The sequence below is a fragment of the Balaenoptera physalus genome (assembly GCF_965194825.1).
Source record: "Balaenoptera physalus genome assembly, chromosome: 20".
Lineage (NCBI taxonomy): Eukaryota > Metazoa > Chordata > Mammalia > Artiodactyla > Balaenopteridae > Balaenoptera > Balaenoptera physalus.
Window position 1 is genome coordinate 55,600,023 of NC_138901.1, and position 242,506 is coordinate 55,842,528.

Sequence of the window (242,506 nt, forward strand, 5' to 3'; positions counted from 1 at the left end):
GATTTGAACAGCCACCTCACCAAAGAAGACACACAGATGGCAAAGAAGTATCTGAAAAGATGCTCAACATTATTTGTCATTAGGGAATTTTACATTAAAACAACAGTGGGTACCACTACACACTTATTAGATGGCTAAAATCCAAAACACTGGCAACAAATGCTGGCAAAAATGTGGAGCAACAGGAACTCTCCTCATTGCTGGAGAGAATGCAAAAATAGCACAGCTACTTTGGAAGACACTTTGGCAGTTTCTTACAAAGCTAAACATAGGCTTACCTTACAATCCAGTAATCATGAACCTAGGTGTTTACCTAAATCAAGAGAAAACTTAGGTCCACACAAAAACCTGTACACGAGTGCCCACGGTAGCTTTATTCATAATTGCCAAAAATTGGAAGCAACCAGAATGTCCTTCAATAGGTGAATGGATAAGCAAACTGTGGCACTTCCATGCAATGGAATATTATTCAGTGCTAAAAAGAAATGAGCTATCAAGCCAAACAGGAAATTTAAATGCATATTACTAGGTGAAAGAAGCCAGTCTAAAAGGCTACATAGTATATGATTCCAACTCTGTCAAATTCCGGGGAAAGAGAAACTATTGAGACACTAAAAAGATCAATGGTTGCCAGAAGGAGTTGGGGGTGGAGGAGAGAAAACTGTCAGTGACCTTTTTATAAAATCCCAGCCCATGTTTTCTTTCCCTGACTATCTTGTGCCATCTCTTCTGGCATTCCATATGGGTCTGCAGACATCCAAGGCTAGCCTGATTTTTATCCCCTTATAAGTGACTTGACTTTTTTCCTGGCTGTTCAAAAAATTCTGTATTTTTAAAAATACAATAACTTGATCAGTTTTCCCTGGCATAGAGCTTTTTCTTTCCCTGTACAGATTCAAGTCTCTTTTATCTCAGAAAAACTGTCTTGAAATCATGTATTTAAATGTGTGTTCCCCCAATTTCATTTTCATTTCTCTAATGTTTGTGATGTTTTTCTTCCATTGCTTCTTGAAATTCAGCCAGCTCTCATTCCATCTGCCCCTGTTGTCCCGTAATCTCTTTTCTGAGCTCTTGCACCTCTGCCTTCGTATCTTCCTTCATCAGGATGATTGCTTAATTAATTTTTTTTAATCCCTAGGAAAATGTTCAATCAGTGTTTTCAGCTGCTCCCTGGCAAAATTTTTTCTGGTGGGTACCCTTCCTCTACTTGTGAATTTTATGGCTGTCTCCCACATTTTTTTCCCTTTGGTATATCTTCTCAGTGCTGTGCTAGTGACTGTCTTGGACTGGTCATTGAATGAGCTGGATTTTCCTAGGTCAATATTTGCACAGTGTCCTTCCCAGCATCATAGCCCAAAGGCTCTCTCCTCAGCTGCTTCCTCTAAATAAGGCCCAACTGTGGGAGTCTTTGTGGAGCCCCAACTCCTCTGCTTCACTGAACAGACAGTGAACAGAATAACCTCACTCCCTCCAGTTCCTGCTTCTTGCTCTGCCCCGAGGATACACCAGAATGGTCCTCTCACCTTCCGGAACCATATTTTTGCTCAGACTTTCAGAAAGTTGCAGCCCCTCCATCCTCTTGCCGTGTTCCCACCTTCCCTTTCTCCTAATCACAATCTCTGCCTACTCACAGCTGGAATTTTGCTGTCTGTGGATAGGTCTATTTTCTCATTTTATTGAAAATGGAATTTTCCATTCTCTTTATTGCTTTTATGTGATTCTCAAGCAAAGCATTTAAAGTTGACTTTTCTGCAGACGTGTTTGAATTGGAAGTCCCTTTTGGAGATTTGAGGATGTTAGAGCGGCAGAACGGCTAGCAGCAATGGTTATGGCCTCATGGAGAAGCAGATCTGGGAGAAAGATGCCAACATGCAGAAAAAGACAGAGCATCCTAACAGCGTCTGGGTTCCTTCCAGGAGCCTCAAAGATCAGCTCCACCCCTGTCCTTCACAAGGTTTGGTTTTATGAGTCAATAAATTCTTCTTTTGGTTTCTGCCACTTCCAAAAAGGGAGTTCTGACTAATACAGGATGTAGCCACACTCCCTGGTAATCTTTTCCTTGTTTGCTTGGTTTCTCCAGGTCCCGCTGCCCCAGCCTGACACATAACACAAGGTGACTCTTGTCTCCCAGGAGGAGCATAAAATAGGCCACCACTATAAACCAGCATCACACATGCCAGGATGCAAGAAATGGTCAACAGTTGGAAGACTTACATCCTTTTACCTCGTCCAGAGGCATACCAAGTCCATCCTCCATGCCACGTTCCCTTTTTCCTCACCATGTTGTCTCTGCCCTGCGTTCCCGTTCCACCTTGGACATCGTTTCCAGGCTTGGCTGGTTATCCCAAGGCTGCATCCAAGCTCTCAGAGGGATGTATTGGCTAGTGGTCCTGGACCCACAGAAAAGGCATTTCAGAGATAGAGGGCTTACTATAAAATGATAAAAGATTCAAAGATTCTTTAAAGATATAACAACTGTAGAATTATATGAACTTAATGAAATAACCTCAACAAATATAAAGGGAAAACTTGATAGAACTACAGAGAGAAACTGACAAATCCACCATCATGGTGGAAGATTTCAGCATGCTTCTTGCAATTACTAATAGATCAATGCCTCCCCTCTCAAAATAGCAAAGATATGGAAGATCTGAAAAACCCAATTTTAAAACTTGATTTAATGACACATATAAAAGCCTGCTCCAAAGAATTAAAAATTACACAGTCTACTCAGGCACACCTGGAATCTACACTAAATTGGCTGAGTAACAGGATGGAGGCAAGTCTCAACAAGTCTCAGGGAAGGAATATCATATAGACCTCTCACCAAACCTCAGTGAGTAAGAAGCCATTAACAAGTAGAGAAATTTAAACATTCTTGTACAGTTGGAAATTTAAAAACCCACTTCGAAAAAAAAAAAAACCCACTTCGAATGTCTTATAAATTAAAAAAAACCCAACAAATTTTAAATATTTAGAATTGAGCAATATTACAAATATTACACATCAAAACTTGTAGGATGCAGCAAAAGCAGAACATAGGAGAAAACTTACATTCTCACGTCTTTTTATTAGAAAGCACAGACTGGACTTCCCTGGTGGTCCAGTGGCTAAGACTCCGCGCTCCCAATGCAGGGGGCCTGGGTTCGATCCCTGGTCAGGGAACAGCTCCAGCCTCATTCCCTCCAGTTCCTGCTTCTTGCTCTACCCTGAGGATACACCAGAATGGTCCTCTCACTTTCCGGAACCATATTTTTGCATACTGCAACTAAAACCCGGCACAGCCAAAATAAATAAATAAGAAAAGCATAGACTAAATAGCCTTCTTTAGAAGTTAGGAGTGGGGGCTTCCCTGGTGGCACAGTGGTTAAGAATCCACCTGCCAATGCAGGGGACACGGGTTCGAGCCCTGGTCCGCGAAGATCCCACATGCCGCAGAGCAACTAAGCCCATGCGCCACAACTACTGAGCCTGCACTCTAGAGCCCGTGAGCCACAACTACTGAGCCCGTGCGCCTAGAGCCTGTGCTCCGCAACAAGAGAAGCCACCGCAATGAGAAGCCCACGCACCTCAACGAAAAGTGACCCCGCTTGCCGCAACTAGAGAAAGCCCGCGCACAGCAATACAAGACCCAATGGAGCCAAAAATAAATAAAAATAAAATAAAATAAATAAATTTATAAAAGTTAGGAAAAGAACAGAATAACTCAAAGAAAGCTGAGAACCAAGATTAATTAAATAGGAAACAGAGACTCACCAGAGATTATCAGCAAGGCCAAAAGGTTGTTTCTTTGAAATTGACTGAGAACACCAATCACGAAAAAAATGGAATTCAAAAGGAAATATAACTCCAGATATAGCAGAGATTAAAAAGAAATAGAATACTATAAACAATATTGGGACATTTGAAAATAAAAATAGAATGGACAAATTACTAGAATAAGTATAACTTTCCAAAAGTTACTCAAGAAGAAATAGAAATCTGAAAATTTTGTAATAGCAAAGCCTTGAAAACAACCCAACTGAGCATCAGAAGGAAAATTAAAATGGGAGAGAGGGAGATTGTAGTAGTCAAAAAATGGAACCCTTTTGCGGTTTTATATGGACATAAAAATATTTCTACATACATTGACATGGATACATCTCACAAACAAAATGTTGGATGAATAAAAGCAATTTGTAGAATGATTTATAAGTAAGATATTATGTATATAAAGTCTAGAAACACACAAAATAATGCTAGCCTTTGGTAATGGGCACATACTATGTAAAAAAATTAAAACACAAAAACTTGAGAACCACACTCGTTAACTTCAGGGCGGTTTGTTTACCTAGGAAGAGAAAGGGACAGGATGGGCTTGGAAACAGATACGCTGGTGGCTTTAAATGAGTAGGTATCTCTTTAAAAATATATCAGAAATACATGTGGCCAAATATTAAGAGCTATGAAAGCTAGATGCTGGGTATATGGATTATTTTTCTTCTGTTTTTTTGTAGGTTTGAAATATCTCTTAATATTAATTTTTTTATTAAAAAGAGACTAGGAGGTGAGGAAGTGAAGACAACGAAAAAGCAACTCAAAGAGTTTTGCTCTAAAGAGAAGCAAAGAAGCTGGCAATTCGCTGAAGTGGTCCGTGTTCCAGAGAGTGGGCATCTGAGGTGGGAGTGGGGAGAGTTTGTTTGTAACTTGTGGGAATGGTTCAGCAGGGAGAGAAAACTCATGGGTGCAGAGGGGAGGGAAGCCCTGGAATCAGTGAGGAGGTGTGTCTTTGATAGGAGCAGAGAGGCTCCACTGCCGTTAACAAAAGGGAAGGAGAGGTGTGTGGGTGGAGATGCAGGCGTGGGAGTTGGTACCTCGAGGTGGGAAAGTGAGTGTCTCCTTAGCTGCTGTAACACCGATCTTGGTGGTTTAGCATCACAAAGCGCGCTTCTCACTCACATCACAGGACAAAGGAGGACAGGTTTCCTCAGTGGGGCGGCTTAGGGGTCCAGGCCCCTCCCATCGTTAGGGCCTCCTTAGGATCCCTTCCATCTGGCCAGCTGAGAAGTAAAGAGACAGAATGAGAAGGACCAAGTAGGACGCATCATGGCCAGGCCTGGACACACACTACAGAAGTAGCACTGGCCAGAAGCCAGTCACATTGACCCAACCTACCTCCAATGGAGGCTGGGGTGTGAATTCCCCCACGACTGGTGAGAGGAGATGAGATCAGTGCCTATCCAGGTGGTCTCCACCACGGAGTATGGGCCGGCGGGCTGGCGTGGGCTTCTCATCGGACCAGACATTTTCTCAGTGAAGTAAGAAGCAAGGTCATTGACTGAAAGCGAGGAAGGATCAAGAGAGGGAAAATTATGAAACAACGATCTTGGAGAAATGGAGAGCAGATCAATGAATAGAACCTGCAGGAATGTCGGGCAGTGATGAAGAGTCACTTGAAGTTGGTCACAATTTTAAAGTCAGACAGGTCATCATGTGCTGGTGTTTTTGTTGTTATTGGAACTGCTTCATACAGCCACATCCACCTGCCTGGGTGAAGGACCAGAGCAAGAGGAAAAGAATTTAACTGGGGTTGGAGTTTTGCCTGGTGAGAAAGACAGAGGGAAAGAGGAGCAAGGGAATTCAGGGTATGAAAGGATTATAATTATAATTTTAATTATAGTTGCTTCAAGCTCACGGAGAAGGGCAGTGAACATGACAAGGGAAAGATAATTTGAAGGAGCCACAAGAAGCCCCTGCAGTGTCCTCAGGAGACAAGCTTGCCTACATGGCTGTGTCCAGGCAAGGAAACTCTGAGGAAGGTTTTGAACCACTGGACCTTGCACGATTTGCTTAAGAGCAGTCATGTCCGGGCAGGAGTCTGGGCCCCGTGCAGAAGAGGCTAGTGTGACCACCCCACTGTTGATGGGAGGCATCCTTGGATGGCACACGGGGTTCATTTTCCAAGAGGTTAGGAAGTTGGCTGCAACATCTGTGAGAGGTAGATTCTCTCTTCTCCTTCAATTTGCAAACCATACTGGGTGCATCAAAGTGTACTGGCAGCTTACTTGAATAAGTAGTTTTCATGTTTTCAATACGCAGTTTTGAAAAATGAAGATTCTCCTACATTTTTTTAGATTTACAACTAGGAAACCTTCCTCATATTAACAATCCATTTATATGTATTTTCCTTAAAGTATTCTAATGCCTATTTTCCAAGCACGGTTCTGCCCTGATTGGCTTTTTATTCTGAGAGGTTATGCAACATTTGCTTCATGATAAACTTTGAGGTCAGTTCCTATTAAATGAGTCCTTCTGCAGACAGCACATTCAGTAGCCTTATCCTTTCGATGGAATACTGTACCATATGCTCAACTCTGAAAACCTTGAACACGGCCAAAATCCATAAAGATTATACAAGCAAACTAAGCTGTGAACCTATAGTACATGTAGGCATTTAGCTAAGGATAGCAATTCAAACTGACCAGTATCCATTCAAAACAAGTTCCTCCTTCAACCTTATTTTTACTTGAAATCTGCTAGAAGAAACAGCAAACTGAAATTTGTTCTATGCACAAGTTAATACCACTGGCTCAGCAAATACAAGTTAGTTTGCTTTGGGCAGGAGACTTTTTTTGTAATGGAAAAAACGCACTACCAAGTAAGAGGACAGATTTTTGCTTAGAGCAGGAGGCCCTTTATTACTGCTGCAGAAAACAAAAGCCTGGCTGCGTTGATGTTTGACACTCACCTTTACTGAAATCTACATGATGCTTTTTGCTGGGTTTTTGTACACGTGAATATTGTCAAGCTGTGAAAGAAAATGGCTGGAGGTGTGCTTTGTGTGAAAGATGAGCAATAAAGTATTTGTACTTTCAAAAAAAAAAAAAGTTTACTGGCATCGAGTAGGGAAGGATATGAAGAAAGCCCAGAAATTGCTGAAGATCCTTAAGAGCAACCAGATACCTATTGACCTCAAAAGCAGAACCTAGAAGATGGCATCATTTGTGAGGAAGAATGTTCCAGTGACGGGGGGATTTTTCGGAGGCTTTTGGCTTGGTATGGCATCCTTAGGAGGACAATTCCACTTCCATTGTCCCTGGATGGGTTTTTTCCCCTTCCATCATTCATCAAAATGTGTCAGTTGTGTTTCCCAACCAGCAGCCTCTACACTCCATCAAGAGACACTGAGTAGGAAATGGGGGAGCGGACGTATAAAAAAAAGAGAGAGAGAGAGAGAGAGAGACACTGTCTCCTCCTCCTCTTCTCCTGGGTCCTCCTCCCTGCCATGGCAAATCTGAACGGCTTTCTACAGACGTCTGTTGGTACAGGCTAACTAATATGGCCCTAACATGAACTTGATGACCATGGAAGAGACCCTTCTCCAGCACATGCCTCACTTGGCTAATCTCTAGGTCAGCAAGAATGTTTCTTCTCCCCCCCACACCCCGTAAGATACTTACCAGAATTGTTCCAAGATGTGTCACGTTCCAAGATGTGTCACCTTGGAGGTTGAGTGGATCCTCAAATGCTATTCCAAACTGTTGATTTGGAAAAGAAGTAGCAAGTGCATAGACCTGGTTATTATGTGCTGCGTGGAAATTAACTGAAAGCATTTGCCTTTAAGTATGAAATATTTTGGCATCTAGGTTTCTACTTTCCTTTTTAGTTGGTTTTAGATTACAGAAACAGAACTGTTGGTACCTGCTATTATTATCCTGACAAAAATGGCAACATAAGCACTATAATTGAAAAATCTGAATATGGGCAAATTTATGCTAAATGTATGTGCTGAAGGTATGGTGTTTGGTGGAAGGTCCTTAGGGAAATCAGTTGAGTTCCAGACGGTGAGTCATTTAGGGGCATTAAGATATTATCCACGGGAGGACTTCCCTGGTGGCACAGTGGTTAAGAATCCGCCTGCCAATGCAGGGGACACGGGTTTGAGCCCTGGTCCGGGAAGATCCCACTTGCCGCAGAGCAACTAAGCCCATGCGCCACAGCTACTGAGCCTGCGTGCCACAACTGCTGAAGCCCACGTGCCTAGAGCCTGTGCTCCTCAACAAGAGAAGCCACCGCAGTGAGAAGCCCGCGCGCCGCAATGAAGAGTATCCCCTGCTCGCCGCAACTAGAGAAAGCCCGCGTGCAGCAACGAAGACCCAACACAGCCAAAAATAAAAATAAATAAAATAAATAAATTTATTTAAAAAAAAACTTGCCTTATGGCCCAGTATTTGCTCAATTTTTTAAAAAATGTACCAGTATACTTGAAAAGAATGAGTATTCTGTAGCTGTTGAGTGCACTATACTAAATGTGTCCATTGGATCATTATACTTCAACCTGGCACTCAAAACATCTGTATACTTAGTGATTTTTCGGTCTGCTTGATATATCAATTACCAACAGAGGTGCATTACAATCTCCTACTATGAATATAGATTTGTCTATTCTTTTTGTACTTCCAGATTTTTTATTTCATGTATTTTGTGGCCATGTTATTCTGTGCACATATATTTAACACTGGTGTATCTTCCTGTTGAACTAAACCTTTTATCATTAGGAACCGACCCTCTTTATCTCGAATAATAATTTTTGTTATAAAGTGTACTTTATAAGAAAATTATTTGGGGACTTCCCTGGTGGTCCAGTGGTTAAGACTCCACGCTCCCAATGCAGGTGTCCTGTTCGATCCCTGGCCAGGGAACTAGATCCCACATGCATGCCGCAACTAAGACCCGGCACAACCAAATAAATTAATGAATTTTTAAAAATAAGATAATTATTTGGTTAGAATTTTCCTAATATATCTTTTTCATATTTTCGCTTTCACCCGCTCTCTTTAGATGTGTCTATTGGGCATGTGGTTGGACTTTACCTTTTATTCTGTCTGTAAGTTCATGTCTTTTAAAAACATAATTTAGGGAATTCCCTGGCAGTCCAGTGGTTAGGACTTGGTGCTTTCACTGTAGTGACCCGAGGTTCAATCCCTGGTGAGGGAACTAAGATTCCCGCAAGCCGCACGGTGCAGCCAAAATAAATAAATAAATAGATAGATAGATAGATAGATGATAGATTATTTAGTCTTTTGTATTTAATATAATCATCAACATATTTGGATTCATAACTAACACTTTATTTTGATTTTTCTTATCTACCTGTTCTGTTTTTCTCTCCTTTCCTGCCACCCTTTAGATTGTTTTTTCTTCATTTTTCCCCTTTATAAATTTGGAAGTTAAAAGCTCTGTTTCTAAGGGATTAACCTAAAAATTACAACAATGGTAGGAGAAACTGTCTGTATTCTGCTGTTTCAGACAGTGTTACATAATTATATCCTCTATATCTGTTCTTCTGTAACCTTTTTCCTTTCTAAAATCATGTACCTGTGTTTCCTTTATTCTCCTTCATATTTGTTTGTTATTTACCTTTTCTAAGAATCAGATTTCGTTTTTACTGATGATATCTACATTTTTATTTTCTAGTGCATTAAGTTTTGCTTTTTTCAAATGTCTTATGTTAAAAATAAGCTTATTTCCATTCAGCCTTTCCTATTTTTTTTTAAATTAATTTATTTATTTTTGGTTGTGTTGGGTCTTTGTTGCTGCACGTGGGCTTTCTCTAGTTGCGGCTAGCGGGGGCTACTCTTCATTGCGGTGCGCGGGCATCTCATTGCGGCGGCTTCTCTTGTTTTGGAGCACCAGCTCTAGGCGCACAGGCTTCAGTAGTTGTGGCACACGGGCTCAGTAGTTGTGGCTCACAGGCTCTAGAGCGCAGGCTCAGTAGTTGTGGCACACGGGCTTAGTTGCTCCGCAGCATGTGGGATCTTCCAGGACCAGGCATCGAACCCGTGTCCCCTGCATTGGCAGGCGGATTCTTAACCACTGTGCCACCAGGGAAGTCCCTTCCTATTTTCTTTAATAAATGTGCTTAAGGCTATATACTTTTCCTCTGGGGAATTGCTTTATACCATCGCACAATCTCAGTATGTAGTGTTCTTCTTGTTCACTTCTAAACCACTTGACTGTTTCATTTTTATTTTTTTTTAAACCCAAGTTATCTAGAAAGATGGTGAGTCGTGTATATGTTGATAGATCTTTTTTGGCTATACTTTTGTGTTTATTTCTAACTTTATTTTGTTGTGGTCAGAGCATTGCTCCTTTTTAGAATTAGTGGAGGTCTTACCTGTGGGTTAATTTGTCCATTTTGGTTGATAAACCCATAAGTGTCCATAAAGTCTTCATCTGTTTTTCCTGTTAACTCCCATCTGGGTTGTGGATTCTATTTGCTGTGGTTTTCTCTTCCATGGTATTGGTTTTCCTCCCATGTTGGTGATTCTGGGTTGTGGGTTCACCTTTGCATTTGTTGTATTTGTTACCTAACTGTGGATGCTGCTTCTGTTCACATTGGGGTGGTTCTGTTCCTGGGGGCATTGCTGGAGGTAGGATGATCCCAGCGAAACCAAGCAGGACCCTGTGGGGACCTCCCAGATACAAAAGCCCCTCCATGTCCCTTGTCTCTTGTTTGTAAAAAAAAAAAAAAAAAAAAAAAAAAAAAAGCTGTACTCTCCCAAGCCTCCCCTGAGTCACAAAAAAACAAGCTTAAGAAGTTAATGATTAGGACAATAGAGTCACAGAATCTTTAGTTCCTCCCTGAAGGACATAGACAATAGTGTCTGAGGCACACTCCTGAGTTGTTTTGCAGATACTAAAACCACCACCAAATGGAAAAAGTTAACTGCACGATGACCAGGCTGTAGTCATGACATAAGCTGCTCCATCTTGTACAATTCAAGAACTGGTCTCAAGGAAATGGGAACAAACCGACCCTGGAACTGAAGATTAACTCTACTTGAAACAATCAAGATGATGCTGATCAGACCTCCGCATGACCAATGTCAAGGTGATTATCAGAGTTAACTGTGCTATTCTGCATGTAGCCCCCTGCCCTGCCTATGTACCCATGAAACTCCCCTTTAAAACCTTGTGCGCCCTGATCAGCAAGGGGAAGTTGCTTCTTTGGGACATGAATCCACCTTCTCCCCAGGATTGCCAGCTTCCTCAGTAAAGCTATATTTCCTTTTACCCAGCACTTGTCTCTCAGTATTGGATTCTTGAGAGACAAGCAGCCGAAACTGAGTTCAGTAACACCAGTAACAATGCCGCTTTACACCTGAGACTCAGGGAGCAGGATAACTCGCCCTAACTCACATACCTGTAAATAAGGAATCCAGGCCACCTGGCCCAAAGCCCAGACAGTTCTCAGGATGACCCGCTGCCTGCCCAAGGCTATCTAGTGCCAACCTGCCCAATCCCAATTCCTAATCCCCAACAACAAGACAACTCAGAATGTTTCATATATTTCTCTTCTTTTTACTCTAAAAAACAAGTTGACAATAATAACCTGCAAACCACAGAAAGTGGCATGGGTTTCAATCTCTTCGCCCCTCCAAACATCAGTCTACATTCCTCAGACACCACCCTTCCCCCTTCCCTCCAAATCTTAGATGAAAATCCAGAAGCCCCCAGATAGGAGGGTCCCCAAACCAGGAGCCCTATGGCAGGTAAAGGCATTGAGGAAATAAATTAGGGGGAGAGGAGGCTGCTAGCTTTCGCTGTCCCTGTCCCTCTGTGTCTCGCAGACCCACCGGTAGGGCCTCTGACAGACGTCATCGTTCCAGCGGCCGTCATCTGTGAAGTGGGCACAGTCCTCACCTCCTCCGAGCCCGTGCCCATACCAGTCGTCCGGCTGCTCTGGTCTCCAGTTCCTAAAGAGACCAGATGGATGCAGGCCCGAGGGGCCCAGACCCTCAGCCAAGCCGAGCAGCCCCCGGCGCGCTGGGACCCGCCAGGCTGCGACAGTGGGGCGCACACACTCACTTGAAGCCCGACTCATAGTCCGTCCCGTCTACCCATTTCCAGGGCCCGTTTTGGTCAGTGAGGCCCATCCAGGTGTTCACAGGGCCCATGTGGTGTTGGATAAATTTCTGGGGAGAGAGAAGGGGCTGGTGATCTCTCCTTAGACCTGCCAGCCTCCCAGCCGAGCCCTGCCAGGCCCTCACCTGCTCCTCCCAGGAGCCCACCACCACCAGGTGGGCGTCTTCCAGCTGGCAGTACTTCTCAGCCTCGGGCCAGGGCTTCCCGGAGCGAGAGAACCAGTAGCAGCTGCCTTCATGCTCCACCCAGTTCACGGGGCAGCAGGTCCTTACAGAGTCTGGGGGGGGGGGAGGGGGGCGGGGGCAGGCAGAGGGAGGGTGAGGGGCTGAGCGGAAGTGGGCAGGAAAGTGGGGCCGGGTAGCACCCACCCCCTCACCGTTGCCCTGGAGGACGGCCATCTGACAGCTCAGGCTTCGCAGGTCAGACACAAAGTGCTTCACGTGGAGCAGCAAGCTGGAGTGATCTGGGGAGACAGAGGGCAGAGGGGGAGGGGAATGAGTGGGGGAGGGCAAGGAAGTCAGGATGAAGACTGAGGCTGGGAAGGCTCTGTCATCTGCGTGCTGGGGCGTGAAGATGGATCGCAGATGCTCCTGCCGTAAGCCCCTTGGTCTGGCCTGAGAGACCCCTGTATCCTGCACGCGGAAGCCTGTGCGCACACAGGCTCCCTCGCTGACCTTCACTCAGGTCCTGCTGCTGTTTCTCCAGCTGGGACTCCAGGGACTTCATCTTTCTGCCCACATTTCCTCCTAGAGGAGAGACTTGCTCAGTGTCCCAGTGTCCCTACGTTCCCAGCCCCCCCAGCCCCAGCCCTCCTCACCCTGGACGCTCAGGGCCTTGACCTTGGCCTCCGTGCTCACTGTGAGGTTGCTGAACGTTTCTCTCAGGGCCCGCAGCTCCTCCTGCAGCTTGGAGTCTGGGCAGAAGAGGGTGTGGATAGGACAAAATTAGGAGGTTGTGTCCACCATCACAGCAGCCAGCACGTCCCCTACCCACCCACCCTCAACATTGCTCCCTTCCCAGCCCACCCCTGGGGAACCCACTCTGGGATCCGATCACACAGACAACCACCAGCAGCAGGAGGCTAAGGCCGATGGAGATCAGGATGAGGCTGGGTCCGGAGCAGAGACGCCGAAAGAGTGAGTGGGGAGGAGGCGGCCCTGCAAGAGGAGAGGATATCAGGAGCCTGGGGCAGCTCTGGGGTCCTAGAAGGCGAGCAGCCTGAGCCTCCTCTAGCCGACTAGGAGGAACGTTATCGATGAAGAAATTCGGGCGGTGGGTGGCCCGGAGAAGCCAGAGGCAACTGGAGGTGGGGAGGGGCGCGAAGCTTTGACCCGCCGGAGCCCTACCCAGGCCTTGGGCCTTTGCTGACACCTGCTGGCCGGGCTGAGTCACTGCAGCCTCAGAACTCAGCCTGGAGGATGGATGGAGTTTGCGAGCTGGAGGAGACTGGTTGGGGGGGGGACCGCCTTGCAGGTGGGGCAAGAGGAGTGGATTTCTTGGTTTCCCGGCGAATCCCACTCCTCTTTGGCTGCGCGCAGGGAAAGAGGCGGAGTAACCAGACTTCAGGTCCCTCAAGTTGCTCCCACCCGGGAGCCCTGTCCCTGTGAGCTGGAATATGGGGGCTTCCCCTCCATTTTTGACGTCAGTCCCTTCCCCCATCGAAGGTCGCTGCCCACTCCCATCCACCAAGAACTTCATCCTGGCTCAGCCGAAGCAACATCCCTGCTCGCAGGAGAAAGAAAGGGGGCTTGCTTTTTGATGTAAGAGAGCCTCATCCTCCCCCAACCAGAGATCCCTCAGAGCCGTAGCAGAAATCTTCCCCTTGACCAAACTGATCCCTGGCACCAATGCACTCACGCACACTCACACACACACGCACACTCACGCACATTCAGCGCACTCACACACGCACACTTACACACACTCACGCACTCTCACCCACACTCAGCACACTCACACACTAACACTCACGCACTCACACACACACTCAGCACACTCACACACTAACACTCACGCACTCACACACACTCAGCACACTCACACACTAACACTCACGCACTCACACACGCACACTTACACACACTCACGCACTCTCACACACACACACACACTCACACAGTTGGCCAAGGCTCACAGAGTGTTGAAAGAGGAAAGAAGAAGGAGGCCTAACTTCTTCCAGTTAGTCCCACGCCCCTGGGCGCCCCCCTCCCCAGGGTCCTGAGAAGTCGGTGACAAGGTGAGGGACAGGAGGGTCACGCAGAAGCCTGGGGGCAGCCGTCACCAGGAAAGGAAATCCAGCCCTACACCCTGCACCTCCCCTAAGAGGGGCGGCTCAGACGCGGTGTCCCTGGGAGTGGGGCAGACCCAGGGAGAGTCGGGGTTACAGAAAGAAGCAGGAGCTGAGTGGAAGGAGCGAGAGCCACCTAATGCTCGCCTTTCAGAAATGGGGGGAGGCCTCTCCTCACTTTTTCTGTGCTGATGGTCATTCTCCTCGTTGTCCAGATGCTGAAGATCTTGATACTCCTTTGTCATGGTAGGGCTGGCTGGACCTGGGACCAGGTCAAGGCTGGGGTTAGGGCTGAGGCTACCACGGAACAGAGTTGGGGTGTGTGGTCCAGTCCCTTTCTAGGTGATCAGCAGCTGCACGGAGACCTTTCTTCTTGCTCCCATTCCCTCCCAGGCCTGACATCCAAAATCCATCTTCTACAGTTTTCCCACTCCATCCCCAGCCCTCCTGACATGGGTCCCCTCCATCCTCTCCCCCACCCCACCCCCCCAGTTAGTCCCCTCCCACAGCCTTTCTTCCCCTTTTACTTGCTGAAGGTCTCAAGGTTGACTCCTGGGTCCCTCGATGCTGCGCAGATCCCAGGCTAAGAAACGGGCTGAAGCCTGGCGGATTAGGGTGCGCAGACAGCCCTGGATGGTGGGAGAGGAGGGGGCAGGGTCCATATGAGGGCCCTGAGCCCTGTGCGTCTGCCTGTCTGTGCGTCTGCGTGTCTATGTGTCCAAACACACCAAACCTGGCATCTCCAGTGCCCGGGACTTTGGACGTAAACAGAGGTAGAACTGGATTTGGAACTCTGGGGGTGTGGGGCTGGGAGCGGGGGATGGGTTGCCTCTTCTTTTCTTCCCAGGGATGGGGAGTCTCCCCGGTCTGTCCCCATTCCTTGTATGCAGTCACCTCACTCATGGCACCGTTTGGGAGGGGGCCAGGCCAGGAGGGGCCAGGGTGCAGTTTGCGGTTTCCCCTCTGCCCCTCCCCCCTTTCACTTCCTGCCTCTGAATTTCCCAGAATTGGTGGTGTCTCCAAATATCCCTGACCGGGATCAGAGGGGCCGATCTCCGCTCTTGCCCAATCCAGGCCTGTGACCCTGGCATCTGAGCCTGGGCCCGGCTTCCCTGGGGCTCAGCCTCCAGACTCCCCAGCCTGGGGCTGAATGGCTTTGCTCTCCGGGGGAGTAAAGTCCTCCCAGCTGCGTAGGGGGCAGTGCGGGGAGAGGCCAGAGGACAGGCTTTTCCCACTCAGCCGGGATTGGTGCCAACAAACCTCCAGTGACTCCTGTGTGCTTTTCCTTCATTACCTCCTCTCATTAGCCCCCCCGAGCACATCCCTATTCGATTCGCAGATGAGGAAACCGAGATCCTGAATGGTAAGAGCTTACCCAGGGTCACACTGCAAGGAACAGCAGAGGTAGGACGGGATGTGGGCAGCTGGACTCCAGGACCTGTGTGCTGCCCCCAGAACCAGGGTCCCATCCCGTCACCATAGCTGGGCCCCGGGGTCCCAGAAATGCTAAAAGTGGTCCCTCACAGCCCCATGGAGAGTTCAGGGAGTGTTGTGTTCAGAGAGGAGTGTCTGGATTGGAATTATGCTAAATTAGAAATTGGGCGATGTTAAAGACGTTAATAAGTCTCACTTTAGGACCAAATGTGAAGTCACGGGAATCCTAGGTTACAGTTATTTCAGTGAGAAAACTAGACCTGAGTTAGGAGAGTTTACATTACATGAGATATTCAGGAACACATCCCTTGAGTAAAATAAGAAGCCCTGGCTGCATGCTCCTTTGTCTGTGTCTTGAAAAGCCCCACGTTGTTTGCATGCACTGGGACTGTGGCCAGTAATTTTGGTGACTGTTGGGCTGTTAATTTGGCTTACTCTGGTATTATCGCTTACGATCTGGTTTATTCAGGCAAACAAACCTACGATGTTTCGGTCAGAATAATGGTCACCCTTACAGGAGTGGTGATTGGAAGGGAACTTCTGGGCGATGGAAATGTTCTACTTCTTGAACTGGATGCCAGTTGCAAGGCTGTGTTCAGTTTGTAAAACTGCTGATAGCTGTACACTTAAGATCTTGCATTCTTCTGTTTGCATCTTATACAGGAATAAGATGTTCCTGCAAGCTGGTTCTACCCTATAACCATATTCCCAACCCATTGCTTAGGGAGCAGTCCTTGGACCAGTGCCGAAAAATACGCCAAAGCCAACAACTTTAGGGTGAGAGTCAGAGGTGATAAAACACTGTGAAGAAAGCCAGACAAACAACATGATACACCCGGTGGCTGACTTACAAGCCACCTGTACGATACCAGAGATAATCCCGAGAAACTAAAAAGTAGCTAAAAACAAAACAACGCCACATGGCGGTAGATATATGCACCCTGAGAACTCTTTACATTTATCCCTTTAAGAATATATACCTTGGGGGGCTTCCCTGGTGGCGCAGTGGTTGAGAATCTGCCTGCCAATGCAGGGGACACGGGTTCGAGCCCTGATCTGGGAAGATCCCACATGCCGCGGAGCAACTAGGCCCGGGAGCCACAACTACTGAGCCTGCGCGTCTGGAGCCTGTGCTCCGCAACAAGAGAGGCCGCGATAGTGAGAGGCCCGCGCACCGCGATGAAGAGTGGCCCCCGCTTGCCGCAACTAGAGAAAGCCCTCGCACAGAAACGAAGACCCAACACAGCCAAAAATAAAAAAAATTAAAAAAGAATATATACCTTGGGATTTCCCTGGCGGTCCAGTGGTTAGGACTCTGCACTTCCACAGCAGGGGTCCTGGGTTCGATCCCTGGTCAGGGAACCCACAAGCTGCGCAGCGAGGCCAAAAAACAAAAAAGAATATATACCTTGAATTATGCAAGGTCTTCAGGGACATAGCCTCGTGTATTCGTTTTCTATTGCAGAGTAACAATGCACCCCAAACTTAGTGGCTTGAAATGACACCCATTTATTAGCTCATAGCTCCGTAGGGCAGAAGTCCAAGCTGGCTTCTCTGCTCAGGGTCTGACAAAGCTGAGATTAAGGTGCTAGCAGGACTGTATTCATTTTTGGAGGCAAAGGAGAAGAATCTGCTCCCAAGCTCCTTCAGGTTGTTGACAGAATCCAGTTCCTTGCAGCCGTAGGACTGAGGCCCCCATCTCCTTGCTGGCTGTCGTCTGGGGGCCACCCTCTGTTCCTCGAGGCCACCTGCCTTCCTCATCGCATGGCCCCTCCATCTGCAAAGTCAGCAACAGTGCCTGGAATCTTCCTCGAGATGCAGATCTCTCTGACTCCCCCTGTGCTTTCAAAGGGGCTCTTGGGATTAGATTAGGCCCACCTGGAGAATCTTCCTGTCCTAAGGTCAGCTGTGTACATGACATACACAACAACTTAAGAACAGGAGTCAGAGGTGATAAGACACTATGAAGAAAGCCAGACAAACAACAAGATACACTGGGTGCTGATTTACAAGCCAGCCGCCGGTACAATGTGTACGGCCATAGGTAATGGTCACTCCCTGTAACATAACAGTTGTGAGAGAGATATCTCAGCATGTTCTCAGGTGCTGGGGAGGACAGTATGGAATCTTGGGGGCCACTTTTAGAACTCTGCCTCTTCATGCAAAGCAACGCTGTCCCCTCTGAGTACACTTCACCTTGGGATATGGAGCACATGCAGAGAGCAATTCAGAGAGGCCGGGCTCCAAACCTGGGAATCCCACCACCAGGCTCCCTACGGGAGGTCTGTGACGCTGGCCTGAAAGAACAGGAAGGATTTTTATCAGTTGTAATAAGCAGGTGACCCTGGAAAGAGTGGGAGAAATGTCCAGAGTTGTAGCTTGGGCCACCCTGAGGAGGGCCTTGAATCTCGGGGTGAGGCATCTTGAATGTCATTCAGAAGCACAGAGGTCTCCAAACTGGGGGGACATGTGCCCCAGGGGGATCACAAGATCATCCATTAAGAAGGTGGCAAGAGGCGGACTCTGGGAGGGCTCACGCCAAGGAGTGCTTCCCAGAACTTCTGCTGCCAGTGTCCTTGTCCCCACGGTGAGCCACGGCCATCCCCCCACTCTGCAGGAAACCCTCCAACACTAGCAGGTCTCGAGATTCTGCCCTCCAAGAAAATCTTGCCATGATTGGATAGGACCCCCAGATAAACATTCAAACCTTCAACCTGTTCACTTTTACATCCCTGAAAATGAATCATCATTGGAACAAAAGTTAAGAGAATTAAGACAAGAAACACAAGAACGGAACCAACAGTTCTGGGCAAACCAGAATTTGACTTTTCTAAAGGCTTTGAGATGGGCCACTTCTCAGGAAATCCACATCCAGACTTCTCCAGAGCACTGAGAGCTGTGTCCTAGCCAAGGAAAAACAAAAAGACGAAGAAAGGGAGTTCTGATAGCTGTCTTCTTTTAGGAAAAAGAAGAATTTATTGACTCAAGACTAAAAGCCAAAGGCCTGGAACTGAGAGCTGAATCAGGTCAAAAAGCAACACTGAATGCAGAAGAAATGGCTGACTTTTACAAGGAATTTTTAAGTAAAAATTTTCGGAAGCACATGTATTGTAACAGGGACTGGTACAAGTGTAATTTGGCCATCACCTTCTTCATGGGAAAAGTGGCCCTGGAGAGGATTTGGAACAAGCTTAGACTGAAACAAAAGAAGACCAGCAATTAGGAGCCCACCCTGACCCGCCCACCCTGACCCACCCACCGGCGTCTGAGTTTCCACGAGAAGCAGCTGCTTATAGGAGCTCATTTTACAAGGGCTCTAAAACCTGTGAGTGCAGGGCAGGCTGGGAGGACGCGGGTCCTGGTGCGCTGTGGCCCATGTCCTGGCTCTGTCCTGACTGTGGATTCCAAGCTGGCTCTTGGTCACGGAAGTGATGTTAAATAAAACCCAAGCACTGTGGGGGAAAGAAAAAAAAAAGAGGGTGTGGCAAGAAAACATTAGAACTTTATTTAGGGAATCCCCTGGCGGTCCAGTGGTTAGGACTCTGGGCTTTCACTGCTTAGGGCCCGGGTTCAATCCCCGGTGGGGAACTAAAGTCCCTCAAGCTGTGTGGCGTGGCAAAAAAAAAAAACAAAACCAAAAAACAAAACAAAACACTTTATATATATTTTTATCCCATTTCTTCAGATTTCTACTTGGGGATGTGTTTTATCATGTACATAATAGACTTGTACAGTGGTAAATGCGTGTTAGTGATCTATTATTGCTGTAAAATGATCACTCCAAAACTGAGCAATTGAAAACAAGGAATATTTATCATCTCGCTCAGTTTCTGAGGGTCAGGAATCTGGGTGCAGCTTGGCGGGTTTGTTGTGGCTCAGAGTCTCTCATGAGAGCGCAGTCAGGGTGTATGTCCATGCTACAGTCATTTGAAGACCTGACTGAGACCGGAGGATCAGCTTCCAAGGTGACTCACTCACAAGACTGGCGAGTTAGTGCTGGCTGTTGGCAGGAGGTCTCAGCTCCTCACCACATGGGCCCCTCCACAGGGCTGCTTGAGTGTCCTTGCAACATGGCGGCTGGCTTCCCCCAGAGCAGATGATCGGAGAGCACAAGGTGGAGGCTGCAATTTCTTCTATGACCTAGCCTCAGAAGTAACACTCCATCGTCTCCACAGCATCCTAGTGGCTCCCCAGTGTGGAAAGGAACCACACGAGAGTGTGAATACCAGGGGATGAGAATAATCAGGGGCCATCTTGAAGGCTGGCTGCCACAAGATGTATAGAATTATTAGATGAGTGAATATGCACCAGAGACACACAACCAAAAACACTGTACTGATGTTGGCACCTGAACAGCCAAGTTAAAGACTGACTACAGGGGCCCATGAAGAGTTGCAGGCAGGGCAGTGGTGAGGTCAGAGCTGTAAGGTGAACAATGGCCTGGCCTCGGGGTGGGTGCTGGGTCAAAGGTGGGTCCCTGAGAGGCAGGGAGCTCTGTCAGGAGGCTGCTGAGTTGATCTCAGTAAGAAAGTGTGAGGCTTGAGGCCAGAGAGGGAAGGTCACAGGGGCAGAACTTCGCAGAAGAATGGAGCTGACCTGGTGGCTGCTGAACACAGAGCGAAGGGGGGGATGGGGGCAAGGACGGCAGTGCACCTGACCAGGGTCCAGAAGGCTCCTGGAGACCACAGAGATTTCTGGTTACACTGAAGGCAGGGTCTTGGGTGCTACCCTGTTATGAGGCCACAGTGGAAAGAAAGCAGCCCAGGACAGAGTTCCCCCCTGTGGGGGAAGCAGAAGAGAGAGCCCCAGGAAGGCGGGGTGACCTTCAGGGACAGCTCTGGGGACCCCAAGTGCCAGATTAAAGATGGTCAAGGAGAAAGGGGTCTGGGCCTCCTATCGGGGTGAGTCAGGAAGAGGGAAGTGCTTTTCTGGCAGGTGGAGGTGGGGCCTGGGCAGTTGGGGGATGGAGAAGGGGCTGGTGGGGAAAGGGGGCAGGTGGACGCTGAGAAGGAAGGATGCCGATGGCCAGAGGTCCCCAAGAAGGATGTTAAGGGGGTGGAAAACTAGTGAAGCAGAAAGAACCTAAAGGCTGCTATCAGACAGACCTGAGTTCACCTTATCTAAAAAGTGGGTTTAATGCCCATCTCAGAGTTATGTCAAGGTTAAATAAGATAATGAGTGGAAAGCCCTTAGCACAGTGCCTGGCACGTACCAAGTGCTCTGTGCATACTACCTATTTTTATTCTTATTATTATCACTAGCAGCACAGCCAAGAGTTGAGTTACCTCCAGGGCCTCTGCATGAGGGGACAGGGGGAAGGGTGGGTCAGGATAGCAGAGGAGATCTCTCCCCAGATCCCAGAGGGTGGTGAGAAACTTCCCCGGGGCAGAACTGGGGCCCTGGGGTGTTGTCTGAGTTAAGACAGCCCCCTCCCCTTCTATGGAGGAGACCTGTGTCCTGAGCCCACACCTGCTCACACCTCTGTCTCAGAGCGCTTTTGACCTCGTGTTTGGAGTGGGCCCCAGACCCAGAGGGTTGGGATTCCACCTCGTGCCTCTCAGCACCCTGTGGGCTGCAGAATCATGTGCCCAGCAGATCCAGCAGAAGAGGTGACAACAGATGGGCAGAGGGGCGCAGAAAAGGCTCTGTGCTGACTTTCCAAAGAGGGTGACCTGTGGTTCCCCAAATCTAGCCGAGGCTGACTTGGGCTTGGGTGGAGATGAGACAGGGGAGGTTAGGGAGCTGCACTAGGGCTGGAGGGCTCAGAGCCAGGAGCAGCGGCGGAGAAAGAGGGGGCTCTGAGCAGGAAGGGGGCGACAGCCACTGCACGCAAGTTTCAGATGTGAACTGATAAACCCACCCAGGGGCTTCAACATCCCCTCTCTGGGGCTGGGCGAGAACTCACCTGTGTGGAGGGGCCACAGCGCCCCGTCTCCCATAGGCGCACCCCGTCCTGGCTCCGTCCTCCCCAACCCCACTGTCTTTTGTGCTGGGACAGCCAGGATCCTGTGACCCAGGACCCTCTTTCCTCCTCTCTCCTACTTTTAGAGGGTGAAAATTTTAGAAAATTGTAAAACTCCAAAGGTTCCCAAGTTTTATTTAACTTTCAAGTTTACCCAGTAACAGAGAACAGATCAAGAGGCCAAGAGCAATAACCATTACCACATCCTAACGTGTGCCAGGCAGTGTGCCAATGGCTTTACGTGTTATTTTCCCTTTATTCCTCACAAGAATCCAACAAAGTAGTTACTATTCCCATTTAACAGCCAGGGAAACAGGGTCAGAGGAGGTAAGCTCTTTGGCCAGTTGCAGTGACGCCATGCCTCTCACCCTGACCTCACGACCACCTCCTCCCTGGCTCTCTACTGCCCTTGACCATACCTTCTTCACCAGGACCCACGGCAGCCGGCCGCGCCCCTCTTACAGCCCTCCCGCAGGACTCTTCCTGGCGTTTATAAAATCCACGTGAAGGCCTCAGGCCTTGCTGAGTCCTCTGACCTATATCCTACTTACCTCCCTCCCCTGACCCTGCTCCGCTCTGTGACCTCTTTCTGTCCACCAACATTACAAGCTTCTTCCTACTTTGCATCCTCTCTCTACCTGACGCACTCCCCCACCCCATGCTTCGTCACAGTTCAGGTCTCAACTCAAAAGGTCGCTCCAAGAAGAAGCCTCCCTGACCACCCCGTCTAAACTAGCAAGGACACACACCCAGTGGTCACTTTCTTTCCTCATTAGCACCATCATTATCTTAAATTCCCTGCATTCCTTTACTTGCTACTCTCTGTCCCCACTGGGTAGACCCCCTAAGTTCCCTGAGGGCAGGGACACTGTGTTCCCAGCATTTCAAACACTGCCTGGCACCAAGGAAGATCCAAATTAGTATTTGCTGAAAAAAATAGAGGGGGGTGAAGAGGAGCCAGGCTTTTTAAAAATAATAATAAATTTAAAAATAAATAAAAGCGGGGAAAAAAAAAAAAAGAGGGTCAGGCTTTGAACTCCAGTCTGTGTGGGAACCCAGCGCGCCTACCACTCAAGCACATGTGGTCTCCCTAAAGGGCCAGGAAACAGCTCTTTATAGATTTGGAAGAATACATCCCAAACTGCTAACATGCTTCCCTCTGAGGAGTACGTGGAATGAGATGGGAAAGGAACTTTTTTTTAACCACGTGTATTTCTATATTTATTTGCAGTTTTGTAAGGTACGTGTATTAGTGTTGTAACCTAAAACATAACGCATGCAGAACTAGGGGATTTTACCCCTTCTCAGTGAACTCTCCTTAACCCCTTAGATGCAGACGGGTTACCTGCACACACCTTCCTCAGCTCACAGCTTTCTCCCTTCAGCCGATGGCAGAGAATGTGAGCACAGCCTCAAACCATTTGCTCCTACGCAGAATCAAGCTAAAAGAAGGGTTATTGGAAAAGGCGGTGCTTCTCCATCCAGCGAGACATCAGAATCACCTGGGACGTTTCCTGAAAGGCAGACACCCCCCCACACAACGCGCCCCACCCCCAGGACTGGCCTCTGCTGGATAGAGTGCTGCTCAAAAACCAGCAGGGCGATCCAGAGAGGACCCCTGCTTTAAGGGCCACACCTCTGGGGATCTCCGCCTCTAGCTTTGGATCCGGTCAGGCCAGGGCACCACCCCTCAACGCTGCCCCTGGGGGTTGGTCTTTTCCATCCAACTCTCAACTTTGGCAGGGGTGGCTACAAAATTGCCCTTTTGCACAGTTCAGGACTTAACCACCCCACCTCAGCCTTCCTCCCTGGGGTCCCTGAATGAGAGAGAGAAAGGGGTAGGTGGGATCCCCCAGCTGGTGCCAGCAATGGCTCATCTATGCTGCAGTTGAGGCTGGTGTGAGGGGAGCCTGTCAAGCACATGAACAGTGGCAGAAGGGAAGCTGAGAACGAGTATCTACAGAGCGGCATCTGAGAAACTTCAGTTAGGATTTAGGGCCCAGTTAAACCTGACTCCCTAAAAGAGCCAGAAGTTTTTCTCCTTCATAACACACACAACATACATGTATATGTATGTATGTATGTGTGTAATGGACCATTTCCCTTTTTGCCCTGTCTACCAGGAAGCTCAGAAATCATATTTACCCTCATAGCTAATACATCTGTTTCTCCTATTTTTACCTTTGGTATCACGTTCTATTTTCCTACCCTTATTATTTGCAAAACTGCTTCAAATATTTCCTATAGAGATGGGGCAGACATAAACAAATCCAATGAATATTCATTCACACAGCATTTCTTATCGGCAAACCTCTCTGAAGGTCACTGCCAGAGCCCAGTTCTGTCCACGGCTCCATGAACATGAATGAAGTGTCCTCACTATTTTCTTTAGAGACCATTGTGCTGCCCGACAGGACTGAGACAGCCCAGGGGAGTGGTCAGGGCTGGGCTACATTTGCAAGTTCTCTTTCTGGGTCTGTCAGTGACCTTGGACGGAGCTCCAGCTCCGCCCCACCCCACCCCCAGGCCCATTCTTCACTAACGACTCTGGAGCCTTGATTTGCAGGTTCCTCCAAGGCCCCTTTCAGGCCACTCTATCCTGTGGGGTGGGGGATGCAGGGCGGGGAAGAAGTATCTGACCTTACCAGACCCATCCCTATGCTCCCACCCGGTCTCCCTCCTCACCCGGGTCCCAAATAACCAGGCCACACACCAGGTTTCAAGTATCTGTCTCTTCCTTTCACTCTCTCAAAAGAAAAAATAAATAAATTGCAGAAGGCGGCAGCATTTCCAGTCTTCCCCTGGCTCCCGGACACCCTACCCCCAACCCTGTCCCCCCCTCCCACATTCCCACTCCCTAGACCCATCCCTCCCCATTCCCCCAAAAAAAAAATCCCAGGAAAAAAAAAAAAAAAAAAAAAAAAGCCACAGTTAGACCTTCCACTCATGCAAACCGGCAAAGAAAAAAGGTGGGGGGCATGTAGAAAGCAGGGGGCTCACAGTGGAGTCCCCCTACTTATCCCCCCAAAAACCACCTTTGAGAAGAAAAAAAATGGAAAAAAATAAATGAGAAATCAAGGGACAGGGGGAGTTATGATGGGGGCAGGGATGACCCCAGACCCTGCCTCGGGAGCGCGCGGAGGCCTGTAGCCCTGCATCCCTGCAGCGGGGTGCTCCTTGAGGGGGGCCCTGACTTCCGGAATGTGTGTGGGAGAAGATGGGGGAAGGCAGGTGGCCCCTGGTGGGTCTGTGTGTGCGTTGGGGGCGGGCAGGGGTGAGGGGTCCTAAGGAGCTCGGGCTCGGGATCAGGAGCCCAGGGCTCCCCCCCAGACCCCAGGTTCCTGGGGTTCAGGAGTCCAGTTCTGGGGTGCGGGGATACATGCAGAGGAGTGTCCCCCCTCCAATGGGCTGGATCCAGTTAGAAAGGAAATAAATAAGAAGGGGTGGGAGGGAGGCTGGAGGTGCGAAGGGCGTGGGCAATTCAGTCCAGACCAAGGGCCTGGGCGATGGAGGCGGGGCGAGTCCAGGCCAAGCCAGGGCAGGAATCAGAGTCTCTCTCGGGCTGGGACCCAGATGTAGGGGCCTGAGAGGTCCTCGATGACGCGCTTCACCTTGTGGTAGATCTCCTCAAAGCTGTCTCCCTCCACGATGGCTGGGGGTAGGGGGGAGCAGGGAGTCAGGCCCAGAGGGGCACCTTTTTCTAATTCTCCTATCCACGTGCCACGGGGCTGCACCCACCCAAAGGGGACACCTCTCTCTAAACCACCCACCCAGTGGGGGCCCCCTCTTTGAATCTGAGCCAAGGGTGCCTCGTGTGCACCTCACCTGAGAAGCACTCTGTGAACTCCTGCTCCAGCTTGGCGGCTCTGTCGAAGGCTTTGCGGGCTTGCTCCTCTGTGATCCGCTTATTAATCTCTCTGTGGAGGAGAGTGAGAGACACACAGACCTGAGGGTGGGTCCTGCCCCGCCTTTTATCTCCTCCATCCAGGGCTGTGAAGTCGCAACCAGTATTTTCTTATCTGGAGCACGAAGCAAAAAGTACAATTCCCAATATCCTCTGGGGCCACAGACGGGCCCCCTCCCCATGACCCACCCCAGCCGGGTGTGGCCACTCCAGGGACCTCTCCAGAGCCTCATCCTTCCAGCCGGCAGCCCCAGTGAAGGACTTCAGACCCTAACTCCCGACAGCCCCCAGGCCCTGGCTCGGCCTAGCAGGTGTGTACCCCAGGGGTTGCTGGGAGTTGTAGTCCTGCCTAACCCGGGGCAGGAGAAAAGGAAAGAGGCCTGGGATTCCCTGTATCCTCTGGGTTCGAGCTCTAGGTGCAGATTTCCCTCAAGGGCTGCCGGAGCTGCTGTCCAGGGTTCTGAGGGGACAGTTCAACACAGAGGCCTTCTGAGGCCCAGAGCCACAGGTGTGGGCGAGCAGAGGGGAAGCCCCCTGGGACCATACTCACAGCACATTCTCCAGGGAGCGGGGGCGGATGAAGATGGCGATAGGGTGCAGGTGGGCCGCCTGCAGCCGCCGCACGGCATTGGCCGAGACATCGAGGATGCAGTGCTTCCCCTGGGGGCGGGCAGGGTGGGCGGAGGCGGACCAGCAGGTGGCGGGAAAGGACAGACACAGGCGCCAGGACAGGACACAGTGCATGGAAAGGTGGGGAACGGGGGATTGGCCGAAAGGGGAGTGACATGGATGTCGAAAGACACGTGGACATAGAGAGTTGAGACAGGAAGGGTATGGATAGACAGAATGAAAGACAGAGAGAAAAAGGCAAGGGGCAGATGGAGAGCAAGGGAAGGGCCAGCACAGGAGGGAGGGAGTGGGGGGAAGGAGGGAGGTGTGAGGAACCAAAAGATGGGGCACAGCAAGAGGCGGGGGGAGGTGGGGAGTGGCGAGAAGCAAAGAAAAAGGAGAAAGGAAGTAGGATAGAGGGAGGAGGGAGGGGAGGACGGACAGAGGACAGACAGATGGAAGGAACAAGGAGAGACAGATGGGAGGGAGGAGATGCAGATGGAGAAAGGAGCCATGGAGGGAGAGGGCAGGGTGGGGGCAGCAGGGAGAAGGTGGTGGCAGAGGAGTGGGAGGGGAGAGGGGAGAGGGCCAAAGGGGAGCCGGCAGAAGGGAGGGACCGAGTGGGGGGAGGCCGAGCCACCAAGGGCAAGGCCACAGGAAGAGAGGTGAAATGGGGCAAGGAGGAGGGCAGGGGAGGAGAGGGGACAGATGGCAGAGCAGAGTTTGGGGTCAGGGACCGAGGGAGGGAGGGAGGCAGGGGGAGCGGGGCACCCGAGAGCAGGCAGTCAGACAGAGTTGCCCAAGAGGAGAAGGAGGCGGAGGAGCGGAGTGGAGACCCAGCAGGGAAGAGACAGAGAGAGAGAGAGTTAGAGAGAGCTGAAGGAAGGCCACGGGGGGCGGGGAGGAAGAGGACGGTGCCGCGGCCCCTACCTGCTCGGCCACCTCGCGCACGGACTGGACGCTGGTTCCATACAGGTGGCTGTTGTACTGGCCGGCCTCAATGAACTTGTGCGCCTGGATGTCCTTCTCCATTTTCTCCCGGGACGACACAAAGTGGTAATCCCGGCCATCTATCTCATACTCCCGCTTGGGCCGTGTCGTATCTGCCAGGAAGTCACCCCACCACCCAAAGATCTAACCACCATCCCTCTAGCTTAAACCCTGCCTACAGTGACCCCCCCCGCCAGAGTGCCCAGCCAGTCCTTCAAGGAAGGGGGCAGCTGGGGAGACTGAGACCCAGGAGGGGCAGAGCCACCTTCCTCAGCAACCCCGGGTCCTCCGAGTCCCCGGCCTGGAAAGGTCACCGTGGAACATGAGGGTGGCTGAGAAGCACCCTTCTCTGAGAACCTCTGTGTCCGGCTGCATCCCAATGCCCGGAAGCGGCTCTGCCTGTGTGACCCCTTGGGCCCCCCCACCCATTCCAAGGCCCCGGCACTCACGGGGAACACAGGATCCAAACTTGTCGGGGAACTCGGAGAGGAGATCATCATTGGCGCGGTCCTTGGTGGGCCCGAGGATGATGATGGGGCGAGCGTAGTGCACTGAGGAGAGAGGGCGGGGTCAGGCGGGGAGCAGAGCAGGAGCAGGAGTGGCTGGGCCAGGTCGCAGAGCCAGACCTCACCTTCCATCTGTGTCACCGTCTCGTAGCTCAGAACCGAGTCTTCTCGACCTAGTGGGAGGCAGGGCGTCGGCAAGGGGGCTCTGAGGCAGGGGACCCGGGGCCCTGTGCTGCCGTCCCGAGGACGCAAGCGAGGCTCAGGGCCCCTCTCACCTCAGGTCTGCCCAAACGGACCCTACGTACCCTGTGATCCAGAGCTGGAGCCCCAATCCTAGGAAGAAAGAGCAGGCCATACAATCGGTCAAGAGTCCAGCCCCACGAGCCCCCCACTCTTCCACCCAAACTCACGGCCTCCTCTACCTACCTTGGCCTTTAACCTTGACCACTCCCGTCGCTCAACCCTGTGGGATACATGGAGGGATGGTGGAAGGGGCGTGTAGGGAAACACCCAGTGAGGAGCCCGATGGCCCCACCCCGGGCCAGCTGAGAGCCCCATCTCTCAGCAGCCCCTGGGCCCCGTGCTCCTAAATGAGGCGTTTGCCGGAAGTGCTCATGTGAGTCAAGGTGCCCGGGAAGGTCCAGCAGACAGATTCCCAAGAAGTCAGTGGGCAGACCCATGTCCTCCCTACTGGCTGCCCACCCTGGGGACCTTGGGAGCGTCAGTGCCTGGGGCAGGGAGGCTCACCGCCGTTTGCTGGGGATAAAGCCGATGTCATCAGTCTCGCTGTCAGAGTGGACCCGCCGCGCCTGCCACCACTCCTCATCACTGGCGTCGATGACATGCAGCACATCCCCAAAGCGGAAGCTCAGGGCCTGGCTCAGGAAGCCACAGTCCTTGGTCTTGTCGTAGTCAAACAGGGCCCTGGAGGGCAGGCGGCCTTCGGTCAGAGCCTGGTGAGGACTCCGTCCCCCAAGACCCAACCTGGGGGTTCTGCCCCGGGGTCTACAGACAAGCACGGCCGCTGGTGGCTCTCCCATAGGTGCCGTGGATTCTGAGAAACCCAAGAACTGTGTGGGGACCAAAAGCGCTACCAAAACTCATAATCACCATAACTATGAACTGTCATTCAGTCCACACTGTGTCAAGGATCAGACAGGCTATGGATTCAGTGCAATTTCTAGAGTAAGATCTAGAACGGCACCCTCCCAAGAAAGCAGTTGCAGTATGCACACACGTCACAGTCACAGGGGTAACGGGGACTCAAACTCGTAGGGAAAGAAAAAAAGATCACTCTTTGCAAACTCTGGTTACCCTCAGCAGTATGAAACTCCTGTAAGTCACAACCCCTGAGGTCAGGACAAGGGAAGGAATGACCGCAGAGATGGCAGAGATGTTGAGCAGAGCACTGGGGCTAGAAAGATGGGAAGGGACCCCAGGATTGCCCGGCATCACCTGGGAGTCAGAACTGACCAGCCCTGGGAGCCAGCCGAACCCTGCAGGGAGGAAAGGGCCAAACGAGGCTCCGGTTTGAGCCGGGCATCTGGGCGGATGGAGGTGCCATTCAGGGAGAGAGAACACTGACTGGGTGGGACAGAGAGCACGAGTGCACGGGAGAAAGAGGTGAGCTCACAGTTTGGGACGTGTTGAGTGTGAATGCCTGTGGGACATCCCCATGGACGTGTCCAGAAAGCAGATGGCCAGAACTGCAGGTCTAGACCTCGAGGAAGAGGTCAGGCCAGAGCTGACAGCTCTGAGAGACATCTGCAGAGCGAATGGCAGGTGAGGCCATGGGAGTGGATGGGCCCCCAAAGGGAGAGAAGGGAAAAAGCATCAGACACAGCGCCTATGCCTGCGGAGAATGAGAAAGAGGAGCCAATGGGAGAAGGAGCCCTAAGAAGGTAGCAAAATGCCACCGGAGAGATGGGGACAGACTGGAGAGAGCGGTGGTCCACCTCCCCTAGACTGCGTTATCCCACGGGGCTGGGCAGGCTGCGGCAGTATATTCCAAAAGCCGAGAGGCCCCCTGCTCTGCCAGGCATTAACCTTTGAGTTACCTGATTGTGGGACAGCTGGGGGTCCCAGGGGAGGTGCCAGGGTGACCGGGGCTAGTGGCAGTAGGGATCATAGGGAGTACTTCACAATGCTAACCTGTGCGGAACGCCAGCTGAGTGTCGGGCCGGCAGGGGTTGGGGGAGGGGGGGCCGGCAGGGTTGAGGGGGAAAGCTGGCTGGGGGACGAGGGGCACAGGAGGACGAGGAGCCCAGCCTGGGAAGCGTCCGACCTGATGTAGAAACCCCTTTTGGGATTGCTTCGCAGGGAGGCAGTCCCTGAGCCCAGGCTGCTGTTCATGAGCTGTTCCCGAAGGTCGTGGATCTTGGCCTCGAACCGGCTGTACTCTGAGGAAGGACAAGGTGGTTCCTGAGCTCGGGCCCCACACTACCGCCACCCTCCCTCTCCCCCTGCTGAAGCCAGGAGCCGAGGAGACAGAGAGCTGAGCCCACGAGAAGGCGCGCTTCAGGCCCGATACCTTCCGGTTTATACTGAGCGATGATCGTGACTGTCTGACCCGCGTTCTTCAGGGCAATGGCAGCCTGCTCATGGCTGGCGTTGCGGAGGTCAACACCGTTGACCTAAAGAGCAGGAGAGGCTGAGTCACTGGAGATGCGGGCCAGGCTCCAGCCTACAGGGCTCTGCCCTCAGGGGAGGGGGTGGTCCGGGCAGGGGCTGGCCTTCCCTCACCGAGAGGATCTGGTCCCCCTTCCGCAGCTCCCCACTGAGGTCCGCAGGGCCCCCGGCCAGGATGAAGGAGATGAAGATGCCTTCACCGTCCTCGCCACCCACGATGTTGAAGCCCAGGCCCGTGGATCCCCGGTGGATCCCGATCCGCCTCGGTTCTCGGGGGATGTCTTCCTCCCCGAGCAGGTCCTTGGCCACCGGGGAGTAGCGCCGAGGGGAGGTGGGGGTCATGGCTGTGGGGTAGTCAGTGCCCAGGTAGCTGCTGTGACTGATCTCGTTGTCCAGGTGCTGGGAATAGGCTGGGGGAAGACGTAGGCGAAAGGATGAGATGGAAGTGCGTGGAAGAAGACAGCGCCCACCACCCCACCTCCTCCCTAGGGAATCAGCAGAGCCAGATTCAGGGGAAGGGGAAGCTACTGTGCCAGAGAAACAAGGCTGGGGTGGTAAAGGGGGCGTCAGGTCACAGCAATGTCAGGGGCAGGAATTCACAGGTGACGTAGGGGTTGGTGCTCCTAGGGGACAGTGGATCTGAAGGGTACGTGACCTCGGTATGGCAGGGATCACGGAGCCAAGGAGAATATTAATACCAGGCTTTGGGGTTTTTCGTTTGGTTGTAGCATCTCTCAAATCCCTTCATCTATGAAATTCCTCTCCCTTTTTTTTTCCCCCCTCTTGGCCATTCATTTGTTGAAAAAACTAGGGCCCTTGTCTAGCAGAATTTCCCACATTCTACTAGGGAAATTCTAATAGGTAAATCACTGCTTGCATCCCTGTCCCTGGGGTGTTAACCTGCTCCTCTGCCTTGTATCTCCTGTACACTGGTCATCCGAAAAGAGACTCAAGTTCAGTTTTGGCAAGAATATTTCATAGGTGGTGCTGAGTACTTTCTGCATCATGACAGGATGCAATAATGTCCGGTTGCCTTTTCTTAGGTAAGACAAATCTGTAGGTTCAGGTATTGTCAGCCTGATCCATCCATTATAAAGCTCCCCATCAGGCTTTCACCTAAGAGTTTTAGCAGCCACTGATGATCGCTGCCTGGTCCTCAGAGTTCACTGGGGACAGCAAAATAGCGCCAATATTCTACGTTGTTTTTTTTTTTTTTTTGAGGGAGGAACATTTATTAGTGAGAATTCGTCTGTAAAAAAGAACGTTCCCGGGCTTCCCTGGTGGTGCAGTGGTTAAGAATCCGCCTGCCAATGCAGGGGACACAGGTTCGAGCCCTGGTCTGAGAAGATCCCACATGCCACGGAGCAACTAAGCCTGTGCGCCACAACTACTGAGCCTGCGCTCTAGAGCACGCGAACCACAACTACGGAGCCCGCATGCCACAACTACTGAAGCCCGTGTGCCTAGAGCCTGTGCTCCGCAACAAAGAGAAGCCACCACAATGAGAAGCCCGCGCACCGCAAAGAGTAGCCCCTGCTCGTTGCAACTAGAGAAAGCCCGCGCGCAGCAACGAAGACCCAACGCAGCCAAAAAATAAATAAATAAAGAGATAAGATTAAAAAACAAAAAGAACGTTCCCATATCAACCATTTGGTTACTCTAAGGTGCAGTTTGTACAGGAAGGGAGAATAAATGCTTGACTCTTTCCCTTTATTTGCCAGTTTTCAGAATGGATGAGTTCTCTAGCATCCTCTAAAGGTACCCAATTGTTTTGAAGTATCATTATAATCCTGTAGATTTTAACATATTTAATGAGTTTGGGTTGAATGGCCAGTTTCAACTTGACTTCTGTGTCTTTGACACGACCCTTTCATATCTTCCTTGCTTTCTAGTATGAAAGATGTTACAAGCTCATCTTGCACATTTCTTGCTCAAGATTTGGAATTGGCCCTTTCTCCAAGGAGCCAAGGTTCCTTTTGGTAGGTTATGGTGTTTAGAAACAAGACCATGTGATTTTAATATGGTCTTACAGTATGATTTCAGATTTGGTTGGAGCAGTCACATCTCGTTATTCTTTACCCAAAATTTCTTAGCTATTCTCCCAAATGTATTTTTCCAGTTGGGGGTAGGGGGGACATTAAAATTCTGACGAGGACTGCATAAAATGTAGAGATTAACTTGGAGACGACTGAGATCTTTAGCATATTATGCTTTTTGCGTCAGGAAGCATGATGTGACTCTCCAATTCTTCAGTCTTCTTTTATGTCCTTCAGTAAAGTTTCATCACTTTCTTCATGTAAATCTTACACACTTCTTGTCAAGCTTATTTTTCTAAGAATTTTATAGAGCTTTTCTCCTATGGCAAAAGGGATCTTTTTTTTTTACCCATTACATTTTATGGCCACTTTCTTAACCCTACATATTATTTCTAAGTTCTTCGGTTAATTCACTTAGATTTTAATCTAGATGGACAAAAGTATAATTTACAAATAAGGATAAGTTTGTTTCTCCCTTTTCAAATGTAGCATCTATTTATTCTTTTTCTCTTGCTACACTGCCTGAAAGCTCTAAAGCAGTGATTCTCAAGCAGGGTAATTTCACCTCCCAGGGGACATTTGGCAGTGTCTCAAGACATCCTTGGTTGTTCTCACTGGTGGGGAGGGGTACCATTGTCATCTGATACACAGAGGCCAGGGCTGCTGTTAAACATCCTACAGGGCACAGAACAACCCCCTACAACAAAGACTATCAACAGTCCCAACATTGAGAAACCCCGCTCTAAAGCAATGTGGAGTAACAGCAGCAGGAAGAGGCATCCTTGCCTAGTTGCTAACTTAATGTACACACTGCTAGGATTTTATCATTGTAATGTGTTCATTGTTAGTTTTTGATAACTATTCTTCAATCACGTTGAGGAAAATTCTTCTGTTCCTAGTATACTAAGTTTCCCTCCAAAAATAGGATGATGAATTTCATCAAATGCCTTTTCCACATCTATTTGAAATGAACTTACCCTTTTTCTCCCTTAACTTTTTAATACAATAAATCATACTAAGAGGTTTCATAATATGGAACCATCTTTAATTCCCTGAAATAAACCCTACTTTGTGACAATGTTATTCCCTTAATATTCTGCTGTGTTTGTTGTGCAACTATGTTATTAGATACTTTTACATCTCTGTTCAGAAGCAAAACTGGCCTATACTTTCCTTCTTCTTCTTCTTTTTTTTTTTTTTTTTTTTTTGCCACACCGCGCGGCTTGCAGGATCTTAGTTCTGCGACCAGGGATTGAAGCCAGGCCACGGCAGTGAAAGCCCAGAATCCTAACCATTAGGTCACCAGGGAACTCCCTACTTTCCTTCTTTTATATAATCTTTGTGACCATTTTCAAATGCCCTCATAAAATGAAATGTGAGATTTTATCTTTTCTTATATGCAAAAAGAGCATAAGAATTATCTATCCCATGAGGATTTGATAAAATTAGCCCTAAAACCATCTGGGCCTTGTGCCTTCTGGGGGAGGAACTATTGACAATCTTTTCTAGTTCTTTGATGGTGACCGATTTTCCAGCTATTCTCCAACCACAGGAAGTGACAGAGGTTGTGGCCAGTTCAGGGGAAATATCTTAAGAGGAATGGTCACCAGGGATGTCATGGGGTGACTGAGATGGGACATGGGCAGCTCTGGGGTTTGGAGGGCTCTCACAGGTTGTGATGTCTGGGGGAGCATAGCTGTCACTCAGGTAGGCATTGCTGGGCTTGGCCACCTTTAGGTAGACAACATCATACGTGTTCTTCAGGGCTGCCACGGCATCCTCATGCATGACGTCCTCCAGCCCCACACTGTTGACCTAGGGTCAAGGGAAGCAGAGCTCAGACAGAACCAGAAACATCCTCAAGACGGATGCACTGAGGGTGAGCCGATGAAGAAGCCTGGGCCTGCTCAGGACCAGTAGGCAAGACCTAAGTGTGGGCTAGAAAAGTGATGGGGGTCCTCACCGCCAGGATCTTGTCTCCAATCTGCAACCTCCCATCCTTGTGGGCAGCACCCCCTTCGATAATCTTGGTTACATAGATGCTATTATCTCCGGGGATGTGCTGGTTCCCTACACCTCCAGCGATGCTGAAGCCAAGACCTAGATGGAGGCGAAGGCAGAGGTGGGTGCCCAGGTACCTGGGGAGCAGGCCTTGGGGCAGCAGACAGTGGGATGGGGGTGGAGACATAACGGATTACTACCTTTAGGCCCCTTGATGAGCTTGATCTCCATGAGCTTCTCAGCCGGGGGCTTCCGGCGCATGACGTAGAGGCGGACGATGGAGCCTGCCTCTTTGAGGGCCTCCACCGCGGCTGAGTGGGTCACCTCCCGCACGTCCACTTCATTTACAAACAAGATGCTATCGTTGACCCTGAGGGCAGCAAAGTGGGCCTGAGCCAGGAGCTTCCTGCTGCCCTGGCCCTCCCTTTCAAGGGAACCAGCATCCTAACCCCTGTCTCTTCTCCCCACCTGAGACGGCCATCCTGGGCAGCAGCCCCACCAGGAATGATCTTGGTGATGAAAATGGATGGGTCGTCACCGATGTGTGGGTTATCAGTGCCACCTGCGATGCTGAAGCCCAGACCTGAGTTACCCTGGGCAGAAGGAGGGGAAGAGGGTCAGCTCCCCTCACCACCCACTCTAGACAGGGCAAGAGGGTAGGGGAGTGGGTCAGGGAGCTGTGACCAGAGCAGGAAGGGGCAGGGTTAAGAGGCTGGCCACACAGAAAACATGGGCACAGAGAGAAGCGAGGCACAGACAGGGAGCGAAGGGGGAGGACCTCGGATGGAGAAGCCTGCTCACCCTTTCCAATGTGATCTCCTCGTATTCCATTTCCCCCTCCGTCCCGTTCACCTGCAACTCCAGCACGGGCCAGAAACACAAGAGCAGTGAGACAGACTTCCTACCTGAGAACCTGGGCCTACCCTGGCTGCTGGGACCCAGGCCCTCCCTGTCTCCCTCCTCTCTTCTGTAATGGCCACAAAATCTAAACAACTCACATATCCCGGGGCTTCTAAGGTATCTGTGTTGACAATCACAGGGGGAGAATTGGCCTGTGAGGGGAAAAAGGAGACGAAAAGCTGCCTGAACCTTGGCTCAAGAGGGAGCCAGTAACCAAGAGTCCCACCGGCCTGGCTACCTTCTCAGCCTCTTAACCCAGCCCGCTCTGCTACCCTTGACTCCCTGAAGGACCCAGCCTCAGTCCATGTTACATACACACACACATACACATGCTGGACCCAATTCTGCCCAGCCCAGGCCCCCTGCATGTGGAAGGAGGTGTCTGAGAAGGAGGAAGGGAGAGACAGCCAGATGGGGGAGCAGCAGATGGTAAAGGGTTGGGGGGGGGCCGCCTTGAGGGGAGGAAGCGTCTCACCGGATGTAACACCACAGAGTGTTACATGCCTTATGTGCTACACACAGACACCACAGGGCTTATGTCCCCTGGGTCCTGCTCCCCCTTCCTGCCCCCATCCCTGTCCCTATCGGCCCACATACACCCAGATACCTTCATAACCCTCCCTCAGATTTGCCCCTCATTTTCACACACATTTGCCCTAAACCCTGGGCCCCGGGAATCCGGGGTTCCCCCAGATGCAGGCCGCACCCTCCCTCTCGCCCACCCACCATTCAATCTACTCCTTCCTCTAGGGACCCTGTTGCCTAGCAACGGTATCTAAGCCCAGCCAAGGCCTGGGGAGACCCACCTCCTGGAGGCACCGTCGCCAGGACAACAGGAGGGGGAGATGGGGCGTGGCCTAAGGGCAACCAGATTCCCAAAGGCAGAAGAGATCCTCTAGCCCCGCCTTTCCTGACCTGGGCCCCGCCTCCCCTCCCCCCCACCGCCCCGTTAGCCCAGCAGAAATAAGTCCAGGCTGAGGAGGATTGAGGGCGCAGCGCACCCTGAATAACCTCCCTTCCTCCCTCCCGTACGCCCCTCACCCTATGCAGTGCAAAGCACATCAGGAAAGGGGAGTGGTGAAAGACATCCGGGTCCTATCCTCTCATCTACTCTCCGCCCGCCCACCACTTCATCCGGGAAAGGGTTAAAGTGGGGTGTGCCCAGGTCCCTGACGTCAGTCGCCTCGACGCAGCACGGTCTCTAGACTCCAGGGCGGAGCCCGCTTTAGGCCGGTCCTAGGGGCTTCCCCAATTGCCTGGGCAACCGAAGCCACGTTTCCATGGCAATGGGGGAAGGCGGCCAAAAGCCTCCTTCCGGGGTCCCCAACCTATCTCCTCCTTAAACAAGTATTTATTTGGAGCCTACCAAGCGCGAGGCACTCATCACGGATTCCCCAGACTCCTCGCTCTCTCCTTCCAAAGGGGTCCCTCCTCTCTCCTACTGCTATTTGTCCATACTACACATTTTCAAGCTCTATAGTTGATTTCATATCCATAAATCTATTAACACCATCCTCCGACCCTTCAAATCTCAGCAGATGCTAACTGTCCAACCAATAGCCACTGACTGCCGAACTCTCATCCACACGTCCATCCTCTATCCCACAGCCTATCCTCAATCGCCATCCCCATCCTTATCCTAGAATTTCCTTTCCCAGGCCCCATCTTGTATCCGCAACTACCTTCATCTGTGTCCCCTCCCTCTCTCTACCCCACCTGATATCCTCCATCTACATCTCTGCCCCACCCTTCAGTTCCCATCTTCCATTCTCCATCTGCTTGCTTCCCTGTCCACATCCTCCCATCCGGGCCCATCCCTTATCCGTCTCCTGCTCTTATACTCCACCTTAATTTCTGATTCCCCAGAGAAATCAGCACCACTCTCCCTTAGTTCATCCTCAGACCCTCAAGATTCTATGACCAAATCACAATCCTTCATTCTCAACCCATTCCCCCTCTCCTCTGAAAACTGAGGCTTCTCCTGTCCCCCAGCTCAGGCCTTGTCGTGGGACCTCCCTCCCACACTCATGGCCTCCAGCACGCTCTCCTTCCACTTCCCTCTGCTTCCTGGGCTCAGATTCCAAATCTCCCTAGTTCTGTACTAACTACCACCTTCTCTCCTCTTCCCCTTCCCCAGGGACTTAATGGCCCCATCTTGGGGGAAAAAAAGCATCTCTAGTCTTCTTCACTCCTTGCAGCCCCCAGAGTTTCACAGGAATCCTCTACACCATCTCCTCATCTCCAGAGCCTTCCTTTCCTTCCTCTCAATCAGCTCGACCTGCTGCCCTGATTTCACAGTCTCATCCTTGTCTGTCTCCTGGCCCAGGACCTCTTACCCTTCTGTTGCCTCTCCACTTTGCTACCTGCCTGAGAACAGTCTTTTTCTCCCTCTCCAATTCCTCTCCTATCACATCCTTCTCACCCCAGAACCTACTGCTGCCCCCTCTCTGCCTCTTCATCTCCAGGCTCAGAAACCTCCTCACCATCTTCTTGGTGAAATGTCAACAACCCCCCCTTCCCAGAGCATCCCACAAGATCCTAGAATCTCACCTCTAACCCCACAGTATTCCCCTGAATCTCCCTGCTAGCCTGGTACACTCCATCCTCCCCAGCCTGTGCCCCCAGGAGAGGAGATTGAGGGGGAAGTAGTTGGGAAGTGGCCTGGAGAATGGAAGGTCTCAGAAACAAGGGTCTTGGGCAACAAGACTGGAGAAGGGAAAACATACTGTGAGCACAGAAGAGAAGGGGAAACAGGTGGTGGTGAATAATAATGGGGGGACACGGGGCGGGGTGGGGGGGAAGAAAGAAATCCGGGTGGAGGTGAGAGCCCAAGAGGAGGGGAGAGGGGAGGCATAGGAGGAAAGGAGAGAAGTGATGAGTAGGGAAGGGGGTAGCTGGGAGAGGGGGAGCCGGCTGCGGCGGCTGCCGAGGCAGAGGACTGATCAGGCCGCAGAGGGCCTGAGATGGGGATCAGGGAGAGGGAGAAAGAGAGTGCGTGGGAGGAAGAGAAAGACAGCATCTAGAACCAGCCTGCCAGCCAACAGGGAGGGAAAGGCAGCGAGGGGGGTGGCGCACAGGAGGGGTGCAAAGGCCGGAGCAGGGGATGGAGGCAGAAAGGCCCGGGCGACTAGTCTCAGGCCAGACAGATGGAAAGGGCTGGAGAGCCAGGCCCAGAGGCCGGAAGTGGTGGGGGGAGGAGGCAGCGAAGGGACAAGAGCAAATGAGGGCAGCGCTCTGGCCACAGAAAATGGAAATGGAGGTGGAGGGTGTGAAGGAATGAAGAGGGCTGGGGCGCAGAGAGCATCCTGGGGGATGCACACATCTCAACACACGTGCGCACAGACACGCAGACACACACACACACACACACACACACTCCTGGCTGTAAGCCCTACACCCACTCCCAATTGCTTGGCCTCCGTTTCTCCTCTTTGGTAACCAGGTGTTTCCAACGCCCCAAATGCCCCCTCCCTCCCCCGGCCCCAGGAGCCCAAGCCCAGCTCCCCAGCCCCGGCCACCCCCCACCTACGGCTCACGCCCTACCGGGCCTTGGGGGATGTTGTAGCTCCGAGGCTCCGAGGGCCGCACTGGGGAGGGGGCCGCCTGAGTCTCCTACCTTGAGGGGGGAGAAGTGGGCGTGGCCCACGACCCCTTGGACGGCCTCGAGGTGGGACAAGTTCCTCTCCGCCACGTGCACCAGCTCGGGGGCGTTTACCTGGTTGGGGAGGTGGGCCGGGCTGTGCTCCAGAGGGGGCGTGTCTTCATCTTGGTAGCGGTATTTCTGGGGATGGGGACGGAGGCGTCACAGGGGCCGGCCCAGCGCCTCGGGCTCCAGGCTGCCCGCCCCGGCGCGCCTCCTCTTCCCCCCGCCAGTGCAGTGCGGAAGGCCCTGGGGCCTGACCAGCTCCTCCCCCTCCCTGTCCTCCAGCCCATTGGCTCCCCTCTCTCCACCTCCCCACATCCCCCTCTCCCGCCAGGACCTCGGCACCTCTCCTCTCTTCCCAAAGCCCTGCCCCATCCCCCAACTCCTTCAACTCCCAGCCTAGGACCCCCGCCTTCTACCCAGCACACTCCCTCCTCCGGCGTCCGTTTCCTCACCAGAGCTCCAGCCCCTCTGACACGTGCACCCCCGTTCTCTACATCCATCCCCAGCGTCCTTGCTTTCCTCATCAGCTTCCCCCCATTTCCTCTTTACCTCAATCCCACTGCCTCCTTCCAGTTGCTTCTCCCACTCTGTACCCCACCCCACCCTCCTTGCCTCAGTCTCCCCACTGCAGCCTCTACCCCTGGAATGAGTGGCTCTCCAGCACCTTGCAGGCCCCAGGCAGGGACAGCAGTCAAGCCCTTCAACTAGCCGGTACTTGGCGTCAGCCCCCCTGGCAGGACAAAGCTAAACCCGTCCAGCTGGCCTCGCTGGTTCCCAGGTCATCGGCAAAGGGGCCCCAGGAGTCTACCCCCGCCTCTACAAACGCCCACAGCCCAGGCAGCTAATCGGATATACTAGAAGGAGAAGGGGGAGAAAGGGGGGAGGAACAGAGACAGTAGGGCTCAGAAGGGGGGCAGGAATGGGTGTCAGCTTCCAGGTTTGCTGACTACGGAAGGGGGTAGAGCCTCAGAATGAATTCCTGGTCTCCCTCCGGCCTCTTGGAGTGAAAGACCCAACCTGACCCCTGACTCCCTTCCTAACTAACCACGTGCCATCTCAAGGGCCTCCCATACTACCTTAATAGGGACACCAGTAAATGAGATTAACTGGGGACCAGAGAGAGGAAAAGGGCAGCTGGAGATACTGAAGGGCAGCGCCCCTGCCTGGGTCCTCCCACATCTGCCTCTGCTCCCATAGGAGCAAAACCTCCCCAACACCAGGCTCCATGGCAGAGGGGGAGGCTACCATATGCAGGGCTCCCTCAGAGACTGGAGAAGACAGAATACACTTCCCAGTACACGTGGGTGAAAAGAGAAGGCAAGATTTCCCTCTCAAAAAAAGTATCTGAGAAACTGAGAGGACCCCAACATTTGGAGACCAACAGTTACAAGGTCAAACTGGAGGAAACTTATCAAGGTCAATGCCTGATGCTACAGTATGATTCTGAAAATTCTGAGGATGAGGAACCAAGGCTGAGGATGTAATCCAACTTTGGCCGTGGTTAAGGATGAAGGAAGAGAATAGGAAGAGGAAGATGGTACATGGACTCTCAAACCCAGGACACAGAGACAGCTGGGATCAGGAGCACCTTGATACATTTGAAGAGCCTTAAAGAAAGAAAACAGGGGCTCATCAAGGTACACTCTGTTTTCTGGCCTTGGAGAGAGACTTGACTCGGAGACAGTCTTGGAGAGAGAATCCCAAGCTCCCTCCAGGTTTTGATATCATGAACACCAAAAGTGGAGAAGAAGGGAAGCTAGGGGAAGTATAAGCTAAATAATCCTCCTCAAAGCTGGGCCCTCCTGGATAACAGAATTCGATGAAATGAAAGAGGTTGTCATTCCACACCCTGAAAAGGTGGTCTTCAGCCTGGACAGTATGAGAGCTGAGGGACGGAGCCCCAGAACTGGAGGGGCCAGGGAGAAAGGGAGAAGGCAGCTGTGCCCCCACTTCACAAGGCCCCCAGTTCCCTGCATGATACATGAGGCAGGGCCAAGGGTTTGCAGCTTCAAGTTTTGGAGTCAGGGGAAGGGTTTGAGCCCAATGCCCCTCCATCTTCACCCCACCTCACACAGAAAATTCCTGAATCTCGATGAACTGTCAGGGTGCACATAACGAAAATGGAAGTTTGCAAAGGGACATTTCATTGTTTATTCTAGATAGGAGATGAAAGTAAATTTGTAGCACAGTGAGACTGCAGACACCTCTCCCTGCCCCATCCCCATGGGGGGCGGGGGTGTCTAGGACTGAGGAAAAGGCTCCTCCTGACTGGAAGACAAGGTGAGGGAGATGGGGAACAAGGAAAGGGTACCAAAGTTCCCAGAATGTGGCTGGAGGAGGTTAGGGCCTGTGCCCAGTCCCTGGACATTTTCTAAGTAAAGGTAGTAAGGAAAAACCTCTGGAGAGGTGGGGTTGGGAGAGAGTCATTCGGAAACTGCAAACTGGTAGGTGGGGGTCAGTGTCAGCACCTCTCATCCCAGATGACAGGACAACTAAAGCAGGACAGGCAAGAAAGGAGGATCCCCTCTTTTACCCTACAGGGACTCAGGGCCGCCGCGGGGCGACAGCTCCAGTGCTATTGGGATCAAGTCTGAACCCCCAATATATTAAGGCACAGGATAAATCAAAAGGCTGGCGGTCACTGTTGTTCTTTCCCCCTTGGCTCCCTCCTCACCGGAGCCCCAGTTACAAGAATGACCTGGAACCCAGCCTTGTACCCCCAGAATAGAGGGGTGTGAGTGAAAGTGGATGATCATAGGAGGGGCGACCCACTGCGCCTGTCCGCGAGACACTGCAACCCAGAGACCCCGCCAAGCAGAAGGAAGAGCGGAAGCACTTGAAGCTTGCACCCTGAGATTTGGGGGGTCCGGGAAGAGGGGAGCGGGGCCGGAGCCCGTACCGCGGCACGTACCACGCAGAGACACATGGAGGCGAATCTGTTCCGAGCCGACATGGAGAAGGGGAGGGGGACTGAGGGGAAGGGGTGGGTGGGAGAGCAAGGGTCCCGGGGTTGGGGGAGGGGGAGGGGCAGAGGGGCGGGGGCTGCGGCGGCCGCGGCAACTGGAGGCTGCAGCCTGGGGGGTGGGGGGGAACGGCGCCTGCGCAGTGCGGGAGAGCGTCACGATGGGAGAGAAGGGGTGAGGGGAGACCCTCTTAGCCATCAACTTCCCTGGTTCCAGCTGTTTCTCTGTGCACTTCACCTTCCACAGTATATTCCTATTCCTTTACAAATAGACTCACTCCTAAAATTTACCAATTTATCGCTCTGGTTCTCTGGGATTAGATTCTATCTAATCTCCCACCCCTAAAATCACCAGGCCCTAACTATTACAAAACCTCACTGGACTCTTAGGGTGCAGGGAAGGAAGCAGCACTTCTCCCTCACTTCAGAAGGACCCCCAAGGGATCTAAACTGCCTCCCACAATCCCCTTCCCCCAACCTCCCCAAAGATTGTTAATGTATACAACATCCCCACAGATGCTAAGACACCTCCTATTCTAACCAGCGGGAAAGCCCCACGTGATAGCCAGACACCTCTTTCCAAGAGTTGAAGGACCACGGATCCTGTTGTGCCCTCAAATTAATCTACCCTTTAAATCATCCCTATTAAAATTATATCTATTCCCCCAATCCACTGACAGAGACCTTGAAATTAGTGCAACTATTACCCTTGCTCTAATGTAAACACCCAAATAAGCAGTCCTCAAATTTGTTTGGGGTCCCCTGTCCAAATCCTTGAACCTAATGAGATACTCATGAGTTTCTAATATACCATTCCCCAATACCACCAAATCCCATTTCAGGGAATACTTAATGTAATTTAAAGCTGACCTTCTAAATTCAATTGAAACCTCTTCAATTTATTACCAAACCTTTAAATTAAGAGATGTTTCCCTATTCCTTTTCTTTCCCCCTTAAATGCATACATTACTCCCTTTTCTGGCTGCCCTCCCCTACATCTCAACATTCCCCCCACCATGATTCTGAATTTTAACTTTGTTGGAAGATTCCTCCCCAATATATCTATCTCCCCCACACCCAAGTCTCAAAAAATTTTTACCAAATTAAGATCTGGCCTGCAACTTGCAGTGACCCACAAATCTCCCATAACACCCCAAAATGACTGCCTCAGATGTCTTGCATTCTGTCCCAAACTGAACCTGAAAGCATCTCTTCCAAATATTCTCCCATTGAACGCCCACCGTTCCAACTCTTAAAGCCCAGTGAGCAGTCTCCTAAAATCTGCTTCTCTGGCTTTTCTAAAATGCCTACATATGGTAGAGAGGACAGACTTCCCTAGAACCTGACCCATGCCCCCTCTCTCCCCGTTGGTTGGAATCTGTTAGATGCGCCCCCGAGATGACCCCCAAGGTCCTAGTTTCATATCTGGATAGAATGCTTGGATCCGGGAGCCAGTGCGGAATGGGCTGAACTCGAAATTCCTTCTAGAAAAGAAAATGCACAGGCCCCAGTTCTCCACCAGTGGGCGCTGTGGCCCATTAAGACCCTCCCCCATCCCCCATTTCCTTTTTCCCTCCATTTTCCGTTTCCCCGTTGCCTGGCAACGCAGCAATCCAGGACTTTGCTGTCGCCTAGCAACCGTCTCCCTGGAACATAGAGCTGAGGTAGGAGGTTTTGCTCTGATGAAATCCGAACAGGCCTCCATCTTAGGAAAACTGAGACGTCAGATCGCCCAACCCCCGGATTCTCCTTTCCAAAGACCCCCGCGCCCCGCAGTTTCTTAGACAACAAGCCCCTCAAACCCCGTCTCCTTTCGGCACATGGGACCACGCCACGCCCCTGCCGGGTCAGCCCCGCCCTCATTTCGGGCCGGTTACCCAGGCCTAAGGCCCCGCCCCTTTCGTTGCCCGCCACCCTTGGTAGAGTAAGCCAGACCCCGCCCACCTGCCTCCAGGAGACCGCGCCTCCGTCCACTTCCCGCCCATTCGCTCCCCCGGCCTCGCCCACACTGCCCCTCCGCCACGCCCCAGTCGGCCAATGAATGAGGCCGTTGGCCACACTGCCCCGCCCCCGGCATCTTAGCTTTGCCCAATAAGGACCACCCGGAGGGTTTAACCGCTTCGCCTCCGGGACTCTGGCCAAATACCCCCGGTCTTTCCCCACTTTCCCCCCTCCCCCACTTGTTCTGCTCCGCCCCCCGCCCCCCTCGCCCGGCCCTCAAGTCCGCCACGCAACTTCAGTCGTCGCCGGTTACCATGGCAACGGCGGCAGCAGCGCGGGGAGAAGGGGGAGGGACGGGGGTGGAGTGGGAGAAAGAGATGCTCAGAGACAAGAGATACAGGCAGAGAGCTAGGCACAGAGTAAGACTAAGTGATAGCTATAAAGGCAGAGTTCGCACAAAGCACAGGACCTGGCACATTGTAGGCATTCAATAAATGATCCTTAAATTACTGCGGCAGAAGTCTAAATATAGGCAATGAAAGATGGAGGACTCAGACGGAGCTGGGAAGCTCAACGACCGCAAAGCATGAGCACCCTCTACCCCACCCAGCATTTTGGGGGGGAACAAGTGCCATGTGCCCCCTGCTGGCTCCTCCTAAGCTAACCCTCCGCTGCCCTGGATAGAGATGAACCACAACTCCCAACAGCCCCAGGGGCAGCAACTCGCCAACACTGACGGATCTTGCGCCTCAAGGCCTTATGGGACTTCGAGTCCCCGCCATCCCGAGACTGACAAGTTTTCCGGCCAAGGAACGTGGCAAGCCTGGGTCTCCACACCTCTGTAAAACCACAAAATGCATGATCCTGTCTGCGCAAGACTCCTTCCTTCGGGGATGCTCAACCCTGGGCTCCATCGAAGAAGCAGGATTCTTGAAGGGAGATGAATAAACCCATCCTCCCGGAATAGCTGCCATTGCAGGCAAGCCCCTCACCCTTGCTCGCGTATGTGTGTTCACATGTTGGAAGCAGAGCCCACACGTTCCAACTGGCTTTCATGTACACCTGCACATAAGGGACCATAGCCAGGGAGCCTAAGGCTAAGAGGCAGGCTAAAGGCAGGAGACAGGAGGAACTGAGAATCAGACAGACATTAAAGGAGAGCAGGCCAGAGAAACTGAGGCACAAAAATCCACTGAAACTACAGGGATGGGAAGAAGAAGCAGTATGGGAGAAAGCCCAAAGCCCACAAAATGGGGGATAAGCAAGTAGCCCTGGAGAGGCGGTGGGGGCTTGGACTTAAAGGTCCCCAGCCCCCAGTCTCCTCCATCCATGCTCACACATGCATGACGCATGTGTAGATGCATGTGTATACACATATGTGAGTTTGTGGCAGGGAACATGTGTGTCCTCAGCTCCCTCCCCTGAGAATCTGCAGTTCCCACTAAATATAACCCCCTCCCCAGCCTGTGACTCACCCAGACCCCGCCTCCCCGGCCCCCACTTCCTGTCCCACCCCCCAACCCCCAGCTGCCTGCCACCCGCCCAAGCCTCCCTCCACACACCAGGCATCCAGCTTTCCAGTCCCAGAGTCTTACAGCCAAGACCTAGGTATTCTGCATCCCACCAGAAGCTTGCTAGTGCTCCCCATCCAAGATCTCCTGCACTTGCCAGGCTCCAACCACAGGGACACCCTTGTACAGATCTTCACTGCTGCCAGCCCGGCCTTTCTCCTACACCTTCTCACCCCAGTAACCTTAAATCCAGGTGTCTTCCCCCACCTTGATCCCAAGTGTCAGGGGTGACAGGAACATTCCCCTCCATCTGCTCTTCTCCCTCTTTCTCAACCAGGCGTAGATTCAGTGTGGGAGGAAATGGGGATGTTGGGCACCTGCCTGGGCCACCCCCAAATTTTGCACCACGCACCTGGTGCCCCTCCTCAAATCCCCTCTCCCCAAACCTCTCATCCTCCTCCTCAGGAGCTGGCAACCTCAGCTGCTGCAACCTTCTACCTCCCAAGGGAGTACACCAAATCCTAACCTCACCTGGTCCATTCCCTCAGGTGATCCTATGTCAGGCCCCAGCTCTCTGACAACTCCCAAGTATCCCCATTCCACATGATCGAACCCTAAATTGACAGTTCCCTCCAATTGAGAGCAGCCCCAAATGTACCAGCCATGAGACGCTTCTTTTATAGCCTGAAGGCCCACCCCTTCCCTGCCAGCTGACACCCCCAGACCAGTCAGGTACTCACAACCAGTAACCTTCTACCCTCAAGCCAGGAGCCCCGTGAAATTGGGCAAGGCACCTGGAAGCCAGCTCGTCCCCCAAGAGGGAAGAGGTCCCCCCCGCCATGTAGTCCACCTTCTAACATACAGCAAGCAGGACTCCCATGTGAGCCAGGCTTCTCCTTAAATAAGTCTCCCTCAAACATCATTGGTGAACCTCAAAATCCACCAGATCCCCCAAGTCACAGAATACCCCCAATTTTCCATTACCCTCAAAGGGCTCACTCCAGGGGGCACCTGTGGCCAAACCCAGCATTTTCTCAGATGTGAACCCCCAAACTAAATTACGACCCCCGCAGATACATCTTCTGATGCTCTCACCCCAGGGCCCCCAGCCGCGGATTAGGCCTGACTAAACCCTCCCCACGAACTCATACCCTCCCCGCAGTTTATAGGTCCCCCCTCATGCTTACCTTGGTTGTCACTATACAGAGACAGTCCATGTTGGGGGGCCTGGCCGCGGCGGCGGGTAAGGGGCTCTGACTTCATCGGAGTTTCGTTCCTCCCCTCCGTGGGTTCTCACCCCTCCCCCCTCCGCACCCCACTTTTGCAGGGGGGGCCAGGATGGGGGGAGGGGTGAGAGGGGAAAGAGGGGGTTGGAGAAGGGAAGGGTAGGGGAGCGTGGGAGGGAGGGGAAGGGGGCCCTAAAAAGGGGTCCCCAGTGGAGGGGAGGGGGCTTAGGGAGCACACCCCGATTCTCAGGAGGGGCGGGGGCACCGGGGGCTGGCAGCCCCGGAGTTCGGGGGCTGGGGCATGAGCTGAGGTGGGGGAGGGGAACTGGATTTCGGGGAGCCCCGGGGTAGGGGGGGGTCTTGCCTAACGGCCAGGGGCTAGGGGCCGTGGCGGGGGAGTGGGGTGGGGGGGGTCGGAGGCGGCAGCGGCCGAGGGAGCCGTGGAGCCGAGGAGGGAAGGGGAGAGAGGAGGAGAGAGGAAGCAGGGGGAGGGAGGGAGGGAGCGAGGAGCGAGAATTGGGGGGGGTGCCTTGGCAGAGTTAACTGCTTCCGCGCTGGCAGGAACCCGGATAATGGGAAAGGAGAAGGAAGCAGGAGCCCAGAGGCCCTGAGACAAACATGGAGTCTCGGCCAGCCACCAGCGATGACAGCAGAGGCAGTGAGGAGGGAGTTCATTTCTCAGACAACGAGGCACACACAGATGGCCTGGGGGCACCCGGGGTTGTTGAGATACTGGAGAAAGGCCATGGTAGGGGGTAGGGAGTGAGGGAGGGGCTGGCAGGAGGGAATCCCTGGGGGCCTAGTGCTCCCTCAGGATTCACAGGAGGAAGCCTGAAAAGTGACTGTGTCCTAGACTCTTTAGTGCCTGAAACTGGGGCAGGTAAACAAGAGCGGGAAGCAAGAGGGCGAAGGGGCTACAGGACCGGAAAGAGTGCATTCTCCTTGCCCCTGACTCAGGATGTTGTCCCCAGGGCCCCCAAGTCTCAGGTTCATATTAGCAGTACTTTGGTCCCCCTCCAGCCCTGCCTGCTCCCTCGGGAAGTCAGGCCCCCACCCTCACCCCTTTACCTGACTCTCTGAGATGGAAGCCTCATAATAGTCCAGGATGTCTGTCACAGGAACAGAGCTGAGTTAGCTCTCCCCCCCCCATCCCCCCACCTCCCTGGCTGCCCCTGCCATCACCTCCCCTCCGCCTGCCTGGTAAGGACAGAGGAGCTCCTCTAGCCAAGGCTGCTGACCTGCATGCTGATGGATAACCCCTGCCCGGGGCTCCTGCTTGTACCAAATGATCTCCAGGCTCCGAACCAGCCCCCAAGTTCAGTAATTGCCCTCACAGGCACAGGCCAGCCCTTTTCACCACCGCCCCCCAGAAAACTGGGGCTACTCACCCAGTAAGGCCTGGAAGAGGTCACTGTGCAGCACCGTGAGGAGAGGGGGTGCCCATCGCAATAGTGGGGGGGCCAGGAGCCAGAGGGCTGACCTGGGAGCTGGTGAAATACAAGTGAGGGGGGGATTGAGACAAGGAAGAGATAGAGGGACCAACACACTCACCTCCTCTTCCCCAGCCTTTGCCCTCTCACCCCAGACTCTCTGCAAAGGTCTAGGGAGAAGGATCCCTGGGTCCCAGCCCCCTGCCAGCCCCCAGGCCTCTCCTTCACAAGGACTCCTGTTTTTCACCTCTTGGTCCTGGTCCCTCAGACATCTCTGTCTTCTCTCACTTTAATCTCTCTAATCCACCGGGGTCGAGCTGAGCTGTCTTCTCCCCACCCAGCCTGAGCTGTCAGGTAAAGTAGGCAGGCTTGACCCGCCCACCATCCCATTCTTCCCAGGTCCCAGGCACCACCGCCACCACCGCCACCACCACCTTCCCCCTCACACCCTGGCCCCTCTCCCCAAAGCCAGGCATGACTGCAACATTTTCCTGAGGACCGGGAAGAGGGTCACCCCCAAGGGGCTCTGCTCTCACAGCTCAAAAGGAAAGGAAGCTGTCACTCTCTCCTCCTGGGCCTGTCCCCAGTGAGAATGGCAAAAAGAGGGGCATAAATTATCTGGGACTTCTTGACCCAGAGCTAGACGCACGCGCGCACGTGCGTGTGTGTGTGTGTGTGTGTGTGTGTGTGTATGTGTGTGTGTGTGAAGGGGACGGGACATGAGAATTCCTACAGTTCCTCTCGGGAATGGGAAGAATCCATCTGCCCAGAGGTCCAGAGGTCTGCCCTGAGCACATGGTCTCAGGAAAGAACAAGAGGGTGCAGAGAGATGTTCAGGAAGGTCTCAGAGGTCCTAAGGGGGAGGCAGCAAACCTCGGGGTCCTTCCTACTGTGAAAATTTTAGTGTTTCCAGAGTTAGTGACAACTCCGACGTCTCAGGATAATATGCCTGAGCCATTCACACCCACCTTGAGTCACCCACCCCACTATTATTTTTTAAATTAAATTAAATTAATTTATTTTTTATACAGCAGGTTCTCATTAGTTATCTATTTTATACACAACAGTGTATACATGTCAATCCCAATCTCCCAATTCATCCCACCACCACCACCCCGGCCCCCCACCCCTTTCCCCACTTGGTGTCCATACGTTTGTTCTCTACATCTGTGTCTCTATTTCTGCCTTGCAAACGGTTCATCTGTACCATTTGTCTAGATTCCACATATATGCGTTAATATACGATATTTGTTTTTCTCTTTCTGACTTACTTCACTCTGTAAAACAGTCTCTAGATCCATCCATGTCTCTACAAATGACCCAATTTTGTTCCTTTTTATGGCTGAGTAATATTCCATTGTATATATGTACCATATCTTCTTTATCCATTTGTCTGTTGATGGGCATTTAGGTTGTTTCCATGACCTGGCTATTGTAAATAGTGCTGCAATGAACATGGGGGTGCATGTGTCTTTTTCAATTATGGTTTTCTTAGGGTATATGCCCAGTAGTGGGATTGCTGGGTCATAGGGTAATTCTATTTTTAGTTTTTTAAGGAACCTCCATACTGTCCTCCATAGTGGCTGTATCAATTTACATTCTCACCAACAGTGCAAGAGGGTTCCCTTTCTCCACACCCTCTCCAGCATTCGTTGTTTGTAGATTTTCTGATGATGCCCATTCTAACCCCACCACACTATTTCCCTCTGTTTTGTGTTAGTGGAGATGGATTTCACGAGGGACCCCCAAAGAGTCCTCTTTCCATGTCTCTGCCTCTGGCATCTACCTTACGCTCCCACCTCTCCCTTCTAATTCCACCTGGGAAGTCCTCCCTTCAGTCTACCCTCCATCCCTCTGGCTGCAGCCGCCTAAGTTCCTCAGTCTTCCGTCTCAGCCTATCTCATTACCCCTTCTGAGGGCTACACTCCAGTTCGGACAGGCGAGATGACGGAGTCTGGGGGAGACAAGGGACGTTGGGAAATGACCCTAGGTCAACCAGAATGCAGGGGTTCGGTGGCGCTCCGGAACTACAGACCCCAGCATGCCCCAGCGGCCGGAAGCCCCGCCCACCGCCTCCCGGTGCATTGTGGAGGATGAGGCAAGGCTGGAGGACCAGACTTTGGCTAACCCGGCGAGAGCGCTAAGTCAACGCTCAGGGTAGCAGCGGTCGGAGCGGTTCGGTGATGCAGGCGGCGAGGATGGCGCCGAGCATGGGGCGGCAGCTGCTGAGGTTGGGGAGCGGGAGGTGTGTGTATGACGGGGGGTAAAGGGGGCAGTGGGCCCGGACACCGGGCCAGGACTGAACCCCTACTCCCCACAGCTCGCGGCCCAGTGCGCTCCTTGGGCAGTCCCGGCCCGGCCTCGCCTGGCGACCCTATGCCAGTGGGGCCGCCCAGGTAAGTGACGGCCACCTTCGAGGGTGTGAGAGCGGGAAGCCGCCTCGGCTCCCACCTCCCCGCCGCCGGCAGGGGTCTCCCTCTTGGTCCCAGTCACCTGCCGATCGCCCTGGCGCCGAAAGTAGGGGAAAGGGCAGACCAGGGTGCCCTGAAGCTGAAACTAGGGGAAAGGTGGCGGATGCGCTCTCCCCTGGCACCCAGCTCTTCCCCTTTGCTTTCCTTGGTACTTTGGAATCCCCTTCCCCGGCCTCACTAACCATCCCTTTCCCCAGGCGGCTGTGGAGAAGTCCGATTCTCTCTCTTCTGAGGCTTCGACCAGGGAAAAACGGGCCAAGCCGGTATGTGGCTCGAGCCCGGGAGGAGCTAAGCTAGGGACAGACCCACCCCACACTGCTCCCTGAAATTCCCTTTTCCCTGTGCAGGAATCTAAGTCCTTTGCTGTGGGGATGTTCAAAGGCCAGCTCACCACTGATCAGGTGTTCCCGTACCCCTCTGGTAAGGAAACAGATAGGCGGAGCTGGATAGGGATGCGGCGTCTTCCCCTGACCGCCTCGCCTGGCCTGACCTGCCCGTTCCTCTTGTCACTCCAACCCCTGCAGTGCTCAACGAGGACCAGACACAGTTTCTTAAAGAGCTGGTGGGGCCTGTGTCCCGATTCTTTGAGGTGAGCAATGCCAGCCTGAGGAATAGAGCTTGGTCCCTGATGGGGTGGGAAAGAGGATAAGGAGCTTAACAGGAGCCTGGATATGAGATCCTGTGCCTTCCCCAGGAGGTGAACGATCCTGCCAAGAATGACATGCTGGAGCAAGTGGAGGAGACCACTATGCAGGGTCTCAAGGAGCTGGGGGCCTTTGGTCTGCAAGTGCCCAGTGAACTGGGTGGTGTGGGTCTCTGCAACACCCAGGTGAGGGAGCTCCCTCGGTCACCTCCAGTGTCCCAGTCTACTCCTCACCCCTGGAGTTAAGGTCTCTGCCAAGAGCTGCCCTGGGGGCCTGTGGGATGTTGACTCTTAGCACCAAACTACTTGCAGTTCCCAAGGGCTATGGACCTCACCCAGGGTCCCAAGTCCTAATGAATCGCTAAGGTGGGGACTGCCTGAGGATAGTGTAGGGAACCAACCTCCCACCGAGACCTGGAACAGACCTGCCAGTGTCCTCCTCTGCCGTGGCCCCACTTGCTCTGCCCACTCTCTCTGCAGGGATGCCCAGGTCAGGCTCTGCCCTGCTGCCCACACTTTCCTGCTAAGAGCAGGTCCCCACATAGCCAGTTACAGCCCCAGATGTCTGTTTCCCCTCCAGTATGCCCGCTTGGTGGAGATAGTGGGCATGCATGACCTCGGCCTGGCCATCGTCCTGGGGGCCCATCAGAGCATCGGTTTCAAAGGCATCCTGCTCTTCGGCACAAAGGCCCAGAAAGAAAAATACCTCCCCAAACTGGCATCTGGTGAGGCAGCCCTAGGAGACCCAGAGATTGGGAGTGTCCTGGGCCTGGCACAAATTAGGCTGCGTGGTACTTAGATCACTGCACAGCTGGGTGTGCTGGCTGGGGGAGATTCTGGGTAGACATCAGTGTGCTGGTGGGGAAATACAAAGACACTGAATATTGCCAGAAGCGTTAAGGGGGAACGCCTGTGTGTGTGTGTGGCACTAAAGGGCCTTTCATGTCCATCAGAACTCAGTGTAAAGGAGCTCTCTCTCCAACAGGGGAGACTATTGCTGCTTTCTGTCTAACTGAGCCCTCAAGTGGATCAGACGCAGCCTCTATCCGAACCTCAGCTGTGCCTAGCCCCTGTGGAAAATACTATACCCTCAATGGAAGCAAGATTTGGATCAGGCACTCTTCTCCCATTTTTCCCTCCTCTCCACCTCTGCCCATGTCCAGGCCCCACAGCTCCATCCTGACTGCCTCTCATTTTTCCACAGTAATGGAGGCCTAGCGGATATCTTCACAGTCTTTGCCAAGACACCAGTTAAAGACACAGCTACGGGGGCCGTGAAGGAGAAGATCACAGCTTTTGTGGTGGAGAGGAGCTTTGGAGGTGTCACCAAGTGAGTGGGCTTGGGAGAAAGTGGTGGAGCCAGGGAGGGGGCAGTACTGAGTTCCAGGGCAGATGGCTGTCACAGGTCACTCTGGGGATGGGTGCAAAAGCCAGAGCATCTGGACAGCATGTTCCTTTTAGGCCTAGTACGCATGCAACTGACCTAAAGTTTGGCTTCAGCAACCACTGGGCCCATCACACGACAGCAGGATAGAGCCAGGCCTCCTCAGCCCTCTGGGCACGCCAGGGACTGGTGCCTGCGCCTCTTACAGGCTGGCTCATAATGAATGAATGGCTCACCCACACACACCCAGTGGCAACTTCTCCACCCTGTCTGTCACAGCGGGCCCCCTGAGAAGAAGATGGGCATCAAGGCCTCAAACACAGCAGAGGTGCACTTTGACGGAGTACAGGTGCCGTCAGAGAACGTACTGGGTGAGGTGGGGGGCGGCTTCAAGGTCGCCATGCACATTCTCAACAACGGAAGGTTTGGCATGGCTGCAGCCATGGCAGGCACCATGAAGGGCGTCATTGCTAAGGCGGTGAGTACCCTGCCTGAGTCCCTAGCTAGCCAATCCAAGCCTCAGTCACACTGTCCCCCTTTTCATGTGTCCCTGGTCTCCTGCAAGCCCTCCCTCCACCAGAGGCCCCTCCCCTGCCAACAGCTCCAGACTTGATAGCTTAGGTCTCCACCCAGCCTGGACTGAACTCTTGGCTGTGGCCAAAGCCCACCCATCCCAGCACAGCCCAGCCCCTCTCCCGGAAAGAGGAGACTAGAGAACCACAGTGGGACACATGTGCCCTCTTCCAGGTGGATCATGCTGCTAATCGTACCCAGTTTGGGGAAAAAATTCACAACTTTGGGATGATCCAGGAGAAGCTGGCCCGGATGGCTATGCTGCAATATGTGACTGAGGTGAGGGCCACCCCCCCTCCCCAGAGCCCTGAGGCCTTCTCCCCAGTTGGGTCAGACTACAACCCCCAGCAGCACCTGGGGCAGTGGGTCTCCAGCTTTACACCAATGCCCTAGGGGATGCGGGGAGGCATAGTCAGCTCAGCTTCCGCAGGATGGAGAGAGCCATGCTGTTCTGCCGAAGTGCTTCCAGAGGTCCCTGAAATTTGGTCTACCCCACCCCACCCTTACTCCTTCTTCACCCCTTTCAATAAGTCAAATGCCTGCAAGCCCCTGACGAACTGACCAGGGAACCAAATATTTGGACGTGCCTGACACATGGCATTGGAAAGTGAAGGCAAGGGCCAGAGGGTGCCAGGGTAGACCCAGTCTTGTAGATGTGGGTGATCAGGTCGAGTCTGATGCAGCCCTTTACCATTTCCCTTCTCGTGTCCCAACCTCAGTCCATGGCGTACATGGTGAGTGCCAACATGGACCAGGGATCCACAGACTTCCAGATAGAGGCTGCCATCAGCAAGATCTTTGGCTCGGTGAGGTCCCAGGCCTGTGGGGAGGGAGAGCCCGGTTTGGGAGCTTGGCTCCAAACCCAGTCTTGGGTGTTTTCTTTGTCCCTAGGAGGCAGCCTGGAAGGTGACAGATGAGTGCATCCAAATCATGGGGGGCATGGGCTTCATGAAGGTACAGAACACTTCTCTGCCCAGGCCGGCTGCAGTGGGCCAGGAGGAGGAGGCGGCACGTCCAGCAGGGGCGTATTATCTGTCTTCCCCTGTGGTAGGAGCCTGGGGTAGAGCGTGTGCTCCGAGATCTTCGCATCTTCCGGATCTTTGAAGGGACGAATGACATTCTACGGCTGTTTGTGGCTCTGCAGGGCTGTATGGTAAGAGGGAGGAGAATTGGGGGGAGGAGCTGGGCAGGACAGCGAGTCCTGACTATTGGACCCTCCTCCCCCCACAGGACAAAGGAAAGGAACTCTCGGGGCTTGGCAGTGCTCTAAAGAATCCTTTTGGGAATGCGGGCCTCCTGCTGGGAGAGGCAAGCAAACAGCTGAGGCGGTAAGCTTAGGGGCCAGGGCAGGGCGGGGCGGGGTAGGGCAGGGTATGGCAACTAACCAGTCACCCTTCCCCTTACTGTAAGGCGGGCAGGGCTGGGCAGTGGCCTGAGTCTCAGCGGCACCATCCACCAGGAACTGAGTCGGAGCGGTGAGCTGGTGAGTAAGTGGTCAAGGTGGGGGGACGGTCTGCATCGAAAGCTGACGGGGCTGGGCCCCACTTGAGCCCCGGGCACCTTCCCCATCTCTTCAGGCAGTGCAGGCTCTGGAGCAGTTTGCTGCAGTGGTGGAGACCAAGCTGATAAAACACAAGAAGGAGATTGTCAGTGAGTGAGCTCTACCCCATTCCCGCCCCCCCCTCCTTTTCCTTTCCCTCCGACTAACCGCCCCCCAACCGCATCCCATCTACCTGACAGACGAACAGTTTCTGCTGCAGCGTCTGGCAGACAGTGCCATTGACCTCTATGCCATGGTGGTGGTTCTGTCCAGGTGAGGAGGCAGTGGGGGAGGCCTGAGCTGAAGTGGGGGCACTGGGGGTCCTGGGCCAGGCTCACAGCCCAGATTGGTTTCCTCCTGCTTCCCCCCAGGGCCTCAAGGGCCCTGAGTGAGGGCCACCCCACAGCCCAGCATGAGAAAATGCTCTGTGACAGCTGGTGTACTGAGGTGAGATCCAGGGCTACCAAGTACGGGGGGCGGCAGGGGGGCCCTCGGGGCACAGACCTGACCCCTCCTTCCCCTCCCCAGGCTGCAGCCCGGATCCGGGAGAACGCGGCTGCTCTGCAGTCTGACCCCCAGCAGCAGGAGCTCTTCCGCAACTTCAAAAGCATCTCCAAGGCCTTGGTGGAGCGGGGTGGCGTGGTCACCAGCAACCCCCTTGGCTTCTGAATACTCCCAGCTAGGGCCTGGCCCAGAATGTGCCTTCTCCCAAGCCAAAGCCCAGGCCCCTTCTGTGCTGATCCTGGTTCTGCCTTGAAGGGGGCCTCGGCCCAGGACGGTGCCTACTCTCAGAGGGAGTGCTTACCACCTCACAAATAAAGTCTCTAACAAGTCATGCTCTGCTGCCGTACCTCTGTCCTTTCCCTTGCTGCCTGCCTCCCTCCCAAAGAAAGGAGCCAGAGGCACGGGGAGTTTGCCCCTATTGCTTTATTTGGTGTTTTATACAAGTGACTAAAATAAATAGAGTAACAAAAGCAGCTACACAGCCCCCAAATACCAAATACCCCAGCTTTCTTGGACTGCTGTCTAGGGGAACCAACCCCCTTCCACTTCCCAGGGTACCACCGACTGACCACCCTCCCACCCTGTGCAGGACAGAGCCGACTGGGCAAATGGAGTAGGAGGTCACATTTTGGGGTTAGAAGAAGGGGCCCAGGAGACAAGGATTCTTCATACAAAAGAGAAAATGTCTAGTAAAAAAATAGTCCCAAAAATGTAAAAAAGTCTATTTTAACCCCCCAAAAGGCTTATAAAAAACAATAAAGCTAAAAATAACCAAAGGTCCCTTGTTGACCCCTGAGGGAAGGGGCAGGAACCAGGCACTGCTGGGACGAGTCACAGTGGCAACAACCTCACGGCAGGCAGCGGCCCACAGGACCGGCTGAGTCCAGGCACCAGCGGAGTAATGAGCACGTGACTGACGAGACACCCAACACAGGACAGGAGCACCAAGCACTGACAGGCCGAGGGTGGAGATCCAACATGGCCCCACCACGGGCTCTACATAACATCCACAAAGAACTCACTGGGGTTGCCCATGGCCATGTGGAAGCTTTGGCGGCTGGCTGTCAGCTCTGGGGGCACGGAGCCCAGGTCTCTGACTGGAGGGGCCCCTGGAGGCTGCACTGCTGGAGGGACAGGGGGCGGGGGAGGGGGCATCATGACCACCATCATGGGGTTATACGGGAGGGCCATGCCAGGAGGTGGGCCATAGGGATGGAGCCCTGGGTGGGCTCGGAGATTGGGAGCACCTCCTGATGAGCCCCTGGATGGGGGAGGGCCCCCATCACCAGTCCCACCAGGTTCCCCGCCCCGCCGAAGGCTGCCGCCCCGGCTGGAAGGCTCAGACTCACTGCCGCTGCCAGACTTGGACTCAGGGGCCCGCTCCTCAGGCCTCCCTGTGCGGCCCGCCCCCCCATCGCTTCGTGTCGACCCACTGCTCCGGCTCCCTGTGGGGGGAGAGGGGATGGGAGCAACTGAGCCCCAGCCCAGGGTCCCTTGGCCTCCCCAGTCCCCGCTCCAGCCTCTGCTCCCTGGCTTCACCTTGGTGCCCACGTCCAGGCCCCGGCTGTATGGGGACCTGGTGGTGACTCACCCTCACTGTGCTGGCTGCTGGCACTGCCTCCGCCGTAGGTGTAGGACGAGAGCTCGTGGTAGGGTGGGGGCTGGGGACTGTATGGGTGCGGGGCTGGGTACTGGTAGGAGAAGGTGGGCAGCAGGGGCCAGGGAGTGGCCCCGGGCAAAGGAGCCAAGGTGTCCTGGTCCGAAGCGCCACTGGAGCCATCGTTGTCATTCAGAGACAGGTTGACTAGGTCTGGAAGGCAAGAGAACAGACCAAGGATCACTGCTTTAAGAAGCCAGCACCCCAAGACATCGAATGAAGAGGAACTGGGAACCGTTTCCCCACAACCATCCACGATGGGGGTTAAAACGAAGGCCTCTGACAGGAAATGTCCCGCCGGCCACAGCCATCAGGGCAGGAACTCGGCCAGGGCCACCACGAGTCCCACGCGCTTCTATGTGACTCAGAAAAAGCTGCCCTCCCCACCAGCAGACACAACCCTGCACGTGGCGCACAGCTCGTCCGGCAGAACACCGGGGCACGTCAGCCCCCACGCGCGTCATCAGCCAGCGCAGGGCCCAGTGCAGGACGCACGCTGCTGAGCGTCCACGGTGGCCCTGGCTGGTTTCTGGGCTCGGCCTGGGGTTGGAGAGGCGGGACGAGGCAGCCAGATCCGCTCTCCCTGGGCTGGGACAGGGGCACTCACAACTCTCACAGCCGCCACTGAGGTCTCCAAAGACGTAATAGCACTGCTCAGAGAAGGTGATCTTGTTCACGGTGTGCCGGATAAGGCCTGCCTTGAGCAGCCCGCTGGCATACTTTCGGGCCTCCCGCCGCTCAGGAAAGCCCTCCACGTGATGGTAGAGCCAGTCAACGACGTCCGAGCCTGGATCGCCCAGGGCAAAGAAAGGCCTCAGGTTCTTCTCCCCAGCTCCTGCCTCACCCCTGCCTGGACCACTCCCAGCTTTGGCCTCCTCCTCTTCCCCACACCACCTGCCCAGAGCCCAGCCGTACCCAGAAAGGCGTTAGGGATGGTGATCTTGAGCCACATGCGGTCCCGAACTTCCAGTCCAGACTCTGGAGCTGCCATGGCCTTGGTCACAGATGCCATGTCTGTATGGATGGAGAGGCCCCGGCCCTCACAGCCTGACAAAGGAGAAACAGGGAATGACAGGTAGAGCCAAGGAGCGGTGGATTCACACCACACGGGGTGGTCTTCCAGGGAGGCTGGATGAGGTGGGCCTGGGGGCTCACCATCAGGAAGAGAGGACCCAGATGTGATGGTGCTCATGGACGAGGAGCCTGGATAGGCTGGGAAGGTGCCAGTCAGAGCAGCAGAGTGTGAGACCCAGGCAGCAGGGTCAATCGGCTGGATGGGCTCATCTGGGAGAGCGAAGGCCACCAAGATGGTCACTTGCAGTCCCAGAGAGCCAGCCCTGTCCCTCCCCAAATCAAACTCCTGTCCCAGCCCCACTTTGACCCTCACCCACCCACTCCCTGTAGCCTGGAGGCCAAGGGTATCCACACCCGCCCTGCCTTCCCAGCTACAGGCCCCTGAGCATCACTCACTTCGGGGGAGAGTGAAATAGGCCTGGGGAGAGGGATCCCAGCACTTGGCTACAGTCAGCACGATGGGGCTGTGAGGAAGAGGAGGCCAGTCAAGCTGGGGTGAGGGGAGAGGCCTGAGGAGTGGGGAAGCCTGGAATGAGAATGGGTGAGGGACAAAAAAGGGAAAAGAAAAAGGAGCACAGACATGGCTCGGCCAGAGAAGGTGATGGTAGAAGGCTCCACAATGCGGGTGACTCACCAACACGGTAACTCTTAAAAACACACTGCTGAGTAATTCAAGTGAGTATACGCTGCATGGTCCCATTCAGATCAAGTCCGAAAACAGGTAAAACTAAACTGTGTTGTTCAAAAACACACGTATGGCCGGTGAAACAACGACCAAGCAAACCATCGTGGTGATGACCAAAGCATCAGGAGAGTGGTTACCTCTGGGGGAGTGAGGAGGGAGGGAGTGGGAAGGGACACTGTGAGGGGCTCTCCCCGGGTCAGAAATCTTCTAGGTCTTGATCTAGGCGGTGGGGACACAAACACCAACTCACTCCAGACTCACTCGTTACACGTTCTTGCTCTATTATTTTTTTTTGGCAGCGCGGTGCGGCATGTGGGATCTTAGTTCCCTGACCAAGGACCGAACCCTCGCCCCCTGCAGTGGAAGCGCGGAGTCCCAACCACTGGACCGCCAGGGAAGTCCCATATTACGTACTTTCTAATGAGCATTATGTTTCACCACTTTTTAAAATAATAAAACGAAAGATGGAAAGGCAAAGAAAGAGAAGCAAGGACCTGAGACCAGCTCGGAGGCTCACCCCGGCTTGTGCACGATATCCCTCAGCACCCGCACCGCATCATCGTTGCTCATGTTCTCAAAGTTCATGTCGTTCACCTGGCGGGAGGGGCGGTGGGTCAAAGGTGGGGGAGAGGGGCTGAGGGCCCCGGCCTGGGTCAGCGGGTGGCCCCGCCCCAGCTCACCTGCAAAAGCATGTCCCCGGGCTCAATGCGCCCGTCGGCCGCCACAGCCCCACCCTTCATGATGGAGCCGATATAGATGCCTCCATCTCCCCGCTCGTTGCTCTGACCCACGATGGAGATGCCCAGAAAGTTGTACTTCTCTGTGGAGGGAGGCCAGGTGACGAGGGGAAGGGCCAGCCTCATGCCTCCCAGGGAGACCAGGTCCTCCCAGCCCCCAGGGCCCGGGCGCCCTCCATACCCATGTTGAGCGTGACTGTGATGATGTTGAGAGACATGGTGGAATCGGTGACGCTGCTGAAGGATGAGGCCTGTGGTGGGTAAAGGGGAAGGAGCCGGACTGCCTCCAACAAGCCGGGACAAGCCCCAGGATTCTCCCTGTCTGGGCCTTGTACCCCCAAAACCAAGGCCCACGCCCCCAACTCCCCCGAGGTCCAGCTGCCCCGCAAGAAGCCCCTCACCCTCTCCAGGCGGGGTGGCCGCTGTTTCCTCCGCCGCCGGTGGCGCTTGAGGAGGCGGGAGGCGCTGCTCTGCTCCGTGGAGCTGCTGAACCTGCCGGGAGGTCGGGCGGGGAGCTGGCCGGGCGGTGGTCGCGGGGCCAAAGGAGAGGGCGGGGTGGCGGCGGGGGCGGGGGGGGGGGGCGCCCCGGGGAGGCCTACGGAGCCCCACCTGCTCATGGTGTCCTCCTCGTCCGAGTCCCCCAGGCTGGTGCTCTCCAGCTCGCTGGTCATGAGGGTGGAGGAGCTCTCGTACCCTGCCAGGTGGCGCTCCAGCCTCGAGGGGCCGCTGGGCCGGTGGCCCCCCGCTGAGGGGGAACAGGAACCTCAGGAACCAGGCCTCGGGTTCCTCAGCCTCGTCAGGGCTTTGGGCTTTGGGTCGGAGCCAACCCCTCCCCAGCTCCCGGTCTAGCCGGCCTGCAGGCCTGGCCCCCCTCACCGCCGCGCTCACTGCTGTCTCGCCTGCGAGGTCGCTCCCGCCTCAGAGACACCACTGACTCTGTTTCTGTCTCGGGCTCCAGATTTTCCCGGCTGCTGGACACGTTAGGGCTAGATGGGCAGAGAGGGTTTCCCACCTGCGTCAGTGGGACAAGGCTCCTAATCCTCGGCTTCCCCTCCCAAGGGGCTTGGATTCCCTCCTCAACTCCCTCCCCTGGGCTCAAGAATCCCAAGGACTCACTGGAAGGATGGAGGCCTGGAGTCTCCAATGCCACTGGTCCTCTCCGGTGGCAGAGGGGGTACAGGCGGCGGTGGAGGCGCCGGGTCTGTCCGAGGCTCGTGGGCTGGGGGGGCCGTCTCAGGTTGGGGGTTATCTGATGACACTAACTAGAAAGATGCAAGTGGTTTAAAAAGAACAACAACAAAAGAAAACGGCTCAATGGGGAAGTGAGGCATACGAGATGAGAGTAAGAGAAAAGAGTAGAAAAGGGGACAGAGCCTGAGAGAGCCTGGAGAAAAGCACAAAAAAGGCAGCAGCAAGCGTTAGAGGCTCCAGAAGGAGAAGGCTGAGGAGCTCCAGCTGGCTGGCTCTCCAAACAGGTAAGGAGGATGGGAGTTCCCTGGCAGTACAGCGGTTAGGACTTGGTGCTTTCACAGGCAGGCCCAGGTTCAATCCCCGTCGGGGAACTAAGATCCCCGAGGGCCGCACAGGGCATGGCCAAAAACAAACAAAGAAACAAACACGTAAGGAGGCAAAGAGCCAGAGCTTCCAGCAACTGAGAGGGGGCGGGCACAGGCTGAGGCTTGGAGGAGCTTGGCAATGCCAGAGGGACTCTCTGGCAGGGCCCCTTACCCAGGATACCACCCTTCCGTTGAAGCAGGGAAGGCGAGCATTGTCATCTGAAATCTCCTCCTTCACCACCCTGCCGAGAGACAAGATAAAGGTCAGTGAGACTGGACTGGCTTCCCCCATTCCCACCCGCATTCGAAGTTTCTCCCAATCTTCATCCAGCTCAAGGATGTTGCTTTTCTCCCACCTTGTCCAAGTCCCCTTCTCTGACGCTGAAACACTTACACCTAAGAAATCGCCAAACTCAATTCCCTTTCCTTATTTCTCCTCCTCTCCCCAGCTCATCCTCAGGGGCTCAGCGCTGTTCCAGAGACTTCCTAGAGTCTGATTCAAACCTCTCAGTCCAATTTCAAAGGCTTCCCCGCAGGTTGCCCCAGCTGCCCCAAATATCTAACCTTAGGAGGCTTGCAGGCAGCCTCCCTCCAACTTTCACCCTATTCCTCACATAACTTCCCCCAAAGGCTTTGGTCCTCATCTACATCTCTACTTTTATACTTTTCTTAGTTTTCTCTAACTCACTTCCAGAGAGATGTCCAAATGTGCTGTCTTTCCCTAGATAAAACTACCCATTTAGACCAAAGAATAGTACTTCCTCACTAGACTGAGCTCCCAAGCAGAGGTGAAGCCCAGATCCCCATTCTCCTGTGCCTCATCTGGCACAAACTCTGCACTAAGCAATCTGCTCCTCCTGACAAACCTTAAAGCCCAGCCCTGGGGGTCACCTCTCCCATGGGTTCCTTCAACGGACCTTCTTTTCAATCACCAAGTGAAATCATTAATGCCTGTTTTGTTCAACACCATGTCCCCGGCCACAGACCAAAGTACCTGACACTTCGTAAGCATTAACAAATACCTGTTGGCTAAACTAATAAACGTATAAACTATGACACACTCTGCCCTGAACAGACTCTCACACACACTCACCACCAAATTGGGATATCTGGTCGGATTAACTCTTTAGCCTAATACGCTCCTAAGAGCCTGGATATATGTCAACTCAATCCCACCTATCATCAATGTGACAACACAGCCCAGTCACTGCCAATCTGTCTCAGCATAACGTTGTATTCTTCACAACATAATCCAGTCTCAGCATAGTCCAGCCTGCCGAGTGATTCTATCCTGTATCATCATAGCCTAGTTTAAGAATTAGACTCAATGCTAATAAGGGCAATGACCACACACCAAGAACGTACCATGCACCTGTACTAAGCATTTTACTCTGGTTAACTCCATTTCACAGACGAAATCAAGGCACAAAAGTTAAATAAATTGTCCCAGATTATAGTGCTGACAAATAAAACACTGAAATCCAAGGTAACTCCCAAGACAGTACCACCTTCCCAACGTCCAACAGTCTTTCTAGGTAGAGCCCAGTCTGTTCAGCTTTCCTATAACCCAGGCTATCCCAGCCTGATCCAGCCTCCCTTCAAGAGCTGAGACTGAGGACCAAGACAGCACAGTCCCAAAGGCTATAAACACAAAAGGGCCTACTCTGCATTATTTAAAGTCCCGGTCTAGCCCAGACTGTCCCAAATTACCCCAGGGTAGCCCAATCTATTCTACCACGTGCAGCTGTCTACACCAATATAGACTAGAATATCCCAATACAGCTGACTGTACCAGCTGTATTGGTATAGACCCCGTCAGCCCCGTCTGCCCTTGTATTGAGTGTCCCAATAAAAACTAGGCCCCCAAAGAAACTAAGATCAATCAATAGAACCCCCTGGAAACCAGAATGGCATCCCAACAGAACACTCTGCATTAGTACGGACTAGACTGTCCCCAAACTATCCTGTCTGCCTTAGTATAGGACAGAACATCCCAAGCCTGACCAGTATAGCCCAATCTACATCAGAAGAGTCCACAATATCCCTACATAGCCTGTGTGCTACAGGACTACTCACAATGTAGTTACCAGCGGAGAGATCGATCTACCTCAACACAGACCAGAACACCCAAAAATAAACCAGTGTGCCCCACTCTATTCCAGTATAGCCTAATCTTCTCTAATCTGGTTTAGTATAGCCCAGTCTGTCCTCCTACAGTTCCGCGCGCCTCAATCTGTCTAAGCATAACCTTGTCCGTCCTGGGACAGCCAATCTATATGAGTATAGTAAAGATGTGCTCCACTATAGCCCAGAAAATCCCAGCATGTCCCAAAGTAGACCAGTGCCCCTCAATATTACCCAATCCACAAAAGCACAGCCCCCGTCGTTCCTAGTCTAGGCCTCGCGCTCACCCGAAATCCTGATCCATAGACTTGAAAAAGTACTTAGCGCCCGCGGGCCGCTGCAAGACGCTCTTGAAATCGCCGAGGGTGATGCGCTCGGCGGGGACGGGGATCTTCACCAGGTAGGGAGTCTCTTCTTCATCCAGGTGGTAAATCACCTTCGTCTCCCCGACACCACCGCCCCCGGCGCCGCTGCCCGCCATGGTCTCGCCCGCGCGCTCCCGGGCTCCACCGCCCACCCAACGGGGTTGAACGCCCCCGCCGCGCCTGCGCACTCCCGCGAACCGACGCGCAAGCAACGCGGCCGACTCAGCGCAAGAAAGGTGCAAAAGGGAAAAAGACAAGGCTCAGCGGGGTGACGGCGGGGGGATGGGGACGGGCCGTGGGGTGCAACCCAAAGCCGCGGGCTCCGCCGCCACCGCCACCGCAGACGTCGCGAGCGCTCTCCAGCGCCCCGCCCACCTCTCCCCATGTCACGTGACCAGATATAGCCCACCCCCGCTCTCCCCGTAACGCCCCACCACGTGACCCTCACTGGTCACGTGACTCTCAGCTCCGCCTAGCGCCCTCGTCACATTATTGCCACTTTCAGCAACGGTCTCCCAATTCTCTACGGCTCCGCCCCCAAGTGTGTCCCCACCCGCGTCCTCCGACTACCCTAGCTCGGCTGGCCTCGGCCCTCAGGGGGCAAGCAACAAACTCCCACCCCGCTTTACCCCCTCAGAGAGCGAGCTCCAAGCAACTCTGATCCGCTGGAGCGTGCATGTGGGAGGTGAGGGTGGGAATTGTGAGGGGTCCTTGACTGGGGGGGAGTGAGGTGGGGCAAAGCCAATCGAGGTCCTAGGGTTGGTGGGAAAGGCGCAGAGCCAGGCCATTTTCAGCTTGGACTTTTAAGAGAGGTCAGTTTCAGCTCCTCCTGCAGCCAGCTTTTCCAAAGCCTCCCTCCCAAGCAGGACAGTCAGTGAGGGCTATAAACACAAAAGAGCCCACTCTGCTTTATTTACAACACGAAGGCTGTCTGTACAAACAGCTGGCCAATATTATTAAAAACAAAAGAGGTGAGTGAGAGAATCGTCACCTTTCTGTTTTCCTTCCTCCCTCGGCCAAGGTCTGGTTGGTACTCCACCTCTGAGGTGCCATACTCAAAAGGAGAAGTCCAAAATTAAAAATACAACCGGTGTAGAATAAATGGGGAGTGAGATAAAAGAAAAGATGAGGGAGGGGAGTGCTATATTTACACTAGAGTTTTATAGACAACTGTCCCACTCCATCCCAATTCCAACCCTGGCCCAGAAAGTGAGCGGTGGCAGGTCCAAGGGACAGAGCTTAAGTGTCTAGGGACCCAGACAGCTTCCCACCCCCAACTGCAATAGGTCCGAGTTCAAGTCCACAAGATGGGAAGGAAGGGTAGGGTAGGAACATCACTCATTTCCAAACCAGTCTCCCTTGGGAATTTCTGCCTTGAAGTGGGACAACATCCCAGCTCCGGGGGACAGGCTGATGACCCTTAGGCTCAGTTCCCAAGTCATGTTGCCATTCGAAGTTCCAGCCTAGAGATGGCATATGTCAGGGCTCTCCAGATTTCGGAGGCCCCCCTAACCGCCGGGCCTCTGGCCGCAGTTCCTTGCATTTCTGGCAGTAAAAGAAATCAGGGACGTTGGTCTTCTTAATCTTAGCACAGGAGAGGTGGATCCACGTCCCACACAGGCTGCACTCAATCATGGGCCGGCCTGCAAAGGGCTTTCGGCAGTAACACGTGATCAGATCCCATGAGTCATCACCTGGGGAAAAGAAGGTTTGTTTGGTGTTCTGCTGGAGCTCTTGGATCCACAATACCCCCAAACCCATCAACCCAGCTACCCCTGGGCAGCCCCAAACTTCTCACCTGATTCTACCATGATGTCCTCATCCATGACCCGCATCTCGCCTTCACTGGAGCTGGCATCTCCATCTTGGCTTGTTTCAGTGCTGCCCACGTCCTTGCTTTCACTGTCAGTGGGAGGGACTCCTTCAGGGTGCACTGTGGCAGGGGGCCTAGGAGCCTCAGGAGGTGCTGGCAGCACAGGGGCTGGGGCTTCCCCTCCTACCACTGCTGCCATCTCTTCCTCCTCCTCTTCTTCCTCTTCTTCCTCCTCCTCTTCAGAGTCTGTATCGCTGGGGGGTGCCCGGGGAGGCCCAGGAGGTGGGAGTCTATCCCCCCGCTCTGCCTTTTTCAACTTCCGCTTCTTGCTCTTCTTGATTCGAGACCTCTTTTCCCCATCCCCAGGGGCTGGCCGAGGCCTCCGAAGCACCCCAAAGCCTGTCCCCCCTCCTGGCCCCAACTTTCGGTTCTTTCGGTCCTTCTTTCGAGGAGGCTGGGAGAGGTCCCCCTGGGAAAGGGGCACTGGGGTGAGAGCAGCAGGGGGCCGGGAGGCATGTGTCAGGGATGTGGGGGACAGTGGAGATGCCATTTTGGGCCCATCTAGATCAAAGAGAGAGTCCTTGAGTTTCATCTTCTCAAGCAGGGTGGCACTGTCAGGGGCCTGCAGACGAGGGAAAGTGGACCTCGGGGGTCCTGGCTGGGTGGGACCTGCTTGAGCTGCCCTCCTCTTGGATGACTTTGCTTTCTTAACAAAGGTCTGGATGGTTCTGAGATCTGAGGGGGCTGAGTCCCAGCCATCGCTGTCTGCCGCACTCTCACCTCGCAATGGAGAGCTGGAGCCGGAGGCTGGCCAGTCATTTTCCTTAAAGGGGAGAAGAGACCAGGATCAGCAAGGGGCCCAGTGTCATCTCAGCCCCTATACAAACCCAACTTAAAAGACCAAAATATCCGGCCAAAACCACCAAATCTTACTGTATTCAGAAAACTTATCCCCACCCCAGTTCCCATCAGCATCTCCTCTTGAACACTTCCATGTTACCCCTGACCTCAAATTCTAGCCATCTCCCCAATGCCCACTGCCTTCACAACACAGCATCCCCCAGACCAGAGCCATATTTCTCTAGCTCTTTCTGAACAGCCTCATTTGTTACCATTTTCAGCTTCCTAAAGTTTTTATCCAAAAGCACCTTCCATTTAGAGCACCCCAAAACCATTCACTGCACTCAAACCACCTATCTATTAATCCCACCCCCACTCCAGATACTAGTTTTCCCACCAAAATTTCCATTTCCCTAGTCTTACATATAATTTTTAGACTTTGCCTACAAAGTAATACAGTCTCATAAGCTCAAGAGCCCCTCTACAGCCCTAGGACACCACCCCAGTCAGTTGTCCTACTGTCCCTACCTCCTTGCTAGGGGGGATGTAACCAGCATAGGCCAAAACAAAACTGCAGAATTTGTTGAAATCCTCAATTGTTCTCCGTCGTTTCTCTGGTGGCTGAAAGGGAAAAAATATGTAGCACAGAGTTTACAAGGGACATTCCCAAAAGCATAGTCCCTGGAGTGAGAAATCTGGAAAAAGCGGGAGAGGGAGAGAGAAGGAGCAGGGGATCCTGCAGTAATACTGGGCTGCAAAAGAATGGGAAACCTCACCTGAGTCTCTGGCTTAAGAGTCGGAGGTGGATCTGTGAAAGCAATAAAAGCTGAGTCAAGGCACTAGGAAAGAGTCGGTGTAAAACCCCACCTCTCAAACCTCCGAGGTCCCAAGTGAACCCCCTCCTCTCCCAGGTCCCTCAGCCAGGCGAGCAGGCCCCCAGCGGTGCTGGACCCGCCCCTGCTCCCCCTTCCGCCCCGCGAGGGGCGGAGCCTGGGCGCGGCGCCCTCTCAGGCCTCGCTATAGCGCTCCCCTTCCCCCCACCGGAGGCTTGGCGCTCCGCCCCCCCCCCCCCAACTCACGGTTTCTCTAGACTCCGGGTTCCTCGGCTTTCTCGGCGCCCCACCCGCCATACCGCTCCCCGGACCGAGCCCGGGCTGCCGCCTGCCCCTGTCCTTCACACGCGCCCAGTGCCCGGAGTTCCCACCCCGCCGCGCTCTACCGCCCCGGGCCCTCCGCGACCGCACACGCCGCCCGCCGGCCCCCAGGGTCTAGGATGACCACGCCGAACCGCTCCCCGCCCTCCGGCCCCTTCTACTCGAGCACGAGGCCCGGCGCGCCCCTCACCCCCACCAAACACACACGGGCTCACACATCCAACGCCACTTCGCGGCCGGGACAGACCTGAGAGCTCTCACCCGGACGCGGCCCCACCTGCCCCCCCTTACCGCGCTCCCCACAATTTCGCCGTCCCCCCGCCCCCATCCGGGGCTTTGGCCCCTCCCCGTCTCGAGCTTCTCGGGCTCCCCGCCGGGCCCCCGGGCCCAGTTCCGAGCTCTCTCCGGCCGCCGCCCCCCCCTGCCCCCGGACTCGCCAGCAAGTCACTAGGCTACGGACCCCTAAACTCGAGCCCCCCCAAGCAGCTACTCTCTTCCTCCCCAGCAACCCCCGCTGCTGCCGCCGCTGCCCCCCTCACCCTCCGCAACTCCCAGGCTCTAACCCTCGCCGACCGACCAACCCCCCCCCCCAACTCGCCGGCCTTAAACCCCCACCCCGCCCCACCGCCCCCAAAACTAGCCAGCTCTCGTCGCTTCCCGGCTCCCTCTCCCCACAACTACCCCCCCGCATAGGTCTCTCTATCGCAGACAATACCCAGACCCTCTCTTCTCCCCACAACTATCTGCCCACCCCTCCAACAATCACCGGGCTAGCTCCGGCGGCAACTACCGGGAGCTCCGGCACCACCGCCACAAACTCCCCCACCTCGGCGAACTACCGAGCTCCTCACTCAATCCTTTTCTACATCCTTCCTCCCCAACAACTCTCCGGCCCACAGATTCCCCCAACCTCCCAGTTCTAGGGCCCCAACCTGCCGGAGGCCCTTTCGGCCCCTAACCCCCGAAGCTCTAGGTTTCCAGCTCCCGCTCCCCCATCCCACCCCACCCGCCCTACACACACACAGCGCCTGATCTCCAACTACCCCCAGCCCAGTCTCCCACTCCTCTTTCTCCAAGGTCTCTCAACTCGTCACTCTCCCACCTCCAGGGGCAGGCCCCCGACCCCCTCCCCGCCCTCCCCCGCTGGGCTCTGGGGCTCGACCTCCAAGTTTGCCAATAGATTCCTCGCCCGCCCCCCGCCGGCTAAGCGCTCTGTGCCGGTCGAGAGCTCACCTTCGGGACTGGGCTCCGCCATGGCTTCCAGCATCGCCCCCTCCCCTCCTCCCGGTCCGGCGCCCCCCTCCCCTGAGCCGGGGATACCGGTGCCGCCTCCGGTGCTCGGTGCTCCTACTGCCTCGCTCCACGGAGGTGTCTGCTTCGACTCGGTTGTGACTCGAGTCCGCTAGCCGCTGCCGCCACCTCCCTCTACCACTGCCTCCCGCACTCCCGGACCGGGCCCCCTCCCCCCGCGCCGCCGGCCGCCTGCTCCCTCCTCCTCCTTCTCTCCTCCCTCCCTCCTTCTCTCTCCCCCCTCCCTTCGCGGGCGCTAAAGCGCAATGCATCAAGGGGATTATAGTCCGTCCGGGGGCAGCAAAAAGGACACTACATAAGCCTCCGGAACTTCAGTTCCCAGCAAGCCACGGATTGGCGCAAGCGCACTAAACCGCTCTCCTCCCCCGGGGAGTGGCGGGGAGATTGGGAGCAGAGGGGAGAGGGGAAGAGTGCGCTCAGGCTCCTGGGAAATGTAGGCTGGGCGGGGCTAAGAAAGAAGGGGATGAAGGGAAAGAAGGGATTAGAACTTTCGGCCACCATACTGCCTCATTCTGCGGCTTCTTTCTACCCCCGGGGGACCGCCCCACTTCCGGCCAGACAGAGAGAAGGCTGCTGGGAGATGAAGTTCTCCCGGTGATAATGGCTCCCTCCTCCCAGTGTTCTTCCTCTCCTGGATTACATTCCACTGGATCCCTCACGCCGGCACAAAGTCTGTCTAAGCGACATGCATCTGAGGACAGAGTCCTTTTACTAGCTCCCACTCGAAAATCTCCTTAACCCAAACGGTTATGACAAACTTGGATGGTTTATCTAAAGCAGGTGCTTTCAAACTTTCACAGGAACCCACAGTACAAAAATTTTTTTTTTATAACCTCAGGACCCAATCCATACACACGTATATAAAACTGAACTTTCATGAAATGATACTCAGTATTCCATCCATCACAACAAAAGCACACTTTTTATGCACAAGGAAAAGCCCAACATACAAACAAACCAAAATATACTAGTATCCCTCCAACCTCCTCTTTCCCCACCACTTACGAGGGAGAACAAAAGGGAGAGGGGAGCAACACAAAGAAAAATCCAGTTCAGCTTGGTGGTTTTCTCTTTATTGATGTGCCTCCTACCTTCCCCCCACAATTTCAGTCCCTTCCATCTACCCCCAAAAAAGAAGGTAGTGAAAAGAAGGGATGGTTGGGGTTCTGAGCCCCTTGGGCAGTTAGAAAGGGAACAGAAACCAAAACAATCACCAGATGTGACAGAGATTGACCGTCAAGAAGTCTAAAGCAGAATGGGAAAGGTGGTAAAGGGGAAGAATGGAGAAAGAGTAGGTACTAGAGGCCATCTCCCCCATTAACCCTTGTGTTTAAAGGGGCTGGAAGAGAGTCTCAAACATTAGGAAGTGCAGGTCCTGAAAAAGGGAGGTGGTGTTTCACCCTCAAGGAGGAGCAGGTCAAGGAAGGGGGGCCACCTCTCTCTTTGTAGAATGGGACCCCCCACCTTAGGGACAGCAGCTTCACAGACCATAGACACTTTCGTCACTGTAGGCAATGTATAGAAAGAAGTCTTCTTCATGGTGTTCCTGGGGTGAAAGCAGAAAGTAACAGTGTTCAGGCAACTGGGCTTTAGTTACTTGAACCACCCACCACCGGGACAGATTCTTCCAAAACCATTCTTTTTGACTCTCCCTCTCACTTGCTCCAGACCCTGGACGCTGAACAGTATTATTCTAGCCAACAGTCTTGGGCAAAAAGACCTCAAACTGTTCTCTGCTACCTTGGAACAGGGAGGGGCCTGGGGAGAGTCTGGATCACAACAGTTGCTCCAGCTCACTATTCTCTCTTCTTTCTACTCCCACGGCCCTGTCCAAATCCCCAACCCAGGACTATGTGGAAATTTTAAGAACAAATATAAAATTGAGAGCTAAGCAAGCCAGTTGATCCAAGAATTGCTGACTTAAAACTTTTTGCCTCTCAAGCGCTTCCAACTCCCCTCCAAAGCCTCCACTACTTCCCAGGCACCATACCTGGTATAGCTGACCCATCGTGGCACTGGTGGGTGGAATGACATTGTTGACAAAGAAAAACAAGGCATCCTCAGCTCGGAGATGAATTCGCTTCCGGATCAAGAAGTAGAACTGACCAACTGCCAAAGATACAAGGCCTGATAAAGTCAGAGATCACAAATGCCCTCAAAAGAACACCTTCTATGTGGAGCCTTCTCCCACAGAGACTGCACTCCCACCCCCAGCAAGCAAACCCGGGTATTGGGTCAGGTTCCCACCTGTAAGATCAGAAGGCACCAGGTATTTCTTTTTGTCCAGGTCTCCTATCCGAGCTTTGGGAGCCTTTTCTACTATCACCTGTTAAAGAGAAGGTGAAAATTAGGAGACATTAGGTATACAGCCCGACAGCTCCACCTGTCAAGAACTTAAACAACAACGTTCCTAGCACCCACACCTACCCCAGACTCATTTCTCTTTGTCTCTGAACACGCGGCGCAGCCCTGAGTAGGGATTCTGACCCCACTGACTCAAATTCACCTAAACATCCAGGATCCCTAAACAGGGCGTCATAACAAACCGTTACTTTAATCAGAAGGGGGTGACTTGTCTGGGCCGACAGCTTCAATTTCAAAAACCCCATGTGAAACTCAGACTGTCAAACGCCCCACAGCCTCCCACATGAATCTCAAGGTCTGTCTCTCGCGTCTACATTCTCTCACCCCCAGCTCTACCGCTACCCCACTCCTTTCACCTCCGGTCCCAGGGACAGCAGTTTCGGGCTCGTTCCCAACCCCGCCACAGCCGGCAGCCTGATGCCCGCGCTGCGGGTCCCGGACTCACGCCCGGGCTGTGGCGTCAGCGCCAGCGCCCCGCGCCCTCGGCCCTGGCTACTGTCCTCACCGGGACCCGGTCCGGGTATTTCTTTCGGATCTTCTCGCCCTCAGAGCGGCGCTTCTCGAACGGATGCTCCTCTTTATACACGAACTTCATCCTCCCGGGAACCGGGCTGGACCAGGCTGGGCTGAGGGAACCCGGGGGGGCCGGGACGGGGGGCGGTGGCGACGGCGGCGACGCGCGGGCGGATTCGGCGGAGCGATCCCGGGACTTGGGCCACTTCCCTATTCACCAACCCCGCCCCCGCCCATCAGGAGCCTCCCCGCCTGCTATGTTACGCCACTAGCGCAACGGCCCTAACGCCACTAGCGTAGCACCACCTACTGCCCGCCACCCTCACGCCGTCAGCGCAATCGCTTTGGAATCAACTTGGAGGCTACGCAGGCGGCGTAGGAAAGATTGCTGGCTTTTGCTATCGTCGAAAATAACTGAAAACCCATTTCCCGAGTTTCCCCCAGGAAGGAAACGATGAAAATGGCTGGAAGATGGTAATCGTAATTTGAGACTTGGTTCTCCAAAACTTCTTTTCGGAAATAATGTACAGGAAAAAGAGCAGATAATTACAAGGAGAGCTATTCACGAAACGTGTTGGTACGCTGAAGGCGGCCGTTGATACCAAAACAAAGTAGTACCCAAACGGAGGAAGTGGTCTCCGGAAATAGAGGGCAGAAACGAAACGTATGTTTGGAGAGACGCACCGAACGCTTAGGTTCCAGGGATGAGTGGACCAATAGGAACTAGAGAGGAGGTCCGAAAGGTAAGGACTACGTCAGCGCGGAAGAATACTGCACTGTGTGTACCCAGAATCATGTGATATTGGAGAAGGGCGGAGCGTCACGTGGCGGGTGGGAGGAAGTAGAGCCGGCTTAGGCTTCTGGGAGGAAAGCGCTGCGGAGGTGGGGCCCCGGGGCTCGGCCGGCCAGCCGGTGGCGTGGAGCACCACCCCCCCCCACCCCCCCGCCTCCCTCCCCGCTGCTCAGGGGCAGCGTCTGCTTAGCTTGTTCACGTCAGCCCCCCAGACGAAATGCGGACTTTGCCGGCGCCCAGGTCTCTCCTCCTTTCATATTTCTCTGTCCTGCCGCACTGAAGCTCACGTTCCCTCAGGACACACAGCTGTCCTTTCACTCCCCACCAGGGCGCCCATCCTGTCACTAAGACCCTTCCCACCAAGGAAAGCCAACACCACCGTTCCCCCTACCCCTCGGGTGTACAGCAGCCTCTTTTCCTTCTGCCTAGGGAACAGGGTGGGTGTGAACAAAGACCCCTCCCTTCATTTCCCAAAACCCCAGAGAAGGACCTAGGGCAGCCTTGGTTTTAAAGTTATAATGCATGGTTTAAAAGAGAGGAAAGAAAAAAAAGGAAAGAAAGCTGGTTACAGGTCTGAGGGAATCTAGGAAGAAGGGAAAATAGAAAGGGAGGGGACAAGTTTGGGGAAAATCCAGTGGCCCAAAATCCCAGTTTCCCACCCACAACCCAGCCCTTGGAGTGAAGAATTAGATCACTTTTGTACAAGAGTTTTTAAAAAAACAAATCACAACAAAGCTGGCTTGGCTTCTCTTTGAGCCTCCCGGATTACCGAATGTCTGTCTCCCACTCTGGCCAGTCCTGTCTCTCCACCAGACACTGTTGCGGCTCTCCTAGGCCTCCGCTTATGTCCCAGTCTGGGGTTTCCAGGGAGTGCGAACACGAAGTTAGAGTGAGGCTGCTTGAGAATCTGGCCCTTGTGTCCATCCAGACTCCATATGGAGTGCAGGGCTCCCAGGGCAGAGAGGGGTGGGAGGGGCAGACCCTGCCCAGGCAGTCCTCACCAGTGGACAGGGCACCAGACGGCATCCCGAGGGCTCACCCTCCCTTTCCCCCCCACCCCAACTCAGGTGGAGGGGGAGCAGCTGTCACCAGAGCCTATGTTGGTGAAGGTTTCGGCTCAGCACAGAACGAACATCAGCGGTGAACCTGGGACAACAATAACTTGCATTGGTAGAGTCCTTATGTTGATATCCTCACACTAGTGTAAGGCAGCCTCACGGAAGACGTGGGGTGGAAAGGATCACCGTTTTCACATGAGACAGGTTCAGTTTGCCCAAAACCCAATGGCTAAAAGTGATGAGTTTTAAGAAGACCTTGGTTCAAAAGTAATATTCTTAAGGGAAAAGAGATAAGTAAGTAAAACAGGACAAACTTTTATTCCTTCTTGGGATCCCCCACCCGCTCCTCTCCTCAGAAATCTAAGTGTCTAGCTTCCCTTACCTGAGGGCATCCAGCATCGGAAGCAGGTTGAGAAGGGCGGTATCGCTGGGGTCACTGAACCAGGATTTGATGGGGATGGCATTGTCTAGGGTGGGTGAAAAGGCACATGAGAAGAAACAAAGGATTCAAGAGAGACAGGGTGTTTTTCCTTTTATTTGGGGGTGGGGTTCATTACTTTAAAATACATACCCCCCCAAACTCAATGACCTAAGTAAAACCTTCTTGATTTATTCTTCAAAATAAAATAAAATTTTAATCACCGTATCTCATACTAGCGTGAGGCTTCTAGTCAAACTTACTGTCTTGTGTCTTACCTGAAGCAATTTGATATGAGAAATCTGATTTATGAAATGGATATGGGGGGGCGGGGAACATCTCATTTAAAAGAGAAACAACTTGCATCCTGACCTACTGTAAACCAGGGAATCCCAGCTCCATGCATTCAAAATATCTCCTCAGAACCACTTCCTAGTCCTGCCAGACTCACCACCGTCCCCTGTACCTGGATGGCTCCTGTAAGCCCCTGGGGAGTTATCCAGGATCACAATGCTGGAGAGGTCACTGTGGACCACAGAGAGGTCCTTGATGTAGCTGCCCAATTCCAAAGTGCAGTGCTGGAAGGCAGGGTGAGCTGGGCATCAAAAGGAGACTCGCCCTCTGTGATTGCTCCCCCAATCCGAACAATGCCCACAGGCAGCCAGTTCTCACAAAAGGGATTATAAAGTATGCCTCCCCCACACCCTCAGAAGGTCCCATTCCAGGGCAGTTGCCTCAAACTCAGGTCCCTCCCTGATGGCCTGCCTCCCAAACCTCACTCTTAGACCTGGATTCTAGCCCGTTACCTGTCTGTAGTATCTTCTCTTGAGAATGCTTCTGCTATTATCCAGTTTATCTGCCACAGCAGAGCCGTAAATTTCCATGCTTGCTGTGAACACCACCAGCTCGTACCACTGGCTCACCTGAAAGAGATTGGAGAAGAGGAAGGTATCAGAAGAGATGATCATTCAGACATATAGTTCCCTTTTACTAAGACTCTAGCAGAGTCCTTCAGGACTTCCAAAAACATTGAATGTCTCTGAGGACACAGAATTCTGAAACTGTCCTCAAACTCAAGAGTCTTAGGCAGCATACACCCTTAAGATTCACAGATGCAGGAACAAAAGAGCGGGAAGGCCGTGGAAGAATAGAATTGCATCAGCACAACAAATGAACCCAAACTATCGAAAGCCATTCTCTGAGCATCCTACAACCTCCCCCTCCAAAACTGCCCTTACCCATTTCTCCTGATCCCTTACTTCCTCCAAATCCTCTAAATTCCCAGAGCCCTAAAACCATTCCTTCATCACAGAGCTGCCTTCAGCTTCTGCAAACTCACCACTTCCAAGAAGAAATCCACATGGGGCCTCTTATGTACAAAAAACCGGACGGGATGTTTGTCTATTACCACCTGTAGAGGAACACAGCAGGGCTGGGAGAAGTCCTGAGCACCACAACACAGGCCTAAAGGACACCCCCCCACCCTCCCACTGCCTGCTTCCCTCCTTCAGGCTGCCAGAGGACACAGCCAGGGATGAGATGCTCTGGGACTGGCAAAGAATCTGATCAGAATAACAGACGTAACCATTCCATCACTTCCCAGCCCCACACACCTTGAGAATGAAGTCAGGAGGCGTTCCAGGCCGGACTGTAGGCCTCAGGACCCCATCGTGATGGGAGTGAATAAGTGTCTCATCCAGATCCAGCACCAGGATCTTCCTCTTCACCTGGCCTGAACCACAGCGGGAAGGGGTAACACCAACCAACCTCCAGCCAAGACCTTGAACCCTACCTCACCTAGGGTTCCTCCCAGTCAGCATACTCACTTAGCCGATTCCGGGACACAGGAGATAAGGGAAGGATGTCATATCGAACGGTTTGGTACTGAATTACCTAGGAATAGCAAGAGAGAGGGTTAGAACCCTTGACAAGGAAATCTTCCCCACTAATAATAGGAAGCACATGTTGAACATTTACCATACATTGGGCATAGTGTAATTTAGGGTTGTTTCTTTAATCCTCAGAACCCTAATAATAACAACAACAATACCATCTACATCTTAAGGATGAAGAAACCAAGGCTTGGAGAAGTTAAATACTTTAACTAAGACCCCACAGCTAGGAATTGTCTTATTTAGCAGTTTGCCCCTCCAGTTAGAATGAAAGCAAGGATTTTGTCTCGATCGTGGCTGTATTCCTAGAACACTATAGCAGGGGTGGTCACTTACATTAGAATCAATGAAATGGTGGAGCCAGGATTGTACCTGTGCAGTCCGATCCGAAAACGTGCCCTCTTAACCATGATGTTATCCTGCTACGTGGAATAAAGAAATGCGTGGCCCTCCCCACCTCCACCTCAAGAATTCTTTGTGACAGCTCTCATCACCTCCTGTTGGGAGCTGAGAGCCTCAGATTCCTTAGTGGACAGAGCGTAGGCGTCAGGAGGGGAGGTCCTTGGGTCACTAAGGGGAACAGAGAATGAGGGAATCCAGGGGTTGTCAGGTCAGCTAAGTTCCTCTGGCTGGGGGCCACCAGGCCTATTTTAACCAGCCACCTGTCCACTTCTGTCTCTACTAGCCAAGTCACAAGTTGTAGAGAACCTCAGCCCTCTGAACAGCCTCCTTATCCTGGTACCCAGGGCAAGGCAGAGAACACTGGAAAGCCCCACTCACCAGGCAGACTGCTGGAGTACCAAGAAGGCCAGAGTGAAGTAAGGGCTGTGAGTGGGAGGTGAGGAAGGGACAAGGATGTCACCATCCTGGCCTTCCAGTTTCTCCAAGCCTTCTCTAGAGGCTCCTGTTTCCAGCACTCAAATCTCTCCCATGCAAAGCTTGGCAATTCCCTCCTCTGCTCTTTTCTTCTAAGCACAGTCCGTCCCTAAGCCCCAAGCCTCACCAGAACCAGGCTCTCCACTTGCAAACCAAAGGACCCTCTCCCCCTAATCCCAAGGCATGTGCCCTTCTTTTCTCTCGGGGCTGCGATGAGGGCCGCAACAGCTCGGGTGTCCTGCCCTATCTCGGGTTGCACATGCTGGGCATGTAGGGAATGCTCTCAGCATCTGCCAGAAAGGGGGTGGGGGGAGAAACCAGATTGGAAAGGAAGGAAGGGAAGACAAAAGGCTGTGGGGTCAGTGCTGCCCAGAGGGGAGCAATTTTGCAAGGAACCAGTCTCTGCATGGGCTGGAGCCCATCCCTGCACCCAGAACAGAAAACTGCTATGTTAGGGGGAGAAGGGGAGATGCTCGGAGCAAGGCCAGGACGAGAAGACAGCAGCTAACACGTAAGGAAAATCCCAGGAGCTAGTCCCCCACACATCTCAGTATCTCTGACCTGATTCTTCTTGGCTCCTAACCCTTATCTCAGGGAAATAGCCCTGCCTACAACCATGACCACCCAGAAACAATCCTCACCCTAAACCCTAAATCAGGAAGTGGAAGGAGTGGAGTGGTCAAGGAGACACTGAATCCAAGGCCAGGCCCATTCCCCAAATCAGTAAGTCAACCACCACTACCACTCAGGGCTTTCTGGAAGTTCCTTGACCTGGGCAGCCCCTACTTGGTTTTATTCCTTCATGTTATATTGAGGTATGCCAGAGTACAGACTGGAGACCCTCTGCACCCCAGCTCACTGAATCCTCCCCAGACTCCTTCAGAGCATTCTCCCCCGTGATGGTGAGAACACAGAGTACATTAAATGATGTTAGCCTAAGGAGGTTTGACCTTGGAGAAAAGCTATGGGGGAGGAAACCCAGAGATACACTCCCCACAGTATCCCTCACAATGCTGGGGTCTCCTGGAGAAACAATCTGAGAAGCATGCCCTCAGATTCAAACCTTAAACTGACAAGCACCGTCTTCTGATAGGGACATCCAAACTTTAATGTGCTCCCTTCCACAACTAAAGATGCCAATCATAAATGCATCTTTTTTAGTCCCAAAGTCTTAATAAACCCAAATATTCACACTCACACTATGAAATGAGTTTTCAGGACCTTTTTGGAAGAGTTCCCTTAATTTGAACCGCAGGGGTTTCTCCTTCACACCCAGGTCTTTTCCCACGTTCCCATCCTTGTTGGTGACATACGCCCTCCCACCCACCGCCACCCTTGGCACATGAGCCTGTCTCTCCCTTGTTATGAGACCAAACACACACGGAGGTTCCAAATAATAGGAGGGTCCTTCACAAGCCCACATCAACAGACCTGCTGCCATCAAACAGGTGTTCCCCGCCCCTCGGCTTCTTTAGCAACAACTCTAGCTTTCTTAAAGAGCACCCCACCCATCACCCTAGCCCCCAAGAGTTGCCAAATCCTTTTCCCATCTAGCCCCCCTCCACCATCTCGGCTCTCCTACAAGGGTCTTCCTCTTCCCCGTCCCACCCCATGCCCAGCGACGGGTGCTCTAATTCTCTAGCGGTAAAAGCTGCCGCCGGGGCTGTTTCTAGGCCCAAACAGAGGCCCGAGACTTTCCAAAAACCCTCGAGCACCGCTGACAGAGGTCCCCACCACCACCAGCGCCCACCCAGGCTCACCGTGCGGATCTGCCTCCGCAAAAGGTAAATGAAGAAGCTCCAGAGCTTGGCGGCGAAGGCCACGAACGTGCGCAGCCCCAGCAGACACTGCGTCCGCATCATCCCGATGACCCCGGCACCGCCGGCCCCGGGGCCCCCGCGGCCCAGCTCCGCCAGCCCCCCGGGGGCAGCCCCCCGCCACCGGGAGGGGGAACGGGGGCCCCGAGTGGCAGGAGAAGCTGCAGAGAGGGGCACGGAGCGGGCGGCTCAGAAAGCCACCCACGACGAGGGGAAAGCCCAGCGGAACGGGGAGCTGGGGGACAGGCGTGGGCAGCCCGCGGGGGCCCACATGGGCGGGGAGTGGCACCGACGGATTCGCGGAGGTTGCGGGCCGAGACAGATCGGGCTACGATGGGGTCCTCCGAGACCAGGAGGGAAGGGGATGGAGAATTGGGGGAGGGGGTTGTGGGGGAGGGGGCTAGGGAGAAGGGAGGGAGGGAGAAGGAAGGGGGAGGGGAAGGGGGAAGCGGAGGGTGGCCCGCTGCGCAGGCGCGCTAGGGGGCTGCCCGCGGGAAAGGGGCGGGCGGGGGTAGCGGCGCGCGCAGGGCCGCGGTGGCGGCGAACAGAGCGGCTGAGCCAAGGAGCCGGGAAGGAGGGGAGGGGGAGCCGAAGGGCGCGGATGGCTGGACTGGAGCGGCCTCCCCCTCCCCGAGGTCGGGGGGGTGCCTCAGCCGCTAGGGAGCGGGGCTGCAGCCTCTGCAGCTGGATTTCCCACTCTGACAGGCGCCATTTTACCGCCCGAAGGCCTCCCTCCTTCTTTCTTCCCCCCTCCTCTTCCCCTCTGACACTACTTCCGGTGGTGACGTGTATTCGCTTCACCGGGGCTGAAGTTCCCCCAACTCTGTCTTCGGGGGTGGGGATAAGGAAAGTGGAGTGTGCTCCGAACAAGGCCCCAGTATCGCGCATGCGCGGAGGGTGGCGATGGGGCGGGGCCTGAGGCAAAGCAGGCCCGCCTCGAATTGCGTGGGCGGGGCGGAGTGACGTCACTTGCGCCAGAGGCTTCGACAGTAGGGCGGGATTGCGCGGCCACTTCCCCCTCCCACAGACAACTGCCCCAATGGCTCGTCCCGCCCTAGTCACGGTAAAAATGTAGAGAGGGGTGTCGTCCCTGCGTCTGTGCACCAGGGCTCAGGAGGGGTCGCTCCGCGTGAGCTTTCCTGGGATAGCGAACCTAAGCACCACTCACTCCAGGTTACGCCAGGTCTTAGTGGTGGGAGAGATCGTGGATGCCCCGCCCCTTCCATGTGGAGGGGCGGGGCAATGGGCAGTGACGCCATCAGAGGGCGTCCGAAGAGGGACGCGACGCATTTTGGAGATGCTGGAGTCGCTGTTGGCTCTTGGTGGCCTGGTGCTGCTGCGGGGTGAGGGTCACAGGCACAGGGGCTTAGGAGCAGGGCCCAAGGGGCGGATGTGGAGAGGAAGGGCCGTGGGTAAGAGGCCAGGGGTGGAGGTCGCTACCGGTTCGCGAATGCGAAAACCTCAGTGTTCTCAGGCTGTTTATCCGTCCCTCGCTCTCCCCAGACTCCGTGGAGTGGGAGGGGCGCAGCCTCTTGAAGGCGCTTATCAAGAAATCTGCACTGTGGTGAGTATCCCGCAGCGTCTCGCTGTCCTGCCCGAGAAGGGAGCCTGGGCCCCACTCTTTGACACTCTCCCTCATCTCTGCCTCAGTGGGGAGCAAGTCCACATCCTGGGCTGTGAAGTGAGCGAAGAAGAGTTTCGTGAAGGTTTTGACTCCAATATCAACAGCCGGTAAGTACAATTTGGAAGAGATTTAATTGGATTTGGGATCTCTGTTGCTGAGGAACTCCCCTTCCAGCTACAGGGGCAAACCTGATATGTAGTAGCAGCTACTTATACATTGAATGGATATGGGTTTTTCAAGAGGTAGGAATTAGTCAGAGGAATGATGAAGAGTGGTATCTGGAGAATCCAAAGCAGGGACCATAAAAGATGAGAGGAACAGAGTAATAAGAGGCCGACAGTACAGGTTAGCACTAGAGGCTGGACTGGAGGACAAGAATAAACGTGTTCTGCCTTTTGAGTTTTTCAGAATCTTGTGATCAACATGCATCAGCACTAACTGCAGGGTACATAGGGACTTGTCCTACAGGCAGAAGGAACAGTTTATGCAAAATTAGAGAGGTATGGAAGGCATACCTGTTCATGGGAGATGGAAGAGCTTCCTGAGGTCAGACAGAGAGGTACCTGTTAGTAAAAGTTCTTACAGAGCACGAAAAGGAAAATTTGGGAGGAGAGTGATAACGTCATACCTGTTAGAAAGACTCGTCCAGTGACCACAGTGTGGAGAATGGGTTAGGAGGGGGCAGCCTGGAGATAGGGAGACCAGGTGGGAAGGCTGTTGCAGTAATGCAGGTTCACTCAGATGTATAAGTACCGGTTAAGAACTAGTTGTGAACCAGGAACTGAGCTAGGCTAGAACAGTGAATGAAGCCGACATGATTCCTGTTCCAGTGAATCTTAGAGAATAATGGTAGGAGGTGACAGAGGCCTAGCTAAAGACAGTGGCAGTAGGGATGGAGAGTTTAGGACAAATGTAAAAGGACTTTAGCAGGTAGAATTTCCAGGACTTAACAGACTGATGTGGGGTAGAGGAAAGCAGCCAGATCAGGAGGTACCTGAATCCACCTTTGTTGGGTGGTTAAGAAAGATTACTTCCTGGTCTGGTTAGCTAAGTGGATAATAATAGTTTACACTTATCGGTTGAGCCCTAATTTTGTATCAGCTGTTATAGTAGAGGTGATGCGGTAAAGGTGGCATTCACAAGAGAAGCAGAAGATAGAAAGGAGATGTCTGGGAGCAAGTTCTGCCACTGTGAAGCTTTCCCAGGATTTCTAGTCCATGCCAGTCTCTTTTCCTGAATCGCTATGTTATCTGTAGTTAGTACCTCAGGACTTGATTCTTGACCTTCTCTAAGCTGTCCTACAGGCAGGAACCATGTCTCAGGTCCTCTCTTTTCTCTTTATCCATTCGAGAATGATACACTTTAGGCATCATTTAGTACTGTGCTGTCAGGAGGTTGGTATTCCTATTTTATAAATGAAGAAACTGAGTCTTACAGAGATGAAGTAATGTATCAGTTAGGTGACCTTGGACAAGTAGAAACAAGCTTGGCGCTCAGGGCTGTCTGATGCCAAAGTCTGTGCTCTCAATTACTATATTCTACTTCTCAGTAAAAACTTTTCAGTAATATTTAGGATATTATTGAAAATCGAGAAACAGCCACAAAAATCAGAAGCTGAATTTGGAGATTAGGGGGAGGGGCAGTAGAATCATGCCTTTCCGTTTCCCTTTGCAGGCTGGTTTACCATGATCTCTTTAGAGACCCTCTCAACTGGTCAAAGACTGGGGAAGCCCTTCCTGGGGGTCCCCTGGAAGCCTTGAGGGCCCTGTGCAGGAGGACAGATCCTGGCCCTGTCACCATTGCTCTTGATTCTCTCAGCTGGCTGCTGCTTCACCTTCCCTGCACCACACTCTGCCAGACTCTGCACGCTCTGAGCCATCAGGACTCCTGCCATGGTGAGACTCCTCCTTCGTTTCTTCCCACCATACATTCCCCCTGCCAAGGGATGTGCCCCTTTCCACCCTAACAAGAAACATATCAGGGCTCTCCAATTGCACTTTCTTCCATCTCTTTAGCCTTTATTCTAGTTCTTGGTTTCTTCATAGTGCTATCTACTAATTACTCTTTCTTTTCTTTTCCAAGTTTTTTTTTCCCCTCATTTATTTCATTCATTCATTCAACAAACATATGCATACATACACTGTGTCAGGCACAGTTCTAGATAATGGAAATATACAGGCTAACTGTAGTCAGGTCCTTGCCTTCCAGGAGCTCAAAGTCCCGTAAAGGTATAGACAAGTAAACCAGCAATTACTAGACAGTCTGATAAGGACCATGATGATAAAGGAACATGCACCGAGTACCTTAAGGAAGGAATGTCTTGAAGAGCAAGGGCCAGTTTGTCCAGCTGGGGGCACTGGGACTAGCCCTAAAGTACAGTGGGTACTAGAATGGGCTTTAGAGTCAGATACCCAGCTCGGTATACAGGTGCTTGGTCTCACAGTGCTTCCGTTTCCTCAGTAAAAGCCGAGGAAGGAGGGAGTTTATAGTATGAAGATGAACCACTTGGAATTGCTTTTATTGTAGATCAGATATAATCAAATGTCAGCAATTTCATATGGTCCAACCTAAAAATGCAAGTATTTAGTGCAGTGCCTGATGCTTTGTAAATGCTGCTAAAAAGGGAGGGAAGGAAAGAGGGGATCTAAGGCACTGACTGGGATCTTGGCAAGTTCCTGACACTGCAGATGGTTCAGTGTGTAAGAGATGAGGCTGGAAAACAAGCGGAGAACAGATGCTAAAAGTGTGGATTCCATCCTGAAGGCCTTGAGGCGCTCCTGAGGATTGAGGTCAGAGTGGTGCCTTGATTCGATGTGCATTGGAATAAGAACGTGTTTTAAAGGTGAGGGGCTGAAAGAGGTCAGAGCAGGGCAGTGACACTGGCCGAGGTTAGTCAGGATCCTGGCAGAGCTCTGAGGGAACGTGGCCCTGTCCTTCCTTTTTTCCTCTTCACTATTTGATCCCAGGCCTCCCCCAAATGCTCCCTCCTGCCCTTCGTGCACCACCTTTCTTGTCCCTCTCCAGGTGACAGCTCCCCAGGAGAGCAGGTGCATGTGCTGGGCCTGCTGCATGAAGAGCTTCACGGCCCAGGCCCCTTGGGAGCACTGAGCAGCCTTGCTCAGACCGAGGTGACCCTGAGCGGTGTGATGGGCCAGGCCTCAGCCCACATCCTCTATCGGAGGCCCCAACAGCGCCCGACCCACCAGGTCAGAAGCACAGGAGAACTGGAGGTTGGGGTCAGAGAGGAAGAGCAATAAAATGGCTGATGCGATGGAGCACTTCCCTAGGCTCTCATGGTTTCAGCATTGCCCTCATTGTATCTCCACAGCTGCCCTGTGAGGTAGATTGTTTTATTATCCCCATTCTGTAGCCTGGAAAGCTCGGATCCTGTGAGCTTAACCAATGAAAGACACTGCCTTCCAGGAGATGAAAAAGTGCAAGAGCTGGAAGCAGCCAGTTACATAAGTGGTTGGGAGCTGGGGCGGCAGGTCCTGGTTCTCTGGTTTGTTCAGTAAGATGAAAAAAACCTTAATACTCTTCTTTCTCCTCCCCAGACTCAGTGGTTCTCCATCCTTCCTGACTTCAGCCTGGAGCTCCAAGGGGGGCCGCCCCTAGAGTCCCAGCCTAACCCAGATCCTCATACTCCCTCGGTATCTAAGAGAGCCAGGGCCGGAACAAGGGGATGCAGTTTGGAGTCTGGAAAAAGGAGAGAGGGGGATAAAGACTGCAGGGGTTGGGGCTGGGGTCAGGGATTTCAGTGATGGCGCAGAGTGGCAGCATCCTTTGTCTCTACAGACGGACCCCACGACTCATTTGACTTTTAACCTTCACCTGTCCAAGAAAGAGAGAGAAGCCAAAGATAGCCTGACCCTGCCCTTCCAGTTCAGCTCGGAAAAGTAAGTTTGGGGCCTCGGTGCCCGGGTCCCTGAGCTGAGCCCAGCATCTGGGCCTAAGAGGTGGGGCAACAGCAGGTTGTTGATTAACCTCTTAGACTTTATAGGGGCTGAAGTCCACTTCCAGAGGCACGTCTGGGGAGGGGTTCTCTACGCACCCAAACCCCAACAATGGCAAAGGTCCTTTATGTCTTTTTTCTCTCCATTAGAGCCTTGGGTCCCAGCTCCACAGATGTCCCCAAAGTAATCTGGGCCTGGGTTGAGCCAGACCAGACCCTGGAGAAGTGGCCCTGTCTCCAGGCAGTGGTGCTAAGAGGACAGGAAGCTAGATGGGTATGGCAGAGGCAGGTTAATAAAGGCTTAGTAGATGCTTGTTGTCCTGTGCCCAGTGTGTGAGCAGGTGAAGCAAGACTATGGCAGGATGCTTGCCCTCAAGCTGCTAAGAACTTAGGCTATTATGAGAGCGGCATAAGAGTATCTACCCTGTACCAGGTGGTGCTTCCGTGCTAACTAAACGAGGTCACACAAAGGGACTTAGACCAAGAAAACATGGAGGCCAAAGAGGGAGTCACTGTCACAAGGAAAGAGGGTATCCAGACATGACCCATTACCCACCCTCACCAGCACCAATCTCCCTTTATGTCTTCTCAGACAGCAGGCTCTACTGCGCCCTGGGCTGAGCCAGGCTACCAGCCACATTTTCTATGAGCCAGATGCTTATGATGACCTGGACCAAGAAGACCCAGATGATGACCTAGATGTTTAACTGGCCAGGAGATGTGACTAGACTGTAATTGGAGGACGAGGGAGACCTTGGGCCCATAACCATCCTTCCATTGTTTGCATTGGCCTTAGCCTGTCTCTGCCCCATCTTTGTTCCCTGTGTCTGTGGAGGCCCTGCCCTGTGACCCATGAGCCAGGGAGCAGCTTCCAGTGAGGAGAGAAAGTGGAATGGGAGCATAAGGGAAGGTGACACCACCACCCCCCAAGCCTAATAAAATCTTAATTTTTTTATTAAAAACAAAAGCTCTTTGGTTGCTATTTAAGCAAGAGTTGCGAGTGGACAGGACTGGAGGCTGGGAGGGGATGAGGGAAGCCAAGAACATGAGTCGTTTAGAGTCAGTAGTCAAAAGTGTTGGGGACTGAATGACTGAAATGGTAGAGCTGGGACAGCCTTGCACACCATTGGTGCTCAATAAATGTTTTTTTAACTGAAGTAGGTACACTTTAGGTTCTAGGTTCCCTGCAGGGATCTGGGTTGGAAGAAAGCAGATGCCCCGAAGGGAAGAAAAGTCTACTTTCCAAAACATATTTTTATTACTGTACAAAAAGCACACCCTCCCCCGTTTTGTCTCCCCACCACCCAACACCCCAGGGAACTGTACATGGTGTGCTGGGCTAGAGTGACCGCAGGCTTCTGCTCGGCACCCTGCCCACGGGTTGAGCTCTCTGCCCCAGGTCCTTTCAGATGTCTGGGGGCACCTCTAGGCTGCCAAGCTGGGGTAAGGGCATCCCAGCTTACACGTACTCCTTGGCAGAGTTGGGCTTAGGGTAGGAGCGGGGTGCACGGTACCCAACTTTGCTTTCACTCCCAGGACAGGAGCAAGAGAGCAGTGCACCTCCCAGGAGGACCAGAGCGGACCCTGCCCAGCCAATGAAGATGGCAGGACCAAACTCATACCTGTGGAGAGAGGACTGGGGTCAGAAACCCTGGCCTGCCTCTCCCAACCCCAGACCCCTTAGGAGGCAGGGCTCTCTTACTTACTTAACATTCATGGGGACCAACGGGTTGTAAAAGTCTGCGACAATCTGGTGGCCATACCAGGAGCAAGCTATCAAGGCAGCAAGACCTGGAGAAAGAATGAGGATTCAGATACTGTGAGCCGCCCGCAGACCAGCACCGTGCCCACCCTTACCCCTCCAGGATGGGCAAGAAGGGAGTCCTTGGGCCCACCTTGGACTTGTTGCTCACCTGCCAAGATGAAAATGATGCCTCCGGCCATGGCTGTACGGGCCTTCTTCACTTTGTCGTCCCCCCCACAGTTTGTACACTTCATGCCCATCGTGGCCACGAACGTGGCTAGGAAGCCCAGCACCAGGGAGACCACCATTAGGGCTCGGGTGGCCTGCAAGGCCGCTGCGGGAAAGGGGGAAGCATGCTGTCCTTGATGGAGGTGCCAGCGGCCCTCGGACGGCTTCAGCCTCTGAGTCGCCGGCTGCGCCCACTAGCCGCAGGCCTGGGGCCCCCTCGACGCCCAAGTCCCGGGCCAGAGCGGGTGGATCCCGCCCCCTCCCGACTCCGCGGGCCTTCCCGCTCCGCCCCGCCCTCTCGGCTCTAGGATCCGCCCGGGGCGCCACGGTTTCGACGAAACTGCCCCGGGGAGGGGGAAGGGTGAAAGGGTACATCGAAGAGGAACCGAGGTGGTGGCCTGAGCCCCGGAAGCGGTGGTCGGAGCCCCGACGCCGCCCGCAGATGCCGGCCCTCGTCCCAGCTCTGACCCCACTATCGAGGCCACGGTTTGTGGCTTCGGTTAATCTGCCGATAAGATTAGAAGCCGCAGGCGGCGCCTCAGGACTGACGGTGCACGGCTCCTCGGCCCTCGGTCCGACCCCGAGGGCCCCAACCCAACTCCGAGGCCTCCAGCCCGCGCCGCCTTTTGTCAGAGAAAAGGGCGGGAGATGGCGGAGGCCGTGGCCTCCTCGGGGTGGGGGGAGGGGGAAGGCCCCGCCCCAGGACTCGGCTTCCCGGGACGTGCTTGGGCCGCCGGCCGCCAAGCCCGAAGACTAGGCGGGTCCGCGGGCGAAGAGGGGCGCAGCCGGCCCCGGAGGCGCGCACGTGCAGCCCCAGATTCTCGGCCCGCGGCGTCCCCAGCCCGACCGCTTCCGCTTCCTCCTCTCCGCCCGTGCTCGCCGGCAACCCAGGGCGTCGGGCCGTGGGGCCTGGGGCCGGGACCCGCGCCCACCCCGCGACCTCGGCCCTGGACGCGTCCGCCCCGTCGGTCCCGCGGCCTTACCGGGCAGGGCGAGCACCGAGTCGTACATTTTGCAGCTCATCATGCCCGTGCTCTGTGTGACGCAGTCCATCCACAGCCCCTTGTACATGGCCTGGGCGGTGATGATGTTGTCGCCGGCGTACGAGCTCATCTGCCACTGAGGGATGGCGGTGCACGCCACCAGGCCCACCCAGCCCAGCAGAGCCATGGAAAAGCCCAGCAGCTGCAGGCCCGAATTGGCCATTTCCGCCCTCAGAAAAGACGGGAGGCGCCGGGCTGGCGAGTTTTGTCACCCAAAGAGGCAGAAAAGTTTTTGGTCGAGTGCTTGCAAATCTTGTCACCGAAGTAAACGCAAATCTTGTCACCGAAGTAAACACAAATTTACCCCTCCGGCGGGGCGAGGGTCTCACAGCAGAGGGAATAGGACTGGTGGCCAACAAAAGCAATCCGCGAAGACCCGGCAGTTCCCTCCGGCGCTCGGCGACCCTTCCCAAACAAAAGGTGGAGGGGCCGTGTGGGCGCGGTCCCAGGTGCTGGAAGTCCCCAAAGTGTCCTGGGCTGTCGGCCCGAAGCTGCTGTGCGAAGAGAGGTCGCTCAGCGGTGAGCGGGCAGGTGCGGGCGGACAGGTGCGGCGCACCTGAGTATATGTAGGTCGTCAGGGGCGCGCCCCCGCGGGCACCGGGAGCGCGAGGCGGGGAGGAACCGGAGGGGCGGCCGAGGATGACCTGACGTCACCGAAGGGACACTCACCTGAGCCGGAAGTCCTGGCCCCCACCCCTCCCGGCCCAGGTGAGGAGGAAGAAACCTGAGCACCAGGGTCACGCCCCTTCACTTGCGGGGCTTGGACCGCCAGAGGGGAGGAGGCGGAGTCTTCTCGGGAGTCCCAAGCTCCGAGTAAGCCCCTCTGGACTGGAGGTCCCTCGGGCACCAGGATGTCCCTTCCCCTCTCCCCGACAGGTGCTCTAAGAGCGCGGCGGAGCCGGAGCGGGGGGGATGCCCCAGGCCAGCCTTGGCTCCACCTTTCCCCCACGCAGGGACTCTCGAGTTCTACTCTGGGCGCTCTTTGTCCCGCCCTACTTTCGCCCCAACACTCTGCTCTTTTTCTCCTTTCCTAGCCGATCCCACCTTCAAGGGCTCTGGCTCCAATCCCGCAGAACTCCCCACTTCAGCAGCCTTATTGGAGTCTCCACCGCCAAAGCCACCTCCTAGCACCCACCCACCCCTCGCCGCTGTCGCCCTCCAACAGACACCCGGCTTCCAGGCATGGCGCCCCAACACCCCCCATCTCCTTGGCCCCCTATTCCGATCCCTGCTTGACATGACTTAATGGCGGGGCCGTTGGCACCCCACCTCCCAGCGTTCACTATCCCATCCCGCCTCAAGGGTCCTTGTAGCAGAAGGAAGAAACCGTTGAGGCCAGAAGCCAGCAGAGGGTGGGAGCAAGGTAAGGCCAGGGTCAGAGTCTTGGCCACACCCATCATTCCCCTCCCTTGGAGTCTTTCCAACTCGTCCTCCACCTTTCCCTCTTCCTCCTCCCCCAGCCCTGCACACATTTCTCTCCCTCATTCTGAGCCTGGACCTGCCCCTTTATGTACCCTCTCCCACCCTCTCACCATTCTGTCCTCCAGAACACCTGGCTCTAATGTGGCCTTTGATTCAGCCCTCAGATTGCCACCTCACTCTCAGGTTTCTTCTCTCACTCTCCCCGAGCTATGTATGGCCCCATCCTTTCTCCGCACATCTGCAAGCATCCCCCATTTATTCATTCCTCCCTCATCTGTTATCATCTCCCCTTCCTGTCTTTTCCGCTTCCTATTTTACTCCCCACTCTTTTGGTCTACCTTTGTACCCTATCTCCAGCCCCCTTGGAGCCCAGCATCACCAAGTAGCCTTTCTTTGCATCTTCCTGAGTGCACATCGCTGCCACCCCCTTGTCCAGTTTCCTCCCAATCTTCCTCTCCTCCAACCTCCTGACACCGCTCAGGCTCACACACCTTTCTTACTCTGTCTCTCTCATTTAATATTTCTCTCTCCTTTTTTTACCTCAACTCTCTCACATTTCCCATCTTTGCTCCTCCCTCTCAAACATTTCTCTGTATAAGTCTTTCCTTCTTTTATTCAATAAAAATATTAAAGGGCCCTTCATGCTCAGCTAATTAACCTGCTTTTCTATAAAATGCAGACTTTAATGAACTCTTTATTATTCATTTTAATTTTTCTACCTTTTGATTAATGGTGAGGTTTTGTTTTGGTTTTCTTTCAGGTGCTTTCCAGCTCTGAAATTCCATGTTTCTCATTACGTAAGTATATCCAGCTCCTCTCCAAGTTGAGACCATCTCAGGCCAAGCCACCATCACCTCTTGCCTGGACACTGCAACTGCCTCCAAACCAATCTCCCTGCTTCCCTGCTTGTCCTTCTAAAATCTGTTCTCCGGAAGTGACTTTTTTTTTTCCCAAATAAACTTAAATCTTGTCACTTCCTCTTTAAAATCTTTAAAACTTCCAATGGCACACTTTTGCTCCTATTGCTGCACTGGATTTGGCAAATAAATGCCACACTGGCTTACCAGACTCTGTGCGTCAGCCACACTTCCTGAACCGTGCTATGTGCCTTCCCACAACAGTGCCTTTGCACTCTGTTCTCTATGCCTGGGTGCTCGTCTCCATCTACCCCACCCAGCCTCCCTCTACCTTGCTAACCGACTCATCCTTCAGCTCTCAGCTCAAATATTACTTCTGAGAAGCCTGGCCTGACTACCCCATCCCAGGCTGAGTCAGATCACCTGCTGAATGCTCTCACCGCTACATGTACTTTACTTTCAAAGCTCTTATCATGGTTAGAAACTATTTACCTTGTGTGATTATTTACTCAGTGTCAGTCTCCCCACTGTACTATAGGTTCCAAGAGGGCAGAGATGTGTCTGAATTCTATCACCAATAAATAGTTGATGAATGAATGACTAAATTGCAAATTAACAAGATTTCATCCACCTGTTTGACAAATAGAAATTGTCTGAGTCCCTATGTAATGTACCAGGCACCATGCTTGACACGGGGGCTACAGCTATAAACAAGAGGACACTGCGGACTTCCCTGGTGGTCCAGTGGTTAAGACTCCGCACTTCCACTACAGGGGGCACGAGTTCAATCCCTCGTCAGGGAAGTTCTGAATGCCAGGCAGTGCAGCCAAAGAGAAGAAAAACAAAAATCAAGAGGACACTGCACTCAGGTAACTTAGATTCTAGAGGGAGGAAGCCGGCAATAAAGACATAAAAATGGTGCATGTTTTGAAGGCAATAAAATAGGGTAATGTGATGGATGAGGTTGGGTCCACTCCAGAGTGAGGTCAGAGAGACCTTTCTAGGAAGGGACTGTTAAATAATGAGCCAGCCAGGGGAGAACCATATTATAGGCAGAGGGAACAGCAAGTGCTAAGACCCTGTGTCGATTGTCCCTTTGAGACTTGTTGTATTAACTTAAAGCAGGATCTCTCAGCCTCAGCACTATTGATACTTGGGGCCAGATAATTCTTTATTATGGGTGACTGTCCTGTGCATCATAGGATATTTAACAGCACCCTTGACTTCCACTGATCTGATGCCAGTAGAACCCTCCCCAGCACCCCAGTGTGACAATCAAAAATGTCTCCAGAATAAACAACAAGGTCCTGCTGTATACCACAGGGAACCATATCCAATATCCTGTAATAAGCCATAATGGAAAAGAATATGTGCATGTGTGTGTGTGTATTTGAATCACTTTGCTGTACAGCAGAAATTAACACAACATTGTAAATCAACTATACTTCAATAAAATAAAATTTTTAAAAATGTCTTCGGACATTGCCAGATGTCCCAGTGAGGAGATGAGCAAAATTGGTCCCAGTTAAGAACCACTGATTTAAAGCGTGACCTGTCAGCATCATTGTGGGTTCTTTGCTCTAGTAGCCTTCAAGTAAAGAGTTGGGTGCAAGGAGCCAGTGGATGGATGGTTGGAATTAACCAGGATTGGGATTTTGCTAAAAAGAGAGAGAAGGGGGAGTTCCCTGGTGGACTAGTGGTTAGGATTCTGGGCTTTCACTGCTGTGGCCCGGGTTCAATCCCTCGTCAGGGATCTGAGAATCCAAAAGAAAAGAAAAAAAAACAGAGAGAAGGGATTTTAAGGTATTTGCATGAGAGTGATTATGTGCTAGATCATGGATATAAATTGGGTATAAAAGAGTAAACATAAAAAGGAGTCGGTGTCGGTAGATAGTGAAAAACTGATTGGGTCAATGGTTTCAAGGTCTCCATGAAGTGAAAGGAGTAGGGATACATGAGTAGATGACCCGGAAGGCTAGGAGGTGATCATAAGAGGTGCGAGGCTTGAATTCAATAAACTGGAAGAGGGTGTTTTAGGAGATGACAAAGTCATGAGTAAGGGCCTGAGGGTGGGCTGAAGAGAAAGGTCACTGGAGAGGAGACTGAGGGCTGAGAGACTAAGTCGGTGGAGTACCCTGGTGGGCTTTGAAGTCAACAGCAATGATGATGAGAACATAGGTGTAAAGAGGAAGACGATGAGCCAGGTGCTAAAGTTGTCAGTGAATGTGGGTGAAGGATCAGGCTGGAAGACCCCAGCAACAATTAGAGGTAGTGGGCGTTATACTTCCACCGATGAACATCATAGGAGCAGAGGATTTTGAAGGATGAAGGAAGAATAATGGTCTAAAGTAGCATTGAGGATCAATACTCCCAGCTCCAGACCCTGAGGTATATGAAGTAGGACCAAAAATAGGCCTTTATTAACAGGGCTGCTGGGACTTCTCTGGCGCTCCAGTGGTTAAGACTCCGTGCTTCCACTGCAAGGGATGCAGGTTTGATCCCTGGTTGGGGAACTAAGATCCCACATGCCATGCAGCGTGGCAAAAAATAAATTAATTTAATTTAATTTAAAAGAAGGGCTGCCGAGGAAGTGTGTCCTCCAAGACAGCCAGGTTTCAGAAAGGAACATTCAGAGAAGAGGCTGGCATATAAGGATGATGACAGATGTTGAGTCCAGCAGTCACAGTGGAAGAATTTGAAAGATCAAATTTGGTTGGAATATTGGATCAGGTTAGGGGACCTACACCATATGAGGTAGGCAACCTGATATGGAAACCCTACCAACTTGTTTATTTCTATGGGAAAATATGTTTTGAGTTCTGAAAAAAACTGATAAATAAGTGAACTCTGGAAACTTACAATGTTATTTTAATATTATGTATTATAACTCAAAAACTCATTATTATACAGGTCACTGGTGATTATTTTACTGGTCAGACCAAGAAGTTATACACCCAAGGCAGTTAAAATATTCCAGGTTCTAATTCCACCCCATTCAGGAATTTAGTCTGGGGCCTCAATTACCTCATCTATAAAATAGGAATGATAATATTTTGCCTGCTTAGGAAACAGGATGCTGGTCCAGATAATCTCCTGTGGTTCAGCCTGGAGTGCATTTTGAGATACAGATCTGGAGAAGGAGTGAAAAAGTGACCAACTCATTTTCTGAGGCTACATTACTCTTGCCTCTGAAATCAGTTAAGGGTAATATAAGTATTATAGGCTCATTTCATTTATAAATACAGATGCAAACATCATTAATAAAATATTACTTAACCAAATGTAAAAAATGTATTTAAAGAGTAATACATTACAAACAAGAACAGTTTATCCCAGGAATGCAAGTGTTTCAATATTAGAAAATCCATCAATGTAATTTACCACATTAATAGATTAGAGAAAAAATATATATGGTTACCTCAATCAATAATTTTAAAAAGAATTTGATAAGGTTCAACACCTACTTATAATAAGAATTTTTAGCAAACAAAGATTACAGAGGAAATTCTTATACTTAATGAAGAAATTTTAGACTCATGTTTTTTGTGATTGGGAAAAGGACAAAGATGTCCACTGTTACCCTTTTTGCCTGACAAAGTCCTGGAAGTCTTGATCAATACTACAAGGAAGTGAAAGAAATACATAGTGCAAAGATTGAAAGGGACGAAATAAAACTGATTTGTAGGGACTTCCCTGGTGGTGCAGTGGTTAAGACTCCGTGCTCCCAATGCAGGGGGCCTGGGTTTGATCCCTGGTCAGGGAAATACATCCCACATGCATGCCACAACTAAGGAGCCAGCGAGCCGCAACTAAGGAGCCCGCCTGCCACAACTAAGACCCAGTGCAACTAACTAACTAAATAAATATTTTTAAAAAACTAATTTGCAGATGATATTATCATCTACTTAGAAAATGGGATAGAATCAACAGTCTATTAGAACCATCAGTGATGTTCAGCAAGGTCGCTGCATACAAGATGAACCTACAAAAAGAGTCACTAGTATTTTACTACACAAGCAATAACTGATTAGAAAATGTCATTTAAAAAACAACACTCAGTTTGCATCACTGACAAAAATTATGAAGCATCTAGGGAACCAAGTATTCCTAAGACCTCAGTGGAAGAAAAAATTTAATTCTACTAAAAAACATAGAAGATGACTTGAATAAACAGAGAGATAGTCCATGCTCTTAAATGGGATGACTTAACATTATAAAGATATCAGTTGTCCCCAGAATAACTTACAATTTGATATATTACCCATAAAAATTCATCTGGTGGTTGTTTTTTGTTTTGGGGGTTTTTTTTTGGAAAGATCTTGATAAGTTTACCCCCAAATTTGTTTGGAGCAATAAGAAAAAAACCAAAAAACAAAAAAACCACAAATGGTTAAGTTGACACTGAGAGGGAGGGTTTCTCCGGTGGTCCAGTGGGTAGGACTCCACGCTCCCAAGTTCGATCCCTGCTCGGGGAACTAGATCCCACATGCATGCTGCAACTAAGAGTTCACATGCCACAACTAAGAAGTGCGCATGCCGTAACTAAGGATCCCTCACTAAACATGCCACAATGAAGATCCCACGTGCTGCAACTAAGACCCAGCACAGCCTAAATAAATTAATTAATTAATTTTAAAAAAAGTTGACACTGAGTGGTAAGAGTAACAAGAGGGATCTTGCCCTTCCAGAAATTTAAACTTGCTACAAAGCATCCAGCAACAATAACAGTGTAGTATTAGTGCAAGGACAGATACACCAATGGAACAGAATACCAGAGACAGACACTTGTAGATATCAGAATCGGACATGTGGCAAATGTGGCTCAATGTGAGAAAAATAAATTGGATCCCTAACACCCAAAACAAGAATGAACTCTAGATGGATTAAAATGACCTAAATATGAAGAGTAAAACTATCAAGTTATTGGAAGAAAAGATGAATTTGTGATGCAGAAATAGAAAAGAACATAGGCAAAATTTCAAAATCACAAACCCTAAAGGGAAAATTGGTCATTTTGATTACACCAAATTTAAGGATTTCTATTAAATGAAGTTCACCGAAGAAAAATTAATAGGCAGCCGATACAAGAGAAAATATTTGCAATGTCCAAATCTGACAAAGAACTGATATTATTTGTTTAAATGTCTTGCCCATCAACAAGAAAAATATTCCAAGAGAAAATGGGCAGAGAATACAAGGAGGGAATCTGCAGAAAACAGACAGCCAAAGTGCTAACAAGTGTTTAAAGGGATGCTCCAAGCCGTAAGTAATCAGAGAAAGCTGCAGTAAGATATCACCTTTCACCTACTGAACTGACAAATATTAGAAATCAAGGCAAATTCTCATTTGATTAAAATCTCATATAGCCCATTCTGAATTTTAAAAGACTGACCATTTTAAGTGTTGGTGAGGGTGTGGAAGAACTGGAACTTTCAGACATTGCTGGTGGGAATGTAAAATGGGACAACCACTTTGGAAAACAGTTTGGCCGATTCATAAAAAATTACACACTACTGTCTGCTGCTAAGGTTTCCACTACAGATGCAAGAAAAAAGTGTCCTGGCACTTTCTGTCTGTCTGATTGTGTTAGCCCAGATTGAGTGGGGGAAATATAGGGAAAAATTGTTTGCAACTCATAAGAAATGACCTTGTGAGCAGTAAAAGCCTGGTTTACTAAAAAAAAAAAAAAAAAAAAGTTACACATACACCTATCATATAATCCAGCTGTTCTACTCCTAGGTATTTTCCAAGAGAAATGAAAGCATACATGTCCTTAAAAAGACTTGTGTGTGAATGTTCCTGGCAGCTTTATTTGTAATGGCCCCAAACTGGAAATAACCCAGATACCATCAACAGGTGAATGGATAATCAAACTAATTACTATTGATAATCAAATCAATGATATTTCCCAACAAAAAGGAATGAACTCGTAATACACGCAACAACATACATGAATCTCAAAATAATTACAGTAAGTAAAAGAAACCCAGACAAAAAGAGTACGCTCTGTATGATTCCATTTGCATAAGATTCTAAAAAATGCTAACTGGCCTATAATGACCGAAATCAGATCAGTGGTTGCTTAGAGGCTGAAGAGAGGAATTACAAAGAGGTACAAGGAAACACTGCGGGTGATGGATGTGTTCATTATTGTGATTCTGGGGAGAGTTTCATGGGTGTATACATACGTCAAAACTTATCAAATTATGGATGTTAACCTGACTTACTGTGGTAATCATTTCGCAATATATACAAATATAGAATCATGATGTTATACACCAGAAATTAATGTTACCTGTCAGTTATACGTCAATTAAAAAAATCTTTTGACTTACCAAATGGTACATTTTCTTTCATTGAAAAAATTTTTTTTCTTTTTCTTTATTTTTTTTGCTGTGTTGGGTCTTCGTTGCTGCGTGTGGGCTTTCTCTAGTTGTAGTGAGCAGGAGCTACTCTTCGTGGCGGTTCGTGGGCTTCTCATTGCAGTGCGCGGGCTTCTCATTGCGGTGGCTTCTCTTGTTGCGGAACATGGGCTCCAGGCGCGCAGGCTTCAGTAGCTGTGGCTCGCAGCCTCAGTAGTTGTGGCGCACAGGTCTAGTTGCTCCACGGCATGTGGGATCTTCCCAGACCAGGGCTTGAATGCGTGTCCCCTGCATTGGCAGGCGGATTCTTAACCACTGCGCCACCAGGGAAGTCCCCAAATTGTACATTTTAAATATGTGCAGTTTATTGTTTGTCGATTATATCTCAATAGAGCTGTTTTAAAAAACAAAAACAATTAACCGTATTCAATTCTATTTTAAGCACTATGTGACTATTACATTATTCATCTTCATTAAAACCCTAAGATGTAGATACTATTATTATCTCCCTTCTCATTTTACAGATGCGGTAAACAAGGCACAAAGAGCTTAGGTAACTTTCCCAGGGGCACGAAGTTAGTAAATATCAGATCTGGGACTCAAACTCAGGCAGTTTGGGCTCTTACCTATGCATACTCTTAACTATGCTGCTCTGGGTGTATGCTGCCTGAGAGGTTGTGGTGGTAGTGAAACCCTCCCAAACTGCTGATGGAAGTGGAGACTGTGATTGTCATTCTTATGAGCCAGCTGGTAGCTCTTAGTCAAATTAGGTGTAAGTATACCCTATGACTCAGCAATTCTGCTCGGTGGAGATAGATATAAATAAAGACAAAGACCTAGGCAGAGGCAGAGACATATCCCCCATAAAGAGCCTTGTATGAAAATGTTCACTGCCATGTTATTTGTTGTGGTTGGGAAGTGGAGGTGACATGGGTGCTTATCAATGGGATGACTGACATTGTGGAGTATAATGCAACAATAAATTATGCAATATATAAATAATGCAATACATTAATTATACAACAATAACTTTGATAATTATAGAACATGAATGGGTTTTTTATTTTTTTGGCCGCACCCTGCAGCTTGTGGGATCTTAGTTCCTTGGCCAGGAATCGAACGCATGCCCCCTGCAATGGAAGCTCAGAGTCCTGACAACTGGACCGCCAGGGAATTCCCTGAATGGGTTTTTAAAACATAGTGCTTACTGAAAATAAGTAAGATCAGATTGAAATATATAACCAGATGCTATGTACATAAATTAAAAATGTGTGCACGCAAAACAATTCATGTTTTGCAGGTGAGCATTAAATACATTGGAATGGTTGTCTTTTGAGGAAGGACAAATGAGAAATGGGTGTGGAAATAAAAGAGAATAACTTTTTAAATAAAAACAAGATAAGACATAGATCAGTGAGGATAATGTACCAAGAACTGTGTCATTAATTCAATCCTCTGTACCTGAGACCCTCATATATTGACAAAAACACTGACGGGACAAAGGGAGGAGATGGCATTGCTGGAGCTCAGCCGTCCAAGGTTTCCCTCCAGAAGCTGGAAGCAAAGTGGGCCTGTAGAGTAGTAGGAGCTGGACGCAGAGAGAGGGAAGAAATATCCCGGCTTTCTCCTGCCCTCCAATCTCTTACCTACTGTGGGCTGCACCAGGCCAGAAGGCAGTGAACACAGGAGCTTGAAAACAAAAGCCCACAGGGATCAGCTCCCCATGACACAGGGCAGAGCTTAGGAAGGGCTACAACTGGTTCTGCGATCAAACGGGCCAAAGATTAATTTCTAGGCAAATCAACACACACAGGCTCCAGTGCGAAGTGCCCACTTGTATCCTGTGTCTCTCTCCTTCCTTTTCCATCCTCTCTCAATCGACCTCTTTCTCTCACTGTCCCAGCCATTTTTCTTCCTCCCTCCCAACTGTCTCTCCTTACTCCTGTTGTCTCTTCTACTCCTCCATCTCTCTCTCCATACTCTTTACTCTGTCTCCTGTATCTAGCTCTGACTTGCTTTCCTTGATTCCACTTTCTCTGCGGTTTAAACTCCTGGAAGCGTCAGAACACAGCATCTGAATGAGATCAGGAATGTGCCGTGCCCTGAGTGCCAGGACAGACCCCAGCCCTGCACTCCACCTGCTACACTGACTTATCATCTGCCCCCAATCTGTGCCTCCCCCAACTCCCTTTTTTCCTCTTGGCACCCTTCTTGGCTTTTCCTCTCTCCCTGCCCTCCTCCCTTTGTGGTATTCCAGCATCCCTGGCTTTCCTTTTACCTTCCTGACCGGTCCCTCTCTGCTTCCATCAATCGCTTCTGCTCCTTTCTGCTCATAAATGATTGGTTCTCCTCAACCAGCAGACCTTAGTTCTTCATCTACATCCCCTTGGTCAGATATGTGGAGCCATTCACCAAAGGTTTCCCCGCTTTGTGATTGCTCCCTAATCCGCATTCTTGGCCATCAGGAGCAGACCCTCATTCCATTCGTTCAACAAACATTTACTGAGTGCCCACCCCTAGGCTGGGTGCTGGGGATACAGAGGTAAACAAGATGATCATCTGTCCTCAAGGTTAAGGTGCAGAGAAGAAATGATGACAGTACACTATATTGGGGACACATGGACTTTTTTTTTTTTAATAAATTTATTTATTTATTTTTGGCTGTGTTGGGTCTTCGTTGTGTTGCACGCAGGCTTTCTCTAGTTGTGGCGAGCGGGAGCTTCTCTTGTTGCGGAGCACGGGCTGTAGGCACGCGGGCTTCAGTAGTTGTGGCACGTGGGCTCAGCAGTTGTGGCTCGCGGGCTCTAGAGCGCGGGCTCAGTAGTTGTGGCACACGGGCTTAGTTGCTCCGTGGCATGTGGGATCTTTCCGGACCAGGGCTCGAACCCGTGTCCCCTGCATTGGCAGGCAGATTCTTAACCACTGTGCCACCAGGGAAGTCCTGGGGACACATGGATTTCTGGAGGAAGGCCAAGGAAGGTGTCACAGAGAGGGTGAGCTTTTTTTGGAGGATGAATAGGAGTCCTCTGGTATTGCAGACTGAGGGATTAGCATGGCAAAGGCACCAAGGAGTGAAACAGCAGTGTGTTCTAGGTACAAGAAGTAGTTAGGAATTGACTAAAACTCGAGGGGAGAGGACAGAACGTGAGGCAGAGATAGAAGAGGAAAGGCAGGAGGTTTTGTTCACTCTGAAAAGGGGTTTGAACTTGACAGTAGGCAACAAAGACTTTTGGGGGGAGCGTGAGTGAGAGGTTGGACTGTTTTGTATGGTACTCTGCCCTCCCTGCTGGGGAAGAGGAGGAGCAGGGAGACCAGTCAGGGTGATGGTGGTCTGGACCAAAGTGGCAACAGTACAGGTGGAGAAAATCAGATGAATATGAGAGTTTAGGAGGTCAAAACACCAACGCTGATAACTAACTGGATAAAGGGGGGGGGGGGAGCGGGTGCAGGAGAGGAGAAATCAAGCATGACTTCCTCCTTCTGATAGGAGTGACAGGATGGCTAATAGGACCATTCACTGGGATGAGGAAGTTAGCAGGAGGAGCAGGTTTGGACACGCTGATCATGTGAGCTGCCCACCACGCGGCTGCTGAACAGTCGGATCTGGAGCTCCAGAAAGAGGCCTGGGCTGGAAGTAATGGAAGCCTTAGAGGTAGAATGACGGGGACAGTGGGCCGGAGACCACCCTGGCCCGATCCGCTGCGGATCCGCGTTCTCCCTCCAGGTGGCACTAAAGCCCCGCGCTTCCGAGTCCCGTTTTCCCAGACGCGCGCTCTCTGTACTCGGAGTGTTCCGCTGCTCTGGGGACTCGCCACCTCTAGGTCGCGCCCTCCTCGCTGGGCAGGATTTAGCTGGGGATTCAAACCCGAAGCGACCTCTAGAGAGCGTGTCCAAGTCGTCCACGCGGCCAGCACATTCTTGGCCGCTCAGGGGCCTCAGGACTGGTGACGTGGTTGGTGTGACCACCTGTCCCTCGGGCCGCCTCCAGGAACCAACGTGGGGAACCGGTGTAGGGGAAGGGCCAGATAGACAGTGCCCAGAGCAGGGATGCATGGAAAGAGAACCACCAAGGCCAGACACCCGACCCGCTAGGAACGGAATTTCCTGTGCCCAAGGCCATCTCCGCGTGGGAAGCGTGTCGCGGATCCTTTAAGGCTCCGTCTCCCTGCCCTCCCCCGCCCGGGACCGGCCGGGACACCCGGGACCTGACATTTGGCGTCTCCCAATGTGGGAGCTAAAAATAACCACTGTGGGTTACTCCAGGCCATTGCTCCGCACCCACCCCGCGCGCCGGCTCGCGCAGTTCCGGGCCCGAGTTCTCTCCCGGGCAAGTGTACCTGGTCCGTCCCTTCCTCTCGGACCCCGCCGTCTCAAGCCGCCGCGCAGGGCTTTGAAGTCGCTTCTTCAGCCCCGAACCTTGGGCGGTGGGCGGAGTCCTCACACTGAGGGGAGCTTGGCCTCCAAGGGTCCCAGGACCCCCTTTTCAAAACATCCGGGCCGGAGGCCGGCGGGAACCCGAGGGGCGTGTCTCGCCGGGCACGCTGACGGGCGTGGCCTCGCTGGCCTACCCTACAGCAGGTGCCAAACTCTCAGCCTCAGGGAGGGGCGTGGCCTTCTGGGGTGTGCGGGCTCCTGGCCAATGGGTGCTGTGAAAGGCGTGGCCCTGGGGACCGCCGGGGCTGCTCTTCGGGTCTTTCCCCAGCCGGCCAGGCTCAGCCAGATCCCCAGGAGCTGCTCTCTGGCTCCTCGGCTTGTGGCTGTGGGTCCCGCCAGGCTCACCATCCGCACAAAGCTCCGCGACCCCCATCGCCCCCGCTCCCTCTGCCCGCCAAGGCTAGGGCCTCAGACCCCTAGTCGCCTCCCTCTCATCTACGGCAGCTCGTGCGTCTCCAGTTCCTAAGACAAGATGCCGTCGGGCTTCCAACAGATCGGCTCCGAAGTAGGGTTTGGCATGCGGGGGCGCGACGCGGACACGGGTCCCGCTTTTCTCGGGCTGGGGTCGCGGTTGGGGTCAGCTAGGGGGCGGTCCTTGCGCAGACGCAGGGGGTGGGGGGTGGGGGACTGGCTATTTATAGCCGGGCTGGACAACCCGTGACGGTCGGATTCCAGTCCCTCCAAGAGGCATAGCGGGTCTGGGGGATTATTCGGGAGCTAGGACCACGGCTGGATTCTGCGAGTCCAGGGTTCGCTCCCTTCTCTAGTTGGCAGCGAGTTGCGCCGGGATCGTGGACACTCTGCCCTCAAGAAAGCAGATCCAGGCGGGTCTTGCCCTCCAGCAGCTGTCCGTCTGTCTCGGCTCGCCCGCAATTTTTCGAGGACCGGAGGTTCTCCGTAGGCCCCCCCACCCCCACTCTTGGCAGTCCTCCAGGACGCTGAACTTTCCCTCGCCCCACGGTTGGTGGAGGGGTAGAGGGGAGTGTCAGCCCTTCCTCCCCCAGCTCAGGTTTCCGTTTGGAGACAGTCTGTGCCGCCAGCGATGAGCCACCACCGCTACCGCACCTCATACCACCTTCCCGCCCCCATCCCCTGGGCAAGGCTCTCCCAGGCAAAAGCCAGCATGGCCCCCTGTCCTTCGTCGCAGCTTAGAGGGGGAAGGGAAGCCGGGGCGGAGACAGAGAAGGCCATAGGCCAGGAGGAATGACCTCGATGTCCTTTTGGGAATTGCCTTTCTTGAGCCTGTTGGGGGCTTCCGGGAGCCCGCGGAGAGAACCCCCAGATGGGAGGGGAGAGGACAGAGGCTGATGAGGATAATGCACTTGTCACTTTATAAAACCAGCACTGTTGGGGACACTGTTAACGTTTGATTTTGATTTTCACACTTTCACTGACAGGTAGGCAAATTAGGCAACAGCACCCCTATCTCCCCAGTTCAGAGTGGGGCAGTGACTTACCCAAGGTCACACAAATCTGAACTCCGGTCTTGTAAGGCCAAGCCTGTCCCAAGGTCACAGAGGAATTGTGAGACCCAGGTCCTCAAACATTTCTCTGCCTACTGGACTCAAACATCAGTTTCTCCTCCATGCCCTGGTACTCTCGGGTTCTTCCTGCTCTTGTTTACGTTGAGATCTTCAAGCGATTCCTAATATGGCCCACTTTCCCTCGCCCAACATGTTGGATGGAACCCAGCATCTCAAGGCTCCTGCTGGGCCTGGGCCCCTGGAGGAAGAAAAGATGCCATGATTCCATGTGATATGCCTCCTCTCTGCTTCCGCCTGCCCAGGATGGGGAGCCCCCCCAGCAACGAGTCACTGGGACCCTGGTCCTCGCCGTATTCTCCGCTGTGCTCGGCTCCCTGCAGTTTGGCTACAACATCGGGGTCATCAATGCCCCCCAGAAGGTGAGGGGCTACAGCCGGCAGAGTGGGGTGCCCAGACAAGGCAGGGGGTGTTGGGGGTGAGCAGAGAGGGAGGAGTCTGCAGGGAATAACTCCTGTGCTGTCCCCCAGGTGATTGAACAGAGCTACAATGAGACGTGGCTGGGGAGGCAGGGGCCTGAGGGACCCGGCTCCATCCCACCAGGCACCCTCACCATGCTCTGGGCTCTCTCCGTGGCCATCTTCTCTGTGGGTGGCATGATCTCCTCCTTCCTGATTGGCGTCATCTCTCAGTGGCTGGGAAGGTATGGGGCTGGAGGGCAAGGGAGAACAGGAAGGGAGCCAGAGTACCAGTGCCCTAACTCTCACAGCCCCACTCTTTGCCTGCCAGGAAGAGGGCAATGCTGTTCAACAACGCCCTGGCAGTGCTAGGGGGCGCCCTCATGGGCCTGGCCAAGGCGGCTGCCTCCTACGAGTTGCTCATTCTTGGACGGTTCCTCATTGGCGCCTACTCAGGTACCCGCGGGCACTGTGGTCGCGCCCAGTGCCTTGCTGTCCTTCACTCTCCCTGGGCTTGGGGGTCAGAGTGGGCAGCTGCCCTCAGAAGCTCTCTCCTTCCCTCTGCCCAGGGCTGACGTCGGGGCTGGTGCCCATGTACGTGGGGGAGATCGCCCCCACTCACCTGCGGGGCGCCTTGGGGACACTCAACCAACTGGCCATCGTCATTGGCATCCTGATCGCCCAGGTGACTGGACCTGGCCTCACGGGAGGCTGGGCAGGGGGTTGGGGTGGGGCTCTGGGGACAGGCTGAACGGCCTGCCCTCCTTCCCACCCTTCTGCCACAGGTGCTGGGCTTGGAGTCCATACTGGGCACTGCTACACTATGGCCACTACTCCTGGGCATCACTATGCTGCCTGCCCTCCTGCAGCTGGTCCTGCTGCCCTTCTGCCCAGAAAGCCCCCGCTACCTCTACATCATCCGGAACCTGGAGGGGCCCGCCAGAAAGAGTGAGCTCCCGCGCCATCTTGCTGGAGCCTGTTCTCCTCCCAGGCCCCCTCCCTACCCTCTCAGACCTGACCCTCCTCACCTCCAGGTTTGAAGCGCCTGACAGGCCGGGCCGACGTGTCTGAAGCGCTGGCTGGGCTGAAGGAGGAGAAGCGGAAGCTGGAGCGTGAGCGGCCACTGTCCCTGCTCCAGCTCCTGGGTAGCCACATCCACCGGCAACCCCTCGTCATTGCAATTGTGCTGCAGCTGAGCCAGCAGCTGTCGGGCATCAACGCAGTACGTATGCAGCAGCCTCCAGGAAAGGCAAGGGTCAGGGAAGAGCCTGAGAGGAGGGAAGGAGGGAGCATGCCCCCTCCATTAAAATTCAGGGTCAGTCCAGCTTGGAGTGGCTGCAAGGGAGGGAGGGACCCAGGGACCCATCCCTGCCATCCCCTTTTCTTCTCGCCCACCTCTAGGTTTTCTATTATTCAACCAGCATCTTCGAGACGGCGGGGGTAGGGCAACCAGCCTACGCCACCATCGGAGCCGGTGTGGTCAACACGGTCTTCACCTTGGTCTCGGTAACTGCTGGCCTCTGGAAGGGCCCCCACCATTGGTTTCACATCCCTGGGCATCCTGGAGGTCCAGCTCTTGGTTGGCCCCACCCACCTAACCCCTCCCACTTCCCAAGCCTTAAAGGCCCCTTGCAAGCCCTGACTCTCCCCTCAGGTGTTCTTGGTGGAACGGGCTGGGCGCCGGACCCTCCAACTCCTGGGCCTGGCAGGCATGTGTGGCTGTGCCATCTTGATGACCGTGGCTCTGCTTCTGCTGGTGAGGCCTAGGGAGAGGGAAGGGGACCCGCGGCCCAACCCAGGGGAACTGCCCCAAGGGGCTCTGTAGGCAGCCAGGGCCATGCCTCAACATACATGCCTTTGATCCTGAGGCCAGGCCGTATGCCAGGACCGTGCTACCGACGGACCCAGGCTGCACTTCCTCCTCTGGGTGGAAGCTGTAGCACAATCCTGGCAGCCAGGGAGGAGAGCCCCTGTCGAGCCCCAGGACCAATAATAATTCCTAAGGACCCAGCTCTAGAACCAAGTGGGAATCCACAGTCATAAGAGCTGGGAGACCACATGCTCCCTCTGCCCTGAATTGGCAAAGGGTAGCCAGCTGAATGTCAAATGCTCAAGGACCTATTCTAACCAAGGGTGGCCGGCGCCCTGTGAGCGGCTGGGAGGGGTAGATGCCAGTTTGCTGGGTTGAGGGCAAAGGAAGATCCAGAAAGACCTGACCTGAATTCTCCACCCTCCCTGCCTGGCCCCCAGGAGCAGGTTCCAGCCATGAGCTATGTCTCCATCGTGGCCATCTTTGGCTTTGTGGCCTTCTTTGAGATTGGCCCTGGCCCCATCCCCTGGTTCATCGTGGCCGAGCTCTTCAGCCAGGGGCCCCGCCCAGCAGCCATGGCTGTGGCTGGTTTCTCCAACTGGACATGCAACTTCATCATTGGCATGGGTTTCCAGTATGTTGCGGTAGGTCCCCTGCCCTGTCCCCATCTCCCACATGGTCAGCCAGAGGACGGCAACTCACACTCACAACTAGCCCAGTTGCTTTTCAGTCAGCATTTCCCCCTTTCCCCTGCCCATAGAGTGCTGGTCTGGGGATCACTTTGGTGGACCACGTGGGTCCTGAAGACCACCTGTTCCACCAGAATCAAAGAAGGGAACTGACCTAGATTGGATAACAACAGAGGTTTCTTAACAAACTAGTGGCATAACTTACTTAGACTAGGAGTAATATTACAAACTTCATATTAATACTGCAAATGGCCAGGAATCCACTCTGACTTCAGTGACTCAGGATGGTAAGAGAGGGTAAAACCAGGAGAGTTGGGGTTCAGATAATTCTTTTCTCACTAAATTCTCCTGTTAATTTCTCTTGCCCCACAAAGGAGCCACCTGCTTTGTGCAGTATCCCTGTGAAGGCCTTAGTCCCTGGCTTGCCTGAGGCCACCCGTTCCCTCCCCTCTGTCAACACCTCTTTCTCCACTTGTCCCAGGATGCTACGGGTCCCTACGTCTTCCTTCTATTCGCGGTCCTCCTGCTTGGCTTCTTCATCTTCACCTTCTTAAAAGTGCCTGAAACCCGCGGCCGGACGTTTGACCAGATCTCAGCCGCCTTCCGCCGGACACCCTCTCTTTTAGAGCAGGAGGTGAAACCCAGCACAGAGCTTGAGTACTTAGGGCCAGATGAGAATGACTGAGGGGCCAAGCAGGGGCGGGAGAGCCAGTTCTTCAACCCGCCCAGAGACCCCCTCCTTTCCTCTGCAGCACTTTAACCCTCTCTTCCCCATTACTTCCAGGGTGGAGACACCCCCTGCAGCCTGGTGGAATTGGGAAGCTGGAGGGAAGGGTGGTCTGAGCACGCCCTCATTCCCCTCGTGTGACTCTTGGATTATCTGTGTTGTGGTTAGGCTGTGGCCGTGGGGTGGGCCATTCTCCCTTCTCGTCCCCTCCTTCCTCTGTAGCCCACCCGCACCCCACCCCAGCTCCAGGGTACTTCCGCCCCCGGCCAGAGTAGGGGGATTATAGGGAGGAGAGGCTCTAAGACTGACTTTCTGGTGGACATGAACTGAAGCCAAGAGCAGGACTGGAGAAGAGATATCCAGTTCCTGCCACCTTGGACTCCTCCCACTCTGGCACTTTCTCTGAATTCTTACCACAGACTCTGGGTGAAAGGGGGGGGGGTCTGTCTTGTCCCCTCCAGGGCAAAGGACGCACCCCTCCCAAGGTCTAACCTCACCTCTCTCACTGCAGGCTCAGTGCTCTTGCTCGGCCTTCCGGGGTGAGAGGGAGCACGCATCCACATGTGGGGAGAGGAAGGGACAGCAGGCGCCTCTCTAGACTCAGGGTTCCGGGCCCCACCCCAGCTGCTCCCCAAGGCTGCCAGATGGGGGCCCCAGCTCTTTTCTCCTCTCACATCCCGGGAGGGTGTTGTACCCAAAGGCTTTTGACCAACTAAGGGAAAGAGGGATTTGAAAGGCTGCCTGTGAACGCTGGGCTGGGAGGAGCCTTCAGATATTTTTGTATATGTTTGAAAAAGAAGGGGCAGGGAGAAAAAACTGAAGGTCTGTTGTACTAAATGTATATATATATAGATCCGTATATAAAGTTACTGTATGAGATGAGCGTCCTGTCATGCGAAGACACTCCGGGATGGGCTGAGGCAGGGACCATAGCCACCCCAACCCCCGTCTCCTCTCCATCCTGTCTCAGCTCGAGGCCGCAGAACCCTCTGGATGCTGTCACTCACTCACCCCCCCACCTAAAGAGTTGTAGTCACTGCTTTCCTTAATGGTAGTAAACGCTCGGTAAGGTGACGCTGCAGGTGCCAGACGCTGCTCTCGGCACTTCAGGAAACACTCATTCTGCCAGGGAGGCATTAGCCCCGTTTCACAGATGGGAAAAGTCAACTTCACAGGGATGAAGGCACTTCTGCAGAGCCGTACAGCTAGAAACGTGGGCACAAGGATCCGAGCGCAGGCCCTGCCGCCGCCCCCCTCTACAGGGAGTTACCGGCGAGGCTCTGAACAGAAAAGAGGCAGAGACCAAGACAACAGGAAAGCCTGTTTTTGTTTTTACTGGAGGCTCAGGTGGCACATGACAGTTCATAAAATGGCTTCAGAGGTAGGGGGTAGTGGGGAAACAAAAAATAAACTGGGAGGGGAAAGAAAAACAACCAGGAAGAGGTAAAAGCTGGCTGGTTCCTTCTCAGCCTGATTTAGGGGAGGGAGTTGGTGCCTCTGAACAATAAGGATGGATCCCTTCCTTTAACCCTTGGTCAGGGAGAGAGAGAAAAAAAAGCCAAAGGCTGTTGCTTTGGCCCTCCTGAGTCTCCAGGAAAAAGGGGAAAAGCTGGCGTTTTGATGTCATGAACTGTGGGAAAGCGGGGAGGGAGGTGCTGGGTAGGATACAGGTCAGTTGGAAAAACTGGCAGATACCTGAGAGGAAGAGAGACCGAAAAATCACTACCGGCAGCTTATCACCACCCAGCCCCAACCCCACCCTCTTGGTACCCGCCCTGGGCTTGCCACTCACCAGATGGTGGCTCTGGGTGTCCTTTGAGTTGGAATCACTCTGGTATGGCGGTTGGGGGGCCCCCACTGTTGATGGGGGCCGAGGTCTAGAGAGAACAAGGGTGGTCGACTGAGACCCTCTTGTCCTTTGGAGCCCCCAACTTCAACCTCCTCCCACCTTTTCTCTTCCCGTTCCTCCCCCAGTTCACATCCACAGGCTGGTGCTGGGGCTCCCAGCAGAGCTGAGAGGGAGTCTGCAGGGGGTGACGTGGGCTCGACCGCCTCTGCTGGGGTTTCCTGGTGGGTTGGGGTGCCCGCCAGGCGTACTGTCTCTTGGGTTCAGGCTGCGTGAAACAGGGTGGGTGGGAGCAAGGTCAGGAGAAGGGGGACAAAGAGTGGGAAGGGAAAGGAAAAGAAGACAGAAGTGGGGGAAGAAGGGAGACAGGCAAGTTGGCCCCAGCCTTTTCTTTCATTCTCCCCCACCACACACTGACAGTCCAAGGTCCTCACCTCCGGGGCTGTGGGCTGCCCGGGTCCAGGGGGCTGCTGCCGTCTCCGCTGGAAGTAGGGGCGGTTCCGTGGGCGCTGGGGCTCAGGCCGGGAACCGTCAGTGGGGCCTTGGCTGGACTTGGTCTCGCCATCCCCACCTTCTGTGGTGGGCTGCTGGGGTGGCCTGGGGTGGAAAGGCCTGGGGAGAGAAGCAAGGACCCTGAAGGGACAGGAGCCCAGTGCGGACCACGTTCCTCCCTCCCAGGGCCACCCAGCAGAGGTGGACCAGCCTGCCTCTCCATCCCCACCCCACCCCAGCAGTGCCTGCTAACCCCTGGGCACCTCAGCAGTAATTGCTCAGCTACCCAGCTCTCGTGACCACTGGCTTCAGGGCCATCCCCCTCCCATCCTCCTGTCCCCATACTGGCTGGCGAAGGGGAAGACAGAGCCCGGGACAGGGAGTCTTACCTTCGGTACCTGGGCCGGAATCTGGGTGGGGGGACCCGCTCATCTCCCTGCTGTTGGTCCCTCTCCAATGGGGCTGTCTCTTTGGGTTCTGCCCCGTCAGTGCCCTGGGAACACACAACGGCCCGGGTGAGCCGGGTGGCACCAGCTGTCCAGGCGTCTGCAGGTCTTCCCAGGCCACCATTCTGCTTCGTCTGGGGACTCTGGTCTCCAGCCTCACCAACTCTCGCAGCTGGTTCCCACGTTCCCAGTTCCCCTCACCTCTATGGGCTGCTGCTGGTTGGGGGGCCGAGGGCCTCGCACAAAGCGCCGTCGGTAGAAGAAGGGTGGTGGGCGCCGTCGTCTGGGCCGCTGCCCGGAGTCTTCAGCACGCTCCCCTTCACGGCCTGGTTCTGTCCCGCCTGACGGAGCCTCTGCCACCATGGGTGGCGGGGCAGCTGGGCGGGGCCGGGGGATGAATCGGCGGAACCTACGTCGGTTGGGGGCATAGCGGCTGCCCTTCACTGGCACCCCTCCGGGCCCAGTTACATTAGCAGCTTCTGCGCCCTGCGGGGGGAGGTGGGGAGGAACGGGTGAGAACCTGCTCCAAAAACAGGTGCGCAACCTTCCCAGCCTTGCCTGAATCATTGTCTTCCTGTCCTTCCAGCTAAACGCCCCTCTCCAGCTTTCCTCCAGTTCCTCTAACTTCTACTTCTTTCCACCCTCCCCAGAGAAGGAGTGGCAGGTGTTCGGACCCTTCTAGGAGGGGCCACATCTGCAACTGGTCCTTTTGAAATAGCTGCCACTGGACCCTCTTGAGGTTTAGCCTGGAGGTGAGGTGGGGTGGGGGTGGGGAGGGAGAAAGAGGGCTGGCAGTAGGTGTCCATCTCCGGGAGGGCTGATTCTGAGAGGAGAATGTGGGCACGGGCCCCCCGCGGAGAACAGGCATGGGAGTATTTGGTGAACTACACAGAAACCCAGATACTGCTGATTGGTGACAGGGACACGTTCTTTAGGACATCCCTTGGAGCGGCCAGAGCGTTAAGGACAACAAGGTCTGCGTGAGGACACAGTCCTGGTCCTACAGCCTGGGCTGCTCGGCCAGAGGAAGAGCTGGCCTGAGGAGGCCAGAGCCTCAGGGGACTTCCAGGCCACCCTCCCATGGCTTGGTGGTTTCTCTATCCCACCGCAGCCCCCGAACCTTCTCTCCTTCCACGACATCGAACTCCACAGTCTCCCCATCTCCAACGCTGCGCAGAAACTTCCTTGGGTTGTTTCTTTTAATAGCTGTCTGGTTAGGGAAAGGCCAGGAGAAAGGTGAGGACAGCCAGCCGGGAGTCTCTCGCACCCCTGCTGGGTCCACCACCCAATTTCATTCTTTTCAAAATTTTATTGAATACTTGTGGGTGGGGGCTGGAGGGTGGAGCAAGGAGAAGGCAGTCAAAGTTTAGCAGGGGAAAAGCCACAAACTAGGGGCTTTCAAACAACTGTGCATTTCACCATGGTCCCCAGGACACACTCCCTCCTCCCCGACCCCTAAAGGATTTCAAGAAGGGAAGCAAGAAACATGAACTCAAAAGCAAAACAAAAAGCCGAGAGAGTCTTAAGTTGCAAAGTGGGTAAAACGTACTGTGTTTCTTACCTCAATCCCACTGAGAGCGCTTTCCACCAAAGCAGTGGTTCTCAAACTGTGCGTGCATCACAAACACCTGGAGAGCTTGTAAAAACAGGCTGCTGGTCCCTCCCCCAAGCCTGACTGATTCGCTAGGTCTGAGGTGGGCCTGAGAATTTGCATGTCAGGTGATGCTGCTGTTGCAGGGACCACACTTTGAGAACCACTGCACCCAAGTAGCGCAAGCCTGTGTCCCTTCCCTCGGACACTGCCTGTGATTCATTCCGAGGGTGTTCACAGGTCCCAGTAGGTAGTGAGCGTGCCAGGCCCAGAGGGCAACAGGTACGTTTCTTACAGAGACAACCCAACACAAGTGGGGCCAATGCAGTTAATACAGGCACCTGAGGCGGGTGGATGGGGGAACTATTTCCGGGTAGGAGGTGAAAGCTGGAGAAACATGATCTGTGCTGCTAAGGATAAGGGCAAAAGCCATCAGAGAGGGAGGGTTCCTCCCCTCAGAAAGCCAACCTAGCTCTTACCTGGTGAACAAAGACATCCTCCTTGGTGTCATTCCTGCAGGACAGGATGGGTTGTTAGGGGGTGACTTTGGTAAGGCGCTCACCTCCACTGAAGCCTCCCTAGCTGCCATTCCTAAGAACTGTTGCCCCATCCTCTCCACCTTCCACGGCAGCTTGGGGTGAAACAGGGCCCAGGGAGTGAGACAAGAGCCAGCGGGGGCCCCCTGAAGCTGGTATGAAGCAAATATCCCTAAAACCTCCATGAAAAACCTGGGCTTCACGAGGAAACGGCTGTGGGGGGAGGCAAAGGCACCTTGAAGGAGCTGGGCCAGCTTTCACCTGCTGAGCACTCCACCCTCTACCCCGGGGCACCTTAGAACCTGGTGGTGCTGGGTATAACTGTCCCCAGCCAACAACCCCTCTTCCCCAACCCACATCACGGGTGGAAAATTCCACTCGGTTTCCTTCCTTCTATAGTCAAGGAGGGAGAAAGTGGGGACGGGAGTTGAGGTGCAGAATACGTTTGAGGAGGGGAAAATGGGTCAAGAACTTGCTCCAAACAGCCACAAAACCGTATTCTCAGCTTGGAGGTGAACCCCAGGCCCCTTCTCAACACACCAAGAGATCAAGGATGAGAGAGAATATTCGAACTGTCACGACCTTGCCTATCACCCCAGTTTATCCTAGCACCCCAATGGGGGAGGGGAGAGGTTTTCCCTCAGAACCTCCCAGGAGTCCTCATTTCCAGAATTAGAAAGGGACCCTTCCCTAGAACAAGTGTTCTAGCTTTAAAGCACTTAGATCTGCACAAAGGTCAGCCTGCTAAGAGGGAACTGGGACCTCCCAGGAGGTCTGGGCTCGGCAGGGTGCCTGGGCTGGGGAAGGGCCCTCTGGGAGAGACCTGGCTCCGCTCAGAATCCGCCACTACGGCACCGCCCAGTGCGGGGGCGGGGGGTGGGAAGGGCTGTGGAACTGAAGGAAAGCAGCAGCCTCCGGCTGAGTGCTGGCGCCTCCCTTCCCCAACCCCCACCGGACGCAGTCCCATCAGGTGGGGGATTGATTCAACGAGCTAACAGCTCCGTAAGGGAGATGAGTTATGAGAGTGCTAAGTGTGCTGCCCTAAACAGGAAATGAGTGAGGATTCCAGCCCGGAGGCACAGAGAGCAGGTACATTCTGCCACAAAGGCGGCGGCAAACTAAACCAGAAGGTGACCCAGACAGGCTTGGGAGGGTCAGAGCCAGGTTTGCCAACTTCCTAGATCATTAACCCTCTGCTGCCCTTGAAGATGTGGAGGCGGCTTCGTCTTGCCCACATCTGTGCTGTGGTTAAAGACTTTTAATCAGCGTCAGCTGGACATTGCAACCATGTGCCTTGGTAGGGGTAGGGATGAGGCTGGAAAGGTGTCCAGTCCCACAGGCCAGTTTGGAAGGCACCCATTCCACCCCCTCCCTGGGTTCCTCAGATACCTGTTGATGAATCCGTAACCATTCCGCACGTTGAACCATTTGACAGTGCCCAGGACTTGGATTGCTGCCAGGCAGGGATGCAGTGGGGACAGTAAGATGGGGGAAGAGATGGAGTTTGACTCAGTTTTGAGACACTCCAAAATCTAGTCTACCTCCCTATTACCTATTAAGCTTAACTTCACGCCAACCAGGTTTCATCCAGTAGCTTCAAGGCATTCTTACCCCAGTTCCACTACGTAAATGGAAGCGCCCATACAGGGGGGCTCAGGCTTTCAAAACTCTTCCGATTCTAAGGCACGTTCCTCACATCCTACAAATCAAGGCCCTTCACCTAGAACCGGGTACTCACCTGGTCCGCGAAGTTCCGCCCTCAGGTCATAACTGAGGGTCTCTCTAGCCCTCCCAGTGTAAGGATCACTAGTGCACTTGCTTCCTGGTCTCAGAGATTTACTTAATACTAAACCCGAATCATCAAGGCCAAAGTCTCCCGCCCCGGGGGCGTGGCCAGACCCTACCAGACCAACCACACCCTCCCGCCCAAGAACTGCAGGATTTCCCACCAGGGGAACCCACTTCGGTCCGCTGGCCTCAACCTAGCTAGTCCTTTGAGTCTCGAGCCAAACTGGCCTTCGGCTTTCCGGACCCCGCCGGGCTCCACGATGCCCCTCCCCCAGCCCGCCGACCCCCTTCGAGCAGCCCTGGCGCGCGCCCCGCCCCTCACCCAGCACCGGCTTGTCCGCCTGACTCCGGGCCGGGGGCGCGGGGGTCCCCGAGGCCGCCGTCGCTGGGTTGCCAGGGGTGCGGGGAGCCGGCGCCGAGGGGGTCCCAGCAGCGGGGCCCGAGGCGGCTGCGGCTCCGACTCCGCCGCCGCCCGCCCCGCTGCCTGCTTTCTGTGACTCCACTGCGGGCACCGGAACCACCACCGCTACCACCCCTGCCGCCGTCGCGGGCACCGTGGCCGCGGGGGCCGCTGTCGCCACCACTGCCGCCTCCGCCTCGCTCATCCCGCCGGGCCCAGTACCGGCACCCGCCGCCACCTCCTCCTCCGCCGCCGCCGCCGCCACCGGCCCAGCCCCTCCCCCTGGCTCGCGAACCCACCGCCCCGCTTGGTCCTCGCGCCCCGAGCCTCGCCTGCACGCCGGCAGCGAGCCCTGAGCCGAGGCCAATCGCAGCCCGCAGCCGCGGCGCGCGCAGGCCCCGCCTCCCGGCCACAGGCCAATCCTAGCGGAGCTACCCCCCGGGCCAACAAGCCTGCCCCGCCTCCTGGACTTCGCGCGGAGGCCGAGGCCCCCGCCTGCAGCCTCGTAAGTACACCTGGGCCCCGCCCCGTTGCCATCACGTGACCGGCCCCAGCCCAACCCATTGGCCGACGGCCTCTCTCCCCTCCTCCCCCGCCCCTTTCCACCGGCCGCGGGAAATCAAACGGGCTGGTCGCGCCCCAACCGCCACCTGGTCTCGGCACGAAGGGCGGGGCGGGGCGGGGGGCGCAGCTCCAAGGTTGCCTCTGACGACCCGGGCGGGGGGCCTGAGCCCGCAGCCTCGGTCCCGGCTGTGAGCGGCACCGCTCGCCTCCACTCTCGAGGCCACCCTTGCCCGCACAGCGCCAGGTGTGGTTGCTTTCTCCCAGCCCGCCTGACCCTCTCCCTAGAGGATGACCCGCACACCCTGGCCTGCGGGATCAGCCCGCGCGGCCAGCTAGACTTGCCAGCTCACGGTTGCTCTCACAAGCCGAGGACTCTCACTTTTTAGTTTGTTTTTGAGGTATAATTTACATACAGCAAAATGCACAACTCTTCGCTGAGTTTTGATAAACGTGTTCATCCGTGTAATCAACACCTTAATCAAGGTGTTTTTCCCTCGCTCTGGGAGGTTCCCTCAAGCCCCTTACAGGCAGGTCCAACCTCCGCACAAACCACCGCTGTTCTGATGTTTTCCACCGGAGATCAGTTTCAGGGTCCACAGTGCTGGGCGCTTTGGTCTCCGGCTGGGTGGAGCCTCCGTCTCCAGCTCCTCGCCCTCTCCCTGGCCGCTCCCTCCGCCTTCTTTTATCCAACTGGCCAGGCTCTTCGGACTCAACGGCAGTTTCCTCTGCCTCCATGTCTCTCAGGGTGACTTGGCTTCAAGTACCAGCTTACATATCACTCCTCACTATCACTTCTTTACTTTTCTCATGGCATTTTTTGAAATATGAAATTGCTTATTTATACTATTCCTGCCCGCTCCGAAACTCTTAAACCGTGAACTCCACAGCAAAAACCGTGTAGTTATGCCTGACGCCTGGAACAGTACCTGGCACAACACTGGCACGCAATATTGCTTGAGCAAATGAATGGTCCCCATTCCACAGAGGAAAAAGCTGAGGCCCTGTGCGAGGCTTGCCCCGGGTTTCTCGGGAGTCCGGGTGTCCGGCCCGGGAGACGCTATCTCCCTTCCAGAAAGATGCGGTTCCAGAAGCCGCTCCCGCCGAGGGCCGTCTCCCCGACCCGGGCAGGACGCGTATTTTTAGCAGGGACAGCACGCCGCCGGGCGGCACACGTGCCCCCAGGCTCTGCCCGGCCCCACGTGCGCTTCCGCAGCCCCGGAGTCACCCGCCAGGCCAGCGTCCGCTTTCCAGACCGCGGCCGCTGCCAATCCCGGTGCCGGCGCGCCCTCTGCCGGCCGCTTCGGGAGACCGCCCGCCCCTGCTTCCTCTCTGTCCTTCCACCCGCTACACCGCCAGCCCCACCGCTCCCACCCTATCGCAGTTGAAGATTCTGTTTCCCAGGACATCGGGCACCGGAAAAAGAGAAAAGATGCGAAAACAACTAAATCAAGGCGAGGCCATGAAGGATAAAGAAATGACCACCCTCTTTTAGACTATTAAGGACCGACTTACCTGTATCCAGCCCTGAGCTCAAGGAATTCGAGAAGCATGAGACCAAGGCTGCGGGGAGGCAAGCAAGGTAACTCACAGTGTGACCCCGGAAACCAAAGAATCGCGTGGAAGGTACAGAGGGAGCTCAGGTTTGGACTGGTTAACTGTAAGGTTAGAGGGTGAGAGAGAGGAAGCTCACAGAAAGGGTGAGCCCTGTTTGTAGTAAAATTAAAAATATGTCAGGAGATCAAGGGTGCTGCAGGAAAAGTACATTCGGCCGACAGCACCGAGACATGAAACAATACTTAGGCATGCAACAGTTACATACTCTCTATCCCCATGTATAAGAAGTAGCAGAAGCCACAAAGATTTGCAATTAATATCCCTGTTCAGTTGAAGGGTTTGTGCAAGTAATTTTCTGGTTATTTAATTTCACACACACACACCCCCCACAAGGCATGCGGGATCTTAGTTCTCCCACCAGGGATCGAACCCGTGCCCCCTGCAGTGGAAGCCCGGATTCTTAACCACTGGACTGCCAGGGAAGTCCCTATTTAAATATTTTTAAGTACTATAGATAACAAGGGCTCCAGGCATTCTTGTGAAAAGGCTTCCTCCTCTTACTGTCCCTCTCTTTCTGTCATTTCCTGCCCACCTGCAATCTGGCCTATCTTGTTCGCTGCTAAAAATAAATAAATAAATAAAACAAAACCCCTACCTCCTTAACTCTTGCTCTACCCCTCTCCATCAATTTAACACAAAACTTCCTGAAGAAAGTCTCTACTGTCTCTACTTCCTCATCCTTCTTTCACACCCCACCAACCCACACCTGGTTTCTGTCCCCACCACTCCACTGAGATGGCTTCACCAATGGTCCACACCCTCTTCTTAACTGAGACATTTGGGGCCTGGTTTTGGGTTCTCTTTCAACTCCATCTGCAGAAGTGGTCCTGCCAAAGCTTCCACAGCTTAACCTTCCCCCATGCCCTGATACCTCTCCTTCTGTGGCTTGTTCTCCACCAGCCTCAATCTTTCCTGGACTGTCTTCTCCTGTCACCCCCTTCTATAGTTAATTTTATCCATTCCCCTGGTTTTGGTGACCATCTGCTACTGATGGCTCTTAAACCCGTGTGTCTCCAGCCCTGAGTCTTTCCCACCTTCTAGCAGACTCTGAGCCAGGCATCCTCTAGCCAATGGCTTCTCAGGCTTCTGAAACATAAGTCCTCATCCAGGCTCCTCTTTTTCCCCCTCCCATGCTGAGTTATGTCACCACTTACCCACAATCATTCCTTAGTGCCCATTCCTCCTTTGTAGAACAGTTTCCCCTGGATGCCCAGGCTCAGCACAGCAAAGGTGAAGATTTATGGTATCAAACTGAGATATGTGAAAGATTTACAACATGCTGTTGCCTCGCTCTAGCCCTTAGTACCAAACACTACCAGCGACTTTCGCCTCTAACTTTCTCCTTGCTGCCCAAATCAAGGTCTATTTCTTCTTCTCTCTGCTAATACCTGCTCTCTTATTTCTCAGCTGCTACCAAGAGAGTGTTCCATACCTACAGCCCCTCCCTCTCTTGCCCCATTTGCTCTTTAACTACTGTTAGCTCTGCCCTCTCCTTTTCCAGGCTCTGCTAGCACTCCGCCAAATCCTTGACCTTTTCTCTGCCCTCTACGTCCTGTCCTAGGTACTATATCTGATATTACTTACTGCCTCCTTCTTGAAACCTCCTTGTATTTTGGGGTTTTTTTTAACCTAATTGCAGTAAGAGTCAATATTTATTGAGCACTAAGTATGTGCCACATGCTGTGTTAAACACTTTAAATGTCTTCAGTCATTTACTCCTTCCAGCAGCCCCGAGAAGTGGATACTAGTATAATTATCCCCATTTTCCAGATAACGAAACAGAGGAATAGTGAAGTTAACCAACCAGCCTAAAATCACACAGCTCTTGAACAAGCCAAGCTGAGAATCCAGTGCAGACCAGCCCAACTCCAGAGCCCATCTTCTTTCTTTTTTAATATTTACTTATTTATTTATTTTGGCTGCGCCGGCTCTTCGTTGTGGCACGCGGGATCTTCGTTGCGGCATGTGGACTCTTAGTTGCGGCATGTGGGATCTAGTTCCCTGACCAGGGATCGAACCCGGGCCCCCTGCGTTGGGAGCTCAGAGTCTTAGCCACTGGACCACCAGGGATGTCCCCCAGAGCCTATCTTCTAAGTCGCCAACCTCCTTCCACTGTGCTGGGACTATACTTTCCCATCTTCCCCAACAATCCTTTGATCCCCACATTCCCTCTAGTCCTTTCCATAAGTCAGGCTTTTCCTTCGAAACTAAATTTTTTTTTAATTTATTTTTTATTGAAGTATAGTTGAATTACGATGTTGTGTTAATTACTGCTGTACAACAAAGTGACTCATATACATTCTTTTTCATATTCTTTTCCATTATGGTTTATCACAGGATATTGAATATAGTTCCTTGTGCCCTACAGTAGGACCTTGTTGTTTATCCATCCTATATATACCAGCCTTCGAAACTACATTTCTTAAAAGACTGTTTCCATCACCCAGGTTCTGCTTCTTCCCTTGGGAGGGGGGAGGGGCATGAGGAAAGACACTGACATCTGCCCTGTCACTTAGTTCAATGGACCCTTTTTTTGCCCTTGTTCCTCCACCTCTGTCTATGTGACGGATGTAACTGGAGACCATCTCCTTCTCAGACTTCTTCGTGGGCTCCTCAAGCTTTTATTTGCCAGAGTCCCCAGTTCTTCTGTTCTGACTCTATCACCTTTGGGGAACTCGTCCACTTCCACTGCTTCAGCTATGACCTGTTACGGGTAGAATTGTGTCCCCCAAAAGATACGTTGAAACCCCAACCCCTGGTACCTGTGAATGTGACCTTATTTGGAAATAAGGTCTTTGCAGATGAAATGAAATCAAGATGAAGTCATTGGGCTAGGCCCTAATCCATATGACTGGTGTCCTTATAAGAGGAAACTACCACGTAAAGACAGACACATAGGGACAATGCCAGGCGATGACAGAGCAGAGACGGAAGTGCTACAGGTGCAATCCAAGGAGTGCCTGGGCTACCAGAAGCTGAAAGAGGCAAGGAAGGATTCTCTTTTCAAGACTTGGAAGAGAGGGTAGTCCTGCCAACATCTTGATTTCAGACTTCTATCCTATAGAACTGTAAGAATAAGTTTCTGTAGTTTTCAGCACCAAGTTTGTGACACTTTGTTACAGCAGCCCTAGGAAACCAATAAACAACCCAAACACAGATGACTATGCCGCCAGTCTATGCCGCTAGCCCAGACCACCCTCCTGAGCTCCAGATCTGTGATGCCCAGCTGCCAACTGGAACTCTCCAGGGTCCCCTGTCTCGGGAAAGGGCTCCAGCATATCTGGCTGTGGTGATATGCACTCTGCTGTGCTTACCTGTTTCACGCCCTCAGCATTTCTCACCTGCATCCTCTAGAACTACCCCCCTCCCATCCACTTTTCACGAAGTACCCCACAAGCAGAATAGCTTCCCAGTCATTCTGTCCTAACCCTGGCTTTATTTTCACTATAGTATTTATCAGTACCTGATATTTTCTTGTTTTTAATGTATATAAGCTTGGGTTCTTGGCTGTCTTCTTCACTGCTGTATTCTAAGCATCTAAAACTGTACCTGGCATCTGGTAAGTGGCCAGTAAAGAGTTGACTGAATGAAAGAAGAAAGCCAGAAAGATCTTTCTAAAATGCTTTTTTTTTTTCTTCTCAGTACAGATCTGTCATCACAGAAAGTTCTAGCAGACAACACTGTTACACAACACTCTCTTTCAACCTCAACTTCCATGATACTAAATCTGTTCTCAAAGTTCCAGGGATTCCCTGTTTGAATTAACTTCACTGACATTTATTGAGTACCTTCCTCCGACCATGTGGTGGGGAAGGCAGGGTGGATGGAATGGTCACCACAGTGCTCCTTAGCAACTCTGTGTGTCTTCTAAAAATAGTTCAGGTGGGGAATTCCCTGGCGGTCCAGTGCTTAGGACTCTGGACTTTCACTGCGGGGAGACTGGGTTCGATCCCTGGTCAGGGAACTAAGATCTCATAAGCCAGGCGGCGCAGCCAATAAATAAATAAATAAATACATACATAAACAAATAAAAATAGTTCAGGTAGTTTACAATAAAATATGCCTGTTCATTTATTTCTTCAACAAGCATTTAATGAGCACTTTCTGTGCGCCAAGGTGCTATAAAAGGTGCTGGGAAGACACTTATTCAGTGCTGAATAAGATACTCCCTGCCCTCACACCACTTACAGTCTAGTAAAGGAGGTGATGAAATAAGTCAATAGATATACATGATAATAACAGATGTAATCAAAGCCATGAAGGAAATGCACAGATTGATATGATGAAGAATAGGAGGCTGTAAGGGGATAATCTAGAATTAGGCCATCAGGAAGACACTGCTAGGAGGTGTGTCACAGTTTATGCTGTGACCTGAAGGATGAGAAGAAGACAACCAAATGTTGGGATTAGAGAAGAGAGTTCCAGGCACCTGAAAAAAAAATTAGTGCAAAGGCTCTGACGCAGAAAAGACATGAGCCTATCAGAGGAAAATGTTTAGTGAACAAGGTGGAGGATGAGATAGGGCCAGATTAGCCAACGCTTTGGAACCTGGATTTTATCCTAAGAGTGATGGGAAGTCTTTGAAGGGTTTTATTTTTATTTACTTATTTAAAATTTAAAATAAATAAATAAATTTATTTATTTGGCTGCATTGGGTCTTCGTTGCGGTGCGTGGGCTTCCCATTGCAGTGGCTTCTCATTGCAGTGGCTTCTCTTGTTTCAGAGCATGGGCTCTAGGCATGCGGCTTCAGTAGTGGCAGCACGCAGGCTCAGTAGTTGTGGCACACGGGCTTAGTTGCTCCACGGCATGTGGGATCTTCGCGGACCAGGGCTCGAACCCGTGTCCCCTGCATTGGCAGGCGGATTGTTAACCACTGCGCCAGCAGGGAAGTCCCCTTTCAAGGGTTTTAAAAGGGGGAATGAGTGATATGGTCTAATTTATTATTTTTTAATAAACTTTATTTTTTTTAATTAAAAAATTTTTTTTTGGCCACACTGCATGGCTTGTGGGATCTTAGTTCCCTGACCAGGGGGTCCAACCTGCGCCCTCGGCAGTGAAAGCACCGAGTCCTAACCCCTGGACCACCAGGGAATTCCCAAAACTTTATTTTTTAAAGCAGTTTTAGGTTCACAGCAAAATTAAGTGGATGATACAGAGATTTCTCGTATACCCTCTGCCCCCGTGCATGCACAGCCTGCCCTACTTGACTTATGTTTTAAAAGTATTACTTGGCTGCTCTGGGGAAAATAAACTGGAGGGAGGCAGAGGTGATGGGGCCGCGGATTAGTGAGGATGGAGAGAAGTGGACGAGTTTGAAGTACGTTTTGGAAGTAGGGTCTGCAGGGCTTGGTGGTGGACTGGATGTGGCGGTGAGAGAAAAGGAATCATGGAATCTAGGTTTTTAGCTTGAGCGTGGGCAGATGCTGATGCTATTTATTTCCACGAGAAACCCTAGAAGAGGAACATAGTCAGGAGCTTGGTTTGGGGCTTGTTTGAAACATCCAAGAAGAGGGCTCAGGCAGGCAGTTGGAGGATCAGTCTGCGGCTCAGGAGAAAGTTGAGGCTGGAGCCCCGCGCAGATGGGATTTACAGCCCTAGGTCAGGCTGAGCTCCCTATGAAGTAAGTGTTGAGCTCTCTATTGTCACAGATGAGGAGATAGTCCCAGAGAGGCTAAGTGACTGGGCCAGAGTGATGCTGAGAACTTGGCCTCTGTACACGGGTACCGAATTGAATCTCGGAGACAGGGTTTTGGGTGAAGTAGAAAAGCATAGCCTTATTGCTTTGCCAGGCAAAGGGGGACACAGCGGGCTCATGCCTCTCAGAATTGTGTGTCCCAACCCATGAGGAATTGGTGAGGAGTTTTTATAGCAATGGTTCAAGTGTAGGGTTGCTGATAAGATTAGAGTGTGTGCAGGGCCTGCACTCCTTTAATCTTGTCTCAGGTGGTCTCCTAATTTTTTCTTTCTTTTTTTTTTTTTTTTTTTTGCCTGGCATGCGGGATCTTAGTTCCCCGACCAGGGATTGAACCTGCACCCCCTGCAGGAGTCTTAACCACTGGACCAGGGAAGTCCCTGGTTTCCTAATCCTGATGAACTTCTCTTGGTTCCTTTAATGCTGCCTCAGGTGGTTTCTTGGCTGGTCCTCCCTTGTCTCTGTCTGCATACTCTCCCTTCCCGACTACCAACTGTTTGAATCTGCCCTTTGGAACCCAGGGAAGGCCATGGAGGCTGGAGTCTGTTCCCTACAAACAAGAAACGGGACAGAAAGGCTTCCATGCCCAGGAGCCCCACAGGGTTCTGCTCGGTTTCAAAAGCTACACAATGTGAGTGGCCCAGGAGTGGGAAGGGCATGACTGTGTTGGGAGGTGCAGGAGGCCTGCAGAGGCTCTGGCGAGGAACAGCTGGGATGGGGAGGTTGGAACCTAAATCCGGCAGGCCTTGAATCCAGGCAAAAATCCTGTCCTGAATCCAGAGGCACCTGAATGATGTCTAAAGCGCTTTACTGGGTTCTTCTCAGTGGAATTGACTCTTCCCAGAGGACTAACCCCTTTGGTGAGGATTTAGTCCTCCCTGGCAGGCTGCAGAAGACAGTGAGGGTAGTTTGGTCAGATTAAACTCTGACATTACAGCTCAGTCTGTAATGAGCCCAAGCAGCCCCTAAGATGGGCTACGCAGATGAACTGCAGGGCAGACCTGAGGAACTTCCTCTTCAGGGTTGGCAGGAGGGGAGACTCCCTCCTCTCTAAACAGGCAGGAGATGGGCCTCAAGCAGGGGGAATCCTCTTTCTTTTTTTCTTTCTTTTTTAAATTAAATTAAATTAATTAATTAATTAATTTAGGCTGCATTGGGTCTTAGTTGTGGCACGCGGGATTTTCACTGAGGCATGCCAGATCTTTCATTGTGGCACGCGGGCTTCTCTCTAGTTGTGGTGTGCGGGTTTTCTCTTCTCAAGCTGTGGCACGCGGGTTCCAGAGCACGTGAGCTCTGTAGTTTGTGGCACGCGGGCTCCAGTTGAGGCGTGCGAGCTCAGTAGTTGTGGCGCGAGGGCTTAGTCGCGCCTCTGGCATGTGGGATCTTACTTCCCCGACCAAGGATCCAACCCACGTCCCCTGCATTGCAAGGCGGGGAATCCTCTTTCTTGTCCAAGAAGAGGATTCCATCTCTAAAGCTGGTTTCCCCTTTGTGAAACTAGGAGTTCGTGAGTCCCACTCATCTCTGAGTTGCCCAGTCCCCTTTTCCTTCAAAGAACAAATTGGGGGCACCAGTGCCAAGAAGAGTCAGTTATTTTAAGCTGAACCGAGCATCGTAAAGAGGAGGAGAGACGAACACAGGAGAGAGAAGGGCATGCAGGTCTTGGGCCTGTTTCCTGGCAGGTCAGGACAAAGTGGCTCTGATGTGTGCCCTGAGTAGACTCTTTAATCTCTAACTTCAACTCACATCTCACTGTTTTTGATTTTGTTTTGTTTTTGAGATATAATTGACATATAATATTATATTTGTTTCAGATGTACAACATAGAGATCTGATATATGTATAGATTGCAAAATGATTATCACACTCTATCTAGTTAACATCCATCACCACACATAGTTACAATGTTTTCTTCTTCCTGTGATGAGAACTTTGAAGCTCTACTCTCTTAGCAACTTTCAAGTATACAATACAGTGTAATCAGCTATAGTCACCATGCTGTACATTACATCCTCAGGACTTTTTACTTTATAATTGGAAGTTTGTACCTTTGACCCCCTTCACCCATTTCACCCACCTGCCACATCTCACTGGTCTTTTTTTTCCATGCCACATGGCATGCAGGATCTTAGTTCCCCCACCAGGGATTGAATGCATGCCCCCTGCAGTGGAAGTCTTTTTTTTTTTTCCACATTCTCAACTTTATTTCCCATCCTAGTGATGGCTCCTCTGTACAGTGTAGGAAAGGGACCCCCACCAGGGGTGCGGAGAGACAGTGTAGGCCAGACCTGACCGTCAGTGAAGGTGACGAGGATGACCAGAGACTGGCAACCACACAACAGGAAGCCAGGGGTGGCCCTTCCAAGTCTCATCAAGGACCCAGAGTGGGTTTCAGAGCCCCAAGGGCCTAACGGTGCGATCCCCAGAAGCCAAGGTCCACAAGCCATCAAGGAGTGCCCAAGGCCCCAGTGAGGCCTAGAGGGCCAGGGTGTCTTTGATGAGCCTGTGCCTGGTGGTGGTGATGGAGGAGCCCAGGGTGTCGGTGACTTGGAAGGAGATCTTGTAGAGGTAGGGCTGCATGTCCTGCAAGCCCGTGTCAAACGCGTTGTCCACCTCCGACTGCGAGGGCATCTTGGGCATGTACTCGTGCTGGTTAATCACCTCTACAATGTTAATGATCTTCTCGCAGAGCTTCTCACCCACCTTCTCCCGGCAGATCTGCCGCTCCCTGCAGTGGAAGTCTTAACTACTGAACCACCAGGGAAGTCCCCTCACTGGTCTTAAAACCCTCTTTCTTCTTGATTCCCGCTGAGCATCTGGCAGTTTCTCAGGCTCAGATTGCTGCCCCTCCTCATTCATTCATTCATTTATTTATTCATTCTATAAACATTCAGAGCTAGCCACGTGTCAGGCTCTGTGGTGGGTGTGGGGACTACCCCGCTCACACGGAGCTCAGCGTCTGGAGAGGGAGACAGACATATTGTCTGTAGGACAGGTGATGGGTAGGAGTGAGCACAGGGGCCGTGAGGCAGAGAAGATGCCATTCAAGTTAGCTTGGGAGTGTCAGGGTGGCATGGGCTGGAGATGAAGCCAGATCTCAGTGCTGAAAGGCACACGAGAAGTGGCCAGGTGGAGAGAGGGGAGGCAGGAATGGGATTTGGAGTGACCAAGTGACTGTGGGCGGGTGCACGGGCCCTGGACCCAGGATGCAGCAAGGGTAGCCCTGTTTGAGGATTGAGGCCCTAACCTGCCCCTTGGATCTTTCTTCTCTCAACACAGAGGCCATCTGCCCTTCACTTCCTCTCTTATACCTTGAGGTATTCTTTTTGATTTTTTTGGCCTCTCGGCTTGCGTTCCCAACCAGGGATTGAACCCAGGGCTCCTGCAGTGGGAGCGCAGATTCCTAACCACTGGACCGCCAGGGAATTCCCCTTTGAGGTGTTCTTTTCATGGGTCTAGACCAGCCAAGAAGGGTTGATACCCAGCTAATTTTGCTTTATCCCTTGCCCACCGAGTTCCCAGACCCTCCCTCACCCTGTTGAGAGCCGATCTTTCTCCAGGTTCCTCAGCTCGGGTGTCTCCCTGCCAAAAGAACTGCCGGGTTTCCAGGCTGGGTTTGGCCCCTCTGGGTGCTCACTCAGCCCCCACGTGCCTTGCCGTCGGCCGCATGGCTCTGCTCTGCAGTTGCCTGGCTACCTTTTTTAAAAAATATATTTATTTATTTGGTTGCACGGGGTCTTAGTTGCGGAAGGTGGGCTCCTTAGTTGTGGCATGCAAACTTTTAGTCGCGGCATGCATGTGGGATCTAGTTCCCTGACCAGGGATTGAACCTGGGCCCCCTGCATTGGGGGTGTGGAGTCTTAGCCACTGTGCCACCAGGGAAGTCCCCTGGATACCTCTTCAGTCTGACCACAGGGCTTGGCCCAGAGCGAGCCTCAGTTTCTACCTGGAGAGTGAATGACTGAGCAAACGAATGATCTAATGCTCTAGAGTCATTTGTGATGGGCTCATTGTGTTTCCTTCCTCTGTGAGCTGGGTCCCTATTCCATCCTCAGACCTATTCCCTACTTGCTTGGTCCAGTTTCTAAGAAACTTTCTGACTTCTCTCCCTAGCACCTGGGTTCCGCAAGGCCTCTGGGAATGGGGGGTGGGGAGAACTCCTGGGCCTTTCCTCCAGGCCCAGAACCACTCCAGTCTCATTCTTCTCCATCTCCACCCTCTTTTTCTTAACTTCCACAGAAGCAAGGTCAAAATCACGGAAGATCCCTCAGGAATTTTCTCAGGGCTTCTCCTCCTACTCTCATACCAACTGCCGTTCATAAACCCATCAGTCATTGGTGGTAGACAGGGACTGGCCTGAGCACACGGGCTAATGTTATACATTTGTTTATTATCTGATAATCTCCTCCTCCCAACTGTGGGTCAGGTACCATAGTGCTAATCTCACCACTCTTGTATCCCAAGTATCTGGCACTTAATGGACTCAGTAAATATGAACTGAATGAATGGATGACTGAGTGAATACAGTCAAGGTTTCTCCTCTGATCCCAGCAGCTGAGTGCTGTAAGAGCGGGTCCAAGAACGCCCCGCCCCCTCACCCACACCTAAGCCTTACCATTTTCTCATCCTCAAGCTTCACTTCGTCTGTTTGACTTTTTTTTTTTTTTAACTTTGTTTTGTTTTGTTTTGGCCGCACCACGCAGCATGTGGGAGCTTAGTTCCTCCCTCCACCAGGAATCGAACCCATGCCCTCGACAGTGAAAGCACAGAGTCCTAACTCCTGGACCGCCAGGGAATTCCCAACAACACATTTTTAAAGTAACAGCTTTACCAAGATATAATTCACATACTATACAATTTAATTATTTAAAGTGTACAATTCAATGTTTTTTAATATCTGAAGAGGGCAACCATCACTCCAATCAATTTTAGAACATTTTCATCATCCTAAAAGACACCCTTTGCCCCTTCCCCCATAGTCATTAGCAGTCTCTCTCCATGTCTTCATTTCTCCCTAACCCCTAAGCACTAGGCAACTACTCTCTACTTTCTGTCTCTATGGATTTGCCTATTCTGGACATTTCATGTAAATGGAATTACACACTACTGTATGTGATCTTTTGTGACTGACTTTTTTTTTTTTAAATAAATTTATTTATTTATTTATTTTTGGCTGCATTGGGTCTTCATTGCTGCGCATGGGCTTTCTCTAGTTGCGGCGAGCGGGGGCTACTCTTCGTTGCGGTGTGCGGGCTTCTCATTGCAGTGGCTTCTCGTTGCGGAGCACGGGCTCTAGGTGCGCGCTCTTCAGTAGTTGTGGCTCACGGGCTCTAGAGCTCAGGCTCAGTAGTTGTGGCGCTTGGGCTTAGTTGCTCCCCAGCATGTGGGATCTTCCCGGACCAGGGCTCGAACCCGTGTCCCCTGCATTGGCAGGCGGATTCTTAACTACTGCGCCACCAGGGAAGCCCGTGACTGACTTTTACTTAGCATATGTTTCATGGTTCATCCATGTTGTAGCATGTACCCAGTACTTCAATCCTTTTTATTGTTGAATAATATTTCATTGTATGGATATACTATATTTTATTTATCCCTTCATCAGTTGATGAACATTTGAGTAGTTTCTACTTTTTGGCTATTATGAATAATGCTGCTTTGAACATTCGTGTACAAGAGTTTTTATTTTTTATTTTTTTTAATTAAAAAATTTTTTTAATTAATTTATTTATTCACCTATTTATTTATTTGGCTGCCTTGGGTCTTTGTTGCTGCACACGGGCTTTCTCTAGTTGCGGCGAGCGGGGGCTACTCCTCGTCGCAGTGCGCGGGCTTCTCATTGCAGTGGCTTCTCTTGTTGCGGAGCACGGGCTCTAGGCGTGGGGGCTTCAGTAGTTGTGGCACGCATGCTCAGTAGTTGTGGCCCGCGAGCTCTAGAGCGCAAGCTCAGTAGTTGTGGCACACGGGCTTAGTTGCTCTGCGGCATGTGGGATCTTCCCCGACCAGGGCTCGAACCCATGTCCCCTGCGTTGGCAGGCGGATTCTTAACCACTGCGCCACCAGGGAAGTCCAAGAGTTTTTAAATTGAGGGTGAAATTCACATAACATAAAACTAAACATTTTAAATAAACAATTCAGTGGTATTTAGTACATTCACATGTTGTGCAACCACCACCTCTAATTCCAAAACATTTCATCACTCTAAAATAAAACCCCATGACCATTAAGCGGTTACTTCCCATTCCCCTCCCTTTTAGCACCTGGTGACCACCAGCTTGCTTTTTGTTTCTATGGATTTACCTAGTCTGGATATCTCATATCAATGTAATCATAGACTATGTGACCTATTTTTGTTTGGCTTCTTTCACTTATCATAATGTTTTCAAAGTTCATCTAGTTGTGGTATGCATTTATACTTCATTCCTTTGTGTGATTAATACTCCATTACATGTGTATACCACAATTGTTTATTCATTCATCTGTTGATGGATGTTTGGGTTGTTTCCACCTTTTGACCAGTATGAGTAGCGCTCTCTAAACATTTGTGTGCAAGGATTTGAGTACCTGTTTTTAATTTTGGGGGGTGGGTATATACTTAGGAGTGGAATTGTTGGGTCATTTGGACAATACATCTTTGAGAAGAGCATGAATTGGACTTTCAAACAATGCACCCAGGAAGTTTGTTTTCCCCAAAGGAAATGGCAGAAACTTCAGAAAATTGAGTGGGAGGATCTGGGGGTGATAGTATAATGTGCTACATAAATGTATTAATTCAAGCTAGTGTTTGCAGTTCACATCCATCATGTCACATCTTAAACAAGAACCAGATTTAGGATTTTGGATTCCAAGTCCAGCTATTGAGCTGCTTGTCTTGTTCCACAATACTGTTGTCAACCTAGCTTACTGAAGCAAACAAGGTAGCTATGAAGGTAATGCTGAAAACCTAGGAACTAGAGGAAGACTACAAAGTTTCAGGAAAAGCAGCGCCTTTCTTCCCTAGAACGAGGGCCAGGGAAATTCATTCCGAGAGATAGTTTGTTTCTGGTTTCATGGTCACTTCCCATGATTTAGAGAATGTCAGTGTAATTTGATACACCACTCTTCTTTATAGAGAATTTTTTCTAAAGGTGCTCGTAGACAACTGTCTTGGAGACCGCAGAGAACAGTTGGGGGGCAAAGAGAAACGCCATGTAAATCTCTTTATTTTAGGATTCAGAAGTAGACCGGCCTCTATGGAAGCCATAGAGACCAATATGGACCGAGGGTTTAAACAAGATGGTGGCTGGGACAGGACCGCTCTATCTTTCTGGGTGAAACTCTATGGCAGAGCAGAGTCGCACAGTTCAGAGAAGTGAAGCTGAGATGGGTGGTAACCCGACCACACTAGCGCGCTGGTAAGAGTGGAGCGTAAAGAGCTCTCTCGCGCATGTGTGGAACCGGGGTAAGGGGGAAGCGGGGAAATGGGTTTTGACACCAAGGACCCACCCCACAGTACAAGTTTTCTGAAACGTGTGAGTCTTAAGCCCAGCTAAAGTCGAGGTGGGGCGTTTCCTAAGGCGCATGCGTTCTAGACGACACCAGCAGTACAGTGGCGTGGTCTTTTCAACGCCTGGCGTACAGACGACGTCTGAAGTGGAAGGGGCGGTCAGGACTCCCAACACGCATGCGCTTTGAGGCCGAGGCGTTTCCTTCAGAGGGTGTGGAGTGCAGGGCTCCTTATTGCGCAGGCGCAAGAACTATCCGGTAGGGCTGGTGGTCTAACACGGGGATGGAATGGGAGGTTGAAGGGCTTAAAAAACCGGATGCGCCTGCGCGTTGCCTACTGGTGGGACGAACTCAGGATTTGTGAGGGGCGGGGTCACGGATGCGCGTCATTGGATGGGTAGGTGGGAGGGAGGGTGGAGAGCCGGGAGAATCTGTGCGCTTGCGCAGTGCGGGGGTGGAGGGCGGAGGAGATAGATAGCACGCTTGCGCGGCTGTCACAGGGCTGCTTGGTTGGTCAGTGGGGAGTCGGCGCCTGCGTACTAAGACCCGTGTGCAGCAGCGGCGGCGGCGGTAGAGGCGGCGGCGGCGGCGGCAGCGGGCTCTGAGGCAGCGGTTGGGCTCGCCGCGAGTGAACGGGGTCGAGTCAGTGCATTCGCGCGAGGTGAGAGCGGGCAGGGCGCGCGTGCGCGGAACCTTGGCTTGGGCCTGGGAGTAGAGATGGAACTGCGCGAGGGTCGGGGAGGGGGCAGAGGGGAGCGGCGGCCGCCGCCGCCGCACGAGATTCGGTCTGCGAGCGGCGCGAGCTGCGGAGAGGCTCGGGCGCGCGACCCGGTTGGCGCGCGGGGTGACGGTTGGGGCTGGCCCGGTGACGTTGGAGCGACGCAGGGCGGGGGACGGCGAGTCGCGAGGCCGCCACGCGGGAAAGGCCGCCGGGCGGCCAAGCTGGGGCGAGGGCCGGGGGCAAGATTGGCCCGCCGGGGTAAGGGTACCTGGGACGTTGAGAACCGGGCGCCGCGCGGCCACGTGAGGTGGGGGAGGGGGCTGTTCGGTGAGAGGGCATGTGGAGGGGGGGGTTGGCGGCCGGCGGGGGGGAGGGGAGGCTGCGTGGCTCCGGCCTGGCGCGGCCTTTGGGGAGGGGGCGGCGGTAGTACCGGAAGTGCTCCCTATGAGAGGCTGCCCGTGGGGTCGGAGGCCGCATGGCTGGACGTGGACGGGGGCCGCATGGCAGCGCGGGGACCCCTCCCCCCAGGTCCCGGCCACCGGAAGCCCCGGGCGGCCACATGGTGGGCGGGAGCCGGCAACCCCCAGCGCAGAGAGAGGTGGTCCTTGCGGGCGCCTAAGGGAGTTTGGAATTTTGAGGAGTGGGAGAAGCCCGAGGCCCGGATCTTGATCACCTCGGTGAGCTCGCTGTGGGCATATGTTAGCGCTCCCCCACTTCATGGGCCCCTGGAGCTTTCTCCCCAATCCTGTGAAGTGAGGTCGCCAGCCAGGTGTAAGTGGCATTTGTCCGTGCTGGGACGCCAGAGAAAGTGGGAAACCGAGGGCGATTGGACGGGAGCCCAACTCTTCTCGGTCGTCCCGACAGCGCCTTAAAGTCCCGGGCAGATGAGTTACCCGCTTTGATAGGTGCTCTTCACCTTGTCATTGTCTTTCTCGTTGTGTCTGATTTGGGAGTTCCTGGTTTTAGGGTCCTTAACTCTGCTAGCCTAGTATAATTTACACTACTCACTAACTACTACCAGCCTTTTGCTTTCATTTTATTGTCATTCACCACTCCCCACTCTCCCACTTTCTACTGACTGTACAGGCCCGGCCTGAAAAGCCGACAGGACCGGTGCATCCTGGGAAAAGTGGGAGGGCCCTTGAGGAGAGGCTGGGTTCCTGGGTTCCCTTTGGGAAAGCAGAGGTGTTTGGCAGGGAGATCAGTTAGAAAACAACTTTACTTTCTCCCCCTCGGCTGCGTCTGCAAATGCATGTTGGAGAGGCGGGAATCCCCCAAAGAGGCCTTGTGGTTTCCTGTACCAGTGACTGGCTCGTGTGTGGATAGGGTGGGGGGGTGTAACAGAGACGGGTGGGGCTCCCTGTCCTCCGGTCTCCACCCCTCCCCCCCCACATTAGCCCCGCCCTTTTGCTGGCTCATAGCTGCTCACCTAATTATAGCCCTGGTTATGTGTGGGGAAGAGGGGTGGTTGGTTTTCAGTGGCAAGCAACACCTGAGTCCTCCCCCTACCAGGAATTAGGCCTTTGCCCATCTCAGAGATTTGACATCCTGACTTCCGGGAGCGTTTTCTATCCCGGGCCACCCCTTTAGCTTTCATTTGGGGTGGGGAATCCTGCTTATCTCCCACTGCCACACACATAGTATTTTTGATTCCAATCAGTATTTAATCTAGGAACTTTATTTTACGTGGGTAATGGAATAAAGTGCTGGGGGGAAAATGAAGCAGTGTTTCTAGAGTAGAGTGGGATAAATCGGAGACCCTGTTAATTCTATTCTTACTGACCCTAGTTCTCTTCTTGATTCTAGTTGGAGTCGAAGCCTCTTAAAATGGCAGATGATTTGGACTTCGAGACAGGAGATGCAGGGGCCTCAGCCACCTTCCCGATGCAGTGCTCAGCATTACGTAAGAATGGCTTTGTGGTGCTCAAAGGCCGGCCATGTAAGATTGTGGAGATGTCAACCTCCAAGACTGGCAAGCACGGCCATGCCAAGGTTAGAATTTCATTTCCATATCTTGTCTTCCCCACCAGCTGTCATCAATGCTAGCCCCCTATCTTCTTTAGCTCTTTTATTACCATCCAGTTCCTTGTGTTCAGCACTCAGCCCTGGACACCTTTTTCAACTACTACACCAGCCTTCAGCTTCTTCCTTGGTTACCCTTCTGTACCTTGTCATCCTTGGAATCCCCCCTTTCTCCATCTTTGTGTGTTTCCAACTTCTCTTCGTGGTCCTTTATGCTCTGGCTCTTCAGCTGCTCCGTCACTTTTTCTATTTGTCCATTTGAGTCTTTGTAGGTTCTCTTTGTTTCCATTACTTTGCCCAGGATTTCTCCAATCCTAACATCCCTCGGAGGGGCTCCAGTGTACACCTCTTATTTTCCAAATTGCCGCCCCACTCTCCAGTGCCACCTCTCCCCTTGGATCTCTGATGCAGCATCAGAGTGTCTCTACCTGCCACCTCTCCTGGAGCCTCCTTGCTTCCTTAGGTCCTAACATTTTTCTTATATCCCTCCTTGTAACTTTACTTTTTCTCTTTTCTCAGAAGTTCAGCCTGATTCACCCTTGTTGAATTTCTTGTGGTTTCGTTCCCAGATCAGTTTTTTTGTCTTCTGTTGACTTGGCACATCCTGAGTTACCCCCAGATGTCTAGATCGTTCTCTGTTCTTTCTGTTTTCTTATTTGCTAAATGCATCGCTCTTTCTGTTCTCCCCCCAAGTCCTTTTTTTCTTTTCGGCTCTCTTCTTTCTCATTCCTTCCTGTTTTCTCAGCTCTTTTCCTTCGGCCTTCCTTATTTTCCAAGTTCTCAGCCTTTTATGCTGATGTCCAAAAAACTTCTTCCAAACTTACACCTAGACTCCTCCTGCTCCCCTAGGATCTTGGTTTCTTGTTAATGTTTTGATAGCTCGAGGTAACTGGCTGCTCCAAGCCTGTCCTACAACCTTCCCTTGTGCTGTCAACTCCAGTCTCAGTGGTGGTCTTTTGGCCCCAGGCTCTTTGTGGAAGCTTTAGTGTTTCTTTCTTGAGTTGATTGGTTCAATTTCCAACTCCTCTTTGTCCTGACAACCTAGTCCGACTTCCCTCACTAGCTGGGGATAACTTGAGCCTTTATCTCCTCCATCCTAGAGTTTGGTTGGGTTTTTCTTTGATGTGATGCATGCATACAGGTCCATCTGGTTGGTATTGACATCTTTACTGGGAAGAAATATGAAGATATCTGCCCGTCAACTCATAATATGGATGTCCCCAACATCAAAAGGAACGATTTCCAGGTATGTAGATGGTCTGGATGTAGATGGGTTAGTGGTTTGTGGGAGGAAAATAGAGACTGGCCAGAAGACCTTGTGCTGAGAGAAGGGAGATTGGCAGGAGGAGAGGGTATTTGGTATTAGCAGTTTCCCACCCTAGTTTGCCCATCAGACCCTTTATCCTCAGGCTACTTGGGCCTACCTTCAGCTTCCTTCCCTGTCTGCCCCCAGCTGATTGGCATCCAGGATGGGTATCTATCACTGCTCCAAGACAGCGGGGAGGTGCGAGAGGACCTCCGTCTGCCTGAGGGAGATCTTGGCAAGGAGATTGAGCAGAAGTACGACTGTGGAGAAGAGATACTGGTATGGTGCCCCCCCTCTTTCTTTTATGCCCAGCCTTGTTCTTTGTGCTTCTTTCTCTGAGCTCAGACTTGACTATCCCCCATGCTCCCCCAGATCACGGTGCTGTCTGCCATGACAGAGGAGGCAGCTGTTGCAATCAAGGCCATGGCAAAATAACTGGCTCCCAGGTGAGTGTGGCGACACCCCTCCCCCCAGCCCCCTTCACGCACTTTGTTATCTCCATCAAAGAGCTACTTTGGTCTTAATTGACTGTGGTGCTGTTCCCCTCACCCTTTTTCCCTTTGAAGGTTTTATCCTGTCTCACCTGGTTTCTCTCTTCTACCCAGGGTGGCTGTGGTGGCAGCAGTGATCCTCCAGCCTGCAGAGGCCCCCTCCCCCAGCCTGGCCCAGCTCTGGCCTGGCCCTTGGCTGGACTCCTCCTACACGATTTATTTGACGTTTTATTTTGGTTTCCCCTACACCCTCAATCTGTCGGGGAGCCCCTGCCCTTCACCCTGCTCCCTTGGCCAGGAGTGAGTGAACCATGGCCTTGGTGAAGCTGCCCTCCTCTTCTCCCCTCGCACTACAGCCCTGGTGGGGGAGACCGGGTGGGTGCTGCTTGTGGTTTAGGTTTTTTTTTTTTTTTTTTTTGGTGTTTTTTTTTTTTTTTTTTTTTTTTTTAATTCAATCTGGAATCAGAAAGCTGTGGATTCTGGCAAATGTTCCTTGTGCCCTTCCCCCACTCATCCCTGGTCTGGTCCCTTATTCCCCAATAGCCCTTTTTCCCAAGCACCACCCCCACAGACTGGGGACCAGCCCCCTCCCCTGCCTATGTCTCTCCCCAAATTCCTTTAGATGGGAAGGGAAGAGGAGGAGAGGGGAGGGGACCTGCCCCCTCCTCAGGCATCTGGGAGGGCCCTGCCCCCATGGGCTTCACCCTTTCCTGCGGGCTCTCTCCCCGACACATTTGTTAAAAATCAAACCTGAATAAAACTACAAGTTTAATATGAAGCCCCCAACTCAGCTGCTGCTTCGAATTAAATCGGTATTTGCTGACTATAACGTCAATTTGGAAATCAAAAATAAGAGTATAGGTTGAACTCTGCCGCTGAGCTCATTACAACCAACCTGCTGTCCCCCGCTGTGGTTCCTATGGACCTGCCAGCCACCCCTCACCCTCCAAGCAGCCCAGTGGGAGGCAACACAGACAGTCGCAGCCAGGGTCAGTGGCAGGTAGATTTTATTGGCTTGGGACTAGGACACACCAGGGATCCTCCCCCACGGCAGGGTCTGGGGGCAAGGTTGAAGATCAAATCTGATGGTCACTTGTGGTATGGTCACTTGTGGTAGAATCGCGGGTTCTGGCTGTGCTGGATGAAGGGGAGCCGAGGGCCAGGCTGGCTGGTGGTTGCAAAGCCCGACTGGCAGCGGTGATGAAAGGAGGGCTTTGTCAGTGTGTGTGCCCTCCCTTACACTCCAGGCCGAACTGAGAGCCATCCCAAGGGAGGAAGGGAAAATGGGGGTGGGGACCACCTATCCTACCCAATCCTGTTTCCCTGTTGTGTAGGAATTCTCACAGGCTGGATTACCACCCTTACCTTTCCTGCTGGTTGCATCTGCACAGGGAGCTGGGGTGAGGCCAGGAGTCCAGGGGCTGGATGCAGAGCTTGGGGATGCATGGGGCGCAGGGAGGACTGCAGAGAACAAAGTTAGCTGAGGCAGCCTGTGGCTCCCCTTAGCATAGGTAGCCCTTCCCTGATCTCGCAAGGCTCCACTCACTGAGTCAGAGAAGCCCGTCTGTTGGTTAGCGTGTTCCATTTGTTTTTGCAAGGACAGGGCACCACCAGGCTGGAGGAACCCTAGGTGGGAAGGAAGGGTGTAAAGTGAGTAGAGAATGGGGAAAGGAGGAAGGGAGGACCCGTGGAACTGGGCCCTGTGTGGGGTGTCTGTCACCTGTCTGGGTGGGCTGAAAGTGGCTGTGCACGGCATAGGGCTGAGGCTGCGGCTGAGACAGGTACTGTACTGCAGGAAATGCGGAAGGTGCTGAGGAGGCAAGAGACAGTCATGAGAACCTCCTCGTAGCCTGTTCCACACTCCTCCCTCTGGGCCTTGAGGAAAGCTCTCTTCCTCCTTTCCCACCGCTGACCTCTGAGCTGCTGACTAGGACTGTAGGCAGGCTGTGTGGGTCCGTAGTGAGGTGGGGGCTGAGCAGTCCCATAGGCGCCGCCCGGGCTGCCTTGGAATTGCCCATGCTCTGGGGTCCCTGCGAAAGCAGCTGCTGAGCCCACGTAGTGCCGGGTCTAAGGAGAAAAGATGAGAACTCACTGCCTGTAAACTCCATGAAGCAAGAACTCAAGTGACTGTGCCCCATTTTCCCTACACAGTTTGGTGGGACACACTCATGACTTCAGTGCTGGCTGGTAAGCATGCTGGGGTCTGGGTGGTAGTAGTAGGGAAAAAAATTCAGCCTAGACACCCATTTCTACTGTTCTTACCGTAAGCACTTGGGGTCCAAACATCTGTTTGGCTCTGTCTGCTGCCATGAGGGTGCCTGGGCGATTGTGTCCTCCAGGGCTCCCTAGAGAGGGAGTGGGGCTTCATGATGCTGAAATGAGGCAGCAACCTACCAGAAGGCGCATTCTGACGAGCAGTTTCTTTAATCCTCACCCTGCATGCTGAGGAGGTGAGTTCCAGTGTGAACGGTCAGGCCTTGCTGGTATGCTGCTGATGTCAGAGTGGTCAGGTCACTGGAGGGAAAGGAAGGCAGGTCAAAGACAAGTCCGTCCCGTCCCGTTCCCCACCCCCCTCCCCGTCCCGTTTGCCATTAAACACTGATGTTTTGTTACCTGATCCCAGTTACACTTTGGGCCCAATTTTATTTTTAGCTCTCCAATCTCACCTCTGCTCTTTTCGTCTCCGTTTTTCTTCCTCATGTAAAACTTTCTTGAGCTGCAGGAAAAGCTGATGTTTCTCTTCCTGTAGGGCTAAAAGCTTCTCCTGCAACTTCAGGATCTGGGGAGGGGAGAGAAGGTGAAGGCAGGAGAGCCAAGAGAAGAAAGAGCTAGGAGAGATGAAAAGACTGCTTACTTGTTCCTTGGTTTCCTCTAGTGACATTCTCTCTTCCATCTCCTTTTTCTTCCTTCTCTCCTGCTCTTCCTTCATCTTCTGTTCCATCATCTTGTCCACCTCTTCCTCCTCTGGAATAAGAGGCAGAACGAGAAAGTGGCAGGAGGATTAAACAATTAGAATGTTAGAGAATGAAGACCGGCAAAAACTGGTTATCCCAGTGCTCTTGGTACTTGCTCCAGTACCAAGAGCACTGGGAGGGGACAGGCTTCCCCATCACTGCGAGGGGGCTGGGACGGGGAGGTTTCTTAGGTGCTCTCCAAGGTCCTTCCCAGCTCCAGGGCGCTGGAGTTCAGGTGTGGCCTCTAATCCCCACCACAACGGGGCTGTCCATCCCTCTAGATTCGGCCGCCGTGCACTGGTCTGCCCGTGGGTGGGGGGTCAGCCCTGGGAGAGCGGTGCTCCCCGGGCCGTGCATCCTCCCGCTTTGGCCCCGTCTCACCCTGCCGCTTGCGCTCCCGCTCCATCATGATGTGCCGGTGCAACGCCCTGGCCATGGCGTTGGAAAGCTTGGGGCGCTCCAGGAGCGCAGGCATGGTGCTGCCGGGGGCGATCGGGCCGTGGGCGCCCGGCTCTGTCGCTGGCTGCCAGACCTCGGGCCGGGCCTACGGGGAGGCGGGCGCTCAGGGGGAGCACGCCGGGCCGGGCGGAAGCCGCCCGCCCGCTGCCCCGGTCACGTGCCCACCGCCCGGCCCGGCCCTCAGCGCGGCTCCTCCGCGTGCGCGGGCGGGGGTCTCGGCGCTCCCGCCCCCTGCCCGCCACCCGGGCGCCGGCCCCTCCCTACCCGCCTTCTCGTCGCTTTCTCCGCGGCCTCCCGAGCGCCTGGGCCGCGGCGTCACATCCGGCCGCTCGGCCGAATCCTTCCGGAGTCGGGGCGGCCGCGGGCTCGCGGGTTGGGCTGGGTGGGGTGGTGGGGCGGCGGGGCGGGGCAGGCGGTAGCGCCCGCGACGGGTGCCCGCGGTGTCCAAACGCCTCCGTTGCGCCCCGGCCGCGCACCGCGAAACGCCCCTACCGGGCCGACCCCGCGGGCGGAGTCCCTGACGTGGCGGGGCCGGGGCTCCTCCGGGAGGCGAGAGGCGCGCGCGAGAGAGGCCGAGGCGGCTGCTCTGAGACGGCGTTTATTGGCTCCTTAGAAATCAGAGTCAGTAACAACTGTACAGAGGCCCGACCCCCGGCGCCGCCTTCCCCACTCCCGCCTGGGCCGGAAAAGCAGCTTCATGTGGGGCACCGGGAGACTCCTCTGGGATTCACAGTAACCAGAACAGAAACGGAAATAAATTAAGTGTATGGGGGAGGAGTCGCGGGGAGTCGTGCTCCCCAGATCAGTGCATGGAGAGGGTTCCCCAGGGCCTGCGGCCGGGCTCCCCGCTGCGCCTTCACCTCGGAGGGAGGGACTGTCCGGGCCCTGGGCACGGAGACAGCTCCGCTTCCCAGCTAGTCTGAGAGTCTGCCCGCATGCTCCTGTGCATCTGCCAGGCTGAGCACTGAGCATGCCGTAGGTCGCTGGAGTGAGGTGGTGGCAGTCGTCATTCAGAGTCCACGGGCCGAGGCCCAACTGTGCTTGTAGTGGTGCGGCCTCACCCCTCACTCCACCCGTACCAGCAGGGCATAGAGGAGTGTGGCCCCCTTCTCCTTGGTTACCCACTCAAGTTCAGCTGGGCTGAAGTGAGGGTCGGGAGGCTCTCTGAGGGCAGCGGAAGGGGGTCCGGGGGTGTAGGAGCCAGGGCGCACACACACCTGGAACGCCACCTGGGCCTGGTGTGTCTGCTGGGATTTGGGGTCCCGGAATCTGTCAGGCAAGAAGCATAAATAGGGCAGTGAGACCTCTGGGCCCAGGACCTCTCCCCCTTTCCAGCTGCCACCACAGTTAGCAGCTGGCCTTGCTGTTCTCAGGAAGCAATCTCTCCTTACAGGGACCTGGCTCTAGCCGTCCTCTCTACTTGAAATGGCCTTCCTCCCAATGCCTGCTTGCCTAACTCCCTCCTGCCTTCTCCAAGTCTTTACTCAGATCTCACCTTCTTAATGATGTCTACCCGGACCACCCTATACCGTACGCCCGCTCCAACCACACTTCTGACCCACTTCACTCTTTTTGTTTCCATAGTACTTACTTGTCACCTTTAAAAATACTAAATACTTATTATGCATAAACATTCTAGAGCAAGAGAGGGCATAACTTCCACATGCCCAGGGCTCCCTTCTTTGTTCTCTGTGATAGGACAAAATAAGTGGTACTTATGCAAAGACTGTGTGAAGAATGGGCTGGGTAGAGACTGAGGAACTAGGGAGACAAGGTGGGAGAGGAGAGGGAATCATGGAGACCCACGTGGCCCCAGGCCCCCCCTTCCTGTGTACTCACTGCACTTTGGATGCCAGGGCCTCAGCCCCAGCATATTGGAGGGAGGGGGAAAGCAGCACTGGAGGGGGCTGCTGCTCTCGAGGAGGTGCGCAGTTCTCGCCAGGCTCCTCAAACCCCAGCCCAGGCTCTCCCTTCAAGGGCCGGCAGCTCAGGATGGAAGCAGTGCCTGTGAGGAGAGCTGGGTCAGGATGGCCCCCCCACGGCCCACGGGCCCAGCCTGCCCGGCCTCTGCCGGTGCCGCGGTACCTGCTCCCAGCTCCCCCCGGTCCAGCACCCTCCGGACGGCTGCCACGTTGCTCCCATGATACGCCATGTGCCACTTCTTGGTTAGTGTCCCAGCCTCCAGGCGGGGATTCACCCTACGAGGTGGACAGATAGGACAAAGGTCACTGGCTCCCCGAGGTCACTCCCGAGACAAGAAGTTTTGTCTTCCACCATACACCCTCTCGGGGGCAAAGAACAGTGAGAGAGAAGCATGACCCTGCCCCATACGTACCTGAGGTTGAACCTGCACCAGCCAAAGGGCAGAGCGTATTCCCGCGGGGGCTCCCCACGGCGCCTGTGGGCCTCATCCCCTCGAAGCTTCCGGCAAGACTCACAGTAGCACAGGCTGCGCTTCGGCGGAGGCATGAAATAATCCTCTGTGGAGAGTGAGTGGTGGACTTTGTGGCATGGCTCCCACCCTGGGTGTCAGCCATGTGGCCTCTTTGCTCCTGGTCTCCAGGGCTCTGGCCATGGCCCTGGGCTGGCCGGGAATGAGCCAGGTTCTGGGGGACTGGGGACTCACCAGGAAGCAGCAGCAGTTCCTGGAAACGGGAGCACAGGGCGTGGTACTCACAGCTCTTGAGGGGGCTAGCAGTGGGCGGTGGACCCCAGCACACACTCTCCTTGATACCTGAGGGAGCAGAGGGGGCACAGGTCACGGGACCCGGGGCCAGAAGTACAAGGTGGGGGTGAGGTGGGATCCTGGCCCCTTCGGCTGGCTCACCATCCACCATGTCAGCTTTCTCCATGTCCCCTTGGGTTCCAGCACTCTTTCCACTGGCAGCCCCTGGTTCAGGGGTCACGATTGTCACCTGCAGACGAGAGGGGTGGTCAGCCAGAGTGTGACCAGCCCCCAGAGCCTGCTGATCCCCTCCTTGAACTCCAGACTTCCGCTGTCCTCGGACAGCCCAGCCTCCCAGGCACCACTCCTCCCCGCCTCCGCTGCCACTAACCTGCTCACACTGCCCGTAGAGGTCCACGAGCGCATGGCAGGGCTGGGGGACATCTGGCACAGCCACTCCCTGGTCCATCCCATTGATGTGAAGATGCAGCCCCCCAGAGCTGTCTAGCCGCAGTCCCAGGATGGTGCCTTCAGGACACGTGTCCAGATTTGGCCCAAACTTCTCACAGATCTGGGAGGAGAGACCTGCTGTCTTCCCAGAGATCAGACTCCCACCGGCAGCAGCCACCCCTGCCCTTCACTAAGCTTCGGGTCGCCAGTCCCTGGGCTTTGCCTCCACACTTGCCCACTGCCCAGGCTCTGCCCCTGCTTCAGTTACCTAGACTCCACCTCCCCCAGCCCCACCCCCCGCAACATTCTCCACGGCAGGGATGTAGGAGGAGACGATGAGCCCGAGACTGTCCAGGTAACGCCGCTCACACCCTTGCCCATCTGCTACAGGACGCCTTTATACCAACGGTCCTAGCTCCAGGGCTAGGGGCCCTCTTCTCCCTCTTGGCCAGCCCCTCCCCCTTCTCTCTGCTCCCTACCCACCTTGAGACCGTTGTGGAAAACCCCGCGGCCCCGCAGCAGCCAGGCTGCCCGTTTGAGGGCACAGGCAGAAGCAGGGAAGTTGAGCCTCTCCGGTGGGCAGGTGATGACTCCCAGGACAAGGGAAGATGTCCACTGCCGGTTCAAGAAGTCTATCCGTACCTGGGGAGAAGGCAACCACTCCGCAATCATGGCCTCCTACAAAGAGGTCACCCACCCTGCAGGACCGGGCTCCTCACCCCAGCCAGGAAGAGAAGATGGCACCCCGCAGTGTGGCCTGGGATGCCACCCCTTCTGATGCCTGGACGGACCGGAAACTGCAAACTCAGCTGTGTCCTTCTCTCTTTCAGCCTTGGTCTTGCTATTGCTTCTAAAAGGATTCTTATCCCCACGGGCTTTCTTCACCTGCCTAACTCTGACATCTTGTAGTCTGCAGCGTAAGACCCCCTCCTCTGGAAAGCATGCCCTGTTCTCACATACAGAATCAGGAGTCTCCCTGGCATCCCTCAGGCCCTCCCCACTGCTTCCCTCGTCACAGGCCCCAGGTGGGTACTTCCTGGAAACTGATCTAACTGCCACCACAGGATATGAACAAAAGCCCAGGAAGCTCACCCAAAGGGCATGCCTTCCACTTTGTCCTCAACCTGGAAAAGCCTCTCTGCAGGACGGTTGGCCCTGGGTCACCCTGAGCAAGAGAAACTGGGGACAAGGAGGTGAGGCCCACCTGGACCAGCAGCTGGGGCACCAGGGGCTGGTTGATGACAACGATGCCCTGGTTGTAGCTGGCCACTCGTGTAGCTGTGCGGTTCCCGTTGGACAAGAGAATATTCTTCCCATGGTTCTCCAGGAACTCGAGGGCTGTGGGCATAACAGCCACTTGATTCTGGCCCTGGTGTGGAGGAGAGACTGAGCTGCGGGGCGGCCGACGCAAGGCCTGAGCCACCCCACTGGGCTTGACACAGAGCCTGCAGATAAGCCTCCGCCCACCCAGGGCTGGATCAGAGAACCTGAAGACGACCTAACGGGCCACCAACGGCCCATCCCTGTGCCCGGTGGGCCCTGCTGCTGCCTCTTACTTCCAGGCTGTGCTCCTCGCCCTCATCCTCCTCCTCGCCCTCGCTGCCAGTGTCCGAGCTGGGCGAAGGAGGCTGGGTGCCTTCTGGCTCGTCCAGCCTGGTGGAGCTGACAATAGAAACACTCCGCACTGGCCCATACAGATCCAACACGGCCCACACGCTCTGGGGGCACACAGACCCGGAAGTCAGAGATCAGTGGAGGACCTCAACCCCACTCCCAGGCCCGACGCAGGTCTTGGGTCTACCTTGGCAATGCCGGTGGCTGCAGGCCCCATATCCTCTCCATCTACCAGGACGTGCATCGTGTCATCTGCCCCTCGGCGAATGCCCACACGGCTCCCCACCTAGGGCCAAGGTGAGGCAAGGACAAGTGCTCAGCCCGCCTCTCCCCGCCACCCCGACTACCAGGCCCGCCCCGGTCCCTGAAGTCAGCTGCTTCACCCCCAGCCTCTCGAGGTTCCGGCCATAGTTCATCCTCTGGAGCTGCCCGTCGCGCCTCACTTCACAGCTGGACACCATCCAGGTGGTCTTAGTCCGGAGCTCTGGCAGGGAGGGAGGCAGCCCCGGGCCACTGCCCGCTCCAGGCCCCATCTCCCCCGGCGCTAGTGTGGTCAGCCCTAGCCGGAGGGAACCAGCCCACTTCTCATCCAGCTCCTCCACTTTCACCTGTGAGAGAGAGGAACTCTCGGTGGCACTGTGGGGCAGGAGGGTGGGAAGCAGTCTGGCCCTGCTGTGAAGGGTCCGCCACCTCCTCTGTCACATCGCCACGGCCCACCTCAAAGACCTCCTCGGTCTTGAGCTCCTTGGTGCTGAAGACAAGGCCGTGGGCGTAGCCGGCCGCACGCACCGCCCTTGTGCCGTCTTCCTCCAGGGTGATGTTCTTGCCGCAAGCACTGTGGAATCGGTGAGCCACGCCAGCCGCTGTGGAAAGATGGCACCAGAGGAAGGGGGAGGACTGGGGCAGCAGGCTTCAGACAGGACACAGGCAAAGCTTTCAGGTGAAGCAGGAAGTTGACGTAGAGGTCCCATCTCCAGTGCTCTCTCAAGACCCCTGACTCCTCTTTCACCGTGGCGAGACCCAGTCCTAAACCTGCCACGCCCAGCTACGGAGTCCCGGCCCACTGGTGGCGGGGAAGGGTCCAGGCCCTGTGTACCAGGTGTAACCTCCTCCCCTCTTCTTGGCTGCTTCCCACCACGGGTTGATCCCTCCCCCTTCCCCTCGGTCTGCAGCTGCTGCAGCCAGCCTATCTCTGAACAGCTTTCGTGACCTGGAAACTGCATCCCCCAGGCCCACAGCAGGCAGGCAGAGCCCTCCCTCCTTCCCTGCCGGCTGAACCTGGGGAGTGCAGGGGGAATGACTTCTCAGTGGCAGTGTTGCTGGTCGCCAGGCTGTTGTCCATGGGGCCGGTGGCATTGGTGATGGACACTTGGACACACTGGCCATACAGATCCACTACTGCATACACCTCTGGGTAAGAAAGGAAGGGGTCAGGAGCCTGATAGCCGGGGGTGGGCTGGGCTGAAGGTGGCAGGGCGAAAGCCACAGAGTAGTCACCTTTACCGGGAGGCAAGCCTGAGCAGGCAGCGCCTTGGTCCTGGCCGTTGATGAAGTAGTGCAGATCGCCCTTGGCAGTGCGCATCATGCCGATGCGGGCACCCGTGCCTAGTGCGTCAAGGTCACACCCGTAGTTGTTGCGCATGGTGTTACCGTCTTGCATGATGGCTGTGCCGCTGGGGGGATGACAGAAGGAGTAGGTCAGCCTCCCGGCTTCCTCTCCCCACACAGGACTCTGCCCAGTCTCTGCTTGTCGGAACCCTCCAGTGCCTCGGACTGGGATCTCGATCTGGGGTCTGAGACCCAATCTTGTGTCCTTCATCCCTGAGATCCCCCCCGGGAAAAGCAGGAGCTACCCTAAGGGTCTGGGGGGAGGGCTTCCCAGAATCGAAGGGACTGGGCAGCCAGAACCCCTAGGTCTGTCATTGTCTATGGCCACCACATGCGCCAACTCTGCGTCCCTCATCCCAGCCAACTCCACCCAGCCCCGCCCAGCTGGTCCCCAAAGCAGACAGCCCAACCTCAGCATCCACGTATCGTAGTCAATGTCCGTCATAGTGTTGGGGAATTCAAGGTCCTCAGGCCGAATAGCGGTCACTCCTGGAAGGAGGCAGGGGTGGGTCTGAGCTGAGCCCCCAGCCTCCTGCAGCCAGCACCCGACCCGCGCGCGCGCACACCCACACCCACACACGTGCCCCTCACCAGCCTCGATGGAGCCTGACCAGCGGTCTACCATCTTCTGAATGACAATTTCAAACAGCTCTCCATCCCTCAGGGCCCTGCCAGGGAGAATGGCCATCAGACAGGCCCTACTTGGGTGGCCGACGCTGGGTAGTAGGAAAGTGGGGACATGAAATCCCGACACTGACCGGTTGGAGATGACGATGGCATCGTTGAACTCGCTGCGGCAGTTGTGGCGGAGCGCAGTGCGGCCGCCGTTGGTGATGACTGCGTTGCTGCCGTGCAGCTGGTGGAAGCGGAGGTCGGAGCCCCCGGCCCCTGATGACGGGGAGCTTGGAGACACCTGGTTGTTCCCCTCAGGGAGTGGCTCAGGGACCTGGGGCACCTCTGCAAGAGTGGACCTCACCCATTAGGATTACAGTTGTCTCTGAGGCCTCCCAAGGCCACCCCGACCCCTGCCCAGCCCGGCCCTCACCCACGTCGTCCACAATGGTGGCCTGGGCTGCCTGGCCATAGAGATCGACGACAGCATAGACGCCCGGGGGCACGTTCCAGGCGGCGGGGCCCTGAGTCATCCCATTGACAAAGAAGTGGAGAGTCCCGTCCTCCCGCCGCACCACGCCCACCGTGTCCCCTGCCTTGGAAGAACGGGGGCTGGAGTGAGGAGTCAGGCGGAGTTCCTGCCTGGGCTGGTCCCGCAGCAGCCCCACCTTGCCTACCTCCCCACTGCCGACACCTGGCGGTACCCCCACTCTCCCACCTTGAGCCGGTCCAGGTTGTGCCCATATTCGTCCAAGATGGTCGTCCCATTGTGCATCACCCCATTCCCTGTCATCATCCAGGTCCCTAGGGGGACAAGGAGTGGCAGAGGCCATAGGGGGGAAGCCAGGGCTCCTCTCCTTTACATAGCGGTCCCCACGTTACTCCTCAAAGCCATTAGCCCAGCCTGCCTTTTCTTTGACAGTTGCTTTCTTCCCAGAGCAGGGCAAGAAAACTCTGCAGTTCCCAAGCCAGCCACAGGCCCTGTCCACATGGCACTCCTCAGCCACTGAACGCGTCATCATAAATGTGACAAGTGAAAGCGGGGCCAGAGAACAAGCTTCAGGGCTTCAGGGACGGCTTCCCCCCTAGCACCCTATCTTGGCCCTGCCCTTCTTGGGAGCTCACCAGAGCGCAAGTTGGTCATGGTGGAGGGCAACTGGAGGTAGGCAGGGTTGTGGGTGGTGACACCAATCTCAATGGAGCCAGCCCATTTGTCCACCATCTTGTCGATGCGCACCTGGAACACCTCTCCGTCCCGCAGGGCTCTGCTGCTCAGCACCACGCCATGATTGAAGTCGTCGGTGGCACTGAGGGCACAGCAAGTGGGGACTCAGATCCCGACACACATACTGAGTGTGCCAAAGCTCAGCCCAGAGATGCCTGTCCGACACCCACTGCCCAAGTCAAGCAGCCACACTTCACACTCCAAGAGGCCCCCCTTCTCTGTCCAGGACGCCCCACGCCAGACTCCTGCTGCCTCCCACTGCCCCACTCCTCCCCCCAATCCCATCAGAGCCCCTCCGCAGGCTTCTCCCCACCCCATGGGCCATACTGGGGCCTCAGGGCAGTGCGTCCCTCGTGGGTGATGGCTGCCTTCTGCCCACAGTTGGGGTGGAAGAGCAGGCGCTCGGGTTCTGCCTGGGCCGCAGGAGCAGCCCGGCGGAGGGCACCCTCAGGGGACAGCGCCCGCAGGATGGCATTGTTCCGGCGTAGGCGGTCACTGTGGTTGTTATTGTGGACGATGGTCACCTTCACAGCCATCCCATACAAGTCCACCACACCGTACACCACTGGGGGCGTCAAGGGGGTAGCCACGCCTGTGGGGGTGGAAGGCACAGGGAATGGGGGGATGAGGGGAGAAGGGTCAATATAGGGAGATGGAGTATGAAACAGGCAAGAGAATGAGATACAGACCCCCTCACAGCAAAAGCCCTGGCCCAGCTGCTCTCTCTGAGCTTCCCCTTACCCTGATCAATGCCATTAATGAAGAAGTGTAGGGCAGAGTTGGACTTCCTCGTGAGACCAATGTGGTCGCCCTCCTATTCAAAGCAGAAAAATAACAGCCTGGAATCCATTCACAATCAGGCTCCAGACTTGTCCTGGGGACTGTGAGAACAGAGTGGTCTTCGAGCCTTCCCACCACACCATGCGACAGGGAAACAGCTCCAAAAGGCTCCCATGTGTCTCAGACCACTCTGAATGCTCAAGGCAAGTCAGGCACTGTGTTACACCAGTTTATCATCACCGACTTATTAACCCTCATGACAATCTGTCGAAAACTACTGACAGGTTCATTTCTAGACATTAAGAAGAAACAACTACCAAAGAGGGTAAGTTTCTTGCTGCAGGTCACTATCACAAATGGCCAAACACAGAAAGGAACTGAACCCATCTGACTCCCAAATCTGAGTGCCTAACTGTTGGGCAACCCTGCCTTCTCAGAAGGAGCCTTCAAGCAAAAGATAAAGGGCCTTGCTCTAGGTCAGAGAGCACAGTGCCCAGGCAGGGCTGCACAGTACCCGGGCGCCCCTGGAGAGTGGCCCGCGCTTTGAGCCCACCCTCACCTGCAGCTCATCCAGACTGAATTCACAGTACTCCCGGCGGGTGCCCTTGCCGTTGGTCAGGATCCCGCAGCCACTCATCATGATGGTGCCTGGGGGGAAGCAGACACCCTGGTTAGGGTACGGGCTCCCTTCACCTCAGCAACCACAGGGCACGCCCACCCTGCCGGGGGCTGGTACCTGACTGCAGGTTGGTCATGGTGGCTGGGTACTCCAGATTGTTGGGGTTGTGGGTGGTGACACCAATCTCAATGGAGCCTGACCACTTATCTACGAGCTTGTCGATGCGGATCTTGGGTGCAGTGACAGTGGAAGGGAGAGGCGGGGAATGTAAATGCAGAGAAAAAACTCTGCGCCTTTGGCTCTTCCCCAGGCCACCCCCGCCCCCTTCCAGCATCAAGCACCATCTCTAGCTCCCAGAGGGTGAGGTGCCAGCCAGACCCCAGGACCTTGCACACCTCAAACATCTCATTGTCCCGGAGTGGGCGGTTGGTCATGACAACCCCGTTGTTGAATTCATCCAGGGGCCGGCGGCGCTCTGCCGTCTTATTATTGTTGCTGAGTTTGATGAGGGTCCCACACTTCTCATGAAAAAGGAGGGCATCGTTGGAAGTGAGGATGGGTGAGGTGGCAGTGCCACTAGGCCCCGGTGCTTCCCCTGCCGGTGGGGAGCTCAGGTTCACATTTAGGAGCCCCCCGTTGTAGGCAGACAGGATGGCGTTGCTCACCACCTCGGAGAGCTCCATGCTGGCAAATTCTGCAATAGCAGGGCGGAGGAAGGAAGCAGAAATGAGTCTTCTCATCCTCAGGCTTGCCGCGCTCCCCCTACCCCTCTCCTGAGGTCCCTCCCTGTCCACCTCACTTCCCGCCCCCCTTCCCGGGGCCTCCCCGGAGCCCTCACCATTATGCGACTCAAGGCTGTTAGGAAACGTCTCCGGCCGGGCCTGCGCGGGGGACACCATGAAGGCTGGGGACCAGGTGGGATAGGAGGGGAATAAGGGTTCAGCCCCTGCTGCAGGGCCCACAGCCAGGACACCCCTCCTCTAGCCCCTGCTCTCCCCTTCAACAGACTCGGGGGTCTGAGTGGCCCTGCCCATACCCCACTTGTCACTACATTTCCCCCATTCCTTCAGCCATTCTCTCTGCCCCACCCCTCCACCGCTGCCCCAGCTGTGTTCTCACCTTCATCCCCAGAGGTCCCCTGTTCAGCCAAGGCAGAATCTTCAGCGGGGGCAGAGGGCTCGAGGGGAGGTGTGGGGATGGGAGTAGGGGGGCTGAAGCCCGGTTCAGGGGGTAGCACGGTGATCTGGGTGCACTTGCCGTAAAGGTCCACGACGGCCCAGACACGAGCTGGCAGGCCCGTGGCGGCCACACCGCAATCCCGCCCATTCACCCAGAGCCGCAGCTCCCCGCCAGCCGTGCGCTCCACGCCCACACGGTCCCCTTCGCCAAGCTGGTCCAGGTCCTGCCCATACTCCTCCAGCACAGAACGTCCATCCCTCAGCACCGAGCAGCCTGACACTACCCACGAGCCCCCCTTCAGCCCCGTGGCGCTGCTTGGGAAGTCCAGCACGCTGGGGTCCAGTGCCGTCACCCCAATCTCGATGGAGCCACTCCAGGAGTTGACCTGTGATGGGGTGGTGGACAGAGACTCAGGATGGGCCACGAATGGGTCTCCCACCACTAGGAAACCACATTTCACAGGCCACTGTGTCCCCCTCTTCCCACCTCTCAGACAGCTAACTGGCTTTGCTCTCTTGAGACACGAGGCATCACCATCCAGAGATCCAGTCCCACAAGGTATTTTCTGGACTCTGGTCTCAGGGGATGGTTGGGCCCGCTCTCCTTTAGCAACTCTGCTTTGCACTGTGGTGCTCACTGTCTACAACACCATGCCTTTCCCCACCACGCTGGCTAAATTCCCTAGCCCCAGCCCCTTGCCGCCTCTAACTTCCCTGGTCTCTGTGGCCCCTCAACCAGCCAAATTCACAGCTCTCCGTGTCCATATTCCCTGCTCTTGTACATGGCTTTCTCCCTCCTTGTATATGGCCTAATTCTCTCCTAGGCTCTGGCTGCACTCAAACTCACTCTCCTCCCAAATTCTACCTCTGTGCATCCGGCCTCTTCACCACATTATGCACAGGCACACACACCTCTTGCTCCTTGAGTATCTCTCTTCACCCATCTTTCTGGCCAAACCGGTGAGTTTGTCCTTCAATGGTTGTTCTTTTTTTGGTTATCTCTGACACTTCTGACATCTCTCCATCCTCCATCTCCCCAAAATTGTTCCAGATCTGCTCCCTAGTCATTATAGTGGGTGGGGCCCCATGTCCCTTCCCTGCTCCTGGGTCTTAAGAAAACTCAAGCTCTCCTTGAGACTGAAATGTTTCCGTTTCATGGTCCCTTCCCGCCCATCACCTGGTGTCCTGTCTGGCGGTTCCCTCTCGGTACCCGGTGATGTGGACTACCCTGGCTGGCCTCCCCCATCTCCTTCCAGTCCCCTCCCACCACCCTCCACATCTCGCTTCCGCGGCCCCAGCTCCGCACCTTGCGGTCGATGCGGACGGTGAAGATGCGTCCATCGCGCAAGGGTTCCCGGCTCAACACCAGCCCGTGATTAAACTCCTGGCCCGGCTGCTGCCGCCGCGCTGTACGCCCACAGGCCGATAGGCTCACCAAGCGCCCGGTGCGCGGGTGCAGCTCCCCGCCGCTGCCCGGACCCCCGCCGGACCCCGGTCCTGGGCCGCTCCCGCCGGGGCCCCCACCCCCACCCGGGCCCGGCCCGGGGCCTCCCCCAGAGCCCCCACTCCCACCCGACCCCGCCGCCATCGCCGCTGACACCGGGGCCGCGCGACAGCCGCGCTTGGCGGCACCGTGGCAACCGCGGTGCACGGACGCCCTGAGGGAATAGGACCCAGGGGGTGGGGGGGTGGGGGTGGGGCCAGATATGCTTTACGGCAGTGCTGGGCAATAAAGCATCCCGGGTTAGGGAACTAAGGACTACCACGGTGGGAAGAGAAAGGACGACAGGGTCGGGCAGGTTTGCTTTACGACACGGGCGAGGTGACGGAGTGGCTCCAGAGGAGTGAAGACGGGCCGGGAGCTTTTGCGACAGTGCAAGAAACGACTGCCGCAGGCATCTGTACGACGCGGGGGGGCAGGTAGTTGGTGCCCAAACACGTTCAGCTTTGCGACAGCTGCACCGACGACCCCGCCTTCGTCGAGGCAGGCAACACCTTGAAGTATTCGCTTTACGGCAAGGGAAGGAGGGGTCTTTCCTTCGCTCCGCGCGCTTCGAAGCGGTGCGAGCGGGGTCTGAGCTCCCAGAGCGGGGAACTGGTAGCTTTGTAAAGGAAAATATCTGCCCTCCCTACCACTGAGACCGGTTATGTCTTTCGAGAGTGTCGTAGTCCCTCCACTTTATATCACAACTCTCCGCAGAGGCAGAGCGGCCCGGGCTTTGGGGGGAAAAAAAGCTCGCGGGTGTTTCTAGTCAAGCCTATCTTGAACACCAGTCCAACCAAACTTAGGTTTTAAAGCCACGAATAAAGAATCCAAAGGAACCCCGGCAGGAAGTTTCAAGCAACGGCGCTGACATTCCCCAAAGATTCCCCCAGAGCTATCAACAAACCCCCAGCACACCTCCTTCGACGCTCACGCTAAGGTTGGAGGACTGTGACGTCACAACTAGGCTTCACGCCCCACGGCCAGGACCCCTGACTACGATTGGATAATTCGGATGAGGGCAGTGATAGAGGAGAAAGGCGGGAACAAATCCCAGAGACAAAGAAAAGTCTTAGGGTGGGACAGAAGAGGAGGGGCAAGCGGAGAGGCTCCCAGCCCGAGGTCCCTATACAGTTTTGAATCCGCCCCCCGTGGCTCCAGGGAGCAGTGGGGGAGGGGACCCAGACCTCGCCCAAGCGTCCCCAGCCCGCCGCGGTGGGGGCGGGGCTGTATGGTGCAGGGAGGCGGGGCGGGGTAGCTGAGAGTGGCCCCCTAGTGGGGCCATGGAAAAGCAGGAATCTCTGGGGACTGCTAGAGGCCTCGACGGAGAATCTCCTGGAGGGCCAACCAGGGGAGTGCCCAGAGGCATCGGAGGAGTCGAGGCAGGCGCCGGGCTGCCCTCCGGAGTAGCCATATTTCACGGTTCTGGGCCCCCCGTACACTCCGGGGGAACCGTAATTGGCAGTCCTGGTTCTAGCCAGCCCTCTGGAGGGACAGCAGTCCTCAGTTCCGGCCTCAACCGGCATCCTGGGTCCGGTACACACCCTGGCGGGCTTAATCCCCCCTTCCCTGGAACCAGTGTATCCGGGACGTCCAACCTGGGGTCCGGGGGGCCTGGGGTGTACAACTCGGGATACATTCCGCACTCCGGGTCAACTTGCATGCACCCCGACAAACCCTGTGAGGACCGGCCCCGGAGCATACTAAAAAACAGCAGCTCCACCGTGGTGCACAAATCCCCCAGGGCGGAGAGGTAAGGAGCCCGGGAGGAAGGGATTCCAGACACTAAAGGAGGCGGAGTCAGGGGAGAAGGGGCGGAGTGCCAAGAACTAAAAGTGAGAGTAGGTGAGGGTAATTGGGTGGGAAATCTGAGGTTCCTAGCCTTTGAGAGAGTAGCAGGTACCGGATAAGAGAGTCAGCATGTACCCTGACTACATCGTATGTGATTGTCATCAGGTGTGACCCCATCCCCAGCCTCCTACACCTCTGGAACTACAAGGGGGTGCAAGAAACAGTTTTTGAATGACTGTAAGCATGAGGGCGGTGAGGAGGAGGGCACTAGAAGGTTTCCTCCCCCTTTTTTGTGTCCTTCTCTCACCAGAAGGAAAAAGTCTCAGCGCTGGGATGAAATGAATATTCTGGCGACCTACCACCCTGCTGACAAGGACTATGGATTTATGAAGGTGGATGAGCCCCGCACTCCCTACCACAGGTGCTGAGCCCTCAGCCCTAGCCCTTCATCCCAGACTCTCTTCCCTACTCAAAGGAGTGGGGGCCTGCCTGCTATCCCCTTCTGAGGCACTGCTTCCTCCCTCCTGTGCAGGCTGCAGGACAGCGATGAAGACCTGCTCGCGGGAACCTCTCACACAATGACTCCTGAGGATCTAGCAGAGAGGTGAGAGTCCTGCCAGAAATCAATAGGGAATTGGGGCCTCTTCCTCCCTCCACCCCTGAACTCAGGTCTGAGCCAGCTCTGCCTTCGGGTCCCCCCAAATGGGAGGTACTACAATTCGGATCAGGACTCACCCAGGCCAAAGTGGGGGAGTCAGCCAGCTTGGCCCCATCTACCACCTGCTCCCATTGTTCTCTCCCTTCCGTGCCCCCAACTGGTCTCCCTCCCCTTCAGGTTTGCAACAATGGACAATTTCTGCCCCAAGGTCTTCCTGTACAGTGACAACAGAAGCTCAGGGTCTTCAGACAACTTTTCCAAGACACGTGAGATGTGGGGTGGGGATTGAGTGGAAAGGGGGGTGGCCTGAGCCTTCAGCGAGAGCCTGGCAGGAAAGCCAAGCTCTGACACTGGCCCACAGAATCCAGTGATTTTGAAAAGCGCCGCAAGGCACACTACAATGAAGGAAAGTTCCTCAAGGCTCCGAAAAACCTGCCCTTGGATAATAACAAGAACAGCAGTGTGGGTAGTGTCAGTATGAGCAGTGGCAGTCGAGGTGTGATGCTGGCCTCAGAGCCCAGGCCTGTGGAGAGAGGAGGGGCAAGAGGACTGACCGGAGGAGTCAAAGATGAGCTTGGCCTGGTGGCCAGGAACCACATCCTAGAAGTCAAAGGTTAGCTATGGTGGGGCCCCAGGGACCCAAGGTAATTGTAGTCCAGAACCTTCTCCACCATAGTCTGTCTTCCTCAGGGCCCTGCTGGCTGACAGGGAAGTCGTGCTGGCAGGTGACCCCAGGGAAGACAGAGGGCAGCTGGAGTGGGGTCCTCATCAGGATAGTTCCCCAAGCTGGCTGGGGAGGAGGAACAGAAAGCCCAAGGGAACCGTGGCGGGTGGAAAAGTCACTGATGTTTTTCTAAAATGGGAGGAGGTGACAGAAGTGAGATGAGAACCTGGGGCTTGAGCTTCTCCCCGGTGCTTGGGGGTCACAGTGGAGATGGTGGCCTGTATTCGCTAGGCGGCCATATGACTCAGATTGATTTGGATGACTTCTCAGCTTCCCCTGCCTTAAGAAATCAGTCCCCAGCTTCATCCACCACTGTCGTGTTGGAGAAGGAAATTGATCTGCGACGCAAGGAGTATTGCAGCAAAGGAAGATACCTGAGGTGCTCTCCCCACCCTGAACTTGAGGAGGACACAGAAGATGAGCAGCAGACCAGTGAGAGCTGGGCTGGGTCAGCCTGGGAGCGGGGCGGTGGCCGAGAACCAACAGACTGATGGGTGCCCCAACCCTGATCCTGTGATGCTTCCAGGCTCCACAAGCTTGAATTGGGTGACTGAGAATCCCATAAGCACTGAGGTCCGTCTGCTGGACCACACTGGAAGCCCCTCGCAGGATTACAAGGCCACCGAGAGTTCCCTGAAGGTGACAGTGATGTCATCGAAGCCTGGTGAGGGCACCAGGCCACTATCTCACCAGGCCTGGCTCTTGGCAAGCTCCCATCCCCCCAGCCCCCACTCCCTTCAGGCCAGTAGATCAGCAGCAGGTGATGAGCGAGGCCGTCAACATCCTTGTGTGCAATGTGGATTGTATGGAGGGGACCCAGGGAGGCTCAGAGGGATTGGGACCTCCTGCCAGCTTAGCACCACCACTGCCCCTATGCCTCCTTCCTGATTCCTCTCTGCCACCTACCCTGCTCCAGGTACTGCCCCGTCCTCCAAAGACAGTGGGTCCCGAGCAATGTCTGGCTGGTGTCAGTGGCTGGTATCCAAGGGGCTGAACTGGCAAAGCACCGAAGGCTCAGAGAGGGAACCTGGAAGCCACCCAAACTCCTCAAACAAAAACCAGCACAGATGTGAGCCTGAGCAGGGGCAAGGGGCTGGCCAGGGAGGGAGAGTGGGTGGGTTCTAGGGAGTCAGGGGGTCACATGGGCCAGATCTTTTGCCTGCTGCAAGAAAGCCACTCACCCAGTCCCTCCTCTCTCCAGATGAAACCCTGCAGCTCCAGTGGCCTCAGGAGGAGGAAGCCAGACAATGGAAACTGTAGCCAGCTGGGGATGGGGTGGGGGCCAACCTGTCCCCGCCCTCACCACCCTTGGTAGGGGTAGACAATAAAGAGAAGAAGAGCAGGAGTCTGGGTATTGGGGTCCAGGCTGGGCCTGAGCTGTCATTGAGGAGTGGGGGGCAGAAAGGGAAGTTCACACACAGGAAACCACAGGCAAGAAGAGCAGAGAAGAAAGCTTGGAGTGGTCTGGGGGACTGGACTCAACAGGCCCCCAGGAGTCCAAGAAGACCCCACTGCAGCCGTCTGACAATGATTGGTGTGATTCAGTCAGCCACACACCAGTATCATCTTTAATTCTTACAACACCCTGGACCTGGACGTAGGAATTATCATGCCCATCTTTCAGATGAGGAAACTGAGGAATCAGCTTGCCCAGGGTCACGCAATCAGGATTTGAACCTGTATGTCTCAGGCCCCCACAACTCAACCACTACAGGAGACTGAAGCAGAGACCAGGGTCCCGGTAGGAAGGTGACTGCAGATAGGCTCTGAGGGCGGGGCTGTGGCGTCTCTGATCTCAGGCCCTTTCTCCACCGCCCAGGCCCCGCCTCTACCCCTCCCAGCGTTGCCTGGAAGTGTGGGGTGAGAGCTCCTCTTAGGACACCCCTTCCACTTAGGGAAAGAATCGCACCCCCCCAGGCTCTACCCAGGAGAGGATCCTCTCCTCCTTCCTCACCAGCACACCCCCCCTCCCCCCGGGACAGGGAGTACCGCCACCTGCATCCCCACCCTCCAGGCCCCAGGGCCCACTGGCCCCGGAGCGGTCAAGCTGAGATGACGGTCAAGCTGGATTTTGAGGAGTGCCTTAAGGACTCACCCCGCTTCCGGTAAGTGTGCACAGGTCTCCGGGGGCGGGGGAGGGGGGCGGGCAGAGGCGGGGAGGTCCAACACCCCCTAATACACATGCACAACCTTCCCCAAGTCGGAGGATGTCTTTCCAGGGAGTAAGTCTCAAAGGGACAAGATCCAGCTTATGGGCCAAAGCAGTACCTCTGCTATCGAATCTCGTGCTCTGATGCTTGCCACCCACTGCATGTGTGAAGGGGGTCCCTCCAGCCTCTCTCACTCCCAGAGCTGGCGTCCCCTCCTCCCTCTCTCTGGACCCCTGCCCCTCCCCCAGCACCTGCGCTGGTCGGTTAGCAACTTCCTGCCCTCGCCACATCCACCCTCTTTCTACCCTTCCTGCTCTGGCCTGGGCCGTAGTAGCTCCCACACTGTGCAGAGTGAGCGAGCCAGAGAGGGTGGGTGGGCAGTTCTTAACCCATCAGCCTTTTCCATCTGTACCCTTCGCCCCCTAACCCCGACCCCCAACCCTGCTGAGGTGGACAGACCAGATGGACCCAAGCTCTGTTCCTGTGACCCCATCCCTCCTTTCCCAGAGCCTCTATCGAGCTGGTGGAAGCCGAAGTGTCAGAATTGGAGACCCGGCTGGAAAAGGTGATCCTGACGTGGAGAGGGGTGACCGGGGTGGGATTAAGATGAGAGAGGTGAGGCCAGGGAGAAAACTAGAGACCAAGAATGAGTTCCGGGGATTACTGAATGCTAACCAGGTGGGGTAGATGTTTGGGGCTACAGAGGAGCCAAAAAGTGGTTCTGTACCCTCAAGGAGCTCAGAATCTTGGAAAACAAGACTCACCTGTGGGCTTACTTGGTCGGTTCTTGAGACCTGCATTAAGCGAGCCGTGGGCGCCTCAGGGAGAAGCAGGCTGTTTCCGCCCTCAGGGGGCTCACAGACTAACCATGGAAAACAAACCAGTAGAACACTTGAACACACACAGTAAGGCCTTCCTAGATATTCTTTATAAAAACGGCACACTCCCACTCCCCTTATTTGGCTTTTTTTTTTCTTTACAGCCTTTCTCTCGATCTGACACGTTATACGTTTACTCGTGGTATTAGTTTTCTATTATTGTATAACAAATTATTACAAACTCGGTGACTTAAAACAACGCACAGGTGTTATCGCAGTTTTTGTGGGTCAGGAGTCGAGCACAGCTTGACTGTGCTCCGCTCAGGGTCTCACAGGCCGCAGCCGAGGTGTTGACAGAGGCTGTAGCCTCGTCCACAGCTCAGGGTTTTCTTCTGAGCTCACGTGATTGTTGGCAGAATTCAGGTCCTTGCTGTTGCCGGATGGAGGCCCTCATCTCCTAGAGGCCTCCCACAGTTCCCTGCCACCGGGCCCTGTCCGTAGGCGGTTTACGTCATACAGCCTGCTTCTTCAGTGCCAGCAGCAGAGTCTCCCTTGCATGTGTTGGCAAGATGGCGTCAGTTTACGTCAGAATGTGACTACAGGAGCGAATCCATCACCTTTGTCATTTGGGGGTGCCATCCCATCGCACTTGCCGTATCATATTCTACTGATTAGAAGCAAATCACAGGTCTCACTCCCCCACACTCAAGGGGGCAGGATTATGCAAGGGTGGAATCATCAGGGGTCACCTTAGCCTGTGTCTGTCAGGCTTGCCAATTTTTTTTCTTTTCTACTCTTCCCCACTGGAAGCTAAGTGTCATGAGGAACTTTTACATTTTGTTTTTGCTCAATCCCCAGTGCCTATACCATGGCCTGAAAGTTAGTAGGTGACCAAATAATATATACATTTTTTAATTGATGTGTAGTTGATTTACAGTGTTGTGTTAGTTTCTGCTGTACTGCAAAGTGATTTAGTTTACATATGAATATATACATATATTTTTAAGATAAACTTTGTATTTTTAGTTAATTGCAGAGTCACAAGAAGTTGCAAAAATAGTACAGAGAGATCCCACGTACCTATCTCCCAGCTTCCCCCAATGACAGCATCTTCCGTAACTTAGTATACTACCCATACCAGGAAATTGCTGTTGGCATGATACAATAAACTGTCTAAAGACTTTACTTGGATTTTACCTGTTTTGCATATACTCTTAAAAAAAATCTTTGTGTATAATTCAATGGCACTTTATCACACTTATAGATTCTCATAACCATCACACTCAAGATACAAAACTCCTATCACCACAAAGGAACTCTTTTGTGCCATTCTTTGTAATGATAACCCCCTCCCCAGCCCCTTCCTTATCCATGACAACCACTCATCTGTTTTCTATCTCCAGGCTTTTGTCATTTCTAGATTGTTATCTAGGTAGAATCATATAGTATGTGACCGTTCAAGATTGGCCTCTTTTTTCCTCTCATAATAATGTCTCTGAAGTTTATTCAAGTTGTGGCCTATCAGTAGTTATCAGCAGTTCATTAATAGTTCACAGATGAATAGCTCATTCCTTTTGCATTGCTGCGCCATGCTATTGTATGGATGTACCAGTTTGTCACTAGTGCAGTCTTATGAAAGTTCCTTATTCAGATATTCGGGAAGGAAGGTGGGGTGGTTAAGGAAAGGACTGGACACTCAGTCCGCCACCTCCACACAGTGGAGTTGTGATCATCTGTGTCGTTGTCCCTTGTCACAGACACCGGATGGTGACATCTGATAAGTTTTGATCATGGTCAGTTGCCTGACCATTACTGACCCTGCCAGCCATCTTCAAGTCAAGCTATATTTCCCTGAAGCCTTCACTAGCCCTAAAAAGTGTTTTTCAGTTCAACAAAAGTTCCACAAGCACCAATGTAGCCCACGTTCTCTGAGCCCCTGCTTCCCAGGATTTCCTCATAGAACCTCTATGGTGGTCTCCTGTTCCCTGGGTTGAGCTGACAGGCTCCACAGACACTTGCCCCATCCCAGATATGGTGACTCAGGCTAGAGCCAATGGTGTCACCTCAGGAGCAAAGCAATTCCTGCAGGTAACAAGGGCCAGGGGTCAGAAGACCTCGCTTTGGCTTCTGGGTCGGCCACCTGGCTCTCCCAGAGATCCTCCTCCGGCCAGTCACTTGTCCCTTTGTTTATCAAGCCTCCTTGTTTGTAATTAGGGCCAGACAGAATGGGCCCTAGGAACACCATCTTTGCCCTGACCCTCGGGCCTAGCTGACCGATTAATATTTATGAGGGAATGTTCACCAAGCACAGAATGGACAACTCTAGACAGTAAATACTGTAGAATTTAATACCAACCAGGTGGAACATTCATGCTAGGAGTCAGAGCGTGAGGATGGCATTTCTGGGGAACTCTGGATCCAAGCAGACAGAGCAGGGCAGGAGAGACGTTTTGGAGGTGAAGCTGACACTGGCTTTGGTGACAGGCTGGGAGGAATTTTGTTCCAGGCACAGAGTAGTGGGAGCAAAGAAACAGAGATGAGAAAGCACCACGTGTGTGTTAGAAACTGGACTGGGCCACAGAGGAGTGTAGGTGAGGAGGGGAGGGAGGGGCACAGCCCTGGGAAAGGGGAGAGGAAGTAGGACAGGAGCGGGGGTGGCACTGGGTATTGGTGGCGCGTGGCACGACTCCCTGTTGCTCTGTTGCTTCCTAGCTCCTCAAGCTGGGTAATGGCCTCCTGGAAAGTGGGCGCCACTACCTTGCCGCCAGCCGGGCCTTCATCGTTGGCATTTGTGACCTGGCCCACCTGGGTCCACCAGAGCCCATGATGGCGGTATGTGGAGGGTCCAAACCAGGCTGGGGTGGGAGAGATCCTGTGGAAGGGGAGGGTTGGTCTGGGGTCTGCGGGTCCCAGGCCAGAGCAGGCTGAGTCTAGGGATGGGAGGGCCCTACCACCCACGCCTGGTACTCTCTCTCTGCCTCTTCTTGCCTAGGAGTGTCTGGACAATTTCACTCAGAGCCTGAGCCACAAGCTGGACAGCCACGCAGTAAGTGGGGATAGGTAGGGCTGGTGAGGGGAGCAAGGGCGTCTGCGGTACTGACCCCCACCTGCCAATTTCTGCTTCCCTCAGGAGCTTCTAGATGCCACCCAGCACACACTGCAGCAGCAAATCCAAACTCTGGTCAAGGAGTGAGTTAGGAGGGAAACCAGTCCTCCAGCCCTCTTCCCATTGCCGCAGGGGCCTCCCTGAATGAAGGAGTTGTGAGATTGGGGGCTTCTGGTGGCCTGATTGTTATCCCCCATCCCAAGGATCCCCTTGGAGTTCTGACCGTCCATAGGCTAGCTGCAAGGCTGTGAGCAAATCTCAGGGACTTCTCTGCTGGGGGCAGGCGGGTGTATCGGTGATTTTCTGTCATCCCCACACCCCCAGAGGTCTCCGGGGCTTCCGAGAGGCTCGCCGGGATTTCTGGCGGGGGGCTGAGAGCCTGGAGGCTGCTCTTACCCACAACGCAGAGGTCCCCAGGCGCCGGGCGCAGGAGGCAGAAGAGGCCGGAGCTGCTCTGAAGATTGCTCGAGCCGGGTACCGGGCACGGGCCCTGGATTATGCCCTGCAGGTGCCTGCCCCAACCTGTCTTCTTGGGGTGCCAGGACCCCAGTCACCTCGAGGCTGGAGAGTCACTGGTGTGCAGTGGGTGGGGGGGGGGGGTGGGTGGGTCGTGCGTCTGTGTTTTCAAGGTTGACCTGAGGTCTTTTGGGCTCTCAGATCAATGTGATTGAGGACAAGAGGAAGTTTGACATCATGGAGTTTGTGAGTCGCAGTGGGGGCGAGGGCAGGGAGGGGAGGAGCCTGCTGCTGGGAGCAGGAGGGAGAGGAAAAGAGAGGGGTCTGCCCCCTGCCCACCTTGTCCCCCAGGTGCTGCGTCTGGTGGAGGCCCAGGCTACCCATTTCCAGCAGGGCCACGAGGAGCTGCGCCGGCTGGCCCAGTATCGCAAGGAGCTGGGTGGCCAGGTATAGACCCAGGGCGCAGGCAGGTGGAAGAGGGAGGGTAGGGGCTCTGAGATGACTCTCCTGGCCTGGTTTTGGGAGGCTGGGGCCATCTGAGATGCCCCTCCTGTGCTCAGTTACACCGGCTGGTCTTGAATTCGGCTCGAGAGAAGAGGGACATGGAGCAGAGACACGTGCTGCTGAAACAGAAGGTAAGGGCTGGGGCTGCTGGCAGGAAGCAGATGGGCCTGGGGCCTTGGTCTCTGCCCACTTCAGTTGCCCTTTGACCCTTTTGTGCCCCCAGGAGCTGGGTGGGGAAGAGCCAGAGCCAAGCCTAAGGGAGGGGCCTGGTGGCCTGGTCATGGAAGGGCATCTCTTCAAACGGGCCAGCAATGCATTTAAAACCTGGAGCAGGTGAGGAGCGGACACCCCAATCGGCCAAACCCATCAGGTTAAAGTTTTTTGAGTGTGCTAACTACAGCCAGGAAAAACAGACAAACCCCCTGCCTTCAGAGAGTTTACATTCCATCAGCAAAGACAGACAAGAACGTAATAATTAAGTAAATTATCTCTTAGAAGGTAAGAGTACCATAGGTGAAAAGTAATAAAGCAAGCAATGTGGAGAGCTGGGGAGGAGTTGCAATTTTAAATAGGGTGGGCAGGGAGTTCCCTGGTGGCCTAGTGGTTAGGATTCCGGGCTTTCACTGCCGTGGCCCGGGTTCAGTCCCTGGTCAGGGAACTGAGAGTCCCGCAAGCTCTGTGGCCAAAAACTAATAATAATGATAAAAATAAATAAATAGGGTGGTCAGCAAAGGCCTCATGAAAAGATGACTTCTGAGTGAAGACTGGAAGGATATCTGGGAGAGAATGTTCTAGGCAGAAGGAGGAGCCAGCACCAAGGCCCTGAGGAACCTGGAAGGTTTGAGGAACAGAGAGGAGGCCCAGGGTGTGGACAGAGGGAGGGAGGAGGAAGTGGTAGGAGATGCAGGTGGAGCTAATGAGGACGTGAATCATGACAGGGCCTTGTTGGCTCTACTCTGAGGGAAGTGGGGAGCCATCGCAGGGTGCGGAGCAGGGTGGTGATCTGCTCTGACTCGACCCCTTCCCCTTCCAGGGCCACTGCTGGCCCATATGGGATCTTGGCGCAAATTAGAAGACAAGAGCCGCTTCTCCAAGATACTTTTTTTTTTTTTTAAATTTTAAATTTAAATTAAAAATTTTGGGGGCCACACTTCATGGCTTGCGGGATCTTAGTTCCCTGACTGGGGATCGAACCCAGGTCCTCGGTAGTGAAAGTGCAGAGTCCTAACCACTGGACTGCCAGGAAATTCCCTCCAAGATACTTCTACTTGCCAAAACATTGTAGCAATAGACTTATTAGACAATGCATTTCACTGCCATCTGCTGGAAAGTTGTCTTCATAAATGTTATCAAATCTGGGGTACTCGAGATGTGAATAGCACCCCTTAGATGTCCCTGGCTGCGCCTCTGTCACCCTCCTCTGGAACATCTCATGGGATGGGCAGCCCGGTCTCTCTCCTCTCAGCAAGATCCTTTTGGGACTAAGAGCACAGCCTTTCTCCTGTCTGTCCCAAGCCGCATTCCAATGCCGCCCATGTCATTAACCCTACTTCTGCCTCTTCCAGACGCTGGTTTACTATTCAGAGCAACCAACTGGTTTATCAGAAGAAGCACAAGGTGAGTAGGCCCGGGTCCTGGATGCCTGGGCCCAGGAGGACTGAGCCCTGCTGTGGCTGCCTGGACTCCTGCCCCCCTGTCTCCTTTCCCTGCCAGGACCCTGTGACTGTGGTGGTGGATGACCTTCGTCTCTGCACAGTGAAGCTCTGTCCTGACTCAGAAAGGCGGTTTTGCTTTGAGGTGGTGTCCCCCAGCAAGTGAGTGCAGTGCTCAGGGGTGACACCCGTATATCTCAATTTTACCAACTGGAAAGGCAGGGCCAATCACAAAGGCATCCCTGGAGCAGGATCTTGGAGGCCCCTAATGCAGCCCCAGGCATTAGCCCTTTGGTGGCTCAATTGGGGGGCAGGCTAGGGGAGGGTCTAGGCTGAAGGGGGATATCTGGAAGGATATTACCAACTGGTGCAGAGGTATTTCAATATGAGTGGTGCCAGCTGAATACTAGCTGAATGTCACCCTGCCTGTCCTGCCACTCGGCTCCCCAGGCCTCAGACCCCTCCCTGCCCTCCGGCTGCCCCCCTGCCCAGGTCCTGCTTCCTGCAGGCTGACTCAGAGCGCCTCCTGCAGCTGTGGGTCAGTGCTGTGCAGAGCAGTATCGCTACGGCCTTCAACCAGGCTCGCCTTGATGACAGCCCCCGGGGTCCAGGCCAGGTACCTTAACATGGGGGTGCAGGGCCAGGCTGCCCAGGGAGATGGGACATGGCTTCCCCTAGACCTCAGAGCCACTCTTTCTTCCCCTGTCTCCCCCAGGGCTCAGGACACCTGGCCATGGGCTCCGCCGCCACCCTGGGCTCTGGCGGGATGACCAGGGGAAGGGATTCTGGTGGAGTCGGGCACGTGGCAGCCCAGGTGCAGAGCGTGGACGGCAACGCCCAGTGCTGTGACTGCCGGGAGCCGGCCCCTGAGTGGGCCAGCATCAACCTTGGCGTCACCCTCTGCATTCAGTGCTCCGGCATCCACAGGTCACTCCCCAAGATCCCAAGCGCGGGCCCCTGCTCTTTCTGGCGGCAGTGGAGTTGGGTGGAGGCAAGCTGGAGCCCAGCACAGGGGTTCCTCCCTCCCTTCCCGCCCTGCCTGGGCTTCCTCTCAGATTCTGTCTGTCGCTGGGCACAGGCCTGGGCCGATCCTGTGGGGCACAAGGTGGACCCAGGTGGGCCCAGCCCCTCAGTGTCCTGGTCTGGCCCGGGAAGGGGGACACCCAGGGGAGTTGAGTGGCTTGACTGGAGGAGGTGCGGGGTCAGGGCTGCTGAGGGTGGGGGAGCTGACGAAAAGCAGAGAGAGATGTCGTGAGGCCTTAGCAAGTCTATGCGCCCCTCGCCCTGCATCATTCCAGTGGAAGTGGGGAGGGGGAATGGCGTGGAAAGAGTTGTCCTGGCCAGGGTGCCTGGAGAGAGGGGAGGTGGCTAGAGAGGATGAGAAGAAGAGAGAAGAGGGAACGGTGAACAGGCGGGCTCCTGCCAGATGCAGGTCAAGGCTGCATGGCCCTGGCTGCCCTGCTGCCTCCTGGCCCAGCGCCTCTGCACGGGACCCCCATGCCAGACCTTGCCCCCAAGTCTCTCCAGGAGCAGCAGCAGCTTCCCCGGCTGCTTCCCCCACAGAGGGTCCGACCTCCCCTCTGCCCTCCAGGAGCCTGGGAGTTCATTTCTCCAAAGTCCGGTCCCTGACCCTTGACTCATGGGAGCCGGAACTCGTGAAGGTGACTTGGGGTGCTGTGAGAGTGTGGGGTGGGGTGAGGGCAGGGCTGCAGAGCCCTGAGGGGTCAGACACTCACCCGCACCCTCCCCGTCTGTCTCTGCCTCTGCCTGGGCCGCCTGAAGCTCATGTGTGAGCTGGGGAATGTCGTCATGAACCAGATCTATGAGGCCCGTGTGGAGGCCATGGCCGTGAAGAAGCCAGGGCCCAGCTGCTCCCGGTGAGGCTGGGGTGGAGGGACTGGGGCTGCCCTCCTTATGGGCAGGGAGGGAGAAGAGCCTGGGATGGGAGGAGGGAAGACTGTCCCCTTCTTCTCCCACAACCCTCCCCAACCAGGCAAGAGAAGGAGGCCTGGATTCACGCCAAATACGTGGAGAAGAAGTTCCTGACCAAGCTTCCCGAGATTCGCGGGCGAAGAGGTGGCCGGGGCCCCCCGAGGGGGCAGCCTCCTGTGCCCCCAAAGCCGGGCACCATCAGGCCCCAGCCCGGGAGCTTCAGACCCAAGCCAGGTATAGGGTTGGCTGGGCATTTGTTGAGCGCCTGCCGTGTGCTCAGCACGGTGCCAAGCCTGGTGGGGAGGCACAGAGTCTGGGGCCCACGTCTTCCCCTCGAGCCTGTTATGGGGGGCCACAGCCCACTGGTTTTTCGAGGCAAGAGTTTCGGGGATTACGGTGAAGGATGGGAAGGACCGTGGGGCTGGGAGGAGGCAAGCAGGGCTATGTGAGGGTGTCACCAGCATGAGAAGAGTCAGGAGAATGAGCTAGGGTCTCCAGAGGCCTGTGGAGGAGGGTGTGAGTTTGGCTGGAACCGAGGGAGCCAAGAGAGCTAAGGCTGACAGTCAGCTCACCCCCGACATCCCAGCCAGTCAGGGTGGTCGGACAGGAAGAGGTGAACACTGCCATCTATCCCATATGCCCTAGGGGACCTACCCACATCCACTCACACCCACCATCACCTCCCACCACAGTCCCCAGTCTTGAAGGCCTCCCCACAGTTGAGAAGTGACCTATCCCATTACAGCATCAGGGGACTGTGCTGAGGGTTTTCTTCCCAGATTCACAGCTGGTTCCCCCTAACAGAGCCACCCTCTGAGGACCTGGGCAGCCTGCACCCTGGGGCCCTGCTGTTTCGAGCTGCTGGGCATCCTCCATCCCTTCCCACCATGGCTGATGCCCTCGCCCATGGAGCCGATGTCAACTGGGTCCACGGGGGTCAGGAGAATGCCACACCACTGATCCAGGCCACAGCTGCTGTGAGAGTCTTGCTGACCTCCCCACCCCACCCCACCCTTAGGCTCCTCCTCTCCTCCACCCCACCCCACCCTTAGGCTCCTCCTCTCCTCCCCTACTCCGGACTTCGGTCCCAGCTCTTAGCCTCTCCCACCTCATAGGGAGCGATAACCAATCGAGCCTGGTTGCTAAGAGTGTGAGGTTTGGAGGCAGACAAACCTGGGTTTGAACCCAGACCCTTACCACTTACAATTATGAACCTTCCTGTACCTCAGTTTCCTCATCTGTAAAATAGGGATAACATACTTCATTAGGTTGTACTATGGATTTAATGTATGAATACATGTAAAGAGCCGGAGCAGAGCCTGCCATCCCATACCCACCCTCTGAACTGACCCCACTCTAAAATATCTTTAAATTTGCCTCAAAAGATGCCACCCTCTATCCCCATTCTCTACTTCTCCACGCAGAATTCTCTTCTGGCCTGTGAGTTCCTCCTCCAGAACGGGGCAAACGTGAACCAAGTGGACAGCCACGGCCGAGGCCCGCTCCACCATGCAACCATTCTTGGCCACACGGGGTAGGGGCGGCAGGGATAATGACCTTGAGGAGGAAGGCTCCAGACAGGGTGAGGGGCCGGCTGAACTTGGCTATCCTGTCCAGGCTGGCCTGCCTATTCCTGAAACGGGGGGCCGATCTGGGAGCCCGAGACTCTGAAGGCAGAGACCCCCTGACCATCGCCGTGGAAACAGCCAACGCTGACATCGTCACTCTGTGAGGATGCCTGAAGAGGCGGGGCTAGCGCTTGCACTATCCACTTGGGCGGGGCTAACGCCGAGACCCCAGCGTGCTAGGCGGGGCCTGGGGAGGGGCGGGGCCAGCTCCAGGACTAGACATTGAAAGGATGCTTCAAGTGTTGACTGAGGCTTGGAGTAGGAAGGGGGGAGGGCAGGGTCCGAGGAAGGTGAGTTTATTCTGAGAGAGGCATCATTCATTAACATTGTTGTCAGGCATCTTTAAAGCACTAGACCCTGGGGAAACAGGTGAATGAAACAGCCCAGCTTAAAGGATGGGAGTTGGGGCGAGGGGGAGTGAGGAGAATGTCATTCATTCCTTAATTCCCTCCCCTTCAGGCTGCGATTGGCAAAGATGAGGGAGGTCGATGCGGCCCAGGGCCAGGCTGGTAAAGTACCCCCCACCCCCCTCTCTGCCCACACAACATTGTAACTCTGGGCTTCTGGCCGCTGGTGACCCGTCCCCAACCCCCTGTGCCCAGCTTCATTGATTAATTACATCATTTATTCAACAAACATGTATTGGGCGCATCCTACGCGCCGGGTCCTTGAAACAGAGCAAAGAATAGGCGAGGGCGCCACCCTGACGGTGCAGATGTCCCTTCCACCCACGCTGGAAGCGCGTGCTCTTACCAGGCCGGGCTGTCCCTATTGTACTCTCCCGTGCTAGGGCCCAGCCACCCGGCCTCCCAGCCCTTCCTCCCTCCCCTCAGGAGACGAGACGTATCTCGATATCTTCCGCGACTTCTCCCTCATGGCGTCCGACGACCCGGAGAAGCTGAGCCGGCGTAGCCATGACCTACACACGCTTTGATCCCAGGCCTTCGAGGGCCCGCACCCCCTATCCCTGCCCTTCCCACCGCCCGCCCCTTTCTATTAAAGCCTTTGTGCTTTGTTCTTCAAAGTTCATTTATTGAGCACCCCCGTCGGGCAGGTGAGGTGTAGGACACTGAGGCTTCTGGGGTGCAGGAGCGATTGGGGGTTTGCGAACTGGAGTCACTCGAGGGGCGACTCCCGGGGAGTGAACTGGGAGCTTCGGCCTCGGCCCGAGTGCGGCTCTGAGGCGGGGCTCGCTGGCTCAGGAGACGTGGCCAGACCCGTCAGGCCCGGCAGAGGCCACTTGCGTGGGCTGGGTCCAGCCTTCTCTGGGGGGGATGGGGGGGTGCTGGCATCGGGCCGGGATGGAGAGGCTGGCTCGGGCCACCCCAGCCCGGAGGCATCCCTGGAATGCGGCAGCTCAGCACCCGCCCCCTCGGGAATTCCCTGCGGGAGCAACTGAAAAGGAACTGGTCCCCAACCCCCGAAGGCTGGGCCTCAGTTTCTATAGCGGCCGGATAGGAGACGTCGGCCCCCGCCGAGTTGCAGACGTGAGGTCGGGCACACATAGGGGCCAGTGGGGCCGTCGCGGCCACATCCTTAACGACGCGCCTGAGTCACCCTCCAGACCCCACCCGCGCTAGCATCCGCCAGTCCAGCCCGTCAGCCCCGTCTCTCCAGTTCGCTACTCGTCTTCCACCACCACCCGAGCCGCGCGCTCCGGGCGGGGGCGGGGGCGGGGGGCGGGCCGCCCAGGGGGCGGGGCTGCCTCTTAAAGGGCCCCCGGCCACTGCCCTTAGGCCACCTCCTTGGGGCGGAGAGTACTTAAGCGGCTGCGGCGAAACCCGGAGAAGGCGGTGGCGCCCGGTCCCGAGACTCCCGGCTGCTTACATAGGAGTCCTAGGACACTCCCAGCTCGGATTGAGCGTGTATCTTCGCTCCCCAGCCGATACAGAGGCACCTCCGCCATCGGCTCCGGTCAGCCTCGCCTCCTTCTCCTGGGACCAGCGCCGGAGCCAGGCCAGGCCTCTGACTGGCCCCCGGAGCCCTGCGTGGACTCGCCCACGGTGACAGCGGTCTGCCCGAGAAGCTGGTCCCTTCAGAGTCGGCCTTGTGCTCGCCACCGTCACCTGCTGGTTGGATTGCGGAAACCCACTGTCTGAAGACCACAGAAAGGAATCGCCGACCACCCAGAATCGGATGCGTCTGGACCTAAATCTCCCGTCCCTCTCTGACTTCCCTCTGCTCGTTTCATCCGTTCTCTCAACCTTTCCGGCGTTTCTGTGCCCGGAAACCCTCCCCCACCACCCAGGTAGCTGGGGTGAGCCCCCAATCTTGCTGCCTTGTACTCCAACCTGTGCCTCCGACCCAGAGACAGCCTGAACCTTACGACCCAGTTCTGCACACATCCAGGAAGTTCTGCCTTTTTTTTTCTTTCGGTGTCTTCGATACTCCTCAAAATTTCTCCTCCTCCTGTGCCCTCCTCGCCCCCCTCCTTTGGGGGCCCCGTGACCCTGAATGTCGGGGGCACGCTATATTCCACTACTTTGGAGACCCTGACTCGATTCCCAGACTCCATGCTGGGGGCCATGTTTAGGGCCGGTACCCCCATGACCCCCAACCTCAATCCCCAGGGAGGCGGCCACTACTTTATCGACCGAGATGGCAAGGCCTTCCGGCACATCCTCAATTTCCTACGGCTGGGCCGCCTGGACCTGCCCCGTGGATACGGGGAGACAGCGCTTCTCAGAGCAGAGGCTGACTTTTACCAGATCCGGCCCCTCCTGGATGCCCTGCGGGAACTGGAGGCCTCTCGGGGGACCCCGGCACCCACAGCCGCCCTGCTCCACGCAGACGTAGATAGCAGCCCCCGCCTGGTGCACTTCTCTGCTCGTCGGGGCCCACACCACTATGAGCTGAGCTCTGTCCAGGTGGACACCTTCCGGGCCAACCTCTTCTGCACTGACCCTGAGTGTCTGGGTGCCATGCGTGCCCGATTTGGTGTGGCCAATGAGGACAGGGCGGAGAGAGGCCCACACTTTCATCTGGAATGGGCCCCCTGCCCTGCAGAGCTCCCCGAAGTGGAGTACAGGAGACTGGGGCTGCAGCCGCTGTGGACTGGGGAGCCAGGAGAGCGACGGGAGGTGGTGGGCACTCCGGGCTTCCTGGAGGAGGTGCTGCGGGTGGCCCTGGAGCATGGCTTCCGTCTCGACTCCGTCTTCCCTGACCCCGAAGACCTGCTCAACTCCCGATCTCTGCGCTTTGTCCGGCACTAGGAACTGAGAACTAGGAATGCTGCCCTCAGTTTGACTGTGTGGGCGAGGGGGGGGCGGGTAGAAAGAATGGGTCAGTAAAGAGGGTGAAGTCTTTCCTGAGCCTCTTCCTAGCTCTGCTCCTGGAGCTGTGAGAGTCAGGGGCCCCGTTGCACCTGACTGGAGCCCAGATGTGGGCAGGAATCCGCAAACCGGAGAGAGCCCAAGGGCTCAGGAGACCAGAGGGTCTGGACTGGTGCTAATCCTGGGAGGGGTGGGGAAGCTTCCCTGGCTGGTCCTCGCCTGAGCCTGGGGACCTTCGGTGTTTCCTTGCTTGGAGCTTAGTATCCAGGGTCTGGAAAAGTGGGGATGCTTCTCTGCCCAGGCTAGGCTTAGCAGAACCGTGGAGGGACAGTGAGGTCTGGAGGAAATGAGAGACTTTGGTTTGCTCTAATGTGGTCTTCTGGACGGTGACTTCTCCTGGAGCTGGTGGCCTGGCCTGGCCTGACCAATGAGAGGTCAGAACACTCTGAAACACGGGAAGGGAGATTCTTTGCTGTGTTCCAAGCCACCACTGAGGGAGACAGAAGGGCTACTCCCCACCCTAGCTTGGCACAAGGGAGCTAGGAGAATCCCCATTAACTATGGGGCTGGAGCATCCCTCTGGAGATCCAAGTGTTTTAAAGGATCCCATATTGATGGTGGGGCTGGCCATGGGGAGGAGCGGGGCATCTCCTTGGGTCCTGGCCTTCCTTCCTTCATGTGTACGTGCCTGTTAGCCAGTGAGTCTGACTGATGCATGGGTCCCTGGCATCCTGGCTCCCATCCATGTCGCTGGAGGTGGTGTCTGTGTGCTGGCCTTTCTGTGGTCTCTGCGTGTCCAGGCCTGTTTGGGGTTGCCCAGAAACTGTTTTGGCACCAGGTATGTCTGCGGTGTGGGTGTGAGTAGACTGAGAATTAGTTTAATCCCAAGGTGTGTGTGTGTACATGTGCTTCACATCACCACGTAGGCAGGAGGGGCCTGCTGGGCTTTGAATCACTAGGATCTTCTGGTGAGAAGTAAGAGAAGTCACTGGGCTTAGCTGGGCCTTGGAGGCCTGTATAGAACTCTCAGTTACTAAGGCAACAATGAGCCTGTTGCTAGGAGATAGCTGGGGAAGGCCCAAGGCTGCCCAGGGCAGAGAGGAGATGAACAGAAGAGTTTGAGAGAGTGGGGGAGGATATAGAAAGGGATGGGATACTCACAAACAACTTTTTCACTGGGGGAGTCACTTATTATTTATCACTGGTCATGATTTACAAGAAGAAAAATAAAGTTGCTTTTGGAACCACAAACTCGTAAAGGCTGCTGAGGGCTAGGTTGGGAGTACAGCAGAAGCCCTGCTTTCTCTGTCCATCTCCCACTAGAGGTTTCTTCTTCTGGTCCCGGTTCCTTGGGCCCCAGGTTTACCCCAATCAGGGATGGAGCAGTGGCACTGTTCTGGAATGCTCTAGAGACTCCAACTGTTCTGGAACACTCTAGAACCTCCAGGCAAAGGACTGGAACCGGGATCACAGAGCATTCCAAGGCCTTCCCAGCCTAGGTGGGGCCAGCCCCCGCTCCAGCACCCCCAGCGGGCCTCATGTGGATGCTGGCACTAGGTGGGATCTTCCTGGCAGCCGCCCAGGCCTGTGTCTTCTGCCGCTTCCCAGACCATGACTTGTCGGGCCGCCTGGCTCAGCTTTGCAGCCAGATGGAGGCCCAGTGGAAGGACTGTGAGGTCTCCTGGAACTTCTCGGCCTTTGCCTTAGGTAAGATCAGACATCCAGGGATGGGCTCAGCAACAGTCACCCCTGTGCCCTAAGGGGGCTGCATGTGGCCTCCCAGCTGTGCCTCTCAGCCATCTTCTCAGTCCACTGCCCTCTCTGGACACACTGGCCTCTCCCTCTGGGAGAGCTTCTTCAGACCCTGGGAAAGTCAGGAATCTCGCCCGGTCCTTACCCATCTCCACAGATGATGCATCCTTGAAAAAAGTCACAGAGAAGACTCACAGAGTCCTGAGGGTCATAGGTGAGGTCGAGGGGGAGGTACAACCTAGGGGCTTGGATGGCACCAAGGAGGGGGTTGGGAGGAGGGGGCTGGGGAGGCAGGGAAGGGTGGAGGGCAGGTGGAGACAGGAGGGCGTGATGGGGAGGTGCTGGGTGAAGGTGTGGAGGTGAACCGGCCCTGCTGAGACCCCAGGCACTATAGCTGCTCTCTGCCTCCCCAGAGATCAAAGGGTCTCTCTCCTCACTCCTTTCATATTGGAAATGGCTTCAAAAGACCAAGCTCCCAGAATACAACAGGGAAGGTACTGATGCGGGGAGGGATCAAGGGGTGCCTAGGTCCTCAGGCAAAAGAGCGTGTGGCTGAGCTCATCCACCCCCATCCTCCTTGTCTTTCATTTCAGCTCTCTGCGCTCCCGCCTGCCGTGAGTAGGAAAGGGAAGGGGTAGCAAGGGCCAGGGGCCTCGGGGGACCTGAGGAGAGCCTGCAGTTTGGGGAGGAAGTGTGGGACTCTCGCAGGGTTCAGCGAAGCTTCCCGCCCCAGAGCTGGTCCTGCTGTCTCCTGCAGGGGGCAGCACCATCCTGTACAACTGCTCCACCTGCCAGGGCTTCGAGGTGTACTGCTGGCCCCGAAAGCGCTGCTTCCCAGGTCCTTACTCCCCACCCCTGCCTCACCCCACCCAGATCTCTGAGCTGTTAGGCTACCCCAGCATCGATGGGTGCGGTTCCCGGGATCATTCACTGCCTCCTGGGTTCCCTGCAGGAAGTCACGATCTTTGGGAAGCCAGGATTCTGCTGCTCTTTGTCTCCGGAGCTGTCCTGCTCCTGGGTATTCTGAGCCTCGCGGTGGAGTGAGTTGGGGGATAAGGGCCAGAAACAGCCTCACCACCTCCGACCCATCAGTACCTTCCCCCACCCCCTATCCTTCCTCTTTCCCTCCCAGCCCCCTTCCCTTCCCTTCCCTGGGCTCCCATCCTCTGTCTTCCCTCAGGTACAGCCACCTCCAAGCAAAAAGTGACTTGTGAAGACGAGGACCGATCTTAGCCTCCAGTTCTAAGGAGCATGTGCCCACAACTTCCACTTCTCTCGTGGGGCGGGGTGGGGGGGGGCAGCCAGACCCTTAGTTCCAGCCCCAACGGTTCAGTCTTCCAGACCCCGATACCCAGACATCCCCACAATCCCAGCGTCAGATGGCTTCCAGGGACCCAGGCATCCAGCTGTGGGTCCTCCCCTCCAGTCCTCAACCAATCAGACAGGGGCAGTCACCGTGCCAGGAAAATATCTACAGAAGGAAAGAATCCCCTCCATACACACTTCCACTCCCACACCCCCTTCTGCCTGTTCCCGGAAAGCTCCTCTTGGCCCTCCTGTGACTGATTGGGAATCCGGGAATGAGTGTTCTGGAAAAATCCCTCCCCCTAGAGTGAGACCACATCAGTCAGCCTGCTGGCATGCTACCCTTCCATTTAACACTGGAAGGCTCCCACAGAGGCCCTCCTGCCAGGCCCAACTAAACCTGCTGTCAAATGGCCTCTGCCCCTGCCTGGCCTCTGTCTGCAACTGGGGAGGGCAGAGGGAGTGCGGGAGTCTCTTCTTGTAGCACAGTGGTTCTCAACGGGGAGGCGGGGGGAGGGGAGGATTTTGCACGCGATGAGATGTTTGGCAATATCTGGAGACAGTTTTGATTGTTTTGATTGGGGGTGTTGAGGATGTGCTACTGGCATCTAGTAGGTAGAGACCAGGGATGCCGCTAAATATCAAAAAATGCACGGGAAAGTCCTCCACAACAAAGAGTGATCCTGTCTGAACCGTCAGCAGTGTGTGGTTGAGAAACCCTGGTATTTGGTCCTTTGGCTATCAGGAGTTTGGGTTTGGGGGATGGGAGATGGGACATGAAAAGAGAGGCCTGTCACCAACCATAAGTCTCAGCCCAAGGGCCTAGGCCGGACTTCACCTAGCCCCGTGGTTTACAAACTGGGTCCCTAGAGGCTCCCAGTTCTCATCCAGCTGGACATTGGAGTCATCTGGGCAACTTTAAAAACTACCTGTTGCTGGGCCTCATCTCCAGAGATCCTGAGTTTAGTGGTCTCATATGGGGCTTCAGTTAATCTAACTTACAGCCAGGGTTAGAACCACTGTTTGGGGGATCCATAAATGTCCTGGGAATGGAGAGAGGAATGCTTACCCCTCCCAGGAGAACACCTTCTATTTTGTTTTACACATTCTAGTCCAGTCCTTTCATTTTAGACCAAAAAATGAGACCCCGAGATCACACAGCCAGGTCGTACAACTTGCCTGAGATCATACAATGATTCATACATTCATTCATTTGACAAATACTAAGTGATTGCCGGCCAGGTGCCAAGCAGCGTTGCTGCCCATACTGGGGTGAGAAACCCTCTCCTGACTGCCCAGGCACCACAGCTCTCCTCTGGTGTGCGGTAGCTGCCTCACACCCTCTTAGGCTGTGCCCTCTTTCCAGGCTCAACATCTGCCCAGGCACCACAGCTCTCCTCTGGTTTGCGGTAGCTGCCTCACACCCTCTTAGGCTGTGCCCTCTTTCCAGGCTCAACATTTTGGAGCTGTCCTTGTTTTCACACCCAACGTGCAGTGGGTCAACCATTCTGTCCATTCCTGAAGGATCTCTATCCTATCTGTCTCCTCCTCCTGCTCTATGGCCCCCAACCCACTCTAGAACCCTCTCGTTGTGGACCCCAGTCTCCCAGATGTGCATCTGATTCTGCCCACGCCCCTCAAATCCACTGCACCCTCGGTGGCCACACTGGTCTTCTTAAAACTCCACATCGCTCAAACATCCTGTCCAGTATCAAATGATGCTTAAAAACTTGGGCTCTGGAGTTGGGCTGCCCGATTTCAAATCCTGGCTCTGGTTCTTACTGGACCTTGGGAAAGTCATTTAATTTCTCTGTTCCTGTTTCCTCATATTTTAAATGCAGATCATATATTTCCTTTATTCCATGGCTTTTTTTTTTTTCTGTTTACATTTAAACATCTCTGAGGAACCCATCTTAAATTGAAGACATGTCATGGCATAATGGTATATATTACAATTGATGATATCTTAAATTCAACTCAGCGGTACTGACCTTACAGAATTACTGCGAGGTCCAAATCAGTTCATATAAAATGCTTGGGACTGTGCCCAACGTGTAATGGGCCCTCATTAAGTATCAGCCATTATAATCTCTTACTTAAAACGTTCCCTAGCTCTTCCTTGCCTACAGAGTATAGAGTTGGCCCTTGACCCTGACATTCAAGGCTCTCCATCAGCAGCTCCCACCATCTTATATAGTCATCAGGCCAGAACTGTCCAGACACAGAACTGGAATCTCCCTTGAACACCCCACAGGCATCTCAGACTCCACACGTGTCCACCTCCCTCAGACACGCCTTCCTCCTGGCCACACCCCCTCCTGGGATCTCTCAGGCTTAACGGCAGTGCCCACAGTGTCATGGGCATCCTCCTCCTCTCATGCCATGTGCCCATTTCTTACCTGTAGGTGATCTACCTTGGTCATGCTTCTTGGAATCTGACCCCAGGTGTCCCTGGAGCTTTATCTCAGCTCTGCCCAGCCCACAGCCATACTGAGTCACTTCTAGGTGCCCCAACACTGTTTCCTCATGTCTGCTCGCCTTTGTCCAGTCTTGTTCCTCTACCTGGAATGACTTTCTCCTTTGGCTCAGATATCACCTCTTCTGAGAGGCCTTCTCTGAGCTCCTGAGTCAGAGTGGCGTGAGTCTGCTCTAGGCATCTCTCATGTGGCACCTGTTACATCAGGTGGTGGTGTTTCTTTATACATCTTCCCTCTACACCACGCATTCCTCTCTAAAGCCACTGCTTAAGGTTTTGTGTCTTTGTTTCCTCAGAGCCTGGCACATGGTAGATGCCAGGAAGTGTCCCTGATGACTCCAGCACCTTCTCTGAACCCTTGTGATATGCCTTCCCCATGTAAGCCCTTCATGAGCACTTAGCACAGGAGGCAGGTGGAGTCTGTGCTTTTTTTGTGCGCATAAGGCCAACCTACCACAGTGTGGCCTGCCAGGGCAGCGATGGTTTTTCTGAGCCCCTCACCAAACGGGAGGCTTCTGTGGGTGTGGCAGTTTTAAACAATGGCCCCACATTCTTTGACATGCCTCCCACCTAGAGGTAGGTTCTATGTATCCTTCCCTTGAACCTGGGCTCCATGACTAGCAGGCCAATTGAATGTGGCAGAAGTTACAGTGTGCTACTTTCTGAGCCCAGGCCTTAAGAATCTAGCACCTTCTGCCCTCTGCCTTTTGGGACACTCACTCTGGAACTCAGTCACTCATGCTATGTGGATGCCCAGCCTACATCGAGTCCACATGGAGGACTTCCCTGGTGGTCCAGTGGTTAAGACTCCATGCTTCCACTACAGGAGGCACGGATTCAGTCCCTAGTCCGGAAACTAAGGTCCCGCATGCCACGTGGTGCAGCCAAGAAAAGAGTCCTTGTGGAGGGATTCAGCCAAAAGCCAGCACCTACTGCCAGACATGTGAGTGATAACACAGCTGTCAAGTCACCCCCAGACTTTGTCTTTCCACCCAAGGCTCCAGACATAGTAGAGCAGAGATAAACCATTCCCACAGTGTCCTGTTGGAGTACCAGACACTAAAAGTCCAGAGCATAATAAAATAGTTGTTTTAATGCCACTAGACATTGTTGCTCAACAATAGATAACTGGAACAGTGGGGCAGGAAAAAAAAAGGGCCTAGGAGCTGGCACTAAAGGCCCTGGGTTGGGACTTCCCTGGAGGTCCAGTGGTTAAGACTCTGCGCTTCCACTGCAGGGGACTTGGGTTCAGTCCCTGGTTGGGGAACTAAGATCCCGCATGCCGCGAGGCACGGCCAAAAATAATAATAATAAAATAAAATAAATAAAGGCCCTGGGTTGACGACGTGGCCGGCCCTGCCACTTCCTAGCTATGTATGTACATGAGAAACATCACTTCACCAGCCTGAGCCTCAGTCTTCCTACCTGTAAAATGGAGTTAATGATGGCTAACAGGTATGGAGACTACATGTCAGACATCATTCTAAGCACTTGAGGCATTGTATTAGTTACCTATAGCTGTGTAACAAATTATTCTAAAGCTCAATTGTCTAAAACAATAAAGCCTTATCATCTCACAGTTTCTGTGGATCAGAAATTCAGGAGCAGCTAAAATGGGTGTTTCTGGCTCAGGGTTTCTGATGAGGGTGCAGTCAAGATGTTGGTCAGGGCTGCAGAAATCTAAGGGCTGGAGGATCAGCTTCCAAGATGGCTCACTCACATGCCTGGCAAGTTGGTGCTGGCTGATGGCAGGAACCTCTCCATAGGGCTGCTTGACTGGCCTCAGGACATGGCGGCTGGCCCCCTCCAGAGTGAGTGACCCAAGAGAGGAAGGCAGAACCCACACTGTCTTGCACGACCTAGCTCAGAAGTCACACGCCATTCTTTTCACAATATCCCATTGATTACACGGATCAGCCTTATTCATTGTGGGAAGGCACAGCAGTGTGATACCGGGAGGGCAGTTCATTGGGAGCCATTTTGGAGACTGGTTACCACACACATAGACACAGTTAATTCTCCAATAACCCCGCAAGGTAGATACTCCTAATAAGCTCATCTTGAAGATGAGGAAACAGAGGCATAAAAACGTGAAGTAACTTGCTCAGATTTCTAGGATGGTAAGTGGTAAAGCTGGGATTCAAACTCAGGTAGTCAGGCTCCAGAGGTGAGATCTCAGCTACTGCTGTGTAAAGGCCCTCAGCTCCATTATGAGCCTGAAGGAATATGGTAGATACAAGAGTGCTTCCACTTTAGGGGACTTCCCTGGTGGTCCAGTGGTTAAGACTCTGCACTTCCAAGGCAAGGGGCCTGGGTTCGATCCCTGGTCAGGGACTAAGATCCCACCTGCCACACGGTACAGCCAAAAAATGAGGAAAAAAATTTAAAAAAGAGTCCTTCCACTTCGGAAAGTAAACCACCAGATATATACAAGGTGGTGGGCTGGTGACTCCATTAATGAGTGAGGCAAATGCAAATTGGGAAAGGATGGGACCTCAGGGTCCTGGGAGATGGAGATGGGGTGATGGAACAGAGGGTTTTACCCAAGGGTCTGGGGGGAGATAACCATGTGGCGCCAGGGAGTGCCACATGGGGAGGGGGGCAGGGATGGGTTCACCAGGAGAATGTTTATAGATAAAGTTTAGAAACTGTCATCCCCATCACTCCCAGCAAAGGAGCTCATCATGTCAAAAATCTTTGTTTCACTCTACCCAGATGACTCTGTCTCATCCTTTTGTTCAGCAAAGGTTACTGAGCACTTATAAGTCAGGCACTTAGACTGGGCACGGGGGACCTAGCATTGCCCAGGCAAGATGAAGTCACTTTCTACCTGGAGCTTGGAATCTAGCAGGGAAGACAGACAAGTTACTGGCAAATTTTACCAGAGCAATGAGTGCAATGACGGGAAAGCACAGGGATCTTGGGGTGCAGGGGAAGAGACCTGGCCAGTTAGGAGTAGTCTTCCCGAACTTAGCAAGGCCAGGTTGGGAGAAGGGTGGGACGACTTCCAAGCAGAGGGAAAAGCCATGCAAAGGTTCAGAAGAGAGACAGCCAGAACGCTGCGGTGCTTTCCCCGGCCGAGAGGTTGATGTGGGTCAGGTGGAAGGGGGAGAGCCTAGTGATCTCAGGGCTCAGAGGAGAAAAGGATAAGGTAAAGAGGCACCAATGTAGCTCCTGATAGGAGCCGAGAGGTTTCTGCACAAGGATGGGCCCTACTTCTCACCCAAACCCGAGGTGGGAGAGGGGAGGTTGGCCACCTGGGTGCCCTCTCTACTCATCCTTCTGGTTCTCTGCCCTGCAGAGAAAGACTTGGCCCTGGTGGTGTGAATGTGTTCATCCTTCTCAGATGCAGAGCCTGCAGGCAGGGCAGAGGTTGGGGAAAGGCAGACGGAGGGGGTGGTGCTCGATCTGGGCCTCCAAGTTCAAGTGTTAGCAGGATGCCCCATCTCAGCCTGGAGGAGGTGCTCCCAGTGGGGGTGAGGATGGTCAGGCTGTGCTCCCCCGCATCCCATCACCCTTTATGGGCAAAGGTGGAGATGAGAAAAGCTTAACTCCAAAAGTAAGAAACGAATAGGGAGAAGGGGAGAGATAAAGAAGCCTCTGATTCCCTAGGTTTTTTCCAAGCCGAAGACAAAGGTGGGGCAGAGCCCCTGCCTGTGGTTTCCTGCTGGAGCACAGAGGACCTAGGCTAGGAGTCCAATCAATAGCATCCCACAGCCAAGGTCCAGGCAGGGGCAGCCTCTCTCCCCTGAACCAATGGTCAGGGCCTCTTCCTTGAGCTCCCTGCTGCTTCTCTCTCACCTTTCCCTAGCCTCTTACTACCACAGGCTGGTTCTGTCACTAACCTGTTAAACCCTTCAGTGGTTACCAGATCCCTCAGGTAAGGCCCAAGCTCCTGAGTGTGTTCTGCAAGGCCCTGCAGAATGAATCCAACCAGGGCAAGGATCATGTCAGCTTGTTCCCCTGGGTCCCCAGAACTGTGAAAGCTTGCTGGAAGGATGAACTGATGCCTATTTTGGCTTCTGCCAGCCTCTCCGGCTGCATTTGCCTTCATATCCCCCCACGTGCTCTACACTCATGTATTCATTCAACACCCAGAGGACCTCTAGTGCACCCAGATCTGTAAGGACACTGGACATTCAGAGGAAAATCAGGTTTCACATGCTCTTCCCTGAAGATGCTCATGGAGCATTGTGTTTCCCACCAAGAACTTGGACAACACCAAGATGAATCTCAAAAATGTGTTGAGTGAAAGAAGCCAAATGCAAATAATAAACAGTGTGTGATTCCATTGACAGAAAGGTCCAGAGCTCGCAAAAGTGATCTATGGGTTTTAGAAATCAGAATAGCAATTCCTGGGGAATTCCCTGGCATTCCAGTGGTTAGGACTCAGCGCTTTCACTGCCAAGGCCGCGGGTTCAATCCCTGGTCAGGGGAACTAAGATCCCGCAAGCCTGCACTGCGTGGCCAAATTAAAAAAAAAAAAAAAAAAAAGAAGAAGACTAGCAATTGCCTCTGGGGAATGGCATTGATTGAAAATGGGCATAAGGCTACTTCCTGGGATCACAGAAATGTTCTGGGGACTTCCCTCGTGGCCCAGTGGTTAAGACTCCCCGTTCCCAATGCAGGGAGCTTGGGTTCAATCCCTGGTCAGGGAACTAAATCCCACATGCCACAACTAAGAGTTTGCATGCTGCAACTAAAAGAGCCCGCATGCTGCAACTAAATAAAAGATCCTGCATGTCGCAACGAAGATCCTGCGTGCTGCAACTAAGACTCGGTGCAGCCAAATAAATAAATAAATAAATATTTACCCAAAAAAAGAGAAAAAGAAAGAAAGAAATGTTTTGGGTCTTTATCTGCATTAATGGATATGTGTATTTGTTGAAATGCATTGAACCGTACAGTTAAAGCTGTGCATGTTACTGAATATGTTATACCTCAGTAAAGTACTGTCAGTATAGAAAGTTTAGTAATGTTCATATAACTATAACTAACAAAAACCCCTCAGTGTATGGATTATACAGCACATCAGACATAATCAAAGAGAGAACTGGTGAACTGCAAGAGAGTTGAAGAGATGACCTGGATTGCATTACAGAGACACAAAGAATGGAAAATATGGAAGAGGGGTTAAAAGATTTGAAGGACAAAAAAAAAAAGATTTGGAGGACAGTGAAAAGGCCTAGCATACTTCTTTTTTTTTTTTTTTTTAATTAATTTATTTATTTTTGGCTGCGTTGGGTCTTCGTTTCTGTGCGAGGGCTTTCTCTAGTTGTGGCGAGCAGGGGCCACTCTTCATCGCGGTGCGCGGGCCTCTCACTATCGTGGCCTCTCTTGTTGTGGAGCACAGGCTCCAGACGCGCAGGCTCAGTAGTTGTGGCTCATGGGCCCAGTTGCTCCGCGGCATGTGGGATCTTCCCAGACCAGGGCTCGAACCCGTGTCCCCTGCATTGGCAGGCGGATTCTCAACCACTGCACCACCAGGGAAGCCCAGGCCTAGCATACTTCTAATCAGAGTTTTCAAAGGAGAGAACACAAGGAAAGGAGGAAAAAGAATATCTGGAGAGACACTGGCTGATAATTTTCCAAAACTGGTGAAAGATATGAATTCATAAACAAAGGAAATACAATAGAATAAATAGAAAGGGATCCATACTTAGACTCTTTGTAATATAACTATGAAACACCAATGATATCTTAAAAGCAGGGAGAAAAGACAGATCACCTACAAAGGAATAACAATTAGATTGAGCAGACTTCTTCATAACCAATATGCATTGCACCTATTATAGCCTACACTGTCCCAGGTACCTTAGGAGGAACAAGACAGATCCAGCCCCTACTGTGTGGAGCTAGCCCACAGTATATCAGAGATGACAGATGTGGAGGGAACAATCACATCTGTCATCTGGCCTGGTTGGAGGGCAAGAGAATTGGCAAGAAAACCACAGAAGTAGAACTGTGAACTATGATTTTTTTCCCATTAAGGCTGGATTTTCTCATGTGTTTACCAAGATGAGGTGGGTTTTTTCCCCCAAGGGACTATGGGGACAGCAGCTGCTATGCTTACACACCCTTCCTTGAGACAGAAGGAGACAGGCCAGATGTCCTAAGGCCGGTGGCTTCCTCCCTGGGACCCCTGAGGGAAAAGGAGAGAGCATCCTCCTTCTCAGAGGCTTCTTTGAGCCAGACTGTGTCCCTGCCCCACAGGCCAAGTAGCACCATACAGGGCCCTGGGGTCAGCAGAGGTGACATGGGGGGAGGGGCTTATGCCAGCATGAGGCCAGGAAGTGCCAGTGATGGGAATGCATACCCTGAGGCATGGAGTGCTGCCCTTGATCACCAAGACCAGGTACCAAGCTGGGATGGGGCTGAGGAGCCACTCAGAAGCTGTCTCCACCCCCCAGCCCCCGACACAAGAATCCCCACAGATTTCACCCTGGGCAGCTCCCCAAATGGTCCTTTTCAGGGGCAGCACATTAGACTGGGAAAAGGACATTCAGAGCTGGGAAAAGGCCAATGGCTTCAGTCTTAGACTCTGTCCGGGCTGGGAGCTGACTTCGTGCACCACCATCAACACCTCCACCGTGGCGCCCTCCCAAGCCCGCTGCACCAGGCCGGCTTCCTCCATCTGAGCGCCAGGAAGCCCTCTCCCCCCTACTAGGGGGCTGGGACTATGTCCTGTTTAGCCTTATATTCCCGGGGCCTGGGCGGGATATCTCTACCAGGTGCGTATTCACTTAAGGGGTGGGGCTCTGGTTGAGAGAGGCGGAGGATTTGGTAAGAGGAGGTAGGGGAGACGGGGACGGAATACCGAGGAGGAAGTCCAGGGAGGGGTGAGAAGTTCTTTGGAGAAGTCTGGAAAGGGGGTGGGAAGGTGGAGAGAGGGTGGGAAGGAGGCGAGCAAAGGACAGGGGAGGGGAGGCTTCTCAGGATCCGGCCTGGCGGAGGAGCGGCTGCCAGGCGCCCTCGCCTAGTCCACCCGAGGACCCGGGCCAAGCCGCCAGGCCCCGCCCTCCGCGGCCTCCGTCCCGCCCAACCCGGGATTTAGTCCCGGCAGCCTGGGAGGCTCCCCAGCCGCCGCTTCCGCCTTCGCCAGGTGAGGGTCAGGAGAGGCAGGGGCGCCGGCGAGCGGGCTGGCGGGGCGGCGGTCGCTTGGGAGCGCGTCCGCGGGTGCTGAGCCTCCCCTCCCCAGTCCTTACCTTCCGCGGGCGCGTCTCCTCTTGTCCCCCATCTCGTGCTTTCTGCTTCTCACCTGGCTACTGGTCTTGGTCTCCCAGCGTCCTGGGCTTTCGCCTTCCGCGCCCCTGGTCGTGCCCGATTCCTCGCCACCTCCGAGGGTCCATCTGGACCCCGCCTGGGCTCCTCCGCTTCCTCCGGGCTTAACTAAGTAGGGGGAGGGAGGGGGCCAGGTGTGTGTGCAGGCAGCCGGCACCCAGAGCACCTAGAGCCTTATTTAATAAAGATTGGTGGAGTTGCCCTGGAGCCAGGTTAGAGCAAGTGACTCAGGTGTGCCGGCCAGGCTCTGTACCTGGAGCTGAGCTCAGGTGGGTGTGGAAGGGACTGTGCACCTGGCAGACTGGATGGCTCTGAGCAGTACCTGAGCTTAACCGCCCATCACAAATGCCCGATTTGATTTCAAATGTTGCTGCCTCGGGTGTAGAAGAGGCAATGACCCTGGGCGTCTCTGGGCAGAGGAGGCAGTCTGCCCACATAACGTAGGTATGTGTGGACACCGTAGCTTGATGTCTTGTGTGTTGTGTGTGTTTGTGTGGACCTGGGTGTCTCAGACATGAGGGGCGGTGTATCTTGGAGGCAGTGAACTCAACATGTCTCAAGTAGGCGTGTGTGAGCGGTACCTGGCAGGAAGCCTGGTCTACGGCAGCGTATACTGGAATGCCTCAGCTTTGAGAGGACCTGTATCTGGGTGTCTCAGGTGTGTTTTGCATCATATCTATAGGGGTGTGTGTGTGTGTTGTACCTGCGTATCTCAGGTATGGTGTGGTTAGTGTATCTGGGCATCTCTCGAGTGTATGTGGTGGGTCAGAATGTCTCAGGTGTACCTGAGTGGGTGCGTACAAGGGTGCACCTCAGGTCTAAAAGGTGGTGAATCTGGGTCGCCTAGGGGTACGGGCAGTGTGCCATAATAGCTCAAAGTGAGCAGGGCTACACACCTGAAGTCTGTGCAGTGCTGAAATCTTGGGTGTGAGGAGAACATTCTTCCTGGGGTTTGTGTGTGGGAGGGGCAGGAATCCTGGTGGGTTCTGATGTCCCTCCCTCTGTACCTGAGTATTTCTGAGGGGTTGAGGGTGGAGCAGGCAACCACGTCTCTGGTTCCTGAGTGTCTCAGGTGCCCACCCTGGGCCATGTGTCTGGGACAGGGCACCACAGGGGTTCCTCCTCCAGACATGCTCCACGAGGCGGGCTCCCTGTGGCTGCTTCGGCTGCTCCAGGACATCCAGCTGGCCCAGTTTTACCGACCCATCCTTGAGGAGCTTAATGTTACTCGGCCAGAGCACTTCGACTTTGTAAGACCTGAGGATCTGGACGGCGTTGGCATGGGCCGGCCTGGTGAGGGTCCCCTGCCCCAAGGCCCTGCTGTCTCCTTCCCCAGCCTGTTAGTCGCTACTCTCCCACCACCACCACGCACACCAGCCCCCTTCTTGCCTGTAAATCCCTTGCATCCTGCTCCCCGCCTCCCCCATTACCCCATCCCTCTGATTCTGGCCTCCCCCAGCCCAGCGTAGACTGGCTGAAGCTCTGAAGAGGCACCGTTCGGGGCTCAAGTCTAAGAACTGGGTCTACAAGGTGTGTGTTTTGGGGTGGTGGTGAGAGGCTTAAAGGGCCACCTCAGGCCCCGGCAGGGGGTGGGCTGAGTGGAAGAGAAGGATGTATGCAGGGTTCCACACACATGATTTCCCCCACTGTTTCAGATCCTTGGGGGCTTTGCCCCAGGGCAGAAGGAGACCACCCCACCCTCAGACAGCCTTCCATCCCTCCCTGAGCCAGATGGGGGACTCAAGTGTCTGATCCCAGACCGGGCTGTGTGCAGAGGGGAGCTTCTGGGCTCCGGCTGCTTTGGCGTGGTGCACCGAGGGCTGTGGACATTGCCCAGTGGCAAGACTGTGAGTGTCCAGGGAGCCTACTTCATTCTGGGTACCTGGGCCAGCTTCTCCCTCTGTTCTGTGTGCCCCTCTGCTCTGGCCTTGGCTTAACTGTTCCCTACGTTGCCTGATGGTGCTTCCCCCCACCCCCAGGTCCCAGTGGCTGTCAAGTCCCTCCGGGTGGGTCCCGAGAGCCCCGGCCCCGAGGGCACTGAGCTAGGGGACTTCCTGCGAGAGGTATCCATCATGATGAACTTGGAACACCCACACGTGCTGTGTCTGCACGGCCTCGTACTGGGCCAGCCTCTGCAGATGGTGAGCAGACCCAGACACTGGCTCCCGGGACAGTCCCGGGGGCCGATGTGCGACAGGAGGGTGAGCGCCAGGGTCTCGTGGGGCCGGACCACCGCTCACACGGCTGTGCTCCCGCAGGTGATGGAGCTGGCGCCCCTGGGCTCCCTGCACGCACGCCTGACCGCCCCGGCCCCCACGCCCCCGCTGCCCGTGGCCTTGCTCTGCCTCTTCCTGCGGCAGGTGGCGGGGGCCATGGCGTACCTGGGGGCCCGCGGGCTGGTGCACCGAGACCTCGCTACGCGCAACTTGCTGCTGGCTTCGCCGCGCACAATCAAGGTGGCTGACTTCGGGCTGGTGCGGTCGCTGGGCGGCGCCCGGGGCCACTACGTCATGGGCGGACCCCGCCGCATCCCCTTCGCCTGGTGAGGGGCCGGGCGGAGGGGAGGGATCTGAATGGCAGGAGCTGAGGGGGTGCGGAGGGGCTGGTCCTGTGAGGGAGGCGTGGACTGGAGGAGTCGTCGTCGGGTCTGGAAGGGCCAGGAAAGGGGGGACTTCTGAGCCCCACGGCGGGCGCACTAAAGGGGCGTGCCCAGTGGCAGGTGGGCGCTCCGGGGCACACACCCGGCACACATCCAGCCCCCTTCAGCTCCACTTCCGCAGGTGTGCGCCGGAGAGCCTGCGCCACGGGGCCTTCTCTTCTGCCTCGGACGTGTGGATGTTTGGGGTGACGCTGTGGGAGATGTTCTCCGGGGGCGAGGAGCCCTGGGCCGGGGTCCCGCCGTACCTCATCTTGCAGCGGCTGGAGAAGGACCGAGCCCGCCTGCGTAGGCCTCCCCTCTGCTCCAGGGCCCTCTACGCCCTCGCCTTGCGCTGCTGGGCCCCCCACCCTGCTGACCGGCCCACCTTTTCCTACCTAGAAGGGCTGCTCCAAGAGGTGGGAACTCTTGCCTCCCCAGAAACAATCTCTTTTCCCTCCGTTCCCTCTCCCAGGGTTCTGTGCACAAGACTAACGTATACTGGCTCCCGGGCTGGGGTCTGGGACCTGGCTCTGAGCAAAGCAGATCCAGTCCCCACCTTCAGGGTGCTCAGAGCCCCAGGGAGAGAGCTGGGGTCTAGTGGATGCAGGCTGAAGGGCTGGGGGCTGGGGCAGAGAGAGGGAAGCCCAGAGCAGTAGGATGTAGTGGGTGTTTGACAGGCAGAGGAAAGGTTCAGCGTGGGAGGGGGAAGTACGGTGACTAAGGTGGCAGAGGCATCTTAGGGGTGCACCAAGGAGGGACTTGTGAGACACAGTAAATAACCAGTGCTAACACCTAGAGCACTCGATCTGTGTAAGATACTGTACTAAGTGCCTTACGTGTATCCTTATACATTCACTCATTTAATCCTCACAACAACCCAGCTCGATTTTAGAGAGGGGGCAGTTAAGGCACTGACAGTTTAAGTGATTTGCCAAAAGTCACACAGGAAGTGGAGGACTGGAGATTTGAAGCAGTCAATATGACTTCAGAGCTGTGCCCTAAATCACTATATACTCTACTATTAAAGGAGTTTAGTGCTCAACTCTGAGGGCACCTGGGGGCCATGGAAGGGTTGTGAGCAGGGGAGTTAGAAGCCACATTTACAGGTTATGTCACTCTGGTTTGGTGCAAGAATGGATTAGAAGGATGATACTGAAGGTAGGAAAACCAGTAGGCCACAATGGCTGTGAAGCAGAAGTAAGATGAAGAGGTCTGGATGAGGGTCGAGGCAGTGGTGCTATGGAGAAGTGGAAAATTCCCAGAGGTGCTTGGGAGGCAGATCTGATGGGCCTGGGTGTGGCGTAAAAGCAGTGTGCAGGGTGACTCTCCCCTTGGTCCTCTAGGTAGAGGCAGGGCCCCCCTTTGTTGCTCCCTGACCCCTGGGCTGTGTCCAGCTTGGCATGGGATCCAGGTCTGCCTCCTCCACTGGATTACAACTGAGGGACAGGGACAGTCCCACCCTGGGGCCAGGACAGAGGACATACCTGGTATGGGTTTGCGTGGTGGGTGCACCAACAGTCTCCACTCCGCTCCCATGATATCACCCTTCTGACTCAGGCCACAAGCCCAGCCACCCTCTCCTCCTGTCTCTATAGGCCTGGCCTCCTGAGGGACGTTGTGTGAGCGATGTCACAGAGCCTGGTGCCCTGAGGATGGAGCCTGGTGACCCCATCACTATCATCGAGGGCAGGTGAGGGCCTCGTGCCTCCCACCCATCCCCAGGGGGAGGACTCCCTCCCCACCCTCCTGGCCCTGGTCCCAGCTCAGCTTCTCCCCAGCTGCTTGAACCCCAATCCTCTGCCTCATCTCCTCCTCTCCCCACTGGGCCCTGAGAGCTCCACCACAGTCCTGGCCTCCCTGCTGGAGCCACCGCTGGCCCATAGAGCCCTTTTGTTTTAGAGAGAAAAAAGCTTCCCTTCCTCTGGGCAGATGCAGCTCCACGGCGCACAGCTTGTGAGCTGAATGTGGGCTGGAGCCCAGCCCTCACTCTCCCCTGGCTCCCATCCCCTTCACCAGCGCCTCTTCCCACAGCCCCGACTCCACAACCTGGAAGGGCCAGAATGGTCGCACATTCAAAGTGGGCAACTTCCCAGCCTCGGCAGTGACGCTGGTAGACTCACCAGCCACCCGTCCAGTCCTCAGAGGCTCCCCTGCCCGGGGAGAGCGACACCAGGGAAACATAGATGGGTGAGCACCTGAAAGAGTGGGGGGCAGAGCTGGACTGGGGAACCAACCAAGTCCAGCAACTTCTCTGGAAGGGGAGCCTGGGGAGGGGTGTGGGGTAAAGCTGGAGGGGAGGCTGGACTTGCCTTCCCGCTGGAACGTCCACTCTGGGTCTCGGCCTACTTGGAAGCCCCAGAGATTCTTTGGGAGAGGGCACTGCTATATGGGGTAGGGCTGGGGGGTGTGGAGAATGAACTGGAACACTCTTCAGCAGGGACAGAGTGAAGGTAAAGCTTCGGGATCCCCCTCCAGCTCGGGGCCAGAGAAGGAATGTGGCCTTGCAGAGGATGAAAGGTGGGCATGGCGGTGGGGACAGGGCTTCCGGGGTCTCCGAGGACATCAAGAATAAGCCTCCAGCGATGTTTCCTGCTCTGAAGCCATACCTTTGCAGATATGATTTCCCCACCGGCTTCGGCCTGGGCGTCCATCCTGCACACCTGGTTTCTTGTCCCCCCGACACGAGGACCACCCCGAGGACAGCACAGATAGCCAGAGAATGGGAAGAAGGCAGCTGGGCTTCCTCTCAAGTTGTTTTTTCTCAAATGTGTAGGCATTTCCAAGAGTCTGGAGTCGGTTCTGTCCCTGGGCCCCCGCCCCACAGGAGGTGGGTTGAGCTCCCCCGAACTTCGACATGCCAGAACTGGGCCCCAGGGACCCCCAGGCGTGCCCCCCCGCTCCCCCGTGGCCACCAGCTCCTCTTCCCAGCCCAGCCAGCCTCCCAGGGAGCGGCCTCCCTGGCCCAAAAGAGAACCCCTACACAGTCACCCTGTGGGAGCGCCTGGAGCCAGCAAAGCCACCGTCCCCTCTGGGGGACCCTTGCCTGACCCCGAGTTGCAGAGGAGGATTATGGAGGTGAGGTCTCCCTGAAGTGTCCTGGTGTCCAAAAGGGGCTACGGGCTGGCGAAGGGCCTAAGTGAGGCTTTGTCCCCGGCAGGTGGAGCTGAGCGTGCATGGAGTCACCCACCAGGAGTGCCACGAGGCTCTAAGAGCCACCGGGGGTGATGTGGTTTCTGCCATCCGGAACCTCAAGGTACAGCCACACCCTTCTCTCGGGTCCCTGCCCCTCCCAGCCTGGCCCTCTGGCCACCGGCTGCCCTTCCTCTCGTCCCCACAGGTGGACCAGCTCTTCTACCTCAGCAGCTGGTCCAGAGCGGACTGCCGGCGCATCCTGGAGCGTTACCAGTGGGACCTCTCAGCCGCCAGTCGCTACGTCCTGGCCCGGCCCTGAGCTCTGCTCCTTTGGGCACAGACACCAGATGGACCAAGGGCCTGGTCACGTGGGACCAAGCAGAACCGGAACAAGGTCCTGACAGGGTGTGTTCCCACCTGGGGAGAGCCTGCCATGGGCAGGTACTGGAGGAGCCCAGGATCGGGCACTGGTGAGTGTCTCCTCACCCTGCCCGTTGGTCTCTGAGGGCGTGAGCTCCCTTGGCCATAGGAGGATCTAGTGCACTCTGCCCACCACATTCCCAACAAAGGAGGACTTGGAGGAACAGAGCTGTGACACATCACACCCATGGGAAGCTTCTATCGCTACAGAAAATGAGCAAGAGGCCATTCTGGGCCACGGGAACAGCCATCCTGAACTGCCATCAGCTACCACACTGGGCTCTGTGGGAGCAGCCATCCTGGATGACCGGAGCAGCCATCCTGACTTGGGGCATATGGACCAAACTGCCTCGGCTTGGTCTGGGGCCATCATGGGTGACAAAAGTGGCTCTCTTAGACTTGAGGACACTTGATCCTGGCAGCATGGATTATGAGATGGGCCAGCCCCCGCCCATCCAAGCTGTCATATTTCCCTTTGTTTCTTCCCACACCCGACTCTTTCTCCTGCCCTCTCCCATTACATACATCTTCCAGTGTCCAAAAAGTTACAAAGTTTATATGAATATAACATACAAAGATGCAGCCTCCTTCCTAAGGAAGGGGCAGGAAGGGGTGGTTAAGGCACAGGAAGCTGCAGCAAGCACCAGCTGAGGGAGAGGAAGTCGGCACTGGGGCCCTGGCCCTATAGCTATCGGGGCGGGGGGAGGTAGGGATCCCCCTCAGAGCGCCATCGTCTGAGGCTGAACTAATTGGCCAAGCTGATGCGGGGAGAGGGTGACCGGGTCTGCCGTCTTTGGTGCTGCTTAACCTTCCCCACCCCAGCCCTGTCATAAAACCCTGCATTCTAAGGCCTCACCTGGAGCAGAGGCCCCGGAGGGGGTTGGGAGGAAGTCAGCAGGGAAAGTTGGAAAGCCGATATGCCCGTGTGCTGAGGGTCCGCTGGAGACAGTGGTGGGAAGTAGCAGGGGAAGGGCTCTCGTACATACCCTTCCGTAGGGGCTACAGGTGAAGCAGGCCAGGGGAGTAGGGGAGGCACGGGGCACCAAGCCCCCAGCCTCTCAGGCAGCCCTGTCTCTCCCCTGCAGTGCACACGGAGGGAAAGGGGCTGCCCCTGAGGAGGGGGCCAGGGCGGGTGACCATCTTGAATTCTGGTTGAGATGATGGTCTCCTCACCCCGAGGTGGCCTCTAGCTGGTGATGGCAGAGGGCCCAGCGCCTCCTCGCTTCTCGAAGAACATGTAGTCCTGAGGGGAGGGCACGGTCAGCAGGAGATCTGGCTGGGCCAGCCTGGCTCAGCTATCACAACCCAGGTCTGGAACCACAAGCCCCCAGAGAGTCTGTCCCTAACCCTCTCCTAGCAGGAGACCAAGAAGTGCTCAAAGCCTCAGAGTGAGAGCAAAAGGGCAGTGGGGGGAAGGGGCGGTGGCCCCGACTCACAATGAGGAATGTGGCTCCCAGCAGCACAGCCTTCACCCTCACGTCCAGGTCCAGTGGGAACTGCAGGCCGAAGTCATCTGCATCGGTGAGGGCTTCTCGGAGCAGCCCACCCCACTGCTTGCTGATGCGGCCCACACTGCGGGATTCATCTGGAGTCTTCACCTGGCAGGAGAGAAGGAGAGAGGGAGGGAGGAAGGACCCGCATGGGGAGGATGTGCCTGATCTCATCGGCATCCAGTCTCACTCCCGCAGTCACCACGTACGAACTGTGCGGGCGCTACACTTAGCGAGTCCTCCCAAAGCCTTGGGTTTCCATGTGACATCTGGGGAAACTGAGGCACCGAAGTCACACTGTCTACAAAGCAAAAATCAGGTTGCAGACTCAGATCTGTTGCTCTTGAAAGGCCACACGTGACTAATAGACATCAGTGCTGGGAGAAACAAGCACGATACAGGCTAATCTCCTTAGGCGATGGCCACTCACTAGGTTTGTTTTGGTTACCAAAGTCCCTGCCGCCCACGGATGGTGCAGTTTGTGCCCTGCACAGAGTAGCCTGGCCAAGCGGGCAAGGGAGGCTGCTGAATGCCTGGCTGCACTCTACCAGCTGACCAGGCTGCTAGAAGGCCCAAAGGGGTGCCTGTCGTCCTCGCATCTGCAAGGTAGGGAGGGCTCTGTTTAGCATGGCATGCAAGCCTCATCCAGGGTGGATCCAAGCCCATCTAGTGGGGGGAGCGGACAGCAGAAAGGGGCCTCTGAGGACCAGGATTTCCACTGGCCTCCCTGGGCCCAGCAGCAGCAGGCCCTGCCAATGTGGATGGTAATTCACCGTGACTCCCTGGACTTTCTCCTATGCTCATTCTCCAGTGGCTAGAACTAGAGCGATGTCCTTCCCATCTCCTTCCCCCACGGTCCTACAGCCCTGGGGCATTTCCTGCAGACCAGTCCCAGGGTGGGTAGGGCCTCTCCCAGCCAGCCCTGCGGTCCCAGGAGTGCAGCCCCAAATGTGGACGATTCATAATTATGTAAAAGGAAGACTGGCCCGATGAGAACCCCACGATCTACATATTCCCAACCAGAGTTCACCCAGTTACCTCTTTCCCAACCAGTTTCCATCACAGAACCTTCCCCCAGCTACCAAGGTGACTCAGTTTTTAAAAGTAACCTAAGATAAGGTACCTCATCAGAAGCCTTGGAAAGTCTACTGAGATATACCTGTTGTTTCTCCCTTATCTACACAGATATTCAAGTGCCTTTGTCTTCTAGAAAGTAAGGTGTTTCCCAGGCCTTACTTTGAAATGATCATCACTTGGGCTCTCCAGGCTCCAGGTTGGTGATTGAAATGCATGGTAAGAAGGATTCCAGGCTGGGGGTGGGTGGGTGGACGTCTGGACTTCTAGGTTGGCAGGGCAAGCCACAGGATGTTAACAAGTTAAATTAGTGCTTGCTCCAGGGCCTGGGCTCATGAACTCACACACAGCGGCCACGCGGGCCCAGCCCATGGTACACTCAGTAAGCATCCTTCACCCTAAATCCAGCCTGACCTTAGATTTTTTTTCTCCCTCAACACAGGGCTGCAGGTCACAATCAGCATTGGCCCTTAAGGTGAAACCCTCTTTGCCAAATTTTTATGACCATGGGCCATCCTATTTCTGAATAGAGGAAAACTGGAAATGTGGCAGGCGTCACAGTGGATTTGGACTGATGAGCTCTTGACCATCCTGTTGACCATCCTGCCGCATGGATCATCTTGGTTTCTGAAGGTCCCAGGAATCTCCCCTTATTCCTGATACCTCAAAGTTGGTGTCTGTGCCACAGCCACAGGTCCAGCAGGGCCCCACCACTCGCAGGATGGTCTGGCGGTCAGCGTCTTGGATGGAGAACTTGGGGAGGAAGGGATGCCAGGTCTGTAGAACGTGGCCAATGGTGGTGCCTGGTGGAGCCTGTACTTCCATCTGGAGTGGGCGGCAGACAGGATCACTGCCCAGCCAGGCACCCTGGCCCAAGTGCTCACCGGTCTAGCTTTACCACCTGTCTCCCCTCACAAGACCTCCCATCCCCTTCACTAGACCACCTGTCATCCCTCTCACTAGACCTCCCATCCCACCTGCGCCCAACTCCCACAGGAGGCACGCCTCATCGCATGCCTCATCCCGGTCCTGCCCGGGGCATCGGCCTGCCCCCTACCCAAGTTTCTCCCTGGCCCCATCCTTCCCCGCCCACCTCCTGGAGGCCACAGGGACAGCAGCTGCAGCCACAGTGGAGGGGGCGGAGCAGGCGCAGCACCTCTCTGTCCCCGGGGTCCACCAGGCGGACACGCAGGGGCCGGCGGGCGCCACAGCATAGCCGCGCACAGCAGTTGCTCTCCTCCGCTGCCTGACCCAGGGGCTGTCCGGCTCCCGAGCGCAGTTCGTAGCGGTTACAGGTCTCCCAGCCCAGGAGCGCTGCCAGGGGGTGACACACTGAGGCTCGGACACCAGCGCCTGCCGGAGAGCCCACTATTTGCTCCCGTCACGAGGCCCAACATACTCCCCCTTCCACTCACTTTCCACCCTCTCAGCCTTCTGGTGAATCAAGATCTGATCAATCTGGAAAGAGAGTAGGGGAACGCGCAGACGTCAGCTGGCCGGCCTAGTCGCCTGGGTCCCCTCCCTGTCAATCCTCCCTCCCTCCCTGCCTCTCACTCACCTGCGCCAGGAATTCGAGGCCAAAAGGCACCCCTGGCAGTGGCAAAAAGGGGGCAGCTGGTCCCGGGGCCCCAGGGCCGGGCGAGGGGAAGAGAGCAAAGCCGGGCGCAGGGGTAGGCACGTGGGCGGGCACTGGTGCCTGCCCCGGCCCGGGCCCAGGATGCAGCGTCGGCTCCGGGTACCCAGCGGTCACAGGGTAGGGAGGTGGGGGCGAAGGGGCGTAGCCTTTGGGGGGCAAGTAGCCTGTGGGGGGACAGGAGTAGGTTAGAAGGGGCCCCCGACCTCATCTCTTTACCCCTTGGCCCATGGGCCGCGAGGCTGCGGGGAAAATGTGGTGGGAAGAGAATGAGAAAGATGGGGCGGGGGAGCAGGGCGGCGGCTTCTCGGGAGGAAGGGAGGGGCCCCACACAGCCAGTCCGAGCACATTCCCGGAGGATGCGTCCGACACGGGGTTCCCAAGTCCGTGGGGGGGGAGGATAACGGAGACCCTCGGCCTTGCGCCCACTTACCTGCCATGGGAGAGGGGCGAGGGTTCGCGGGATGTCGGTGTCCCGGAGGCTTAGTTCTAGAAGTGGAGGCAAGCTCGGAGACAGCCAGACAGACACAAAGACAGACACAAAGATGGACAGGCAAACGCAGAGAGGCAGCTGCGCCCAGCGCCGGCCCAGGGTCTCTAGGGCGGCGCGTCTGACTCGGGGAGAAACCGAAAGTGTCAGCGGGCAAGGCGGGGGCCCTGGGACCCTGGATTCCCTCAGGGGCCCCAGAACCGCCCCCTCCCTTTGTTCTCCCATTCTCCGCGGAGGCGGCTGTTGGCAGACGGCAGGACAGATGGACCCGCGGTCAGACCGACGGCCCCACCTCGAGGGAGGTCTCCTGACCCCTCTGTTCCCCCTGCTCACCTGAAGCCCCTAGAATAGCCCGGGTGCCCAGCACTCGGCTGCTCTCGGGAGCTGGTGGAGGCGGGCCCCGGAGCTGACTCCACCCCGCGACCCGTCCAGGCCCCGCTCCTCCCAGCCTGAGCAGAGCGCCTGCGCAGGAAGAATGCCGGCTCTCCTGCGGCGCCGGGGACTCCAGGCCACCCGCTCCACGTCGTGGCGGGCGTCCTCGCCCTTTCCGCTCGGATGCAGAAGCCCAGAGAGGACGCTCGCCTGGGAGGGTAGCCGGGTGAGCCCTAGCCCTGCGACTCCCGCCAGGCCTGCGAGCGTAGAGTGGTCAGTGCCCCTTGGTGGGAACGAGGGCCGCTTGCGCGGCGCTGGAGCCCAGGCTCCTCCTCCCGAGGGCGGTTCGGGCCTCGCTGACGCAGCGGAACACCCTGCACGCTCACCCATTGGCTTCTAGGACTGACTCCTGGCTCCCCTTCTGCCTCCCTGGGGCTACCTTGCCAGTCTCCTCTCCCTGACGTAGCAGTGACCCACACAGACCCGTTGCAATTATAGTACTTCCTCCAGGCGCCCCCAGCCACACGGGGGATAGACTGCCAGACAGTGTCAGTAACGAGAGGGCGTGAGTTGAGGCTCAGGGGGGCCAGAGGAGGCAGCGCGGTCCGGAGGAAAGCCTTCTCCCAACAAGAATCGCTTCTTTCGCTTTGAGTCCTGAGCCCAGGCCCGCAGGTGTGAGGAAGTCCTGCGCCTTGGGGGCCTATAGGCTGAGCGGCAAGAGATGAGTTCAGAGAGAGTCCGGCCCACGTGCACAGAGGGCCTTGTGGGAGCTGCGCTTTGGCCCCCAGGGCAGCGGGGAGCCCACTGAAAGATTTTCAGACAGAGTGAGGAGGTCAGATGTTTTAGGAAAACCATTTAACCTGCATGGTGGAGACCAACAGAGGCCTCCAGGCTGGGTTGGCAGTAGTCTGGGGGACAGGATGGTTGTGATAGTGTGGACAGACAGAAGTGGCAGATTTTGGAGATATTTAGACAATAATATAGAACTTGTTTGGGAAGTGAGATGTGGAGGTGAGGAGTCCAGGATGACCTCAGGTGCCTGTCTGGTGACCAGGCAGATGGAGGTCTCACCCATCAAGATGAACATGGGGAGAAGCAGGTTTGGCGGCTCCTTTGTCCCTATGTCCATGTTCCTCTGGGCTGGTCCTACAGCTTCAGTCATCATCTTCAAACCCAAATGCTGGACCTCTCCCCTGGTATCCCTTAGTGCCTCAGATTCTACCTGGCCCAAACCACGCGCCAGCCTCCACCAAAACATACAGACATACAGAAGTTCAGTTATTCAACAGAGATTTAATGAGCCCCTGCTATATGTCAGACAGGTAATAGAAGTATTCAGCAGTTTTAAAAAATTCCCAGTCTCCTGGGGTTTACATTTTAGTGGGGAAGAGACAGACAATGTACATAAAATACATCAGAAGTCAGACGGTGACACGTGCTATAAAGAAAAATAGAGCAGGATAGGAAGGACAGAGAATGGTGGACAAGAGTTGCAATTTTATAGGGGGCAGACTAGAAGGTGATGGCTGAGCAAAGACCTAAAGGAGGTCAAGGATTAAGCCATGCAGACTTCTGGGTGAAGAGCTTTTCAGGCAGAGGGAACAAGGGCAAAGGCCCTGAGGTAGAAGTGTGCCTTGTTTGTTCAGTGAACCAAAAGGCCAGTGTGGCTGGAATGGAATGAACGAGGGGGAGGAAAGAGAGGTCACAGGAGGCCAGATCACATACAGCCCTATAGACCATTGGCTTCTACTCTGAGTGAAATGGAAAGTGTTGGAGGGTTTGGCCAGAGAAGAGACATGAGATTTACATACTGAAACAGTGGTCCTCAACCCTGGCCACAAGTTCGAATCATCTGGGGTGCTGTAAAAATACCTCTAGCTGGGCCCCGCTTCATATCAATTACATTAGAATATCTGGGGTGATGTGCAGACATAGGAACTTTCTGAGAATTCCCCAGCAGATTTTAAATTGCAGCTAAGGCTGAGGATGACAGTGTTAGAAGGATTTCTCTCTGTCTCTCTCTCAGGCTGCTTTGTCCGCAGTACGCTGTAGGTAGGCAAGGGCAGAGGGAAGTTCTTTCAGAAAGCTAGATGAGATTCGCAGGTGGCGTGGACCAGCTGCCAGAGTGGTAGCAATGGATGTGGTGAGAAATGGTCAGTTTCCAGTTATGTATTTGAGCCAACAGGACTTAATGATGGCTTGAATATAGGATGTGAGGAAAAGGAAAGTCAAAGTTGACTCAGGCTTGGCCCAGGAGACCCCTCACTCTTACTGCTTTGTCATTTCCTGCCTGCCCACTCCATCCTGAGCTCCAGGCACTCCAGTTCTCCTCTTGACTTGTTACCAGTATAATCTTGTCCCTTTTTTTGGTGAACTATGCGTGCTGAAAACCCAGCAAGTGCGCCAAAGTCTTACCAGTCCCCTAAGGCAAACAAGCCCACCTCAGTATCTACTTGTAACACTGAACACATTGTATCAAATTATTTTTTAAAGGGTCTGTCTCCACTGCTGAAATCTGAGTTTCTTGGTATGTACAAGAAGGAAAAAACTCAGCTTTGGGAACTGGACAGAAGAGAGTTTGAATCACAGCTTCCCCAGGTCCTGGCTGTATGATACAGAAGAAGTTGCTTCACCTCTCTTAGCTTCACTTTCCACTGACTCGCAGGACTGTTGAGAAGACTGGACACAATGTGCAGCAATAATAGGGACCAATTACCACGTGGTCCTTATTTATCTTGGTTTCCCAAGAGTCTGACCCACAGGGAGGATCAAAGCAAAGGTATTAGGGATATATTACATGGACGGTGGCCATGCCAAATGTCAGGGTCTCCTCCAGCTGGAGGTTCCCTGTGCTCCAGATGCTGCCTGAGATGAAGGGTGGATGGAAATGCAGCAAGGGCACTGGACTGGGAGGTAGGAGCCTGGGGATCCAGTGTCGGCTCTGCCACTGGCACTCTGGGCCACTCTGGAGGTCCCCCTGAGGCCTTATTTTACTCTATTTTATTTTATTTTGGCCGCACCGTGAGGCTCGTAGGATCTTAGTTCCCCTACCAGCGATTGAACCCAGGCCCACAGCAGTTAACTCGCAGAGCCCTAACCACTGGACTGCCAGGGAATTCCCCTCTTTTTTTTTTTTCATTTACTTATTTGGCTGCACTGGGTCTTGGTTACGGCACGCGGGACCTTCATTCCAGCATGTGGGATCTTTTTTTTAGTTGTGGCCTGTGGGCTCTTTAGCTGCAGCATGTGAACTCTCAGTTGCACATGTGGGGTCTAGTTCCCTGACCAGGGATCGAACCCAGGCCCCCTGCATTGGGAGCGTGGAGTCTTAGCCACTGGACCACCAGGGAAGTCCCTCCCCTCATCTTTAAAATGAAGAGATATTGTGATCCTCTACTAATACACCTCAAGTATATGCCTCCTCCCTGGATATAAATGCTTCAGTGGCTCCCCATTGCCCTCAGAAGGGTCCAACCTGTCAGCACAAGGCATTCCACCATTTGGCCCCATCTGTCCTCATCTTTCACTACTGACCCTCTCATGATCTTCAAGCCAGCCACCAGCAATTCTTTCTGGTCTTGAAGGCACAGGGCTCTCTTGCCTCCAAAGCTCTTGCCTTGGTCTGGAACACGCCGCTCTCCCTCGTCATCACTTAACTCCTGCAGGTCTCCACTGTACACTGTACTACACTGCAGCTGCTACAGGGGTCTGGAGCTTAGCCAGGACTAGGGTCGGAGATAAATTCTGGATTTAGAAATATGCAGATTGTAATTAAAGCTATGGGGCCAAATGAAATTACCTAGAAATCATCTCACTCAGCTAAACGGTCTGCACTTTTTTGAATGCACACCGTCAGAAAAATTAAGTATGTACCCCCCAGTATACTATACAGATATGTACATTTATAAAATATACACAAAAATAGAAATTTTAAAAGGTGAAATTAAAATATGTATACCTATGAGTTCTACTTTTTTTTAAATTAAAATTTGGAAACCATTGATTTAAACTGGGTATAGACAAGAACCTGGCAAAGGAGCCACAGAGATAGGGAAGACCAGGAGAGTGGTGTCAGAGAAGGAACAGGATGTGTTTGAGGACAGTGTGGCCAACTGTGTCAAATGCTGCAGAGGCTGAGGAAGATGAGACTGAAAACCATCCACTGGGTCTGGCAACTAAGAGGTCATAGTGATTCATGGGATCCTTCCAAGGGCATCTATGGGGAAGAGATGGGATAGAAGACTGACCAGAGTGGGTTGCAGAGTAAACTTGAGGCCAGATCTCTCTCCTGAGCTCAGACACCTCCTTGAGCTCCCCAACTACCTGCTTGGTGCCTCCACTTGGTTGTCGCCCAGGCATTTCAGAAGCAACATGTCCAAAACTGACCTCCTGATCTGCCTCCCTCTAATCTGCCCCACCCTTCAGTGTTTCTCATCTAAGTCACAGCACCTCCATCCAACCTGGTGCGTAAACCAGAAATCTCCCTCTCATTCACCCCTTCTGAATTGAACATTTTTACCACCTCTTCTACCCTCGGCCAAGCCACCATCACCATCTCACACCTGGACCTCTTTAGTGGCCTCCTGGCTGGTTTCCCTGTTGCCATCCTTGCTGTCCTCTGATTGGTTCTCCAGATCTTTTAAACACATAAATCAGATCCTAGCACTCTCTCACTTTAAACCTTTCAGTGACTTACTGTTGCGCTGCAAATAAATTCCGAGTGCCTCACCACCCCACACGTCAGCCACGCTGCTTTCGCTCTTTTTCCAACCCGCCCAGTTCTATCCTGCCTCAGGGATTTCAAACTGCTCCATTTCGGCCTGTTTGCCAGGTATTCTTTCTGCCAAAAACACACTTCCCCTCCGCTCTGCGCATGGTTAGTTCCAGCTTCAACAGGACCTCCTCTGCGAGGCCTTCCCATCTAAAGGGGCACACCCTCCACTGCCCCATTGTTCCAGCCCCCCTGTTCTTTTCTTTCAAGCACATAGCATACCTCACAGTGATATATTTGTGTTTAGTTGTTTAAGGTCTGTTACCAGTACCAGATGGGAAACCCCACGAGGGAAACATGGTGTCTGTCTCGCGCACGGTTCAATTTCCTTGTAACATGTGTCTGTCTGACACATGACCAACACTTGATGAGCACTGGTTTAATAAAAATTGCCCACTAAATACCCTCCAGTTCTCTGCTGTAGGTGCTACTCCAGCCCGCCTTGCCACCTTTTCTCACTCCTCTTCTGCCTAAGTCAGAAACTCATCCCACACCGAGGACTCAGGTGGCCCCATACCCCTCCCCTCCCACCTCTGTCTCTTTGTTCACTGTTTCAGCCACACAACAGAGCTCTTTTAAGAATCATCTCAAGCACTGTGAAGCATTTTCTGACCCCCAATACATGATGTTCTGTCCCTGCTTTGAACCCCAGAGTATTTTGTAACTAATGACACCTCGTCCCGCCTTGCCTTAACCCTGACTTCTAGAGTAAGTGGGTGCTCAGAAAACCCTCTACCCGGATACCAAGGGGGAAAGGGGTGGGGTGGGAGGAATTGGGAGACTGGGATGGACACATATACATTATTGATATTATGTATAACATAGACGACTGATGGGAACATACTGTAGAGCACAGGGAACCCTACCTAATGCACCGTGGTAACCTAAATGGGAGGAAAGTCCAAAAGGGAGGGGATATCTGTATGTGTACAGCTGATTCATTTTGTTGTGCAGTGGAGGCTAACACAACATTGTAAAGCAACCATACTCCAATAAAAAATTAAAAAGAAAAGAAAACCAACTACCCTACAGAAATCTAGTATTAATGCTAGTGAGCATCAGAACCACTAGATGAGCTTATTAGAATACAGACTGCCAGGCCCTGAAGAGGGCTTTGGTAAGAATCTGCATTATTTCAAGCATTCTTTATGACTCTAATGTCCACCAGTTTAAGAACCTCATAACAAGTTAACTTGAAGTGAACCCTGACTCTCCACCCAGACCCAAGTCTCGCTGATGCGGCCTTAGGAAAGGGAAGGAGTTCAAAGGTTGACAATCCCTACCCTTCCTCCTTTAAGAGGTTAAGATGAACAAAGACTCCAAAGTTCTTTATTTGCCTTTCTCTTTTAATCTACTCCCTGCTCCACTTCTAAAAAGAAATACCCAGAAATTAAACACAAGGAAGCTCAAAGAGCCAAGGCAAGCCAGCCCAAGAGTAGCAGGCTCCCTCCCACAGGGGCCAAAGTCTGGACGCTGGGGTCTCCACTCAGAGCCTGGTAGTAAAACGTGGTGCAGAATAAGGTAGTTCCAGAAGCTAGCAGTAACCCGGCCTGAAGGAGATACAAGGTGGAATGCAGGCCAGTAAGAACAGGGCAGGCTAGAGGGAGTGGGTGGGGCTTGGTCAGGGTTAGGGGTGGGGAGAATTACCCAGAGGGGCTTTCTGCACAGGGGCACCCCTAACAGGGCCAGGCTGTGTAAGAAGTGGTGTTTGTTGGCCTTGTCAAAGAGCTGTAAGAAAAGGAGAAATGGGGGGACTTCCTAAGCAACGCAGGATCCCGGGGGGACACAATGGACAAGAGTTCGTCCTCCAACCCCACCTCTCAAGTCCCAGCTTGCCCCTCCCTCAGGCACCAGGCCTCAAGACTTGCATCCCTTGCCGCTACAAAGACCCGCGCCCCGTCCCTCCCCTCCTTCCCTCAGGGACCCCAGACTTTGTGCCCTCATAGGCCCCGAAGCCTAGGAGCCCCAGCGCAGTTACTTCACCTCCTTCCCGTAGGCATCCGGAAACTGGGCTCCTGTGGAAAGGAGAAGCAAAGGTTACCAGTCCTAGCGCCAACCTCGACCGCCACCACTCCCAGGGGGACCCAGGTGGACGCAGGAGAGAAAGGGCGCCCCCAGTAGGCTTCTAATTGGTGGAAGCACGCATTGGGCAGTTCTGGGAACCAACTGGGCCGGGCTGAGGGACTTTAAAAGGTTTAGGGCTCCGCGGGCCGTCTGGTCGATGGGAGGGCCGACACTTCCCATAGACTCCGCCTCTGCACCAAACCCTAAAGATCGCCCCCAACACAATCCCAGCTCCATCCACAGCCCCCTGACCATGCGCCCCGTAGGAGGACAAGCCTAAGGCCCCAGCTCCGGACAAGGCGCCCAGGCGGCGGAAAGCAGCCCCCGGACCAGCCATGGCAGTGGACGGTCACGCGCCGGACGAACACCGCCCGGGCCACCCAAGAGGCCAGCCAATCCCGATCTCCCATGCAAATAAGGTCCACAGGTGCCCAATCCGGGCCGTGTTCATTTCAGCGTCCAGGTCCTCACCCGGGTACTTGGGCCTTTGTAAAACCTCTGTTGAGTGGCGAAGACTTCTGGCGGGCGGAGAAACCAGAACCAATTAGGAGCGGAGGAGCGGAGCAGTGGAGGCGGGGTTGGGGGGCGGAACTAGAGGATTTGCGTCACGGATTGGCCCACTTTCCAAGTTGATAGCCTCTTTTAACACCTCGCCCCCCCCCACCCCCCACACACACCTCCGGCCAATTTCCAAAGATCCCGGTCCCCTTGCAAAGTTCCGCCCCTTTTCCCACAAGCTCCTCCTTTTCAGCTTTAAACCAGACCCACTCCCAAAAAGAGGCGGCCCCACGGATAGCGAAGCCCCACCCACCACCGTCAAATCCCGCCCACTACCCAAATGGCCCCTCCTCCAGAACCGAAGGCTCCGCCTTCATACGATGCACCGCCCCTTAGAGTTCACCCCCCTCCTTTCCCCCCCCCCCCCGGACTAACTGCGAGAACCCGGAGGGTGGGAGATAACGGTGTGTGTGGGGGGTGTCTCCACCCCGCCCTGATGGCCTGCTTCGTCCATCCGTCGGTCTGTCCACTCCCGTCCCCTTCCACCTTCTCCAATCCCCCCCCACACTCTGGAGGGCGGGCGGGCAGGCGGGTGCGAGCGAGGGGTGTGCGCCGCTCTCTCGGCAGGGGGCGGGGGAGGCGGCCGCGCGGTGACGCGCGGGGCTGCTGCGGCTGCTCAGCCGGCGGATCATCACTCTCTGGCTGGGATGGACGCGGGGCGGGCGGGCCCTGGCGCGCGAGGCCAGGAGTCCGGGCCTCCCGGCTGCTGAGCGTTCCCCGAAGCCTACCCCTTACCTCCGCTTTCCCTCCTAGGATCTGTGCCGACCCCCGCCCCGGGGCTCCAGACTCGGCTCCCGCCCTCCTCTGACTCCCCGGACCTCCCCCTCCCTCCCGCCCTCGGGATCGACTAGATCCCTCCCCCTCCCTGAGGATTCCGGCTGGATCCCTGCCCCTGCACCGCGGATCCTGCGCTCCCGGGTTTTGGCCCTCTGGGGATTGCCGTGGACTCCTCCTCCCGTACCCGATCCCTTAGGATCCTCCGCCTGTACCGCCTTCTGGTCCCTCGAAGCCAGCCCACGGAGCCAGTGGATCCCCAATCCAGCCCTGTCCCGTTGCCTCCTCCTCCCTCCTCCGTCCCCACTGCGGGGTTCCCTGTTCTTGGGCTCCTCCTGACCCCATCCCCTACCTCTCCTTTCCCCGGGGATCGACTGGATCCCGGCCCCGCCCCCGGGGGCTGGGGCGATCTCCCTCCCCCGCCGGGTGAGGCGCTGCGGGCGGGGGCTGGGCCTGCGGGGCCGCGGGGGCTCAGAGGCCGCCGCCCCCCTCCCGAAGCCCGTCCGCCCCCTACTCAGAGCCCTGGATGGAAGCACCACGGCCCCAGGGCTGAGCCAGGTAGGAGCTAAGCCGGGCCGGGTGGAGGGGGCTGCGTGGCGGTCCATTGGGGTCTCCCTCTCCCCATCTCTCTCCCTGCGCCTGGTTTCCCCCAGCCTGCTCTGTCTGCGTGTCTCCGCCTAGGGATGCTCTCGCCGTGTCTCTGCGTCTCGGTCTCTTTGTCTCTGCCTCTCTCCAGCCCATGAATGATCCTTTGAATGGGCCCACAGACCCCGTGTGTTCCCATCTCCCCCTCCCCCTCCTTCTCCCCTTCCCGGCCAAGCCATTTTCCCCACTGCAGGAAGAAGGGGGGGGCCTATGGCCTAAGCCCCCGTCCCTCAACTCTCCCCGACCGGGGGAGTCAGGCCTGGGCAGGAATGGAGCGAATAAGGCAGAGGGATGGGGTGGGGGCAAGATGTGGCAGACAGAGATGAGGAGAGCAGCGGAGAGAAAATGGGGGAGACAGAAATAGGCAAAGAGAGAGAGAAATAGAAAGGGCTTGAGAGAGAAATTTGGGGAAGGGATTTGAAGGAGACAGAAAGATGAGAAACACCAAAGAGGGAGGTGTAGAAGAGAGAGATGAGAAAAGACTGAGGGGCGAGAGACTGAAGGCAAGAGCTGGAGCAAGCTGGAAGAGGCCGTGGAAAGATGCTCTGAGGGAGCGCTATGGAGAGGAGAGAGATGGGGGGGGCTCCAGTGGGAGGGAAGAAGGGAGAGAAGCTGGCAGGGAGGAGGCCAGGGGCCCAAAGTACCTTAACGGAGGGGGCTGACAGAGGCAGACCTTGTTCGCGGGAGGCGGAGGGGGCGGGTGGGGGAGGGGCGGCAAGGCCATGGAAGCAGAGTCCAGCCTGGCATAGGCAGAGGAGAACCTGGAGGAGCCAGCCCCAAGCCCCCTCCAGGTGATGGGGGAACAGGAGCTTAAGAGGACCTGAAGAAAGGGAGGGCATGACTGGGTGTGTGTGGTAAGGATTCCTGTGTCCTCATCTCTGGAATAAATTGACACCTGCAGAGAGCCAACCGCGGGCTGATGCCTGGCTCTGAAAACCCCGCGTCAGCAAACAGCTCTGGAGGCTGTGGGGGGGACGGGGGGGGGCTTGCTGAGATGACCTGGGTGTCTGCCCCTTCAGTCCGATCTGTTCCCTTGTCCTGCTCCTGCTGCCCTGAGCACCCAGGCATCAAGGCAGCAACTGTGGGGGCTGGCAAGGGGAAGGGGAGGTGAATAGCTGGGTTGGGATGAGAAGAAGCCAAGGTTTGTCCCCAGGGCATGGGTCAAAATGCCATGCATGGAAGAAGAGGTGTCTGGGGTTCAAGGCTGTTCAAGACTGTGGGAGGGGAGCCATTGGTGGATGCTTCTGATTCCCCCTAAAGCCACCTCAGCACCCCTTCTCCCTAGCCAGAGGCCTGGTCACTAGGGCTAGGTTCTGACTGGCCAACAAGGGGCAAGAGGCAGCTCTTTTAGGGTTCTCTAGGCCCCTAGTCTCCAGCTCCCCTCAACATATATACTTCTCCCTCTATGCAAAGGCTGGGGGAAACTCTAGCATTCTGACTCATGCCTCTGCTCTCCTCCTCATGCCCTGAATGGACCCCATAACCAACCCAGCCCCTTCCCCTCTTCCTCCAGGCGCCCCCCCCCCCCCCACTCCAGGGTTAAAGCTGCAGCCCGTTGCCGAGGTAGCATTGCGGGGCAGCATCCTGTCGCCCGGCAACCGGCTGCAGAATCAGGCACCTGTCCCTGGATTTGCCCCTCCAGCATCCCCTCCCTGTCTAGCCCCTGCCTCAAGGCACCTTAACTTCTGAGGGGAGAAATGGAGAGGGCCTGGGGTGCAGGGGTCTCCCCCACTACACAAATCCTGCTAGAATGAGATGTTGAAGGGAGGGTAAGGTGCTGGGCTTGTGCAGTCCCAAGAAAGACCCAAGTCTGGCCTGGGGTGGGAGTTCAGTGCCATGAAATTACAGCTCAGGAGTGATTAACACGTTTAAACAAACCCACCACTTCCTGCTAATTAATGACTTGGTATTTTTATTTTCTCTTCCTTGTCTATCTCATCCCTTCCAGGGAGGTGGGAACTGGGACTCCTGAGTCCCTGAGGAGAACCTGCCTGGGAGGGATAAACAGCTGGAAGGGGAAGTACTGTACTGGGTCTGGGTAGCTGACCCTCCTTCCCCTCTGGCGGTCCTAGACATTTAACACATCTGGACCTCACCCCGGCCTCAGACTTTTCTATCTGGGTCCCTGCTGAGGGGAGGGGTGGCTGGGGTGGGGGGGGGGAGGTGCCAAGGGGCCTGAGGATGGAAGGAGGGGGGCGACTTGGTCTGAATTCCGAGCCACTAACCACCTGTCTCTTCTGTTTCCCCATTCTTGCCTGTCTGCCCCGTCCAACTTCCCTTCCCTTCTTGCACCTCTTCTCTGTATTTTTCTGTCCGTCCGTCTGTCTGTCCCTCCTCCCCGCAGGTCGGGCCTGCCTTCACCTTCTCCCACTTCCTTCCCCTTCCCCACCCCTCGCCCCCTCCATGGAGAGGAACAGACCCCTTCTCTGTCCCGTCTAACCCAGGTCCCTCCCCACCCCCCTCCTCCCTCCCTTTCCCCCACCCCCTCCTCCCTCCTGGGGCGAGGGGGGCCTCCCTCCCTCTCCCCCCCCTTCTCTCTCTCTCCGAGGGGGGGGGTCCCGGGGAGGGAGGGGGGGTCCCCCGATCAGCATGTGGCTCCTGGCGCTGTGTCTGGTGGGGCTGGCGGGGGCTCAGCGCGGGGGAGGGGGTCCCAGCGGCGGCGCCCCGGGCGGCCCGGGCCTGGGTCTCGGCAGCCTCGGGGAGGAGCGCTTCCCAGTGGTGAACACGGCCTACGGGCGAGTGCGCGGCGTGCGGCGCGAGCTCAACAACGAGATCCTGGGCCCGGTCGTGCAGTTCCTGGGCGTGCCCTACGCCACGCCCCCCCTGGGCGCCCGCCGCTTCCAGCCGCCCGAGGCCCCCGCCTCGTGGCCCGGCGTGCGCAACGCCACCACCCTGCCGCCCGCCTGCCCGCAGAACCTGCACGGGGCGCTGCCCGCCATCATGCTACCCGTGTGGTTCACCGACAACCTGGAGGCGGCCGCCACCTACGTGCAGAACCAGAGCGAGGACTGCCTGTACCTCAACCTCTACGTGCCCACCGAGGACGGTAAGGGCGCGGGCACCGGGCCGGGCCCCCGGTGGACACAGCCCACAGACGTCCATGCATACCCTCAGGCGCCGGCACGCCCCGAGCCGGGAGCTGGGCCTTCGCTGGGGCAGTGAGGGGCAGTGCGTCCCTGCGGGCTCTGCGTGCCCTCCCAGGGTGGTACGGGTCCCTGCCAGGCAGTCCCAGGAACGAATCCCACAGTCAGCCCAGAAGCTCTTTGTGCGCCCAGAGAGCCGATGGCGAGGGCAGCAGGCACTAGGCTGGGCCTACCCACCCCCTGCCCACAGAGGCACACACAGAGGGGACACTGAGGGCGATCAGGTGGTGGAGGCACCCATCATCAGCTGCCTAGACAGCCACTCCGGCTCTGCCGCATCTCCTGCGCCCAGGCCTGGGCTTGTCCCCAGCCACTACCCACTTGAGCTGCACCTCCACCTCAAGGACAGCAAAGACTCCTTCTCCCCAGGCCAGCATGGGCAGACGTCCTTCTGTCACATGCAGGGCCCCTCACCTGCGCTGAGTGCCTCTTCCCCAGGATGCTCTGTCCCCTGATCCCTATACACTCCTGAAGGATCAGGGAAGCTCCTTGCCAAGGGCCCCTCCACTCACAGCACAGCCCGCCCATCCGCAGCAGAACGCCTTCCGCGGGGCTCTGAGCTGGCTCTTCTTGACAATGAACTCTCTAGTTCACTACAGCACTGCTCAGAGTCGCCAGCAGCAGTTCCCCACCAGCCAGCCTTCAGCACATCGAGACCAACCAGAGTCAGTACCTTCCAGCAGCCCACGGCAGAGGGTAATCAGCAGGCCTGCAGCCACCCCGACAGACCATCCTCACAAAGAGCCCCCACTTTATCCTTCCTACTCCCCGTGTCACAACTCCAAAACACCCGACACACACAGAGACCATCCACTCTGATAACACCCGCCACAGGCCATTTTCCAACAACTTTACATATAGGCTTGGTACCCAGGAACCCCACTGTACACCCTACACACCCAACACCCGCACATCATGAACTCAAGTCCCACTACAAGACCAGGAATTTCAAATACTCAACACTCAGGTCATGTACCCAACCGACCGGCACACTGACCTTGTGCTCTAGAATCCCACGTATCAAAATTCCCAGCACTTTCACACAGCATGGACGCCAACACTTGTCTGGAATTGTGTACCCTGTCACCCATATAGACCTGTGCTCCCCAGTATCTCTGGGTATAGATCATGTACCCTAGTAACACCCATACACAGACCTTTACCCCAGTAACCCTGCAGCTGGATCATGTGCTCCAACAGGCTACTCACACCACAGTCCCCTACGTTCTCAACACCTCTCAGACATCACTTACCCCAACTCCTGCCTAGAGGTCATCAGTATCATACCTCAGGCTGTGACAGCACAGGTGGCAACCCTACACCCTACTCACACATCAAGTACTCCAACACCTCGTTCCCTGCACCCAGAGGACATGCCAATCACAGAACACCTCATGCACCTCAACACCATCACTACCCCTCCCCGTATAAGCCACGCCCCCTAGCCACCCATACACACAATGCACAGAAGTTTCTACTCCAATCCTGTTCAGATTCCAAGCACTCTGATAGACCACTTACCCCAATACATTCCACACATCCTCCCCAATATCCCAACACCCTCTGCCTCAGAGCCGTCCACTCTACCTTCCCTTGCCCTCTCATGGACCACCTACCCCAGCGCCCTCCTACCAGTGAATCATTCACCCCAGTGCCTCCAATAGGCCACCCATCTCAATGCTCTCCACTCGTGGACTCTCCACCCACATCTTCAGGTAGAAAGCTGTCTCGCCTGCAACGCCCCACTCAGTGGGCTATTGGCTCGTCACCCCTCATGTGAAACATTCACCCAGCACTTCCCACTAATGGACTGTCCACCCCAACACCTCCACACAAATTTCCCACCCTGCCCCCACCCCACCCATGCCCACACCTTCTGTATTTTTAACCATCGCTTATTGCAGACCTGCTTGGGGCTTGACACATTCAGGTGATCTCACTGAATCTTCACACTAGCTCTGGGAGGAAGAGGTTGACTCAGGCACACACACACACACACACACACACACACACACACACTCATACACACTCACATACCCGCACACTTAACATTCTCACGCGCACATATGCCCTGCTGACTTCATCCCCATCCCCATCCCTATCCTGTCAGAGAAGAACAGGCCCTGATCCTAATGGGTCCCCTTGGGGCCATCACCACCATCTGGGAGAAGCCTTGCAGAGGCTGGCCTCAGCCTTACTGACCCATCCCTCTGCATGCTGGTCCCCAGGCCACTGAGGAGAAATTGATCAGCCTGGGGGAACCCCTCAGGCCTCTGGGTTCCAGCTCTCCCTTGACTAATCCCCCAATCTGAAAGAAGCCTAGAGCCAAACTCTGAGCCCAGTCTGGGGCCTTTCCTTGACAGGGGGCACACTTTGTGCCTCCCTGCACCTCCTGGCACCTTATGTGTCGGGCTGGCTCAGGGCACTGTGTTTCCTATTCCCTATTTGTGGACTGAACCCCCAATTGGGGAGGGGGGCTTTTGGCATTAGAGCAGGGGTTGGTGGGGGGCTGGCGCCCCTGGTGGGGAGTTTACCATTTGTGGGGGAGGAGAGCAGGCCTGGGTAAGGGATGAGGTTGGGGAGGGGGGTCAGAGGGAAGAGGTGGAGTGGAGGGCAAGACCTGATGACCCCTTTCCCTGCTTCACCCCACACTGGGGAGATGGGGTGAGAAGTCAGGCTTGTGAGTGCGGATGGAAGAGAAATGCTGGCTGGTGAGAGGCTGGGATGTGGGCAGGCATCCCTCGCTGACCACCCCCCCTCTGGCCAGTGGAGAGCTGACGGCTTCCAGGGGCTGTGAGCTGTGGGGACGGGCTGCCCCAGCCCCATCCTACCCTCTGCCCGCCAGATTGGTCCAGAGGGAAGCAGAGTCCTTTCTGCTGGAACCCCTCCTCTCTACAGCCTGGGGGAGCGGGCAGGTGCTTGGCTGGTCCTGAAGAGGGCCTGCGTGAGTGGTGGCGCCCCCCGCCCCGGGTGGGGCACAGCTGGCCTTGGGCTCCCAGGCTCCCTGGTTGGCTTCCCCTCCCCTCCCACCCACCCCACCTCTAACACCGTTTCATTTCCAGCAATTAGCAAACACTTGGACAAGCCAAATCCTTTCCAGCCAAATCAATATGTCTTAAGACAGGCCTCAGCCCACTCAGGCACCCCACCCCCCCAAAACCAGCCTTTTCTTTGGGGCATGACTTTTTCCGGGGAGGGGAACAAAATTTGGGTTGTAGAAACGTTTTTCTCTTTTCTTGGTTTCTTTTTCTTGCAAACAAATTTTGCTTTTTTTGGCTTATTTTTTCTGCCCCTCACCCTCCCCTTTTCTGCTTTCTCTCCTCCCCTCCCCATCCACCACCTCCCCTCGACCCCCATCTTTCCCCACAAAATTGTCCTTTTTTCTCTGTTTTGTGTTCCCGGTCTTAGGTCCGCTCACAAAAAAACGTGACGAGGCGACGCTCAATCCGCCAGACACAGGTAGATTTAAAAATCCCGCTGCTGCATGTGGTTGCTGATAAGAGGAAGTTCTCGGCCCTGCCCCTAACTAAATGCCCTCACAGCCCTCAAGGCCCCTCAGTCGTTTTCCCAACTAAAAACGAAAAAGAAAAGAAAAGAAAAATTTGTAATAATTGGAAAAAAGAATTATGAAAACTTCAAACGAAATTTGAACAATGTTGGACCCACTAGAAAACCGGCAAGAAAAGCTTAAACATGGCGAAAATAAAGTGCAAAAAGAAATTGGAATGTCAGAAAAAAAACAAAAACCAAAAAACGCCAAAGAATTGGATAAAATGTTTAGCTTGACAGACATTTGGACTGTTTTGAAACTTGTGAAATATAACATTTGAAAAAACAATTTTAATTTGGAGCAAAATAACACTTGAAAAAAACAAATTTAAGTTGGCAAATTGATGACACAATTGAAACAGCAGAAACCTGCTACAGTTTCCAAAAAAAAGCCTGTCCGATGCAGAAAACGCACATTTGAAGCAAATTAAAGAATTTGGACATTTTTGAAAACAGGGCCCAATATCTTGAAGTTTCACCACAAAATTTTGAAAAAGTGCAAAGCACTTTTTTCTTTTTTTCTTTTTTTCCAAAAATGGATCTTTTTGGTTTCTTGTTTTTTTGGTTTTTTTTTTCTTTTCTTGTTGAATCTGCCCCGAGAGCTTCTTGTTTTTTGGTTGTTGTTTTTTCTTTCTTTCTTCTTTCTTGATCCTGTTTTTTGTTGTTGGTTTTGAATTCTTGTCGCCCCAGCCCCCCTTCCTGCTCCTTCCCTTTCTGACTCCCCCTCCCCCCTCGCTGGGAGTGGAGGTGCTGGGTGGGCAGGAGCGGGGAGGAGTGAGGACATTTAGGACAGGACCTCGGAGGGAAGGAGACCAGCCTGAACTGTTGGAAGACCACTGGAGGATCAGGAACAAAGGGAAGAATAGGATTTGGGGAGGACACAGAGAGGGCACTGCCCACCTAGGAGCTCCTGGCCAAAGTCAGGTGGAAGGAGGTGTCAGAGAAGGTCCTAAGAGACAGGAGGCAGGAAGCTGTCTGGGGGGGTGGAGGGGAGTGTCTCAGTGACCTGTTGGTTGACCTTCTGCCAGGAGGGAAGTCTCTAGTGGGATGAGGGAGGCGGGCAGAGGCACTGGGGACCAGCTGTGGAGGCCCAGGCCTGGATCTTATTTGCCGAGTGCCCAGGCTGGTCAGAGATTGCAGGTGTCAAGAAAGAGAAGGGCCTGGAGGCCAGGGGTGATGCCAGCACGGGCACTGTGGCTGCATCGTGGAGGAGCTGCAGGGGCAGGGACCCTGGCAAGCCCTCTCAGACTCCCACCCTCTTCCGGAATTAGTTACCCCTCAGTCCGGTCTGTAGTGCCTCAAGAGCCTTCTACATATGGGAGTGATCATGGGATCCTTTGGGGACATGGCAAGAGAGGGGTCCAGAACTCAGGACTTAGGCCAGTTTGGGGGGTCCGAGACTAGAGCTGCACCCTGGCTTCATTAAGCAGACTCTTTCCCACCCTGCAGCCTCCTGCCACAGTAATTAGGCTGGGGGTTGCCATGGTAACTGGGGAGGTGACCTAGAAAGGAATTAGGGCGGGGAGGAGACCAAGCCCCCAGGGACCCTAGGGCCTGGCACCCCCTCACCCACAGACCAGGCTACCATGTGGAGCTGAGGCCCAAGGCCTGAGTCGAAGGAAACGCCAGGACCCTCCCAGGATCTCTAGCTCTAGTGACAGCCTTGGGAGCTCGCTCTTCTTAGGAGCAGGAAGGAGATTTGCTGTGTGTATGTGGGGAGGGGTTCCCCTGGGTCCAGCAGATGCCCTGAGGAGGGCCAGCCCCCACCCCTGCCTCTGCTAGGCTTCTTGGAAGGTCTGCCAGGCATGTGGAGAAGTGCTGTGGGGCACACCGGCAGGAGGTGGGGAGGGATCTTCTGCCAGGGCTAGCTGGGGAGGGAGGGAGGGGAATCCGGTCTTGCCCCCCAGGGATGGGAGTGACATGTCCCCTGAGCTCCGGGCTGGAACTCGGCAGGCCTGGGAGCTGGGCGGTGCTGCTTCTGGTCTGACTGTGTCCTTGTCCCCCATCTCCCGGCCCACCCACCCGCCCCCTCCCCACGCAGATATCCGGGACTCCGGGAAGAAGCCGGTGATGCTGTTTCTGCATGGCGGCTCCTACATGGAGGGCACCGGGAACATGTTCGATGGCTCTGTCCTGGCCGCCTACGGCAACGTCATTGTAGCCACACTCAACTACCGGCTTGGGGTGCTCGGTGAGGGTGGGCAGCCAACTCTAGGGGCTGGAGTCTGGGAGGAGGGCCTGCCGGCAGGGTTCCTCTAAACCCAGCAGAAGCAGAATGGCTTCTGGGCTGGACTGAGCTGCCCAGCAAGAGGGCAAGGGTGCTGTGACACCCCCAGGAAGCCCCCTTTCTTCCTCTACCCCCAGGTTTTCTCAGCACTGGGGACCAGGCTGCAAAAGGCAACTATGGGCTCCTGGACCAGATCCAGGCCCTGCGGTGGCTCAGTGAGAACATTGCCCACTTTGGGGGCGACCCCGAGCGCATCACCATCTTCGGATCTGGGGCAGGGGCCTCCTGTGTCAACCTTCTGATCCTCTCCCACCATTCAGAAGGTACCAGCCACCTCCTCAGCCTGTCCCTCCTGTCCCCTTTCCCACACCCCCGACCCCACCAGGTCCCCCTTCTCCTCCATCAGGCTGATACAGCCCAGCCTAAAGCCTGCCTGTCCCACCAGGGCTGTTCCAGAAGGCCATCGCCCAGAGTGGCACTGCCATTTCTAGCTGGTCTGTCAACTACCAGCCGCTCAAGTACACGCGGCTGCTGGCGGCCAAGGTGGGCTGTGACCGGGAGGACAGCGCCGAGGCCGTGGAGTGTCTGCGCCGGAAGCCTTCTCGGGAGCTGGTGGACCAGGACGTGCAGCCCGCCCGGTATGGGGGTGGGAGAGGGCCAGGTCCAGGCCTCCATTCTCCTTGCTGGTTCCAAGGAGGTTGAGGGTGAGAGGTGCCCGCAGGCCACAGGCATGCCATTTAGCCAGGAGAGGTGGGCTTCAAGCCCCTCCTGGGGCCCTGCCTTCTCCCAGGAGCCTTCCCTAAGCGGAGGTGCCTAAACAGAGCCAGTGTGCATGGAGCTCCGTGAAGTGCTTGAGGGAGGACTTCCCGTGCGGCCAAGTACCCTGAAGGGCTCAGAAGGTTTTAACTAGGGGAGAGGGGTCTTCTGAGCAGAGGACTCAGCAGGCTGTGAGCTGAGAGCAGGCCGGTGAACAGGTGATGCGACCTTGACCCCTTCTCCCCAGCTACCATATCGCCTTTGGGCCCGTGGTGGACGGTGACGTAGTCCCCGATGACCCTGAGATCCTCATGCAGCAGGGAGAATTCCTCAACTACGACATGCTCATCGGTGTCAACCAGGGAGAGGGCCTCAAGTTCGTGGAAGACTCAGCAGAGAGCGAGGACGGCGTGTCCGCCAGCGCCTTCGACTTCACTGTCTCCAACTTTGTGGACAACCTGTATGGCTACCCAGAGGGCAAGGATGTGCTGCGGGAGACCATCAAGTTTATGTACACGGACTGGGCTGACAGGGACAATGGCGAGATGCGGCGCAAGACCCTGCTGGCGCTCTTTACCGACCACCAGTGGGTGGCACCGGCTGTGGCCACCGCCAAGTTGCACGCTGACTACCAGTCCCCTGTCTACTTTTACACCTTCTACCACCACTGCCAGGCTGAGGGCCGGCCCGAGTGGGCAGACGCAGCGCACGGGGACGAGCTACCCTACGTCTTTGGTGTGCCCATGGTGGGCGCCACCGACCTCTTCCCCTGCAACTTCTCCAAGAATGATGTCATGCTCAGTGCCGTGGTCATGACCTACTGGACCAACTTCGCCAAGACTGGGTGAGGGCCAGAGGGGCTGGGTTGGGCATCCCTGCAGGTCAGGGCACACACCCTCTCCATCCTCAGCCCCTTCTCTCCCTCTCCTTCACACGGCCATCATTCCTCCATCAAGGCACTCTTGCCTTCTCGACTCAGACACCTGCCGGACAGCTCCTCTGTGTGTGTTGGAGATTCAGAAGAGTTGGACAGAGAGGTCCCTGTCTTTTCTGGGGGGCGGGCTCACTTGGTGCCTTTGGCTCCGTGTCTGTCTCTCCTTCCCTCCCTTGCCCACCCAGATCTCTCCTTCTTCTCCCAGAGCTCGGCCCTCTGTCTGAGTGCTCCCATCTGTGTATCTGAGTGTGTGTGAGGGTTTGTGTCTGTCTGTCTATTGCTGTCTCTGCCTCTCTCTCTTGAAATCCATTGATATCTCTGCTTGCTTTGATCTGGTTACCCTGTACTCTCTAGTTTCCCCCTGGCTGTCTCTCATGTCCTTTTGTGTCTCTGTTTCCATATGTCTCTATCTCATTCAGTCTCAGACTCTGCCTCTGTCACTGGTGGTCTGTCTCTGCCCTCTCTGCCCCTCTGTCCTCATCTCAGACTGTCTCTGGCAGTCTGGCTTCATCCCTATTTGTCTGTCTGTCCGTCCGTCTCTGGCAATTTCTCTGTCTCTTTGTATCCATCTCTGTCTCTCTTCCCGTCTCCCCAGCTCTCTGCATCTCTGTCCGTCTCTCTCCCCATTCCTCCCATAGCACGCCCCCACCCCCGCCTTTCATGGGAGCCTCACCCTTACTCCTCCTTTCCCTGCCCCCCTGTGTCCACAGCGACCCCAACCAGCCGGTGCCACAGGACACCAAGTTCATCCACACCAAGCCCAACCGCTTCGAGGAGGTGGTGTGGAGCAAGTTCAACAGCAAGGAGAAGCAGTACCTGCACATCGGCTTGAAGCCGCGCGTGCGCGACAACTACCGCGCCAACAAGGTGGCCTTCTGGCTGGAGCTCGTGCCGCACCTGCACAACCTGCACACGGAGCTCTTCACCACCACCACGCGCCTCCCCCCCTACGCCACGCGCTGGCCGCCGCGCCCGCCCCCTGGTGCCCCAGGCACTCGCCGCCCACCGCCTCCGGCCACCCTGCCGCCAGAGCCCGAGCCTGAGCCGGGCCCCCGGGCCTACGACCGCTTCCCCGGGGACTCCCGAGACTACTCCACGGAGCTCAGCGTCACCGTGGCCGTGGGCGCCTCCCTCCTCTTCCTCAACATCCTCGCCTTCGCCGCCCTCTACTACAAGCGGGACCGGCGGCAAGAGCTGCGGTGCAGGCGGCTCAGCCCCCCCGGCGGCTCAGGCTCCGGCGTGCCCGGTGGGGGCCCCCTGCTCCCTGCGGCCGGCCGTGAGCTGCCACCCGAGGAGGAGCTGGTGTCGCTGCAGCTGAAGCGGGGTGGGGGTGTCGGGGCGGACCCTGCGGAGGCCCTGCGCCCCGCCTGCCCGCCTGACTACACCCTGGCCCTGCGCCGGGCGCCGGACGATGTGCCTCTCTTGGCCCCCGGGGCCCTGACCCTGCTGCCCAGCGGCCTGGGGCCACCCCCTCCCCCGCCGCCCCCCTCCCTCCATCCCTTTGGGCCCTTCCCCCCGCCTCCCCCCACCGCTACCAGCCACAACAACACACTCCCCCATCCCCACTCCACCACTCGGGTATAGGGGGCAGCTCGGGGAGGCCCCCCTCCCCGGCCCTCCCGGCCCACTCAGAAGGCAGGGAGGAGGACTTGGCGACAGGCTTTTGTCGTGTGGGGCTGTCACACGTCGAGGAGCTTTAGGTGGACATGGGTTTCCTCGCCGGGATGTGTGCGCTTCTCCTGCACGGAGTGGCCCGTTCTCTTCTCCGGACCTGGGCCTTTGAACAACTGGGGGGGTGTTTTTTCTCCTCCGTCGTCTGGACACCCGTCTTCGGTGTGTGGAGACGTGGAAGTATTTTCCCACGTGGAGGTGTGCTTTCTCACGAGGGGGTGTGTTTTCCCATGTGCAGGGTGAGGTTTTTTTTTGCCGCCCTGGACACATGTTGGCTCCCTCAAAGAATTTCTGCGGGGATTTGTGCCCCAGAATCCTGTTCCCTCATGCCTTCTCCCACCTCCTCCCTCCTCCCACCCCCTGGAGACCCTGGAAGTGGTGTGTTCACAAACAGCGACCCTTGGCCACCGGACGACGCAGGGTGGTGCCTGGGAAGTAGCGAGGAAATCACAGCCCCCCTGCCCTGCCCCCAGCCGTCCCGCCCCGGCGAAGCATGTGTATCCCCCGTGGCACAAGGGAGGTGAAGCACGGGTCTCCCCGGGCAGGCCTCGCCTTCCACAGATGACAGACACACATTCCCTGCCGCGGGGAAGGGAGGAGATCCTGCATCCCTGTGCTGCCTGGGAACTTGTCTTCCCCTGGGTCCAGGATGCATTTCTGAGTGGAAACATGTTCTTGCATGTGGATCTATGTTTTCCCATGCAGACGGCCCCTTTCTCTCCAGCACTTCCCTGCATTTTAGGGCCTCAGGCCCAGCACTTAACTTCTCACACAGCCGGTGTGAAAGGACTTCAAACTGACAGAAGCTGAGGGGGAGGGACAAACCCTGAGGAGATGAGCAGACCCTAAGCTCTGCCCTTCCTTCCCCTCGAGTTCGGGGGGTGGGGGGCTGCGTGGCACCTGCCACCTGCCACCCACAGAGGCCGTGCATGTTTGACCACAGCCCGCACCGCGGTCTGAGGGCAGCCCTTCTTCCCTCCGTCCTCAGACCGTCGCTCATCCGTGCCAAACGGGTGAGGTGGGTTTGAGGGGCGAAGACCCCCCGAAACGTGCCAAGGATTCCTCAGTCCTGGGCCAGGGCAGGTAGGATACAGGAGAGGGGGAGGTGGCAGCTAAAGGGGTCCCACCTGCGTCCCTCTTCTCACCATGTCTCATCCCTCCCTCTCTGCCCCTGTTTTCCCTCCCCCCTTCACTGTCCCCCTCTGAAGCCATCCCTTCCTGGTCTCAAACCAGCTTCTCCCCTCAGCTGCCCACTCCCTCCTTTGACCTGCCCCCTCGTCCCTGGGCCACCAGGGCTGAAGGAAAGGAGCAGTGGAGGGGGGAGGGGAGGAGAGCAGGGGAGAAAGGCTTTCCCGGACAGGTTGGGGGAGAGAACGGGGTCAGCTGTACTGAGGAACAGATGGAGGGGGCAGTGGGGGACGGCGCTGGGGCAGACACCAGCAGGAAGAATTTGATTTGAAGGGATGTGTGTAAGGTGACTGCCCAAAGAGAAACGGTTTGGGCCTCTGGGGAAAGGAACAATGTCGGGAAGGGTTTCAAGGGACACCAGACGAGAAGGAGCCAATCCTTGTCTGCTGGCATTTTGTGGGTCCATTAGTGCCAAATTTGAATGGGGGGGGTGGAGTGCTGTCTTCCACTGACACCCAAATCCAGAATCCCTGGTCTTGGCTCCCCAGAACTTTGCCTCCTGACTGTCCCTTCTGCCCCCACCTCCACCCATGGAAACTTAGTTCTTTTCCCACCCCTTCCCCTGCCTGGTCTAGCTCCTTTCCAAACAGCCCTGCCCTCTAAATGCTAGGGACCTGGGCCCTGAACCCTGTAGACAGATGCCCCCCAAACTGGGGCATGGGAGGGGGGCTGGGGGACCCCATGATTCAGCCACGGACTCCAACGCCCAGCCCCTGTCCCCAGAACAACTCCTTGACAATCCCATGTCCCCACCCCAACCCTTCGCGGCTCTGTACACATTTTTAAACCTGGCAAAAGATGAAGAGAATATTGTAAATATAAAAGTTTAACTGTTGGTTTTGCCTGCTGTTATGTTGGGAGGTAGGGGTGGGGCTCTAAAGAAACAAACCCTGGAGAAGTGACTCTGCCAGTGAGGGAGGAGGAGGGGGTCCGAGCCCACAGCCCTTTCCAGTGAACAGCTCTGAGGTCAGAGAGAAAGGGGGAGTGGGTGCTGGGGTGAGGTGGTCATTGGTAATGGGGTTGTTTGGGGAGTTAAGATCAGGACCAGTGTCTGTGCAGAGGTCAGAGCCTGGCGTAGAGGACCAGGCAGGGGCTGATGGGGACAGACACCGAACAGGCCAGAGGGCCTATGGGCTGGTGCAGGTGGCTGGCTACAGGAGAGACACGCAAGGTGAAGGGTTTGGCCTCTGCTAAGCCCTGGCCCAGGCTGGAGGGTCAAACACAGGCCCAGGACTCTCCCTCTTGGCACATTGTGAGGGAGAGCCCCACATCATTGTGACCCGCTTACCCCCAGGAGCCTCTGGGACAGGAAGGCGGCCGGTGGCACTGTGGGCACAGTGGGCTGGGGGCCTAGGAGCTCCGGTGGCCCTAGGGACTCCCACGGCCATGGCTGAGCGGCCCTGGCCCCAGTGGGCCTCGTGTCACAGCCCCAGCACCAACAACTGCCAGGACCTGGGCAACTCCATCCTGTTGCTACTGGGCCTCATCATCTGCGTTCACATTGGCATCAATACGGTGACACTGGTCAGGGTGGGGCCGGGTGGGAGGGTGCTGGCAGGATGGCTGGGGGGCAGGCCGGGTGGCTGGGGCCTGCCTGGGGTCACTGTGTCCTCCCCCACCTAGGTCTGGCGCAGACTCCGTGGCTTCTTACACCACGTGTTTCGTGTTATTTGTGAGAAAGGTAAGTGGAGGATGGGGAGGTTGGGGAATAGGAAAGGCAGAAACCAGGTGTTCTAGCCCTGACCCTAAGCGGGCCCCTTCCCCTCCCGCTCTCCCCGCTCAGACACCATAACTATGCAGCTTCTCTTCCTGCACCCTGCCTCTCCATCCCTGGAGGAGCCAGGCTCCCCACCAGCCTCTCACCTGTCCCCGATCCACAGAAGCTTCTAAGTTATGCTCACCTGGGAAGCAGACCCAGCCCCCGAAGCAGAGCGCCCCTGCAGTCCGCCTTCGGTGCACCATGGACCCTGTGAAAATGACTGTGTCCCCCCCACCCACTCGCCGCCGTCGCCGTCGAGACCCTTCAGCATGCCGCGCCCACCGCCCTATAGCCTGGGCCACTGACACTGACAGCGATGACGAGAAGCCCCCACGTCAGCAGACAACAATCTGCTCCCACAACTGGGATTGCCCCAGGGACTGGGAAGGCCTTCAGTCCACCCAGGGGTTCTGGACTCCCTGGGCCCAGGATGCTGTGGAGCCGCCTACCCAGACCATCCGCTTCCAGCAAACTGTAGAGGGAAGGCCGCTCAGAAGTGAGATGCAGTCAGAGCTGGGCCTAGAGGCCTACGTGTACCCTGTGAACCCCCCGCCCCACAGCCCTCAGGCCCTGAGCCACAGGAACAGTGGAGGGGGGCCCCAGGCAGAAGAGGAGCAGTGCTCGCCAGCCCAGCCACCCATCCTGGGCCCGGCCCACGTCCCAGACATCCCCCGGCGCCACTCCTCAGGCCGCGTAGCCTATAATGCCAGAGACGTGAGGCGGCGGCTGCGGGAGCTGACCAGGGAGTTGGAGGCCCTGTCCCACTGTTACCCCCCGGTCTCTGGATCCAGCACGGCTGAGGGGACGGGAAAGGCCTGGGTATACCGTTCCCTGAGAGAGAGGTGACTGGGAGAAGAATAAAAAGAAGAGAGGAGGTGGTTTGTGGTGGTGTGGGGGGTGCCAGGGCCCACACAGCACCCAGAAGCCTGGTTGCTAAGGAAATGATCTCCCTGGCAACAGGGCCTAGAGAGCCCTGAGGACCCTCATCAACCTCTTGGCCTCACCAGGCCCTGTCCTCAGCCCTTTCCCAAGCCCTTCTTGGTTCCAAGGCTCCCACCTGCCTCTACTCTGTTCTTTAGTGCCCAGGGAAGCCCCCCAAATCCCATTCCAGATCCCCAGGCAGTACTGCACTTGAGTGGAGACCCTCATCCCCATGGCCTCAGTCTCTCAGAGGTCCGGCTCCTAGCAGAGCCCAGGTTTAGGCTGCAACTACAGGTGAGGTGTGGTCCCTCTGAAGCCCTGGTTTCTTTGGGGAGGGATGGCTGAGAGTGAGGGTACCCAGGCCCTCACAGTTCCCCAGTCAGAACCTGAAGCTTCTGTACACTCAAGAAGGCTTGGAGCGGAGGATAAAATATTGAGGACACTCGCAAGGGCTGCCTCCACACAGCCCTCTGTGACCTCACTCCTCTGATTAGCACTTCCATGTCACAAATGAGGAGACTGAGGCTCAGAGACGCCAAGTGACTTATTCGTGGTCACACGGACACCAAGGATCAACTTCATGGCCTCAGACACTCCGTCCCCCTGCTCCCACAGGTAGATTCCCATTGCTACTGAGTCAGCCTGGCCCATCAGAGTCTCCTCCCACCTTCCTCAGTTTCCCATGTAAACTCATCAGAATATTGCATCCACTGGACAGCAGGGAAACCCAGGCCCTACCTACTTCTAGACGGTTGAGATCACACACACGCACACAACTTGGGAACAAGGAGCCAGGTCGAAGGGACTAGACCTCACCTTCCATACCAGATGGGTTCCTGGAATGTGAACAGATAGGCCTTTTATGAATCACCCTGCTTCTCTGTTCATTTTCATTTGACTAACGTTATTGATCATTTTAAGCTGATTCCATTAAGTGGGTCTATATTGAGCACCTGCTATGTGTTTGGAGTCTTAATGGAAAATGCCCACTGGCTGTTTCTGTTTCTTTCTTTCTTTTTTTTCTTTTTGGCCATGTAGTGTGGTTTGCAGGATCTTAGTTCGCCAACCAGGGATTGAACCGGGGCCCTCAGCAATGAAAGCACGGAGTCCTAATCACTGAACCTCCCGGGAACTCCCTGTTCCTCTATATCTGTTGAGATGTTCATTGTGCAAACAAAATGACTTGAGGTTCCCCCGGTACCAGTTTCACAGACCCCAGCAATGAACCCGGTTTATAATAGTAGATTCCTTTTGTCATATCAACAATTACATCTATTTTGTGCTTTGTGACTTTCATGTGGTTTTCTTAAGACAGCAGCTAACCGTTTTTCAACTCGGAGGGTTGGCTCAGTGGGAGGGCAGTTGGTTAGGAAGGAGAGAAACCATGGTTGGGGTTGGTCTCTGGCAAAGGTGGCAAACCCTTGCTCTGAAGCGAAGGGGCCAGTGGGCTCAGTGACCACCAACACCTAAGGCTGCAACCCCTGGCCAGGAAGGGGTGGGTACGGTGGGTGCTAGAGGGGTTATGACTGGGAAATGGGCAGGACAAGGAGGGGATGGTGCAGTGGGGCGACCCCAGAGGGGACTCTTACTGTCACTCATCCATCTAGTCACCCTTGCTGCTGGCCCCAAGCAGGCGTCGGTGGGGAATCCCAACAGGCTACATAAGCTGCCATAATGTCTCGAACAATGAAATGGAGGAAATCCTTTATGCATGATTCAGTCCCTATGAAGACTGTCTCTCATCTGTAACAACCATGTTTGCAAATCAAGTTAAGCATGGCCCCATGGAGACAGAAGGACAGACTGAACTCTGGGGACTAAGCTGCATGTAGTGGGAGCCGAGGGCAGAGATGACCACATAAAGGGCCAGCTGAGTGGATGAAAGATTGGCCACCTCCGCATTGTGACTCCCTGCTACGTGCCTCATTATGACCATGCTCCCTCACCTGTTGGTGGGTGACCCCAGGTCCTGGCATGAGTGCAGTGTGGGTCAGGGCCGGTGGGGGGGGGGCGGCCCAGGTGGCCCTAGGATCCCCCCACCATGGAAAACCAGCTCTGGTATGACAACCTGGGGTGCTGCCATCAATACCAAGAAAGTACCCAGAATGTGGAGGACTTCCTACTCCTGCTACTGGGCCTTGTCATTCTTGTCAACATTGGGATCAACATGGCAGCTATGGTCAGCGATGGTTGGGGACCACCAGTAGGGGTGAAGAGGGCTGAGGGTGGGAACCAGCTGCAGCCTGCACCTCCGTCTGCAGGAACGGTCTTGGCTGGGACGGGGGTGAGGGTAGAGAGCCTGGCCTTCATTTTCACACACTCCCCACCCCCAGATATGGCATGGGCTCCAGAATGCCTTAGAAAAGACCATCTATTGGATTAATCAGAAAAGTAAGTACGGAAGACCGGTAGGGGGCACCCCGCCCCCACCATTCCCAGGGCCCTAGAAACCCAGGCCCCCAGGTTCCCAACCCTGAACTCTTCTGACAGTTGCCCTGCCCTCACGGACTCTCGCCTCCCCCAGATGAAATCTCGCAGGCTTGTGAAAGTTCCCCCAAATATCCTCCAGCCAAGGCCCGAGACGTCCACATCCACTGCACCCTGGACCCTGTGGAAGTGAAAATGGCCCGGCCCACTTGCTACTCCTCGTCCTCCTACCATCATCTCCACAACCGTAGCCGCAGCTGCAGCCGCCGCCCCTGCAGCCACCAGCGAAGACTGAAGAACCGCAGACAATTCCCCTACAGCCGCTCAGTCTTCCATAGGCTGCATCGCAGCCACAGGATGTCACAGCTGCGGCTGATGCCCTCCTTTGATCGGGAGGACCCGGACTCCTACCTGGAGGAGGAGGATGACCTTTCCTTCCCACAACCCAAGTACCCGCGGGGGTGCTGGGGAGGGCTCTACCAGCGGATGGGCCTGCCCTCCAACGTGGGCCTCTGGGGCCGCCAGGGTGGGATCCTGGCCAGCCTGCCACCACCCTGTCTCTACCTGTCGCCCGAGCCGCGCCGCATGCCCAAGCGTGTGGAGGCCAAGTCCGAGCTAAGGCTGCAGTCCCTCGGGGCCCCCTGCTCACCATCCCGCATCTGGGGCAACGTGGAGGCTGACCAGTGGCCCTCGTCTCCACCACCTCCCCAACGGCTGCCCCCTAACCCCTCGTGGGTCCCTGGGGGGCACAGCACTTACCCCTCAAGGGGCCAGCTCCCGTATGACTCCTGGAATCAGCGGCGGAGTGGTCTGGAAGGCTCTGAGCCTCCATCCACTCTGGAGCCTCGGGGCTGCCGGCCCGAAGCCCGGCAGCGCAACTCCCCCCAAGCCCACAGACGGAGCCTCCCCAGCTGTGCTCACAGCCAGCCCAACGGCAGCCCGCACCCCTCCACGGAACACTTGAACTATTCCCGGGATCCCCACGAGGTACGGCGCCGGGCGGAAGAATGGGCCGAGATGCCGCCCGTGCGGCGCCCTCTGACCACCTCCGCCTCCCTCACGGTGCTGGCCGAGGCCTCGTACCGGCGGGCCCCGGCTCCCAGCTCAGCGCTGCTCGTCCGCTCCTCCCAGCCCCTGCCCGACGTCCAGGCTACCGAGCACCTTCCGCCCCGGCCCACCTTCATGCCACTCAGCCGGAACCCGGGGGGCAATGCCAGCTACCAGGTGTATGACAGCCTGGAGCTGAAGCGGCAAGTGCAGGAGAGCCGAGCGCGGGCCAACTCGCTGCCGCCTTCCACCTCGGCCTCGAGGCCCCCTCTGCACGGGAGCCAGACTGGGAAAATGAACTGAGCAGCAGCAAACGGGGGCGGGGGCGGGGGGCGGCAGGGCATGGCGAGAGGAATAAAGAGCGCCAGAGTCCAGGAAACATTGGTGGTCTGTGGCTTGGAAGCGCCACTCCTTCTGCCAGCCTGGGTCCCTGCCCTTGGCTTCCTGCAATAAGAAGCCAGTGTCCCCTTCTGGGCCTGAGGGTCCCCTTGGTTTAGTGGCCACAGTCCTGCCAGCAGGTCCCTCCTGGTCCTATACCATGCACTAAGTAGATCTGCAGCTGCAGACTCCAAACCACTGGTCTCTGGGCACCTCCTCTGTGTCTCAGCTGTCCCTGTCCCCAGAGAGCCTCATACAAGAAGCTGCTTCCAAACTGGGAGGTTCCACATCTGGGCAGGTCCAGCTCCACGCCCAGTGAAGGGCATGAAGAAGGCTGAGGCTCTGGACTCCAGCCAGGCCTTCCCCAGGGCTCTGAGGCCAAGGTCTTCCTAGTCTCAGGAGGGGCCAAGAGATGGAATGTGTCATTTGAACAAGTGAGCCAGAGGGTGGTGAGTGAATGATTGACCACTCGAGGGGAGGTGGGCCGGCCTCCGGGCCCTGTTTGACTGTCCAGGCTCAGCTTACCTGACCCTGGTTACCAGCGAATGCCACCCTGGGCCCTCCTTTTCCTCCCCCTCCCTCATTGTGACCCCAACCACCTGCCCCATTATGACCCAGTCCTTCTCCCCCTCTGGCTCCCAGTGAGTATGTGGAGGCCAGGGGGCCCAGGCAGTCCTGGGACCCGCGGCCATGGGTGAGCAAACCCACTACCGAGCCCAGCCGTGCTCTGGCACCAACCCCAGGAAATGCCAGGACCTAGGAGACTCAATTCTTCTGATCCTGGGCAGCTTCATCTTGCTCAACGTGGGGATCAACGTGGTGACTCTGGTCAGGGCAGGATCAGGGCAGTGGGGTTGGGGGAGCCCTGGGGTCTTGAAGGGGCTGAGGTGGGAGGGCTGCTGGGGTGTGGCCGGACAAGGGTTGGATTTCAGGGCTCACCCTGCTCCCGGCCTCCCCCCTCCCCTGCTTCCCTCAGCTCTGGAGGCATCTGAAGAGCTCCTTGCGGACACTCTTCCATCACGTTTTCCCCAAAGGTGAGTGGGCGCCAGCGTGGGCTCAGGGGACGTGGGCCTGTCCCCTTTCTTCTATCCCTGCCTCGATTCTCAGCCCCTCAGGAACCCAGGCCCTGTCCCATCTCGCCTTTCCCCGCAGACAAGCAAGCCAGCTGTGTAGGCAGCCATCGCATGTGCCTGCGCAGCTCCGTGGATCCCAACAACCTGTGCTCAAGAGTTTCTTCCCGCTTCCGCCATCGCCCAAGCTTCCTGCTCGGGCACCCAAACCACCTTGACTCCTGGATACCAGTCACAAAACATAAGAAGGCTTCTGGGTGCTGCTGGATGCCGCCTCAGTGTGGACGGGCTGGGGCTCCCATGGAGGCTCCACGGGGACTGTGGAAGGAGGGGGTAGTGGGAGCTGGCGAGGCCCCTCCGGTCACAGCCTTAAAGTCCCGAGCCACCTTTTACTCCAGGCAAGAGACATCTTCCACGCTCCGCAGGATGAGCAAGGTGGACGTGCTTCCACTCCGCCTGCCCCAAGAGAGCAAGACGAAGACCCCAGACTATGACCCAGCCCAGGCCCCAGCCCGGGCCCAGACCCGCCCCCCAGTTCAGCCCCCTGCGCATGCTCCTGCCAAGGCCCAGACCCTCTCCTCAGCCCACCCGCCTGAGCACACCCCCCCCCAGGCCGAGACCTGCTCCCGAGGCCACGCCCATGAGCACACTTCCGCCCAGGCCCAGGCCTTCTGCCCAGTGGACCCCACTGGGCGCACACCTGCCAAGGCCCAGAACTTCTCCTCAACCCAGCCCTCTGAGCACGCCCCACCTCAGGCCCAGACTTGCTCCACGTTCCACCCCCCTGAGCACACCACCCCCCAGGCCCAGACCCCCTCCCCAGCCCTCACCCCTGAGCGCAGCCCTGCCCAGGTCCATGGCCCTGAGCATCCCTCAGCCCATACCCCAGCCCAGGCCCAAGCCCAGGCCCCCTCCAATGCCTCAGCCCAGTCCCTGGGCCACACTTCTGTCTGCACCCTGACCCATGCTCATCTGACCTATACCCATGCCAACACTCTGGTCCCTCCCCCACCTTCGGCCCCAGTCCCTCCCCCAACTTCTGCCCCTGCTACTACTCCTGCCCTAGCCCCTACACCAGCCCCTGTCCCGATCTCTGCCACAACCTCTGTCCCAGTGCTGGTCATGGCCCTGACGACCACTCCAGTCCCTTCCACCACCCCTACCCCCATCCTAGCTTCTATTCCCTCTACCTTGTCTGCCTTCAGCCAAGGCCTCTCCTCCGGCCAGGTGGTCTACGATGCCCGCAGGGTAAAGCAGAACGTGGTCCATGTGTGTCCCCCTCAGAACTCTGGGTACTCCAGAAAGGACTTGGGTACCGTCTCCAGGCCCCAAGAGGGGCATGGTCTGGTGAGCTCTGGTACAGCTGAGCAAACACTGAAGCAATGTAGTGGGGACAGTGCCAAGCCCTCCACAGGATCCATACTGGGTTACCTGGAGTTGGGGAATATGGAATGGAAGACCTCAAATGATGCCAAAGGCAAATTTGTGCAGTCCAAGACCTTCCCTTACTGCAGCTTCCATCCTTGCAGTTCTGAGAAGAGAAACACGGACCCCCAGGCTCCAGTCTACCCCAAATTCCTGGTGTACTCCAAGGATGCTGCACCTTCTCAACCTTGCTTCCATTCTCCAACCAGTGCCCAGAGCTCACCATGCGCCATGCCTCCACCATGCACTCTTTCTCTGCCTCTTGTTTCTCCCGGATCCTTTGTCCTTCATCAACACAGCAACCACCAGAAGCCCTCCGCCTTAATACAACCCCCCACCTTTCCCCCAACCTCCAAGTCTCCTCCGTCTGTCCTCTCTTCCCAGGGCCCCATCCCTCCCCAGTTAGCCACGACGTCCCAAACCCCAAACCAGCCCCAACCCCCTGAACTTCGTGAGACTCTAGACCTCAACCAAGGCTCTGTCCTCCAAAGGACCCCAGGCCCTGCAAACGAGAGTAGACTTTGCAGAAACCCAGGCCTTACCCCAAATCCAGGCCTCCACAAGAACCCTCTAGGAACTGACTCTGTCCAAGCTTTGGGCCCACATCAGACCCGAAAGTTATTTAGATCTGAGGCAGTTCCTCGAAAGGAGGATGCAGGGCAGCACATACCATGGACTTCTGTCCCACCCAGTCAGAACTCCTGCTCTCCCAAGGCTCAGTTGACCTACAATGACCTGCAAACCTTCTCAGAGGTACCTGTGCTGATTGAGCTGCAATCATCCTCCCGGCGAGCAGGCAGCCAAGACTGGGTGTACCACCCCATGGATACAGTTCCTCCAGCCTGCCAGAGCTATCGCCAGATGTCTACGCCTCCCAAGACCAGCTGGAAGCCCTACTGTCCTGGGTCAGGCACCCGGCTAGGGCATGTGGTCTTTGACGCCCGCCAGAGACAGTTCAGAGCGGGCAGGGACAAATGCGAAGCTCTGTCTCCCAGGCGCCTTCACCGAGAGACATCCAACAACTCACCGGAGACCATCAAGGAGTGGGGATATCAGGGGACAGATATGCATGAGGAATAAAGAGACAAGAGAAGTGTTCTGTGGTTGTGTGAGGACATCCACCCCAGCCCCATCCCACAGGGCCTGATGAGGACCTAAACTATCCCTGCTTTCCCTCCATCGCTGCCTAGCTAAATCCGTTATCCCCAAGGCCCTAGAGCTGCATTGTCAATTACAGTAGCCACTAGCCAAATATGCCTATTAGAATATAAATTAGTTAAACTTAAGGAAAAGTAATTCTGTTAAAAATTAAGTGAAAAAGTTAAAAATTCTCTTCCTCAGGGAACAGAATTTCCCTGGCGTCCAATTCTGTTCCCTGGTGGTCCAGTTGTTGGGACTTGGCGCTTTCACTGCTGTGGCCGGGGTTCAATCCCTGGTCGGGGAACTCAGTCCCTGCAAGCTTCATGGCTTGGCCAAAAAAAGAAAAAAATTCTGTTCCTCAGTGTCATGATCTTCTAAGTGCTCAGTAGTCACATGGAGCTAGCGGATACTGTATTGGACAGCACAGATTTAGAACGTTTCCATCATCATGGAAAATGCTATTGGAGAGCAGTGCTTTAGAGTTTAGAGCAATTTTCCTTTCCCTGTCACCCACCCCCAGCATCTTAAAGCTCCCCCAGAGCCCAGAGAACTTAGTTCTTTTTAGGGTGGCTCAGAAGCCACCCTCTGGGGAGGAGGTAAGATGTAGGCATGGACACCCAACGCCTGATTTCCCCAGACTGTGAGAAAGAGCCCAGGCTTCAGTTTTCCTGATCTGGTCTCTTGGGTCACGACCAGAGGTATGCAAACTTGCCTCCCCCGTTCTGGGCTGTGTTTGGGGCTCGTGGTTACTGAGGGAGAAGACCTCTCTTGGTCAGTGACTAGGAAACCTTGTGTTTGAGGCTCCCCAAATTGAGCCTTGGATTCTGACGGTCCCCTCCTTCATAGGCCTCTAATATTTTCCAGGTGTCTCCACTTAATTTTCTTGCCCATGGACTTAGGCCTAGTTCACTGTGGAGACAGACCCCTGGGAAAAAGGAATGTAAGAATTCCTGGTGGGGCTTCCCTGGTGGCACAGTGGTTGGGAATCTGCCTGCCGGTGCAGGGGACACGGGTTCGAGCCCTGGTCCGGGAAGATCCCACATGCCGCGGAACAGCTAAGCCCGTGTGCCACAAATACTGAGCCTGTGCTCTAGAGCCCATGAGCCACAACTGCTGAAGCCCGTGTGCCTAGGGCCCGTGCTCTGCCACAAGAGAAGCCACCGCAATGAGAGGCCCGCGCCCCGCAGCCAGGCGTAGCCCCCACCCGCTGCAACTAGAGAAAGCCCGCGTGCAGCAACGAAGACCCAATGCAGCCAAAAATAAATAAATAAATTAAGAAAAAAAAAAAAAAAAAAAAAGAATTCCTGGTCCAGCATGCATTGGTCTAATCTGTGAGCGTGTCCCTGGTGTCCTATCTTTCTGTCCTATTATTCTGGCTCCTAGTTTCAGCCTGGACTTAAGCTGTGTCCATGATAGCACTGGCCGCTGAAAGCAATTTCCTTCCCCTCATAATTTTTCATTGCCCTGCCCTAGCCCAGCTGGAGTTTCCTCTGGACTTGATTTTCAGTCCTGATAACTCTTCTGTATACACACATAAGCTGCGAGATGGCAAAGTGTTTTCCCTGCCACCACTTGTGTGTCTGAGGTGGGCAACACTAATATGTCCCTTCCCTGAGTCAGATGTCCATCCCTGGGTCACTACAGGCACACTATCGGTGTGTTCTTGTCTAACATTACCACCACCGATTCCAAGGAGATACGTCCCAGCGGGAGAGCCCATTTCCAACACCTCTCTGGCTCAGCTCTGCCCTTGGACAAGTCATGTGCAACCTTTCTAGGCTTGCAGTCTCACCTCTAAAATGAAGTTATAATTGCATGCAAGAACCCTTCTAGATTTAAATGACCAGGGCTCCTCTACTCCCAAGTGAGAGGTAGAGTCCCCTATTTCTCCGCATGCCCTAGTGTATGTCCCTCATTATTATTGTTTGCTATTCAGATCCATCCTATTAGGCCTCTGGTCTAACCCCAAGGAGTTCGGCGCCGGGCGGCCGAATGGGCCGAGATGCTGTCCGTTCGGCGCCCTCTGACCACCTCCGCCTCCCTCACGGTGCTGGCCGAGGCCTCGTACCGGCGGGCCCCGGCTCCCAGCTCAGCGCTGCTCGTCCGCTCCTCCCAGTCCCTGCCCGACGTCCAGGCTACCGAGCACCTTCCGCCCCGGCCCACCTTCATGCCACTCAGCCGGAACCCGGGGGGCAATGCCAGCTACCAGGTGTATGACAGCCTGGAGCTGAAGCGGCAAGTGCAGGAGAGCCGAGCGCGGGCCAACTCGCTGCCGCCTTCCACCTCGGCCTCGAGGCCCCCTCTGCACGGGAGCCAGACTGGGAAAAATGAACTGAGCAGCAGCAAACGGGGGCGGGGGCGGGGGGCGGCAGGGCATGGCGAGAGGAATAAAGAGCGCCAGAGTCCAGGAAACATTGGTGGTCTGTGGCTTGGAAGCGCCACTCCTTCTGCCAGCCTGGGTCCCTGCCCTTGGCTTCCTGCAATAAGAAGCCAGTGTCCCCTTCTGGGCCTGAGGGTCCCCTTGGTTTAGTGGCCACAGTCCTGCCAGCAAGCCCCTCCTGGTCCTATACCATGCACTAAGTAGATCTGCAGCTGCAGACTCCAAACCACTGGTCTCTGGGCACCTCCTCTGTGTCTCAGCTGTCCCTGTCCCCAGAGAGCCTCATACAAGAAGCTGCTTCCAAACTGGGAGGTTCCACATCTGGGCAGGTCCAGCTCCACGCCCAGTGAAGGGCATGAAGAAGGCTGAGGCTCTGGACTCCAGCCAGGCCTTCCCCAGGGCTCTGAGGCCAAGGTCTTCCTAGTCTCAGGAGGGGCCAAGAGATGGAATGTGTCATTTGAACAAGTGAGCCAGAGGGTGGTGAGTGAATGATTGACCACTCGAGGGGAGGTGGGCCGGCCTCCGGGCCCTGTTTGACTGTCCAGGCTCAGCTTACCTGACCCTGGTTACCAGCGAATGCCACCCTGGGCCCTCCTTTTCCTCCCCCTCCCTCATTGTGACCCCAACCACCTGCCCCATTATGACCCAGTCCTTCTCCCCCTCTGGCTCCCAGTGAGTATGTGGAGGCCAGGGGGCCCAGGCAGTCCTGGGACCCGCGGCCATGGGTGAGCAAACCCACTACCGAGCCCAGCCGTGCTCTGGCACCAACCCCAGGAAATGCCAGGACCTAGGAGACTCAATTCTTCTGATCCTGGGCAGCTTCATCTTGCTCAACGTGGGGATCAACGTGGTGACTCTGGTCAGGGCAGGATCAGGGCAGTGGGGTTGGGGGAGCCCTGGGGTCTTGAAGGGGCTGAGGTGGGAGGGCTGCTGGGGTGTGGCCGGACAAGGGTTGGATTTCAGGGCTCACCCTGCTCCCGGCCTCCCCCCTCCCCTGCTTCCCTCAGCTCTGGAGGCATCTGAAGAGCTCCTTGCGGACACTCTTCCATCACGTTTTCCCCAAAGGTGAGTGGGCGCCAGCGTGGGCTCAGGGGACGTGGGCCTGTCCCCTTTCTTCTATCCCTGCCTCGATTCTCAGCCCCTCAGGAACCCAGGCCCTGTCCCATCTCGCCTTTCCCCGCAGACAAGCAAGCCAGCTGTGTAGGCAGCCATCGCATGTGCCTGCGCAGCTCCGTGGATCCCAACAACCTGTGCTCAAGAGTTTCTTCCCGCTTCCGCCATCGCCCAAGCTTCCTGCTCGGGCACCCAAACCACCTTGACTCCTGGATACCAGTCACAAAACATAAGAAGGCTTCTGGGTGCTGCTGGATGCCGCCTCAGTGTGGACGGGCTGGGGCTCCCATGGAGGCTCCACGGGGACTGTGGAAGGAGGGGGTAGTGGGAGCTGGCGAGGCCCCTCCGGTCACAGCCTTAAAGTCCCGAGCCACCTTTTACTCCAGGCAAGAGACATCTTCCACGCTCCGCAGGATGAGCAAGGTGGACGTGCTTCCACTCCGCCTGCCCCAAGAGAGCAAGACGAAGACCCCAGACTATGACCCAGCCCAGGCCCCAGCCCGGGCCCAGACCCGCCCCCCAGTTCAGCCCCCTGCGCATGCTCCTGCCAAGGCCCAGACCCTCTCCTCAGCCCACCCGCCTGAGCACACCCCCCCCCAGGCCGAGACCTGCTCCCGAGGCCACGCCCATGAGCACACTTCCGCCCAGGCCCAGGCCTTCTGCCCAGTGGACCCCACTGGGCGCACACCTGCCAAGGCCCAGAACTTCTCCTCAACCCAGCCCTCTGAGCACGCCCCACCTCAGGCCCAGACTTGCTCCACGTTCCACCCCCCTGAGCACACCACCCCCCAGGCCCAGACCCCCTCCCCAGCCCTCACCCCTGAGCACAGCCCTGCCCAGGTCCATGGCCCTGAGCATCCCTCAGCCCATACCCCAGCCCAGGCCCAAGCCCAGGCCCCCTCAAATGCCTCAGCCCAGTCCCTGGGCCACACTTCTGTCTGCACCCTGACCCATGCTCATCTGACCTATACCCATGCCAACACTCTGGTCCCTCCCCCACCTTCGGCCCCAGTCCCTCCCCCAACTTCTGCCCCTGCTACTACTCCTGCCCTAGCCCCTACACCAGCCCCTGTCCCGATCTCTGCCACAACCTCTGTCCCAGTGCTGGTCATGGCCCTGACGACCACTCCAGTCCCTTCCACCACCCCTACCCCCATCCTAGCTTCTATTCCCTCTACCTTGTCTGCCTTCAGCCAAGGCCTCTCCTCCGGCCAGGTGGTCTACGATGCCCGCAGGGTAAAGCAGAACGTGGTCCATGTGTGTCCCCCTCAGAACTCTGGGTACTCCAGAAAGGACTTGGGTACCGTCTCCAGGCCCCAAGAGGGGCATGGTCTGGTGAGCTCTGGTACAGCTGAGCAAACACTGAAGCAATGTAGTGGGGACAGTGCCAAGCCCTCCACAGGATCCATACTGGGTTACCTGGAGTTGGGGAATATGGAATGGAAGACCTCAAATGATGCCAAAGACAAATTTGTGCAGTCCAAGACCTTCCCTTACTGCAGCTTCCATCCTTGCAGTTCTGAGAAGAGAAACACGGACCCCCAGGCTCCAGTCTACCCCAAATTCCTGGTGTACTCCAAGGATGCTGCACCTTCTCAACCTTGCTTCCATTCTCCAACCAGTGCCCAGAGCTCACCATGCGCCATGCCTCCACCATGCACTCTTTCTCTGCCTCTTGTTTCTCCCGGATCCTTTGTCCTTCATCAACACAGCAACCACCAGAAGCCCTCCGCCTTAATACAACCCCCCACCTTTCCCCCAACCTCCAAGTCTCCTCCGTCTGTCCTCTCTTCCCAGGGCCCCATCCCTCCCCAGTTAGCCACGACGTCCCAAACCCCAAACCAGCCCCAACCCCCTGAACTTCGTGAGACTCTAGACCTCAACCAAGGCTCTGTCCTCCAAAGGACCCCAGGCCCTGCAAACGAGAGTAGACTTTGCAGAAACCCAGGCCTTACCCCAAATCCAGGCCTCCACAAGAACCCTCTAGGAACTGACTCTGTCCAAGCTTTGGGCCCACATCAGACCCGAAAGTTATTTAGATCTGAGGCAGTTCCTCGAAAGGAGGATGCAGGGCAGCACATACCATGGACTTCTGTCCCACCCAGTCAGAACTCCTGCTCTCCCAAGGCTCAGGTGACCTACAATGACCTGCAAACCTTCTCAGAGGTACCTGTGCTGATTGAGCTGCAATCATCCTCCCGGCGAGCAGGCAGCCAAGACTGGGTGTACCACCCCATGGATACAGTTCCTCCAGCCTGCCAGAGCTATCGCCAGATGTCTACGCCTCCCAAGACCAGCTGGAAGCCCTACTGTCCTGGGTCAGGCACCCGGCTAGGGCATGTGGTCTTTGACGCCCGCCAGAGACAGTTCAGAGCGGGCAGGGACAAATGCGAAGCTCTGTCTCCCAGGCGCCTTCACCGAGAGACATTCAACAACTCACCGGAGACCATCAAGGAGTGGGGATATCAGGGGACAGATATGCATGAGGAATAAAGAGACAAGAGAAGTGTTCTGTGGTTGTGTGAGGACATCCACCCCAGCCCCATCCCACAGGGCCTGATGAGGACCTAAACTATCCCTGCTTTCCCTCCATCGCTGCCTAGCTAAATCCGTTATCCCCAAGGCCCTAGAGCTGCATTGTCAATTACAGTGGCCACTAGCCAAATATGCCTATTAGAATATAAATTAGTTAAACTTAAGGAAAAGTAATTCTGTTAAAAATTAAGTGAAAAAGTTAAAAATTCTCTTCCTCAGGGAACAGAATTTCCCTGGCGTCCAATTCTGTTCCCTGGTGGTCCAGTTGTTGGGACTTGGCGCTTTCACTGCTGTGGCCGGGGTTCAATCCCTGGTCGGGGAACTCAGTCCCTGCAAGCTTCATGGCTTGGCCAAAAAAAGAAAAAAATTCTGTTCCTCAGTGTCATGATCTTCTAAGTGCTCAGTAGTCACATGGAGCTAGCGGATACTGTATTGGACAGCACAGATTTAGAACGTTTCCATCATCATGGAAAATGCTATTGGAGAGCAGTGCTTTAGAGTTTAGAGCAATTTTCCTTTCCCTGTCACCCACCCCCAGCATCTTAAAGCTCCCCCAGAGCCCAGAGAACTTAGTTCTTTTTAGGGTGGCTCAGAAGCCACCCTCTGGGGAGGAGGTAAGATGTAGGCATGGACACCCAACGCCTGATTTCCCCAGACTGTGAGAAAGAGCCCAGGCTTCAGTTTTCCTGATCTGGTCTCTTGGGTCACGACCAGAGGTATGCAAACTTGCCTCCCCCGTTCTGGGCTGTGTTTGGGGCTCGTGGTTACTGAGGGAGAAGACCTCTCTTGGTCAGTGACTAGGAAACCTTGTGTTTGAGGCTCCCCAAATTGAGCCTTGGATTCTGACGGTCCCCTCCTTCATAGGCCTCTAATTTTTTCCAGGTGTCTCCACTTAATTTTCTTGCCCATGGACTTAGGCCTAGTTCACTGTGGAGACAGACCCCTGGGAAAAAGGAATGTAAGAATTCCTGGTGGGGCTTCCCTGGTGGCACAGTGGTTGGGAATCTGCCTGCCGGTGCAGGGGACACGGGTTCGAGCCCTGGTCCGGGAAGATCCCACATGCCGCGGAACAGCTAAGCCCGTGTGCCACAAATACTGAGCCTGTGCTCTAGAGCCCATGAGCCACAACTGCTGAAGCCCGTGTGCCTAGGGCCCGTGCTCTGCCACAAGAGAAGCCACCGCAATGAGAGGCCCGCGCCCCGCAGCCAGGCGTAGCCCCCACCCGCTGCAACTAGAGAAAGCCCGCGTGCAGCAACGAAGACCCAATGCAGCCAAAAATAAATAAATAAATTAAGAAAAAAAAAAAAAAAAAAAAGAATTCCTGGTCCAGCATGCATTGGTCTAATCTGTGAGCGTGTCCCTGGTGTCCTATCTTTCTGTCCTATTATTCTGGCTCCTAGTTTCAGCCTGGACTTAAGCTGTGTCCATGATAGCACTGGCCGCTGAAAGCAATTTCCTTCCCCTCATAATTTTTCATTGCCCTGCCCTAGCCCAGCTGGAGTTTCCTCTGGACTTGATTTTCAGTCCTGATAACTCTTCTGTATACACACATAAGCTGCGAGATGGCAAAGTGTTTTCCCTGCCACCACTTGTGTGTCTGAGGTGGGCAACACTAATATGTCCCTTCCCTGAGTCAGATGTCCATCCCTGGGTCACTACAGGCACACTATCGGTGTGTTCTTGTCTAACATTACCACCACCGATTCCAAGGAGATACGTCCCAGCGGGAGAGCCCATTTCCAACACCTCTCTGGCTCAGCTCTGCCCTTGGACAAGTCATGTGCAACCTTTCTAGGCTTGCAGTCTCACCTCTAAAATGAAGTTATAATTGCATGCAAGAACCCTTCTAGATTTAAATGACCAGGGCTCCTCTACTCCCAAGTGAGAGGTAGAGTCCCCTATTTCTCCGCATGCCCTAGTGTATGTCCCTCATTATTATTGTTTGCTATTCAGATCCATCCTATTAGGCCTCTGGTCTAACCCCAAGGAGTTCGGCGCCGGGCGGCCGAATGGGCCGACATGCTGTCCGTTCGGCGCCCTCTGACCACCTCCGCCTCCCTCACGGTGCTGGCCGAGGCCTCGTACCGGCGGGCCCCGGCTCCCAGCTCAGCGCTGCTCGTCCGCTCCTCCCAGTCCCTGCCCGACGTCCAGGCTACCGAGCACCTTCCGCCCCGGCCCACCTTCATGCCACTCAGCCGGAACCCGGGGGGCAATGCCAGCTACCAGGTGTATGACAGCCTGGAGCTGAAGCGGCAAGTGCAGGAGAGCCGAGCGCGGGCCAACTCGCTGCCGCCTTCCACCTCGGCCTCGAGGCCCCCTCTGCACGGGAGCCAGACTGGGAAAAATGAACTGAGCAGCAGCAAACGGGGGCGGGGGCGGGGGGCGGCAGGGCATGGCGAGAGGAATAAAGAGCGCCAGTGTCCAGGAAACATTGGTGGTCTGTGGCTTGGAAGCGCCACTCCTTCTGCCAGCCTGGGTCCCTGCCCTTGGCTTCCTGCAATAAGAAGCCAGTGTCCCCTTCTGGGCCTGAGGGTCCCCTTGGTTTAGTGGCCACAGTCCTGCCAGCAAGCCCCTCCTGGTCCTATACCATGCACTAAGTAGATCTGCAGCTGCAGACTCCAAACCACTGGTCTCTGGGCACCTCCTCTGTGTCTCAGCTGTCCCTGTCCCCAGAGAGCCTCATACAAGAAGCTGCTTCCAAACTGGGAGGTTCCACATCTGGGCAGGTCCAGCTCCACGCCCAGTGAAGGGCATGAAGAAGGCTGAGGCTCTGGACTCCAGCCAGGCCTTCCCCAGGGCTCTGAGGCCAAGGTCTTCCTAGTCTCAGGAGGGGCCAAGAGATGGAATGTGTCATTTGAACAAGTGAGCCAGAGGGTGGTGAGTGAATGATTGACCACTCGAGGGGAGGTGGGCCGGCCTCCGGGCCCTGTTTGACTGTCCAGGCTCAGCTTACCTGACCCTGGTTACCAGCGAATGCCACCCTGGGCCCTCCTTTTCCTCCCCCTCCCTCATTGTGACCCCAACCACCTGCCCCATTATGACCCAGTCCTTCTCCCCCTCTGGCTCCCAGTGAGTATGTGGAGGCCAGGGGGCCCAGGCAGTCCTGGGACCCGCGGCCATGGGTGAGCAAACCCACTACCGAGCCCAGCCGTGCTCTGGCACCAACCCCAGGAAATGCCAGGACCTAGGAGACTCAATTCTTCTGATCCTGGGCAGCTTCATCTTGCTCAACGTGGGGATCAACGTGGTGACTCTGGTCAGGGCAGGATCAGGGCAGTGGGGTTGGGGGAGCCCTGGGGTCTTGAAGGGGCTGAGGTGGGAGGGCTGCTGGGGTGTGGCCGGACAAGGGTTGGATTTCAGGGCTCACCCTGCTCCCGGCCTCCCCCCTCCCCTGCTTCCCTCAGCTCTGGAGGCATCTGAAGAGCTCCTTGCGGACACTCTTCCATCACGTTTTCCCCAAAGGTGAGTGGGCGCCAGCGTGGGCTCAGGGGACGTGGGCCTGTCCCCTTTCTTCTATCCCTGCCTCGATTCTCAGCCCCTCAGGAACCCAGGCCCTGTCCCATCTCGCCTTTCCCCGCAGACAAGCAAGCCAGCTGTGTAGGCAGCCATCGCATGTGCCTGCGCAGCTCCGTGGATCCCAACAACCTGTGCTCAAGAGTTTCTTCCCGCTTCCGCCATCGCCCAAGCTTCCTGCTCGGGCACCCAAACCACCTTGACTCCTGGATACCAGTCACAAAACATAAGAAGGCTTCTGGGTGCTGCTGGATGCCGCCTCAGTGTGGACGGGCTGGGGCTCCCATGGAGGCTCCACGGGGACTGTGGAAGGAGGGGGTAGTGGGAGCTGGCGAGGCCCCTCCGGTCACAGCCTTAAAGTCCCGAGCCACCTTTTACTCCAGGCAAGAGACATCTTCCACGCTCCGCAGGATGAGCAAGGTGGACGTGCTTCCACTCCGCCTGCCCCAAGAGAGCAAGACGAAGACCCCAGACTATGACCCAGCCCAGGCCCCAGCCCGGGCCCAGACCCGCCCCCCAGTTCAGCCCCCTGCGCATGCTCCTGCCAAGGCCCAGACCCTCTCCTCAGCCCACCCGCCTGAGCACACCCCCCCCCAGGCCGAGACCTGCTCCCGAGGCCACGCCCATGAGCACACTTCCGCCCAGGCCCAGGCCTTCTGCCCAGTGGACCCCACTGGGCGCACACCTGCCAAGGCCCAGAACTTCTCCTCAACCCAGCCCTCTGAGCACGCCCCACCTCAGGCCCAGACTTGCTCCACGTTCCACCCCCCTGAGCACACCACCCCCCAGGCCCAGACCCCCTCCCCAGCCCTCACCCCTGAGCGCAGCCCTGCCCAGGTCCATGGCCCTGAGCATCCCTCAGCCCATACCCCAGCCCAGGCCCAAGCCCAGGCCCCCTCCAATGCCTCAGCCCAGTCCCTGGGCCACACTTCTGTCTGCACCCTGACCCATGCTCATCTGACCTATACCCATGCCAACACTCTGGTCCCTCCCCCACCTTCGGCCCCAGTCCCTCCCCCAACTTCTGCCCCTGCTACTACTCCTGCCCTAGCCCCTACACCAGCCCCTGTCCCGATCTCTGCCACAACCTCTGTCCCAGTGCTGGTCATGGCCCTGACGACCACTCCAGTCCCTTCCACCACCCCTACCCCCATCCTAGCTTCTATTCCCTCTACCTTGTCTGCCTTCAGCCAAGGCCTCTCCTCCGGCCAGGTGGTCTACGATGCCCGCAGGGTAAAGCAGAACGTGGTCCATGTGTGTCCCCCTCAGAACTCTGGGTACTCCAGAAAGGACTTGGGTACCGTCTCCAGGCCCCAAGAGGGGCATGGTCTGGTGAGCTCTGGTACAGCTGAGCAAACACTGAAGCAATGTAGTGGGGACAGTGCCAAGCCCTCCACAGGATCCATACTGGGTTACCTGGAGTTGGGGAATATGGAATGGAAGACCTCAAATGATGCCAAAGACAAATTTGTGCAGTCCAAGACCTTCCCTTACTGCAGCTTCCATCCTTGCAGTTCTGAGAAGAGAAACACGGACCCCCAGGCTCCAGTCTACCCCAAATTCCTGGTGTACTCCAAGGATGCTGCACCTTCTCAACCTTGCTTCCATTCTCCAACCAGTGCCCAGAGCTCACCATGCGCCATGCCTCCACCATGCACTCTTTCTCTGCCTCTTGTTTCTCCCGGATCCTTTGTCCTTCATCAACACAGCAACCACCAGAAGCCCTCCGCCTTAATACAACCCCCCACCTTTCCCCCAACCTCCAAGTCTCCTCCGTCTGTCCTCTCTTCCCAGGGCCCCATCCCTCCCCAGTTAGCCACGACGTCCCAAACCCCAAACCAGCCCCAACCCCCTGAACTTCGTGAGACTCTAGACCTCAACCAAGGCTCTGTCCTCCAAAGGACCCCAGGCCCTGCAAACGAGAGTAGACTTTGCAGAAACCCAGGCCTTACCCCAAATCCAGGCCTCCACAAGAACCCTCTAGGAACTGACTCTGTCCAAGCTTTGGGCCCACATCAGACCCGAAAGTTATTTAGATCTGAGGCAGTTCCTCGAAAGGAGGATGCAGGGCAGCACATACCATGGACTTCTGTCCCACCCAGTCAGAACTCCTGCTCTCCCAAGGCTCAGGTGACCTACAATGACCTGCAAACCTTCTCAGAGGTACCTGTGCTGATTGAGCTGCAATCATCCTCCCGGCGAGCAGGCAGCCAAGACTGGGTGTACCACCCCATGGATACAGTTCCTCCAGCCTGCCAGAGCTATCGCCAGATGTCTACGCCTCCCAAGACCAGCTGGAAGCCCTACTGTCCTGGGTCAGGCACCCGGCTAGGGCATGTGGTCTTTGACGCCCGCCAGAGACAGTTCAGAGCGGGCAGGGACAAATGCGAAGCTCTGTCTCCCAGGCGCCTTCACCGAGAGACATCCAACAACTCACCGGAGACCATCAAGGAGTGGGGATATCAGGGGACAGATATGCATGAGGAATAAAGAGACAAGAGAAGTGTTCTGTGGTTGTGTGAGGACATCCACCCCAGCCCCATCCCACAGGGCCTGATGAGGACCTAAACTATCCCTGCTTTCCCTCCATCGCTGCCTAGCTAAATCCGTTATCCCCAAGGCCCTAGAGCTGCATTGTCAATTACAGTGGCCACTAGCCAAATATGCCTATTAGAATATAAATTAGTTAAACTTAAGGAAAAGTAATTCTGTTAAAAATTAAGTGAAAAAGTTAAAAATTCTCTTCCTCAGGGAACAGAATTTCCCTGGCGTCCAATTCTGTTCCCTGGTGGTCCAGTTGTTGGGACTTGGCGCTTTCACTGCTGTGGCCGGGGTTCAATCCCTGGTCGGGGAACTCAGTCCCTGCAAGCTTCATGGCTTGGCCAAAAAAAGAAAAAAATTCTGTTCCTCAGTGTCATGATCTTCTAAGTGCTCAGTAGTCACATGGAGCTAGCGGATACTGTATTGGACAGCACAGATTTAGAACGTTTCCATCATCATGGAAAATGCTATTGGAGAGCAGTGCTTTAGAGTTTAGAGCAATTTTCCTTTCCCTGTCACCCACCCCCAGCATCTTAAAGCTCCCCCAGAGCCCAGAGAACTTAGTTCTTTTTAGGGTGGCTCAGAAGCCACCCTCTGGGGAGGAGGTAAGATGTAGGCATGGACACCCAACGCCTGATTTCCCCAGACTGTGAGAAAGAGCCCAGGCTTCAGTTTTCCTGATCTGGTCTCTTGGGTCACGACCAGAGGTATGCAAACTTGCCTCCCCCGTTCTGGGCTGTGTTTGGGGCTCGTGGTTACTGAGGGAGAAGACCTCTCTTGGTCAGTGACTAGGAAACCTTGTGTTTGAGGCTCCCCAAATTGAGCCTTGGATTCTGACGGTCCCCTCCTTCATAGGCCTCTAATTTTTTCCAGGTGTCTCCACTTAATTTTCTTGCCCATGGACTTAGGCCTAGTTCACTGTGGAGACAGACCCCTGGGAAAAAGGAATGTAAGAATTCCTGGTGGGGCTTCCCTGGTGGCACAGTGGTTGGGAATCTGCCTGCCGGTGCAGGGGACACGGGTTCGAGCCCTGGTCCGGGAAGATCCCACATGCCGCGGAACAGCTAAGCCCGTGTGCCACAAATACTGAGCCTGTGCTCTAGAGCCCATGAGCCACAACTGCTGAAGCCCGTGTGCCTAGGGCCCGTGCTCTGCCACAAGAGAAGCCACCGCAATGAGAGGCCCGCGCCCCGCAGCCAGGCGTAGCCCCCACCCGCTGCAACTAGAGAAAGCCCGCGTGCAGCAACGAAGACCCAATGCAGCCAAAAATAAATAAATAAATTAAGAAAAAAAAAAAAAAAAAAAAGAATTCCTGGTCCAGCATGCATTGGTCTAATCTGTGAGCGTGTCCCTGGTGTCCTATCTTTCTGTCCTATTATTCTGGCTCCTAGTTTCAGCCTGGACTTAAGCTGTGTCCATGATAGCACTGGCCGCTGAAAGCAATTTCCTTCCCCTCATAATTTTTCATTGCCCTGCCCTAGCCCAGCTGGAGTTTCCTCTGGACTTGATTTTCAGTCCTGATAACTCTTCTGTATACACACATAAGCTGCGAGATGGCAAAGTGTTTTCCCTGCCACCACTTGTGTGTCTGAGGTGGGCAACACTAATATGTCCCTTCCCTGAGTCAGATGTCCATCCCTGGGTCACTACAGGCACACTATCGGTGTGTTCTTGTCTAACATTACCACCACCGATTCCAAGGAGATACGTCCCAGCGGGAGAGCCCATTTCCAACACCTCTCTGGCTCAGCTCTGCCCTTGGACAAGTCATGTGCAACCTTTCTAGGCTTGCAGTCTCACCTCTAAAATGAAGTTATAATTGCATGCAAGAACCCTTCTAGATTTAAATGACCAGGGCTCCTCTACTCCCAAGTGAGAGGTAGAGTCCCCTATTTCTCCGCATGCCCTAGTGTATGTCCCTCATTATTATTGTTTGCTATTCAGATCCATCCTATTAGGCCTCTGGTCTAACCCCAAGGAGTTCGGCGCCGGGCGGCCGAATGGGCCGAGATGCTGTCCGTTCGGCGCCCTCTGACCACCTCCGCCTCCCTCACGGTGCTGGCCGAGGCCTCGTACCGGCGGGCCCCGGCTCCCAGCTCAGCGCTGCTCGTCCGCTCCTCCCAGTCCCTGCCCGACGTCCAGGCTACCGAGCACCTTCCGCCCCGGCCCACCTTCATGCCACTCAGCCGGAACCCGGGGGGCAATGCCAGCTACCAGGTGTATGACAGCCTGGAGCTGAAGCGGCAAGTGCAGGAGAGCCGAGCGCGGGCCAACTCGCTGCCGCCTTCCACCTCGGCCTCGAGGCCCCCTCTGCACGGGAGCCAGACTGGGAAAAATGAACTGAGCAGCAGCAAACGGGGGCGGGGGCGGGGGGCGGCAGGGCATGGCGAGAGGAATAAAGAGCGCCAGAGTCCAGGAAACATTGGTGGTCTGTGGCTTGGAAGCGCCACTCCTTCTGCCAGCCTGGGTCCCTGCCCTTGGCTTCCTGCAATAAGAAGCCAGTGTCCCCTTCTGGGCCTGAGGGTCCCCTTGGTTTAGTGGCCACAGTCCTGCCAGCAAGCCCCTCCTGGTCCTATACCATGCACTAAGTAGATCTGCAGCTGCAGACTCCAAACCACTGGTCTCTGGGCACCTCCTCTGTGTCTCAGCTGTCCCTGTCCCCAGAGAGCCTCATACAAGAAGCTGCTTCCAAACTGGGAGGTTCCACATCTGGGCAGGTCCAGCTCCACGCCCAGTGAAGGGCATGAAGAAGGCTGAGGCTCTGGACTCCAGCCAGGCCTTCCCCAGGGCTCTGAGGCCAAGGTCTTCCTAGTCTCAGGAGGGGCCAAGAGATGGAATGTGTCATTTGAACAAGTGAGCCAGAGGGTGGTGAGTGAATGATTGACCACTCGAGGGGAGGTGGGCCGGCCTCCGGGCCCTGTTTGACTGTCCAGGCTCAGCTTACCTGACCCTGGTTACCAGCGAATGCCACCCTGGGCCCTCCTTTTCCTCCCCCTCCCTCATTGTGACCCCAACCACCTGCCCCATTATGACCCAGTCCTTCTCCCCCTCTGGCTCCCAGTGAGTATGTGGAGGCCAGGGGGCCCAGGCAGTCCTGGGACCCGCGGCCATGGGTGAGCAAACCCACTACCGAGCCCAGCCGTGCTCTGGCACCAACCCCAGGAAATGCCAGGACCTAGGAGACTCAATTCTTCTGATCCTGGGCAGCTTCATCTTGCTCAACGTGGGGATCAACGTGGTGACTCTGGTCAGGGCAGGATCAGGGCAGTGGGGTTGGGGGAGCCCTGGGGTCTTGAAGGGGCTGAGGTGGGAGGGCTGCTGGGGTGTGGCCGGACAAGGGTTGGATTTCAGGGCTCACCCTGCTCCCGGCCTCCCCCCTCCCCTGCTTCCCTCAGCTCTGGAGGCATCTGAAGAGCTCCTTGCGGACACTCTTCCATCACGTTTTCCCCAAAGGTGAGTGGGCGCCAGCGTGGGCTCAGGGGACGTGGGCCTGTCCCCTTTCTTCTATCCCTGCCTCGATTCTCAGCCCCTCAGGAACCCAGGCCCTGTCCCATCTCGCCTTTCCCCGCAGACAAGCAAGCCAGCTGTGTAGGCAGCCATCGCATGTGCCTGCGCAGCTCCGTGGATCCCAACAACCTGTGCTCAAGAGTTTCTTCCCGCTTCCGCCATCGCCCAAGCTTCCTGCTCGGGCACCCAAACCACCTTGACTCCTGGATACCAGTCACAAAACATAAGAAGGCTTCTGGGTGCTGCTGGATGCCGCCTCAGTGTGGACGGGCTGGGGCTCCCATGGAGGCTCCACGGGGACTGTGGAAGGAGGGGGTAGTGGGAGCTGGCGAGGCCCCTCCGGTCACAGCCTTAAAGTCCCGAGCCACCTTTTACTCCAGGCAAGAGACATCTTCCACGCTCCGCAGGATGAGCAAGGTGGACGTGCTTCCACTCCGCCTGCCCCAAGAGAGCAAGACGAAGACCCCAGACTATGACCCAGCCCAGGCCCCAGCCCGGGCCCAGACCCGCCCCCCAGTTCAGCCCCCTGCGCATGCTCCTGCCAAGGCCCAGACCCTCTCCTCAGCCCACCCGCCTGAGCACACCCCCCCCCAGGCCGAGACCTGCTCCCGAGGCCACGCCCATGAGCACACTTCCGCCCAGGCCCAGGCCTTCTGCCCAGTGGACCCCACTGGGCGCACACCTGCCAAGGCCCAGAACTTCTCCTCAACCCAGCCCTCTGAGCACGCCCCACCTCAGGCCCAGACTTGCTCCACGTTCCACCCCCCTGAGCACACCACCCCCCAGGCCCAGACCCCCTCCCCAGCCCTCACCCCTGAGCGCAGCCCTGCCCAGGTCCATGGCCCTGAGCATCCCTCAGCCCATACCCCAGCCCAGGCCCAAGCCCAGGCCCCCTCAAATGCCTCAGCCCAGTCCCTGGGCCACACTTCTGTCTGCACCCTGACCCATGCTCATCTGACCTATACCCATGCCAACACTCTGGTCCCTCCCCCACCTTCGGCCCCAGTCCCTCCCCCAACTTCTGCCCCTGCTACTACTCCTGCCCTAGCCCCTACACCAGCCCCTGTCCCGATCTCTGCCACAACCTCTGTCCCAGTGCTGGTCATGGCCCTGACGACCACTCCAGTCCCTTCCACCACCCCTACCCCCATCCTAGCTTCTATTCCCTCTACCTTGTCTGCCTTCAGCCAAGGCCTCTCCTCCGGCCAGGTGGTCTACGATGCCCGCAGGGTAAAGCAGAACGTGGTCCATGTGTGTCCCCCTCAGAACTCTGGGTACTCCAGAAAGGACTTGGGTACCGTCTCCAGGCCCCAAGAGGGGCATGGTCTGGTGAGCTCTGGTACAGCTGAGCAAACACTGAAGCAATGTAGTGGGGACAGTGCCAAGCCCTCCACAGGATCCATACTGGGTTACCTGGAGTTGGGGAATATGGAATGGAAGACCTCAAATGATGCCAAAGGCAAATTTGTGCAGTCCAAGACCTTCCCTTACTGCAGCTTCCATCCTTGCAGTTCTGAGAAGAGAAACACGGACCCCCAGGCTCCAGTCTACCCCAAATTCCTGGTGTACTCCAAGGATGCTGCACCTTCTCAACCTTGCTTCCATTCTCCAACCAGTGCCCAGAGCTCACCATGCGCCATGCCTCCACCATGCACTCTTTCTCTGCCTCTTGTTTCTCCCGGATCCTTTGTCCTTCATCAACACAGCAACCACCAGAAGCCCTCCGCCTTAATACAACCCCCCACCTTTCCCCCAACCTCCAAGTCTCCTCCGTCTGTCCTCTCTTCCCAGGGCCCCATCCCTCCCCAGTTAGCCACGACGTCCCAAACCCCAAACCAGCCCCAACCCCCTGAACTTCGTGAGACTCTAGACCTCAACCAAGGCTCTGTCCTCCAAAGGACCCCAGGCCCTGCAAACGAGAGTAGACTTTGCAGAAACCCAGGCCTTACCCCAAATCCAGGCCTCCACAAGAACCCTCTAGGAACTGACTCTGTCCAAGCTTTGGGCCCACATCAGACCCGAAAGTTATTTAGATCTGAGGCAGTTCCTCGAAAGGAGGATGCAGGGCAGCACATACCATGGACTTCTGTCCCACCCAGTCAGAACTCCTGCTCTCCCAAGGCTCAGGTGACCTACAATGACCTGCAAACCTTCTCAGAGGTACCTGTGCTGATTGAGCTGCAATCATCCTCCCGGCGAGCAGGCAGCCAAGACTGGGTGTACCACCCCATGGATACAGTTCCTCCAGCCTGCCAGAGCTATCGCCAGATGTCTACGCCTCCCAAGACCAGCTGGAAGCCCTACTGTCCTGGGTCAGGCACCCGGCTAGGGCATGTGGTCTTTGACGCCCGCCAGAGACAGTTCAGAGCGGGCAGGGACAAATGCGAAGCTCTGTCTCCCAGGCGCCTTCACCGAGAGACATTCAACAACTCACCGGAGACCATCAAGGAGTGGGGATATCAGGGGACAGATATGCATGAGGAATAAAGAGACAAGAGAAGTGTTCTGTGGTTGTGTGAGGACATCCACCCCAGCCCCATCCCACAGGGCCTGATGAGGACCTAAACTATCCCTGCTTTCCCTCCATCGCTGCCTAGCTAAATCCGTTATCCCCAAGGCCCTAGAGCTGCATTGTCAATTACAGTGGCCACTAGCCAAATATGCCTATTAGAATATAAATTAGTTAAACTTAAGGAAAAGTAATTCTGTTAAAAATTAAGTGAAAAAGTTAAAAATTCTCTTCCTCAGGGAACAGAATTTCCCTGGCGTCCAATTCTGTTCCCTGGTGGTCCAGTTGTTGGGACTTGGCGCTTTCACTGCTGTGGCCGGGGTTCAATCCCTGGTCGGGGAACTCAGTCCCTGCAAGCTTCATGGCTTGGCCAAAAAAAGAAAAAAATTCTGTTCCTCAGTGTCATGATCTTCTAAGTGCTCAGTAGTCACATGGAGCTAGCGGATACTGTATTGGACAGCACAGATTTAGAACGTTTCCATCATCATGGAAAATGCTATTGGAGAGCAGTGCTTTAGAGTTTAGAGCAATTTTCCTTTCCCTGTCACCCACCCCCAGCATCTTAAAGCTCCCCCAGAGCCCAGAGAACTTAGTTCTTTTTAGGGTGGCTCAGAAGCCACCCTCTGGGGAGGAGGTAAGATGTAGGCATGGACACCCAACGCCTGATTTCCCCAGACTGTGAGAAAGAGCCCAGGCTTCAGTTTTCCTGATCTGGTCTCTTGGGTCACGACCAGAGGTATGCAAACTTGCCTCCCCCGTTCTGGGCTGTGTTTGGGGCTCGTGGTTACTGAGGGAGAAGACCTCTCTTGGTCAGTGACTAGGAAACCTTGTGTTTGAGGCTCCCCAAATTGAGCCTTGGATTCTGACGGTCCCCTCCTTCATAGGCCTCTAATTTTTTCCAGGTGTCTCCACTTAATTTTCTTGCCCATGGACTTAGGCCTAGTTCACTGTGGAGACAGACCCCTGGGAAAAAGGAATGTAAGAATTCCTGGTGGGGCTTCCCTGGTGGCACAGTGGTTGGGAATCTGCCTGCCGGTGCAGGGGACACGGGTTCGAGCCCTGGTCCGGGAAGATCCCACATGCCGCGGAACAGCTAAGCCCGTGTGCCACAAATACTGAGCCTGTGCTCTAGAGCCCATGAGCCACAACTGCTGAAGCCCGTGTGCCTAGGGCCCGTGCTCTGCCACAAGAGAAGCCACCGCAATGAGAGGCCCGCGCCCCGCAGCCAGGCGTAGCCCCCACCCGCTGCAACTAGAGAAAGCCCGCGTGCAGCAACGAAGACCCAATGCAGCCAAAAATAAATAAATAAATTAAGAAAAAAAAAAAAAAAAAAAAGAATTCCTGGTCCAGCATGCATTGGTCTAATCTGTGAGCGTGTCCCTGGTGTCCTATCTTTCTGTCCTATTATTCTGGCTCCTAGTTTCAGCCTGGACTTAAGCTGTGTCCATGATAGCACTGGCCGCTGAAAGCAATTTCCTTCCCCTCATAATTTTTCATTGCCCTGCCCTAGCCCAGCTGGAGTTTCCTCTGGACTTGATTTTCAGTCCTGATAACTCTTCTGTATACACACATAAGCTGCGAGATGGCAAAGTGTTTTCCCTGCCACCACTTGTGTGTCTGAGGTGGGCAACACTAATATGTCCCTTCCCTGAGTCAGATGTCCATCCCTGGGTCACTACAGGCACACTATCGGTG

General features: G+C 55.0%; 24 protein-coding genes and 4 pseudogenes across 83 annotated transcripts; 17 read left to right on the forward strand and 11 right to left on the reverse strand.

The window, feature by feature from the left end:
• Nucleotides 1-8,184: 8,184 nt before the first annotated feature.
• On the reverse strand, nt 8,185-15,172 carry LOC309650366 (asialoglycoprotein receptor 1). 4 transcript variants are annotated; one of them, XM_082441622.1, is made up of 9 exons: nt 14,722-15,172; nt 14,373-14,456; nt 12,948-13,064; nt 12,725-12,820; nt 12,582-12,653; nt 12,284-12,370; nt 12,033-12,184; nt 11,851-11,957; nt 8,185-11,738 (listed from the first exon to the last, which is right to left on the reverse strand). In XM_082441622.1, the coding sequence occupies exons 1-9, from the start codon at nt 15,095-15,097 to the stop codon at nt 11,576-11,578; spliced, it is 1,254 nt and encodes a 417-aa protein (XP_082297748.1). In that variant the 5' UTR covers nt 15,098-15,172; the 3' UTR covers nt 8,185-11,575. The 4 variants fall into 4 exon arrangements, with proteins under 4 accessions (XP_082297748.1, XP_082297749.1, XP_082297746.1 ...); XM_082441623.1 differs by having other exon boundaries at nt 14,726-14,810; XM_082441620.1 differs by lacking the exons at nt 14,373-14,456; nt 14,722-15,172 and having other exon boundaries at nt 12,948-13,865.
• Nucleotides 15,173-16,548: 1,376 nt separating this feature from the next.
• Nucleotides 16,549-24,186, forward strand: LOC309649964 (cytochrome c oxidase assembly factor 8-like; the record flags this gene model as incomplete). Its single annotated transcript, XM_082440679.1, has 3 exons — nt 16,549-16,554; nt 18,267-18,464; nt 18,591-24,186. The coding sequence occupies 3 exons, from the start codon at nt 16,549-16,551 to the stop codon at nt 18,849-18,851; spliced, it is 465 nt and encodes a 154-aa protein (XP_082296805.1). The 3' UTR covers nt 18,852-24,186.
• Nucleotides 24,187-24,307: 121 nt separating this feature from the next.
• On the reverse strand, nt 24,308-47,538 carry DLG4 (discs large MAGUK scaffold protein 4). 7 transcript variants are annotated; one of them, XM_082441597.1, is made up of 20 exons: nt 47,519-47,538; nt 38,880-38,945; nt 35,262-35,316; nt 35,066-35,124; nt 34,733-34,857; nt 34,465-34,634; nt 34,227-34,363; nt 33,934-34,078; nt 30,342-30,637; nt 30,130-30,232; nt 29,884-29,998; nt 28,347-28,523; nt 28,026-28,062; nt 27,905-27,932; nt 27,725-27,772; nt 27,543-27,644; nt 27,034-27,206; nt 26,045-26,154; nt 25,416-25,507; nt 24,308-25,242 (listed from the first exon to the last, which is right to left on the reverse strand). In XM_082441597.1, the coding sequence occupies exons 4-20, from the start codon at nt 35,093-35,095 to the stop codon at nt 25,136-25,138; spliced, it is 1,995 nt and encodes a 664-aa protein (XP_082297723.1). In that variant the 5' UTR covers nt 35,096-35,124; nt 35,262-35,316; nt 38,880-38,945; nt 47,519-47,538; the 3' UTR covers nt 24,308-25,135. The 7 variants fall into 7 exon arrangements, 6 of the variants coding, with proteins under 6 accessions (XP_082297723.1, XP_082297719.1, XP_082297718.1 ...); XM_082441593.1 differs by lacking the exon at nt 47,519-47,538 and adding an exon at nt 46,412-46,868 and having other exon boundaries at nt 35,066-35,116; nt 35,263-35,316; nt 38,781-38,945; XM_082441592.1 differs by lacking the exon at nt 47,519-47,538 and adding an exon at nt 46,412-46,868 and having other exon boundaries at nt 38,781-38,945.
• A 2,420-nt stretch (nt 47,539-49,958) lies between these two features.
• On the forward strand, nt 49,959-55,326 carry ACADVL (acyl-CoA dehydrogenase very long chain). Of its 3 annotated transcripts, none has more exons than XM_082441612.1 (20): nt 49,959-50,110; nt 50,201-50,276; nt 50,549-50,614; nt 50,699-50,771; nt 50,876-50,940; nt 51,046-51,180; nt 51,575-51,719; nt 51,980-52,109; nt 52,199-52,324; nt 52,658-52,856; nt 53,126-53,230; nt 53,671-53,757; nt 53,843-53,905; nt 54,003-54,104; nt 54,182-54,279; nt 54,362-54,434; nt 54,529-54,601; nt 54,692-54,764; nt 54,863-54,938; nt 55,020-55,326. In XM_082441612.1, the coding sequence occupies exons 1-20, from the start codon at nt 50,064-50,066 to the stop codon at nt 55,158-55,160; spliced, it is 1,953 nt and encodes a 650-aa protein (XP_082297738.1). In that variant the 5' UTR covers nt 49,959-50,063; the 3' UTR covers nt 55,161-55,326. The 3 variants fall into 3 exon arrangements, with proteins under 3 accessions (XP_082297738.1, XP_082297737.1, XP_082297739.1); XM_082441611.1 differs by having other exon boundaries at nt 49,965-50,125; XM_082441613.1 differs by lacking the exon at nt 50,549-50,614 and having other exon boundaries at nt 49,965-50,125.
• Nucleotides 55,327-55,400: 74 nt separating this feature from the next.
• DVL2 (dishevelled segment polarity protein 2) lies at nt 55,401-63,581 on the reverse strand. Of its 5 annotated transcripts, none has more exons than XM_082441591.1 (15): nt 63,116-63,579; nt 60,877-60,946; nt 60,265-60,410; nt 60,037-60,134; nt 59,758-59,893; nt 59,550-59,640; nt 59,330-59,399; nt 59,092-59,231; nt 58,929-59,005; nt 58,123-58,190; nt 57,808-57,936; nt 57,568-57,699; nt 57,260-57,439; nt 56,587-56,805; nt 55,401-56,440 (listed from the first exon to the last, which is right to left on the reverse strand). In XM_082441591.1, exons 1-15 carry the CDS (start codon nt 63,307-63,309, stop codon nt 55,992-55,994), a joined length of 2,199 nt encoding a protein of 732 aa, XP_082297717.1. In that variant the 5' UTR covers nt 63,310-63,579; the 3' UTR covers nt 55,401-55,991. The 5 variants fall into 5 exon arrangements, with proteins under 5 accessions (XP_082297717.1, XP_082297715.1, XP_082297716.1 ...); XM_082441589.1 differs by having other exon boundaries at nt 58,123-58,235; XM_082441590.1 differs by having other exon boundaries at nt 60,025-60,134.
• Nucleotides 63,582-64,085: 504 nt separating this feature from the next.
• On the reverse strand, nt 64,086-68,472 carry PHF23 (PHD finger protein 23). The gene is made up of 5 exons (XM_082441633.1): nt 68,234-68,472; nt 66,623-66,654; nt 66,375-66,467; nt 64,992-65,829; nt 64,086-64,887 (listed from the first exon to the last, which is right to left on the reverse strand). Exons 1-5 carry the CDS (start codon nt 68,265-68,267, stop codon nt 64,673-64,675), a joined length of 1,212 nt encoding a protein of 403 aa, XP_082297759.1. The 5' UTR covers nt 68,268-68,472; the 3' UTR covers nt 64,086-64,672.
• An 890-nt stretch (nt 68,473-69,362) lies between these two features.
• On the reverse strand, nt 69,363-71,401 carry GABARAP (GABA type A receptor-associated protein). The gene is made up of 4 exons (XM_082441652.1): nt 71,181-71,401; nt 70,559-70,637; nt 70,302-70,420; nt 69,363-69,857 (listed from the first exon to the last, which is right to left on the reverse strand). The coding sequence occupies exons 1-4, from the start codon at nt 71,268-71,270 to the stop codon at nt 69,792-69,794; spliced, it is 354 nt and encodes a 117-aa protein (XP_082297778.1). The 5' UTR covers nt 71,271-71,401; the 3' UTR covers nt 69,363-69,791.
• Nucleotides 71,402-72,482: 1,081 nt separating this feature from the next.
• Nucleotides 72,483-79,093, reverse strand: CTDNEP1 (CTD nuclear envelope phosphatase 1). Of its 2 annotated transcripts, XM_082441646.1 has the most exons (8): nt 77,986-79,082; nt 75,284-75,350; nt 75,071-75,189; nt 74,797-74,868; nt 74,264-74,380; nt 73,924-74,035; nt 73,422-73,506; nt 72,483-73,127 (listed from the first exon to the last, which is right to left on the reverse strand). In XM_082441646.1, exons 1-8 carry the CDS (start codon nt 78,085-78,087, stop codon nt 73,067-73,069), a joined length of 735 nt encoding a protein of 244 aa, XP_082297772.1. In that variant the 5' UTR covers nt 78,088-79,082; the 3' UTR covers nt 72,483-73,066. The 2 variants fall into 2 exon arrangements, with proteins under 2 accessions (XP_082297772.1, XP_082297773.1); XM_082441647.1 differs by lacking the exon at nt 73,924-74,035 and having other exon boundaries at nt 77,986-79,093.
• A 30-nt stretch (nt 79,094-79,123) lies between these two features.
• Nucleotides 79,124-84,585, forward strand: ELP5 (elongator acetyltransferase complex subunit 5). 7 transcript variants are annotated; one of them, XM_082441640.1, is made up of 9 exons: nt 79,124-79,385; nt 79,546-79,606; nt 79,693-79,773; nt 81,485-81,561; nt 82,691-82,872; nt 83,221-83,316; nt 83,462-83,562; nt 83,769-83,892; nt 84,211-84,585. In XM_082441640.1, exons 1-9 carry the CDS (start codon nt 79,340-79,342, stop codon nt 84,265-84,267), a joined length of 825 nt encoding a protein of 274 aa, XP_082297766.1. In that variant the 5' UTR covers nt 79,124-79,339; the 3' UTR covers nt 84,268-84,585. The 7 variants fall into 7 exon arrangements, with proteins under 7 accessions (XP_082297766.1, XP_082297765.1, XP_082297770.1 ...); XM_082441644.1 differs by having other exon boundaries at nt 79,134-79,385; nt 81,341-81,561; XM_082441639.1 differs by lacking the exon at nt 83,221-83,316 and having other exon boundaries at nt 79,131-79,385; nt 81,341-81,561.
• A 269-nt stretch (nt 84,586-84,854) lies between these two features.
• CLDN7 (claudin 7) lies at nt 84,855-87,178 on the reverse strand. The gene is made up of 4 exons (XM_082441649.1): nt 86,574-87,178; nt 85,532-85,696; nt 85,325-85,409; nt 84,855-85,240 (listed from the first exon to the last, which is right to left on the reverse strand). Exons 1-4 carry the CDS (start codon nt 86,794-86,796, stop codon nt 85,078-85,080), a joined length of 636 nt encoding a protein of 211 aa, XP_082297775.1. The 5' UTR covers nt 86,797-87,178; the 3' UTR covers nt 84,855-85,077.
• Nucleotides 87,179-99,976: 12,798 nt separating this feature from the next.
• Nucleotides 99,977-105,750, forward strand: SLC2A4 (solute carrier family 2 member 4). 3 transcript variants are annotated; one of them, XM_082441614.1, is made up of 12 exons: nt 99,977-100,213; nt 100,476-100,598; nt 101,495-101,611; nt 101,720-101,892; nt 101,979-102,103; nt 102,217-102,332; nt 102,433-102,595; nt 102,682-102,869; nt 103,049-103,153; nt 103,302-103,403; nt 103,898-104,101; nt 104,628-105,750. In XM_082441614.1, exons 1-12 carry the CDS (start codon nt 100,181-100,183, stop codon nt 104,829-104,831), a joined length of 1,653 nt encoding a protein of 550 aa, XP_082297740.1. In that variant the 5' UTR covers nt 99,977-100,180; the 3' UTR covers nt 104,832-105,750. The 3 variants fall into 3 exon arrangements, with proteins under 3 accessions (XP_082297740.1, XP_082297741.1, XP_082297742.1); XM_082441615.1 differs by having other exon boundaries at nt 99,978-100,213; nt 100,476-100,532; XM_082441616.1 differs by lacking the exon at nt 100,476-100,598 and having other exon boundaries at nt 99,979-100,213.
• A 431-nt stretch (nt 105,751-106,181) lies between these two features.
• YBX2 (Y-box binding protein 2) lies at nt 106,182-112,387 on the reverse strand. Its single transcript, XM_082441634.1, has 9 exons — nt 111,895-112,387; nt 111,174-111,237; nt 109,728-109,761; nt 108,778-108,867; nt 107,859-108,143; nt 107,601-107,704; nt 107,154-107,331; nt 106,666-106,750; nt 106,182-106,568 (listed from the first exon to the last, which is right to left on the reverse strand). Exons 1-8 carry the CDS (start codon nt 112,175-112,177, stop codon nt 106,700-106,702), a joined length of 1,089 nt encoding a protein of 362 aa, XP_082297760.1. The 5' UTR covers nt 112,178-112,387; the 3' UTR covers nt 106,182-106,568; nt 106,666-106,699.
• A 15,388-nt stretch (nt 112,388-127,775) lies between these two features.
• On the forward strand, nt 127,776-132,643 carry EIF5A (eukaryotic translation initiation factor 5A). Of its 2 annotated transcripts, none has more exons than XM_082441650.1 (6): nt 127,776-127,986; nt 129,853-130,038; nt 131,210-131,314; nt 131,522-131,653; nt 131,747-131,820; nt 131,980-132,643. In XM_082441650.1, the coding sequence occupies exons 2-5, from the start codon at nt 129,874-129,876 to the stop codon at nt 131,807-131,809; spliced, it is 465 nt and encodes a 154-aa protein (XP_082297776.1). In that variant the 5' UTR covers nt 127,776-127,986; nt 129,853-129,873; the 3' UTR covers nt 131,810-131,820; nt 131,980-132,643. The 2 variants fall into 2 exon arrangements, with proteins under 2 accessions (XP_082297776.1, XP_082297777.1); XM_082441651.1 differs by lacking the exon at nt 127,776-127,986 and adding an exon at nt 128,185-128,304.
• Nucleotides 132,644-132,855: 212 nt separating this feature from the next.
• On the reverse strand, nt 132,856-135,695 carry GPS2 (G protein pathway suppressor 2). 3 transcript variants are annotated; one of them, XM_082441637.1, is made up of 11 exons: nt 135,543-135,695; nt 135,201-135,363; nt 134,720-134,829; nt 134,532-134,644; nt 134,300-134,379; nt 134,128-134,210; nt 133,779-133,932; nt 133,586-133,675; nt 133,412-133,491; nt 133,231-133,326; nt 132,856-133,053 (listed from the first exon to the last, which is right to left on the reverse strand). In XM_082441637.1, exons 2-11 carry the CDS (start codon nt 135,292-135,294, stop codon nt 132,970-132,972), a joined length of 984 nt encoding a protein of 327 aa, XP_082297763.1. In that variant the 5' UTR covers nt 135,295-135,363; nt 135,543-135,695; the 3' UTR covers nt 132,856-132,969. The 3 variants fall into 3 exon arrangements, with proteins under 3 accessions (XP_082297763.1, XP_082297761.1, XP_082297762.1); XM_082441635.1 differs by having other exon boundaries at nt 134,532-134,829; XM_082441636.1 differs by having other exon boundaries at nt 134,532-134,829; nt 135,547-135,661.
• A 165-nt stretch (nt 135,696-135,860) lies between these two features.
• On the reverse strand, nt 135,861-147,703 carry NEURL4 (neuralized E3 ubiquitin protein ligase 4). 6 transcript variants are annotated; one of them, XM_082441579.1, is made up of 29 exons: nt 147,336-147,703; nt 145,971-146,415; nt 145,690-145,755; nt 145,247-145,545; nt 144,969-145,080; nt 144,792-144,880; nt 144,194-144,266; nt 143,780-144,044; nt 143,353-143,534; nt 142,946-143,031; nt 142,665-142,839; nt 142,374-142,572; nt 142,207-142,283; nt 142,026-142,104; nt 141,505-141,680; nt 141,286-141,417; nt 140,725-140,870; nt 140,391-140,615; nt 140,195-140,293; nt 139,950-140,111; nt 139,598-139,762; nt 138,877-139,035; nt 138,335-138,514; nt 138,106-138,193; nt 137,905-138,012; nt 137,614-137,758; nt 137,364-137,476; nt 137,118-137,283; nt 135,861-136,547 (listed from the first exon to the last, which is right to left on the reverse strand). In XM_082441579.1, exons 1-29 carry the CDS (start codon nt 147,615-147,617, stop codon nt 136,343-136,345), a joined length of 4,698 nt encoding a protein of 1,565 aa, XP_082297705.1. In that variant the 5' UTR covers nt 147,618-147,703; the 3' UTR covers nt 135,861-136,342. The 6 variants fall into 6 exon arrangements, with proteins under 6 accessions (XP_082297705.1, XP_082297709.1, XP_082297706.1 ...); XM_082441583.1 differs by having other exon boundaries at nt 141,511-141,680; nt 142,661-142,823; nt 147,336-147,700; XM_082441580.1 differs by having other exon boundaries at nt 142,661-142,823; nt 147,336-147,700.
• Nucleotides 147,704-147,818: 115 nt separating this feature from the next.
• Nucleotides 147,819-152,027, forward strand: LOC309650364 (uncharacterized protein). 4 transcript variants are annotated; one of them, XR_014257542.1, is made up of 9 exons: nt 147,819-149,265; nt 149,614-149,724; nt 149,836-149,907; nt 150,139-150,227; nt 150,323-150,574; nt 150,917-151,117; nt 151,212-151,324; nt 151,602-151,754; nt 151,887-152,027. XR_014257542.1 is itself a non-coding variant. In XM_082441617.1 (9 exons), the coding sequence occupies exons 1-9, from the start codon at nt 148,796-148,798 to the stop codon at nt 151,943-151,945; spliced, it is 1,545 nt and encodes a 514-aa protein (XP_082297743.1). In that variant the 5' UTR covers nt 147,819-148,795; the 3' UTR covers nt 151,946-152,027. The 4 variants fall into 4 exon arrangements, 3 of the variants coding, with proteins under 3 accessions (XP_082297743.1, XP_082297744.1, XP_082297745.1); XM_082441617.1 differs by having other exon boundaries at nt 151,212-151,349; XM_082441618.1 differs by having other exon boundaries at nt 150,956-151,117; nt 151,212-151,349.
• Nucleotides 152,028-152,602: 575 nt separating this feature from the next.
• Nucleotides 152,603-163,948, forward strand: ACAP1 (ArfGAP with coiled-coil, ankyrin repeat and PH domains 1). Of its 3 annotated transcripts, XM_082441608.1 has the most exons (22): nt 152,603-152,790; nt 153,343-153,400; nt 156,366-156,485; nt 156,646-156,699; nt 156,784-156,842; nt 157,084-157,267; nt 157,417-157,461; nt 157,567-157,662; nt 157,776-157,850; nt 157,943-158,052; nt 159,285-159,336; nt 159,433-159,533; nt 159,864-159,987; nt 160,087-160,298; nt 160,963-161,032; nt 161,154-161,248; nt 161,365-161,537; nt 162,108-162,280; nt 162,728-162,837; nt 162,921-163,031; nt 163,391-163,440; nt 163,765-163,948. In XM_082441608.1, exons 1-22 carry the CDS (start codon nt 152,738-152,740, stop codon nt 163,863-163,865), a joined length of 2,226 nt encoding a protein of 741 aa, XP_082297734.1. In that variant the 5' UTR covers nt 152,603-152,737; the 3' UTR covers nt 163,866-163,948. The 3 variants fall into 3 exon arrangements, with proteins under 3 accessions (XP_082297734.1, XP_082297736.1, XP_082297735.1); XM_082441610.1 differs by lacking the exons at nt 159,864-159,987; nt 160,087-160,298; XM_082441609.1 differs by lacking the exons at nt 162,728-162,837; nt 162,921-163,031; nt 163,391-163,440; nt 163,765-163,948 and adding an exon at nt 162,356-162,718 and having other exon boundaries at nt 162,108-162,321.
• A 78-nt stretch (nt 163,949-164,026) lies between these two features.
• KCTD11 (potassium channel tetramerization domain containing 11) lies at nt 164,027-167,455 on the forward strand. The gene has a single exon (XM_082441648.1). It carries the CDS (start codon nt 165,445-165,447, stop codon nt 166,141-166,143), a length of 699 nt encoding a protein of 232 aa, XP_082297774.1. The 5' UTR covers nt 164,027-165,444; the 3' UTR covers nt 166,144-167,455.
• A 232-nt stretch (nt 167,456-167,687) lies between these two features.
• Nucleotides 167,688-169,145, forward strand: TMEM95 (transmembrane protein 95). The gene is made up of 5 exons (XM_082441654.1): nt 167,688-167,910; nt 168,113-168,169; nt 168,369-168,449; nt 168,549-168,569; nt 168,713-169,145. The coding sequence occupies exons 1-5, from the start codon at nt 167,742-167,744 to the stop codon at nt 168,997-168,999; spliced, it is 615 nt and encodes a 204-aa protein (XP_082297780.1). The 5' UTR covers nt 167,688-167,741; the 3' UTR covers nt 169,000-169,145.
• Nucleotides 169,146-178,699: 9,554 nt separating this feature from the next.
• TNK1 (tyrosine kinase non receptor 1) lies at nt 178,700-185,751 on the forward strand. 10 transcript variants are annotated; one of them, XM_082441607.1, is made up of 12 exons: nt 178,700-178,838; nt 180,121-180,310; nt 180,477-180,547; nt 180,673-180,864; nt 180,997-181,559; nt 181,798-182,071; nt 183,251-183,345; nt 183,672-183,842; nt 184,093-184,172; nt 184,429-184,730; nt 184,813-184,908; nt 184,993-185,751. In XM_082441607.1, the coding sequence occupies exons 2-12, from the start codon at nt 180,148-180,150 to the stop codon at nt 185,104-185,106; spliced, it is 2,121 nt and encodes a 706-aa protein (XP_082297733.1). In that variant the 5' UTR covers nt 178,700-178,838; nt 180,121-180,147; the 3' UTR covers nt 185,107-185,751. The 10 variants fall into 10 exon arrangements, with proteins under 10 accessions (XP_082297733.1, XP_082297727.1, XP_082297728.1 ...); XM_082441601.1 differs by lacking the exon at nt 178,700-178,838 and having other exon boundaries at nt 179,125-180,310; nt 180,997-181,158; nt 181,276-181,559; nt 184,090-184,172; XM_082441602.1 differs by lacking the exon at nt 178,700-178,838 and having other exon boundaries at nt 179,125-180,310; nt 180,997-181,158; nt 181,276-181,559.
• On the reverse strand, nt 185,744-197,501 carry PLSCR3 (phospholipid scramblase 3). Of its 9 annotated transcripts, none has more exons than XM_082441627.1 (10): nt 197,354-197,501; nt 197,021-197,052; nt 196,685-196,765; nt 189,838-190,015; nt 189,330-189,571; nt 189,187-189,229; nt 188,928-189,085; nt 188,435-188,524; nt 186,644-186,805; nt 185,744-186,450 (listed from the first exon to the last, which is right to left on the reverse strand). In XM_082441627.1, exons 1-10 carry the CDS (start codon nt 197,436-197,438, stop codon nt 186,394-186,396), a joined length of 1,128 nt encoding a protein of 375 aa, XP_082297753.1. In that variant the 5' UTR covers nt 197,439-197,501; the 3' UTR covers nt 185,744-186,393. The 9 variants fall into 9 exon arrangements, with proteins under 9 accessions (XP_082297753.1, XP_082297751.1, XP_082297752.1 ...); XM_082441625.1 differs by having other exon boundaries at nt 188,435-188,596; XM_082441626.1 differs by having other exon boundaries at nt 188,865-189,085.
• Nucleotides 197,502-201,580: 4,079 nt separating this feature from the next.
• Nucleotides 201,581-228,699, forward strand: LOC309649966 (uncharacterized protein SPEM3 pseudogene; annotated as a pseudogene). Its single transcript has 4 exons — nt 201,581-201,653; nt 224,964-225,952; nt 226,101-226,158; nt 226,277-228,699. The product of its transcript is annotated as an uncharacterized protein SPEM3 pseudogene (transcript).
• NLGN2 (neuroligin 2) lies at nt 201,640-213,381 on the forward strand. Of its 2 annotated transcripts, XM_082441586.1 has the most exons (8): nt 201,640-201,817; nt 201,851-202,124; nt 205,630-205,680; nt 207,812-207,961; nt 208,135-208,320; nt 208,443-208,635; nt 209,001-209,597; nt 210,398-213,381. In XM_082441586.1, exons 1-8 carry the CDS (start codon nt 201,668-201,670, stop codon nt 211,269-211,271), a joined length of 2,475 nt encoding a protein of 824 aa, XP_082297712.1. In that variant the 5' UTR covers nt 201,640-201,667; the 3' UTR covers nt 211,272-213,381. The 2 variants fall into 2 exon arrangements, with proteins under 2 accessions (XP_082297712.1, XP_082297711.1); XM_082441585.1 differs by having other exon boundaries at nt 201,640-202,124.
• SPEM1 (spermatid maturation 1) lies at nt 213,511-216,516 on the forward strand. The gene is made up of 3 exons (XM_082441645.1): nt 213,511-214,070; nt 214,170-214,227; nt 214,427-216,516. Exons 1-3 carry the CDS (start codon nt 213,933-213,935, stop codon nt 215,149-215,151), a joined length of 921 nt encoding a protein of 306 aa, XP_082297771.1. The 5' UTR covers nt 213,511-213,932; the 3' UTR covers nt 215,152-216,516.
• SPEM2 (SPEM family member 2) lies at nt 217,259-219,662 on the forward strand. The gene is made up of 3 exons (XM_082441653.1): nt 217,259-217,405; nt 217,560-217,617; nt 217,751-219,662. The coding sequence occupies exons 1-3, from the start codon at nt 217,268-217,270 to the stop codon at nt 219,001-219,003; spliced, it is 1,449 nt and encodes a 482-aa protein (XP_082297779.1). The 5' UTR covers nt 217,259-217,267; the 3' UTR covers nt 219,004-219,662.
• LOC309649965 (uncharacterized protein SPEM3 pseudogene) lies at nt 219,669-223,491 on the forward strand (annotated as a pseudogene). Its single transcript has 3 exons — nt 219,669-219,906; nt 220,055-220,112; nt 220,231-223,491. The product of its transcript is annotated as an uncharacterized protein SPEM3 pseudogene (transcript).
• A 2,470-nt stretch (nt 228,700-231,169) lies between the features above and the next one.
• Nucleotides 231,170-234,845, forward strand: LOC309649967 (uncharacterized protein SPEM3 pseudogene; annotated as a pseudogene). The gene is made up of 3 exons: nt 231,170-231,997; nt 232,146-232,203; nt 232,322-234,845. The product of its transcript is annotated as an uncharacterized protein SPEM3 pseudogene (transcript).
• A 2,085-nt stretch (nt 234,846-236,930) lies between these two features.
• LOC309649968 (uncharacterized protein SPEM3 pseudogene) lies at nt 236,931-240,789 on the forward strand (annotated as a pseudogene). Its single transcript has 3 exons — nt 236,931-238,042; nt 238,191-238,248; nt 238,367-240,789. The product of its transcript is annotated as an uncharacterized protein SPEM3 pseudogene (transcript).
• The last annotated feature ends 1,717 nt before the right edge of the window (nt 240,790-242,506 follow it).

Coding starts and splice junctions, on each gene's coding strand:
- ACAP1 (XM_082441608.1), top strand. CDS start 152,738: ATGACGGTCAAGCTGGATTTTGAGGAGTGCCTTAAGGACTCACCCCGC. Junction 161,249..161,364: donor CCAGGGCCCAGCTGCTCCCG/GTGAGGCTGGGG, acceptor CTCCCCAACCAG/GCAAGAGAAGGAGGCCTGGA. Junction 161,538..162,107: donor GAGCTTCAGACCCAAGCCAG/GTATAGGGTTGG, acceptor TCCCCCTAACAG/AGCCACCCTCTGAGGACCTG.
- ACADVL (XM_082441611.1), top strand. CDS start 50,064: ATGCAGGCGGCGAGGATGGCGCCGAGCATGGGGCGGCAGCTGCTGAGG. Junction 52,325..52,657: donor AGCTTTGGAGGTGTCACCAA/GTGAGTGGGCTT, acceptor TGTCTGTCACAG/CGGGCCCCCTGAGAAGAAGA. Junction 54,435..54,528: donor TGAGTCGGAGCGGTGAGCTG/GTGAGTAAGTGG, acceptor CCATCTCTTCAG/GCAGTGCAGGCTCTGGAGCA.
- SPEM1 (XM_082441645.1), top strand. CDS start 213,933: ATGGCTGAGCGGCCCTGGCCCCAGTGGGCCTCGTGTCACAGCCCCAGC. Junction 214,071..214,169: donor GCATCAATACGGTGACACTG/GTCAGGGTGGGG, acceptor TCCCCCACCTAG/GTCTGGCGCAGACTCCGTGG. Junction 214,228..214,426: donor TCGTGTTATTTGTGAGAAAG/GTAAGTGGAGGA, acceptor CCCGATCCACAG/AAGCTTCTAAGTTATGCTCA.
- TMEM95 (XM_082441654.1), top strand. CDS start 167,742: ATGTGGATGCTGGCACTAGGTGGGATCTTCCTGGCAGCCGCCCAGGCC. Junction 168,170..168,368: donor CAGAGTCCTGAGGGTCATAG/GTGAGGTCGAGG, acceptor CTGCCTCCCCAG/AGATCAAAGGGTCTCTCTCC. Junction 168,570..168,712: donor TCTCTGCGCTCCCGCCTGCC/GTGAGTAGGAAA, acceptor TGTCTCCTGCAG/GGGGCAGCACCATCCTGTAC.
- LOC309650366 (XM_082441620.1), bottom strand. CDS start 13,605: ATGAAGTTCTTGGTGGATGGGAGTGGGCAGCGACCTTCGATGGGGGAA. Junction 12,654..12,724: donor CAAGGCCCTGAGCGTCCAGG/GTGAGGAGGGCT, acceptor TCTCTCCTCTAG/GAGGAAATGTGGGCAGAAAG. Junction 11,958..12,032: donor TGGGCTCCTGGGAGGAGCAG/GTGAGGGCCTGG, acceptor CTCTCTCCCCAG/AAATTTATCCAACACCACAT.
- CLDN7 (XM_082441649.1), bottom strand. CDS start 86,796: ATGGCCAATTCGGGCCTGCAGCTGCTGGGCTTTTCCATGGCTCTGCTG. Junction 85,697..86,573: donor CTCGGTGCTCGCCCTGCCCG/GTAAGGCCGCGG, acceptor CCTTTCCCGCAG/CGGCCTTGCAGGCCACCCGA. Junction 85,241..85,324: donor TTGGTCCCCATGAATGTTAA/GTAAGTAAGAGA, acceptor CTCTCTCCACAG/GTATGAGTTTGGTCCTGCCA.
- EIF5A (XM_082441650.1), top strand. CDS start 129,874: ATGGCAGATGATTTGGACTTCGAGACAGGAGATGCAGGGGCCTCAGCC. Junction 130,039..131,209: donor GCAAGCACGGCCATGCCAAG/GTTAGAATTTCA, acceptor GCATGCATACAG/GTCCATCTGGTTGGTATTGA. Junction 131,654..131,746: donor ACTGTGGAGAAGAGATACTG/GTATGGTGCCCC, acceptor ATGCTCCCCCAG/ATCACGGTGCTGTCTGCCAT.
- SPEM2 (XM_082441653.1), top strand. CDS start 217,268: ATGGAAAACCAGCTCTGGTATGACAACCTGGGGTGCTGCCATCAATAC. Junction 217,406..217,559: donor GGATCAACATGGCAGCTATG/GTCAGCGATGGT, acceptor CCCCACCCCCAG/ATATGGCATGGGCTCCAGAA. Junction 217,618..217,750: donor CTATTGGATTAATCAGAAAA/GTAAGTACGGAA, acceptor CGCCTCCCCCAG/ATGAAATCTCGCAGGCTTGT.
- DVL2 (XM_082441587.1), bottom strand. CDS start 63,309: ATGGCGGGCAGCGGCGCCGGGGGCGGTGGTGTCGGGGAGACGAAGGTG. Junction 60,411..60,876: donor ACGGAAGGGTGGTATCCTGG/GTAAGGGGCCCT, acceptor GCATCTTTCTAG/TTAGTGTCATCAGATAACCC. Junction 59,641..59,757: donor GAGGAGGACACCATGAGCAG/GTGGGGCTCCGT, acceptor ACCTCCCGGCAG/GTTCAGCAGCTCCACGGAGC.
- ELP5 (XM_082441644.1), top strand. CDS start 79,340: ATGCTGGAGTCGCTGTTGGCTCTTGGTGGCCTGGTGCTGCTGCGGG. Junction 79,774..81,340: donor GACTCCAATATCAACAGCCG/GTAAGTACAATT, acceptor TTCCCTTTGCAG/GCTGGTTTACCATGATCTCT. Junction 83,563..83,768: donor TTCCAGTTCAGCTCGGAAAA/GTAAGTTTGGGG, acceptor TCTCTCCATTAG/AGCCTTGGGTCCCAGCTCCA.
- NLGN2 (XM_082441585.1), top strand. CDS start 201,668: ATGTGGCTCCTGGCGCTGTGTCTGGTGGGGCTGGCGGGGGCTCAGCGC. Junction 205,681..207,811: donor GCTCAATCCGCCAGACACAG/GTAGATTTAAAA, acceptor CTCCCCACGCAG/ATATCCGGGACTCCGGGAAG. Junction 208,636..209,000: donor CAGGACGTGCAGCCCGCCCG/GTATGGGGGTGG, acceptor CCTTCTCCCCAG/CTACCATATCGCCTTTGGGC.
- CTDNEP1 (XM_082441646.1), bottom strand. CDS start 78,087: ATGATGCGGACGCAGTGTCTGCTGGGGCTGCGCACGTTCGTGGCCTTC. Junction 75,351..77,985: donor TGCGGAGGCAGATCCGCACG/GTGAGCCTGGGT, acceptor TGCTATTCCTAG/GTAATTCAGTACCAAACCGT. Junction 74,381..74,796: donor TGGATTTCTTCTTGGAAGTG/GTGAGTTTGCAG, acceptor AATCTCTTTCAG/GTGAGCCAGTGGTACGAGCT.
- GABARAP (XM_082441652.1), bottom strand. CDS start 71,270: ATGAAGTTCGTGTATAAAGAGGAGCATCCGTTCGAGAAGCGCCGCTCT. Junction 70,638..71,180: donor AATACCCGGACCGGGTCCCG/GTGAGGACAGTA, acceptor TCTCTTTAACAG/GTGATAGTAGAAAAGGCTCC. Junction 70,421..70,558: donor GGTGCCTTCTGATCTTACAG/GTGGGAACCTGA, acceptor TATCTTTGGCAG/TTGGTCAGTTCTACTTCTTG.
- PLSCR3 (XM_082441624.1), bottom strand. CDS start 197,438: ATGGCTGGTCCGGGGGCTGCTTTCCGCCGCCTGGGCGCCTTGTCCGGA. Junction 190,016..196,684: donor TGTGCAGAAAGCCCCTCTGG/GTAATTCTCCCC, acceptor TCCCCGAGTCAG/ACGCGCCGCCCTAGAGACCC. Junction 189,572..189,837: donor TCGCCCCTCTCCCATGGCAG/GTAAGTGGGCGC, acceptor GTCCCCCCACAG/GCTACTTGCCCCCCAAAGGC.
- SLC2A4 (XM_082441614.1), top strand. CDS start 100,181: ATGCCGTCGGGCTTCCAACAGATCGGCTCCGAA. Junction 102,333..102,432: donor TTGGCATCCTGATCGCCCAG/GTGACTGGACCT, acceptor CTTCTGCCACAG/GTGCTGGGCTTGGAGTCCAT. Junction 102,870..103,048: donor AGCTGTCGGGCATCAACGCA/GTACGTATGCAG, acceptor GCCCACCTCTAG/GTTTTCTATTATTCAACCAG.
- PHF23 (XM_082441633.1), bottom strand. CDS start 68,267: ATGCTGGAAGCCATGGCGGAGCCCAGTCCCGAAG. Junction 66,655..68,233: donor GGCGGAGCCCAGTCCCGAAG/GTGAGCTCTCGA, acceptor TTGCTTTCACAG/ATCCACCTCCGACTCTTAAG. Junction 65,830..66,374: donor ACATCCCCCCTAGCAAGGAG/GTAGGGACAGTA, acceptor CTCCCCTTTAAG/GAAAATGACTGGCCAGCCTC.
- KCTD11 (XM_082441648.1), top strand. CDS start 165,445: ATGCTGGGGGCCATGTTTAGGGCCGGTACCCCCATGACCCCCAACCTC.
- LOC309650364 (XM_082441617.1), top strand. CDS start 148,796: ATGGAAAAGCAGGAATCTCTGGGGACTGCTAGAGGCCTCGACGGAGAA. Junction 151,118..151,211: donor AGAAGATGAGCAGCAGACCA/GTGAGAGCTGGG, acceptor TGATGCTTCCAG/GCTCCACAAGCTTGAATTGG. Junction 151,350..151,601: donor AGTGATGTCATCGAAGCCTG/GTGAGGGCACCA, acceptor ACCCTGCTCCAG/GTACTGCCCCGTCCTCCAAA.
- YBX2 (XM_082441634.1), bottom strand. CDS start 112,177: ATGAGCGAGGCGGAGGCGGCAGTGGTGGCGACAGCGGCCCCCGCGGCC. Junction 111,238..111,894: donor GGCGGACAAGCCGGTGCTGG/GTGAGGGGCGGG, acceptor CCTGCCTGGCAG/CAATCCAAGTCCTGGGCACT. Junction 106,751..107,153: donor GGCAGCCCACAGCCCCGGAG/GTGAGGACCTTG, acceptor TGTTCTCTCTAG/ACCTCGGCCCCCATCAACAG.
- GPS2 (XM_082441635.1), bottom strand. CDS start 135,294: ATGCCTGCGCTCCTGGAGCGCCCCAAGCTTTCCAACGCCATGGCCAGG. Junction 133,933..134,127: donor TTGGACCCCAAGTGCTTACG/GTAAGAACAGTA, acceptor TTTTCTCCTTAG/ACCCGGCACTACGTGGGCTC. Junction 133,054..133,230: donor AGATGCAACCAGCAGGAAAG/GTAAGGGTGGTA, acceptor CACCGCTGCCAG/TCGGGCTTTGCAACCACCAG.
- TNK1 (XM_082441598.1), top strand. CDS start 180,007: ATGTCCCTCCCTCTGTACCTGAGTATTTCTGAGGGGTTGAGGGTGGAG. Junction 180,548..180,672: donor CTAAGAACTGGGTCTACAAG/GTGTGTGTTTTG, acceptor CCACTGTTTCAG/ATCCTTGGGGGCTTTGCCCC. Junction 184,731..184,812: donor TGCAGAGGAGGATTATGGAG/GTGAGGTCTCCC, acceptor TGTCCCCGGCAG/GTGGAGCTGAGCGTGCATGG.
- DLG4 (XM_082441592.1), bottom strand. CDS start 46,441: ATGGACTGTCTCTGTATAGTGACAACCAAG. Junction 34,635..34,732: donor GCCCAGGATGGCCGTCTCAG/GTGGGGAGAAGA, acceptor TGCTGCCCTCAG/GGTCAACGATAGCATCTTGT. Junction 26,155..27,033: donor TGCGCGAGGTGGCCGAGCAG/GTAGGGGCCGCG, acceptor GCCCGCCCCCAG/GGGAAGCACTGCATCCTCGA.
- NEURL4 (XM_082441579.1), bottom strand. CDS start 147,617: ATGGCGGCGGGGTCGGGTGGGAGTGGGGGCTCTGGGGGAGGCCCCGGG. Junction 140,871..141,285: donor ATTCCCCCTGCACTCCCCAG/GTTCAGCCGGCA, acceptor ATCTTTCCACAG/CGGCTGGCGTGGCTCACCGA. Junction 137,477..137,613: donor TGGTGCAGGTTCAACCTCAG/GTACGTATGGGG, acceptor TCCACCTCGTAG/GGTGAATCCCCGCCTGGAGG.